Genomic DNA, 275,982 nt, shown 5'->3' on the forward strand with positions numbered 1-275,982 from the left:
CGGGCGTTTGTGTGTTGTTAATGCTCAGAAGAACAGGAGTTCGCAGCGATTTTGACCCTGTACGTTGCCCTAAGCAGAGCACCGTACGTACGTGGATCTACGAATTCAGGCTCAGTGGGGACGTAGGCAGGTTCTTCGAGGAGCGCCGCGGAAAATCCGTTGGCGAGGGGTCGGGAGACTGGTCGTGGCTTACGTCACGTTTCGGTACCTCAGGCCGGGCGCGCCCACCTTCACATCAGCCGCTGAGGCCAAGGAGTGTGATCCGGGGCCAAGAAGCGCAGCCGCGCACAGTTGCTAACCACCGTATCGGACGCAGAACGATAAAATACAGAAATTCTGAGATACAGCATTAAGTGGTTTTTTTTATCAGTCTTCTGACTGGTTTAATGCGACCCGCCAAGAATTCCTCTCCTGTGCCAACCTTTCCATCACATTTCACGTCCTCAGTTATTTGCTGAATGTATCCCAATCTCTCCCTCTACAGATTTTACCCCCCACAGTTCCCTCAAGGAAGCTATTCCCAGATGTCTTAACAGGTGCCCTAGCATTTTCACCTTCTTCTTATCAATGTTTTCCATATATTCCTTCCCTTGAACGGTTCTGCAGAGAACATCCTCACTCCTCACCTTATCAGTCCACCAAATTTTCAACTTCTTCTGTAAACCACATCTCAAATGCTTCTCTTTTATTCCGGTTTTCTCACAGTCCATGTCTCTGCCATACAACGCTGTGCTCCAAGGAAATTTGTTCCTCAAAACTAAGACCTGTGTTTAATACTAGTAGACTTCTCTTGACCAGGAATACCCTTTCTGCCACTGCCAGTCTGCTTTTTATGTCCTCCTTGCTCAGGGCGTCATGGGTTATGTTACTGCCTAGGTAGCAGAATTTCTTAACTTCATCTACTTCGTGATCACCAGTCCAATCCTGACCTTAAGTCTCTCGCTGTTCTCATTTCTCCTACTTCTCATTACTTTTGTCTTTCTTCGATTTACTTCCAATTCACATTCTGTATTCATTAGACTGTTCATTCCATTCAATAGATCCTGTAATATAAATCTTAATATTGATATCCTTTCATCTTGAATTTTATTCTCACTCTTGAACCTTTCTTTTATTTTCGTCATTGATTCTTCTACAAATAGGTGGAACAACAGGGCCGAAAGACTACATCTCTGCCTTACACACTTTCTAATTCGTGCTCTTCGTTCTTGGTCTTTCACTCTTACTGTTCCCTCTTGGTTCTTGTACATATTGTACATACCCGTCTCTCCCTAGAGCTTACCCCTAGTTTTCTCAGGATTTTGAACATCTTGCATTATTTTACATTGTCGAAAGCTTTTTCCACGTGGACAAATCCAATGAACGTGTCTTAATTTTTCTTGTCTTGCTTTCATTATCAGCCGCAACGTCAGAACTGCCTCTCTGGTCCCTTTATCGTTCGTAAAGCCAAACTGATCTTCATCTAACAGATTCTCAAATTTCTTTTCCATTGTTCTGTATATTATTCTTGTCAGCAATGTATGAGCTGTTAAGCTGATTGTGCGATAATTATAGCACTTGTCGGCTCTTGCAGTCTTGGAAATTGTGTGGATGATGTTTTTCCTTAAGAAAGAGGAGGAGGGGATCAGTGTCGGTGCCCCGTCGACAACGAGTTCATTAGAGGTGGAGAACAACTTCTCATTATGGATGGATGAGGAAGGAAATCAGCCGTGCCCTTTCAACGGAAGCATAGCGGGATTTGATTGAAGCCTTTTAGGGAAATAATGGGTAACCTAAGCCAGGAAGGCCGGACGTGGGTTTGAACCGTCGTCCTCCCGAATGCGAGTCCAGTGTTTTAACCACTGCGCCTCCTCGTTCGGTGTTTTTCTGAAAGTCTGATGGTATATCACCAGTCTCGTAATTCTACATACCAACTTCACTAACAATATTTTTACCATTTCGCCCAATGGTTTTACGAATTCCAATGGAATGTTATCGCCGGCCGAGGTGGACGAGCGGTTCTAGGCGCTACAGTCTGGAACCGCGCGACCGCTACGGTCGCAGGTTCGAATCCTGCCTCGGGCATGGACGTGTGTGATGTCCTTAGGTTAGTTAGGTTTAAGTAGTTCTAAGTTCTAGGGGACTGATGACCTCAGAATTTAAGTCCCATAGTGCTCAGAGCCATTTTTGGAATGTTATCGACCCTTCTTCTTTACTAGCTTTTAGGTCCTCCAGCGCTCTTCTAAATTCTGATTCTAATACTGAACCCCCAATCTCTTCCATACTGACCCTGTCATGAGATAAGTTCATCCCTCCACCCCTCCCCCTCACCCCCCGCAAACCTCATATACGCACTCAATGTACTGTTTCCACCCATCCGCTCTTTCCTCTGCATTTAAAAGTGGAATTCCCATTGCACTCTTAGTGTTACAGCCCTTGCTTTTAATTTAGGCAAAGATTGTTTTGACTTTTCCATAAGCTGAGTCAGTCCACTTCCCACACTACTGTTATTAGAGGGTTTTCATTCACGTACGGAGCGCGAGAAGAATGATAGCCTAAATTTCTCTGCGCGCGCTGTGTTCGTAATTCGCTTAACATTGCCTTCGCGCGGGAGCAGTACCTAGAGGCTTTTCAGGATTATAGAATCATCAATAAAGCTTGTTTTTGAAACTTTGTAAGCATGCTTTCTTGCAATAGACACAAACTATTAAGTTCGCAGTGTTTTTCTATAAGTTCTATAAACACCAGAGATACGAGATAGTGGCAACTATTTATTTACAGCGCGTACAAAATAGATACGCGTTTCAAAGTTTTACTGGCCTTCAAAGTAGTCACCAGCATTGTGTATAACACGTGCCAGCGATGTGGAAGTCGTAGGATACTGTTAGCAGTGCCAGTTGTGTTGACAGTTCGAGCGGCGCGGTCTATTGCCCGACGAATTTGTAGCAGTTCTGAAGCGAATGCCGTGAAGTGTTTGCTTCAATTTAGAAATCGAATTAAACTCACGAGGGCTTAATTCAGGGGAGTGCAGCAGGTGGTATAGCACTTAGCAGCCCCATCAGTCAAACAAATCAGTAACTGCTTGCACTGTACGTGCTTGAGCATTGTCCTGCAAAATGATGGCCATGTCCTGCAGAAAGTGTCACCACTTCTGCCTCTAAGCTGTTCATTTTTGGAACACAACATACGACGAGCTCATAGACAGATGTGATGACACTTTTCGCGGGACGTGACCATCATTACGCAGGACAATGCTCAACCATGTAGAGTGCAAGCTGTTACTGATTTATTTGACTGATGGGGCTGCTAAGTGCTATACCACCTACTGCATTCCACTGACTTAAGCCCTCGTGAGTTCAGCCCGATTTCTAAACTGAAGGAAACACTTCACGGCATTCGCTTCAGAACTGCTACAAATTCGTCGGGCAACAGACCGCGCCGCTCGAACTGTCAACACAACTCGCACACCTAAGAGTATCCTACGACTTCCACATCGCTGGCAACGGGCTATAAACAATTCTGGTGACTACTTTGAGGTCAGTAAAACTTTGAAACACGTATCTATTTTTTACGAGCTGTAAATAATTAGTTGCCACTATTAATGTTCCAACCCTCTTACACGTAACAGAGACTTTAGTCACCAGCACTATATTACTCTCACTACTTACAACAGTCTACCAACGCTGGGGTAACTTTTCAATTCCGCGACTGTAGAAATCACGTGGTTTTGAGACGAAGAAATCGTCAAGCCATGTTCGGAGCGCATTTTCATCCGGAAAGGAAGTTCGTTGAAAGTTGTTCGGTAGAGAGCGTAAAAGATGAAAATCTGAGCGCGCAAGATCAGATGAATAGCGTGGGTGCGGAATGACTTCCCAACTCAACTCCTGTTTAGCGCTTTTGTCAGTCTAGCAGAACGCGCGTTATCGTGGAATGGCATCGCTTCACGCAGTAGTCCCGGTCGTTGTTCCTTAACTGCGTCGGCAAGACGTCTTAGTTGTTGATAATAAATGTCAGCGGTAATGGTTAGACCTCGGGGATGCAATTGGTAGTACAACAAACCGTCGCTGTTCCACCAAATACATAACCTTATCTTTTGTGGATGCGCGCAGGTCTTTGTGCGGGGAGCTGCTGCTTTGCTTGGGCTCAAGCATTACTTTCTTTTTCTTAAGTTAGCGTACTGACACCATTTCTCGTCACCACTGATGATGAGCAAGCAAAAATGCACATAGACTTTGGTCATCCGCGGATAAATGCGGTTTTGGCATAGAGCATTTTTGAACCTCCCCATTGCATGCACAGGTCGCACGATAGTGGAACGTTCACAGTTCATCACATTTCCCAGTTCTGAACTACACTGACGTGCCTCATTGTGGATTAACGCGTTTACATGATCTTCATAAAACCCCAAAGGTCTTCCTGAACGTGAAGAGTCACTAATATCAGAACGAGAGAACCCTTTTCCTGTCGTGCCCTGTCCACTAGCATTATTCCCATACACGGCGCAAATGTTTCTGGCTGCCTCCGCTGCCTGTCACCCCTTTATTGAACTCAAACAGAAGAATACATCGGAAATGCTCCGATTTCTCCACTAGGCACTCCATTTTCTAGCGTCCGCAGCTCCGCTCACTATCTCCAAATGACAAAATGATAATATGTAAACTCAAACAGCAAGAATGAACTACAGATAAAAAGTGACAATCGATAAATAAACATATAGCAACCGGAATTCCAAGATGTAAAACGAAAATGCTACGAACTTTTGCACCAACGTAATATCCCCAAGTGTCTGCCAGTTCAGTTTCTTCCACATCTCTGTAATAATCTCCAATGGCCAAAAGGACTTGTGGCCATTCGTGCTGTCCTTTTCTGTATACATTCAGTATTCCTTGCTAGTCCTGTCTGGTAGGATCCCACACTTTTGAGCAAAATTTTAGAATGGGTCTCACGACTGCTTTGTAAGCAACCTCCTTTGCAAACTGCATATTTCTAGTGTCCTAGCAATGAATCGAAGTCTGCCACCTGTTTCACCTACGAGTGAATATACAAGATAATTTCGTATCCCTATATACTCTTACACACGGGGATTTGTATGAGTCGGGTGGTTCCAACCTTCATTCATTGATATTCTAGTCATAGGGTTCATATTTTCTCAGTGGGTGACATTGTGAGGGATTCTGTAAGATATGATATAAAACATCTATCAACCACTGATTTCATGACATTTTTCCTAGACACTTTTACTCTTCGTCATCGTTACCGGTTTCGAACGTTTTTCTCATCGTATTTACAATACAAACTATTTATCAGCTGTTGCATGTTTGAATGCCATGGTGCCCTATAGTGAAAACATTTCAGACTGATGAGTTTTCGAAAAGGAAATGAAAATCGAATTGTACGATAAACTTATAGCGCGTGTATTTACAACGAACAGTCCTAGTTGCTTTGAAGACTTAATTTTTTCGTGTAGCACGAAATATTGTACAGATTAAAGGTGCCAGTAACACTACGTTTCAGGATTTTTAATCTCAGCAATGTGCAGAGTTAAAAGTGATCACCATTTGCACTTATGCATCTAACAACCTGATTTACATTAACTTCGCTTGTTCCAGAGGTATTGATAACAAGCAAAGACGCTACAAATCAAAGATATGTGCTGTTTACGTTAGACATCAGGGATGAGATACCTTCTCATTCAACTCATCTCTGATATCTAATGTAAATAATGTCATATCTGAGCTCAGTAGCATCTTTTCTTGTCAAAACTGCATGTACAACACTTGATATTAATATAAAATCAAGTTGCTCAATATATAAATGCAAAAGATGTTCCAATTTTAAGTCTGTGCATTCGTGATTTTGGTTGAAAAACATGCAACATAGTGATACCGATACGTAATTCAATAAAATATGTTTAGCGCCCGAAAACCTCAAACCACACACACTCAATAAAATATTTCGTGCTACACGGAAAAGAGCAAGCCTTCGAAGCAGCTAGGTCACATTCACATTCACTGTAAGTTCATGTGCCAAATGTTTATATTGTAATTCCAACATGAATGTATCAGCAATTTTCATCTTCTTTTAAAAAATTATCAATTTGAAATATTTTTACTCTAGAGAATCATGGCATGATGAACAAAACATTCGAAACCTGTAACAAGAAACAATGAAATGTATTGAATAGAACTGTTTAAGCAGTCCAGAACAACCGAAAAGAGACTACAGTATCAGAAACCACGATGAATCTCGTAAAACACGCCAACGCAATATACTAACTACTTGCGTTGTGTAAGACAGAATAATATAACCCACCAAAGACATTTACTGCCAAAAGCTTAAATTCAAACGCTGTTGTTTCCTGTAACTAGCTGAGTCGTTCCAGGACGACTGATGATTCAAATTCTGTTAGTATATCCTCCTGTTCTTCAAATTCAAATGACTTCCTCCGACAATAAATTATCGGTCAACATCTCTTTAAGCATACCGGCATTTGCATTTATACGTCACGAATTAAATCATGTTTCATTTAAATAAATGTGATGTAAATCTTTCTGGAAGACGCAGTTTCGGCGGTTATCCACATTAAAATAACATGAGGTTTCAGTAATAGTCAAAATGCTTAACTCAAATTGATGTCTACAAAATTATTGTCGATGATCAGAACATATTATTCTTACGGCACGTTTTTGAGCAATGAAAAAGTTCTTTCTTTAACATGAGTTGCGCCAGAATATTATTCCATACGACATTGTAGAATGACAATGCGCAAAACTTGTTAAATTAGTGATTTGTCTGTCCCCAAGATTTGCGATGACTCAAAGTGCAAATGTGGCTGAAATGAGTTGATTTAACAGATCAAAAACGTGTTATTTTTCATTTTCGTCAACATGGACACGTAAAATTTTTGGCGTTTCCACCGTTGTTGTTTATTTCGTACCCGTGAGTTAATTTTATAATTGCCATAGTACCTCTAGATGACCTGAATTGAATATGTAGTGTCTTTCTCGAATAGATATTGAGACAATTCGCAGAAAACTACTCAGTAATACTTTTAAGAACATTACGTATCATTTGTTCTGTTGCAGTAGGTATACTTGGATTGATTTCAATGTTGGTGTCATCTGCAAGATGAACTAATTCTTCTAGTTGTATATTAAGCGGAACGTCGTTTAAATATACAACCATAGTGACCTAAGACTGAGCCATTCCGTAACGAATTACTCCCCAGTTGGAAGAATCTCTCCTGCTTACAATGGTTGAATTATTATGTACATCTGCATTATTTTGGTTAGATATGACATTATCCATTGATCGACTATTCCACATCTTCCATCAAACTTCATTTTATCTAGGAAGATTTGTGCTTCAAACAGTTATATGCCTTAGGAAGATGGCAGAAGAATACAAACCGATACTATTTTTTATTTAATTCTGGTAAAAAGTAAGAACGGTAGCTTTATTTCTAGGGTAGCCTGAAGGACAACCGAATCAAGAGAACAATTAACAGATTTTAGCCCATTACAAAATAGTTACGACTCCAAAATATAGCGAACGACCTAAGGATGATCAGACGATAAGCTGACAACTTTCTGGGGAGGGCAAGCATAGCTCAGAGACATTGTGAATACAATGTCGACATTATGAAACTACTCGTATAACTATTATTAATATGATGATGTTTCTATACTGAGAACCGATAGTTGTGAATAAAGCACCTTCATGCAGCTACGCGGCTTTGGAAACATCTCGTCATTCTTGACTCTTTTAACTGTTATAATTTTTATGATAATGTGTAGGCCTATGGTTATTGAGTGTTAAGTGTTTTTTATTGTTATTCACAGACAATCATTTACCATCATATGTATTTTTATGAAAGGAACGCTTCTGCTAATTATACGTCTCCATAAACACATGTTAACATAGTCGAAACAACGATGAAGGCGACGCCATTCTGACGGGTATCAGCTATGTTTGCTGCGGATAATGATCAGTCTTCTCCAGACAAGCCGCACATTGGACCAAAGATAACCCGCACGACAGCGACGGAGGACGAAGGTCGCTCACAACAGACTCCTCAAATACTGGGGCAGCCACTTCCCAGACTAGAAACAGCCCTCCAGAGTTGTATTCATGAGGAATCCAGAACTGGTTTCCGTGTTTCGTGCCTCAATACGTAACGTGTGATTGGTAGGAGGTTGACGGGCATAAAGAATTAAAAACAAAAAACTCACCTTCAAAAATAGCATGTGTAAAGCCGAGACTAGAACAGCCAGATTATAGCAGGAGAGTCATACGACAGTTCTACTTCTATGAGAAATCACTCACTGGAACAAATGCTTCTGTTCAGTCAACCCCTTACCAGTAACTCCAATATTTTTATTCATCATTAGATTGTTCTGTACAATAGAAGTATAATAAATCACATTATAAGAAGATCGTCAGTTGGGTACGTAAGATATTGCTGCTTTATGTATAGTAGCAAACAAGTCTATTTATGTATTTCATCTTTCGCTTGATTTATTTTAGTATCTTTCACTAGTACTAATTCCATTACCTGATCCTGTGAGTGGTCGTATTCGTGTCGTATGTCATGACTGCTTTTTTCTCGTTTCTTGACACTGAAGTCCCATGCATTTTATTGTACATCACTATGTGGTTTGGTTCATACCTTTTGTCCATATGTCATTTGTGCATAATTTTGGTTTTGTATAATTGGTTTGTATACCTTACGCATATTATTTTATATGTCTATTCTGCTGATAGCATTTTATACCAGTGTAAAAATTGCTTTGCGGCGTGCTGTTTAACTTTCTTGCGTTCTGTACCTTTTTGAAAGTTGTGTGATGTATTCAACAATTTTTATGGAAATAAATTAAGGTTTATCATTCTATTTTCGCCGCAATGCAGCACCACCTACGTATGCTTCCCCGCACTGTGCTGGGTTAAATTTTCTACCTAGAAAGCATGATGTAGTTTTGAAATTAGTTTGCCATGACAGCTGTATCACTTACAACGTGTCTTCACGTATCTGAATACCTAGATGATCTGGTGTGTATGTCCGCTCTCAATATGACGAAACGTCGTAATGCTTGTAGCCTACTCCCGTATACCTCTGTGTATTTTCTGTCATTTGTATTTTGATTTCTAGACTATCTGATGATAGGTATCTTCCGAAATGCGTCAAATGAAGCCATTGGTTTTTTAATTAGCAGCATTTCATTAGGCTACCAATTCAGCAATTTTGCATTCATATTAAAATCACAGAAATCAGCAGGTCGCCATATGTGCATCTTCGCTTGCTCGTCGCCAATTGCCTCGTGAACAACACCTGAGTCGTTACTGGTGACGAGAAATGGTGTCTTTATGCTAACATAAGGAAAAGAACGGAATGATTGAGCCCAAACAAAGCAGCAACTTCCCGCTCAAAGACATGCGTGCATCAACAAAAGGAAAGTTGTGCATCTGGTGGAACAGCGACGGTAAGATGTACTACGAACTGCTTCGCCGATGTGTTACCGTCACTGCTGACATGTACTGTCAATTACCGACACGTCTTGCAAACGTATCCAAGAACAACGACCAAGAAGACTGCGTGAAGTGATGCTACTCTGCGATAACGCCCGCCCGCATTGTGACACGCTGACAAAAAACACTGCACAGGAGTTCAGTTGGGAAGTAATTCCGCACCCACATTATTCACTTGATTTTGCGCCTTCAGATTTTCACTTATACCGCTACCTATCGAACAACCTTCAAGGAATTTCTTTTCCAGATGAAAGTGTTCTCCGAACATGGTTCGACGAAACTTCCTGGCAGATTAAAACTGTGTGCTGGACCGAGACTCGAAGTCGGGACCTTTGCTTTTCGCGGGCAAGTGCTCTACCATCTGAGCTACCCAAGCACGACTCACGACCCGTCCTCACAGCTTCAATTCTGCCAGTACCTCGTCTCCTACCTTCCACACTTTACAGAAGCTCTTCTGCGAACCTTGCAGAACTGGCACTCCTGGAAGAAAGGATATTGCGGAGACATGGCTTAGCCACAGCCTGGTGGATGTTTCCAGAACGAGATTTTCACTCTGCAACGGATGGTAGGGCACTTGCACGCGAAAGGCAAAGGTCCCGAGTTCGAGTCTCGGTGCGGCAAACAGTTCTAATCTGCCAGGAAGTTTCACATCAGCGCACACTTAGCTGCAAAGTGAAAATCTCACTATGGTTCAACGATTTCTTCGCCTCAAAACCAGGTGATTTCTACAGTCGCGGAATCAAAAACTTACACCAGCGTTGGCAGATTTTCGTTAACGGTGTACGGGAATATATTATTGATGACTAAAGTCTCTGTTATTTGTATGTTTTGCGATTAAAAGTATGGAAAACCGCCACGGTCTTATGCACCAACCTAATAGTTTCATTTGTAAGAAATCGGTTTCATAACTCAGCAGCTATCAATATTAAAAAATTACTTACATACGTCAGAAAATTCGTCACATTGTCCACTACAGCTTAGAGTAAACTGCACCGCGATATATTTACTTATTCTGTATTCATTTCTAGTAGCCATTCTTAGCTGCCTCACCTTGTATAGTTGCTGAAGAAGGTGACGAAATGCAGAGCCTTGCTTCAAGGCTGTTGCCGGTTAGTTTCGTGTTTACGAGCTTGCTGAGTGACACTCATTAAAGTCAACCGAAAAAAGAAAAAAAAATCGTTCATTTGCTGTCATGCCAAAGTTTAAAGTCTCAGACAGAGAAATACACTACTGGCCATTAAAATTGCTACACCACGAAGATGACGTGCTACAGACGCGAAATTTAACCAACAGGAAGAAGATGCTGTGAGATGCAAATCATAAGCTTTACAGAGCATTCACACAAGGTTGGCGCCGGTGGTGACACTTACAACGTGCTGACATGAGAAAAGTTTCCAACCGATTTCTCATACACATACAGCAGTTGACCGGCGTTGCCTGGTGAAACGTTGTTGTGATGCCTAGTATAAGGAGGAGAAATGCGTACCATCACGTTTCCGACTTTGATAAAGGTCGGATTGTAGCCTATCGCGACTGCGGTTTATCGTATCGCAACATTGCTGCTCGCGTTGGTCGAGATCCAATGACTGTTACCAGAATATGGAATCGGTGGGTTCAGGAGGGTAATACGGAACGCCGTGTTGGATCCCAACGGCCTCGTATCACTAGCAGTCAAAATGACAGGCATCTTATCCGCATGGCTGTAACGGATCGTGCAGCCACGTCTCAATACCTGAGTCAACAGATGGGGACGTTTGCAAGACAACAACCATCTGCAAGAACAGTTCGACGACGTTTGCAGCAGCTAGGACTATCAGCTCGGAGACCGTGGCTGCAGTTACCCTTGACGCTGCATCACAGACAGGAACGCCGGCGACGGTGTACTCAACGACGAACCTGGATGCACGAATTGCAAAACGCCATTTTTTCGGATGAATCCAGGTTCTGTTTACAGCATCATGATGGTCGCATCCGTGTTTGGCGACATCGTGGTGAACGCACATTGGAAGCGTGTATTCGTCGTCGCGATACTGGCGTATCACCGGCGTGATGGTATGGGGTGCCATTGGTTACACGTCTCGGTCACGTCTTGTTCGCATTGACGGTACTTTGAACAGTGGACATTTCAGATGTGTTACGACCCGTGGCTCTACCCTTCATTCGATCCCTGCGAAACCCTACATTTCAGCACGATAATGCTCGACCGCATGTTGCAGGTCCTGTACGGGCCTTTCTGGATACAGAAAATGTTCCACTGCTGTCCTAGCCTGTACATTCTCCAGATCTCTCACTAATTGAAAGCGTCTGGTCAATGGTGGCCGAGCAACTGGCTCGTCACAATACGCCAGTCACTACTCTTGATGAACTGTGGTATCGTGTTGAAGCTGCGTGGGCAGCTGTAACTGTACACGCCATCCAAGCTCTGTTTGACTCAATGGCCAGGCGTATCAAGGCCGTTATTGCGGCCAGAGGTGGTTGTTCTGGGTACTGATTTCTCAGGATCTATGCACCCAAATTGCGTGAAAATGTAATCAGATGTCAGTTCTAGTATAATGTATTTGTCCAATGAATACCCGCTTATCATCTTCATTCCTTCTTGGTGTAGAAATTTTAATGGTCAGCGCTTGCTTTTAATTCGTGCCGTAAATTATCGCTATTAGAGCTGCCTTCTCATGTATAGCCTTTATGTCTCCTTAGGAAGATCATTTCACACCTCTGTACTGTAACCGTGCTCTCATACCCATACAGCGTTGTAGGAATTGCCATGGTAATGAAAAAATTAATTGTTGTTTCATTCTTTAAGATGCTGCTTACGAGTTCATATGTTGATTGGTGGTCTACAGATTTTTTCCTTAATGATTCTATATTTATCGTTAATTTCACTCTCTAAATAATTGAATGGAAAAATATGTTCTTCTAGTCAAGGCTTATTTCAAATTTAAGGACTACTTTCTCCAGTAGGGCACTGCCACGGTTTTCCTAATCGATATTTTTTATGACATTTTTTTCACATGCCAGATTTAGGTTGTGTACGCAATACTGCTGTTTATCTATTGCAGCGGGAGTATTGGCGCGCTTCAGTCAAACCAGAGGCTATTCCGGCAGCAAAGTAGTTATACAGAGTGTCGCAAACCTTGCGAGAAGCCGGTGTGTGTGTGTGTAAAGAAAATGGTGAAATTGTGCCCAATGATGTCTGAGCCCTACCACCGTCAGCCTCCCTACGATGTGTCTTATGGACGGACAAAGTGAACTTGACCTCATCCTTGCAACCCCAGATATAGTGAAACAAGGGGTCCCCACGAAGCTGATGATTACTGTGGCATTGCACACTGTTCGCCCGTTGAATAACGCCCCTACTACAACAATGGAGCCGTAACACATCAGCTTGTGGGTGAACTAAATCTTCTAGTAATTAAATTATATAGGTTGATCTGTCAAAAATGTAACTTATTAACGCTAATCCAAGAGAAACTACATTGAAAACACAAATGGCATTGAATTGATTTTAAACTTCAATAACAAAGGAACAAAGAATAAGGAGGATGAAAAGAATAACATTTGGGTCGCCGCCAGTGAGATATCGCTGGAAAACTTTGTCATTTCACTGAGGGTGACTGACGTAACCTAACATTCCACATGAAATTACCACAGCGGTCAACCGGAATTGTGTAAAACAAAATGAAAAACAGAGTTAAGGTAGAAAGAAAAGAGGGAGAAAATCAGAGACAAACTGAAATATGTTAAATATGCAACGTGATTAAAAGATCGGGAGTTGAATTTAGATTGCGCGACAACGCGAGTGGAAATTGGAAATTTGTGTTAAGCTCTATGGGACCAAACTGCTGAGGTCATCGGTCCCTAGGCTTACACACTACTTAATCTAACTTAAACTGACTTACGCTAAGGACAAAACACACACCCATGCCCGAGGGAGGATCGAACCTGGGGAGCCGCGCGAACCGTGGCAAGGCGCCTCTGACCGCACGGCTACACCGCGCGGCCAACGTGAATGACCGCCTGAATAGCTACCCAGTGAAAGAAGAATGTGGGAGGTTGTGAGTGATTCCTCTGCCTCTTGCATATCTCGGATGACCCGACGTCGTGAAATTTGTCTCGTCCTAACCGAACTGACAGAAAGTTCCCCGGTCTTGCTATCATTGCGCTGCAGCCGCACCAAACAGTCGCGTCGTTTCCGTGGCAGCAGGGCTGATGTACACCATGCTCCACGACTCATCAGCGAAATTCGGAGAATTCAGCGTTAAGTGTGGCGCCGGCTCCAGACAAAGGGTAGACTAGCAGTGTGTTCACTGAACGGAGACTAAACCAACAGCGACTTTCCCTCAACTTCCCTCCTAAACTTCTTTGAGACGCTCTCTCACCGCTGCTACGGCCAATCGCAGGGCATGGCGCGAACGCCCGTCCAATGACGAAATTATAATAGTAACTTTTGCTCCCACGAAATTTTTAAAATCTGTGCCGGCCACAGGCTAGGTCAAGTGAAAAGAGCCCTGAAACTGTTCTCAAGCGCTGCGGAATGTCCCAAGTGCAAAAAAAAAAAAAAAAAGTGCGTAAAAAGTAAAACGAAAATCTGGGTTGTGGCTGCAGAAACAGTTCCCGCCTAAAGGAACGTCCAGCCTTGGGTTAATCACAGGCAGTACCGTACCCTGCTGGCCTCCGAGCCGGCTGACCGTTGTAAGAGGATTAGTGTCGACCACCACAAAAGGCAGCTTCCGTCCTCGGCACACCAGTGGGCACTCGAGGACTGAGCAAGATTCTTGCGTGAGGAACCCCATCGCGTATTTGTCTTCCCAAAGCATAGTAGAAATGTAAATAATATGAAGGTAGTGACTGTGTGTGTTTGCTCGTATAACTAGAAATAAAAATAAGAAGTCGTTAGTTTAAATCTCCAGTATGTTCATCTTGTGGGCATTGAAGTTGACATATCGAATGAAGTAGAAAATAGAAAGAAAATTTACCTGTTCGACAATCTTGTAAGTAAAAGTAAAATGAGAGATGGCTGGCGAGACTGGCCTACCACCTCTTAATCCTGTTGGGTGAAATTGAAACTGGTGATAGTGGCCCCACAAATGATTATACTGAGTTGTTAAGGCTTTCGTGGCCACTTGTTGACAAACTGCCTATTGGCTTCTGTCTCGGGTTCTTCGGCCGACGTTCATCTAATGATTTTTCGGACGTTTCGCCAGCACGAGTGGCTGGCATTGTCAAAGCTTCACCCCCCATTGCCGGTGGTGAACTGGAGCCGAGCTCGCGGGCGCAGACAATATGTACCCGGCGCGCCAACGTCCGAGGGCTTCTCCGCGGTCATTTCCGGTGCGGTTCTCCTCTTGCTACCTGCGACGGTCGTTCGCTGCAGTACGGGAAGCCAGGATCCGTTTACCTTAAGGCTTTCCTCTTTCTTGTTCAAACTGTTCGCGTGTTTTTGTATTTCTACAGCTTCTCTGAACAAGCGCGTGTGATAGTGCTTCTCTACAGCCAGAACTTCCGTGTCGGCGAATTTTATTACGTGGTCGGTCTCATTCAGTGCGTGTTCTGCCACGGCCGATTTCTCCACCTGCCCCAAACCTGCAATGTCGCTTATGCTCTTTGATCGTGGTATTGATGGATCGTCCAGTCATTCCGACATAAACTTTTCCGCATGTGCATGGTATACGGTATATTCCCGACATTGCAAGTGGGTCTCTTTTCTCCTTCGCCGATCTAAGACACTCTTTGATCTTCCTTGTCGGTTTGAAAATCGTCTTTACGCCATGTTTGCGCAATATGCGGCCGATTCTGTCCGTCACTCTGGGAATGTATGGCAGTAAGGCCGTACCCGACATTTCTTTTTCTGGTTCCTTACTTCGCCGAGTGTTTGGCTCTGTTACACTTCTAATATAATTTGTGGAGTACCCATTGCTCCTCAGGACAGTTTCCAGGTGTTGCATTTCTCGTTTGAGGTGTTGCGGCTCACATATTCGTCCTGCTCTCGTTACGAGCGTACTAATCATGCCTCTTTTCTGGCTCGGGTGGTGGTTTGACAGTTTGTGCAGGTATCGGTCCGTGTGTGTCGGTTTTCGATACACGCTGTGTCCCAGGTTTTCGCCGTCCCTTGTGACCAGCACATCTAGAAATGTCCGTTTCTTGTCCTTTTCTACTTCCATGGTAAATGTTATGTTGGCATGGAGGCTGTTCAAGTGTCTTAGGAAGTCACCGAGCTGTTCTTCACCATGGCTCCACACCACGAAAGTATCATCGACGTACCTGTACCACACCTTAGGTTTGCAAATCGCCCGAGTCCAGTGCCCGTGCTTCGAATTGTTCCATGAAGAAGTTGGCCACCACTGGACTGAGAGGACTATCCATGGCGACGACTTCCAGCTGTTCGTAGAAATCGCCATTCCACGTGAAATAGCTCGTGGTGAGACATGCATGGAAGAGCTTTCTGATGTCCTGCGGGAAAATGGAACCGATGTGCTCCAGAGCGTCACTGAGTGACAATTTCGTAAATAACGGAACAACATAAAAGCTGACCAAGATGTCGTTTGGTGCAAGTTTCAGTTTCTTCAGCTTCTCAATGAAATGTCCTGAGTCCTTGATGTATGTGTCGGTCTTCCCCACGTGTGGCTGGAGCAGAGAGGCCAAGTGTTTTGCCAGTTTATATGTTGGTGATCCAGGAGCGCTAACGATCGGTCTCAGTGGAACGTTGTTCTTATGGATCTTGGGTAATCCATAGAGCCGAGGTGGTAGGGCTTCTGTGTTGCGCAGGTTTCTCTGTATGTCCGCCGGCAGAGAAGACGCCTTGATTAATCGATTCGTATTCCGTGTGATACGCTGCGTCGGATCTGCGCTTAGTTTTCGGTACGTCGTCGGATCTAATAGGTCTCGGATCTTTTGCTCATAATCTTCGGTCTTCATTACGACGGTCGCATTCCCCTTATCGGCAGGCAGTACCAATATACTCTTGTCGGCGTTGAGATTCTTAATGGCTTGTACCTCTTCTTTCTTCATGTTGCAAGCTGGTGGTTTTGCTCGGCGCAGTATCCTGGCTGTTTCCGTGCGTATTTCCTCTGCCCTTTCACAAGGGCAGTCGCATGTCGCACCGGCATTCCATACACTACTGTTTGGTTGGCACTGAGGCGTACCTTCCGATGCTATCCGTACCAAATCCATCTGCATCATGAACTGTTACCTGGCGATTTAGTGAAGCGGAGGGCATTTGCGGTGTGGGCGTTTCAAAAGATGGCGGAAGGTGACAATTGGTTGAGTAACGTGTTGTGGACCGACGAAGCTCATTTCACGCTCCGAGGGTCTGTCAACGCCCACAACTGCAGAATTTGGGCTACCATAAATCCTAGAACTGTCGTGGAAACTCCATTGCACGACGAGAGAGTCACGGTATGGGTTGGATTTACCACATATACCGTTATCGGGCCTTTTTTCTTCGAGGAAATGCGTGATTCTGGTTTTTGTAACTGCTACCGTGACGGGTGAGAGGTACGCCAATATGTTACAGAATCGCATCATCCCCAGCCTGACTGATAAACACCTGCTGGAACGTACGATGTTGATGCAGGATGGCGCTCCACCCCATGTTGCTAGACGCGTGAAAGATCTCTTGCGCGCGTCGTTTGGTGATGATCGTGTGCTCAGCCACCACTTTCGTCATGCTTGGCCTCCCAGGACCCCAGACCTCAGTCCGTGCGGTTATTGGCTTTGGGGTTACCTGAAGTCGCAAGTGTATCGTGATCGACCGACGTCTCTAGGGATGCTGAAAGACAACATCCGACGCCAATGCCTCACCATAGCTCCGGACATGCTTTACAGTGCTGTTCACAACATTATTCCTCGACTACAGCTGTTCTTGAGAAATGATGGTGGACATATTGAGCATTTCCTGTAAAGGACATCATCTTTGGTTTGTCTTACTTTGTTATACTAATTATTGCTATTCTGATCAGATGAAGCGCCATCTGTCGGAGATTTTTTGAACTTTTGTATTTTTTTGGTTCTAATAAAACCTCATGTCATTCCAAGCATGTGCGTCAATTTGTACCTCTCTATCTACATTATCCCGTGATTTATTCAGTTTTCAAATTTATACTGACTTTTTGATCACCCGGTATATTTATTGTGTTATGGACACACACAGCGTAAACTACATGACTTCATATCTGACAGTATTCGTTCAAAGCGACGACCGTCAGTCTCAATGGATGCGTTGCAACGGCGCGTGCAGCTCTGCCGCGCTCTCGTGAAGATCGCACACCAATTGTCTGTCAACGTATGGGCGGGCATTGTCCAAGATCACCTAACAGGTCTTTAATCTGTTTTGTCAAAAACTGACATTTTGAGCCCGTGGCCGTGTACAAAATGTAGGTTGACTCTTACATAGAAGATAACAGCAGCCAGCCACTTTTTACAAAGCTACTTATTTATATAAACAGCACCACTAGCGGTTTGGAGCCGACAGGTTCATCTTCAGACGGCTAGTTCACGTTTTACATTAGCTTTCGCCTTTTGTTTCTCCAGCTGAAGAAATTTCCTTGGGGTGGTGTTTCCCTACATCCAAAACAATATGTGAGACAATATGTGAGACAATGTCTTTTTAACTGTAATTGTGCTTTATACTTGTTTTAAGTGATGTAAACAAATTATTAGAGGAAGATGTTTCGGTTACTTACGATGAAATGAAATATTATGATATGTTTACGTAAAATCACCGCAGTAATTACTGACTGCTTTATTTATTTGTCTTAATTTTAATTAGTTCTCTTTCAATGTAAATAGTAAGTACTAAACATTAGCAGTTTGTAAGTTTCTACTGTCACATACATGTACATAACTAAATATCTCTGAGAGTGAAAGTCTTTGGCATTGTTATGGCTGTAATATCGCCATCTTTGTATACATTTCTCCATGCGATGAAACGTCTTAGTGTGTGAGTGGTGCTTTACATTATGTGCATACATATGCATATAAAAAGAAGGGCAGCAGTTTTCGCTGCTGCAAGATCATAAGCAGTCTGCACCGGAACATAATGGGGCGGATTTTTCATCGTAAGTAACCGAAACATCTTACTCTAATAATTTGTTTACATCACTTAATATAGGTATGAGGCACAATTAGCGTTAAAAAGAGATTGTCTCACATGTTCTTTTGGTTGTAGGGCACCACCACTCCAAGGAAATTTCTTCAGTTGGGGAAACAAAAGACGAAAGCTAATGTATAACGTGAAATAGCCGACTGAAGATGAACCTGTCGGTTCGAAACTGGTAACGCGCTGTTTATATGAATAAATAGCATTGTAATAAGTGGCTAGGACCTTTATTGCTGCCTCCCCGTTTGACTGGTCCACGTTATCCGGTGTTCCTGCGAGATGTGGTGTCGTAGTTCTTGAAAACTGTACCCGTTGTTAGCCGCAAAAGGATATGGTTCCAACACGACATTGCACCAGCCCACTTCGATGTTAATATTTGCAACCATTTTGGATTGGAAGGGAAGGTCCTGTACTGTGGCGAGCGCAATCGCCGGATCTCACACCTGTGAACTTTTTCCTCTGGGATTCCGTCCAGACGTTAGTGTATGAAACCCTCGAAGAAATGGATAAAGATCTGCTTACTAAGGTCCAAGCTACCTGTGTACTGGTACAACAGACACCAAGTACCTTTCAGAGAGTGAGGCAGAGCTTTATGCGGCGTTGTCATGCAGCACTGAGGCTGATCATCGCTTTGAAGAGTTACTATGAGCTACGTTGTTGTTATGCCGTGTACGTTGTGTATGTCCTTCACACAATAAATATGCGTTTACGACCACTGTTTCCCTATCTCAATATAATCGGTCGTGGAGCCACTATCACGTGTTTCAATTTGACCCAAAAGGTTTGAGACACCCTGTATAGAGGCAGGGTAGCCCAGGAAAGGCAGGTTTTGGCAGGGTAGCCACACATGTCCCTGAACATAGCGTAGGTGCAGAACAGGCAAGCACCTAAGTGAGAGATCCTGACAAGAAACAGTAATCGGATGGATTTTAGTTGGCTGCCCAACGTCTGACCCTGTGGCTACTTCGCTGTGGACTGGTAATCCACACTAAAGAATCAATCAACAAACTAAATATTCATAATAAAAAGAAGGAACAGAAGCTCTTCAAATTTGAATAACGAACCATTCCGTGATGCAGAACTGTTGTGTCGTTGCGTTTGCTGCTGGCGCTAGATGGGCATCTCGATGACGTTCTCGCGCTTGCTAAATGACCCGCGGACGCAACACGCCGTTGCTCTTTGCATTTTCTCTGTCTTCTTCATTAATCCTACTTAGTAAAGGTCGCATACTCGAAAAAAGTACTCACGAATCGGACGAACGCGGATTTTGTAAACTGCCTCTTCCTGTCGGAGAAGACAGGTAAAAACTTTCTAAAGCCAAGATGCCTTATGCTAAACGGTTTCGACAGACTTTGCTGTCATCTTCAGGTCTTCTTCTCCAAACGAGAAAATTCAAGTTATCTGATGCACCCTCCGCACTTCTCTATATAGCATACTTCCGAGTAGTATGAATATGTAGACGTAACGTACGCGAGTTGGACGTAGTTGAGTCAGGGGACCTATAAACAACAACAATGAAGATAAATGGCAGAGATCACGGTCGACGCCGACCACTGTAACTGCGGGAGCGGCGTGTTTGCCTGCTGTCTGAGTGAGTGGGGCGCTGTGGTAGCGAACGCGCCGGCCTTGACATTGAGCCAAGCGCGGGGGCCTGCGCCGGGTTCGAACCACACACCGCTAGGCGGCGCCGTCACAGCTGGTGCGTAAACACGAACACGACTATCGCAGTGCTCTGGCGTTACGACTGACAAAAGACGCACCGCTTTTCAGACCACGCTTCATATGCTGATTTCCAATTGCAGAACGTGGACACGTGACCGTGTTTTCGAGTTTGATTGCTGCTCGCTCAGAAACGTCAGCACAGTGCGTGCTCGCCAATGCGGTACGCGACATCAACGCTTTAGAGAGGCAGTGACGTCAGTACATGCGACAGGTCACACAGGGGTTTTTTCCCAAAATGTGTACGTCTCACATAAGCTCTTCTTTTCCTTGAGCCTTTGTCGCACATCGGCGCAAGGACGGCAAATTATGAACATATTTGGCATAGTTAATGTAAGGGGTGACTGGATGAAGTTCTTGTCACCATCCCTCCACGGGACGGAATATTAGTACCCCAAATGTACCCATCTATCTTCAACCTGGTGCGTCGGTGGTATGATTAGCTCAGTGCTCAAGGCGATTTTGCCAGACTGACACATCGATTCTGCACAGTAGGGCCTTTGAACGGGAACTTTGTGATCGCCCCTTACATCATACCCGGAAGTCATCGGGTTAATACCGCTTAACACCGTCTCTGGTCTTGATATTTCTCTCAACTTGCCGAGGACGAGACCACAAGTTTACATAGGTATGCCATATCCGGCTGAAACCACTCATTGACGAATAGACCACAAAGATCTAACAATCTACGGGGATATTGGCTGTTACATTATACCCACTGGTGCTAATAGTTCCAGGCATTTTCGAGGGGATTAAGACTGGGTGAGCGTTGAACACCTCACAGGGCCATTGTTGCACTCGATGACTTGCGTCATTTGAAAAGGGACTCTACATGCCTCCTGTCACCTGTTGTCCAGTCTCCATGTTGTTTGGCGTATAGTAGACGTAGATGTTTATGTGCCACTGTGAGCAACGGTCTTTTGTGGGGTACCCGTCTCTTAAATGTGCGCAGTGTTCGTTCATAAATTGAGGTACATTTGTATTCAGCGACAGCAACAATTCGTGTCGGATGTAAAGGTGATATTTATTGACGAGGCGATTTAACTTCTCTCCGCATTAACTTGAAGTTAAATTATTAGGACTGACTAATATCTAATTACTTGAATGGAAACTTTTGGGCGAGAGAAGCCGCTTCCCCAATATTTTAAACACAAATATCTCCTGTGGGATATGAGCACGTGCGTTATCATGAAGCAGCAGCATCCACTGGTGCAGTTTTCCCGGATGTTTCGCCGTAACTGCATACACATTCTTCTTCCTCCGATGGATGTCTACCAATATTTGTCCTTCGGAAGCCAAGAAAAGAATAAGAGTATATTGGCCCTGTTTGGAAGCATTTGATAATTTTCCGCCATAGTTCACGTTCCGAAAGAGACGAATGACATGTCGGTGCTCATATTCCGGCATCGTAGCCGCGCTACGTTGCATATAAGCTGCAGCAATACCTTCAAACGGAAACTTTCCGATCACCCCTTATAAAAGTGTGGGATCTGTGTTAGTTGGGGCACTTTCTTTTTTTTCTAGTTCAGGTCTCTGTCAAGACTGCCTCACCTGTGCCAACCCCTTAGTCTCAGAATAACACATTCAACATCGCCAATTAATGTTGGATATACTCCAATCTCTGGCTTGCACTACAGGTTTGTCGCTGTACGACTCCCTGTAGCAGCGCGGCAATTATTCCCTGCTGGCTAAACAAGTGTCCTACCATCCTGTCCCCCTAGTCAGTGTTTTCATTTGTTCCTTTCCTCGCTGATTCTACGGAGAACCTCATCTTTTTACCAGACCGCTTAATCTCCAGCATCCTTTTGTAAAACCACGTCTCAGACCCTTCGATTCTCTTGTTTTCCAGATTTCCACAGCCCGTGATTCGTTTCCACGGACATTCTCATAAATTTCTTCCACATCTTAAGGCATATACTTGGTAGGCTTTTTTAACGAACAATGACCTTTTTGCCTGTGCCTGTCTGCTTCGTGTGTTAGTTTGCTTCTAAAGTCGTAAAATCCTATGGTTTTGTCTACTGTATGATGGTGTGCAGTGTGTATTGAACTGGTGACCTAGAAACGACGGAGAGGCTTCGTCCCGCCGTAGCCCTCAGGGGTTCACAACCCCACAACAGGCCACAGCAGTCCACTCACCCCAACGAACAACCCACACCGAACCCAGGGTTATTGTGTAGTTCGGCCTCCAATAGAAACCCCCCCCCCCTGTCCCCCGCCCCCCGGGAATGTCTCATACCAGACGAGTGAAACCCAAAATGTTTACGCGGTAGAGTGATTATGGTGTACGTGGAGACAGTATTTGCACAGCAATCGCCGGCATAGCGTAACTGAGGCGGAATAAGGTGAACCAACCCGCATTCGCCGAGGCAGATGGAAAACCGCCTTAAAAACTGTCCACAGGCTGGCCGTCACACCGGACCTCGACACTAATCCGCCGGGCGGTTCGTGTGGGTGACCGGCACGCCTTCCCGATCAGGAAGCAACGCGTTAGACCACGCGGTACCCGGGCGTGCTATGTGATGGCAATTTTCATGTTGTGATATGTCTATTGATTTTCGTTTCTCTTGCTATCCATTAATTCTGTCTTTCTTCGGTTTAGTCTCAATTCATATCCTGGAACCGTTAAATTATTCATTCCACCCAAGTACCGTAACTGTACTTCTCTTTTCGGATTCTTATCGCTCCATGTAAACGGGACGTTAAATTCAAATCTTCCTTTCTTATAGTTGCTTCTGGGATCTAATCAACATATCCTATGTAAATATCTTGATTTTTTTCAAATCTTGCCTCCATTATCAAGGGCAACGTCAGAACTGCGTCTCTGGTGATGTAACGTTTCCTGAAGTCTAGCTGGTCGTCATCTAACGGGTCCTCAGTTTTATTACCAGTGTTCTCTATGTTATTATTCTTAGCACCTTGGAGCATGAGCTGTTATTCTGACAGTGCTGTAGTTCTCGCATTTATCTGCCTTTGCTGTCTTCAGGGTTGCGTGCACGATATTCTTCCGAAAGTACAATGGTTCGTCTCCAGTCTTATAACCATTTCATTGCCGCTTCTCCCAATGATTTTAGAAATTTCGAAGGCACGTTTCTGTCCCTTCGGCCTTGTTTTATTGCAAGTCTTCCAAGGTCCTGTCAAACATTTACTCTAACACACTTGTCATCCATCTCCTCTTTCCTCTCCACTTAATAATGGAATTACTGTTATATTCTTAGTGCGGACGATATGCTTTAAATTTCAACAAAATTTCAGCAACATTATCTCGTTAACATATCTGAATACACTTTCTTACTGGAAAATGATATCAAATAAAAATGTGGCATTACATTTTCTGTTCACTATTTGCCAGCACGAGAATGTTACTCAAACTGTTTTTATTTGTATCCAAGAGGACTTAAAAACTAAATTAAGTCTGATGGGTATTCTGTGTGGAAAATAAAAGTATATAGTCTATTTGAAAGCGGTGGAGATTATGATTTTCTTCAAAAAATGTGATTACTCCTTGCACGTGGTTTCTTTAAAAAATGTGATTACTCCTTGCGTGCCGTATGATCGGGAAGAAATGTGACCACTGCAGATGGCGACACAGAGTGTAAGTAGGCTGTTTAGGTTTTTTTATTGGTAACGCCACGTAGCGCTCTGTAAGAAAATCACTGGCTGTGCTGTGTGCAGTCTGTGGCTAGTTTGCATTGTTGTCTGCCATTGTAGTGTTGGGCAGCGGCAGCTGGATGTGAACAGCGCGTAGCGTTGCGCAGTTGGAGGTGAGCCGCCAGCAGTGGCGAATGTGGGGAGAGAGATGACGGAGTTTTGAAATTTGTAAGACTGGATGTCATGAACTGCTATATACATTATGACTATTAAGGTAAATACATTGTTTGTTCTCTATTAAAATCTTTCATTTGCTAACTATGCCTATCAGTAGTTAGTGCCTTCCGTAGTTAGAATCTTTTATTTAGCTGGCAGTAGTGGCGCTGGCTGTATTGCAGTAGTTCGAGTAACGAAGATTTGTGTGAGGTAAGTGATTTGTGAAACGTATAGGTTAATGTTAGTCAGGGCCATTCTTTTGTAGGGATTTTTGAAAGTCAGATTGCGTTGCGCTAAAAATATTGTGTGTCAGTTTAAACACAGTCATGTATAATTGTTCTAAGGGGACGTTTCAAGAGTTTGCATCTGTTTGGGTCACTCTCCACGACGATGTTCGTTGTTTCATATCTTATCTCAATGCGATTTATGTGTTTCTATGACTTTGAGCTGATCTCATCCTCTTTGTAGCTAATCATCTGAAATACTACCGAGCGTGGTGCACTCGCTTCAGGTCCGTCAAACATGCAGGCCTGTCCATTCGAGCTGCGTTCTTCGTATCGAGTGACTGAGTAATGCGGGGAGGTCTGTTACAGTGGCCAACGTTGTTCATGAAACTGGTCCAGTGAACACTGAACAATTTTCAACGTGTATAGAACATCGTTACACAGCTGGTAGGGTGAGTCTTCGAAGAAGCTATTATCTGAGTCTTTAACGAGGCAGGGTTTTTTCGTTTCTTTTGGATTTCACCTGGAGAACAATATATCGGTTTTAGTGATCAGTATCAGGCCGAGTTTTCCTCTAACCCAATCAGTAAAGCTAAAAGCGCTTGCTTTGAGGTCTGGAAATGATAAATTCGATTTACTTTGTCAGCATGTAAAGTTTTTGCTGCAGTGGAGATACACAACATATGTTGTATGTTAGGTTTCTTCTTTCCCTCTCAGTCACTTCAGATCCATTGAGGATACTAGGATCGGAGACAGCAGCTGAAACCGTCCATAGACATTAAATGTATTTTTTAACATTTGCCGTGTGTGATTGGATCCTGTACCCCGTTTCCCAGACGGAAACACTCACACAGGAACTGAAATGTAAATCGGGAGAGCAACGCGTTGCCAAGACTGGATTTCACTATATCTGCAATTTTTACGAGTTTTCAAACTTGAAAAGGAGCTGCACTACTGGCCATTAAAATTGCTATATCACGAAGATGACGTGCTACAGACGCGAAACTTAACCGACAGGAAGAAGATGCTGTGATATGCAAATGAGTAGCTTTTCAGAGCATTCACATAAGGTTGGCGCCGGTGGCGACACCTACAACGTGCTGACATGAGGAAAGTTTACAACCGATTTCTCATACACAAACAGCAGTTGACCGGCGTTGCCTGGTGAAACGTTGTTGTAACGCCTCGTGTAAGAAGGAGAAATGCGTACCATCACGTTTCCGACTTTGATAAAGGTCGGATTGTAGCCTATCGCGATTGCGGTTTATCGTATCGCGACATTTCTGCTTGCGTTGGTCGAGATCCAATGACTGTTACCAGAATATGGAATCGGTGGGTTCAGGAGGGTAATACGGAACGCCGTGCTGGATCCCAACGGCCTCGTATCACTAGCAGTCGAGATGTCAGGAATCTTATCCGCATGGCTGTAACAGATCGTGCAGCCACGTCTCGATACTTGAGTCAACAGATTGGGCCGTTTGCAACACAACAACCATCTGCACGAACAGTTCGAGGACGCTTGCAGCAGCATGGACTATCAGCTCGGAGACCGTGGCTGCGGTTACCCTTGACGCTGCATCACAGACAGGAGCGCCTGCCATGGTGTGCTCAACGTCGAACCTGGGTGCACGAATGGCAAAACGTCATTTTTTCGGATGAATCCAGGTTCTGTTTACATCATCATGATGGTCGCAACCGTGTTTGGCGACATCGTGGTGAATGCACATTTGAAGTGTGATACTGGCGTATCAGCCGGCGTGATTGTATGGGGTGCCATTGGTTATACGTCTCGGTCACGTCTTGTTCGCATTGATGGCACTTTGAACAGTGGACGTTACATTTCAGATGTGTTACGACCCGTGGCTGTACCCTTCATTCGATCCCTGCGAAACCCTACATTTCAGTAGGATAATGGTCGACCGCATGTTGCAGGTCCTGTACGGGCCTTTCTGGATACAGAAAATGTTCGACTGCTGCCCAGGCCAGCACATTCTCCAGATCTCTCACCAACTGAAAACGTCTGGTCAATGGTGGCCGAGCAACTGGCTCGTCACAATACGCCAGTCACTACTCTTGATGAACTGTGGTATCGTGTTGAAGCTGCATGGGCAGCTGTACCTGTACACGCCATCCAGGCTCTGTTTGACTTAATGCCCAGGCGTATCAAGGCCTTTATTACGGCCAGAGGTGGTTGTTCTGGGTACTGATTTCTCAGGATCTATGCACCCAAATTGCTTGAAACTGTAACCACACGTTAGCTCTAGTACGATATATGTCCAATGAATACCCGTTTATCAGCTACATTTCTTCTTGGTGTAGGAATGTTAATGGCCAGTAGTGTAATAGAAAAGAATTCGGTCTTAGTGTTACACCTAAAGAATATAGTACACATCTTCTCTCTGCGGCATATGTACTGTTTTCTTCCCCATGCTTCCCCCATCCAAGCTTATTTCATCTCTAAGACGTTTTAAATAAATTACCTAAGAAAATAATTGTTTATAATTTTGTTAGAGGTCCTAAAAATCTTCATATCCTGAGAAAATACCTTCATCTATCCATACGCAACCCAACCTCTGTGCATATAAATAAGCTCATCAACTATTTTTTCTTCTCCTTAGTTATTTCTTCTCTCCTCGATGGGGGCAGGCTGGTGGCGGATGAAACTGCTCTTTGGCCTAAGGTTTCATATATTTAACAAAGTTATAATTATATAAAAATATTAAATAAATTCTTTTTAAAAATATACTTCATCATACAGATAAGAAAACCACCGTATTTTAAACTGAATTTATTTGCGTGTACGAAACATATTTTGACTGTTCATGATACGTACCTTCAGTTATCTGTAATACAAAGACAAATGTTTAATTATGCATATTTTGATATGAGATATGTAGTGATCCTTGGCAGCTCATCCTCATCCCAAATCGCCACTCCACTCTCACACTCTATAACTCCCATGATCCCTCAGTCAGCCCTGACACATGTGAGCAAGAACATGTGCACAGGGCAACAGTATACGCTTAAGTGCAGAGAAATGTTTAAATGTGTCATATCAGTTGGAAAAAAGCATATACTATGTCCATGTATAAGTAGTACAAGCAGATCAACAAATAGATGCATGAACGGTACATAAAATGAATATTGTAAAAAAAACATTAGCATATAGTTGTAAATAGAAATAATTATATTTAAGTGACCAGACAAACATCACTACGGCTCTCATACTAAAATACGGAGAATTAAATAATTTTCCTTGAATTATACACCACTGAAGATGCCCAGAATGGATAGGCGAGACATCTTTGGTACACACAAATAGATTCAGTTGCAAAACACGAAATTTTTCTTATCTGTATGATAAAGCATTATTGTAGTAGCTACTAAAGAGAAATGGCTACAAACTTTCAAAATCTTTTTAAAAATATATACTTGTGAATATTATTTTGTGGTTTTTCAATTTTTAGACGATTTTACTAAAAAGATAAAACTGATTCGCGTGTGTTGATGATCGTGATAATCGTTGGTAATCGGTGATAATCGGTGATGCTGCTGATTCATGAAAATGATCAAGTTAATGATGGAGGTGGAATAACCGGTACTGTAACGAGGCTCTGCTAAAGAACAGGAAGCAACTAATATAATGGTGGAGAAGAAAAAACGGCGGGGCTGAGCGTCGTTGACTAGGACTATATGGACGGATTTCATCGTTGAGAGATGGTAATTGCTTGAAGTTCGGCAGGGAGAGGATGAATAAGGTACGGAGATGGGGAAAAGATGTAGTGGTGTAGAGGGTATCTGGATTGGTTATTACTGGATAGGATACTCGGTACTGGGACTGGGTTTTACCATCAATGTATTGGATCCGAAGGTGCTCCACGAAGAGGTGTGGGACACGGTTGATATGGTATGGGATGCGAGTTGGGAATTACAGGCGAATGAGGAAGACTACCACTATATGACACATCTGTGTTATTAATTTCGAAATAATAATCAGAAGAGAATATGTAGATCCACTAACAGTTTTGGGACTTGTTTTCGCGGATTCATTTTCTGTGTGATGGTGCACATATCCAGTGTGAGGAACTACAGAACGACACCGTAGCCAATGATCGCAAAACAAGTATGACCAGCGAAGCGAAGGCAGCACCAAACAAGACGAGGCAGGTTTCCGGGGGCCAACGACCCAGCTGCTGCTCGTCACAGACTGCGGCCGCCGGCAGAGCTGGAAGTGGAGGATGAATGACCGTCCTTGAACAAATTTCTGCCCGCCTATCCAGTTCATTCCACGAGACCACGCTGGAAGCGTCGCCGCTCTTCGAAATTGACAAATTGTGTTCCCTATCTTACAATTCTGTTATTATTGGCATTAGTATCGCAGCCATTTCCGGAAATTAACAGTAATTTCGAATTCGATATGTCAGATGGTGAAAGCATATTGCTATGCAGAAAAAATACAAGGAGGCCGAAACACGGAACATCGAGAGGGTGCTCTGTAAACTAAGCCCAGTGAAATTTGGGCTCAGGAAAGGTCGTGGGAAGGCCCACTAATCCCCAGTCCAAACTCCGCAACGTACCCGGCAAGTAGAAGAACGGAGGGCTGTTACGTGAAATTTTACCTGCTAATGATTACTCTTGAAGAGGACTAGAGATGCTGGCACAAGAACATTAAAGTTACAGCACTAACAGTCGAAAGCGATCATAATTTAATTTATTTACTGACAGACGTAATTACAATTTTCTTGATGCAATTAAAATTTTCTTCTCATGACCGGATCTTCATAAAGTATAATGGGAAACGTAAAAACCAAATTATAAAACGGAATTTAAAAATCTTATCTGTTCTATTTGATAAAGCATACTTTACAATAAACATAAAGTAAAATATTTTCCGTGCCTATGGATCAGCATATGGCATGTGTAATGTACACAAAGTGCGTTGTCGTACTAATTAAAAGGCCATATCTAGGTGACATAAGCTGTACATAGCTTCTCCTCACATTCCTAGCGTTACATCTGTGTATCCTTAATGTATGATTTCAAAACATAAAAACAATTTTCTTCGTATTTATAACACTGCATATAATCGTCATTACTGCTACGTGGAAAATTTATGAGCGTTGTAAAAGTGTATATTAAGTAAGATATTCTTCAAAAGAACTGAGTAGCCCATGCGTCTTAAAATAACGCACAAAAACAACCATAGAATTTTTCAACATGAGTTTTCATATTGTTATACAGTATGCGTCATGAAAGAAGTAAAAGTAAGATTTAAACCTTAAAACAATTACAATTAGTGCAACATGCGTATGTAAGAGCGCATATCTTAGAACATTATGTCGACGACTGGAAATGTTTTTCTTCCGGCAGTAGAATGTTTACGTTGCTGGTCGTTTGCATAGCGGTGTTTTGAGCGGCAGAGCTTCTCACTGCGAGCACCAGCCAACTCTAAGAGACATAAACTGCAGTACCTGCCTTAAACGGGCAGACCATGATAAATGTTAAAGCAGACATCACTAGCAAATTAATTTTGATCATCAAGCAGGCTTTTTGCAATGCGGATCCCCAGTTCTTCTAACGTGTGAAATGGCTTGCCTTTTTTTTTAAAAAAAAATGGCTCTAAGCGCTATGGACCTTAATTTCTGTGGTCATCAGTCCACTAGACTTAGAACTACTTAAACCTAACTAACCTAAGGATATCACTCACACCCATGCCCGAAGCAGGATTCGAACCTGCGACCGTAGCAGCCGCGTGGTTCCGGACTGAAGCGCCTAGAACCGCTCGGCCACCGCGGCCGGCCTTTTTTGTTTTTGTTTTTTATTTTGTGCATCATTTCCGTTTGCTCTTCAATGTTATCAATGCCAAGTTTAATCCTTATCAAAATGCCAATATAAGTTAATCTTGCTAAGGGCGATTGTTCAAACGGTCATCCATTGGAGTGGAAGAGAGCTTTCGGAATGCAGGTGGAACGTACTTAATGAGCACGTCGTTTCCAGGAATATTGGGAGCAAATTTCAATGACTTTGTTTGGGTGTATGTTTCAGTGATTTTTTTGTCTAGGTGTAAATTTCTGTAGGGGCAGTTTCAGTGTAGAAGAACGAGGGAGCGGCAGGGCTTTTGTAGCGTGGTGGGGCTTGGGGGAGGGGGGGGGGGGAGAGGGTGAAGGGGGAGCACAAATACTTCCGACAGAACAGAAATGTAATATCAGACACCGGCCTAACACTCATATGGATGTTCCCCAGCCGTATGTTGGAGGCGCAGAACTGCACAGAAGTGGACGTAGTCACTACAAAAACTGTAAAGACGAAACCGGAGGCGTCTGAAACGTGGCGTTACTGAAGTGTGTTCTGAATGCACAAATGAAACTATGGCTAAGAGTGATGTGCACCGAGGACCACTCCGGTACCAAAGGTGACTGTGGCATATGAGCGAAGTCATCCAACAGACGTACATTTAACTTACTTTAACGCGTCCCTCGATCTGGTCGTACTACAACTGACTTAAGTCAAGTAGGACATGTCCGTGTGACAGTCACCCACCTGTTACACACAATCTGTGTCACTTGTGGACGCAGCCTAATGGCCCTGTGCTTGCGCATTTCTTTTGTAACACATAACGATTAGAAGTAGGTTTATATTATGTAACTATCTAGCCTACAATTATGAAGTGTTTATTCTTTGTTAGTTAAAGTCCTTCATTTGTGACAGGAAATTAGAGTATTGTAATGTTTATATAGAAAAAGATAAATGATTGTTTAAAATAATGAAATTTTATAAGAAAAGCAATGTGTATTGGAAGCTGGTTCATGCTTAGGGCGCTTGTATTGTAAAATGTAGATGTATTGAAGTCCCTCCACAACGGAAGTGGCATGGCGCGATGTAAAAGGTGGTTTTGGCGGTCGAACCGGTCGGCTTCTTGGTGTGAACGCAGTCAATGGCTAGCCTTTGCACGGTACACATCGACGGTGCCAAGGGAGGCAATTGGAAGCCGCTTTGCAAGGAATTTTGCCCCGGATGTGGATTTGGCTGTTGCATGGTACTCTCGGCAATAAGGAATGGCTCTAACAGGTTAAAATCCGCCGCCAAGAAGAAATTTTATAGAGCATTAAAATATCAAGAGCCGCGAGTACAGTTTAGCCGCCACTTTGCTTGGCAGCACAGCTTTGCCACTTCTCCACCAATTTCATGCTTACAGATATGTATCACGGCATGGACCAGTTAATTTGTGTGAGTGAATTTTAACAATAATCCAAATGCTACAAATCTGTGTTTGCAACCATAACTTCTATCCTGACCATGAACCTAAGAGCTTATAAAACCGAGTATCCTGTTTCAAATGAACGAGTGATTTATTTACGTTGGTAAAATGTGCAAAGATCAGCAAAAGTGAAGCTATTTAGAAATTTTCTAAAGTACCCTCAGTTTATTGCAAAGTATCTTTTTGCAAAAATACAGTGCCAGATTGTGTAAATGTTACGGTCTAAAATACCTACTTCACAGGTGATAGAAAAGGCAAACAAGTTAAGCTCATTTAAAAATTAGTAGTGTCTTAATTACTATCATGAATGATTTTTTTGTGGTTAATTGAGCAAGGTGTCGGACAATTTGTCTTGAAAAGGAAAAACATAGGGTATTCCTAGTGAGGCTACGAATTAACTTTAGTTGAATTAATTTTTGCTACTGAAATCATCATAGAGTTTGACTAGTGATACAATAACAATTTATGAGTCCCCACATATTCTTCTCATATTAGAAAGATAATTGAAATATTATTGATACTAAGGAAATTTGTTATATTTCTTTAAATAGGAGTATAAACAGTGCAGTTGTAATATTTATTGTTTTTATTAGTGGTCGTTACATGTCAGTTGAGTCAGCAGCTCCCCCCCGCCCCCCCCCCCCCCCGCCCTCCCTCCTCCTGTCCAAGTTAGGTTCTGCACTTATTGCAGTAATATTTCAGTACTGATTCAATGATCTTGAGAGTAGCTCCTATTAGTCTGAGTTTGGCACAATTTTGCTTTCTATGACTACTAGTATGTGCATTATTGGTGACTGCTGCTACCCACAACTCAGAGCGCCCTGTGTCCGTTTGTATCCTGTGATCTATTCAAAGGGAAATACTATTGAAAGTAATTTAAATAACTAATATTCTGTTTTCTTAAACATATGATTCCAAATTAATGTGCCTAATTTGGCTGGCGACCGTTCATTTTTTCATTCGAGTATGAAATTTAACACTTTCATTAAAACCCATAGTTAAAGTCTGTTTAGTTTTTCTATTAATTGCAATATATTCAAAATTACAGTCCGACACCTTTATCCATTAGTCACATACGCGGTCAAAATTTCCCAAATCCTTTCAGAGGGTAAAAGTAGCTTGTGTCGTAGGAGGTTAGTGTTACACATTTTACGACGAGACTCTGCCGTGATCTGGTTGGTTGCTATACGCGTCAGCAGTATAAGGTGAATGTTGGATTACATAGCACAGATTACTGAATGTGCTAAATCTAGACGGCGAAGCGACGTTTACGTCGAGATCACTAGATACAGAGCACTTGTTCGTTCGAAGCAATATGGGGAAGCAATTGGCCGTGAAGTGTTTAAAGAGGACATCCCACCATTCGTAGGAGTGATTCATGGAAACTACAGGAAACTTAAACTAGCGCGACTAGTTGGAGATTTAACCCCGTTTCTCACCCACCCTCACCAGCAATAACATTTATGTGTCTTATCTGCTGCGTCATTTTGCTTGTTTATATGTGTGAAGATGAATACTCGGCATAGCGTAGCAAAGGATGGAGGGAACTGCTCGGTTGGTACACTGGTAACTAAACGAAAGCGAGGCGGAGACGGAGGTTTTAACTTCCCGTCGACAACGAAATCGATAGAGGAATGCCAGACAGTTGCGATCGCGCACATTTGCGGTCTGTACGGTAGCTTCTTTCCACACTTATTGACTGCCACAGAAACCGGCCATCGCCATGGGAAGAAAAGTGAAGGTACGATGTAAAAAGAAGGCAAATGTTCACTAATTATTTTGAACGCTGCATTTGTGAACATTTGAATTACTATGACTCACATTTCAAAAGACAATAAGGAAAGAAGAAATGGGTATGTGGATAGCTGAAAAGAACGACATACTCCACGTTCATTTACTCACTAAAATCCGATTGCCGTTGCAGCCAAAACTTCATTAATAATGTGTCGTGGCACAATATTCAAAACAGAGAAAGAAAATTTGCCCACAGAACAGGAAATTTTCCGTTTAAAAAAGTTAGATACAAGTTGTAAGGTGGCTATAATTTCGCACCTTACAAGAACTCATCTACATACTTTGCCGTGATTTACAACCGGAATTAGGTATCATTTGATAGGTTGTAAATCGTTTATATGAATATTTAAAGAAAACTGACATTATCAGGTGCGGCTAGTAAATCGTTGCTAACACTTAATGAAAGGTGTCGGGGTGTCTTTATTATCAAAACGGCGTAATGAATGATTGCCTTTACTAGTAGAGGTTGGAACTCCAGTGGAAATGAAACGGCAGGCGTAACTCAAGCCCTAGATGGAAAAGCCTGCACAGGTGTGTTGGTCCTCTTGACACAGGACGTAGCCAAGACAGACGGCCAGGATACGTAAGCGCTGAAGCACAATACAGCGGCGGCCAGTCGATATGGTAAAATGGTTCAAATGGCTCTGAGCACTATGGGACTTAACATCTGAGGTCATCAGTCCCCTAAAACTTAGAACTACTTAAACCCAACTAACCTAAGGACATCACACACATCCATGCCCGAGGCAGGATTCGAACCTGCGACCGTAGCGGTAGCGCGGTTCCAGACTGAAGCGCCTAGAACCGCTCGGCCACCAAGGCCGGCAGTCGATATTGTAGCGAGGCCGGAAGAATAACCGGATAATACTTCGGAACCTCTGAAAATCTTGGACGCAGCTTTCGTATTTTTTGGTACGTTATGCTGTAACATTTAGTTTTAATTTTGTGCGAAGAAGGTGTCCCTTTTGACACCGAAACCTAGGTCACAAATTAATTGTCTTCGCGACAGAGGGCTGTATTTCTCAAAAATTTGTATTATACAACACTCGCTGATTGACAGCCACGTTAAAAATCTCGTAAGAACTCTTGGGCTCGTGTTAGCTCCGCCGCGCTTAACTCCACTGACGACGCTAGATTCTCTTCATAGATCGTAAGGCAGGCATCACTCTAACAAAGTCATAAACTTTATCATAAAGATTTCCCTTTCGTTTACGTATATCTCGGGTAAATGCGTAGTTTCTTTTCGGGCCCTCCTCTTCGCCATTTGCCTTTTCATTTCCAGAGCTGCACTACCAGGTGGTCCACAGAGATGTTCTCATACGTTAAACACTTCTCCGTTTTTCGAATGCATCCGTCCCTTACAATGATCGGACTTATGGCGTAAGACTACCTACTTAACGACACCTTCTTTAGATTTATCCACTTCAGGGTACGCGTAGATCGTTATAATAACTTCCATATTGCCGGTCACACTGAGAACTTTGGAAGCGATGAACATGAGGACTTGTGTTTCGACCAGAGTGGAGATATCCCTTCGGAGCATGTGTCTGGACAACAACCACCAGAATTCCAGGGGCCGGGTGGTGAGGGAGGAGGTGGAGACGTACCCAACCCCTCGGAGCAGGTAAGGCCGCAAATATCAAGAGTTGCAAGTGTCCGCGTTCGCAAGTGTGTGGACACCGAGACAGAACAGAGTCTCGGATTAAGGAAGGAAATCGACCGTCCACTTCAAAGGAACCGTCAATGCATTTGCCTTAAGAAATTTGTGCAAACCTAAATCTGGATGACCGGACTGGGATTTAACCCGAGTCCTCCGGAATGGGAGTCCAGTCTCACCACCGCTCCCCCACGCTCGGTGGTAGTGAATTGAGGGAAGGGATCTAGGAGGGGGGGGGATGTGGTTTTGTGAGATCTCTAACAAGCACATGCTGCTGACAAGAACTTTATCCATAGACTCCTTATACTCTGTAATCGTTGACACACTTTGTATCCTGAATGAAAGATTTGACCAAGAAAGCCGTCGGTTGGCATCGTATTGCTCCAAATGGCGAACATCAAATATCTGCATCTACATATTACCGAACCACTGTCTCGGTACGAGCCCTGAACACTTGTTTTCGTGATCCCTTCTCGAGAAAAATATGGAAACACCAAAAATATCGTAAAGCCGTTCTCGAACACTGTTTCTCCACATACACCCAACAGAATTTCGCGATACCAACGTTTACTTTCTACGAAAGATTCTGTTTCAAGTATTTAAGACTCCCTGTTACGATCCTCAATGCACATATCTGCATTCAACGATGTTACTTTCATGCCTACTAGATAAGGACACCAAAATCGGAAGAAGTCTTCTAAAATTATACGTACTATCATCTTGTGCTTTCCTTCAAAGATGTGCCCCTCCAAGAAACTCCAAATCTGTTAGCATTTCATTTGATTTCACGTGTTCATCCCATTTTATATCGCTTCTTGGTACTGCTTCCATGAATTTAAATAATGGGCGAGTTCAAAGTGCTTGGCACTAATACTTTAAGAGAGTACGATTTCTGTTTCGCTTTGGAGCATCATGGTTATTTGACTGTGAAATCCGACTTCGTGGAATAGGTCTCTCTTCTAAGCATAATTTTAAGCTAACACTATCCGTAATCTTTCTTTCCAACCTGCTACAAAGTGTCTCGGATGATATATATATATATATATATATATATATATATATATATATATATATATATATATATATATTGATCTGCTAGAACTCTGAGATAGTCCAGCTGGAAGAGAACTGCTGAAGAAAGGCAGCGATTTGAATTCTATTCCCGATTCACACACAGTTTGCTGAAATTGCAGAACTGAAAATATTCGTGTAAAAGATTTTCATTCCACCCTAAAATTCATGTACCCCATGCTGACCACATTCTGGTTAATGACATTATAAATCCCAACAGATATGTAGAAAGCACAAAGTCACTTCTTCAAAATAGATAAATAAAAATATAAAGAAAACCTCAATGATTAAAAGTGACTGTGGAGTCCGTGTGACGGAGAACCGTCGTACTTAGATGAGAGTGCTGGATGTATTATCCGTTCTTTTGTTGAAGGAATTATCTTTTTTATCCTGGAAAAATGTAAGAAACCTCATTAGAATTACCTGCATGCCTATATTTGAAAGTTAGTTACACTCAGTAATTAGTAATACGAACCATAGACGCAAGTGCGGCCAAAACAAAGAGGAGTCTCTTGGTGCGTCGCGCTAACATGCGACTTAATTAACAATTATCGTCACGTTAGTCTTAGCTTGCCGTGGCACAAAAGTTGATGACGTTTCCTTTCAGTTATATCTCTTCGAAGAGCAGCAGTAATTATCACTTGAAACAACGAAGGAAGATCAGGGTTTAGCGTAACGTAGACGACGTGGCCGTTAGAGATTGGGGAACGAATTTTCTTTGCAAACGAACTATCTCGTCATTTTTCTTTAGGAGGTAGCTCTCTTTGAAGGGATGAAAAATTGGTGTTTTCCATTATCTTTTTTTTATCAAGCAAAATAAAAATTAATGCCAAATCTGATGGTATAGTTTTATTCCTTACCTTTTGTCCTGAATAAATCATTATTGTGTCCACATCGGACTTTCCCTGTACGCGCTGCACCAGACGGAAGGACCCATTTCAGTCGGAACATTGGTCATCGGGGGAATTTCTGAAGTTCTTCTATAGGACACGTAACAAATAATTTCGTCTAAGTCATTGTCTATATGTTTTCTGTAAGCAAATACAGGACAATTTAAAAAATTTCCTCATCCACAAAGTCGGAACGAAAGTGTCTACCGAAAATATACGTTTAAAGATATCGCAAAACGGCCTCGTATGAGAGACTTCGATTAAGAATGCTGGCATCGAATTCCGATCAAAATCGTATATACCGTTCTCAAGTTACGTTTCCCGTCAATTTGAAAAATACAGTTTCAAGATAAACGTGTTTAAAGGTTTGAGTTACATTTTCTGTAGTTACACATACTTGTAGCCAGCGATCTTTGTACCATACAGCAACCCTTCCAGATCCAAAAGGAGAGCCTCCCCTATCTTCTTCGTGGCTATGGTGGTCCCGCATGCCTTTTCAGCAGCTTCTGTCATCCGCTGCTCTGCTCGCTCGATACGCTTTTAGTCCGCTTTTGTCCTAAAGTTGTAGCAGGCTGGTTCGATCTCAAGTTCGAGTATGTTCATAACTTTCTTAATGCCTGTTTAGCCGTCGTTGAAGTTACGTGTCGATTATGTTTTTGCCTGCTGTGAATGAGTTTTGGAGGAACTTTGTCACAAATCTCCTTGTAACTCGATAACGAAGTTTCTGACCAGTTTGGGATGAACACAAAATTAGCTTAGAAGTTCCACAGAAAATTTAAGCCAAAAACAAAAAAATAATTTTTTTAATTTTTAAAGAGGACTAGCACCTTTAACGATTTAACGAAACAACGCAAGAACATATAGACAGACAGGCAGACAGAATGTTTCTGTACCATATAGCACATGCTCACGATAACATTTACTTAATGTTTCGTTTATTTACTTTATTTAATTATTGCTGTACACTGAAAGTTCATCCATACACCATACATGCCACCCGCCAGGTGCCACGTCTGAAAATAAGTGCGACTGTCAATTGTGCTTTCCGTGATTTGAGCCGTGGGAAGGAGCTTAGTAAAAATAAGAATAAGAGCATTCTGATGAGTTGGTAACTATTATCAGGTAGCAGCCAAAATTTATATTAATTTTTTGATGGAGAACCTATTACTCGTAAAAGACAAGCCAATGCTTAAATTAGCGAAATTAAATTTATTAAATTTTACTTCCTATCGTAGTAGAGTATTACGTTTAAGAAGTATGAGTTCGTATTGCTTATCAACGTTGCGGGCCTTATCAGCGTGACCTATAGACCGTCCATGCGCCTGTTGATTCTTGGCAGTGAGCCAGCAAAACCTGTGACCGCAGCTAACAATATGATCTATTTGTTTTTTAATTTTTTCAGACAATGCTGGTTGCTATCATGTAGGGCAAACAAGTGTGGGTAGTTAGAGATGGACGAAAACGAAAAGTTCTGGGAGCAGAAAAATATGTCTAGAAAATCAAAAGGAATAGAATACAATATGATAATGGTGAACTTCACCGAATACAGCAGTCCACTTACATTTGGTTTAATAATCCATCTGGCCCTTCATGCAGTTAAAAGTAGGACACCTTGTTGTTGTTGTTGTGGTCTTCAGTCCTGAGACTGGTTTGATGCAGCTCTCCATGCTACTCTATCCTGTGCAAGCTTCTTCATCTCCCAGTACCTACTGCAACCTACATCCTTCTGAATCTGCTTAGTGTATTGATCTCTTGGTCTCCCTCTACGATTTTTACCCTCCACGCTGCCCTCCAATGTTGAATTTGTGATCCCTTGATGCCTCAAAACATGTCCTACCAACCGATCACTTCTTCTAGTCAAGTTGTGCCACAAACTTCTCTTCTCCCCAATCCTATTCAATACCTCCTCATTAGTTACGTGATCTACCCACCTTATCTTCAGCATTCTTCTGTAGCACCACATTTCGAAAGCTTCTATTCTCTTCTTGTCCAAACTGGTTATCGTCCATGTTTCACTTCCATACATGGCTACACTCCATACAAATACTTTCAGTAACGACTTCCTGACACTTAAATCTATACTCGATGTTAACAAATTTCTCTTCTTCAGAAACGATTTCCTTGCCATTGCCAGTCTACATTTTATATCCTCTCTACTTCGACCATCATCAGTTATTTTACTCCCTAAATAGCAAAACTCCTTTACTACTTTAAGTGTCTCATTTCCTAATCTAATCCCCTCAGCATCACCCGATTTAATTTGACTACATTCCATTATCCTCGTTTTGCTTTTGTTGATGTTCATCTTATATCCTCCTTTCAAGACACTGTCCAATCCGTTCAGCTGCTCTTCCAAGCCCTTTGCTGTCTCTGACAGAATTACAATGTCATCGGCGAACCTCAAAGTTTTTACTTCTTCTCCATGAATTTTAATACCTACTCCGAATTTTTCTTTTGTTTCCTTTACTGCTTGCTCAATATACAGATTGAATAACATCGGGGAGAGGCTACAACCCTGTCTCACTCCTTTCCCAACCACTGCTTCCCTTTCATGCCCCTCGACTCTTATAACTGCCATCTGGTTTCTGTACAAATTGTAAATAGAGGTCATCAGTCCCATAGAACTTAGAAATACTTAAACCTAACTAACCTAAGGATATCAAGGATATCACACATATCCATGCCCGAGACAGGATTCGAATCTGCGACCGCAGCTATCGCGCGGTTCCAGACTGAAGCGCCTAGAACAACTCGGCCACAACGGCCGGCAGGACATGTACCCTCCTTGCAGATTGTTTGTTTCTTTTCGGAACTCGAGGTACTAGTCACTAACCAGTGACCTGAAATTCTCACGAAAAAAAAAAATAATTTTTCGCGGTTTCGTGTCGAAAATTGAACTTTACTGGATCAGTTTGTTGTCCCTTTGTCTATCTGTCCGTCTTTTAAGACCCTTGTTGTCTCTGGAATAGGTTGACATATCAATTGGAAATTTATGTCACATATTAAAGTTTATGATCCAGTGGCATTGTAAAAAATTTAAGGGTCTAAATCAACGCAATAAATGATTCAGTCATTTATGTCACATATTTTGATACCCGCAAAGTCACCCATCAAAACCTATAGGGTACTTCCCGTTGACCTACAATTATGAAATTCGACGAGAAACAAGGTTTCAAAGTACAACTAAAGTAAAAAAATCTGAAACTTGTTACACTGTAATTATATCACACAAAATATCTTTCCCCATCTGAACTCACATAGCATTCATCATGCGTCAAAAGCCTAACTGACGAAGATTAGTGGATGCAAGCATAAAACGGACACTGAGGTGACAAAAATCATGGGATCCTCCTAAGCCGGCCGGAGTGGCCGAGCGGCTCTAGGCGCTTCAGTCTGGAACCGCGCGACCGCTACGGTCGTAGGTTTGAATCCTGCCTCGGGCATGGATGTGTGTGGCGTCCTTAGGTTAGTTAGGTTTAAGTAGTTCTAAGTTCTAGGGTACTGATGACCTCAGAAGTTAAGTCCCATAGTGCTCCGAGCCATTTGAACCATTTTGATCCTCCTAATATCCCCGACCAGCAGCTCGACTTGGCTTGTACTCAACAAATCGTTGGAAGTCCGCTGCAGAAATACTGAGCTATGCTGCCTCTATAGCGGTCCATAATTGCGAAAGTGTTGGCGGTGCAGAATTTTGTGCACGAACTAACCTCTCGATTACGCCCCATAAATGTTCGATGGGATTCACGTTGGGCTGTCGGGGTAGCCAAATCATTTGCTCGAACTGTCCAGAATGTTCTTCAAACAAATCGGCAACAATTGTGACCCGGCAACATAGCCCCTTGTCATCCGTTACAATTCCATCGTTGTTATGGGACATGGAGTCCATGATTGGCTGCAAATGGTCTCCAAGTGGCCACACATAACCATTTCTGTCAATGACCGGTTCAAATGGCCCAGAGCACCGACTCCATCCCATGTAAACACAGCCCAAACCAGTATGCAGCCACTACCACTTTGCACAGTAGCTTGTTGACGCTACGGTCGCAAGTTCGAATCCTGCTCTGGCATGAATGTTTGTGATGTCCTTAGGTTAGTTAGGTTTAAGTAGTTCTAAGTTCTACGGGACTGGTGACCTCAGATGTTAAGTCCAAATAATGCTCAGAGCGATTTGAACCATTTTTTCTTGTTGACAATTTTGGCCCATGCCTTCGAGGTGGCTGCGCCACACTCGAACCCTACCGTCAGCTTTTACCAACTGAAATCGGGACTAATCTCACCAGACCACGGTTTTCCAGCTGTCTATGATCCTACCGATATGATCACGAGCCCAGGAGAGGCGCTGTGGGCGATGTCGCGCTGTTGCCAAAGACACTCACATCCGATGTCTACTGCCATAGCCAGTTTCACTGCACTGTCCTAACAGATACGTTCATCGTATTTCGCCAATTGATTTATGCGGTTATTTCGCGCAGTGTTGCTGGTCTGTTAGGAATGATAACTCTACGCAAACGACGCTGCTCTCGGTTGTTAAGTGAAGATCGCAGCACACTGTCTTGTTCGTGGTGAGAGGTTGTTGTTGTTGTGGTCTTCAGTCCTGAGACTGGTTTGATGCAGCTCTCCATGCTACTCTATCCTGTGCAAGCTTCTTCATCTCCCAGTACCTACTGCAGCCTACATCCTTCAGAATGTGCTTACCGTATTCATCTCTTGGTCTCTCTCTACGATTTTTACCCTCCACGCTGCCCTCCAGTACCAAATTGGTGATCCCTTGATGTCTCAGAACATCTCCTACCAACCGATCCCTTCTTTTAGCCAACTTGTGCCACAAACTCCTCTTCTCCCCAATTCTATTCAATACCTCCTCATTAGTTATGTGATCTACCCATCTAATCTTCAGCATTCTTCTGTAGCACCACATTTCAAACGCTTCTATTCCCTTCTTGTCCCTTCACTTCCATCCATGGCTACACTCAATACAAATACTCTCAGAAACGACTTCCTGACACTTAAATCTATACTCGATGTTAACAAATTTCTCTTCTTCAGAAACGCTTTCCTTACCATTGCCAGTCTACATTTTATATCCTCTCTACTTCGACCATCATCAGTTATTTTGCTCCCCAAATAGCAAAACTCCTTTACTACTTTAAGTGTCTCATTTCCTAATCTAATTCCCTCAGCATCACCCGATTTAATTCGACTACATTCCATTATCCTCGTTTTGCTTTTGTTGATGTTCATCTTATAGCCTCCTTTCAAGACACTGTCCATTCCGTTCAATTGTTTTTCCAAGTCCTTTGCTGCCTCTGACAGAATTACAATGTCATCGGCAAACCTCAAACTTTTTATTTCTTCTCCATTGATTTTAATACCTACTCCGAACTTTTCTTTTGTTTCCTTTACTGCTTGCTCAATATACAGATTGGATAGAATCGGGGAGAGGTTACAACCCTGTCTCACTCCCTTCACAACCACTGCTTCTCTTTCATGCCTCTCGACTCTTATAACTGCCTTCTGGTTTCTGTACAAATTGTAAATAGCTTTTCGCTCCCTGTATTTTACCCCTGCCACCTTCAGAATTTGAAAGAGAGTATTCAGGTCAACATTGTCAAAAGCTTTCTCTAAGTCTACAAATGCTAGAAACGTAGGTTTGCTTTCCTTAATCTTTCTTCTAAGATAAGTCGTAGGGTCAGTCTTGCCTCACGTGTTCCAACATTTCTACGGAATCAAAACTGATCTTCCCCAAGGTCAGCTTCTACCAGTTTTTCCAATCGCCTGTAAATAATTCGCGTTAGTATTTTCCAGCTGTGACTTATTAAACTGATAGTTTGGTAATTTTCACATCTGTGAACACCTGCTTTCTTTGGGATTGGAATTACTTGTGTTGTGTGATGTCATTAGGTTAGTTAGGTTTAAGTAGTTCTAAGTTCTAGGGGACTGATGACATAGAAGTCCCATAGTGCTCAGAGCCATTTGAACCATTTTTTTGGAATTACTATATTCTTCTTGAAGTCTGAGGGTATTTCGCCTGTCTCATACATCTTGCTCACCAGATGGTAGAGTTTTGTTAGGCCTGGCTCTCCCAAAGCTGTCAGTAGTTCTAATGGAAAATTGTCTCCTCCCGGGGCCTTGTTTCGGCTTAGGTCTTTCAGTGCGCTATCAAACTCTTCACGCAGTACCACATCTCCCATTTGATCTTCATCTACCTCCTCTTCCATTTCCATAACATTGTCCTCAAGAACATCGCCCCTCTATAGACCCTCTATATACTCCTTCCACCTTTCTGCCTTCCCTTCTTTGCTTAGAACTGGGTTGCCATCTGAGCTCTTGATATTCATGCAAGTGGTTCTATTTTCTCCAAAGGTCTCTTTAATTTTCCTGTAGGCAGTATTATCTTACCCCTGGTAAGATAAGCCTCTACATCCTTACATTTGTCTTCTAGCCATCCCTGCTTAGCCATTTTGCGCTTCCTGTCGATCTCATTTTTGAGACGTTTGTATTCCTTTTTGCCTGCTTCACTTACTGCATTTTTGTATTTTCTCCTTTAACCAGTTAAATTCAGTATCTCTTCTGTTACCCAAGGATTTCTACTAGCCCTCGTCTTTTTACCTACTTGATCCTCTGCTGCCTTCACTATTTCATTCCTCAAAGCTACCCATTCTTCTTCTACTGTATTTCTTTCCCCCATTCCTGTCAATTGTTCCCTTATGCTCTCCCTGAAACTCTGTACATCCTCTGGTTCTTTCAGTTTATCCAGGTCCCATCTCCTTAAATTCCCACCTTTTTGCAGTTTCTTCAGTTTTAATCTACAGTTCATAACCAATAGATTGTGGTCAGAGTCCACATCTACCCCTGGAAATGTCTTATAATTTAAAACCTGATTCCTAAATGTCTTACCATTATATAATCTATCTGAAACATGTCAGTATCTCCCGGCTTTTTCCATGTATACAACCTTTTTTTATGAGTCTTGAACCAAGTGTCGGCTATGATTAAGTTATGCTCTGTGCAAAATTCTACCAGGCGGCTTCCTCTTTCATTTCTTAGCCCCAATCCATATTCACCTACTACGTTTCCTTCTCTTCCTTTTCCTACCCTCGAATTCCAGTCACCCATGACTATTAAATTTTCGTCTCCCTTCACTACCTGAATAATTTCTTTTATCTAATCATGCATTTCATCAATTTCTTTATCATCTGCAGAGCTAGTTGGCATATAAACTTGTACTACTGTAGTAGGCGTGGGCTTCGTGTCTATCTTGTGCACAATAATGCGTTCACTATGCTGTTTGTAGTAGCTTACCCGCACTCCTATTTTTTTATTCATTATTAAACCTACTCCTGCATTATCCCTATTAGATTTTGTATTTATAACCCTATATTCAACTGACCAAAAGTCTTGTTCCTCCTGCCACCGAACTTCACTAATTCCCACTATATCTAACTTTAACCTATCCATTTCCCTTTTTAAATTTTCTAACATACCTGCCCGATTAAGAGATCTGACATTCCACGCTCCGATCCGTAGAACGCCAGTTTTCTTTCTCTTGATAACGACGTCCTCCTGAGTAGTCCCCGCCCGGGGATCCGATTAGGGGACTATTTTACCTCCGGAATATTTTAACCAAGAGGACGCCATCATCATTTAATCATACAATAAAGCTGCATGCCCTCGGGAAAAATTACGGCTGTAGTTTCCCCTTGCTTTAAGGCCGTTCGCAGTACCAGAACAGCAAGGCCGTTTTGGTTAGTGTTACAGGGCCAACTACTGAAAAGGCTGCTGCCCCTCTTCAGGAACCACACGTTTGTCTGGCCTCTCAACAGATACCCCTCCGTTGTGGTTGCACGTACGGTACGGCTATCTGTATCGTTGAGGCACGCAAACCTCCCCACCAACGGCAAGGTCCACGGCTCGTGGCGGTGGAGGGGGGGGGTTAGATATAATGCTTGAAATTTGCTATTCTCGGTACACTGTTGACACTGCTCCCTAACGATTCACGAAAGGGAGTGTCCCATGCGTCCTGTTCCCACTACCATTCCGCGTTAAATGTCTGTTAATTCGCGTCTTGCGGTAATAATCACATCGAAAACCTTTTTTTCATGAATCGTCTGAATACAATTGACAAGTCCGCCAATGCTCTGCCGTTTTATACCCCGGGTAAGCGATACTACTGCGATCCGTACATGTGCATATCGCTATCCCATGACTCATGTCACCTCAGTGTAAGTTGTAGTCATGTTTTATTAAGTAAATAAAAAAAATGTTTTATTAAATCTTCTCTCCCTACAGATAGAACCTGAAGTCCTCTGCTCGCTTCTTTTTGCATGTTCGGGCTAGTCTGAGGAACAACTGCAGAAATTTGATACGGTCTTGGAATTTCCGGGACCAATATCTTGCCAGTATCGATATCGATAACAACAAAAGTCGTTGTGATTCTCCTTTCCCACGATGGACGACACAGACATATTGAAATTTGTATGGAACCCTCAGTGCCGGCCGGGGTAGCAGAGCGGTTCTAGGCGCTACAGTCTGGAACCGCGCGACCGCTACGGTCGCAGCTTCGAATCCTGCCTGGGGCATGGATGTGTGTGATGTCCTTAGGTTAGTTAGGTTTAAGTAGTTCTAAGCAATTTTAGGTGGTAGACTGTAAATCTACTTATGAGATGTTTTCTCTCTTACCATGTTTTAGGTCTTATATTCAATTATGATTCTAGACTGCAATTCTAGAGGTGTAAAATTTTGCTAAGACCTAAAAGATTATTCTTTTAATTATAACTTTGAAGGTTATTAGTTTAATTAACTTAAGTCCTTAGTATAATGAAATTAAGGTTGATGTTGAGACCAATCCTATTGTTGAAATTATTACTGTTATAGGAAGAATAATTCTTGACTTTTGAGACTTTACCTTTATAGATCATGAATTTTCTGTGTATGACATAATTAGGGCTGAGAATCTAATACGTATATAATAATAAAGTGTAATTATAGTTAATACAACTATAATGGTTATAATAGTTGTTATGTTGTTTTCTATTAATGATTGTATTACAATTCATTTTGGTAGAAATCCAAGAAACGGTGGTAAACCACCTAGAGATAGTGTAGCCATGTATGGAAGTGAAACATGGACGATAAATAGTTTGGACAAGAAGAGAATAGAAGCTTTCGAAATGTGGTGCTACAGAAGAATGCTGAAGATAAGGTGGGTAGATCACGTAACTAATGAGGAGATATTCAATAGGATTGGGGAGAAGAAAAGTTTGTGGCACAACTTGACTAGAAGAAGGGATCGGTTGGTAGGATATGTTTTGAGGCATCAAGGTATCACAAATTTAGCATTGGAGGGCAGCGTGGAGGGTAAAAATCGTAGAGGGAGACCAAGAGACGAATACACTAAGCAGATTCAGAATGATGTAGGTTGCAGTAGGTACTGGGAGATGAAGAAGCTTGCACAGGATAGAGTAGCATGGAGAGCTGCATCAAACCAGTCTCAGGACTGAAGACCACAACAACAACAACAAAGTTCTAGAGGACTGATGACCTCAGAAGTTAAGTCCCATAGTGCTCAGAGCCATTTGAACAATTTTTTGAACCCTCAGTGTGTCCCACTCACACAAAGACACCTTTTTATTCTATCACTGTCTGTCATTTAGAGATTACATATTTCAGGTACTGTCGTCCTTGATGACGTCATATTAGTGGCTACATAGTAATTCGTCTGACTGTATGATTAAATGATGATGGCGTCCTCTTGGGTAAAATATTCCGCAGGTAAAATAGTCCCCCATTCGGATCTCCGGGCGGGGACTACTCAAGAGGACGTTGTTATCAGGAGAAAGAAAACTGGCATTCTACGGATCGGAGCGTGGAATGTCAGATCCCTTAATCGGGCAGGTAGGTTAGAAAATTTAAAAAGGGAAATGGATAGGTTAAAGTTAGATATAGTGGGAATTAGTGAAGTTCGGTGGCAGGAGGAACAAGACTTTTGGTCAGGTGAATACAGGGTTATAAATACAAAATCAAATAGGGGTATTGCAGGAGTAGGTTTAATAATGAATAAAAAAATAGGAGTGCGGGTTAGCTACTACAAACAGCATAGTGAACGCATTATTGTGGCCAAGATAGACACAAAGCCCATGCCTACTACAGTAGTACAAGTTTATATGCCAACTAGCTCTGCAGATGATGAGGAAATTGATGAAATGTATGACGAGATAAAAGAAATTATTCAGGTAGTGAAGGGAGACGAAAATTTAATAGTCATGGGTGACTGGAATTCGTCAGTAGGAAAAGGGAGATAAGGAAACATAGTAGGTGAATATGGTTTGGGGGGAAGAAATGAAAGAGGAAGCCGCCTTGTAGAATTTTGCACAGAGCATAACTTAATCATAGCTAACACTTGGTTCAAGAATCATAAAAGAAGGTTGTATACCTGGAAGAATCCTGGAGATACTAAAAGGTATCAGATAGATTATATAATGGTAAGACAGAGGTTTAGGAACCAGGTTTTAAATTGTAAGACATTTCCAGGGGCAGATGTGGATTCTGACCACAATCTATTGGTTATGAACTGCAGATTGAAACTGAAGAAACTGCAAAAAGATGGGAATTTAAGGAGATGGGACCTGGATAAAGTGAAAGAACCAGAGGTTGTACAGAGTTTCATGGAGAGCATAAGGGAACAATTGACAGGAATGGGGGAAAGAATACAGTAGAAGAAGAATGGGTAGCTCTGAGGAATGAAGTAGTGAAGGCAGCAGAGGATCAAGTAGGTAAAAAGACGAGGGCTAATAGAAATCCTTAGGTAACAGAAGAAATATTGAATTTAATTGATGAAAGGAGAAAATCTAAAAATTCAGTAATTGAAGCAGGCAAAAAGGAATACAAACGTCTCAAAAATGAGATCGACTGGAAGTGCAAAATGGCTAAGCAGGGATGGCTAGAGGACAAATGTAAGGATGTAGAGGCTTGTCTCACTAGGGGTAAGATAGATACTGCCTACAGGAAAATTAAAGAGACCTTTGGAGAGAAGAGAACCACTTGTATGAATATCAAGAGCTCAGATGGCAACCCAGTTCTAAGCAAAGAAGGGAAGGCAGAATGGTGGAGAAGGTTTATACAAGGGCGATGTACTTGAGGACAATATTATGGAAATGGAAGAGGATGTAGATGAAGATGAAATGTGGGATAAGATACTGCGTGAAGGGTTTGACAGAGCACTGAAAGACCTGAGTCGAAACAAGGCCCCGGGAGTAGACAACATTCCATTAGAACTACTGATGGCCTTGGGAGAGCTAGTCATGACAAAACTCTACCATCTGGTGAGCAAGATGTATGAGACAGGCGAAATACCCACAGACTTCAAGAAGAATATAATAATTCCAATCCCAAAGAAAGCAGGTGTTCACAGATGTGAAAATTACCAAACTATCAGTTTAATAAGTCACAGCTGGAAAATACTAACGCGAATTCTTTAGAGACGAATGGAAAAACTGGTAGAAGCGGACCTCGGGGAAGATCAGTATGGATTCCGTAGAAATGTTGGAACACGTGAGGCAATACTAACCTTACGACTTATCTTAGAAGAAAGATTAAGAAAAGTGAAACCTACGTTTCTAGCATTTGTAGACTTAGAGAAAGTTTTTGACAACGTTAACTGGAATACTCTCTTTCAAAGTCTGAAGGTGGCAGGGGTAAAATACAAGGAGCGAAAGGCTATTTACAATTTGTACAGAAACCAGATGGCAGTTATAAGAGTCGAGGGGCACGAAAGGGAAGCAGGGGTTGGGAAAGGAGTGAGACAGGGTTGTAGCCTCTCCCCGATGTTATTCAATCTGTATATTGAGCAAGCAGTAAAGGAAACAAAAGAAAAATTCGGAGTAGGTATTAAAATTCATGGAGAAGAAGTAAAAACTTTGAGGTTCGCCGATGACATTGTAATTCTGTCAGAGACAGCAAAGGACTTGGAAGAGCAGTTGAACGGAATGGACAGTGTCTTGAAAGGAGGATATAAGATGAACATCAACAAAAGCAAAACGAGGATAATGGAATGTAGTCAAATTAAATCGGGTGATGCTGAGGGGATTAGATTAGGAAATGAGACACTTAAAGTAGTAAAGGAGTTTTGCTATTTAGGGAGTAAAATAACTGATGATGGTCGAAGTAGAGAGGATATAAAATGTAGACTGGCAATGGCAAGGAATCGTTTCTGAAGAAGAGAATTTTGTTAACATCGAGTATAGATTTGTCAGGAAGTCGTTTCTGAAAGTATTTGTATGGAGTGTAGCCATGTATGGAAGTGAAACATGGACGATAAATAGTTTGGACAAGAAGAGAATAGAAGCTTTCGAAATGTGGTGCTACAGAAGAATGCTGAAGATAAGGTGGGTAGATCACGTAACTAACGAGGAGGTACTGAATAGGATTGGGGAGAAGAGAAGTTTGTGGCACAACTTGACTAAAAGAAGGGATCGGTTGGTAGGATATGTTCTGAGACATTAAGGGATCACCAATTTGGTACTGGAGGGCAGCGTGGAGGGTAAAAATCGTAGAGGGAGACCAAGAGATGAATACAGTAAGCACATTCTGAAGGATGTAGGCTGCAGTAGGTGCTGGGAGATAAAGAAGCTTGCACAGGATAGAGTAGCATGGGGAGCTGCATCAAACCAGTCTCAGGACTGAAGACCACAACAACAACAACAAAGTTCTAGGGGACTGATGACCTCAGAAGTTAAGTCCCATAGTGCTCAGAGCCATTTGAACTATTTTTTTGAACCCTCAGTGTGTCCCACTCACACAAAGACAGATTTTTATTCTATCAATGTCTGTCATTTAGAGATTACATATTTCAGGTACTGTCGTCCTTGATGACGTCATATTAGTGGCTACATAGTAATTCGTCTGACAGAAATACCACCATTTTCTTAATATACAGTATATCAGTTTCGTAATCCATATGAAAGTGAAACCGACAGTGCTTCTGTTAGACAGGTTGCTATGTAAGTACGAATATGATTTGAAATTCCGTGACTGCGTGAAACAGCAATCGACTCACTGAAGAAAAAAAAATGTTTTCCTAGATGAATACCACATATTTTGCGAGATAGCTCCCTAACTCTCGTTGGAGGTTTCTGTACTACGCTGTTTTTTTAGTTTTTGAACTTTCCAACCACCATATACAAATGTTGATTTATGTGTGTATGTGTACAGGAAGACGAATGATTTCTCAGTTCCTTACTGAAGATTCTACAGAGTTTTGTTAATTTCTAAAAAAGATTCCAGAACGTTCTACAGAATCCTGTTCGATTAAACTTTGGGATAAATGTTATCGGTCGTGTTATAAACCGGATTAGTGATCCCGAATTGTGGTCGTTTTCGGCACATGTAACCCTCTTCATGTTGCCTAATATAACCTTGCCACCGTGGTCTTACCCTCATAGTATTTTTGTCCAGACGGTAGGTCGTTGATAATGCTCAAAATGTTTCACATATATCATGAATATACACGCATAAAATTTATTTGAATCTGTGCACCACTGTGAAATATATATATTCCGGATAATTTTCATCAGAACTTGTTTCCATGTTTCAACATGTCGAATTGAAATTTCAAGTTGGTTGACACTACCAGTCTGGTCCTTACAGATGCCGTACTCAGTAACGGCATATTTTAAAACCTATGCGCTTGAACCGAACCCTTGAGCTCCACTGTAGTAGTCATAGGCGCTACCCCAAAACTGCCAGACACCGCTTACAATGCCTGGGCAGGCAGCAACCCAACAGCCTCGGCATTCCTCGACTGCATTTACCTGTATTTTTGCGCCTCCAAAAAGATTATTGCCGTTTCCCATTCCGCAAGTCTTTATTAAACAACTTCATTGAAACAATTTGTTTCCAAATATTTCAGCTTCGTACATTTTCATAATGATTTTCGAAAGTCAGTGGAACATATCGTGGCGTAATGCCATCTGGATGTTATTACAAACACAATATACTATCTGATGTTTTAATATGTCTTCCAATCCAATGTGCTACTTTGTGTAACAGTTAAACAAAACAGTGAGTTGGTCCGAATTCTTAGAATGAGGGATAGTAGACACAAAATGGTAAAAAGTTGAAATTCGAGAGCTAAGAACATTGGTCTCATTTTGTGAATGGAAACGAATACATTCCGAGAACAGTAAAGCAAGAACTGAAAGGCAAGAGCTGAAAAACGAGAAGCAAGGAGCGAGAACTATCGGAAATTCTGATTTCTGTCTTAAAGTTCACTAGCCGTAGTATCATGAAACAATAAAAAGCCAAGTTATAGACCAAAGGGAAATCGAAACCACTCTCTCTTATCAACAAACAAATCTATAATCACACAAGACAAGTGAATGCAATGTTTGTTCCCTTCCCTGGATTTTTAAGCAACTAATCATTGAGTTTTCCCCTGCTCGCAACGAAACACCGACAACTTCCATGGAAAAGTTGTGGGACAGTAAAGGATCTTGAAATCTAAGTCAAGACTGACAGTAACAGATTTGTATTTGCACTGCACGATTGACATAATTCACATAAAATTAACACACAAAAACTTCTTTAAAAGTTGAAAAGGAATTAAAAAATGTTGCTAACAATATGGGGAGGTACCAAATTATGTGGAAGACTGGACAGAGAAATCACAACAAGATTTCCTCATCTGGGAGGCACGAAAATTCAAAATTAATGAGAAAAAGCACTGCGTGCCGGGACACATAAGATTACGTACACCACACATTTGGAGCAACAACAACCAACTTCCCCACGCTGGTACTGGATTGCCACCGTATCCTTCCTTTGATGTACATACTTGTACATGTGGCCAGCAATTAAAAGAAAAGTGTCATGGTGATCTCTCCATTGGCAAAAGATTCCGGAATAGCCCCCATTCAGATCTCCGGGAGGGGACTGCCATAGTGGAGGTGACCATGAGAAAAAGATTGAATAATCCACGAAAGGGTAAAGTTCTACGAATCGGGGCATGGAATTTCAGAAGTATGAACGTGTTCGGGAAGCTAGAAAATCTGAAAAGGCATATGCAAACACTCAGTCTAGATATAACAGAGGTCACTGAAATGAAATGGAAAGAAGACAAGAATTTCTGGTCAGATGAGTTTAGGGTAATATCAACAGCAACAGGAGATGGTATAACGGGTGTAGGATTCGTTATGAATAGGAAGTTAGGGCAGAGAATGTGTAACTGTCAACAGTTCAGTGATAGGAATGTTCTCATAAGAATCGACAGCAACACAACACCAATAACAACAAGTTCAGGTATACAAGCCGACGTCGCAAGCCGAAGATGAAGAGAGAGAGAAATTATTTGAGGATACTGACAGGGTAATAAAGTACGTAAAAGGACACGAAAATCTAATATTTTGTAGGGGGAGTGAAAGAAAAGGTTACAGGAGAATATGGGCTTGAGACAAGAAATGAGAGAGGGGAAAGACTAGTTGGGTTCTGTAATAAATTTCAGCTAGCAATAGTGAATACTCTGTTCAATAATCACAAGAGGAGTAGGTGTACCTGGAAAAGGTTAGGTGGCACGGGAAGATTTGAGTCAGATTACATCACGGTCAGACAGAGATTCCGAAATCACATTCTGGATTGTAAGGCGTACCCAGGAGCAGATATAGACTCAGATCACAATGTAGTAGTAATGAAGAGCAGGCTGAAGTTTAAGAGATTAGTCAGGAAGAATCAATAGGCAAAGAATTGGGTTACGGAAGTACTAAGTTCTCTAAGGCTACAGATACAGCAGTAAGGAATAGCTCAGTTGACAGTACGGTTGAAGAGGAATGGACATCTCTAAAACGGACAATCACGGCAGTTGGAAGAGCATAGCTACAAAGAAGGTAATTGCGCAGAAACCATGTATAACAGAAGATATACAGTACTTCAGTTGATCGACGAAAGAATGAAGTACAAAAATGTTCAGGGAAATTCAGCAATACAGAAATGCAAGTCGCTGAGGAATGAAATAAATAGGAAGTGCAGGGAAGCTAAAACAAAATGGCTGTATGAAAAATGTGAAGAAATAGAAACAGAAACGATTGTCGGAAGGACTCACTCAGCATGTAGCAAAGTCAAAATAACCTTGCGCGAAATTAAAAGCAATGGTGGTAACATTAAGAGTGCAATGGAAATTCCACTGTTAATTGCAGAGAAGAGTGCAGGTAGGCGGAAAGAGTACATTGAAGGCCTCTATGAGGAGGAGGATTTGTCTGATGTGATGGAAAAGGAAACCGGAGTCGATTCGAAGGGATAAGGGATCCACTATTAGAATCAGAATTTAAGAGAGCTTTGGAGGACTTAAGGTCAAATAAGGCAGAAGAGGTAGATAACATTCCATCAGAATTTCTAAAATCATTAGGGGAAGTGTCAACAAAACGACTATTAACGTTGGTGTGTAGAATGTATGAGTTTGGCGACATACCACCTGACTTTTGCAAAAATATCATCCACACAATTTCGAAGACTGCAAGAGCTGATAAATGCAAGAATTATCGCACAATCAGCTTAATAGCTCATCCATCCAAGTGGCTGACAAGAATAATATACAAAAGTATTGAAAAGAAAACTGAGGATGTGTTAGATGACGACCAGCTTGGCTTTAAAAAAAGGTAAAAGCACTATGTTCAAAATTCTGAGAAAAATAGGGGTAAGCTATAGAGAGAGATGGGTAATATACAATATGTTTACGAGCCACGAGGGAATAATAAGAGTGGACGACCAAGATCAAAGTGCTCGGATTAAAAAGGGTGTAAGACAGGTATGCAATCTTTCTCCCCTACTGCTCAATCTGTACATCGAAGAAGAAATGATGGAAATAAAAGAGAGGTTCAGGAGTGATATTAAAATTCAAGGTGAAAGGATATCAGTGATACGATTCGCAGATGAGATTGCTCTTCTGAGTGAAAGTGAAGAAGAATAACACGATTTGCCGAATGGAATGAACAGTCTAATGAGAACAGAATACGGATTGAGAGCAAATCGAATAAAGACGAAAGTAATGAGAAGTAGCAGAAGTGCGAACAGCGAGAAACTAAACATCGTGATTGATGGTCACGTAGCAGACGAAGTTAAGGAATTCTACTTCCTAGGTAGCAAAATAACCAATGACGGTCGGAGTAAGGAAGACCACAAAAGCAGACTAGCACTACAAAAAGGGCGTTCCTGGATAAGAGAAGCTTACTAGTATCCAAACATAGGCCTTAATTTGAGGAAGAAATGTCTGTGAATGTACGTTTGTATGGTAGTGAAAAATGGAGTGCGAGAAAACCGGAACAGAAGATGATAGAAGCATTTGGAATGTGTTACTACAGACGAATGTTGAAAATTAGATGGATTGATACGGTAAGGAATGAGGAGGTTTGCGCAGAATCGGAGAGGAATAGAAAATGTGGAAAACACTGAGAAGGAGAAGGGACAGGATGATCGGACATCTGTTAAGACATCAGGGAATGACTTCCATGGTACTAGAGGAAGCTGTAGTGGGTAAAAACCATAGAGGTAGACAGAGCCTGGAATACGTCCAGCAAATAATTGAGGACGTAGCTGGCAAGTGCTACTCTGAGATGATGAGGTTAGCACAGGAGAGGAAGTCGTGGCGGGCCACATCAAACCAGTCAGAAGACTGATGACTCAAAAAGGAAAAGAAACAAAAAAGACAAAAACGTCACGCTCAGTTATTCTCTGGGGACGTCAGTGACGGCACAGCGTCTCTGACCTGAGTGAGGCAGGCACCAGCTCTGCCAACAAAAGCACAGAGCACTCCAACTTCCGCGGAAACTGCCCAGCCCCACGGAGACGCTCAGCCCTCCTAATGAGACTCACTGGTAACCTCCTGCCGACAAACAGGGACTGAGACCATACTGGGAGTACACTCAATAAAATAGCGACAAAACAGCAGAAAATTAAAAAAATATCACATTGTGACATGTGACAGTCGTGTCACAGTATGAAGTGAGAAAACAGTGATAACTAAGAGGTGAGAACAGAGAAGCGAGAACCGAAAATAGAGATTAGAAGTCAGTTCCCGAGAACAATGGGAACTCACTAATTTGGGATTCTGCCCATCACTAGGAGTAGTAGCTTGTGTAAGGCGTTGGTGTGTGCATGAAGAAATTTTAGCATTAAAATAATTATTGTGCAATTTCATGTTGTATATTGGTGATGACAAATAATAATGTTACACACAGTATTTTTTTTTTTTTGTTAAAGTGGATTTTATTAAAGTTCTTCGTTTAAGAACTCGACAGGGCTGTGTTTCTCATTCAAGTAAAAACCTTTAATAATCTCCATCTAGATCATATTGATCAGTACAAGCGCAGAATTTTTATAATAGTGGTGACGTTAGCCGCTGTTATTAGGACAGCAGAAGACAGACAATTAGGCGAGGTGGAGCGGTACAACCAGCATCTGCAGTGAATTATTTATGCCTATGATATTCACACTTCTGATGTGTTATGTGTGTCAACCATTTCCTTACGTAACTTGAATTAATCTGCTCATGTCGAACGGATCCTTATAGTTACAATGTTTGTAAATCTGAGGGAGCATGTGATCTACTTTCGCCACGCTAACAGAAAGGTTGCTTAAATGACAGGAAAGGGCAGTACGCGTAACACTGATATAGATCGAAGGCAACTGTGAGTTGTCAACAAGCCTGAATAAGAATCAAGGAAATCGCCCATTTTCTTTCCTATCTTTTCCGTTTAACCAGAGTGAGCCACAACCACGCGTTGCCAGATAGAGATAGTAGGTCATATTTGTTATTTATGGACCGCCTAACCACGCCAAAATTGTAGGATAGTAAGGGATGTTGAAACCTAAATCAAGACTAAGAGTAACAGATATTGATTTGCTCTTAATTATGGTGCCACATTCATGTTATCACATGTTTTATATTGACGTTTTACTACCACTTCAGTTCGAAATGGGAAAAACTCAGAATCGTCCTTTTTCAGTTACCTCACAGTGGTGTCTTGGGCTATCAGTGAATAACTTCATTCCAAAGTCGATTCACGGCTTCATGAGAGCTTCAAAGCATAGATCCTGAGAAATCAATACCCAGAACAAACACCTCTGGCCGTAATAACGGCCTTGATACGCCTGGGCATTGAGTCAAACAGAGATTGGATGGCGTGTACAGGTACAGCTGCCCATGCAGCTTCAGCACGATACCACCGTACATCAAGAGTAGTGACTGGCGTATTCTGACGAGCCAGTTGCTCGGTCACCATTGACCAGACGTTTTCAGTTGGTGAGAGATCTGGAGAATGTGCTGGCCAGGGCAGCAGACAAACATTTTCCGTATCCAGTAAGGTCCGTACAGGACCTGCAACATGCGGTCGTGCTGAAATGTAGGGTTTCGCAGGGATCGAGTGAAGAACAGAGCCACGCGTCGTAACACATCTGAAATGTAAAGTCCACTGTTCAAAGTGCCGTCAACGCGAACAAGAGGTGACCGAGACGTGTAACCATCACACTGGGTGATATGCCAGTATGGCGATGACGAACACATGCTTCCAATGTGCGTTCACCGCGATGTCGCCAAACACGGATGCGACCATTATGATGCTGTAAACAGAGCCTGGATTCATCCGAAAAAATTACGTTTTGCCATTCGTGCACCCAGGTTCGTCGTCGAGTACACCATCGCAGGCACTCCTGTCTGTGATGCAGCGTCAAGGGTAACCGTAGCCACGGTCTCCGAGCTGATACTCCATGCTGTTGCAAACGTCGTCGAACTGTTCGTGCAGATGGTTGTTGTCTTGCAAACGTCCCCATCTGTTGACTCAGGGATCGATACGTGGCTGCACGATCCGTTACAGCCATGCGGATAAGATGCCTGTCATCTCGACTGCTAGTGCTACGAGGCCGTTGGGATCCAGCACTGCGTTCCGTATTACCCTCCTGAACCCACCGATTCCATATTTTGCTAACGGTCATTGGATCTCGGCCAACGCGAGCAACAACGTCGCGAAACGATAAAGCGCAATAGCAATAGGCTACAATCCGACCTTTATCAAAGTCGGAAACGTGATGGTACGCATTTCTCCTCCTTACACGAGGCATCACAACAACGTTTCACCAGGCAACGCCGGTCAACTGCTGTTTGTGTATGAGAAATCGGTTGGAAACTTTCCTCATGTCAGCACGTTGTAGGTGTCGCCATCGGCGCCAACCTTGTGTGAATGCTCTGAAAAGCTAATCATTTGCATATCACAGCATCATCTTCCTGTCGGTTAAATTTCGCGCCTGTAACACGTCATCTTCGTGGTGTAGCAATTTTAATGGCCAGTAGTGTAGTAGAAATCGTCGATGCTCTCTAAGGCTGTCGCAGACGATACGATTGTTTGCAACAAAGTAGCAACGACACAAGATAGTTAAGATTTGCAGAATGACCTCCAGAGAATTGATGAATGCTGCAGGCTCTGGCAGTTGACCCTGAATGTAAATAAATGTAACACATTGCGCATACGTAGGAAAAGAAATCCACTACTGTACAGCTACACTACTCTTGACAAAAATCTGGAAACAGTATCTGCCGTAAAATATATACCTGTCCGGAGCGATCTTGAGTGGAATTGCCATATAAAACAAATAGTGGGAAAAACAGATGCCAGACTCAAGATTCATAGGACGAATCTTCAGGAAATGTAACTCACCCACGAAGGAAGTGACTTACAAGGAGCTTGTTCGACCCATTCTAGAGTATTGTTCATCTATCTGGGTTCCCTACCAGATAGGACACGTAGAAGATCCAACGAAGAGCGGCGCATTTCGTCACGGAGGCGTTACCGAGGTGTTCAACATACTCCATTGGCATACGTTACAAGAGAGGCGTTGTGCATCACGAAGAAATTTACCATAGAAATTTTGAGGTAGCACTTTCCGGAAAGAGCCGGACAACATATTACTTCCCCCTACATACGTCTCGCGTAATGATCAGGAGGAGAAAATTCGAGAAATTAGAGCCAATACAGAGTATTAGCGATAATCATTCTTCCCACACGCTATTCGCGAGTGGAACAGGGTTGGAGAACTCAGTTGGTGGTGCAAAAATTATCCTCCACCACACACCATTTCGTGGCTTGCGGAGTATGACGTAGATGTAGATGCACTGCACTGTGGAAGCAAAATTGCGCGACTATTGGAAACGTACTCCGCAGCTGAAGTGTGCTAGTGAGCGAAACGTCTAAATTGCACACAGATTCACCGTGAAATTCTGGTGGTATGTGGACCAACTGCAACATCGCGTCCAGCCGTAGTAAAATGCTGCCAACAATGTGATTAGGGCCGCACACACGTGGATGATACTGATTGGGAAATCCAGACCTTGCACCATGAGATTTAGATAGTTTTGGCAGACTAAAAGAGCATCTGAGAAAGTTCACACAGCGGTTCTCGAATGGCTCCATGACCAAGTACCGAATTTCTATCGTCAAGGAAGTGAACGATTTGTAGAACTTTTCAACCTTTGTTTACAGAAACTTGATGACTTTGTTGGAAAATAGTGTCATGTGTCTGTGTCATTTTGAAGTGTATTTCAGCATTCAACAAACGTTACTTGGCCTCCCATAGTAATTTGTATCTCACTTTTTTACCTCCCCTTATAAATGTAGGTAAAGCGCTGTCGTTGCAGCGTGCATTACTAACTTGGTTTGTGGTGGTGGTAAGAAGATGTTGATCAAGCTCGAAGATGATCGTTTAACAAATAAATGTATTTCCACATAAAAAATTACGAGTAATGCGTACATGGAAAGGCGGCCATCAAATGACCTTCCTTTCGCCAAAGGCCATCTGCCGCTTAATGATGGCTATCATCATAGCCATTTGTCCCATCGACCTACTTTTACACGGGATTCTATCTGCCGTGCAATCATAAGCAATTCACTACTGAGAGAACACTTTAACAGCCACGTACCTAACCAGTATCGTTAATTGCGTAATACTAAGTTCGATCAGATACAAATGAGAATTTTGTAGTTGACGGTACGTTCCTGTGTGGTCGTTTATGTGCAAACTATCCGGCCGATAATACTGCAAAAAAACTGCAGTATCGTTAAGGAATCATGGAATAAACGTAAATTGTATATCAACTTGACGGATGGCGATGCAACTAAAGGATTAAAATTCTGACTAATACAGCATCTGAATAACAAAACCGGATATTTTATGGAGCTGTATCTGTCAGCAATGCGTATTCAGTATTTATATTTATAATCTGCGATTTATAGTACAGCTACATCACAAACGCAACGTCTTGCAACGTACACACAAAAAAACGACGCACGGCGAAGGAATTATCCAAATGGGACAGGAATTGGTAGATGTGATGTTCACGTACAGACAAGCAGATGATTACGGTTTCAGAAAAATTGGATGATTTATTCAACAGAATAAGTTTCACAAATTGAACAAGTCAGTAATGCGTTGATCCACGACTTCTGGCTCTTATGCAAGCAGTTACTTGGCAGTGATTCATATACCTGTTGGATGTCCTCCTAAGGAATATCGTGCAAAATTCTGTCCAATTGGCGCGCGCTTCAGATCGTTCAAGTCCCGAGCTAGTGGCAGGGCCCTGATCACAATAATCCAAACGTTCTCATTTGGGGAGAGATCCGGCGACTTTCCTGCTCAGTCTAATCTAAAAGCCATAAATTCAACTAAATACCTAGGTATTACAATTGCGAACAACTTAAATTGGAAGGAACACATAGAAAATGTTGTGGGGAAGGCTAACCAAAGACTGCATTTTACTGGCAGAACACTTGGAAAATGTAACAGACCTACTTAGGAGACTGCCTACACTACGCTTGTCCGTCCTCTTTTAGAATACTGCTGCGCGGTGTGCGATCCTTACCTGATAGGACTGACGGAGTACATCGAAAAAGTTCAAAGAAAGTCAGCACGTTTTGTATTATCGCGAAATATGGGAGAGAGTGTTACAGGATTTGGGCTGGACATCATTAAAAGAAAGGCGTTTTTCGTTGCGACGGAATCTTCTCACGAAATTCGAGTCGCCAACTTTCTCCTCCGAATGCGAAAATATTTTGTTGACACCGACCTACATAGGGAGCAACGAGCACCACGATAAAATAAGGGAAATCAGAGCTCGTACGGAAAGATAGAGTTGTTCATTCTTTCCGCGCGCTATACGAGATTGGAATAACAGAGAATTGTGAAGGTGGTTCGATGAACCCTCCGCCAGGCACTTAAATGTGATTTGCAGAGTATCCATGTAGCCGTAGATGTAGATGTATGATTTGGTGAAGCTCTAAGACAAGAATTAGAAAATCTCTCCATGTGCAACTGACCATTATATTGCTGAAATTTAAGCCCAGGACGACTTGCCATGAAGGGCAATAATGCGGGCATAGAATATTGTAACCGTACCGCTGTGGTACAACAGTGCCGAGGATGACAACCATTGGCTGGCCGTATGGCGGGCAACAGAGAGGTTTGTAGCCCACCGCTGTTCGGGGCTTCTAGACACGTCTTCGGCGTGGAATCTCTCTGACTGGAGTAAGGTTATCTTCAGTAACGAGTCTCGCTTCGAACTGATCCCTGCTGCCTAGCGTAGACGTGTCTCGAGCTGCCCCGTACAGCGGTGGGTTACCAATGTAACTGTCACCTGCCATACGGCTCGACAACCAGGAGTAGTAGTCTGGGGTGCCCATTCATTTCATAGCGGGACCCTCTACTTGTCATTTGGGGCACCCTTACAACACAGTGGCACGTCGACGATATTCTATACCCAGTTCTGTTGTCCTTTATGACAAGTCATCCTGGGCTTACGTTTCACCAAGACAACGCCCGCCCGCACGCGGCGAGAGTTTCTGTTGCCCGTCTTCGTGTTTGCCAAACCCTACCTTGCTCAAGAAGGTCGCCGGATCTCATCTCAAATGAGAGTCGTCCGGTCCCTCCCACCAGCTCAGGACTTGGACGATCTAACTCGCGCGCCAGCTGGACAGAATTTTGCACGATATCACTCAGGAGAACTCTAACTAGCCAGTGAATCAATGCTAAGCCAAATAACTGCTTATAGAAGAGTCAGAGGTGGACCAACGCTTTACTGACTTGCTCAATTTATTAAGCTCTTTCTGCTGAATAAGACATCCAATTTTTCTGAAACTGTAATCACTTGTTTGTCTGTAAGTGTACATCACATCTATCGATTTCCGTCCCATTCGGATGATACCATATATATATATATATATATATATATATATATATATACTACTACTGGAAATTGAAATAAGAACACCGTGAATTCATTGTCCCAGGAAGGGGAAACTTTATTGACACATTCCTGGGGTCAGATACATCACATGATCACACTGACAGAACCACAGGCACATAGACACAGGCAACAGAGCATGCACAATGTCGGCACTAGTACAGTGTATATCCAACTTTCGCAGCAATGCAGGCTGCTATTCTCCCATGGAGACGATCGTAGAGATGCTGGATGTAGTCCTGTGGAACGGCTTGCCATGCCGTTTCCACCTGGCGCCTCAGTTGGACCAGCGTTCGTGCTGGACGTGCAGACCGCGTGAGACGACGCTTCATCCAGTCCCAAACATGCTCAATGGGGGACAGATCCGGAGATCTTGCTGGCCAGGGTAGTTGACTTACACCTTCTAGAGCACGTTGGGTGGCACGGGATACATGCGGACGTGCATTGTCCTGTTGGAACAGCAAGTTCCCTTGCCGGTCTAGGAATGGTAGAACGATGGGTTCGATGACGGTTTGGATGTACCGTGCACTATTCAGTGTCCCCTCGACGATCACCAGTGGTGTACGGCCAGTGTAGGAGATCGCTCCCCACACCATGATGCCGGGTGTTGGCCCTGTGTGCCTCGGTCGTATGCAGTCCTGATTGTGGCGCTCACCTGCACGGCGCCAAACACGCATACGACCATCATTGGCCCCAAGGCAGAAGCGACTCTCATCGCTGAAGATGACACGTCTCCATTCGTCCCTCCATTCACGCCTATCGCGACACCACTGGAGGCGGGCTGCACGATGTTGGGGCGTGAGCGGAAGACGGCCTAACGTTGTGCGGGACCGTAGCCCAGCTTCATGAAGACGGTTGCGAATGGTCCTCGCCGATACCCCAGGAGCAACAGTGTCCCTAATTTGCTGGGAAGTGGCGGTGCGGTCCCCTACGGCACTGCGTAGGATCCTACGGTCTTGACGTGCATCCGTGCGTCGCTGCGGTCCGGTCCCAGGTCGACGGGCACGTGCACCTTCCGCCGACCACTGGCGACAACATCGATGTACTGTGGAGACCTCACGCCCCACGTGTTGAGCAATTCGGCGGTACGTCCACCCGGCCTCCCGCATGCCCACTATACGCCCTCGCTCAAAGTCCGTCAACTGCACATACGGTTCACGTCCACGCTGTCGCGGCATGCTACCAGTGTTAAAGACTGCGATGGAGCTCCGTATGCCACGGCAAACTGGCTGACACTGACGGCGGCGGTGCACAAATGCTGCGCAGCTAGCGCCATTCGACGGCCAACACCGCGGTTCCTGGTGTGTCCGCTGTGCCGTGCGTGTGATCATTGCTTGTACAGCCCTCTCGCAGTGTCCGGAGCAAGTATGGTGGGTCTGACACACCGGTGTCAATGTGTTCTTTTTTCCATTTCCAGGAGTGTATATATATATATATGGTGTTACAAAAAGGTACGGCCAAACTTTCAGGAAACATTCCTCACACACAAATAAAGAAAAGATGTTATGTGGACATGTGTCCGGAAACTCTTAATTTCAATGTTAGAGCTCATTTTAGTTTCGTCAGTACGTACTGTACTTCCTCGATTAACCGCCATGATTTCATACGGGATACTGTACCTGTGCTGCTAGAACATGTGCTTTTACAAGTACGACACAACATGTGGCTCATGCACGATGGAACTCTTGCACATTTCAGTCGAAGTGTTCGTACGCTTCTCAACAACAGATTCGGTGACCGATGGATTGGTAGAGGCGGACCAATTCCATGGCCTCCACGCTCTCCTGACCTCAACCCTCTTGACTTTCATTTATGGGGGCATTTGAAAGCTCTTGTCTACGCAACCCCGGTACCAAATGTAGAGACTCTACGTGCTCGTATTGTGGACGGCTGTGATACAATACGCCATTCCCAGGGCTGCATCAGCGCATCAGGGATTCCATGCGACGGAGGGTGGATGCACGTATCCTCGCTAACGGAGGACATTTTGAACATTTCCTGTAACAAAGTGTTTGAAGTCACACTGGTACGTTCTGTTGCTGTGTGTTTCCATTCCACGATTAATGTGATTTGAAGAGAAGTAATAAAATGAGCTCTAACATGGAAAGTAAGCGTTTCCGGACACATGCCCACATAACATATTTTCTTTCTTTGTGTGTGAGGAATGTTTCCTGAAAGTTTTCCATTTAGCGCGAGTTGAGTTCATATGATCAGTGTTTTCAGAATTAATGCTAGTTTCCATGGTGATAGCTGTATTCTTCCAAGTCGATTAATTGTGTTTGAACTGTTGAAAGACTAATATAGTATCTTTGTTCAGTCGATCAGTCCTACTGCCTTTTTTGTAAAATGGGATGACTCGAGCTACTTTCGCCGGCCATTGTGGCCGTGCGGTTCTAGGCGCTTCAGTCTGGAACCGTGTGACCGCTACGGTCGCAGGTTCGAATCCTGCCTCGGGCATGGATGTGTGTGATGTCCTTAGGTTAGTTAGGTTTAAGTAGTTTTAAATTCTATGGGAGTAATGACCACAGGTGTTAAGTCCCATAGTGCTCAGAGCCATTTGAGCTACTTTCCCATCGCTGGGAATAATTGCTCAATGGATCTGCGTTAAGTTATGGGTTGTAAAGGATGAGCCAGACAATAAGGGATTTTACTTTATTATATGAGCACCCAAACGGTAACTTCATTTTTCCATTGCGGCCAAGCCACCGCCGGCAGTGTTAGCTGCCTGTAAATTCTTTCGTCCCACGGTCTAGTAACAGGAAGTCAGCACCGAGGAAGGGCACCTTGATCACGCGCCCCTCTCGTGTGCTTACGAGGTAACGCCGCCCCAGGCGTCGCTTAGCAGGCAACGCTCTGGAAAGTTCCATGCCGCCCGCACGGTTTGCTCGGTCCTGACCAATCAGGGTGGAGGAAGCCGCGTGGTGCGTCGAATATACCCGGCCGCCCGTCGCCGGGCCCGCTCTCTTGTACTCTTGCTCACCCGCGAGTCGGATGCGCTCCCTGTAGCATTGAACATCTCCCGCTTCTCCCGATGCTGCGGCACTGTGGACTTAGTTTTGGCAGACAACCACTTTCGGTAGCTTCGCGAACAATGTTCGCCATATTGTAAGCTCTGGCTCACCCTCACCTCCCTAGGCCTGTGTAGCCCCTTTCATCATGCTTTAGCCAATAAATGGCCTTTCTCTAAAATTTACACTATTATTCCATAACGCCCACCGCCTGCCCATACCCGTCATCCTGTACAGGGTAAAAGTGAATATAATTCAGTAGCAAATTATGTACGGAACTCAACAGCTACTCCGTTGACCGTTCTAGCTTTCTTGAGTATTCGTGATTACAGCTTTAGTTCCATTGCCATATAATATTATATCGTTCCTACCTTTTAGAGCCCGCATCTCGTGGTCGTGCGGTAGCGTTCTCGCTTCCCACGCCCGGGTTCCCGGGTTCGATTCCCGGCGGGGTCAGGGATTTTCTCTGCCTCGTGATGGCTGGGTGTTGTGTGCTGTCCTTAGGTTAGCTAGGTTTAAGTAGCTCTAAGTTCTAGGGGACTTATGACCACAGCAGTTGAGTCCCATAGTGCTCAGAGCCATTTGAACCATTTTACCTTTTAGAAGTACAGCAATCGAACGGTCACAACGTTCTTCGTTTTTCCTTTGTTGAGGAACAATAGAAAGAAAAAATATTTCACCTACCGTTTTGTCGTTGGCTATTCCTGTCCCTGTGTCAAGACACTAATTTTATGCCACTTGGTGTAGTAGTCATTGAATACACGCATTTCTCGCAATGCGGAATCTAAGAGTTTCGATTTACATCTGATCGCTGTTTATGCTTTGCGTTGTACATCGCTTCTTCTTTTCCTTCTTTTTCCTCGCAGACATCAGGTTTTCTTGTCGCCAACACATCTGATAGAGCTGCATGATCATTATGGTCTATCAACATGGTCAGGCAAATTTCAACAAAGGCTACACAGAAAGCTTCATCTTCTTTGCTTCAAAGTACCCGGTTAGAAAGGCAACTGACGTTTTTCTGAGGAAGCAACTGTCACGCACCTTTCATTAGAACCCGCAGTTAGTTGATTGCTTTGCTGTGACTAATCGTAATTGTTCTCTCAGTATCATATTTTCCATATCAGCTCCGTCTACTCGCTCTTCCATTTGCGTAACGTTGTCTTTAAGTTATATGATCTGACTCAGAAACTGAAACAGCACTCGCTCGCTGGGAACAAGATCAACGAATAGGCTCTGTGGTGGCTGTATCGGAGCCGCTTAAGGGCGCGAGAATACACGGTTTTGCTTGGAAGCGAGGACTGCATGCGGTGTGTAACTGCTAAGTGACTCGGTTTCCGCGGGACCCTCGCTCCCGAAAGCGAAACGCTGCTGGTGGGGGAGTGGGCGGCTTCACTTTCATGTCTGGCCCTCGCCGCCCTGTCTTCAGAGGACTTCTACCTGTTCCCTTCCCAGCCTCTGTTCTCTGACGCCGAGACCAAATTGTCTGCGCTGCTGCGGTGTTTGTTCGCCAGCCTCAACAGGAAACTTCCTACGCTCCTTGAGGCAATAATGCCCTTCAGACCATCGTACTGGATAGGACGTGGTTTCGTTACTGGGCCGGCCGAAGTGGCCGTGCGGTTAAAGGCGCTGCAGTCTGGAACCGCAAGACCGCTACGGTCGCAGGTTCGAATCCTGCCTCGGGCATGGATGTTTGTGATGTCCTTAGGTTAGTTAGGTTTAACTAGTTCTAAGTTCTAGGGGACTGATGACCTCAGCAGACAAATACACACACACATCCCATAGTGTTCAGAGCCATTTGAACCATTTTTTTTTTTTTTCGTTACTGGATAAGAGTTCAATTTCCAGCTGGTCCGATATTCTTTTCAAATACTTAAAGGGACTTCTACAACTGACGGTGTTTCTTAGTGCGAAAACGTCAACATACTTTGTGATTTGAGTCCCACGTTAAGCTAAACACACCAGAAAACAAATTATAACATCGATAAAAACAAGTACTCAACGAAGCATTAAAAAGTGTATTTATATTTGATTTTTTAAAAAAGATACCTGTACTCCATGAAGTTAACAATGGAGGAGACAAAGCACGCTTCAATTCATTGTCTATCTTTATTACTTATGTCAGCAACGCCTAAAATAACGCAATATCTGTGAATGAAGACTTTCCGTGCGTACGGGCCTGCTCATTAAAAGCTCTCGTCCTTCCAGAGCTGAATAAGCGCAAATATCCACGACTGTCGTTCTCATGATCGCCTGCCGATGCTGATGAGTTGAATCCTGTCAAAACATCATGGTTTTTTGGGCACTGCTTCCAGGCTGGAAACCTGTGAGTTTTTCAGCGGTAGTAGAATAGCGTGGGCAGAAATTAATGAGTCATTGTTCTCAATGTACACTATGTGATCAAAAGTACCCGGGCACCTGGCTGAAAATAACTTGCAAGTTCTTGGCGTCCTCCATCGGTAATGCTGGAATTCAATATGGTGTTGGCCCAACCTTAGCCTTGAGCCTTGATGACAGCTTTCACTCTTGCAGGCATACGTTCAATCAGGTACAGGAAGGTTTCTTGGGGAATGGAAGCACGGTGTGGTGCACTAACGAGAGAATTCGATGTCGGTCGGTGAGGCCTGGCACGACGTCGGCGTTCCAAAACATCCCAAAGGTGTTTTATAGAATTCACTTCAGGACTCTGTGCAGGCCAGTCCATTACAGGAATGTTATTGTCGTGTAATCACTCCGCCACAGGCCGTGCATTATGAAGAGGTGCTCGATCGCGTTGACAGATGCAGTCGCCTTCCCCGAATTGCTCTACAACAGTGGCAAGCAAGAAGCTGCTTAAAACATCAATGTGGAACTCTGCTGTTATAGTGCCACGCAAAACAACAAGGGGTAGATGACGTTCACCGGGCATTCGCGATACCCACACCCTGCCATCGGATCGCCACATTGTGTACCGTGATTCGTCACTCCACACAACGTTTTTCCACTGTTCAGTAGTCCAATGGCTACGCTCCTTACACCAAGCGAGACGTAGTTTGCATTTACCGGCGTGATGTGTGGCTTATGAGCAGCCCCTCAACCATTAAATCAAAGTTTTCTCACCTCCCGCCTATCTGTCGTAGTACTTGCAGTGGATCCTGATGCAGTTTGGAATTTCTGTGTGATGGTCGGGATAGATATCTGCCTATTACACATTGAGACCCTCTTCAACTGTCGTCGGTCTCTGTAAGTCAACAGGTGAGGTCGCTTTTGTGCTGTGCGTATCCCTTCACGTTTCCACTTTACTAGCACATCGGAAACAGTGGACCTAGGGATGTTTAGGAGTGCGGAAATCTTGCGTACAGACGTATGACACAAGAGACACCCAGTCACCTGATCACGTTCGAGGTCCGTGAGTTCCGCGGAACGCCCCATTCTGCTCTCTTACGCCGGCCGATGTGGCCGAACGGTTCTAGGCGCTTCAGTCCGGTTCAAAAATGGTTCAAATGTCTCAGAGCACTATGGGACTCAACTTCTGAGGTCATTAGCCCCCAAGAACTTAGAACTAGTTAAACCTAACTAACCTAAGGACATCACACACATCCATGCCCGAGGCAGGATTCGAACCTGCGACCGTAGCGGTCTCGCCTAGAACCGCACGGCCACTTCGGCCGGCCTTCTGTCCGGAACCGCGCTGCTGCTACGGTCGTAGTTTCGAATCCTGCCTCGGGCATGGATGTGTGTGATGTCCTTAGGTTAATTGGGTTTAAGTAGTTCTAAGTCTAGGGGACTAATGACCTCAGATGCTAAGACCCATAGTGCTTACAGCCTTTTTTTCTCTCTCTCTCTTACGATATCTATTGACTACTGAGGTCTCTGACATGGAGTACCAGGCAGTAGGTGGCAGCACCATGCACCTAATATGAAAAACGTATGTTTTTGGGGGTATCCGGATACTTTTGATCACATAGTGTAATAATCTGCTCAGTTCCATTTAATGTAGGTACAGATCCAGTATTTCTACTGGAATATATCTAGCTGCAAACAAATATTCATGGAATTATACCTGCAATGCAGCTAGTGGGGCGTCTTAGTAAGTGAATTCGGTTTTCGAGTCAGTGGACTTACGCTATAGGAGTATTTCGCAAGACAGTTGAAAGTGCGAAACAGCAAAGTGTGCAAACACTGGATCACTACTGACAGGATTTCTCAGTATACAGCAGACAGAAAAACTGCATATCAAGAAAGCACAAAACCTATAACTTATGTCTAAATTGCCTTGCTTTTGTTAAAGAAAACTAAAGTAACTACGAGATTAGGATGTCGATTCGTGAACACAAGACAAGCAATGGGTATACAACTGACATATTTTATGCTAGATTGGCAATATTTGATAACGTTTACAAACATTTTGACGTTGTTTATTTCTGTGTATTACCTAAAAGGATGCCTTCAATTCCTGGAAACATATTCAAAGGTGGCCTAACAAAATGGCTAAAATGTAAATCAAACTAAACACAATTTCAGGTGTGTGTAGCCGTGCGGGATTAGCCGAGCGGTCTGCGGCGCTGCAGTCATAGACTGTGCGGCTGGTCCCGGCGGAAGTTCGAGTCCTCCCTCGGGCATGGGTGTGTGTATTTGTCTTTAGGATAATTTAGGTTAAGTAGTGTGTAAGCTTAGGGACTGATGACCTTAGCAGTTAAGTCCCATAAGATTTCACACACATTTGAACATTTTTTTGAACAGGTCTGTGTAACTACCGTTTTTGCTGATCAACTGTAGAAAACTGGGGACTGTAATATGAAAGAGATATGTCACAAATATATTACGAGTATATAGCATAAGGGAAAGCATTTGCAGCAACTGTGTATCACAAATACTCTGAAGCTGGACGGTGAAGACTACGTTCAGCTATGCCTGACAGTATAAATGTACCCTAGAAGCATAGTACTAAAACAGTATCGTACATTCTATATCACGGTGTCATTCCACAATTCTATTAGGTTTCTAATCCTACAAATAATACTTGATAACTGCAATAGGTCAATAGATTTATTTCAATAACCGATTAAATATAATCATAATTCATAAGCGAATGACAGTGCTGTATTCTAACTATAGGTATCGATGTCATTTCATAGGATGGAGGAAGGGAAATTCAATAGAATCACTGCGGTGTTCAGACTGAATATATTTTTTTTCTTTATTGAATTTCAATTCCCCCCGAAGGGGGCGGGCTGGCAGCAGCTTACTACGCCGCTCTTCAGCCTACAGAATTTGTTTTAAAAAGATGAAGATAATAAAAAATAACAGTTGTCGATAAAATCGGTGACTTAAAGGTAAAATGGCAGAAAATTGTGGAACTTAAAACATAAAACACAGGGTTGATGATGCTAAGAAAATACACAAGAAGCAGAAAAATAACAGACAGACAGTTAAAAAACACGGCGACAGTCTGGTTTCTGTTCGCAAGATATAAAATGCACACCCAGCGACAGCATGATTTCTGTTCGCAACACTGTGGAAAGACGCACAACACTGAACACTCACTAAAACACCGCACTAAAAGGTTGGCACAAATATGACATACCATAGCCGAGAGCAGGTGGGGGGGGGGGGGGGGGGGGGGAACTGGACAGATGATGGAGAAATAAAAAAGGGGGGAAGGAGAGGAAAAGTGAAGGGTGGGAGGGGGGAAAGAAGCCAATGGAGAATGAGGACCCATAAGAGGGGTGACTGAATATAGAATTGACCAGCCTTTTATTTTGTACGATGATGCACTTCATACCGAACACAGAAGTTTTTTAGCGATCCGTTTGCTCACAGACACTGGATCAATATACCTGGTGGTTATAATTAAACTTTCCCTATTTAACACGTTATAACACGGAAACTAATTACCGTACAAGTACCAAACTTGGTAGTTAATGTCCAGAGTATGGAGTGCATGATTTCCATTCGTCACAACGCCAACGTCCAGTGCCAACTATGGCCACCAGGTGGCGTGATCAGTCACCGTGATTCACACTCTCACACACCTGACCAGTCGCAGTGCACTTGTTGACGTGTCAACATGAGCTTGGGCAAAAGGAGCAGGGCATTATTGGTGCTCTATTATCAAAACAACAGTAATGCTGCAGCTGCACTTCTAGAATATCGCCGGCTGAAAGGATAACGGAAGGATCCTCTTTCTCCAACTGCAGCGCAGAGCATGAGGAGGAAGTTCGAACCAGCTGGGGGACTGGGCGTCGCTCCGGGAAGAGGCCGACGACCGGTTGCACCACAGGTGGTTGATGAAATCACTGTTGCTATGACAGACAACGCTGCGCTCAATTCCCGATCGCCAGGAGCGTGCTTTGTCACGACATTTGAACATTCCGTTGCCCACTGTACGGAAGGCGCTTCGAGCAATACTCAAATGGTATTGGTACAAGATCCATATCGTACAGCACCACAAGACGCACAAAGACGTGCTGACTTCGCTCTCCACTTTCTCGCAAGGATTGAAGTTGACTAGGGTTGGCCCTGAACCATCCTACGGACATACGAAGCTCATTTTTCTCTGACGGGTGAGGTGAACATACACTACTGGCCATTAAAATTGCTACACCATGAAGATGACGTGCTACAGACGCGAAATTTAACAGACTGAAAGAAGATGCTGTGTTATGCAAATGATTAGCTTTTCAGAGCATTCACACAAGGTTGGCGCTGGTGGCGACACCTACAACGTGCTGACATGAGGAAAGTTTCCAACCTATTTCTCATACACAAACAGCAGTTGACCGGCGTTGCCTGATGAAATGCTGTTGTGATGCCTCGTGCAAGGAGGAGAAATGCGTACCATCACGTTTCTGACTTTGATAAAGGTCTGTAGCCTAACGCGATTGCGGTTTATCGTTTCGCGACATTCCTGCTCGCTTTGGTCGAGATCCAATGACTGTTAGCAGAATATGGAATCCGTGGGTTTAGGGGGGTAATACTGAACGCCGTGCTGGATCCCAACGGCCTCGTAGCACTAGCAGTCGAGATGACAGGCATCTTATCCGCATGGCAGTAACGGATCGTGCAGCCACGTCTCGATCCATGACTCAACAGATGGGGACGTTTGCAAGACAACAACCATCTGCACGAACAGTTCGACGACGTTTGCAGCAGCATGGACTATCAGCTCGGAGACCATGGCTACGGTTACTCTTGACGCTGCATCACAGACAGGAGCGCCTGCGACGGTGTACTCAACGACGAACCTGAGTGCACGAATGGCAAAACGTCATTTTTTCGTATGAATGCAGGTTCTGTTTACAGCATCATGATGGTCGCATCCATGTTTCGCGACATGGCGGTGAACGCACATTGGAAGCGTGTATTCGTCATCGCCATACTGGGGTATCACCCAGAGTGATGGTATGGGGTGCCATTGGTTAGACATCTCGGTCACCTCTTCTTCGCATTTACGGCACTTTGAACAGTGGACGTTACATTTCAGATGTGTTACGACCCGTGGCTCTACCCTTCATTCGATCCCTGCGAAACCCTACATTTCAGCAGGATAATGCACGACCGCATGTTGCAGGTCCTGTACGGGCCTTTCTGGATACAGAAAATGTTCCACTGCTGCACTGGTCAGCACATTCTCCATATCTCTCACCAATTGAAAACGTCTGGTCAATGGTGGCCGAGCAACTGACTCGTCACAATACGCCAGTCACTACTCTTGATGAACTGTGGTATCGTGTTGAAGCTGCATGGGCAGCTGTACCTGTACACGCCATCCAAGCGTATCATGGCCGTTGTTACGCCAGAGGTGTTTGTTCTGGGTACTGATTTCTCAGGATCTATGCACCCCAATTGCGTGAAAATGTAATCACATGTTAGTTCTAGTATAATATATTTGTCTAATGAATACCCGTTTATCATCTGCATTTCTTCTTGGTGTAGCAATTTTAATGGCTTATAGTGTACATCCGAGTGTGGAGATCTTCACCTCCAGTCGCTGTGCTTGAAGTTCCTCTGTATGGTGAACGTGTCACCGTATGGTGTGGCTTCATCAATGGCCCATCCTTTTTTTAACAGTTTGGTGCTCATTGACCAAAGACGTGCAGTGTGACTGGAGACGTTACTGCGATACGCTTCGCCAGCATGTCATACCCGCTCTGCAGAAGAGAGACTTATTGAACTCAATAGTTTTCATGCAAGACTGGTCCCCACCGCACATCGCTCGTGAATTTCACCCCCTTCCCAGAAACACATTTGGAAACGATCGAATCATCAGCCGATCGTTTCCAAATACTTGGCCGGCGCGATCACCTGTCCTCACTCCCTGTGGTTTCTGGTTGTGGGGTTATCTGAAGGACAGGATTTACCAGGGGAACATACACACATATGCTGATCTGAAGCGCAGCACAGAAAACAGAGGTAGCTAGCATACCTACTGATATGCTTCGTCCTGCTGTGAAGGATGTTCTCCGGCGCTTTCAGACTCTTCTGGACACTAATGGGCGCCATAATGAGCCCCTTTTGTAGCAGTAATGGTACCGGTATGTAACAGTACGATGTATCGTAGCAGCTCATTAAAAGCGTTTTAATTGAATTTATTCTGCATTATTTCTCTTTCTCATGTCGTTGACATTAATGCTACCAAGTATGGCCCTCGTATGGTAATTAGTTTCCGTATTATTACATGTTAAGTATGGAAACTTTAATTATATACACCCGGTAATTTTTGGTCACACTTCTCAAGTTTTGGCTAATGCTCAGTTTGTCAAACAGTCCTTCCTCTTTCAGAAATCCAAATAATCTACATAGAGTGAGAGAGTACAGCAACCTCAAGAAGATTCAGTTTGTTTTAGACGAGCACTTCTCAGAACGTTAAAAGTGCCAGCGAAACCCCATTAACATTCTCCAAAGAGTACTTTCTGGTCGTTATGCAGCCAGAAAAACCACTGTATGGCTGCCATTGGTTTCGGCCGAAAGTGGCGGGGAGAGGAGGGGTATGGGCACTTTTTCTCTCTGGAATTTAGACTTTTCATTCAAACTTTTTATTCAATTCAGAATTCAGAAGCATTTCTGGGAATGAGCTTCTGTGATCGTACAAAAACAAAGATTTGGCTTTGCCGTGGGCGAAAGGAAGTATTGTGGATTTAGGAGTCGCTTCGCAGTTTATTTGGTCGACCCGTAAATGAAGGGAAAATATGTCTTTTCCGTGATGCAGGGGCGGTTTCGCCGCTGCCCTGCAGTCGAGGAGGATGCGAAGCTTCACGGAATATTTGCTCTGTCGCTTGCTCATGCAGCTGCAGGAGAGGGCTGGTCAGGCATCCAATGCAGAGACAGGCGCCAGCTGCCAGGACACCCGTCTCCTCGGTCAACAGCTGTATGTAAATATCGCTGCAATATCACTCCCTCCACGTGTTGCACAACTTAATCAATGAAGTACCTCTTCTTCCTGGACAAACTAGACTCGTATCTGTTGGGAGGGGTTACATGTTGTTTATACAGTAGATTAATTGGAAGAAGCTTAAAAGACGGCCATGTTATTCTATATATGTGCTCATTACGTTTCGTCTCGGGGCCCGAATGCAATAGTTAGCAAGATAAAACGCTATTTCCCGCGTTATAAAAAAGGAAAAAGTAACAACCACCTTCATTTCCATTGGGATGCAACAGAGCGTTACAAGCAATCATAAAGTTAGGAATTCGGCACAGCTGCATAATACGGTGTCGATATGGGGAGGTGAAGACGTTCTTGGTTCAACCCTAGGCAGTTAAGAGTACGTTCTAAAGGCCAGTTTAAAGGTAGGTTTGGATGACACCCCGCATTCACCTACACGAATTTTGCGGTGGGCAAATTTTTACAGAAACTACCCCATAAATTGTAGCGTCTGATGCTCCTTTGGTTAAGTTTTAATTCATTCAAAGGATTTTAATTACGTTAGCCGCATTTTTGGATTAAAATGAGTCAGTTGTAACAGGCGAAAATTTGTGCCGGTCCGCGACTCGAATTCGGATCTCCCGCTTAAGGTAAGCGGTCGCCATATAGTCCAGTAGAATTAGCATTCAAATCGGAAATAATTGCTACAAAAGGTTTTACTGTTTTAATGGCTTCGTTTGTGTCCCAGTATGACTATCCCAGGTTTTCCCCCTAGGCGGTGGGGGCAAGAAATGTACCCGAAAAAGGGTATTTTTTCGATTTTGTGATTATATCTCGAGAATGACTCACAATATTGAAAACATAGTCAATTAAAAACTGTAGGACATGAAATTCTGCATTGAATGAGACCATCCGCATATTTTTTGGACCACCCGTTTCCATACTAGTGCTCTTCAAAATTGGACCAATTTTACATGTTCATGAAAAATTCTCGTTTTAACCTCTGCTTTTTGGTAATGTCGTTAAAACTAACCCACCTATCAGTAATGTCGTTCATAAAAAATATATGGAGACATAAATTCTGCATTCGATGAAACCGAAAGTGAATTTATTGGACCACCCATTTGTGTACAGCTTCTCATTAAAGTTTGACCGTTTCTCATCATCAGTGAAGACAATTTCAAATGTAGTTCTTCAGTAATTCTTAGGTACACTCTTTTAAATACAGAACTATACCAACCAATTGTCTTGTACTTATTTAATATAGCAATAGAATAAAATATTAAAATTTTGTAAAATTTGAAAAATAATATTAAAAAAGGTTTTTATATATCGAGGGTTAAGAAGTGATAAAAATGTATGTTATAACAAAATTATGCAAAAAATACAATGCACAACCCTGAGAGTAATAAATGATTATGCTCTAAATAAAAAAATCAAAGCAATCAAAAATTTTATTAAGAAGTTATATTTTGTAGCTCCCCTGTAAAATTTGTCTTTTGTCAGATACGTGGTCTCCGTTCTTAACCCTCGATATAATATAGTAATACCCATTCAACTGATATGAAGGTGGCAGGAAGAGAGAGACACTCCTTGAAATTAAGTAGTGGTTATTATATTTCGTAATTACAAAATTTTACATAAATGTATGAGATGAAAAAGGTAAAAGTAGGTATGTACACAAATTTCACATACGTCGACGTGTGACTGTCATTGCACCACTCGGATCCTCAAAGTCTGTAATTTCCGAGTCCGACGCCCCGTCACTCGGCTCTTCAAAGTCAGCAATTTTCGTCACCTCATATATACAGTCCAGGTTTTCGTCAACATCTGGTTCGTCAGTTTCATCTGGTTGGAGGGAGTTAGTGCATGAGTTCCCCTTGCAGTTGACACAAATTAATGAGCACTTTATACCAGCCTACTGATACCCACAACTACCTGCACAGCCATCCCGCGTCCGACCATCCTGATTTAGGTTTTCCGTGATTTCCCTAAATCGTTCCAGGCAAATGCTGGGATGGTTCCTTTGAAAGGGCACGGCCGACTTCCTTCCCTAATCCGATGAAACCGATGGCCTCGATGTTTGGTCTCTTCCCCCAACCAATCCAATCCTGCACAGCCTTGTTGTGTTTGCAGGAAATTGTTGAGAGAAGAGACTGTGGAGCTGGTTCTCTGGAGGTAGGAACGGGGCCAAGATCGAACTCTGAAGCCTGCCATACCCAGAGGAGCGGATCCATCTGGTGTCCTATCCACATTTGTACTTGTAAGTAGGTCCTCAAGCAATGCTGGCGAGTTGCTTCTGACGTTGATGGTAGGGATGCTAGGATGTATCTGGATTTCACAATCGCTTTGGCGAACAGGTCAAATCGCAATTTGTCTAAAGTGTCTCCTGCCGTACCTCCATAGAAGGTTGTTAAAAATGGGAGGCCAGCTTCGACAATAGCTTCAGCCTGAGTGTCATGCTCTAAGAAAGGTTTGATATCTTCCAGAAGATATTTATTTTTGAGCAGTAGATTGACCACCAAGTTCTCAAACATAATATTCTTCAAAGGTGCTCCAGTGTGTTCAAATGTTGTTACTGGAATTACACACAAATCTGCAACATTGCTGGCTTGTGGAACAGTAATTGTTCTAGCAATTACTGTACCTCTTGAAGAGGGAGAAATTGCTGGCTTTACACATTGGATACCACCCACAGCATGGGCATTATTACGGCCATCAATAGTGTCAATACTGACATCTGCATTGTCAAACGCCCATTGAGAGACAGAATTTGGATGGATAGGGCTCTGAGGGTGGTTCATAAAGACACCTCAAACATCCTGGCCTCGTCGTAGGAACAGCGGAAACCAAGTCCACTTGCTATTTGTATTAACTCCCTTGAGTCATATTTCCTGGACAGGAGGGCTCCAACCCCAACTTGGAGGGAAGACTGAAAAGATCTCGGTCTAGTGGCAGATATTACACCATGAGCAATAGAAATTACTTTGGTTCTGTCTTTCTGCCATTGGCCTCGTTTTCCAGTATGTATGAGTGAATCAAGCAACATATGTAGGGTTTGTGGAATATCCTCCTCAGAGTTTTCCAGAAAGCGTTGGGGATCTGGGTAACTGTCAAGGCGATACGCTTTTGAACGGATATCTTCCCGGATTATGTAAGCTGCTGCTCGAACAACTCGGAGGCGTTCTTCCTCCTCATTTGCCTGTTTGGATGTATACCATTTATGGGACAAGATTTTCTAACCAGTATTGCAGAAGCACAGTACTGTCTCTCGGCGTTGACCAACTGATACGATGATGACGCTCCCATAATAGTCTTGAAATTTTTCTTCAGTGTTTCCTCACTTACTTTGGGTCCAGGGAAATCTTTCATCACGTCTTTCAAAGAAAATTGGCACTCATCTTCCATGCCCTCAATGTAGTTGCAAACATATTGTAAAGCATTAGTGATGTCTTTATCCTGGGGCCTACCTATGATTTTTGTTGAAGGTACAGGCAAGAAAAATTTTCTCATACAGTTTTGATGGTATCTGCCCTCATCAGCAATCAAATCATCCCCTAGTCGAGATGTGACTTACTTTGCCCACTGGTCACCTCAGGCAGCTGCAGTTTCCAGAACACTGTCTCTAAACCCTATAGTGGTTACGGTGCTAACAGCAACCCGTCGATGGACATTCCGTCTTAACTGTTTGGAAATTAATTCGTCAAAAAAAAAAAAACATGTTGTTTTAAAACTGAGCACTGGCTGGCTTCATCGGTCTCGACGTGTTTATCCACTTCCACTTGCTTTCTCTGCAGCAGCGACATTTTTGTCCCTGGTGTAAGATTTGTGACAAGAGACATGAAGTTTTACAGTATTACATGTCTCAAAAAGGGCATCCATTCCATCTGCACTTTCATTACTCTGCATCTAAAGTACTTCACATTTACAAGTCTAGGTTTCTAGATCAGTTTTGCGCAGATAATACAAAAATAATAATTTCATGGGTAAGGCTTGAGTAGCTTTTTCTTTAATTTTTGCAAACGCAGGTGTAAATTCCGTGAAAGAAATGTAAGGTCAATTTCGGGAATTCCTATTGAACGACAAAGCCTTTTTACACCTTGTTATTCTGCTTTGATGTATATGTTCTGCTGGGCAAGCCAGTGTAATAATGAAAAAACAGTATCTTTTGTACTTCCTGAGATAATGGTCCAGAAAGTTGCCTCCAGAAAATCAGAACACTACATTTGACCAAATTTGCAGGCAAATACTGTAAGACGTGTATATTTGTATTGTCTATTGTCAGACCACAATTTATAAAAGATGTTTATATTTTATTAATAGGATTAAGTAGGAATAATTAATATTTGTCATGTTGGAAATAATTGAGGTAGCAGGGAATGTCTGCACCAAAGTATTGTTGACAAGAGAGACCGCAAATTGATATAATTTTAAAAAGGGCGGGAGAGACCGCGTATGGATACATTTTAAGAAAAGAGCGGGGAAGGCCGCGCATTGATACATTTTGTAATGGCAGCAGGGATTGTCTGCACTAGAAAGCATTGTTGGCAGGAGAGACCGCACTTTAGCGTTCGTAGGAGTCAGTAGTAAGCGAGAAGTGAAGCGAGTCGGTAGCAGGTCTCAAGCGATAGGTTGAGAGGAGCGGTGTGCCTGCCAGCCACTAGCTATGATTTACAAGAGATTATAAACGGATGTACAGAGACATCAGCTAACTATTATAATAAGAGGAACTAATATTATTGAATTAATTTTTTGAGAAACTCAAGACTACTGAAGATATGTTTGCGCATTGCTAGTTGTAAGATTATTGTAAAAAGTAAGTCCCATTTGAACGTTTGTAAAATCATTTCATTCAAAATATAATTAATTGCATTTCTAATTGTAATCCATCCCAAAAACCATCAACGTAAAACTTTGCAAAATTTTATTGTTGTCAAGAAAATGTTTAACCATGAATTACGTAACTTCAGTCAAATTAATTAAAGAATAACGTCAGCTTTGCTATTAAAGAATAACGTCAGCTTTGGTAATAAATACAGCCGCTTATTATGAAAGCCCACCAGCAGCTAATAGAGTTTAGTAAAACAGAGTAAGTATATTCATGTCGCAGTTCGATGTAGCAGTCAGATGGCGATCCAGTAACAGTAAAAAAGGTAAGGAACAGCTTTGGTTTATTGCAGATAACGACTGAGGGCCACACGACGACGACACATTCTATGTTTCGTCGAAATAGTCCGAAAATCACTTTTAAAAAGCAGCGATTAAATTTGTATGCGAAGAAAGAGAATAAATTTCAAAGGGAAGATTTCATTTGTTATTGTTAAGCAAGAGATAGAAATCCTAAGGAAAGGTTACATAGGTTATTGTAAAAGGGAAGGTTATCATTAACAAAAGAGGTATAGAGGAGACGGGAAGGTTTCAATACCTTTATAGAGGTTAACTCAGATTTTAATTTAAACTGCAACATTAGAAAGAGCAGCTTATTCTCTACTAGAATGCTGTTTGTTTAGCCTTGGTCCTCTATAGGTTGAATGGCTATAGAACTTGAAAGATGACGCAGCTCGTCATGTGCAATGTATGTATTGATATGCAAAAACATGGTGCTCTTACTTACGGTAGCAGTGACGATGGCACAAGGCGGCGAGGTGATGTGTAAATGCGTCGGAGGCGGCCCGAGGAAAACGCGTCGCGGCACGCTGCACGCTGCACGTTGCGGTGGCGCGAAACGCCGGCACTTACCGCCGCGTGGCGTGTCACTCTCTATGGGTAAATAACTGCGTCGTTTGGCTTGCGTCCAACCCGGAAGAAAGATGGGTACTGGCGAGACCCGGCCAGAAAAAGCTTTTACAAGGGCCACACCTGTCATTTTGTCCGCGGTGGCGCCAGGCGCCACTAGAGAGCAACAAACTGTGTCGCCTAGTGGGCGGACGCAGGATGCTGCCGCCCGGTAACTGCACACTCACATTATGCACAATATTCTAGTAAGGCAAAAGGTGCTCTTCCAAATGGTGCATTTTAAATTAAAATCAGAGGTGACCTATATAAATATATTTGCCTCCAAATTTGGCCGAATGTAGGGTCCTGATTTCTTGAAGGTAGCTTTCTGGACGGTTACCTTAGAAATTACAAAAGATACACTTTTGTCATTATTACACTGGCTTGCCAGGCAGAACATATACACGAAGGCAGAAGAAGAAGGTGCAAAAAGGCTTTGCCGTTTAATAAGGGATTGCCAAAGTTGACCTTAAGGAATTTACTCCTGACTTTCAAAGTTTTATAATTTTTTTCAATCTTTACTCATGATAATGTTATTTTTGAGTTCTCTGCATAAAACTTATCTAGAGACCTAGATTTGTAAATGTGAAGTGCCTTACATGCCTAGCAATGAAAGTACAAACTAAGCTGTACAAAAACAGGTGGTCCATTTCACTTTTGGTCTCATCAAACGCAGAAGTTATTCCTCTATATCGATTGTATGAACCACTTTATTGATAGATGGGTTAGTTTCAAAGATATTACCAAAAAGAAGGTTAAAACGAAAATTTTTCATGAAAATGTAAAATTGGTCCAATTTTGAAGAGCACTAGTAGGGAAACGGGTGGTCCAAAAAATATGCGGATGGTCTCATTCAGTGGAGAATTTCATGCCCTATAATTTTTAATTCTACTATGTTTTCGATATTGTGAGTCATTTATGAGATGTAATCACAAAACCGAAAAAAATACCCCTTTTTCGGGTACATTTTTGCCCCCCACCACTTTTCCACAACCCCGCCGAGGGGGAAAACCTAGGATAGTCATATTGGGCCACAAATGAAGCCATTAAAACAATAAAACCTTTTGTAGCAATTATTTCCGATTTGTCTAATTTTTAAGTTTAACCCTACTGGACTAATAGCCGCGTCGGCCATCCGATCACGCTTCCCTTCAGATCCAAGTTCCCAGCCTGTTACACACAAACTAGCGTAGCATCACTTACCCAAGAATCCCTTAATCGCCATTTTCTATACCCGTTTGGGGTGAATTTGCACAGAAAGAATGTATCTTTGGTCGTCGCCCCATACTGATGTGTGCATATACAGAGAGGTGACAAAAGTCATAAGATACCTTATAATATCGTGCCGGACCTCCTTTTCGCCGGGGTAGTGCAGCAGCTTAACGTGGCATGAACTTAAAAAATCGTTAGAAGTCTCCTGCAGAAAAATTGAGCTTTGCTCACCAATAGCCGTCCATGACGGTGAAAATTTGCCGCTGCAGGATTTTGTGCAAGAACTGACTTCTCGATTATGTCCCATAAATGTTCGATGGGATTTATGTCGGCCGGTGTGGACGACCAAATCAATCGCTCGAAGTGTCCAGTTGTCTAAGAACATTAATTCCTTGCATGGCTGTAAATGGTCTCCAAGTAGCCGAACATTACCATTTCCGTCAATAATCGGTTCAATTGGACCAGAGGACCCACTCCATTCCATGTGAACTCAGTCCACACCATTATGGAGCCACCACCAACATTCATAGTGCTTTGTTGGTAACTTGGGCACATTGCTACACTCGTACCATACCATCAGCTCTTATAACATGAAATTAGGACTCATCGGTCTACGCCACCGTTTTCGAGTCGTCTAAGGTCCAACCGAAATGGTCAGGAACCCAGGAGAAGAGCTGCAGGCGGTCGTACTGTCAGCAAAGGAAGTCGCGTCAGTTGGTTGCTGCCATACTCCATTAACACCAGATTTGGCCGCACTGTCCTAACCGATACGGTCGTGGTACGTCCCACACTGATTCCTGTAGTTATTTCACGCAGTGCTGGTTCTCTGTCAGCACTGACAACTCTTCGCAAACACCACTGCTCTCCGCCTGTACGTGAAGGCCGTCGGCCATTGCGTTGTCCGTGTGAGATTTGAGCATGAAATTTGATATTCTCAGCACACTGTTGACGCTGTGGATCTCGGAATTTTGAATTCCCTAACGATTTCTGAAATGAAATATCCTATGCTCCAACTACCATGCCGCCTTCAAAGTCTGTTAATTCCCGTCGTGAAGCCAGAATAACGTCGGGAACTTTTTCAAGTGAATCACCTGTGTACAATTGACAGCTTCGCCAATGCACTGCCATTTTATACCTTGTGTAGCGATACTACCGCCATCTGTATATGGGCGTATCGCTATCCCATGACTTTTTTTTCCCCCTCACAGTCAGTGTATTTGGTCTCTGTTCTTTGGGACGTGTCTGAAAGAAGACACCAAGTACATATGGAAGACTTAATTGTGACAGTCGACACTCAAACATCGAAAGCATGAAAATAATGAAAGAAATCCATTAACACGTTCAGATGCGAAGCTTTCTATATAAACGATATGTTACTGATGGCATAAGTGTCGAATAACGTTTTTTTTAATTCATTTTTTTTATATTACTGTTCAAGGAGTGTTAATCAACGGTATATTTTCGTTGTTCAGTATTTCCAGGAATTACTGCAACCAGTCGCCTTTTTTTTATTCTTCAATTTTTATTTTCCATTACCCGTCTCGAATCGCCTAGCGATTCTTCATCAGGTGGTACGTATTTATTGCATGCTTGCAGCATTGTGGGGCTCGTGTAAGTATGATACGATGTAAAAACGAAACACGTAAGCACTGAATGTGGCGAGAATTATTCAAATTATGAAATCGATTTAGCTGCATTAATGAAAGTTATTAGCACAAATAAATTGCTCTCACAATGTGAATAATTCTCGACACATTCTGTGGTTATATTTCTCGTTTTTACATCTTGTCACACCTACGCTACCGCCACAATGCTGCAAATAAGCAATAGATATGTACCATCTGATGAGGAATCACTAGGCGATTCGAAACCGGTAAGTGAAAATAAAAATTGAAGAACAAAACAAAGGGCGGCGGGTTGCAATAATTCCTGGGAACCTTTATTCATCACAGTCGCAGTGTTCCACATCCATAACGAGTAAAAGATTTATTTCCTTATCTTTTCGTTATTCATTTTCGTTGACATACAACAGGGTTTCCGCCGTTTATTTTTCCCATTCGATATTTTTAATTTTTCACTATCAACCGTACATTATTGGTAAACGCATTACAAATCTTTAGCAATATTTCTTAATTCGTTACATTCATTCGCTGGACATGATCATACACAGATGTAGTTTAGGATTTTTTTTTTTTTTTTTTTTTTTTTTTTTTTTTTGTCATCAGTCTACTGACTGGTTTGATGCGGCCCGCCACGAATTCCGTTCCTGTGCCAACCTCTTCATCTCAGAGTAGCACTTGCAACCTACGTCCTCAATTATTTGCTTGACGTATTCCAATCTCTGTCTTCCTCTACAGTTTTTGCCCTCTACAGCTCCCTCTAGTACCACGAAAGTCATTCCCTCATGTCTTAGCAGATGTCCTATCATCCTGTCCCTTCTCCTTATCAGTGTTTTCCACATATTCCTTTCCTCTCCGATTCTGCGTAGAACCTCCTCATTCCCTACCTTATCAGTCCACCTAATTTTCAACATTCGTCTATAGCACCACATCTCAAATGCTTCGATTCTCTTCTGTTCCGGTTTTCCCGCAGTCCATGTTTCACTACCATACAATGCTGTACTCAAGACGTACATCCTCAGAAATTTCTTCCTCAAATTAAGGCCAGTATTTGATATTAGTAGACTTTTTTGCCATAGCGAGTCTGCTTTTGATGTCCTTGCTCCGTCCGTCATTGGTTATTTTACTGCCTAGGTAGCAGAATTCCTTAACTTCATTGACTTCGTGACCATCAATCCTGATGTTAAGTTTCTCGCTTTTCTCATTTCTACCACTTCTCATTACCTTCGTCTTCCTCCGATTTACTCTCAAACCATACTGTGTACTCATTAGACTGTTCATTCCGTTCAGCAGATCATTTAATTCTTCTTCACTTTCACTCAGGATAGCAATGTCATCAGCGAATCGTATCATTGATATCCTTTCACCTTGTATTTTAATTCCACTCCTGAACCTTTCTTTTATTTCCATCATTGCTTCCTCGATGTACAGATTGAAGAGTAGGGGCGAAAGGCTACAGTCTTGTCTTACACCCTTCTTAATACGAGCACTTCGTTCTTGGCCGTCCACTCTTATTATTCCCTCTTGGTTGTTGTATATATTGCATATGACCCGTCTCTCCCTATAGCTTTCCCCTACTTTTTTCAGAATCTCGAACAGCTTGCACCATTTTATATTGCGAACGCTTTTTCCAGGTCGACAAATCCTATGAAAGTGTCCTGATTTTTCTTTAGCCTTGCTTCCATTATTAGCCGTAACGTCATAATTGCCTCTCTCGTCCCTTTACTTTTCCTAAAGCCAAACTCATCGTCACCTAGCGCAGTTTAGGATTATCAACTAAAAAGATGTGGCATCCAAAACCATATTAATTAAAAACAGAAGTATTTCATGATCTTTCCTTCGTGGGGTACCACGCTCATGTAGAATTTTTGAAAGAAATTTACGCCTTTTGAATGTTATTTGTACGTTTAGTGTACACAATCATGATTTCGGCTTTGTAGCCATTCTCCAGTGCAAGTGTTTAAGTGATAAAATATGTGACATTTCATGATGTCATCGTCGAAAATACATATTCAGAGACAGGTTACACATAACTTTTCAACATGCGCTTGAGATGGCTGCAAAGACGAAATCATAACTGTGTACAATAAATGAACAATTAACATTCAAACGGCGGAAATTTCTTTTAAAACAATAAGAATGGGTTTACTTTGCATTGTCTGGTATCAAAGTAATCTTCTCCAAAAAAGCATCCAGTGTACAGCTATCACTGCTGTGAGCTTGTGGGTGCTATTCTGTCATTCTGCGCAACGTTTTAATCTGAGATGTACCCTTTACCCTGTGGTTCCTGCAAGACGTAATTTCCACCCCCACACTACTACAGAAGTCAGACAGAAGCTTCTAACGTTCTAAAGAGAAATGCCTGAAAAACTTACAGCAATAAATATCTTCTGGAGTAGTCCGCAGTAAGGAAATGACACAAAAATTCACAAAATTTTTTACATAACTAGTGGGATACTTGGGTACTGTAGTAGTGCTAGTTAGTGTAAGAAAAACATGAAGTTAACGAAAATTATTATTTATTTTGCAAAAATTCTGAGAATTCACAATGCCACTTTTAGCTATGAACTGAACAAGTTATTTATGGGTTCTTTTCGGAATGTGAAGTTACCTGTTAAGGATAGGATTTGCTAATGAAATTTCTATACAAAGTTTAAGATTGTTATTGACTTGGCAGAATGGCTGAGAGCCGCGACTACTCAACTTGAATAATTATCCGTTAGAATGTTGCTAGGTAGGGTCGAAGCTGTCGCGTGTGAAATACAGTGAAGTGTACTGTTGTGGAGGAAATATGGGGCTCGCAAGAGCTGTTGCGCACAATACCGTAAGCTGCGATGACTGACAAATAAGATAACTCTCGTTCTTTCTGGATTGACCTTCACCAATCAATCTCTCCCTACGCCTTGACGAAGTCAAGGACTCCTATTCGCCCCAAGCCTAACTATTGGCGTGGTACACCGGTCAGTTAACCAGTCCACCGCAATGCCACTCGAAAATTCGCTCGCAGGCGTTTAACTATAACTCTGGCCGTTCACACCGCACAATAAGTGTGGGGGCCAACACAGTGAACAACGCTTAATCGCAAGTACTCAATATAGAGTCGCACTCCAATTCGCTCTCGACAGAGGTGCTCTCCCAGTGAAGTACTGAGGAGTGATTTGTTCCTTGCTCTTTGAGTACACGTACGAGCGCGCACGCTCTCGTTACGTGTTCTCGCTCCAAGAGCGACAACGGAATGGCGCCTCTCCACGCCAGACGTGAAGGGGTATATCTTTCGGTCTCTTCCATTACTCCTTCAGCTCAAGGCGTCAGAAATATCGCCTGCCAATCAGCATTGCTCTTCTAAAACGGGAGAATGACGTTTCGTTTAAGGCAACCAATCCGGAAATCTGTAGCATCGGCGTTTGGCGTTTGCTGTCTCCCTGTGAAAATCTCTGAAACTGCATGCTATATTTGTAAAGAACGCATAGGCTGGGCGCTCCCACACAATGTAGCGGAATTTGCTTTTAAGCTGAACACGGGGTCGTTCTTCCTTTCACTCGGGCAAACGCTGTCTGCTCTACGGCCGGTCACCGGCCGACATAGATAGGCTGGGTCGTCCTCTGAAGGGACCGCCCCCCACCCCCCCCCCCCCCCCCGGCGTGCACTTTGTGCCTCCCGAACTAAAAGCCTCTCCGACGGTCATGTCTTGAATGCATGTGTGTACGCCAGCCTCGAGTATTTCAATCTCGGAGCGCATTTGCAATTTACTAGTTATTTGCATATCGTTTACTTGAATTCATACGACATTGACTTTATCTTATGGAGTTTGGGTTTGAATGAAGTGTCTTGATGTGCAGAATATGATTGTGAGGGCAGAATATGTAAGCAATGAAGGTCAGTAGACCACGACGTCTTACACTGCTTTGAGATAGAATGAGTTTTATGGATCTGTTGCCAAAACCCACGAAATCAGCTGTGTCAGAAGTGACAATTTTTTAATCTTCCCACTGTTTGGTAAATTTCTGTTGGTGTCTGTGTCGGGTTCAATTTATTGCGCAAATGTTTGAGTGGAGCGTAAACAATACTCCCTATAAATTATACAAAGGATTTTTGTCCGAATTTGCATAGACAAATGAACCATGGACCTTGGCGTTGGTGGGGAGGCTTGCGTGCCTCAGCAATACAGATGGCCGTACCGTAGGTGCAACCACAACGGAGGGGTATCTGTTGAGACGCCAGACAAACATGTGGTTCCTGAAGAGGGGCAGCAGCCTTTTCAGTAGTTGCAGGGGCAACAGTCTGGATGATTGACTGATCTGTCCTTGTAACATTAACCAAAACGGCCTTGCTGTGCTGGTACTACGAACGGCTGAAAGCAAGGGGAAACTACAGCCGTAATTTTTCCCGAGGACATGCAGCTTTACTGTATGATTAAATGATGATGGCGTACTCTTGGGTAAAATATTCCGGAGGTAAAATAGTCCCCCATTCGGATCTCCGGGCGGGGACTACTCAAGAGGACGTCGTTATCAGGAGAAAGAAAACTGGCATTCTACGGAACGGAGCGTGGAATGTCAGATCCCTTAATCGGGCAAGTAGGTTAGAAAATTTAAAAAGGGAAATGGATAGGTTAAAGTTAGATATAGTGGGAATTAGTGAAGTTCGGTGGCAGGAGGAACAAGACTTTTGGTCAGGTGATTACAGGGTTATAAATACAAAATCAAATAGGGGTAATGCAGGAGTAGGTTTAATAATGAATAAAAAAATAGGAGTGTGGGTTAGCTACTACAAACAGCACAGTGAACGCATTATTGTGGCCAAGATAGACACAAAGCCCATGCCTACTACAGTAGTACAAGTTTATATGCCAACTAGCTCTGCAGATGATAAAGAAATTGATGAAATGTATGACGAGATAAAAGAAATTATTCAGGTAGTGAAGGGAGACGAAAATTTAATAGTCATGGGTGACTGGAATTCGTCAGTAGGAAAAGGGAGAGAAGGAAACATAGTAGGTGAATATGGATTGGGGGGAAGAAATGAAAGAGGAAGCCGCCTTGTAGAATTTTGCACAGAGCATAACTTAATCATAGCTAACACTTGGTTCAAGAGTCATAAAAGAAGGTTGTATACCTGGAAGAATCCTGGAGATACTAATAGGTATCAGATAGATTATATAATGGTAAGACAGAGATTTAGGAACCAGGTTTTAAATTGTAAGACATTTCCAGGGGCAGATGTGGATTCTGACCACAATCTATTGGTTATGAACTGCAGATTGAAACTGAAGAAACTGCAAAAAGATGGGAATTTAAGGAGATGGGGCCTGGATAAACTGACTAAACCAGAGGGTGTACAGAGTTTCAGGGAGAGCATAAGGGAACAATTGACAGGAATGGGGGAAAGAAATACAGTAGAAGAAGAATGGGTAGCTCTGAGGGATGAAGTAGTGAAGGCAGCAGAGGATCAAGTAGGTAAAAAGACGAGGGCTAATAGAAATCCTTGGGTAACAGAAGAAATATTAAATTTAATTGATGAAAGGAGAAAATATAAAAATGCAGTAAATGAAGCAGGCAAAAGGGAATACAAACGTCTCAAAAATGAGATCGACAGAAAGTGCAAAATGGCTAAGCAGGGATGGCTAGAGGACAAATGTAAGGATGTAGAGGCTTGTCTCACTAGGGGTAAGATAGATATTGCCTACAGGAAAATTAGAGAGACCTTTGGAGAGAAGAAAACCACTTGTATGAATATCAAGAGCTCAGATGGCAACCCAGTTCTAAGCAAAGAAGGGAAGGCAGAAAGGTGGAAGGAGTATATACAGGGTTTATACAAGGGCGATGTACTTGAGGACAATATTATGGAAATGGAAGAGGATGTAGATGAAGATGAAATGGGAGATAAGATACTGCGGGAAGAGTTTGACAGAGCACTGAAAGACCTGAGACGAAACAAGGCCCCGGGAGTAGACAACATTCCATTAGAACTACTGATGGCCTTGGGAGAGCCAGTCATGACAAAACTCTACCATCTGGTGAGCAAGATGTATGAGACAGGCGAAATACCCACAGACTTCAAGAAGAATATAATAATTCCAATACCAAAGAAAGCAGGTGTTGACAGATGTGAAAATTACCGAACTATCAGTTTAATAAGTCACAGCTGCAAAATACTAACGCGAATTCTTTAGAGACGAATGGAAAAACTGGTAGAAGCGGACCTCGGGGAAGATCAGTTTGGATTCCGTAGAAATGTTGGAACACGTGAGGCAATACTAACCTTACGACTTATCTTAGAAGAAAGATTAAGAAAAGTGAAACCTACGTTTCTAGCATTTGTAGACTTAGAGAAAGCTTTTGACAACGTTAACTGGAATACTCTCTTTCAAATTCTGAAGGTGGCAGGGGTAAAATACAGGGAGCGAAAGGCTATTTACAATTTGTACAGAAACCAGATGGCAGTTATAAGAGTCGAGGGGCATGAAAGGGAAGCAGTGGTTGGGAAAGGAGTGAGACAGGGTTGTAGCCTCTCCCCGATGTTATTCAATCTGTATATTGAGCAAGCAGTAAAGGAAACAAAAGAAAAATTCGGAGTAGGTATTAAAATTCATGGAGAAGAAGTAAAAACTTTGAGGTTCGCCGATGACATTGTAATTCTGTCAGAGACAGCAAAGGACTTGGAAGAGCAGTTGAACGGAATGGACAGCGTCTTGAATGGAGGATGTAAGATGAACATCAACAAAAGCAAAACGCGGATAATGGAATGTAGTCAAATTAAATCGGATGATGCTGAGGGAATTAGATTAGAAAATGAGACACTTAAAGTAGTAAAGGAGTTTTGCTATTTAGGGAGTAAAATAACTGATGATGGTCGAAGTAGAGAGGATATAAAATGTTGACTGGCAATGGCAAGGAAATCGTTTCTGAAGAAGAGAAATTTGTTAACATCGAGTATAGATTTAAGTGTCAGGAAGTCGTTACTGAAAGTATTTGTATGGAGTGTAGCCATGTATGGAAGTGAAACATGGACGATAACCAGTTTGGACAAGAAGAGAATAGAAGCTTTCGAAATGTGGTGCTACAGAAGAATGCTGAAGATAAGGTGGGTAGATCACGTAACTAATGAGGAGGTATTGAATAGGATTGGGGAGAAGAGAAGTTTGTGGCACAACTTGACTAGAAGAAGGGATCGGTTGGTAGGACATGTTTTGAGGCATCAAGGGATCACAAATTTAGCATTGGAGGGCAGCGTGGAGGGTAAAAATCGTAGAGGGAGACCAAGAGATGAATACACTAAGCAGATTCAGAAGGATGTTGGTTGCAGTAGGTACTGGGAGATGAAGAAGCTTGCACAGGTTAGAGTAGCATGGAGAGCTGCATCAAACCAGTCTCAGGACTGAAGACCACAACAACAACAACAACAAATAAAAAGAGGAAATAGACAAGTGGCGTGTCAAATTGTGAGGTCTAGTTCTGGAAAAAACGCCACAATTCTGCCCCAATCCACCATGGACGTGTGAAACGGCGTGAATGTCGTCACACCCCCTCTTACCCACTATCACCCCTTCTTTTGACGTCCTTGCGTTGGAGGTCAGAAGCGCAATATCCAACATTGAAATCACGTGGTTTCTTACGCGTGGCCGAGAAAGGCGTTTCAGACTCACGACCGCTGACAATTGAAATGACTGAAGCCACCCGTTTCGCAACATATTTCGCAGTTAAAAACGACAGTTCGCCGTACGATCTGCAACAGAAAGATGTTCTTGACAACTTTTGACACTGCTGACACCCTTCGAGGTTTCAGCCTTTCTCTAAGGGCAATGTGGGGCTGCATCCCCGTTGAATGTGCCCTTTGGAGTGTAGCGCGATGCAATTATTGCTGTTGTGACGGGTTGGAATCACTAGGGACCGTTCAAAACCATTCAACGAAATTTCAACGTTATCCGGAGCAGCAAAGGATACTTGAGTTTTTTCAGCCCTCCTGTTTTCCATTCTCCTGTGGCTTCATCAGCCGGCCTAGGTGGCCGAGCGGCTCTAGGCGCTACAGTCTGAAACCGCGCGACCGCTACGGTCGGAGGTTCGAATCCTGCCTCAGGCATGGGTGTGTGTGATGTTCTTAGGTTAGTTAGGTTTAAGTAGTTCTAAATTCTCGGGGACTGATGACCTCAGAAGTTAAGTCCCATAGTGCTCAGAGCCATTTGGCTTCATCACATTGTAGTGCAACATTAACATACACGTGAATAAAAGGGCAAAGGATCCCTTTAAGACTTCCCAGTTAGGCAACAACCACAGTGCGACCCACACAACTTTGTTGAGCACTTTAGAAACGTTCCTCTCAGAAACTTCAACACGAGTTCAGCCTGGCGACTGCTCTAGCGCTTGAAGGTAAGAGGTGTCGAAGGGATTGCTCAACTTCCGAGGTGTGGACTTTTTTCCGAATTTGTCGACACCTTTGCTGTTTGCAGCGTCGCCGGACCCGAGCGTGACGTTTCTGGGCCCCACGCTTCTGCACCATCACAGAAGAAGGTTGCAGGCACCTTTGAGCTAAATTCCTAACTCATGCGTCGCAATGGCAGACAACTACTTCTTCGAAGAAGTGATCCTTCAACTCTGTTGCGCAGTGTACCTATATGTAGAGTAAAAGTGGATAAAGGTGACAGTACAGGCGGGAGGGGCGGTATAACGCGGAAAGTGCTAGTCATTTCTGACGAGCGCAGAACGAGAGCGAAGGAGGGAAGCAGCCGCCGGCGCGGCAATGGCGGAAGCCGGTCGGCACAAATCTGTAGCGGTCGCCCGCAGTGGCAGCGAGGCCGCAGTGGTGGGGGGCTCGCCGTGATCTTGGCAGTGGCCGGCGGCAGAGCGGGCCGAGTGCGGGCGAGCGGCGCCGACCGCAGCCGAGCGCGGTTCCCCACTCCTCGCCGTGGCCTCCGCGGCGCGACTCAGGAAGCGGCAGCGAACAACGGTTCAGTCGGTCGCCGAGCAGCGGTTGTTGCGTGCTGTCCGTCCCGTGTGCCTGCCCGCCAGCCAAGAACAGTTAACTCTGGCTTGGGATGCTCCGCAAGGATTATACCTCGCTCGGCGTCTGTCTTCGCTAAACGAAACTCGATCCCACCTGTTACTTCGCGATTCACCTCCCAGTGTGTGTCGTCAATTGTTCCATTTTTTAAATTTTATGTTTTTCTGTGGAATTGTGTGACCTTGAGCTTCTAGACCCTTCCGTGAGCCCCCGAGGGATACATTATCAAATTACTTACCCCACAAATTTGACCTAAGATAGTCGTGGGCTCAATTTTCTTTTTCTTTTTATTTTTGTTTTGTGTTGGTGCGCAGCAACGTTGCCGCGAGACTAGTCCCCTTGAGGCTGTGTGACCATGTTAAGGAGCCGCTCCGCGGCCGGGACAGAAGGTAACTGTTGAGGAATCGCTCGTTTCGGTGCAGTGAGTGAATCGCGAAGATGCCTAAAATCTTCCTGATAAAGAACCGGCTGCACCTGCAGCAGCAGCGCCTGCTCGAGTCGCAGAAGCGCGCCACCGAGGATGCGCCCGCTCTGAGCCCGCCCGGGTCGCCGCTATCGGAGAGCCAGCAGCACCAGGCGCAGCCGCTGTCTCTCATTGTGTGCAAATCGCCGTCTCAGCCATCGGCGCAGCAGAAGCAACCGCCGAGAGCCTCCGCAACAGGTGAGTACAGTACTCTGGTCTTCTACGGGACCCTTGCGTCATCCCACCGCGGTCGTGCTTGTTGCGCGCCTTTCAGGCGTTAAGGGGCTTTTTCCTACTCCACTGTCCAAGTGTGTATCCGAGAAGCCTCATTACCCCCGGGTCAGAACCGTGTATCTGTATTGGAGTATTTACATACACAAACTATGCATTTAAAGGACCTGCCTTACGCAGAAATCTATGCCTCCAATGCCCTCGACATCTTGCGGATCATCTATGTTATGCTTAGAAACGCTTCTCCAACACTTTCGCACAATTTTTCATTAGTCTTGTGCCGATGTTGAGTCCCGGAATGAGTTTTATGGCGTTGTTAAGTCCAGGCAAGTATAACAACATTCCAGCCCGTATCATAACATGAGGCTGTTGGGTTTTCCAAATCTTGGAACATTGTGGAGATTTTCTTTAGACTAGGAAAACCATATTCCCCTATGTTCATTAGACGATATCTTTGGAAATTGGGCCAAGAAAGCACGGCAGATTGCAATTCGTTCCTGTAGGTCATCAGATAATTCATTAATAAACTTTTTCTCAAATCCTTTCATTTTCAAATATTCTTGAATGTGATCATGCATAGAGCGACGGCAGCAGACATTTTCTCTCGCGTTTTCATAGAATAGAGGACCTCTCGTACACTCTGTTGATAGGGTGCCCGTATGGTTTGCCCTAACTGCTTAATTTTTAACTACATTTTTCCAAGCTTTGCGGAGACACAATGCTTTGAGTTATTATGTTGGATAATGTCAGTAATCAAGGTTAGATGTAACTGACAGTAAAAACGGCACTTTGGAATGTTAGCAAGGAAAAACAAGTCTAGCTGGGGGATGTTCCTTCCACAAACAGAGTAATTTCCTGATTTTAATCTCCCCACCTCGCTGACAATGCTGTCTTGCAGGCATGCAGCTGCAATGTATTTTAATATGTGAAAGATAAGACTTCCTCGGGATGCTCATTAGTGGTGGTGATTATTCGCACGACATACATGGTCGATTTCGGAATAGACAATGCATCATTTGTTTTGGTTGGTACACTCCACGATTAGTCTACGTTTCGTATGTACTGCCAAAAAGTTTTCACATGATTTTACGTGATCTTACCTACTTTTGTAAAAATGGTATGGTAGGGTAGGGTGTATTTTGTGACAGGGTACCGACGATTATCGGATATCCCAGAATGGAAGTATTTCATTGAGTCGGTACAGTTGTCATTAGTTTCCTTGATATATCTGAAGATGGTATGTTTCGAAATCGGTAATGAGCGTAAGTTATATGAATAACCGGCAGCAATAAATTTCCGAATAACTCGCGGCATAAAATAAACTCTTGGGGGGCAGCCGTAGTACTTTCGATGTAAGCCGAATGAAGGATTTCTGTCTGACGTAGCAAGTTCGAAACTGAGGCTTAAGTTTTTTGAGATTATTGCGTGCAGGAGGACAATAACATCGTTCTCACCTTCCGCCCCCCCCCCCCCTCCCCTTCTCCTCACTGCAGTACCCCCTTCACAAGGTATTACTCAAGTTATATTCTGACAGTTGTTTACTGTAATCAGCTCACAAGCTACGTTCGCGGTAGGAGACTGGTTTCACTGTCGATATTATCGTATCAAATGTTGATCAACGCGTGAAGGTCAAAGCGGATAATGGTGTGCCATATTATAAGTTCATTACAGGAAGACATCATCAAGCTCTCAACAGCACGACACTGCTCGATTTAAAATTTTTATGGTGAAATTTTTATACTTGGTGACCCACCTGATACCTTTCCACGTTTAAGGTGATGCTATCAATGTTAAGAAGACTAGAGACCTGTACGTTCCACTAAAATCTTGATTTCGTTTACAAGACAGTTCCCCTTTGCAGCGTGGTTAGTTGGTGTAAAGTTAGACCTTGCCTGCTTCAATTACCGATCGAAATTTTTGAAGTAAATACGGGGATAAGTGTTATTCTAGTCCTCCTCTTGCAGATAAGTACTATAGAGTGAAGGAATAATTTGTGGTAGTGCAAAGATGGGACCATGTTCGATTAGCCATAAGTAGTTTCCTCTTAATGTCTCTCACTTGTCCAGATAACATTTACAACAATACGGCAAAGTGCTCGGAGACTGTGGAAAAGAAATTAACTTCTAATAAGCAACTGGGATGCTCTAAGATATCGGACTCAACCCCTCCTCCCCTCCGTTCGGTTACGTGGCATTAGTAGTGGAAGACTCACTGTAATGCCCGTGTAACAGGAAATTCGCTAAGAGGAAAGTTTCCCGTGTTTTCCTTATACTAGGACGGACTAAAATAGCATACCGTATTCGCTCTTGCTCCTAGTGTGATTCGAATCTCCGCTTGGAAATGTGCAGGAATGGCAGAGAGCAAGAGAGTTGCAGTTCTGACGAAACCGCTACACGGCCTTCCTCTCCCACAACTGCAACTTTGCGAAATTCGACCTACCGCGGTTCGGCGAATCTCCTTCTGGGTTTTCCATCCCTTTCAGGAACTCCCATATTAATCCCACTCTCGTTTAACGCAGCGATAAATCGTTATTGTTCTTTATTCTAATAGATTCTCAGAATGTTTGGTATGTTTTTCCGCGACCTTAGATTTTGACCTTGTCATGACGTCCGGAGGACATGGAAGAGGATTCGCGGCGCAGTCAGGCTCATACCATGTCCAATCGGTGCAATAGGTGACTTAAGATTTGTGAACTACACATTGGACGTAACTAGCCTTTTGAGAGGCTAATGTGTTATACGAATTTCTATTTACCGCCATTTCTGTTTCACTCTCGAGAGGGATACTGTCCTTTTTTTGAAACTGTCCTGATGAAAACCCTGAATATGCGCAATTTTAAAATGCTGGAAACAGCACTGGTTGAAACCCTCTCTACAAATGACTCCTAGGAAGAGCAAGAGGACAAAAAATTGAGGAAAGTGTCTGAAAATTCCTTTTGATGAGGTTAACTCGACCATATTAGACAATATTGATCTCCCTCACTTGCCGTTATCCAGGACCATTGTGATAATATTGAATGTTTTATATGTGTACACCCATTTTCAGTGTACGCAATTGCTTGTCGGCAAACTTACCATTAATAAATCAAAATTAAGGGTTCACCCTTTAGCATTGATTCGTTCCAATTACTGGGTGACAAGCATCGCTAAGTTCGTAACTGACCTGCAGAGGGATGCAGGATGTCAATAGTTTAGTCATTATAGTCGAACGCCTCAGTGCGGTATTTCCTATAAGCCTGTAGGTAGCGAGAAGCACCTGTAAGAATGTGTCCCGTGGGAGGCTGGGTCTCGTTGGTGCCAGAGATGATGGACAGGGATAGTCGCCGATGCTGTTGTCGGGCCCGGCGCGCTCTCTCCCCAGCTCTTAACATGACAATGAGCGCCCAGGAATGCACCGGGGGCGAGGGTCCCGACTCCACGGCAGTGCACCTTCCCGTCAAGGGGCCACAACTAATACCTTCTGACGTCTACTACGTGCCTTCTGGAGGGTCACTCTGGGGTCCTGCAACATGTAATTATGTGGATCATATTACACGCTAAGTGATCACAGTAGTTCGGTTCGCAGTTGGCTGTCTCCTGTGTACTACTTTATTAGTTGGTTGCGTGAAATGTTCACTTTCCTTTTGTATAGTGTTATGCATCACCGAATTTGCTGGATAGACAAACAAGCAATACACCTCTCCTCTTCCCGGAACAGTCGCGTCCATCTACCTCTGTAAGAGGACTCGCAAACTCTAAACTTTCGTGATTACAACAACTTATACATTCATTGGTTCATCTCCATGGTCATGTAAAATGTGTGAATCACGGAGAAAACGAAATCAGCTTTGGAAGTATTGTAGCACATAATGCTTTCAGAACTGCATGCCACACTTGCTAGAAGTTAGGCGTAGTCCGCCTGCGTGCTAAACAGACGGTTAAATGTCTCCGGACTTTCTTGGTTACTTTCAGATTACTGTCAGGATTTTCGATAAGTTAAAACCTTTAATAACAAGAGTATTATGCAGACATTCCGAATTTTCATCTCCGAAGTGGAATCATTTCATGTATAAGCAAAACCTGGGTCCTAGATTCCGTAGATGTCAAAGCAAGCATATGCGTCATGTGTGTTTAAATTGGTTTAGTAACAGCACAACGTATTTAAAATCATATACATAAAGTGTCTGATACCTTCCCTAGACACACAAAACGTTTGCACTGGAGACTTCAATAGTGGATCAGAAGAGGAGCCTTAAAAACTTAACTCCCGTGTTGTTGCCACAGGTAGCGTGTATCACGAATATTGTATGTAAACTATACGCCTAGTAAATATTTCTGAGGTGGGAGAAAAACTTTTTATTCAGTTTCTTAACTTAAAACTCCATTCCGGGAAAAATTCAATGGTTCTCTCAAGACATCTCGGTTTTTCACTTTTTTACATTTAATACACGCGAACCCGACGAAATCTTTCAGCATTGAGGAATAATCAGCGAGGTGGTTGTTTTAGTGCGATGTTTCACAATGTTTCATAACATCCCGTCAAGAAAGCACAAGCATTTACTCTTCTACCCAGTAGTGAGTTAGCAGGCTATGTTAACTAAAAACAATCGTACCAGTTAGCTCTTTCTAAAACTTAGAGCCCATCAGTTCTTAGAACATTTACTCGATTCTACTGTTTATCCTGCTGCCTCATAAAGCGCAGAACTTGATGGCTGAACGAGAAAAGTTCGTAAAATATTGTTGAATCTCAGCGTGCTCCGACTCTGTGCTTACTGCCCAATCAATGATGTAACCCGTCTTCTTATAGAAGGCATATTATTAGGTTTGCATTAGTTGCTTCATCTCCCACCGTCCTTACGACTCGGTCCCGTTGCTCTCCCACTCGTGGAGACAATCAAATTTTTAGGCCTTACCTTTGACAGGAAACTTAGCTGGTCTCCACATGTGTCATATTTGGCCGCCCGTTGTACCCGTTCTTTAAATGTCCTCCGTGTTCTCAGTGGTATGTCGTGGGGAGCGGATCGAACCATCCTACTTCGTCTATATCGGTCGATCGTCCGCTCCAAGCTGGATTATGGGAGCTTCGTATACTCCTCTGCACGGCCATCCATCTTACGCCGCCTCAACTCCATACAACATCGGGGTTTACGACTTGCGATCGGAGCATTTTATACCAGTCCCGTAGAGAGTCTTCATGCTGACGCTGGCGAATTGCCACTCACCTACCGGCGCGATATACTGCTTTGTCGGTATGCCTGTCGGCTACTGTCAATGCCCGACCATCCTTCTTATCGTTCCTTTTTTGACGACTCTCTTGACCTTCAATACGGGTTGTATGTCTCTGCCTTGCTACCCCCTGGAGTTCGCTTTCGTCGCCTCCTTCAACACCTTCATTTTTCACTCCCTGCAACCTTTCGAGTGGGCGAGAGCCGCACGCCACCTTGGCTCCAGGCTCAGGTCCGCGTTCACCTCGACCTCAGCTCGCTCCCAAAAGAGGTCACCCCCGGTTCGGTCTACCACTCCCGTTTTTTGGAACTTCGTTCGAAGTTCAACAACATGACTTTCATTTATACAGATGGCTCTAAGACCAATGACGGGGTCGGGTGTTCCTTTATTGTCGGGGCACAAAGTTTCCAATACCGGCTCCATGGCCATTGTTCGGTCTTCACAGCTGAGCTCTTTGCCCTCTACCAGGCTGTTCTGTACATCTGCCGCCACCGACATTCTGCTTATGTCATCTGCTCAGATTCTCTGAGCGCCATCCAGAGCCTCAGTGCTCCGTACCCGGTTCACCCTTTCGTACACCGGATCCAACGCTCTCTTCAGCAGCTGGTGGACGTCGGTACGCCGGTTAGCTTTATGTGGGTTCCTGGCCATGTCGGTATCCCTGGGAACGAAGCTGCAGATGCCGCGGCCAAGGCTGCGGTCCTCCAGCCTCGGACAGCTTCTTGTTGTGTCCCTTCGTCCGATTTTAGCAGGGTCATTTGTCGGCGCGTTGTGTCGCTGTGGCATGCCGATTGGGCTGCACTTACCGACAACAAGCTTCGGGCCTTAAAACCTCTTCCCGTGGCTTGGACGTCCTCCTCACGCCCTTCTCGGCGGGAGGAGGTCGTTTTAGCAAGGTTAAGAATTGGACACTGCCGGTTCAGCCATCGCCATCTGCTGACGGCTGCGCCGGCGCCGTTCTGCCCATGTGGGCACTTGCTGACAGTTCGTCACATTTTAATGTCCTGTCCCGATCTTAAAACACTGCGCCTCGATCTTAACCTGCCTACTACTTTAGATGCCATTTTAGCGGATGACCCACGAGCAGCTGCTCGTGTTCTTTGTTTTATCAATTTGACAAACCTCGCTAAGGCCATTTGATGATGTTTTTTAATCCTATGCCTGTCAGTCTGTCTTTTATTGTGTTTTCCCTTTTAGTTGTTGTTGTCAACTTGTGCCTCGCGGTGCATTCTTAGAGTAGTCAGGGCGCTAATGACCACTGAAGTTGTGCGCCCGAAAACCACAAAAAAAAAAAAAAAAAAAAAATAAGTTGCTTCATACAGCTTTCATAGGATCTAGAAACTAAATTCATTAGTTACATGCACAGTTGCATTCCTATTATTCACAAGCGCCTGTTTTCCTGATATTTTAAAAGTTGTCATTTGTGGAGATTGGGGGAGGGGCCTTACGTTTGTTGGACTTCTAAGTAGGAGTTCAGAAACAGAAATTTTAGTACGGCTCTGCACTGAGACGTTCTGATTACATTCCGTGCTTAGCCGCTTCAGAACTTGGACTTTCTTACGCACCTTAGGAACTATAATTCCTTCGGTTTGAGTACCATGTACTGTTATGTATCCCATACTTTACTTGCAGCATCATTTGTTAATATGAAGTGTCAAATTGCCGCCGTGGTCCGAAGTCCTCTGTAATCTGTGGATGCCCTGTACTGGCTTGTTACTTAAAAAACACTGCGGAGTTCAAATCTGCATTCAGGATGTAGAGAGCTGCACTTATTAGTCTAAAGTAACATTTAGCATGGAATTTAACGTAATAACAGCTTGCCTAGAAATCAGTATACCAATACGATACTGCAATTTTTTAAATTCCCGGTCCGTTTTGACAGGCGAAGAGGACGATTTCCAGGGACCTCGTATCATCCTTCCGCTTTGTGTTGCTGCCGTAAATAGACATCGGACAAACCGCTTCTGCATCAGCAGGCGTCAGCTGTGACAGTTCCTTATGATATTTATGAGAGCGTTACGTGCTTAACGACCCCTTGTTATTTCTAGAAAAGACAAGCAAAACAGAAGATTAAGTAATTTTCCTATTTGGGTTAATAGGCTTATTGGCCCAAAACTTCTAAGTTTTTGGAGCTGCACGTGAAAGCACCGTTGACGTATTAATTTAATATTATGCTAAATTAATTCATCCTTTCTTCCTCTCCATTGGCCTTACCGAGGGAGTGTGTGCAGTGTTGCAATCGGGAGAAACACAATGCATCTACCCGTTCTGATTAATATTTTCATTTTTTTCTCTAAATAATGTGAATTTTCGGATAGTGTCTTCAAGTACACGTTCGCGTTTCTCCTCATTGATTGCCCAGATCCCGTCGTACTTGGTCTTTGATGCCCTGACGCAAAGTAGTTGTCCTTTAGTCTTCGTTTAGTTTCCGATTCCCAGTTTGCTATCTCAGTCTACTAGAATGGTAACACGTATCACGTACAAATCTTAGATGAGTGACTAAAGTAGTTCATAAGTTAGCCGAAATGACGAATGAATAAACCCGGATAGGTGCACCGGAGTTGACCTAAACTCTAATACACGCGACAAACAGTTCTGGTTGAAGAAGCTACAACTGCAGACTGCTTAGTGAACGGACTACGGTTCAGAGTAAGTATGCGGACCATTTTACCCAGTGCGTAACATGGGTACGGGAACCAGACAGGGAGTTAATTGCCCCATTCCTCCTTAGGAATGTACTTGGTCTCCAGTACCGCTGTGGAGTCGGCCTTTTATTTAGCCGAGTGACTTGCTTCCGCCTCGGCGCAGGTGCACGTTGTTGAGTAACTTTTAAAGTCGCACGTGTGCTCAGAGTTTACCGCTAGAAGCGTCCGCTGCAACCTCTCACCTGGGGGCCGTACGTTCACAGCTGCAACTCCAGCACAGCCTGCCACTGGTGCTTACCCCACCTACTATGGATCCGAAGATGTGATTCATGTCCATTGTATCCTGAAACTAATCATGTGCAGGTGTTAGAGGGAGAGAGAGGGAGAGATTATCTGGACACTAAGGATGCAAAAATTTTAATCAGATGTGTGCTGTCGGACGCATATAGAAAAATAAGTGACAAGGCCAATTCCTTTGAATATTGAAGTGGTTTATCACAAATTGTTCCATCGCATGTTGTATTCAGATAGCATTCTGATCTGTGAGGAATCTTACCCAGGGAGTTAATGAAGACAGCTAAAATTTGACGGTCGGCTTACAACCGAGCATAAAACTAGACCAATGTGAATTTTAATGTGACGGAATCATCAAAGTCAGAAAGCACGAGGGGTACAGTGACTTGTTTGGGATACTAATATGATGATGAAAGTGCTACCACAAATAGTGAATAGCATCGTGATAACTTGAACAACGTCAAAGAATATAATACATAATAATTGTCGTATGGAGTTGTTCGGTGGTTTGGGCCTTAGCTCTTCAGCCGCTTAAATCGACAAGTTTATTTGCAAGTGTAGACACCTTTACTCTTTTCAGAGTTCAAATGTTGCTCGACGGTTCGTAGACGGTTCAAAGCGAGACGAACTAATCACTTTGTCTGGCAACCATATTTTCCTCCCAGCTTTCTTCCTCTGTTCAAATTACATTACAATAGACTTCGGCACCTGCGAGTCCAGTTTAAAGCCCCTGAACGTGCACTTCGTATGTTGATGAGGGCACTCATCTACATAGATACGAATTATTGGGATCTAAATGTAATAAAGGTAATTACTAATTACAGTACCTACTTGAGGGCCTACTATGTCTGGTTTTGCTCCGGAACTAGGTTTAGCTTTTGGGTTCTCGGTTATGCAAAGAGGGTTTTACATTTATTTAAAGTACATCGCAGAATAATTTGAAAATTTGCATGAATAACAGCTGAGAAATAATTGTCATGATAATGTGGTAGTTGAAAACCCAACAAACTAGTTTCATTAAACTTCTAAATTATTAAAACAAGCTCCGGAACACTAATATGAAGAACATACATGTGAATTTAGCTGAGTTTGTTCAACTCCTGTGACCGTTCGAAAGTAAGAAAATGAGTCTTTTAACCTTGCGATAATGCAATCGGCAGATAAGGTGGACTACAGTAAAGTCGCAGCCCTCTGGGACGACAGCGGTACGGTTTGCCCAAGGTCAGAGATAACTAGTAGAGCTGCGTGTTTCCTTGCGCCTTTAGCGTTTTCTCCACGGTGGATTGTTAGATGCTTTAACGTAGACCATTTACTTCTTTCGCACCGACTTCCCCACAAAGGACAATTTTACTAAAATCAGACTCCATATAATTTGAGCTTTTCATGTACCATGACGATCACATCTGAGGGTGGTAATAAATTGCTGAAACCGGTAAAGTGAATATTGCAGTAATTACGTGGTAGTGGCGAAATAATTTTACAAGCTTGTAAATAGACCAGCACCGTTACCGAATGTGTCAAGTAATGGTGTTTAAATTCAGCCGTACTAAAAGCACTCACAGAGAATCATTCAAATTGGTTCAGTTAATGTAGTTAACAATATCTTTCGGAATTGTACTGGGTCGTCTTGAACTATTAGTAACTTCGGTACGATGGCATAAAATAGTCTTTTGATCAATTCTACATTAGAAAATATTGCAGAAAATATTTATTTAAACATTGTTGACAGTATAGAGGAATCACTGCATGGTAACGATGGAAAATGTTCTCGAGATTTGTCCAGTCGCCTATTTTTTCTAATATTTCTAGGTCATAACTACATTTTCTTCGTTGTCTTCCTCAAGAGCTGGGGCTGACACTCATGATAGCGCCTATCTATTATTGTTTGTGGCATCCTCCAAATATTTGTAGTGAACAACCATACTCTTGCACACGAGAGCAGTCTCTGATTTAATAACCCATGGTACACTTACGTCCAGTTTCTTCTCTGTGAGAAGTGTTATACAGATAGCTTATTCTGAACAAAGTAGTTTCCTTTTAACAGTATGTTAATTTTCTCATTCATTGCCTTTTGTAAATCATCCATTTGTTCAAACCGATCACCATTAAACTTCTTCTGGAGATGTTTTGTTTCCCTGCAATCAGTTAAAAGTACTGAGACAAAGTGAACAAATTATCTGACGATAAACCTACAGTTAAAGTATTAAGAGTACTAGCAAATGAAACAAAAAATACTGTGGACATTAAGATAGGAAGGAAAAAGTAAATTATTTTATCAAGATCTTACCGTGTTTTAAAATCTTTCTGAAATAGCAATAATTGTTTCGATCTCTGCAAGTAAGCACATAGCATATGCTATTAAACTACGATATTATTGCACTTGGCCTGCGATGGTCGTTATCGGATACTTACGATGACGTTACAGTAAACAAACACATTGGTGACTGAGGAAAACGCATCACACTGAACGCTTTCAGGACACTTGTACATACATTGTCAAGTGGTTCAACATGTCCTCGTGATAAAACACGATGAAACCTCAGGACAAGCTGACCGAAGTGCCCCCACTCCCAGATGCAATAATATTGTAGCGAATAAACCACACACACACACACACACACACACACACACACACACACACACACACACACACACACACACACACACACACACGGGGGGGAGAGGGGCTGATTGTCAGATTTTATGTCCACACAGTGCTCCTAAGTGGGCATCACTTCCGCGTGCTGTAACGAACCGTTAGCCACACCAGTTGGAGAAAAGTAAATTATTGTGCCACGCACCGTCAGAGGGCCAGCTTTCGGTTCAGACCTGTCAATATAAGGCAAAGACGAGTGAAATCTTTGCGTCTCTCCTCTGGCCAGCGCCACCCTCGGCCTTGGCCGCACGCCCGCAACCAGGAAGACAGAGCGAGGTCGTTGAACTTCCATGTCCGCTGCGCTGCGTGGCCGCCGGCAAGCCCGCCGAGGAGACCTCTGTCGGCCGTCTCCACAAACTAGGAAACGCTCTATGCGTCACTTCTACCGCAACTAGAAAGGGTGGCGCGCAGTCTACACTGGACTCCACAGGATCCAGAAGAAATCCCAGCAGAGGAATCGAAACGTCGATCTTCTGAAGAAATATGTCGCGGCCTAACAAACTAGATGATTTTCAGTGGCTCTGTATCCATAGTAATGGATACAGAGACTGTACCAAGGTAAAAAAGTGATGCCACGGCGTAAGACTGCCCATGTGTCACGCTGCAAGAACTTTTTCGTCCGTGTCAAAGTGGCTTGGACTAATCATGTAGTAGCAGTTCAGTAAAACTTGGAAACGGCTTGACCTACGAAAGATCATGACTGAACTGGGTAGTCCACTACGTTGTCTGAGAATACGGTACGATAAAGAATTTTTCTGTTAAAGGTTGACTGTATACACGGTGTCTTATCTGAGAGTTGACTGGTATTTGTTCCCACGGACCAAACAACCCAACAATATGCATACGAACAGTCTTCACCGTTGCATGTATCAACGAAAGACGGTGAGGACAGCTGATAGACGTGGTATTGTATGTCAGAGTGGGTGTGGTAAGCTTCCCCTTTCAGTAATTAACAAGATTGAAACAGCGGAGATGGCAAGAGTTTAACGTGCATGGCGTGCAGCCTCAGAAAAGTATCACTGGAAACGTTTCTCGTACCAACCTTTCCTCAAGAAACGAACTAGTCGATTAACATAAAGTTTCTGATATTTCCCTGAGAATAATCTTGTAGAACAGTAGCTTAGTATAACAACTCATGCTGATTTTTTAAATTCTTACTACTCTAATTGTAAGCTTACAAAACACAAATAAGATTCGAAGAACACTTTCATCACTGCATCAGGCCATTGATTATATATATATATATATATATATATATATATATATATATATATATATATATATATATGGCAGAGGGCGTAAAAACATCACTGCGTCCTCATAGTACTCTCGCAGGAAATAATTTGTGTACTAAACATACTGGGTTTTCAAACTTTCATCCAAGGAGCACTCGGTTAGCACTCTTCATACACAGTAGATTAACTGGTATTTGGCAATGACGAAATATAACCACAATGTTTGGTACCTGCTGAATAGAACAGATGCAAGTATTTCGCTCACAATACAATTAAAATTGATTTTGCTAACTAGAACAGATATTGTAAACATTTTGTCAACAGTACAGTTAAAACAGCTGCTTGCATTGGACATGGTGCGTGCGCCATCACATATTAAGAGTTAAGTTATCCTTTATAAAGGATTCAAAACACTTTTAACTCAGATGAAATTTGTTTCCTGCCGTTAGGTAATACTAGTTTGACACACATTCCTAAGATGATTCGGCGCAAAAGCCTTGTCAACGTAATACATTTCAACAACACGTGTAAATTAAGATATAGTCTCGTTCGGCTCTCGTCTGCAAGTTACGCTTGTTTGTGCAAAGTTAGTTTCACGAGAATCACAGGTACATGCAAGCACAAGGAAAACTTTACAAGACACAGTGCCAAAGGACAAGTTGGCTTATAATTTGTCTGAAAGAATACGTTTACAATCGCAAGGAGCAAAATAAGGTATTAGAGGGAGAGGATTTTTCCAATAATCATTAAGGAAAAGGTTTATCGCCAGGTGTACTGCCGGTAGCTTAAGTGTAGAACCTAGTGGAACGCATTTTGCGTACTACTTTTGTACATAGCAGTAGCAAAAGGTCATAAAAATAGCAAATAGTTACGCGGGCCACATGCTATATACCGGGTGATCAAAAAGTCAGTAAAAATTTGAAAACTTAATAAACCACGGAATAATGTAGATAGAGAGGTAAAAATTGACACACATGCTTGGAGTGACATGGGGTTTAATTAGAACAAAAAATAAATAAAGTATTGCTAGACGCGTGAAAGATCTCTTGCGCCCGTCGTTTGGTGATGACCGTGTGCTCAGCCGCCACTTTCGTCATGCTTGGCCATCCAGGTCCCCAGACCTCAGTACGTGCGGTTATTGGCTTTGGGGTTACCTGAAGTCGCAAGTGTATCGTGATCTACCAACATCTCTAGGGATGCTGAAAGACAACGTTCGACGCCAATGCCCCACCATAGCTCCGGACATGCTTTACAGGGCTTTTCACAACATTATTCCTCGACTACAGCTATTGCGGAGGAATGATGGACATATTGAGCATTTCCTGTAAAGATCATCATCTTTGCTTTGTCTTACTTTGTTTGCTAATTATTGCTATTCTGATCAGGTGAAGCGCCATCTGTCGGACATTTTTTGAACGTTTGTATTTTTTTCCGTTCTAATAAAACCCCATGTCATTCCAAGCATGTGTGTCAATTTGTACCTCTCTATCTACATTATTCCGTGATTTATTCAGTTTTCAAATTTATACTGACTTTTTGATCACCCTGTATTTGGATCGTGATTTTACACATGTAGAAATCTGAACAACGGAAAGATGTAGAGACAGTTGGATGCACAGGAAACTTGGGTATAGAAGAAACTGGAATGCGTTGGGAAGATTGGATGGGGAACGAGGTGTTGGGGAGATTCGGGGAGAACATAACCTCCTGCATGTTACAGGGAACATAAAATTGACTATGCCACATCTGGAAACGCCAGTATTTTCTCCAGCAAAAGATTAAAGGAATGGTAAAGGGGGGACGAGGAGGAGATACCAACCAAGGGATAGTATCATTGGGGAAAGCGATGACTACGTGGAACTAAAGAAGTAAGCACAATACAGGGAGACATGGCTAAGACCTACCACAAGACAGAAGTACTAATTATTGGTTACATTAGCTGTTCGTTCGCGGGAATATTGATCTGCTTGCCTTCCCTACGCCACAGAAACAGAGACAAGTCCCTTAAACATATATTTATTCCTGCTCAAAATCGCTAAGCTTCTAATTTTTTAAGTTACGTTGTTAATTCCAATAGTGAGGTTATTCCTTCCCGATCTGCAGTAAGTTTTGTGAGCCGTATAGAATGTCTTCTCGCTGCGCGGCGCTTTGAACTGTTAGGTTGGCACCGCTCGCTCGCAGTGACCTGCGCCTTGCGGAGGTCACGGCTGCGGAATGCCGCCACGTCGGCTGCCAGCTGGCGAACAACAGAGATTACCTCTCCCCGGAGGAAGGTACTCTGCGGCATTTTCGATACACAACTTACTCTCATATTGCCAGACTCAAATTTCGTAACAGCTCGCTTTTTCTGCAAGCGGTTAGCTAGTTTGAATCGTGCTCCTTCTGCTGTTTTCTCATTTAGTGAGTAAACCGGTAATCAATCCGAAGATTGTTCCGAGCGCCATAGTGCTTGACTAGGCGCGGTCCTGTTGAACTACTGCAAAATTTCGCAGTAAAGCCATTGTCAAAGCAGCATACACAACAGTGTACGAAACAGCAATAAGGCTTACGCCGTCGCTCTAAATTGCTGCACTTTAATGTAGAGAGAACTAAATTTGGAAAAAGAATGACATCGGAGGAGTTTTCCACCGTAAACTGTATACTAACATGCTCTTAACAGTAGCGCAGCTATGCAGATATATGGGACTCTGGGGCCTCTCCCTGTCAAACTCTCCCTTGAGGTACAGGAATGTATTACACTGCACTGCAAAACTTTGACCTGTGGTATAGAGAAAGCTAAGTCACATGGCGTGAGTTCAGCGTGACTATAGCGCCAAATGGGGCTGGCCCCGCAACACAAGGCAGTGGAAGGAACGGGGAAAGACAGTGAGGGGCAAATAGCGAGCAGTTACGGTGCGCTGTGTTGCTCATTATAACATGGTCCGGAGACATCTGGGTGACTTCACATAGGGAAGAATCATTGGCAAACTGGAAGAGGGATGAAGTGTGAAGATTGTAGCCCAGAAGTTTGGTATTACTCACAGCATTATTTTACTTGCGTGGAGAGTATTCCGAACCATAGGCACCGCTGCGCTGAGAAGACGCGGTCAACCACGCTTAATTACAGCAGCAGATGACCACCACATTGTGCCGCAGACAAGAAGGGTCCTAGGTCAGACAGCAGGTGTAATTGCAGCTAAGTTTTATAGGCCGCATGGGGGTGGTCTCTTTGCCCGACGACCAGTACGTTGTGTTCCGTTGATATCCCCACATCGGCGCCACCGTTTCCTATGGTGCCAAGAGCATCATACTATACTGTAGTATACTCCTTCCTCACGTACGTCTTTTCGGGGGGTGCATTCGGACCTCACTTCATTTTTATGGATGGCAATGCGCAACAGCATCGAACAGCGCACATATAGCAGCTCTTGGAACATAATATTTGGTGAATGCACCGGCCTACCTGTTCCCCAGATTTAAATCCCATCGAGCACATGTGGGATGCGGTGGAGAAAGCACGTCCACGTGCTCAAATGTCCTCAGCAATTGTCAATGACGCTGATGGAAGAATGGAACCAACGGACCAGCATGTGAGCACGTTGCAGAGCACGAATTGCTGTCCGTGATGACACACCCTATTAAGAAACATGTCTTGCCTTTCGCAATGTTCAGGGTACCATCATAAATCGCAGCGACTTCCGTGCAGTAATTGTATTTTCAATGACGTGTCATTTCTGTTCGTGTCATAGCGTATTTCATTTCTTTCAATCATCTACTGTACTGTACTGTAGCAGTTCTATGTGTGGTTGAAGTCTCATAAAGCAATGTTACTTGGCAGTGACAAATCATGCGCAAAATATTGCGTTTTTAAGTTCCGCACAAGAGCGCATAATAAAAGGCAAGGCACAGGGATGCGCATGATAATTCACCGAGTAGGTCTACCCGCAGAAAATAGATTTTTTTCGAATATGATCTGGCAACTTGCGGCTTACCTCATTTAGTCGAATTATACACGATCAGAATAACGTGGCTGACAATCGTTCGTTTACAGGACAACCCTCATGCCAGCAACCAATCGGGAATGAGGTTGATCATGCCTTCTGGTCACCCCCTCAAGTGCTAGTAACAACAGTGAGCTGTTGCAGCTGCAGCCATAGTGTGCTCGCGGGCCAAGGCGAAACGGCATAGTCCCCCCTTTCACGCTAAATTGTTAGTCACTTTATTTTAATCGAGTTGCTATACTATGGAAGTAAGAAAGGTTGAGTGGACAGTATGGGGGTAGGATGGGGATAATCATTAGGACATCAGTCACACGCCATGTTTTTTCTTCTCGGGCTACTCCACATGTCGTGTCCATTATGACGTTAGAGTGACTGACGAGTTTACAGTCCAAATAGGGTACTGAAGAGGGGCGGATAGCGAGCACCAGGCTCTCCATTAGTACGCGTGGGCGAGGCGCCTACCCACTCACACGGCTCCTCGCTCTGCGCCTTTCTCCACAAGGACGCCCGCCGTCTTGAGGCGCGAGGCCTCTTCGAGGCTCTGAGGAAACAGCGGCCCACATTCCCTAGAGAACGATCAGCGCTGGCTGGAAGGAAAGGTGATAGCGCCGGCCAATGATGGACGCACCGCAGTGTCCGCAAGTCTCTTCGCAACCCACGGCAACGTAAGATATGTGTCCGGAGTGGATACATTTCATCTCATTATACGACCGATACGTATCTCCCTCGGCTCCTCCGCTGTCGTAACCGACGTATTCTTCTCTTATGACGTTTGTCCTGAAGTAACGTAGCGTCTGTACAGTCGCAGAGCGCTTCGTACCCCTCTGCATCTCTTGTTACGCCGTAAGTGTGCTACCGAATATGAAAACGCAACAATTACGATCACGGACTGGCGCCCGAAAGGAGCAGGGTTTAAAGTCTTGCACTTGAAGCTTGGTTTGTTTCTCCTACATTAGTTCCAGTAACTGGATAGACGGATCCACCACCTCTTACAGCCAGACAGTAAATGCAACAGGTGAGTGAGAGTCACTCTCACATTATCCAAACGCATCGAAAGAAATTGGCATATCAATTGGAACACAGACTGAGCATTGTTCCAATCCCAAATGTGAGAGAATAAAGATTGTTCGTATCCCTCTGCGGTTACTAATAGATATTTTATCTTTACGGTCAGGGCGCGAATGTCATGTAAAAGGCTGAAGAGTATCAATTGATTCTGTCCTGAACGCCAGCACGCGGTAGATAGTATCTTAGTTTAGGTGTTTCCGCCAGTCAGACAATTCTGTAACCAGTTCTGCTCTTTTCTGTATAGCGCTATGAATACTGTCAGTCAAACCTTACATATAGCTTATGAAATAGAGTAGTATTCCAGGAAGAGAAACAAAAATTTGTCAGTATCTTTCGTAGGCGAAATGTTTTCCAGTGTCTTAATGATTACAAGCCTGGGATTTGCTTCACATACGTCTCAAGTTGTGACTGCTCTAGTTATTGTACGCTTGAAATTTTACACTCGCGTATTTGCATTAGATGGCCGACTCTATTTACGACAGTCTCGTGTTGCCAAATTTCTTTCATTAAGGACATAATTTCTATTTGTCTACATTAAGAACGAGTCATTGCACTAAGCAACAATTTTGTCCAATTTTACTAGACGCTACTATAAATTTAAACAAATAGTTTACTATGTCACTTGCGAAAAGTCATATTTCTACTTGGTATATCAGCTAAGTCATTAAAATATAATACGAACAGCTGCAGTCCTATAGTACATTTCTGGGACACATCTAGAATTACTCCTGTACCAATGAATTACTCTCCAACTGGGATGTGTTCAACTTGGACTGAAGTACTGTGTATGGTCTCAAATCAGACTAAGTATCCTGTATCAACGCTTCTTTTAGATATTGTATAGTACAAAATCTAAAGGGTTTTGAAAATCTAGAAACACTCGCCTACATAAATCCTAATACTTCGAATATCCTTTCGAAGCCAGTATGTTTCGTTTGCTATCTTTACTACTTGTCACGGAGAAGACCGTTTGACAAGTCGATAAAAGAGGATTTTCTTTCGCCGTAGTTCGTTGTGCGTTTGAGTCACCTGCGATAGCCACGTGTTGCGACATAAGTAGGCTTTGCGGCAGTTTTCCTACTGACATTTTCTGCGGAGCCTTTGCCTTAAACACGGTTCTTTGCAGCGACTTTCTTGGCACTGACATCACGCGCGCAGGCAATGCGCTTACCTCTGCGGGGAACGCTCGTACGTCAGGGCCCTGGCCGTACATCTTGTGCAGACAGGCATGCGCAACCGTTCCGCGCGCACGGAATGGCCTGCCTGCTACGGCGAGCTCGTCTCTGGTGAATCCCAGTCCTACTCTGTAGGCTCCGTCAAGGGGAAAAGGAGCCTTTGGGACTAGGAAACAGCTGAGGGCATTCTGATAAGTGGAACATGTTGCAAGGCTGGCAACTGGCACTATTTTAATTTAGCGGTATCACATACCAACTTCACAGGAAAAAAAAGCTCTACTATATCAGCTAATACTCCAACTTCTGGCTTAGCTGGAAAATTTGCGTATGGGCTTTCTGGATGAGGTGTGTGTGTGTGTGTGTGTGTGTGTGTGTGTGTGTGTGTGTGTGTGTGTGTGTGTGTGTGTGTGTGTGTTCATAACATCTCTTCCGCTCGTACTATTTAATCTGCGAATGAATCGGCGGATTGTTGCATCCCGCCCCGGTTAAATCAGTGCTCATGCTCCAAATAACTAGGCGCTATTGGGATGTTAATGTTTAATCTTCCCCTTCCTCTACAAGGCCTCCAAATAAACGTCTAGTGTTTAGAGATTGTTTCTGCAATTCAAAGTGATTCTGAAGTTTGGTAGAATTAGGAACTGCGCGGAAGACGTCAAAGAGCACAGCGTCAGAGGCAGGAATTGCAACAAAATGAGCTTCACTCAGGTCTACCCATAGGAGCATCCCCCCCACCCCCACCCCTCACCGAAGCCAATTTTTTAAAAAGCGTTTCTGATTCATGTCTACTGTACTCTTAAATCGTACAGGATGAAAAAACATTACAATGGTCATTCTGCTGCGTCATAGTAATACTTGTTTTGACCATGAATATTATTTACTCTCTTAAGGGTGCACGATATTAAATTTTATACAGATAGTAATTTGACTGTCTTTCTCTAATCTTTATACTAACTGATTGACATGCTTTTTTTTAAAAAAAAAGAAGGGAGGCATACATGCTAAAATTGTAAGGCACAAAAATACGTTTGTCGAAAGAGTTAACTCAAATTTTAATTAATTTATGGTTGAGAATTGATAACTTGCTTTGATTTGATGCGGCCCACCAGGACTTCGTCTTCATCTCAGAGCAGCGCTTACACCCACCATCCACAATTATTTGTTGGATGTATTCTAGTTTCTGTCGTCTCCTACAGCCCTTTCAAATACCATGTAAGATATAACTTGATGTCTTAACACATGTTTTATCATTCTACCCCTTCTTTGGGGTTTACCACGTATTGCTTTCCTGCCGTTTCTGTGAATCTCATTTATCAGTAGCCCACCTAGTTTTGTAACCCCCCCCCCCCCCCGTTTTCCCACCGCCCAAATTTCCATACAATGTTGTGCTCAAAACGAACATTCTCAGAATTATGTTTCTGAAATTAAAGTCGATGTTTGGTACTAATGACTCTCTCTGCCTGTGCTGGTCTGCTTTTTTGTACTCCTTCCTTCGTCCATGCTCTTTTTTTTTTTTGTCTACAAGGTAGCACTTTACTCCGTAGTTCCCAATTTCGATAAGTTCATCGCTTATATCTGCTACCACTCAATACTTCGTCTTTCTTCGGTTTGTTCTGTCAACAGCGTGTGCTCATTACCCCGTTTATTTCAGACAGGTCCGGCAATTCTTCCTCGCTGTCCACGCAGGACAGTTAAGTGATTAACCGATCATTAATATCCTTTCACAATGACTTTTAATACCACTCATGAACCTTTCTTTTATTTAATCTATTTAGTGTTGGAGTATCTTTCACACGCGTCTTTGCCCCCCTTATTTAAACCGTGACCTGTTGCGGGAAACAGCGAGGCATTTTAGCACATCCAACAGGATGATGATTTCCAATGTGATGTCGATAACAAAATTCTGGTTGAAAGCTGCTAAATTAGAGCGTCTTCGATAAAGACTTTAACAGGAAATGTTCGTAATCGCTTCTGCCGCAGACAAGAATGGAAATGTAAAATGTAAACCCATCAACGATATTGACGGTTTGTATACGGTATGTAAAAATATACTCTCGTCACAATCCCAACAATCGTTGCATGAATCACGCGTACCTTCTGACGAAAACGGCATTGTAAGGATAGGGTAGAGCGCGTTAATGCAGCGATTGGAGGCGCTGTGCGCAGAGGACATCCACCTGCCTCAGCGGCGTGCCTGGAATGTTCCCCGCAGTCGACAGCCTTGGGCCGTGGAGCGCTCGCTGCCAAATCCAGAACCCCGTTTGGCCATCCAAGGTAAACTGTCCTCCAGTTGAGGTGGTGTAAGACGCGGCGATTCACGCCCGTTTCCGACTTCTCTTACGGATAACGATTATTGTATTCACCGCGCAAACTAACAGTCGTTAGGTCTGTGTTAATTTTCAGCTTTGTCAATTAATTCCTGTGGAATAACCTTCTATGGATTTAGGTTCTGATGATCCACCTTTCCAGGAGCCTAAAGATGAAGTCTATCTGTCCCTTCTTGTATTGTTTACTGACTGGCCAACAAGACTACAACTGAGCAAAAACAACTCTGTAGCACATTTGTGTTGACCATTAATTGCATTATTGCCTTATTAATCTTTCCAAATTTTTGGTAACATTTTCGGAAAGCAGCGATCTTGTAATCCATCCAAATCACTGAAGGAACAGTCTAGATCGCCATGTTATGGCAGCACCATGAGCTGAAGCTGATGGTGCGTAGAACAGCCAGTTGATCTCAGTCGCTGAAACTGCTGAGCAGTAAAACTGGCTGTAGCACGCACCGACAACGTCAACTGATGGTGCTGTCTGCAGATGCCCTAATATAGGCCGAAACCGGTCATTTTAATAAAATATCATCGCGTTCTAGACAGTTTTTTCACTGATTTTATTTGGTAATCTTTGTTTCGAATATTGCTCTGGCGCTTATTTTAATAATGGGCTACTGAGATGCTCACACATTTTTGTCACTACCTTTTCTTTCCAGGCACCAGTCCGAAGATTGATTTGAGGTCGCCTTCAGTTCCTTCTGCCTTATGTTTGTCTCGTTTCCCATATCTGCTGCGCTGTGTTATATTTACAATCTACCTTTGATACCTTCTGTCTCTAGCATTTTCCGCACATCGATGTTCCTTGCAGTTTCAAATTATCGTCTTAAATTTTGTGTACCACAAATATCATATCCTACTAAGGGCTTCCGATGGACTTGCTTGCAGTGCTCCCTTCTGTGGGTTTTGAACGGCCCATGTTTAGTTTCGATAAATTTGTGCTCTTCAGTTACAGAAATACCTCGTTCATTTCAGTGTTATATTTAATACCAGAACTTTTGCGTTATACACAAGTTCATTCGCATGAGGTAGTTTCCTCCAGAGATCGCTCTTTCTTTGGCCACCCTGCGTTTGTAAATACTGTTATTTCATAAATTAAGACAGTATTTTCTCAGATATTTGTATTTAGCAAGTACTTCTCTTTCTTATAAGTCTTTGTTCCCTCTTAGATTAAAGTTCTGTTTTTTCATGGTCAAAGAGGTAATGTCATCTATAACTTCAAAAACTGTTTCTGTATCTCGTGACAAAATCAGTGCGACACAATTTTTTTCCCTCCCTTCATTGTTTCTTAACTTAGATTTAGCGACCGCCTTCAGCCCTTTAAATAATGACTCGTAATTACCCCTTATTACTTCTTCGTGCTAATTACACGTATTGTGGATTGCTCTGTCCTTAAGCTCCCATTATCGAGAGGTTTTCTGGCATATAATTTCCTCTCAGCTTACCCGCCTTGTCTTGTCGGGGCATGTAATTACTGTGTCGGAGTTCAACAAGTATACTGCACTGAGTGCGTCAGTCAGACGGTGTGGCCCGGTCTGTGCTCCTAGTGTTCGCAGCAGACTTTGGGTCCGCGCTGGGCTGTGCGGAATGTATTGCTGCCGTGGGCGGTCCGCTAGGTGGGACAAGGCGAGCGCGCGCTTACACACACACACACACACACACACACCGCGAGGACGCCGCGCTGCTAGGACACGCAGAGGCTGCCTGCCCCCAGCTGATGCGACTATACTGCGCACTTCGTGCTTCATCTCGTTCCCTGGCTCTCTGCTGTGGGCTTATCAGGTCATCTTTACAATTACTGCATAAAAAGAACCAAACTCGCACCGCTAGGAAGAATTAAGAGTACTGGAAGATCTGGAGAGGATGGACGGTTGTGTGGGGTTTGCAGTTTACCTTCAGTTGAAACAAATGCGATGTTTCATCGGACACAGGAAAATAGCCACCTCTTGTAAATGAGGATGTACGCGTACGGAACGATATAAAGTGGAACGACCACGTGAAACTTATCGCGAGACATGCTGATGCCCGACTGGAGATTCAATGAAAGAATTCTCAAGAAGTACGGTCTACTCACGGAGGAGATAGCTCACAAAACCCTTGTTAGACTGAGACTCGTACTGCTCGTGACTGTGGAACCCTTACCACAAAGGATTGAAAGATGAATTATACAAAATCCAAAGAAGAGCAGCGCGTTCCGGTTAGTAACCCCAAAATAGTCACAGACGCTAAAACAGATGTTCGGCATCAATTGTGGGTTTACTGTTCCCAGAGAGCACACTTCTGGAAGAGTCAGTACATACGTTGTTTTTCCCAACTTATATCTCGGGAAAAGCCCATGAAAGTAAAATCAGATATGTCAGATCTCACACGGAGGCTTGCCAACAATCTTCCTTCCTGCACATCATTCTCGACTGGAACAAAATAGTGGGAATTGACATGGGTAACGAAGTACCCCTCCACCATATGCCATACGATGGCTTGTGGTATATGGATCTAAATGGAAAGCAGCTCCTTGCTGATAATTCCATATTAAACTATAGATCAGAGACAATGTAACCCTCTCCATCAGTTTCTAGGTCAACTGAAGCTTGCTGCTTGGTTCGTTGATTTATGATTTGGTGCTGGGGGGGGGGGGGGGGAGGAGGAAGAGGAGGAGGAGGAACGAAACAGCGAGGTCATCGGTACCATTGGATTAGGGAAGGATAGAGAAGGAAGTCGGCCGTGCCCTTTCAGAGGAACCATTCTGGGATTTGCCTGAACCGACCTAGAGAAATCAGGAAAACCTAAATCACGATGGCCGCACGGGGGTTTTAAACGTCGTCGTCTTGAATGAGAGTCCGGTCGCTAACCACTGCGCCACCTCGCTCGGTCATTCGAATAGGAAAATGTCGATTGCAGCACTGCGAGGTCAGTGTTAGCGTGTGGCCGACTACTGATTCACTTTGTTCACACTTGTTGCGTTTAGCAGTTTTCTCCAGCTAGTACGATCTTGAGCTTCTGGGACGTTTCCACTATTGGCTTTCTCGTTTGCTCTCGGGGCTGTCGGAATGCCGTCGGGCGTCATTATGACGTTGCACGATAACGCCCGCCCCCCCCACACTGCCAATCGGACTGAAGCTACATTTTCACTGTGAAATTTTCACTTATTTGGCGACCTGCAGAAAGTTTCAATCGGACGAAGAAGTGCAATTGTGGGTGCGTTTGTGGACCTATCAGTGACTGACCGCATTCTACGAAGCAGGAATTGGTCATCTCGTCCCCCAGTGGGATAAATGTCTTAACGCGTGTGGGGATTATTTTCGTGGTGATCAGTTTGTGGCAGGTTTTCGGTTTTCATTTGATTGCTCCCTCGTATTATCGGCATCAGACCTTAATTGATGCGTTCCACAAAGGCGTTTTCTTTTGCAGCCCACGGCAGGTTCCAGTAGAGTTTTTGTTCCTGACCGCAGGACGCAGGTTAACCTCCACAAGTTAGACGAGTCATCACCGGAGTTGCGACCACTTCCAAGGTGCTAAAAGGTCGCCTTAGGCAGGAACAGCGGCTGTCACGGTTTGGGAAACTGGGAATGAATGTCAGAGGGCAGCTGAGCCGTGAAATAATGGCCGCGGCTGTGTTCTGGTGCCTGGCCGGCAGGCCTTGGTCCGCATTTTTACAATGGAAGTGGCCACACAGGCGCGTAAACTGACAAAGCGTCCGTGTCGCCACAGAACGTAGCCACTGTGGCAGTTGCGCGGGGCGATAAATCCCGCCGGCAGTCGCGGGGAGAGTGATGAGGCCCGGAAAGGCCAAGGCCGGACGGCCACGGCAGCGAGCTGCTGGAGAGAGTCGTTGCCGCAGCTCGCAGCCCGCGAGGGAAGTGGCCGGCGCGCCACGTAAGGCGCTGGCTTATGCAAGCAGCCTCTCCCGTCGGCGTAACTGCTCTTGTTCCTGCTGATCATCGCCCGTGTCACCGGTGAACAAGCAGCTGTGTAAGTGCGTAAGCTCCCACACATCCGTACACCGCAAGGAATCTTGTATGGCGGAGAATTGTTTGTGCACCACAGTCAATTCCCCTTTGCCTGTTCCAGTCACGAATGGTGCGCGTGAAGAAAGATTCTTGGTAAGCCTCCGTGAGAGCCTGAATGTCACTGATTTCACCTTCGCGGTCTTTTCGCGTGATATACGCAGGCGGGAGCGTCGTATTAGTTGACTCTTAGGAATTCAAACAGTAAACGCCTGTGATGCAAAATCATTTTTGCATCTACCGCTGGAATTGACTGAGCATGTCTGTGATGCTTTCGCATTTACTAAACGAAACTGTATCAGTCCTTATAAGCGTACCAGACTGACGAAAAATATTGAAGTGACGGTGGAAGAATGGTTTTGTAAGCTACCTCCTTAGTATGTGGATTTCCTGAGAATAGTTCCACTGAATCTGTTTGCCATCTACCTTTCCTATGATTACTTTTGTATAGTCGTTCTACTTTAAATTGCTACTTGCGCATCCTCACAGATATTTAGGGATGTCACTGCTTCCAATCGCGTAATGTCATAATGGGCTTTTCCGCCTGTTTGTGTGCAATGAGTTACATGAATGTAATCCCGGCACCAAGCTTGGGTTCTCTACGGGTCTTTCTAGTATTGTCTTCTTAGTATACAACAGCAATCTATAAAATAATCACAAATAGATAAATTCCAGTTTTCGGCCAAGATTGCTGAGGCCTCGTCTTGGTTCTTGTAACGGAGCAACTGATGTAAGTGGCGAAGCCAGGACGGGAAATGTCCAGTCCCTTTTTTACCGTCCAACTTATTTTGGAAGAGCTCCAAACCATCAAATTCCGAGAAAGACGTAATTTGCTCCAGGCTATTGCGTTAAAGTAAGATCGTGTTATTAATCACTGCTAACCAGTTCAGAGCTTTAGCTCATTTTAAAGTATAGAAATGTTCGTGGACGCATTCTCCTCGTAAATAAATGTCATGTACCATGCAATTACTCGTGGCGTATGATGATTGGTAGCAATGAAAAAGGTTTGGTGTACTTTTTATTTGTAGGTACTTTGACACGACAGGTAATTAAGGCAAGGAATCAAAGGATTTTGAGTTCTATCCACAGTTCATCTTAATCTTTCCTGTGATTTGTGACTTTTCCTCCGCCCTTTCTCTTGATACAGGAACTCGTATCACGAGCTGCACTGTGTACGATTTAACGTTAAATCGTGGGTTCCCCAGTTTGAGCTGGTTCTCAGGTCTGAGGGTGACGAGGGTATATCAGCTTCAACAGAACCGGTAGTAAAGACACTGTGCTGGTTAAACCAGCATCCGATTTCATCATTGATTTTTCTCAGAATGCTGTTTCATTGCCGGTACATCGATGATACACCTATTTGATGTATGAAACGAGGGTCGTACGAGACGAAGGCAGTGATGAAATGGCGTGTATTAGTAACCTTTACTGAGAGATTCTCTCAATAAACAAACGCAGGAGGCACCAGTTACACGCGACAGTGGAATGTGAATCATCGTACGGCTTTGCTCATCGCTTTCTACCTTGTAGGTTTGTGTAAGAGGCGCGTAGTCCTTGTGGGTTTATTGTTGTTGCTATTTGTAAGTGGCACAAGGCTGACGCGTACGTATCTCGCGATCTGGACGGCAGCAGTAAATGAAGCAAGCTGACAGAGCCTAAGCAGTGGGCCGCTGAGTGTGGAGTGTCGGGACCGTGGGACGGAAGAGGTGTGGGCTTATCCTGGGATGTCGTGTGCCCCGCCGTGAGGCTACGGCCGCGGAGGTCACGGCCGCACAACAACGCTCTCATTACGGCAAGGCGCGCGGCCATCAGCAGACGCCGCGCCTTTGTCTGCCGACGGCTCGGTCACCATCTCCGGGACATCCGTCCTGTTCGCCTAATAAGGCAGCATCCAGATTCACTGGTGGCCCAAGACAGATTTCGCTAGGGATAATTCTTTCCTTCGCTTTTTTCAATACGTAGTGGCAAAGCCTTAAGTTAGATCCCATAAATTACGCACTACATCGTAAACTACTGCACCGGTGATTCGTAACGTAAAATGTGCTGCTGAAAGTAAAATTTTTGTTATATGGGCCGCAAAATAATTGATGGCTGAAGCGGAGGGCACAAAATTCAGTCTGCTAATAGTGAGAAAAGCGTTTGTGACAAGAAAATAACATCGAATACAATATTGTTTGGGAGTATTTCCTGAAATTGCCTGCAAAGAAGACATTCTTTACCCAAGACTACTGACAGAAATCAGAGAACGCGCGTTTGAAGGTGACTGCAGAATGATTCTGTTGATGTCAACGTAAAGTTACGTGCAGTAAGGACCACGAAGATAAATCATCTGTTGTGCACAGGCTAATAGACGTCGTTTCTCCATCACTGACTAGTGCTGGTACAACCTACCCTCCGTCATGCACCATACGGTGGCTTGCATAGTACAGATTTAGATGAAACGTGGACAATAAACAGGCCAGACAAGAAAAATAGTAGCTTTTCAATGTGATGGTACTGGAGAATGCTGAAGGTTAGATGGGTTAATGGGATAACTGAGATACGGGATCGAATTGGGTAGAAGTGATTTTTATGGCAGAGGAAGAGATTTGTCGATAGGACATGGGCTGAGGTATCGAGTAAATGGAAGAATAAAAATAGTACAGTGCGACAAATGCTTGGCTGCAGTAAAATTCATGCGGATGTTAGTTGCAGCAGCTAAGCAGAGACGAAGAGGCATGAACAGAGTAGAGTAGCATGAAGAGGTGCATTAGACCAGCCTTAGGACTGAAGAAAACGATAATACGATATACTAGTGACTCGTCAGAAATTATCTCCTGTGAATCTAATCACAGACCAAAAATCATTAGCAATGAAGCGTCAGATTTTGAGAGAGCTATAATTTTCTACTGTCGAAATATTTTTTAATCTGCTGCAATAGACTGAGAACTGGTGCTAAAATAGTCCCCTTGTAAGGCGACACTTAGATTATCAACAGCTATTATCTTAAAATGTGGGCTCGAAAATGGTTCAAATGGCTCTAAGCACTGAGCACTGAGGTCATCAGTCCCCTAGACTTAGAACTACTTAAACCTAACTAACCTAATAAGATCACACACATCCATGCCCGAGGCAGGATTCGAACCTGCGACCGTAGCAGCAACAGCAGCAGCGCGGTTCAGGACTGAAGCGCCTAGAACCACTCGGCCACAACGGCCGGCTGTGGGCGCAACAAAGAACAAATAATTTCATAAATACCGTGCTTGGGAGCCAGTCCACAGATCTATATGTACGAAGGTAAACCTTCAATCGTACTATTTTTATTTCTTTCGCCACTGCCTGTGATTTTTAACCGTGAAATATGCTAAACTGCTTGCAGAAACCAGAGTTATCCTATCAGCACCTCGGTAAGTTAGCTGCAAGATAGGAGAAAGGCAAGGGAGTAGAGCTTCCAGTGAGAATAATGCCTAGTGAGGCACATGGAGTTTGGAAGCAGTCTTAGTTTGAACGCTGTATTGATATCTGATGACGAGCTTCGGAAGATTTTTCGCGATTCCAAAGTATATCCTGCTAAGCGTCTGCAGATTTAGATATGTTAGTAGCCCAGTATTGTTAGTGCAGTATGTCTGTAGGTGGTTTAAGGCGTCCTGTTATCGGTCTGACAGGTCTGTTTAATACTAGACCTACTTGTTTCGCTCATATGAATTTCCATCAGGCGTGGCATTTTGAGGCGGAACGAGTCAGCTTGGTGACTTAACCGGCATTTTTATCTGTAGTGCTAGTGGCTACAGACTGAAAGGAAGCAGCGCAGCCGGCCGCGGTGGCCGTGCAGTTCTAGGCGCTCAGTCCGGAACCGTGCGACTGCTACGGTCGCAGGTTCGAATCCTGCCTCGGGCATGGGTGTGTGTGATGTCCTTATGTTAGGTTTAAGTAATTCTAAGTTCTAGGGGACTGATGACCACAGATGTTAAGTCCCGTAGTGCTCAGAGCCATTTGAACCAATTTTTGAAGCAGCGCACGCCGAAACCAGTCATCCGGACAAATGGGGGGGGGGGGGGGGGGCGGCGCGGGCGGGTGGCCCAAGGCCCGTCGCAGGCTTTCGCAAGGCGAGGCGCGGAGCACCGTTTTTGCGGCCTGTGGCCCTGGCGGCAGACCCCGAGTCCAGTCGTACAGCTGAGCAGAAGCGCGTGCGCCTGTATACCTCCTGCCCATCACCGCCGTCCAAAGAAAGCCTCATTCCTAGAATAACGGAGCGACGTGGCGTGCTGCCTAATACCCATACACTGGAGTTTTAATTAAACTACGACGAATTCTAAAGATTTTTCTATTAGCGAAGTGACAGTTGATTTCCTCCCCGTTCGAATATTCCTCAGACCTGTGCAATAAATGTTGGCGAGAAGCTGGACTCCCTTTACTTTCTTACCGGAGCAAGCGCCATTTAAAAAAAGAAATAAGAAGGAAAAAAACATAGCGAAACGGTTACTTTCAATAGTCCATAGATCAACATATGTTACAGGAACTGTTGGAATCACCTGCTTAAATGCACCGTCTAGTCACATTAATGCGACTGTAAAAAACATGAGAAACTACCTTTTGAGAGCGGGACAAACAGGAAGAATGTCAATGGAGTTCCGGAAGGTGACCGACAGGGATGCGGAGCCGTGCCGTGGTCAGCTCCGCTTGGTTTCTTAATTGAGAATCAATGGCGCGAACAGCCCGATCGACATGGCCCCGCAGATTCTCGACTGGGCTTAAATCCTCGGTACTACGGTCAACTCATTCTGGTGATCTTCGAACGAGGCTCGTGCACTGAGAGTTGTGTGACACGTTGCGCATTGTCCTGATGGTAGATGCCATCGCGCCGAGGAGAAATCATTTAGGTATGGACGTGGTTCCCAAGGATAAATGGATACTTGATTCGTTGTGCCGACCGCAATGACGAGATCTCCCAGAGAATGCCAGGAAAATATTCCCCAGGCCATAATGCTCACTTCTAGTTACTAGAAGTTTGCTTTCAGACGTTTCACGCCGTACACGCCAATAGCCGTCTGTCCGGTTTCAGCTCACAGTGACTACCTTCGGATGCTGTACGCAGCATTGGTAAACAATGCATAAACATTTGTTCACCAAATTGCGCCCATTGCATCAGGAGATGGCCATTGTGGGCATTCGATTCCGATTGATTCCTTGAGAGAAACAACAGCGAACTAGTCCGGTAAAACTTATCCTTCTGGCATCTGTAAAAGCGTAAATAGCTTCTATAAGTACAGGCCATACGTTTATTTAACCAAAGCTAGTGTGCGCTGGGGAGCACAAATCTAAATATGCTCGTAGAAAGATAGTGGTTCTTTGCGATAGAGCTGAGTTACATTGGTCGACACTTCCCAATAATAAATTGCGGGACGTGAGAGCTCTTCCCTGTACTTGGACCTCTTCCTCCCGAACGCGTCGTCGGGAGGAGGTAATTTTAACTAGACTCCGGATAGGGCACTGTCTTTTTAGCCATCGACATCTTTTAAGTGGCGATCCTCCCCCACTCTGTCCCCACTGCTCTCAGCTGTGGACGGTAAGACACCTTTTACTTGAGTGCCTCTATTTTACTCCGTTACGCGCCCGTCTACAGCTGTCGCCTGATACATCTTCCATTTTAGCAGATGACACGCGCTCAGCCGATCGCGTTCTCGAGTTTATTAGTGCCAGTGAGATGACGTCAGTCATTTGAAGCTCTTTTTGGGGATAACCAACCCCCTTCTATAGTGGTTTTTTAAGCTTTCCTTCTGTTTTTAGTTTCTCCAATTTTTTGAGTTTCGTTCCCATTGCTGCTGGTTTCCAGTTTCGTTTTTTTACAGGTTCTGTAACCGTGAAAATGGTTCGTTCGTTATTCTGATCTTAGTATCTAGCTGAGCAATGTCATAAAGTCAAGAGGTCAGTATCTACGCATTTTGCCGCGGTTGATAGGGAATTCTTCTAGGCTTGTATCTTAATTTACAAATGAACGGTAGATACGGTGAAGGAAAATAGATGTTGAGGTAAACCTTTAAATGTTGCTGAGAAAGAACAGCACCAGATTCCTTAAGCTAGCGGAATAATTTGTTAGCCTTTAGAGGTTGGTCTGTTGAGGCATTTAGCAAAGCTGATAATGCGAGATTTCGCGGGACCGCTTAGCCCCCTCAGTGTAGGTACTAGTGGCAGAAACGGTGCGTGCATCATTAGGCAGGAACCCGGGTGACGCGCCGTGGTGCCTGAGTAAGACACGCCACGTCACCAGCCGTTCTCGGAGGCCAGTGCGCTGTGCGTCCAGACCTCGTGCGCGCAATGACGGCTCGCTACGCCGCCGTATTCAGCGCTCCCCAGCCTCGCGGGTCGTTAGGGACGATGCCGTCACGCATCACTGCAGCTTTCACTACAGAATTTCGTCATCTACGTTCCGTTAGCTACTATTCTCGCAGTTGTCTTCCTCCCTACATCAGTCACCAGCAAACAGAAATTGCAATGTAGTGACGAAAGGGCCGACGACACATCACTGAGCCTCATTCTCTATTGCGATGTTCCCTACATGTGAATGGCAAGCCGATCCAAACTTCTCCATTTCCAAAGTCTTCCATACCTGAATTGCCTGCTGAAAGTTAAATAATAGCCACTACTCATTTTTCTTCACCTTCAACTTCACCTCTGCCTAACTTTCCGCCTTCCAGTTTCCCCCATATCTCAACTTTTAACCCTCTGAGTCACAAGGTTTTCTGCCTTAAACCACGGTTTTATTATTTTAAGTACCAATGCCTTGGTATGAAACCACCACCGATGCTATTGCAAGACAGAGGCTTCTAGTGGCACACTGTGGTACTTCTGCGAATGTAGCACTCAATAATAGGAGGGTCACTCCAAAAGAAATGCACACCATTTTTTAATCCATCTTTTATTGTAAATGTTTGAAAGTTTTACAGTGTGTAGATAAATTCTTTAGGAACAATATTTTCATTTCTCCACGTAATTTCCATCCCTCTCAATTGCCTTACGCCATCTTGGAACCAGCGCTTGTATACCCGCACGGTAAAATTCTGGACCAACCTGTTGGAGCCACTGTTTGGCAGAGTGCACAAGGGAGTCTTCATCTTCAAACCTTGTTCCACGAAGAGAGTCTTTCAGTTTCCCAAAGAGATGATAGTCACACGGAGCCAGGTCAGGACTGTAAGGTGGCTGTTTCAGTGTTGTCCATCCGAGTTTTGTGGTCGCTTCCATGGTTTTTTGACTGACATGTGGCCGTGCATTGTCGTGCAACAGCAAAACATCCTGATTTTGCCGATGTGGTCGAACACGACTCAGCCGAGCTTGAAGTTTCTTCAGTGTCGTCACATACGCATCAGAATTTATGGTGGTTCCACTTGGCATGATGTCCACAAGCAAGACTCCTTCGGAATCGAAAAACACCGTAGCCATAACTTTTTCAGCAGAAGGTGTGGTTTTGAATTTTTTCTTCTTGGGTGAATTTGCATGATGCCACTCCATTGACTGCCTCTTCGTCTCAGGTGAAAAATGATGGAGCCATGTTTCATCACCTGTCACAATTCTACAAAGAAATTCATCTCCATCATTCTCGTACTGTTCCAAAAGTTCGCTGCATACCGTTTTTCTTGTTTCTTTGTAAGCCACTGTCAACATTCTGGCAACCCGCCTGACACACACCTTTAACGCCAACACTTTCAGTATTCTGCAAACGCTTTCTTTCCCTATCCCAACGTAGCGTGAAAATTCGTTCACTGTGATGCGTCTGTCAGCAGTCACCAATTCGTTAACTCTCTGCACATTGTCTGGAGTGTGTGCAGTACGAGGCCTGCCGCTGCGAGGACAATCCTCAATATTGCCGTGCCCGTTTCCATCACGTAATCTGCTTGCCCAGTGACTAAATGTACTGCGATCGAAAGCAGCATCTCTTGTGGATGTTTCCCACTGTCTCGTTTTCACAGCACAGGAATTCTATGACAGCACGTTGATTCTGACGAACGTAAAGTGTAGCAGCCATCTTGAAGACATGCTGTGACAGCGCCACTCACGGGAACAGGTTGAACTAAGTTTGAAAACAACCGGGGAGGATGTATCTGCACACTGTAAAACTTTCACACATGCAGAATGAAAACTGCATTTTTACAAAAATAGTGTGCATTTCTTTTGGAGTGACCCTCGTAGCTTTCAAAGCATCGGCGCGGAGATTGTGCTACGTGATTGTAGGAGGTATTTGACTCTTTTTTTATACTGGCCATATTGAATGGATCATCGACAGTAAATGTAAGTATACTTCAGTTATTGTAGCCGGAGTCTGAGTTTGTGCTACTGCTTTTAAGAATATTGTCGAAATCGAACTACTGAGACAGATCTAGTTGTGATACAAATTTTTTTTTAGTTCAGGTCAATTTTTGGTTGCTATTTCGAATTATAATTTATTTTGGGCGTTATGAGTTCATCGCAGTTTACAGACTTTTTTCTAGCAATAAAGCGAATTTGCATTCAAATATATCACATGGAATGATAATTGGTTGATAAATGTGTCCATGTGGTTCAAAGTGAAATCACCACCTTAAAAACAATTGATTCTATCCTTTTTGCCAAATTCCTCTTTTGTTCGTTGGTTACTATGATGATAAAGGTTAATTATGTGAAAAGCTTTAATTTTTCTTCAAATTTTTGACTCAAGGGTTAAAATTTTATCATCGAAAAATTCTTCCGTTCCTAGATCAATTGATCATAAATCCTTAGCACACATGCCACCATTTTTCTGGTAGGAGGTTTTCTACAGTTTTATTTATGCGTAAGTCATGCTTCTGACACGTATGTCTTCAGGTTCGTCTGATGCAGGACGCCACGACTTTCTCTCCAACTCTAATCTCTTCATATTTTAGACTAGCGCCTACTCAAACGTTCTAAAGTATTTGTTCAGTATATTTTAATGTGTGTCTTCCTGTACAATTTTGGTCACTTCATGGCTTCCTCTAGTATCTTGCAAGTCACTGCCTGATACCGTAACATAAGTCCCACCATACTTCCTTCTTGTAGTAAATGTTTTGCATATATTCCGTAAATTGTCAATTCTACGTAGAATCTTCTGTTTTTTTTTCTTGCCAGTCCACTAAATTTTCAGTAATCTTCTACAGCACATCACCTCAAACACTTCGATTATCTTTTCCCAAGTTATACCAGCTCTATTTTGCAGAGAACACCTGACACTGAGTTCTCTAATGTACTGCCATGGTTTAGTGCGGTGTCGTTTCGTCATCAGCACTAGCTAGCGGTTTGAGAAAACAAGGTAAAGTTTGTGGTCGTTTCAAATAAGTCAGACACCGAAGCTTCTTCACCGTGGCAAACATGCTCATCCCAGTACTTGGCTGTTTTTAACTACGAAGCGGCTGGAAACCTGAAGGTTGTGAAGGCCATTTCATAAAGCGGCATTCGTATCTGCGTGGAAATATGTTAGGACCTTCGGGCGTCGTGGGTCCACACGCATTAAAAATGTCGCGTGGTGAAGTCTTAAGTAGTTGTGATTTACCCTTTTCCTCTGTTGTCTTGGAAATGTATGTGCATTCTTGTGCCTGTGTGAAAAATCAATCTGGCTGCCATTTGTTATACTTTCCTAGTTCGTAGTGATTTTGTACTTTTCCCTTGGCTGTCCGTAAAAACTGCATGGCAACTTGTTAGAAGTTCTAGCAGCTCGCGTATTGCTGTTAGTCCAGAGACTGGTTTGGACAGCCCTGGTAAATCGAAGGCCACTGGGTCCGGTGGCGCTGACAGTACCTGCTTGCCTAACTGTTCCCTATGCAAAGCAGGCGAAGTCACCCAGGGCGAACTGACTCGCCTGTTCACATTTTTTATCCAAGATTAATCAAGTACGGATTGCATACATATTAATCAGCTGTGTAGCGAACATTGGCTGAACTGTTGTTTTATAAGGAAATCAAAACGAGAAAATATTTTCGATATTTTAAATACGAATAACAATTGAAGTGGAGCTTTATCGGTCATTTGTTGTGGGTAGTAGACATCGTGTACGCTCATGTGTGTCAGTAAAGCCTAACAGGAAAGTGATTAGCGGTTGTGAATTAACATACAGTAGAAATTCCGTTGTCAGACACTCTGTCATGCAGACCTCCAGTGAGTCAAGACTATTGTCTTGTTGACTGATACTTTCGACGCTCCGCACGTAACAATTACGTGAATCGGTGCGCATGCATTCTTCTGGGGCTCATACCTCGGGTCCTATTGGCGATGGAGAGGTAGTAAAGTGTTTTACAGCCCTTGAGCGAGGGACCATTTGTAGACACAACAGAAAAATCGCCCTAGTCGCTGTCTTACAGTACAGGGTCAAAGTATGAATAGTACACGCTTCCTCCGGCTTAGGCAGTTCATAATTCTATTACATGTCCATTAGCCAGCTATCACGCTAATGCAGGCTATATCATGAGATAAGAGGCCTATAAAGCGACTTGTTGCAGTTTGCATAGAAAACTTTCGCTATTGTAACCACAATCGCGGTGTTCAGAGACCAGAATGGATGAAATAAATTTGTGTGTTTGGAAGGCGAGGAAACATTTTTATAGAATTAAGTCTATCCATAGTCCTATGTATGAAGTGTCTTCCATTTCGGATAATACAGCAACCGGTGTAAAATTTGAGACAAAAATACAGTTTTGGTTGCGGAGGCTTTTATTTTCAAATTTCAATGACTCGTTTCGCCTGTGGTAGTCATCTTCAGATTGTAGAAACTGGTCACGGCGCACGCCGTCCGGAAAATGATTACACAACACGAATATCTAGACAAAAAGCCGGTGGGATATCAATAGGTTGAAAATCCCCACTTCACAGTTATTGGAGATTTACAACTTTTTGGTTTCCTAATCGCATTTTGCCGAAGTATTCGCAACGTGTATTCATTTTATGGACAACGATCGCCGCGACCAGTTTCTGTAATCTGGAGACGGCTACCACAGGCAAAACATGTAAAACTGAAAAAACCTTCTGCAACCAAGACTATTTTTCTCACCATAGTCTCTTTGTAAACGGTAGTATGACGACCATTCACTTTATGAAACATTTCTTATTTAGTCCTACATAAAGCCGGATATTACATTCTAGCATTGTTGGTATCACGAGCCGTTAAATCTTAAGGGGAGAAGAAGAGGTGTTTGAGGCAGTTAAAGAAACGTGACTGCTGCTGTTCGTGTTCCCTCCGTGTTGTGTATCTGGCTATCTGTTGCGTGCGGCAGCTGCCTTTCAAGAAGTTGCAGCTGCCGGAGCCGATATACTGTATTGGTTCCAGGCAGACACAAATAGGATTGCACGCAGAGATTGCGTAGCACAGGACTTTCCGGGCGCAAAGGGTGCACCACGCGACAATGAGATGGTGTGCTGGCGCTACCTGGAGGGCCGCAGCCGCGCAGCTGGAGGGACACGTGTGAGCCGTGCGTGGGCGGCGTTCGGGCGTGGGTGGCAGCTGCTCCCGCCGTGGCCTCTCCTGAGGGCCTACGCAAACTATAGAGCTGGTGGGCGCGGTCACCGGACGCCCAAACACCTGCCAGCGTTAGCCATCCTCCGCATACTGCGCAAGAGGGTATCCAGACAATTCGTACATAAATACTTCGGTTACAATATCTTCACATAATTCGTGGCGTCAATTGCATCTGTGAATGAAGTTAGTTCGATCGCGGATGGAGCCAGAGGCTTGTGGAGTAAAATGCTAGGGCATACAATAAGTAATGCAAATGTTTTATCATTTCTAAAGCCCTTCCGACTGGAAGAAAAAGTCTCACATGATTGTGTTCAGAGTTACTGCTGGACTGTAATCTCATAACACTACTTTCCTCTGTCCGTCCCAATAATAATTCCGTAACATGTTGTCGGCTAATAGTACATACTTCAGAGAGTCGAGAAAGTGCTCCAGAACATCAACCATGCGCCAAAGCCGGCGCAACTAATTCGAATGAAGTTTGTGTTTTTGTAGTTAATAATACATGTCAAATGTTCCACTGCCTTGCTTGGGGTAATGATCAGTGATTGACCAATCTGGCAGTCTCTGTACTCAAAAGGATTCATCAGATTGTGACATGGTGGTCGGAGGAATACACAGTGCTATCTGCACGTCTTTGGAGTTGGAGTGGCCCATCCCGTACTTGACGCTCCAAGGATCTGACGCGACCAAATGCGCGGACACCTAATACTAATCAGCCACAGCATTATGACCACCTACCTAATAGCCGGTATGTCCATTTTTGGCACAGATAAAAGCGGCGACCGTGGTTAAGCGGAAGCAATGGGGCCTCGGTAGGTCGCAGGAGGAAGCTGGCATCGGCTCTGCGCTTACAGGTCACCTATTTCCCGTAAATTCCGGGGGAGGAGGTCGATGAGCTCTGACTCTACGTTCAATCGCATGCCAGATGCATTCGATCAGATTCAGATATGATGAGTTCGGGGGCCAGCACATCAATTGAAGGGCTTATTTCAATAGTGGTGCAAGTCCATTACCTCCACTTTTCTGTTTACAATGCTTCTGAACCAAACAAACAGAAAGAAAGGTTCATCTCTAGCAAGAAGCCATATGCTTGAATATTTCTGGTATCTCAACTGCAGATTTTTCAGCGCTCATTTAACTTTAGGACTCTGTATCTCAATATGAACAAAAATGGACTTGTACCACTATTGAAATTAGCCCTTCAATTGGAACTCGTCATTGTGTTCCTCGAGCCATTCCATCACATTCCTGGCCTTGTGTGAAGCCGCGTTATCTTGTTGGAAATGCCACTGCCGTCGGGAAACATGATCGTCATGAAGAGATTTACGTGGTCTGCAACCAATGTGCGATACCCCTTGGCCGTCATGATGCCTTGCACGAGCTGCACTGGGTCCATGGGTGCCCACGTGTGAATGTTCTCCAGAGCATGAGCCGCCGAGATCTTGTCCCTGTCCTGCAATACAGGTTTCAAGGAGCAGTTCATCTGGAAGACGACGGATTCTCGCCCTCCTATCGGTGTGATGAAGGTACTAATCAGACCACGCAACACTCCGCTACTACACCAACATCCAGTGCTGACGGTGACGTGCCTATTTCAGTCTTAATTACCGATGTCGTGGTGTTAACATTTGCACAAGCACAGGTCGTTGGCTGTGGAGGCCCATCGTTAGGAGTGTTCGGTGCACTCTGTGTTCAGATACGTTTGCACTTTACTCAGTTCCGCCACAGGTCGCCACCTTTTCTATTCTACCACTGCTCTGCATGTGGGGACAGCCTTCGTCCCTATCCATGAGATTTCCTGTTGATTTTTTCATCAGGGCGCTGATGACCATGATGTCGACCGCCCCCTCAACCCAACTCATCATCACGTTTTCTGTTTTACCAGTTTGCCCAGCCTAGACGCCCTACATTTGTAATGAGCTATGGCCGCCCAGCTCGTGGTCTTGCGGTAGCGTTCTCGCTTCTCGCGCACGGGGTCCCGGGTTCGATTCCCGGCGGGGTCAGGGATTTTTCCTGCCTCGAGATGACTGGGTGTTGTTGTGTCGTCTTTATCGTCATCATTCATCCCCATTACGGTCGGAGGAAGGCAATGGCAAACCACCTTGCCTAGTACAGCGATGCGGGTTTCCCGCATCGCCCCCCTACGCTCCTCGGAGTATGGGACCATCATCATCATCATCATCATGGCCGCCCAGCCCCTCGACGTCTGGACATTGGTTCCACTTTGGTTTCGCCATGTGTTGAAGACATAAAGGCACTCCTCCTTGAACACCCGACAAGTGACGCAGTTTCCGAAATGATCGAGCCTATCCTTCGGGCCATCACAATCTTTCTGTGAAACTCAGATAAATCGCGCGCCTTCCCCATTGTATACACGGACAGCACGCTCAATGATACTACACGCACAGTGCATGTCTCTTCAGTCCTTCCTCGCCAGGTGACGCTGCTATCGCCTGGACGGTTTTATATCGATAGTAGGTCGGTGGTCACATTGTTCTCGCTGATAAGTGTATATCCCGCATGCTGTTCCTAACGGCCATGCTAGTGTATACTACACATGTCTGAAGACCAGTGCAAATGAAGCCAAATTATTTTAAATCCTGAACGAGGGCAATAGGACTGCGTTCTCTCTCCATCTAGCTTTCTAATATGCCTCAAATGTACCTAACGTGCCGGAGACATCTGCACCCGATGTGTGGTGTAGTAGGGGTCTGCAGAAACAAAATTATAAAGATTAAGGGAAACGCAGCGTCTCGGAAGCAGCTGCTTTTCCCGCGCACGCCCTGTGAATGGAGCCGGAAGGGTTGTGGAATTAGTGCCTCGCGTGGAGGATGAGCCACGGAACGGCAGGCAGGTGCTGGGCTGGGCCAGCTGCTGTCCCCGTGTTTGCGTGCCCCAGATCAGGCCTGCTGCCGCCGCCCCCGCCTCGTCCGTTGCGCACAGCTGACGCGTCTTCGCTGGCCGGTTGCGTATTTCGGGAAAATGCGTCGTGCGAGGCCCGGGCCTCCTTTTGTGCCGCCGCGCCGGCCGCTTGCAGCTGCACGCTGGCCGACTCATTGTGCGGCCTGCTGGCGCCTTACGCCTGCTGGACGGGCCTCCAGCTTGTGTCCAGAACAGCCCGCCCCAAACTGGGACACAGGAAGGAAACCGAACCTGCTGTTTGCGAGGAAGCACTGCAGTCTCTCCAAACGATGGCATCGTCTGACCTAGACTTCACGAATGATTTAGCCAGTACATAAAGTTGGAGAGGAAAGTGTAAAAGCTCAAGCGAACGTCTCGACTTCGTGGCTTGCTCGTTGATTAAACCCACGACACCATCTTAAAACAGAAAAGCTGTTTGGAAGAACACTTAATCACGAATATAACGGATATATAAATGACCTAGCAGATACTGTCGGAAGTTCCATGCGGATTTTCGCGGATGATGCTGTAGTATACAGAGAAGCTGCAGCATTAGAAAATTGTAGCGAAATGTAGGAAGATTTGCAGCGAATAGGCACTTGGTGCAGGTAGTGGCAACTGATCCTTAACATAGACAAATGTAACGTATTGCGAATACATAGGAAGAAGGATCCTTTATTGTATGATTATATGATAGCGGAACAAACACTGGTAGCAGTCACTTCTGTAAAATATCTGGGAGTATGCGTGCGGAACGATTTGAAGTGGAATGATCATATAAAATTAATTGTTGATAAGGCGGGTACCAGGTTGAGATTCATTGGGAGAGTGCTTAGAAAATGTAGTCCATCAACAAAGGAGGTGGCTTACAAAACACTCGTTCGACCTATACTTGAGTATTGCTCATCAGTGTGGGATCCGTACCAGATCGGGTTGACGGAGGAGATAGAGAAGATCCAAAGAAGAGCGGCGCGTTTCGTCACAGGGTTATTTGGTAAGCGTGATAGCGTTACGGAGATGTTTAATAAACTCAAGTGGCACACTCTGCAAGAGGCGCTCTGCATCGCGGTGTAGCTTGCTGTCCAGGTTTTGAGAGGGTAAGTTTCTGGATGAGGTATCGAATATATTGCTTCCCCCTACTTATACCTCCCGAGGAGATCACGAATGTAAAATTAGAGATATTCGAGCGCGCACGGAGGCTTTCCGGCAGTCGTTCTTCCGCGAACCATACGCGACTGGAACAGGAAAGAGAGGTAATGACAGTGTCACGTAAAGTGCCCTCCGCCACACACCGTTGGGTGGCTTGCGGAGTATAAATGTAGATGTAGATGTAGATAACTGAGGTAAAGCAAGCATCTTCAAATCATGACCTAACACTAAATCATGTTTAAGGAATTATGATTTCGAACGGATATCAGGTTTGTAACTTGGAACACTACGCAGCCACAAATATGTTTTAAAAATGTGTATCTAAACAAAACTGAAATTAAGATTTCTTACAAATCGCTCTTCAGATGCCTTCTACAGACTTTCTTGCTTTTTGTGCTAAGTATTCTTCGGATATTTATGTTGTAGACCAACGTACGAAACTAGTAACGACTACGAAATGATGTCCTAGTAGGAAAGCAAAGAAATCTGTGGGAGATGTCTGTAGATGGGTTTTTAAGGTATCAGACTGGTTATGTAACGCCACTACAGCTGCTGTTGCAGCTGTCATTGATCCCGACGACGACGATAAATGTGAATCGCTGCGGAAGACTCGTTCAAAATAAAGTAAACCAGACAAATCATAGTGATTGCAGCCTGCTCCAAATCGGAGCCGCAGCAAGAGCGTTTGTGATAAGATAGCATAATGGCTGCGCGAGGGTGCACAGTCCAAGGCAGTCGATCAAAGAGAAAACTATAGCTTAGGCGAACAATGTTATTGGGAAATTAACTTCGATTTAGAGCAATATCGCATTACTTAGGCATATTGCATATGAGTACCCATTAGTCACCGGAGCCCCGTTACTTGGAGTATCGAAGCAGCTGGTGCGGCCATCCTCCGAATGGTCGCCAGCAAGTATTTGCTGAGGCCACACACTACTTGTTTGCTCAGCTATCCGGAAGCGCGGACCCGGGCTATCTCCCTATTCCAACACCGACTCGGAGTGTTTCCCAATAGCCCTGCTCGGTCGGTAGTAGCCCTTTAGCATACAATACACCACAGATCCTTAAAGTACTCGTAATACATCAGTAGCATGACGTGTGAATTCAAATCAGGGAGACGGTTTGCAGACATGGTTTGAGAGATACATCCTGGGAAGTTAAAGATTAAAACTGTTAACAGATATCGGGGTGCGATGTTAAAGACTAGGTTACAGGTCATGGTTAAACTCTGCATTTACATGAAATTATTGATGGTGCTGGAGGGCTTGCCTTAGCATGACAGTAGATTCCACTATCCGAAAACGTACTTAGAACTCCGCTTACGTGCTTCAGTATTTGATTTCCAACGTAATGGTAATCCTTAAGAAAAAGTTTGTACCAGTTTTCTCATCTCTACTCCCGTTATTTGAAATTTGACTGGCTAAAATAATACAGTATTTCTATATTGCTTAAGACAATACCTGTAAAAAAAGTGAAGACCAAAATCCTCAAAGCATCTGCAAATTTCTGTTTAGCTCGTGCTGTTGGAATATTTTACACGAAACCCCACATGAGTGACCTTCGTAAGGTTCTGTTGACGTAGAGTTTCTAACAGTAGAATCAACCGGCTTGGAAGATGCTGCAAGTTCACGACACAAGTTCTTGATTTAATTGTAGTTGAGAAAAGAATTGCACTGGAGAAGCCTTACTCAAATTCCGGTATTATATTTCTGGTACGTTTCCTCTAACAAGATCACACTTGCTCGCATACTCCATCCCGAGAAAATTGATTTCTTATCTGCTTGGTACTTGGCAGACGTGTACAATAAATCACATTATTTTCACCACGTCACTACGTTCTGAATTACTTGTTAATACCATATTATGTAAGATTATTAAATAGCAAATTTGCAGTGGTGACTTTGTACCAAGTATCAAAGCGAGCTGGGTGGTTTTTTCAGGTGAGTACCTTGCAAGCTGACAGGCCGGTTGCCTTGCTCGATACAGCGCCCACGCCGAGGTCACTAGAGCTGGCCAGCTTTCTACAACAGACTCAGTCTGTGTGCTGCCGCGCTGAACGAACTCGCTCGTGAAGGTCACCTCATAGTAACTGCCGACCTGAAACTCGGACTTAATTTATCGACCACTTGCGAAGAAAAGAATACGGTTCTGCTTGCGCTGTATTTTAGCTTCCACATTCGCGCAAGACGTTTCGGCAGCAGGCTGCCATCATCAGTAACCATGTTTCCATCGAAATGTTTCACATCACCATAGCGACATGAAAGGTTCGTTACTTCACATGACTCTGATACTCTCTCCGCAGGCATACATATTACAGCAGAAGGTCACCCGAGGATGGCAACCGGCTGCTGAAAAGCATTGTGCCCTACTTTGCGAAATACTGTAACCCAAACACAAAACTGCGTTTATACTCTGAAATTATAGGGACAATCAGACTTGAAACTCCATTGTGTAGGAAATAAAAATCTCCACTAAAGTACTTCGCTCTTCGACGTAATCGAAATACTCGTACCAAGAAACGCACAGCAAATTGTCATCCAAATGTCACCCACTAACAAAATGGTTCAAATGGCTCTGAGCACTATGGGACTTAACATCGTAGGTCATCAGTCCCTAGACTTAAAACTAGTTAAACCTAACTAACCTAAGGATATCACACACATCCATGCCCGAGGCAGGATTCGAACCTGCGACCGTAGCAGCAGCGCGGTTCCGGACTGAAGCGCAAGAACCGCTCGGGCACAACGGCCGGCTCACCCACTAACAAAGAAACTGTTAGTGTCACCACAAAAATATCAGTCTAAGCTGATAGATTAAAGAGAATTGCGTCGTAGTGTCGCGAACAGTTGGGTAAAACCTAAACCAACTAATTTTACTGGTGAAGGAAAACCTTTATCCACTGTGATAATCTCGATCTGGCGAGGGACTTGAGCTTTCCGGGGCACTTTGCTGTGGATGAGCAGAGATTGAGTATATTTGTTATGTGACATATTTTCAGTAAACAGGATCATATCGCGAGCCTCGTGCTCGCCCAGTTTGTTCATAGCTGGCGCTCTGAACCTCACTCTAAAGTTCTCCTCAGTATACTGGGCTGGGCGCCTAGCGACAAATATTTGCAGAGATGCGAGCCTGTCCCTCGTCGAGGTACTTGTACTACTCTCGCTAGAGGAAATGAAGGCAAGGATGGATGAAGGAGCTTCTAAGGAAAAAAACCGGATGGGTTTACGAACAGGTGTTCCAGCTAATGCAGCACAAGGCTGTAGACTGTTTAAAAAGGAAAGCGTTTCCTCTAAAGAGGAAACTTGGGCCTTTCCTTGAAGGCACTTTTGTAGCTCAGTGATGCAGATCTCGCGGACTTGTAATGCTGTTGCACAACTATCGTATCATGAGGATTGTCTGAGTAGATGACGAACAGCAACAGCCTGGAATTTGAAATGCAAGAAGGGCACCGAGTAATAAAATAGTAAATTCATTGGACTTACATTTTCGCTGTTGACAAGAATATTTTGCCGCTTTGTGTTACGTACAAATGATTCCATTCTTTTTTTCTGTTTGCATTTGGAGCCATGTTTCACACATGTAACTTAGTCAGTAGACGTTTCCGTTGTATAGCCGTATAAAGGGCATTTGCAGTTTTTTTTTTACGTGTCTGGTTTTACATCAATGTTAGATCTGTTTCCTCATGTCAAATATAAATTTTGCATTATATCGTTCCTCAAGCGTTTCTTGTGACAGTAGATACAATAAAAAGGAGTCTTTAGTTAATCATCCGCCCGTTTTCTTGTGAAACAGTGAGTCGTCATGTTCCACTTTTGCATTTCTTTCCTTTCTCGTTTTTCCCCAATAAGCTGTTAATTTACATACCGATAAAAACAGTGGAATTTTGTATGATATTGTGCATTTGAAATAATGTCACTGGCGACTTCTAGAACTGGCAGAACACGAATTACAGGTCCTCGTGCGGCAGCCACGAGTGCTGTACTGGAACTGCAGTACAGCACTCGTGGCTGCCGCATCGCGGTCGCGAAGTGGGGACTGAGACAGTTCTAGGTAAGTTTTATAGTCTGACGATAATTTATGGATTTGTAGTTCCAGCTTGACGATGTCCACTATGGACAAACGGTAGTTACTGTTATTCTGAAGAAGATTGGGCTATCCCGACTGAAACCTAGGTAAATTCTAGGTAAACGGTGCAACTGAGGCTGTTAATAATTAAAATTAAAATTAACATAAAAATGACGCCCGTGATTTTCAAACAATTCTGTGTCAGAATCGGTTGGAAAAAAGGCAAACGTTCATTTGAAGTTTTTTGTTCAGAACCACCAATACTATCACCCTCAAAGAATGTACCTTTCCTCCTAACACTGCAGAATTGCCACTTTTGACTTGCTTCTCCCCTGACAGATATATTAATATGAAAAATGAGTTTCATTTTGACTGTCAGTCGACTTATAACTGGCCAGGTAGTCAGTTCAAAGGTAAGGGGTACTTTTCTACACCACTCTGTTGAAATGAAATTCAACATGACTAGTAGTCTCTCATGCTGTAGTTGCTGACCTTACGTACAAGTTTCCTTCTGAAACACTTCTATTAGCTTGAAAACTGTTCTTCCGGACGAGTTACTAAAAGACGGGAAGAAACGTATTCACAGCCTTTGAACATAAACCTTGACTTACTTGCCAGACAGGAACAGCGATTAGATTCGTGGTAAGGGGCATTATCTGCGCAACTTACTGCTTCCGGGGGACAGGGAACGGCGTGTAACAGGAAACAGGCAAGTTTACCAAAAACTTATCGCTCCGGCGGCCGTGCGCTGACACTTAAGAGACGCGAAGTTGGAAGCGCGGCCTGGGTGACATGTAAGGGGCTTCAATTTGCCTAATGAAGGGCGGGCACGCGCAGAGCACTGACCTGCACCACTGCGCTCTAATTGTGGCCGCCACCAATTTCCTGTAATCGGCCGAGCCAGCCGAACAGCCGTCTGGCCTTGAGGCGCGGCAGCTGGCCAAAGCACGCTACCTGCCCGCTGGCCTGGCCTGGCCTGGCCTGGCCTGGGCCGTGCCTCGCGTGTACCTGTTCCCTGGCCTCCAGCGCCCAGCCTGGCTGGAGATCCTACGTATGGCTTTAACGGAGACTGCGTACGTGTCGTGGTCACACCCCGGTAAGCATTTCGGGACCTGGGAAAGTAATTACCCTCGCTCCCTCACGTCCCGCGACAACCTACACCGAGATGACAAAAGTCATGGGTTATGGATGTGCCCATATACAGATTCCGGTAGTACCGTGTACACAAGATACAAAGGGCGGTGCATTGAGGAAGCTGTCGTTTGTACTCAACTGATTTGTGTGTACAGGTTTTCGACGTGAATGAAGACTTCGAACGCGAAATTGTGGTTGGAGCTAGAGGCATTTCAGTAATAGTTAGGGATTAGATATTCCAAGACCCGTAGTGTCAAGTGTGTGCCGAGAATACCAAATTTCAGACTTCACCTCTCATTACGAAGAACGCAGTGGTAGACAACCCTTACTTAACGACAGAGAGCAACGTCTTGTCAGTGCTTACAAACAAGCAACGCCACATGAAATAACCGCAGAAATCAATGTCGGGCGTAAGACCAGTGTATTCTTTAAGAATTTGCGGGGAAATCTGGCTTTAATGGGCTATGTCAGCAGACGACCGACGCGAGTGTTTTTTTATAAAAGCACGACGTCATACGTAGCGCTCCTCCGGAGCTCGTGACCATATCGGTTGTACCCTAGACTGGAAAACAGTGGCCTGGTCAGATGACTGACGATTTCAGTTCAGAGCTGGTGGTAAGGTTGATAGCTCCATAATTACGCGGGCGCTCTCTACGTGGAATGGTCTGGGTCCTCTGGTCCAACTGACTAAAAATGTTTGTTCGACTACTTGTTCCCAAACAACGAATCAATTTTTATAGATGACAATGCGCTATGTCATCGGGCCACAGCTGTTCACGATTGGTTTGAAAATCGTTTTGGGCAATTCGAGCGAATGATTTAGCCACCCATATCGCTCGACACGAATCCCGTCGATCATTTATGGTACTTAATCAAGATGTCAGAACGTGCAAAAAATTCTGCACCGGCAACACTTCCGCAATTGTGGACGGCAATAGAAGCAGCATGGCTCAATGTTTCTACGGGGGACTTCAAACGACTTATTCAGCGCATTGTACGACGAGATGCTGCATTAGGTCGGACAAGACGTGGTCCTATGCGATATTAGGAGGTATCCCATGACTTCCGTCTCCTCAGTGTAATAGCTGTATTATTGGCAGCCTGAAGAAAAAAAAAACCCTTGCCGAAGTACTTTGTCAGCCCTGTTGTTTTTAGTTGGTCGCAGTACATGTAAAACAGTAAAGATAAAGGGGAATATGTCTACTGGAACAGCTATCTTACGAAGAAGGCATGCAATAGAATACACTCTATCATTGGCAGTATCTGAACCGTATGGAACAAAACATGAATCTCCCAAAATTCGATTACACGATAAATCACAGATTTAAAGCTTGTCGATTAACCTAAATATCTAAGGGTTAGAATTAAGATTAACTTAATTTGGAACGATAAACAGAAAATGTTGCGGGGAACGCGAACGAAACTCTGACTTTCGTTAGTGGAACATTTAGACGATGCAACAAATATTCTAAAGAGACTGCCTGCACTACGGTCGTCTGTTCTCGTCTGGACTATAGCTGAGAGTTATGGAATCCTTATCTGATAAGACTGACAGAGGACATCAAAAAATGGCTCTAAGCAATATGGGACTAAACATCTGAGGTCATCATTCCCATAGTCTTACAACAACTTAAACTTAACTAACCTAAGAACGTCACACACATCCAGGCCCGAGGCAGGGTTCGAACCTGCGACCGTAGCAGGCGCGCGCTTCTGGACTGAAGCGCCTAGAACCGCTTGGCTAAAGGGGCCGGCACGGAGGACATCGAAAAAGTTCAAAGAAGGGCAGCTAGTTTTGTATTATCGTGAAATAGTGTGCCACGGACATGAGTGGCAGTCAATAAAACGCAAGTTTTTCCTTGCGGCAAGCTACTACACGAAATTTGTCACCGAATTTCTCGTCCGAATGTGAAAATATTTTGACTTCCTACGTAAGGTGAAATAACGATCGTAATGAGCCGGCCGGAGTGGCCGTGCGGTTCTAGGCGCTAGTCTGGAACCGAGCGACCGCTACGGTCGCAGGTTCGAATCCTGCCTCGGGCATGGATGTGTGTGATGTCCTTAGGCTAGTTAGGTTTAATTAGTTCTAAGTTGTAGGCGACTGATGCCCTCAGAAGTTAAGTCGCATAATGCTCAGCCATTTGAACCATTTGATCGTAATGAAATAAGTGCTTGCACGGAAAGAGTTAAGTTTTTCCCGCGTTTATTCGAGAGTTTATTCCAGATTGTATTAGAGAGTGTAATGAAAGTGGTACGACGAAACGTCAGCCAAACACATCGGTGTGGATTGCAAAATAGTTATGTAGATGTAGGTGAAGAAAATACGCATGTCAATAGTTGTCTCTGTCCCTGGGACATCATCTCCATCCCCCATCCTTTTCTATCTCTAACGCGCCTTGGCCCGTCCATTCATTTGATGAAGTAAAAAGTACGCAGTTCATTTTTTCTAATTTTTTTTCTGACGATTCAAAGCTTGTAACGCAGGCAGTACAAAATGTCATTGCTTGCAGCAACCCGGCGATTCGTTTGCTTGACTTAGAAAAGAACAAACGCAAAATGTACTCTTTAGACTTTAGTTGTGTTGGCGCACTTGGATTAAGATTTATCCAGTAGCCAAGAAGAAACAAGAAACAAAGAAGAAAAAACCAGGGAAAGGTAGGTCTCGTAGAACTGTTGCTCAAAACAATCCATTCTGAATCTCCTGGCGATTTCCGTTCCTATATTTCCCCGCCATCCCAGTTCGGTGCTATCTAGTTCCTTCCCTTCTACTGCTGCTTCCTTCTCTTACACCTCTCCCTTCTTCGCCGCCCCTCTTTCTCTTTTCCACTTCATTTTCTGTGTGTTATCACAAAACTTGTGTTCCGACTGAAACAATGTCCAGGGCATGCGTCGCGACTGCCCTACCTTACTTGCGTCACTACCTGTGTGCCAAAAGATGTAGAAGTCAAATAATATTGTTACAGAAAATATATTCGCAGTTGCTAATATGAACCACCGTCGCCTGTGTATTGGAATAATGAAAATTTGTGCCGGATCGGGACTGGAACCCGGATATCCCGCTTTACGCGAGCGGTCGCCTCAACAGTTTCGGCCATCCGGGCACGAATCACGGCCAGATCGAAACTTCGATATGTCGCCATCCATGTGCCACAACCTGCACTCGTACGTTACATATATTGAGGTTCAGGACAGGCATATTTGAGAGTCGAGGGCCTGATATTTTCGAAGAAACACGAAATCGCAGTGCCTTTGTTATTAAGAAGTACTTGCAAGGTTCCTCTGGACACGGCTGCATGCTTCTTAACGCAGACAGTGCTGTTCAGTATTAGTTCGTAATATTGTTACAGTTGCGATGCCTCTGTTTGCTCACGCCTGGCATGAAGAGGTGGCCTAGAGGCCCGGGGCCCGTTGCACAAGCCTGTCCGGCAGGACAAATATTGTCTCGCCGCGGCCATCAAGCGCGTGACGCTTGGCCGGTGATACGTGGCAACAGAGCAGAGTCGGCGCGTCTGCAGCCGGGGTCACTCGCTGTCCACACATCTCGCCTATTCACGGACCAATTTACTTGTGAGGATATCCCGATATGTGCACACTGTATTAAAATAGTCAGTACTATTCCTTACATTTATCCCACCCTTAACATCCACCTTAAAAATTTGTCACTACTCGATGTAGTAGTTCACAATGTTACGTGATCCTATTTAGCTCTATTCCTGGTAAGAAAAACGGTTTTTTAGCGATAATTTTCTTCTGGGTACGCGCCACAGCCTCGATAAATTTTATAAAGACATTATTGCACCGGGCTGTATTTTAAAATACCTCATTTTGTACTACTAGTTTCGAGACTTTAAATCTTTTCGAAATTACTTCTCGCTTAACGTTAAATATTCAACACATTAACTCGTTTGTAAAGTAACCTTAAGTTTGAAGCTTTTTACGCGTGGGAGCTGGATTCTTTTTATAAAAATCGGTAATTTACTTGTACTTTCTATGTGTACAGCTCGATAAAAGTAGGATCATATTAGCATATCGCTAATAATGAATGAAGTGTTTATTGTAATTTGAAGAGTCATGCCGGAAAATGACTTCCTTCAAGAAAGATGAGTTCTCTTAACGCGAACTCCAAGAAATGATTTACGAAGACGCATGTTGGCGCTTTCCATGAAATTCTTCTGGGCTGTAGTCCGCGTCCTGTTATAAAATGACGCAGGCCTGCCAACTTTTCGGTCACTGTACGTACTGGACTTTATTAAGGTGTGGCAGTACTAAGGCGAGAGCGCAATCACGATCGTGAGCGTCGGGGAGGGACGGTGGGATGTAACTCGTTAATCTGCCGCTGAAAGGCTAAATAGTCAAGAGATTTCACACAAATGGCCCCGTGTATACATAGTACTAGTAAACAACCATTACATGTTCTCGTTTTCTTCACAGTGAAACTGATGTGATGTTTCTATCATGACGAAGCACAATATGACGTCGGTTTAGGTTTTTTTGTCTGGAGGAGATGGGGATAAGGACAGGGACCGCCCTCTCCCCGTCGCCGAGTAGGCCCTTGTACTAATGTAGCGTTATACAGTATATCCCGAGGCCATTTGAAATATCCGCCGAAATGGTGCTACGGTCTAAAACATAGAACAGTTTCATGGATCCACAGAATTCGAAGTGGTACAGTGATTAGTTTAGATAATTTTACGAGCAGACTCTGTACTTACACATTCCATTCATTTTAATTATCATAGTCATGAATAGTTGTATCGTAATGTACAGTACTAACAAAATTAGGTGTGAATAGCTTCCTACACTGTTTCTTTTAGAGACGCTTTACAAGATGTTTGACGGTGTAGTGGGGTACTTTTATCATCTATTTTACAAAAAGAAGAATGCAAAGCTGGTTTTGTACGACGGATTGGCCAAACATATTTGACAGTGTATTACACTACTGGCCATTAAAATTGCTACACCAAGAAGAAATGCAGATGATAAACGGGTATTCATTGAACAAATGGTTCAAATGGCTCTGAGCACTATGGGACTTAACATCTATGGTCATCAGTCCCCTAGAACTTAGAACTACTTAAACCTAACTAACCTAAGGACAGCACACAACACCCAGCCATCACGAGGCAGAGAAAATCCCCGAACCCGCCGGGAATCGAACCCGGGAACCATTGAACAAATATATTATACTAGAACTGACATGTGATCACATTGTCACGCAATTTGGGTGCATAGATTCTGAGAAATCAGTACCCAGAGCAACCACCTCTGCCCGTAATAACGGCCTTGATACGCCTGGGCATTGAGTCAGCTTGGATGGCGTGTACAGGTTCAGCTCCCCATGCAGCTTCAACACGATACCACAGTTCATCAAGGGTAGTGACTGGCGTATTATGATGAGCCAGTTGCTCGGCCACCATTGACCCAACGTTTTCAGTTGCAGAGAGATGAGAATGTGCTGGCCAGGGCAGCAGTCGATCATTTTCTGTATCCAGAAAGGCCCGTACAGGATCTGCAACATGCGGTCGTGCATTATACTGCTGAAATGAAGGGTTTCGCAGGGATCGAATGAAAGGTAGAGCCACGAGTCGTAACATATCTGAAATGTAACGACCACTGTCCAAAGCGCCGTCAATGCGAACAGGAGGTGTAACCAATGGCACCCCATACCATCACGCCGGGTGATACGCCAGTATGGCGATGACAGAACCTGGATTCATCCGACAAAACGACGTTTTGCCATTCGTGCACCCAGGTTCGTCGTTGAGTACACCATCGCAGATGCTCCTGTCTGTGATGCAGCGTCAAGGGTAACCGCAGCCATGGTCTCAGAGCTGATAGTCCATGCTGCTGCAAACGTCGTGGAACTGTTCGTGCAGATGGTTGTTCTCTTGCAAACGTCGTGGAACTGTTGACTCAGGGATCGAGACGCGGCTGCACGATCCGTTACAGCCATGCGGATAAGATGCCAGTCATCTCGACTGCTAGTGATACGAGGCCGTTGGGATTCAGCACGACGTTCCGTATTACCCTCCTGAACCCACAGGTTCCATATTCTGCTAACAGTCATTGGATCTCGACCAATGCGAGCAGCAATGTCGCGATAGGCTACAATCCGACCTTTATCAAAGTCGGAAACGTGGTGGTACGCATTTCACCTCCTTACACGAGGCATTACAACAACGTTTCACCGGGCAACGCCGGTAACCTGCTGTTAGTGTATGAGAAATCGGTTGTAAACTTTCTTCATGTCAGCACGTTGTAGGTGTCGCCACCGGCACCAACCTTGTGTGAATGCTCTGAAGAGCTAATCATTTGCATATCACAGCATCATCTTCCTGTCTGTTAAATTTCGCGTCGGTAGCACGTCATCTTCGTGGTGTAGCAATTTTAATGGCCAGTAATGTATCTCTAAACACGATGACGGATTGACTACATTGGGTAGGGGCGACTGTTACAAAGTATTGGTGAGTGACGTGTTCCCGGAAAGAGAGGAGCCGTGGCATTACAGAGACACACACAGACACAGGCAGGCATGCAGGCAGACGTGGCCTTGACTCGTGGGCGCGGCCGGCTGCGCGGGCCACCCCCGCGATCTGATAGCGCGCCGCTGCCATCGCGAGCATCGCCCCCACGTACACCTACCATTGTCTGGCCGTTCCGCTCTGTCTCCCTCCCACAATAACACCAACCTTTCCCCTCACTTTTATCCTGCCCTTCAAACTCTGCCATTCCACACAGTCCAATGAAGAATTGGCGTTTTCCAGGCAACTTCGCCTTTAGATTCAATACGTCTCAAACCAACCCATTCTCCAAGACACTGGATTTCGTATCATTTGGTCAATTATTTTTGGCTGTCACGTAATATTATTTTCTCTCCTCCCCCTCCCGGTAATCTTTAAGACTACTGACTTTCAGAAACACAAACGATCAGGTTTCGTTAGTGTCTTGCACTCATACCGAAATTAAGTTCTATACACGAGTTTTCCGTCACGGTGAAAATCCTCACAGGGATATAAAACTGCTAAAATAATTCACAGCAAGGCGGTCCATGGGCCCTGGTAAACTTACGCCTATTTGCATCCTGATTTAGGTTTTCCGTGATTTCCCTAAATCGCTCCAGGCAAATGCCGGGATGGTTCCTTTCAAAGGGCACGGCCGAGTTCCTTCCCTGTCCTTCCCTACTCCGATGAGACCGATGACCTGGCTGTCTGGTCTCCTTCTCCAAAACAACCAACCAACCTACCTATTTGCATCAATCGATGGACTTCAACAACGTGAAAAAGCATTTCGTCGATCCTTAGTTTTGTCAAACACGAAAACTTGTATTGTTTGAGCGGAGATGTAGAGAAGAAATACTGACGCATCCTCCATTCTGACTTCTAAGACTTGCCGTCTGCACTGAAAATCAACACTTGTGCCTGCGTGATCAATATTCAGATGTCGGCAAAAATGATTTCCACATTATACATGAACTTGCTGTTGGTTGAAATATATCTTTAATGGTCCACAGGCAGAGAGAATTTACAATCTGAGAAGAGCCACCATTATAAAAGTTCTACGGTAAGTTACGTTTACAGAAGACGGCGAAAAGCGAAGTAACAACTGCTACATACCGTGCACCTACGTTTAGGGACAAGTATGGGAAAAGAAATTACGCACGTCAATCTACACATGGCAACCAGAAAAAGTTACAGAAAATCCACGGAACTGCTGAACATTCTACCACAGGTTTAAAAAGTTAAATATCTAGATAGAGCTCAGATAAATTAGTGAGTTTTAAAAAACAGCGTGCACAAAAAAATTTGACAGATGGACACTGCAACTGAAGAACGAAACTGCAAAGAAAACTAGCAAAATGGCTGAGAGAAGTTTACGGAGAATGAGCCGCTTGGAAACTTAGAAAACTGAATCATTAATCTCTGCGTCGTCCAGTAGCATCAGTCGGCAGTTAACATCCGACGGCAAGTAAAACTGGGAAGTTTTTAAGAAGTTGATGCAGTCCCTAGAGTTTGGTCTCACTGCAATAGAAAATCAACGTGTCAGGGACTGTTTTATGAGTGATCCAAAACTGCTAATTTCTACTTGGCTCGTACTCAAACACCTAGCTAGTGTATTTAAATTACTGAGAATAGCTCCGCCGTGCACCAAGAATCCGTCGCAATGAGTGACGCCATGCTGTCGATCTCTGGCGCGCCCCGCTGGTCACGTGACGCGATTAAAAAGAAGCGGGCCCGCCCCTCGCGTCCCTGTGGCTTATGCTTCGACCGGGGCCAGCCACGCCCCACCAATGGCGGCAGCGACACTACGTCTATTCGCCAGAGATCTGTAGCTACGAAAATTAGCTCAGACCGACGACTTTGCTACATCCCGAGACTTCCCTGTCATTTCCAGAGAATTATTTCTTTCCTCAGTCCATTGTGGTCCTGTTTTCTTCAACGTTCGGTCGCCGACTGTTACTTTCAAATGTTCGTTTTTGTCTGTGTTTCTATCCAACATGTCCGACGAATTCATCTGCGCTCTTAATAGTTTTTTACTTTTTGAATACAGGGTATAGTCCAGTCGTTCAGTTTATGTTAAAATTTTGGGACTATCTTCTTGCTGGGAGTCTGTGCATGTAAAGAAAGTTTTAATTTTCTTTCTCGGATTTTACTTAAAACCTAATCGCGGTATCTCTTTCAATTCCAGAAATTAAGATTTTACAGCTGTAGCAGCTCGCCACATCCATTTTATGTTCCAGAGTGGTACTAATGTGACCTTTTTGCGGGCGTATATTGTATGTAGTGAATAACATGTACTAAAGCAAAGTTAAGATAATCAGTCGTTCACCAACGACTGCAGCTGTGTCTGTCAAGTACAATCGACTAAAGAAATCTGATTTGGCGAGACACAGCAACATTTCTGCTGCTCTCGGAAACCAATTACCGAATACTAGTACATTTTTTCAATGAGCTACGCCATTTCGTTTCGTTTTCTCGCGCAGCATGTTACAGTACTGTGACGAAATGGCCTCACTGTGTGTCAAGACGACAGGCTCGAACCAGCAGCCAAAAAAATTACGTTACTATTTTTTACTATTAAAAGCTTTATATGTTTGTTTCCATGACTATCCTCCGCAGACAGTTACATACCAATTAATTTTTCAGTCCTAAGTTTGCTGCAGTTGTTTTATACCAGACGCATTTCGCTTTTCCATAAAATTTCGTGTGTGCAGCCGCATAAATTCAGCTTCTAATATTTCGGCTGAACACCGTCCAGCCATCTTCAGAGTGAGTCGAGGTGACTAACGCTCCAGCGCTTGCTCCGTCCTTCTTAAACTCGAGGACCGAACCACTGCGTCTGCGGCCAAAGATACACAAGGCACCAGAGACCTTGGTCAGCGGCAAAGAGGTGTAATATATGCATGGAAATTAAATCTATGGCTGCGCAGTCGATCTACACGGTGATATCGATGTCACGGAGAGCTGCACCGTCGCGACGTCTTTGTGATTTAATTGCAGAAATTGCCGGATTCCATGGTATGCCAAACCTGAAGCCGCTATCTCTATTAATTAAATTCGTCGTCAACCGAATTTCAATTGCTTCTTTCACTACTGTAGTCCGAGAAAGATGAAGTAGAGGCTAAAATGTCGACATTATCGTCCACCGTAGTGCCCAGTGTCAATACAGTGCTTCGCCTACCAATGTCTCTGGCGCCTTGTGTGTATCTTTGGCCGCAGACGCAGTGGTTCGGTCCTCGAGTTTAAAAAGGACGCAGCAAGTGCTGGAGCGTCAGTCTCCTCGGCTCTCTCAAGATGGATGGACGGTATTCAGCCGAAATATTAGAAGAAGCTGAATTTATGCGGCTGCACGCTCGAAATTTTATGGAAGAGTCCTTACGCCGCGAAAACATGACGCATTTCGCTTTTATTTACAAAGCACTAGTGGACGTTCGGTAAATGTAGAACACATTTTCCTCTTCAGAGTTTTTCTTGCTGAATTTAGTTTTCCTTGCACACTGGTTATTGCACTTTCTTCAAAATCTTGCTGTTTTTATGAATTTCGTGTGAAATTTTCGTACGGCATATGCACACTTCTTTTACCTGTTCTGATGCAGACAGCTTTTTGTCCCATTGTTAGCAAATGTTGAAGTTTCACCCCCACGAGAATACAAAAGTGAAATGCAAAGGACGCAAATTTAGCAAAGAGAGAAGCAGGTTACCGCAAAAAAAAAAAAAAAAAGAAAAAAGAAAAAAGTCGTGAAGGATGAAATTGTAAGATTTTTTTCTCGGATAATTACGAAGGAAGAGTAGCCAACTTCAGAACATGAACTGCACACGACATTCATAAAGTAAAATAGCGAAATTTAGACTTATTATGCATATTATATTTACAGAATGCCCACCGATCATATGTAAACAAATGTGCATCGCGTTGGTGTGGTAGTCGTACATAAAGGTATGCGTAAGATGGAAAAAATCGATAAAAAGTTAGGAGTATTCCTCGTGCTGTCGGTAGGTGAGGACAAGAAGCTGCCGCACTGGTTAAAGAACGTAGGTGCCAGAGTACAGGGAGTGTGGAGACCGGTAGCGGGCAGACAGGGCGTCGCCTTGGCGACGGTTCACAGCGCGCGACCTCGGCGCCGGTACCCGGATTCGAAGCAAGGACCGCGCAGTGTGCCCGTCCGGCCTTCCATTGTGCCGGGCTGCGCGCATTTGCATTCCCGCTGCGCCGCTGGCGCTGCTTCCTAGCGGCCTGGAGCAGGGTAGTGGAAGTCGGATAGAGCGAAATTTTCTAGATAACCGTAGGTCGGGAATTCGCATTGTGGATACATGGGCAAGAAACAACCAGTTGCGTGCGTGCGTGCGCTCGCTCGCCCGCCCGTGTGTGTGTGTGTGTGTGTGTGTGTGTGTGTGTGTGTGTGTGTGTGTGTGTGTCAGGAAGCCTGTAGTCCACCAGCCTGGGCGTGGTAAAAGTGGAGCGGTGGGCGGTTGTCTGGTTGCAGTCCGACGTACCAGCTTGCAGATTTTGTCGAGTCAATGTGCATCTCAAAGCTTACAGTTGTCAGACTGCATTCATTTGTCTTAAAATGAGGGGTTTTTGTATAGGCTTTGCGCCTACTTCTTTTCCGAAGGGATCGATTCCCGTTACGTAAGCCCCAACAAAGCCCATGCATCGGATGTGGACCATACTGCAGTGTGTCGGCCACATCAACGCTGTTCCCTCGGCCGGCCCGGTGATGTGATAACTGCCCGCCGTCCCAGCGGCAGTCGTCCTACTAGCAGGCAGCTCCTGAAATAAATGTCTGGTCGGTTGAAACGTTTCTCCTCATCCTCATCCTCGGTCCCGGAGTTCCTGTAGCTTCAGGCGAAGTTTCTTCACGACTGGAACACAATCTAAAATCAGAGAATAAGGGCGTAGCTGAGGACTCCACAATTAGTTTCTATCGGGGCAAAACTCAATTTATTCTTCTTCCAATAACTGTTGGCAAGTCTGCTCCGTTCGTTACACAACGCCTACAGCTAGCCAGTTGCTGCACTCTATTAAGCGGCCTTTTACTTAACAGTTTGTGTACGTTCGCTAACACACACCTCGAGAACCAGCTACAGATGGAGACGTTCCCACGTGCGCGAAAGGGAATGAACTTGCGAACAGTTTCATGAGCTTGCCGTATCTAATCAACCTTACTGCTCCCTGACTACGAACTCCGAAATATGCCTCCATACCACCTCCGCCGCAGAGGGCTCAAACCAGTATCTCGCTCGCTACCATGACCGAAGACCGACTTCACGATCTCGCAAGGTTCCCACAGCTCCATGACACTGCTTTCACGCGCTGAAGTATCGGCGAGCCAGCCTCCACACCAGACAGTAGACAAAAAGATTGGCATTTCCTACTCTGGCTGGTACTGCTACCGCATAATGCTGCTACCTATCGACAATTTCAGTAGTAGACTTCCAAAATGGTACCAGGTAACTCCAGTCAGTCTGCGGAAGACACCTTCTCCTTGGCAGGCCACCCAAGAGGACCAGGCAAGCACACGTTAGCCAGGTTAAGAGAAGCCAGTCCTTTATCTCGAGACTGGAGAACAGTCGCAGTCCAGTTTGCCACTCTCTCAGTAGCGACCGGCACAGTCTAGTTCTCACCCACTTCCCCAGCCTTCTGCATTAGCCGTGACACCGTCGTTACTTTATTCAGCCACGTCAAAAAAATTGTGGTGGGACTGCAACCTACACTTGAGACTACAATTACAATATAAAAACATGTAACATCAGTATACATAGATATCAAAGTTCCTCTCTACAAGTTTGGCATGCGCAGTCCAGAAAGAGAGAAATTGACCATGGCACATGCCAGAACTGTACAAAGCTACGTGAATATAGATGTGCACACACGTTAAACGTTTTTGTATTGTCATTGTCGCCCGAAGGGTTTATACCTCGAAACAAGAGTCACTGTCCACTTGAATGAGGGGCTGCATAGCCTAACTTCGAAGGTTTTCTTATAAACAATATTAGCGTAAGGACTCAAATAATTACCACGAAAAAAATGCTCAGTATCTGTTCCAAGGTGAGACTCTGTAGCTCAGCCGAGTCTCTGAGTTCATTTAATAGGTGTCTACCCAAATTGGCCCACTGTCGACAAGATGAGCTTAGCTCCTGGGCGAGCAGCTCCGGACCATTCAGGTATTAGGCATGCCATGTGCCTCGCGAGGGAGACAATGGCCAAACTTAACGGATACCGGCAGCGGCGTCACGTCCCGCTTTGTACATTGTGTTGGGTCGCCGCTCGCACATACTGATATTGTTCAGCACACCAGGCTGCATTGTCATTCACATGGTCCACGGTCCGGGCAGTTAAGGCGCGCGCCCCCCACAACCGCTGCTGCGGGCCACGTCCGTGGCATATCCGCTGTTCACTCCTTTTTTTTTTTTTACTTTCTTTTGCTTGCAGTTTAAAATAACAATACCTGTCTCTTAAATAGCTCGTGTGTCTTCAGAAAGCAGCAGGAGAGGAAGGAAGGAGGGGTAGCCGTGCGCTTAATGGCTAACGGGCTTAAATTGTCTTGGCTCAATGATCTGCGGTATGGCACACTGAGATCGACATGTTACCGCAATAATTTCTTGACGTCACCCATGGTCTCTCCATATATTTTACCGTGGGGCTACTTCAGAATACGTCTGAATGGGTAGCGCAGTAGAAAAGGCACCAACAGAGTGCAGTATCACACACTTCTCCTGGCTGCACATAGCTTTCTGTTTAGCTTCATGGTGTCAGATATCGTTAACGTAGTTCTTTTCGTAGATATTTCATGAAACCACCTATTTAATATGCTGTTGACTGACACACACACACACACACACACACACACACACACACAGAGAGAGAGAGAGAGAGAGAGAGAGAGAGAGAGAGAGAGAGAGAGTGGTGGTGGTGGTGGTGGTGGTGGTGGTGGTGGTGGTGATATGCATCCATAAGATTTCTTCTGCCCGTTTCAGTAGGAGCAGAGGAGTCACGAGACGATAGAGCTAATTTAATGGCTTCGGCGTGTTCCTTCCGTTCTGGAAGACAGGCGACTGACTCAAACAGAACAGTTATCATTGTTAATTACTGATTATCTGAGTCTTTAAATTGTGCGTTAGTATTTTGTAGGATAATTAAGTAATAATATGTAGCCCTACTGCATAATTTGAGTAAGAATCAATACAGTCTATGTTTAAATTATAAGTAACAGGCTCCAAAGGAATAAATAAATGTTTCAATTAAAAAGGCGGTTACGTGTAAAATGTGTTGTTTTTTGCGTTAATGTATTGTTGGTTTTCAATAGGCGTACTAGGAAGAAACAAACAAATATCACTTTTTAACGCCGCGATAACGACGACTAAAGATCAAGAACAACCTCGGCTGGTTTAATAGGAACGTATATCGGCTGTCTCTTCTCGGTGCGTACTTAAAACGATTTAAGGGAACCACGGAAACCCTAAATTAAGACGGGTGAGGATTTAAACAGCCGTTCATGTTGTCGTGGTCTTCCGTTCAGAGACTGGTTTGATGCAGTTCTCCATGCCACTCTACCCCGTGCAAGCCGCCTCATCTCAGAGTAACTACTGCAACCTACATCTTTCTGAATGTGCTTAGTGTATTAATCTGTTGGTCTCCCTCTACGATATTTACCCTCCACGCTGCCCTCCAATACTAAATTGGCGATCCGTCGATGCCTCAGAATATGTCCTACCAACCGATCCCTTCTTCTAGTAATGTTGTGGCCGTTCTTCACAATGAGAATAAAGTGTCTTAAGCGACACTTCGCTCGGTGTGAACTTCGACAACAAAGACAGCTATTTTTGTACGCCGCCTATAAAAACTCTTTGAAGGCTAAAACATTTTTGCAGTTTTGAAGAATCAGACATTGAATCACACAGTACCTTTACTGTTTCTATCTTACGTACAATACAATATTATAGCGTTGCTTTGTGCTCGCCACATTACCTTGTAGCCTGCCTTCCGTAACAATAAAAATGCGGGCTTTCTGCCTCTGGCGACCTCGCTGACGACTGAATGAATGCCTAACAACGGTAACAGATGAAACAAGAAACAGCTTGCCACAAGAAAGAAGGGAATATATTTTTTCCGTGCCTCGTAGTATTGAGAGAACACCATTGACTAAATAATTGTTTTGTAAATAAAACTGCTAGTTACTTTATTTATCCCATACGTTTCACCTTCTCCTATTCTAAGGCATCATCAGTGGGATCTATAACGATACAGTTTTGTTAGTTATAGATTAGCAAACAGTTCACTTCGCGATTGTTTTGTAAAAAAAGTAATAACTTATGATTTGTTGATCTGCGTTTCCTCACATCTGGTCTGGAGGTCGCACTACCACTTTTATCACGGACTGGTCACAGCATTGCGTATGAACCCTGGTGCAGTAACTTTCAGTAAATCGTAGGTTATTCGGAAAATGTTATCTGAACTACTGCCGCTATCCCGCCCCTCCCTCACTCACTCACTCACTCACTCACTCACTCACTCACTCCATACACAACTCTTTCGGATTATCGATGTTCTAATGTGTAGCGCTTCTTTGGTTTCACTACACCCGACATTCAGGAGGGGACAACAACGGAGTTGACACACGTGCATTTACGAGGGTTGCTTTTTACCATTCAACCTCCATGAGCACGTGTAGCGCACCGTCGTTTTCCCACTTCTTGTTAACGAACCATTTACTCATTTTTGTAATGTCGTCAGTCAAGTAGCGTGAATAAACCAGCCAAGTCCACAAATATATCTGACCTGTCATCATACAGCAGAAGGGAGTGAAACGCCCCCACCCCCCAAAGCAGGCGGCAGGAAACCGGTGCCCCTCCCCTGTTCTTCCTGTGGGAGCAGGACGGCAGGTGTCCTTTTAGCAGTGGGGACTGAGGAGCAAGGACCAGACCCTCCCGCACACAAACCTGTCGCAGTTGTCGAGTTCCCTCCCACTCCCCGACCCCCTCAGCCCTGCCACTAGACTATTGTCGCGAGCCCCGTCGCGAAGCCGACGCGCTGGAAACGACCACCATACAACCACGAAACCCCATTTAAAAAAGCAGTCGCCAAGGTGTAATTTCCAGATACTAATAACAAATGTCTCTGCGTAATAAAATGGTTCAAATGGCTCTGAGCACTATGCGACTTAACTTCTGAGGTCATCAGTCGCCTAGAACTTAGAACTAATTAAAACTAACTAACCTAACGACATCACACACATCCATGCCCGAGGCAGGATTCGAACCTGCGACCGTAGCGGTCGCTCGGTTCCAGACTGTAGCGCCCAGAACCGCACGGCCACTCCGTTGTGATGAAAGGATACGTATGTTGCACCTGCGCGATGGTGCCCCTACAAGATTTTTCATCTTGCTGTTAGGCAATACAGAGAGAGAATATTAGATATACAGTGTATCGGTCGTGTCCCTCCAATACCATAGCTACCCAAGACCCTCGACTTCAACATGTTTTTGTGTAGAAACATTAAAAGTTTTGATGTATTCCAGCCCTGTTCATGTTGCCGATGAACTCTGGGAATGCATCGTGCATGACTGTCAGTGTATACGAACACGCTTGGGATTTTTGAACGTGAAAGAGCATCGATGAAGTGCTAAACCCAGCCCTTGCAAGGACAGCTGTCATATGGAACACTCTTGTTTGCCAGGAAGTTTCATATCAGCACACACTCCGCTGCAGAGTGAAAATCTCATTCTGGAAACATCCCCCAGGCTGTGGCTAAGCCATGTCTCCGCAGTATCCTTTCTTTCAGGAGTGCTAGTTCTGGAATGTTCGCAGGAGAGCTTCTGTAAAGTTTGGAAGGTAGGAGACGAGATACTGGCAGAAGTAAAGCTGTGAGGACGGGGCGTGAGTCGTGCTTGGGTAGCTCAGTTGGTAGAGCACTTGCTCGCGAAAGGCTAAGGTCCCGAGTTCGAGTCTCGGTCCGGCACACAGGTTTTAATCTGCCAGGAAGTTTCATAGCAGCGCACACTCCGTTGCAGAGTGAAAATCTCATTCTGCATATCTGCAGCTTGAATCATCGACGACGACGTTATAAGGTGTGAATGTACTCAGTCGGAATACTCTTATCGGGGGAACAATTAATTTCCGGACCTATCTTTATTAGGAGTACGTGCTTATTTCAAAGCCTCTACTCACCCCTTGAGTTTGCACCGATCATAGTGAAACGCCCACTATACTGTAATATTCACAGATGAGAGGCTGCTCTGCCCCTGCAGGCCACGTAGAGCGGAACATTTAAAATAATTCACACTGAGTTGAAGATAGCGGTAGAAGAGACAAGAGTACAGACAGTTGTCAGTAAGCTTCGGTAGTAAAAATAAACATCCGCGGTTTCCTTCCGGCTTAGGAATTCTAGTTTCCGAAGTGCGTGCGTGCGTGCTCCAGGCTTCTGGAGCGCTGGCGGTGCGGTCCACCTTGACGGGATGGGCGTGACCCCGGCCGCCACGGGCGCGGTCACGTGGTGTGTGACGCAACGCAGTACCGGATTGTTGGGGGAGGAGCAGCAGTCTCCTAGCAACCGGTCCGGCAACGGTGCTTCCAGAGCCGGGCGAAAGCTTTGTGCGTCACGCGGCCTCGTGCTCTGCAACGCGCTCTCCTCGTAATTGCAGAACCTGCCGACAGATTCCCGGGATGTGTTCAGACATCGCTGCGTTAGGTTACGGTCAACACTTGACGATTCATATCTCAAATGCACTTGTGCCCATAATATGGCAAGCTAAATGTGTAGCCACTCGAATGACCATTCTGATTATATCAGAAAACTGAATAACATTTCCAGCTTCAAAAGACCGTTTCTGACGTACCTACTAAAACAACGTCTGCTAGTAAGTAACAATGAGAATGATATACATATTCTTTAAAGCACTGTTACTAACCTGATCGGTTTAAATAACTTATAGACTTTATCTTTTAAAAAGGTCTGCTGAAGCTGTTATGTATATATTATTGACGGTATAGGGGCTACATTTCCATTTGGATATATTTTAAGTTATTCGTATTACATTATCAGTTACGAAATTACACGGTCTTATCATCAGATGTCTAACACTTTGGATTAATCACACACCTTATTCAAAACAAAAACTTCATAGGTTTCAAAGTAGCGTAACCGTACGCGACATACACTCCTGGAAATGGAAAAAAGAACCCATTGACACCGGTGCGTCAGATCCACCATACTTGCTCCGGACACTGCGAGAGGGCTGTACAAGCAATGATCACACGCACGGCACAGCGGACACACCAGGAACCGCGGTGTTGGCCGTCGAATGGCGCTAGCTGCGCAGCATTTGTGCACCGCCGCCGTCAGTGTCAGCCAGTTTGCCGTGGCATACGGAGCTCCATCGCAGTCTTTAACACTGGTAGCATGCCGCGACAGCGTGGACGTGAACCGTATGTGCAGTTGACGGACTTTGAGCGAGGGCGTATAGTGGGCATGCGGGAGGCCGGGTGGACGTACCGCCGAATCGCTCAACACGTGGGGCGTGAGGTCTCCACAGTACATCGATGTTGTCGCCAGTGGTCGGCGGAAGGTGCACGTGCCCGTCGACCTGGGACCGGACCGCAGCGACGGACGGATGCACGCCAAGACCGTAGGATCCTACGCAGTGCCGTAGGGGACCGCACCGCCACTTCCCAGCAAATTAGGGACACTGTTGCTCCTGGGGTATCGGCGAGGACCATTCGCAACCGTCTCCATGAAGCTGGGCTACGGTCCCGCACACCGTTAGGCTGTCTTCCGCTCACGCCCCAACATCGTGCAGCCCGCCTCCAGTGGTGTCGCGACAGGCGTGAATGGAGGGACGAATGGAGACGTGTCGTCTTCAGCGATGAGAGTCGCTTCTGCCTTGGTGCCAATGATGGTCGTATGCGTGTTTGGCGCCGTGCAGGTGAGCGCCACAATCAGGACTGCATACGACCGAGGCACACAGGGCCAACACCCGGCATCATGGTGTGGGGAGCGATCTCCTACACTGGCCGTACACCACTGGTGATCGTCGAGGGGACACTGAATAGTGCACGGTACATCCAAACCGTCATCGAACCCATCGTTCTACCATTCCTAGACCGGCAAGGGAACTTGCTGTTCCAACAGGACAATGCACGTCCGCATGTATCCCGTGCCACCCAACGTGCTCTAGAAGGTGTAAGTCAACTACCCTGGCCAGCAAGATCTCCGGATCTGTCCCCCATTGAGCATGTTTGGGACTGGATGAAGCGTCGTCTCACGCGGTCTGCACGTCCAGCACGAACGCTGGTCCAACTGAGGCGCCAGGTGGAAATGGCATGGCAAGCCGTTCCACAGGACTACATCCAGCATCTCTACGATCGTCTCCATGGGAGAATAGCAGCCTGCATTGCTGCCCCAGGAATGTGTCAATAAAGTTTCCCCTTCCTGGGACAATGAATTCACGGTGTTCTTATTTCAATTTCCAGGAGTGTATTTGTCCGCAATTGAGACTTCTTGAGATTTTATGCTAAAAACTACAGACCAACTCATTGCCTGGTTGAATCGTCAGAATTTCAACCAAGCATCAACAGATCTGTAGCAACCACTATAAAATTCTTAATAAGGGGGCACATTTATCGCATGATACCTTCAGACATCATGTCACTCAGAAAACTCTAAATGTTGTTTCGGTTTAAAGACTTACGGGGATTTAGATTACTCAGAGAAACTCCATACATGCTGAAGATGAGACTGTATTATCCTTGTATCGCTAATGTAACATACAGATCTTAAATAAAAGCTAGTTGAAGACTGGCCCTGTATGCAGTTACCAACAATCTTTTCTGAGTAAGTAAACAAGTCAAAAGTACGGGCAAATTAACTTTGACAGCACACTCTTCAAGGTCCGTACTTCACATAGGCTAAAATATCGGTTTTCTAATCTACCTCAAAGCAGTACGTGTCCATTTCTAGATTTTCTCCTTAACGGATTTTATGTATTACTAAAACCAGCATCTATGTTCACTCAAAAGAACGTTGACACTGCTGTGTAGCAACGTACGACAACCATACAGTGTCCAGCGGAACGTTGACGCTTCGTCTTTTGTCTTCCCTGTTTTTCATGAGATCAGTCTCTGCTTGTGGTCAGTCTTCCTCAGGAGTGGTGTCCTTCCACTTAATGCTTGCCCAGGAAAAACGCAGGGAGTGACAAGAAGCGATGCTTTAAAGACACATTGTGCTTCAGGCTATACAGCGACTGCTATAAAAGAAAGACCAAAGCGAATTACTGACACAATCTCATTCAACTGGAAAGTTAATCTGCCTAAAGTGGTATATCACAATAGTTCCGTAGTTGCTAAATACGTTGGATTCGATTTGTCGCCACAGTAATGGTGATCTATAAGAGAGAACCGTATAAAATTTATAAAGCAGAGTTACTGCTGGTTAAAGCAAGTAATAATAATTACTTGCCAAAAAGCTTTACATCAAAATTTTATGAAAAGCTAATTGAAATGTTTTTAAAATTCATACCGTCTGCCGCCCGCCACGAAAGCTGGAACGCCCACTCGTGAGCGGTAGGGACAGGTTGAATACCGCCGCTGTAAATGAAAGAAGGCAAGAAAAACAATCTCAAAGGTAAAATTCTTGTGTAATGAGCAAACACGTAATGCATCCTTTCGAAAGTGAGAAACAGAAATATACGCCTCAACTGATAGGTTTAAAGTAGGATGCGACGTGTACAATGATAAAAAGAAGCATTTTAGTACCTCACAGACAGCTTACTATGAAGGAAGTATTCATATCATTGTTCACGATGTATGGGCCTTCAGTGCGTACACTAATTGAATGCAAACAACGAAAGAGGAGACAACAATGCTGACAAGATTCTACCGGCAAGGCAACATTTTTCGAACGGCCAGTACCAGCGACAGCGAGAGAAAGGATTTTCCCGCTCTCCATCTCCCCCTTGTAGGCATTCTCCTCACCTGCTTATTGGCGAATTTCTCAAATATTCCCCATAAAGTGCAGCTACAGATTTGAAACCACAGAAATCAGTAGTTCCTCAGTAAAATAAAAGCATATATGTCCAGCAAAAGCAGCAGTTAGTTGTGTAGAAATCGGGTCGCTGAGACTCTTGCCCACTCCAATAGTGGTTTGACAGGCGTGTTGCTTGCGATGTCGTCTCCCGCAGAAACTTCGAAAGTTTGCCGCCACCGGGTTGTCCTATACGAGCGGACTGTCCCGGCGGGAACAAAGCATTCGTAGTCATTGTCTGGCAAATCCCTTTGCGGGCCCGCCACGCCCTCTGCCTGTCACTCTTGTGGACCGCGCTGCTGGCCAGTCAAAGAGATCCCCACTAGAACTGCGGAATCGCTTTTCCCGGCCACACTCTTACCTTCGGTAAGCATTTCAAGCAGCTCCGGACAAGAAGAAAAGACATCCTGGCAGAAAGGCTAAAATCCCGCAGTTATAAATTTTCCTAACAGGGACGAGCCAAGAGGATTAGCAGTTAGCTTCTTCATTCGAAGAGATAAATCACTGTTCTTTCGCTGTTACCGATTAGCCACTGGACACAGTAACAACCGCGTGATGTACTGCAATAACCTTAAGTGGAATGACCACATGAAATTTAACTGTAGGAGAAGCAGATTCAAAGTTTTCTTGGAAGAATATTAGGGAAATGTGTTTTTTTTTCTTTTCAAAAAAAGCAGCAGCTTGTAAAACACTGATTCTTGGCTATTGCTAGTCAGTGCCGGACCTCTCCTGTGACAGAGTAATCGAAGAAACAGAAGATCCAATGCACGGAGGCACGTTTCGTCACGGGAACATTTGATGCTAAACTACGGTAGCAGAAGTTCAGAGAGGCGTTGTGTACCACGGAAAGGTTAACTGTAGAAACTGCGAGAAGCTTATGTTCTCAGAGAAGTCGGCAGACATATTACTTCCACGTCTGTCTCGCGAAATTACTGCGGCGAGCGACATTCGTTCCTGTCAAGCTGCATTCGCGAGTGGAACAGAAAAAGAGAAATTGAGTGCTACCAGAAGAACCCATCGCCACATAGTGTAAGATCTCTTGCCAGGTTATAGATGTTGTCATTTAGATTACACCAATTAACGGTTTGTCCTAATTAAACCCTAAATCCATCGGCAAAATTTCAGAGGTTAAGGGATATTTGCGAAGCTTTGGTATAACGAAACCGTGGGCTCAAGTGACTCGTTACAGTGTAATAATATAATTGATATACTATGTTTGTTACACACAGTTGCTTAGCTATAGGTGAAAATACAAATATGTAATATGCAGTCACCAAAACGTACGATATGAAACAGTAATTTAACAACACTCAGAGGACACACACATTTATCATTTTGCATCATAATAAATACGTAAAGAAATGATATCTTAATGAAATGTTTCCAGTCTCCATTTACTAAATCCATGCAAAGAGAGACAGAAACACAATTTCAAACTCCAGATACCTGAAAAAGCAAAGAAAGGCGTGCTAAACGGATATATTTCCGTTAGATCGAAAATTTTTTCGTTTATAATTAACCAGTGCGAATTAAGTGTGTGACAGTATAGTACACAATTTCAAGAGAGTTCTGAGACGGGAGTATGCGTTTGAATCCTGTAAATAGCAATAAAAATAAATACGCGGTAGCGATTTTCATACCGTCAAAATTGATCATTGCAAAACAAAGGTGGAATGAAATGGAGTCAAGCTGACGACAAACGTGTGCAATCTGTACTTCTTATACCTCTACGTCTGTAATAGAATTGACAACACTGGGCTAATTGAGTGTCGTCCTCCGCGACCGTTAATGACTTACGCGGAACAGACACAGAAGTATTTCTGGAAAGAGCTATTTATAAAACTCAAGAGCTTCCGTACACAACTTGTATCAGGTAGCCAGGTAACGATCGATGGTGTCCCTCCTGAGCATTTTCCCCTCTAATGACTTGCTGTGGAAAGCATGTCGCGTCGTTAGAAATGAGACTACTGTGCTGAGGACGGAGCAGCTGTGAGTCAGCACACCCCCTGGCTCACTCCAGACCTCTCAAATTAATGGACGTTAGAGTTGCATTTCTGCCCTGTATAGCGCCCTTGTCTGCCGTCCTGATGGCGTTAAACACAATCGCGTGAAGAGCTACCAATAGACGACCGCGCTTTCTCCTATAAACTCACAAATACAGATATTGACATGCTAATGACTTCGTTAGGATACAGAAAGGGTTCACTTTCTTGTAAGATAACGGATAGTTCTTAGAACCGAATTTCAGACGTAATTGTCTTCGATGCGACTCTACAGTGAAGTTGACTCTGAACAATTTGAAATAAGAGACACAAGGGAGCCGTAGAAGAGTATGCTTCAGAACAAGTTCGGATTGGGGAAGCAAGATACAGGAAACTGGTTGTACCGCTTCGAAGCAACCAATTCGTCATTTCCCAACAGCAATTTACTGAAATCCCGAGAAGTCTAAATCAGGATGGCCGGATGGAAATTAAAGCCTCCAGTCCCAAACACAAGGCCAGTCTTCTGTACAACATGGTCCCATTTCCTTGCCTGAGAAATTGAGTCAGCGTTCCACATTATTAGTGATATTTGAGCTCAGAAAGAGGATGTTATTCTTGTTGTGGTCTTCAGTCCTGAGACTGGTTTGATGCAGCTCTCCATGCTACTCTATCCTGCGCAAGCTCCTTCATCACCCAGTACCTCTGCAACCTACATCCTTCTGAATCTGCTTAGTGTATTCATCTCTTGGTCTCCCTCTACGATTTTTATTCTCCACGCTGCCATAAAATGCTAAATTTGTGCCGGCCGAAGTGGCCGTGCGGTTAAAGGCGCTGCAGTCTGGAGCCGCAAGACCGCTACGGTCGCAGGTTCGAATCCTGCCTCGGGCATGGATGTTTGTGATGTCCTTAGGTTAGTTCGGTTTAACTAGTTCTAAGTTCTAGGGGACTAATGACCTCAGCAGTTGAGTCCCATAGTGCTCAGAGCCATTTTTTGCTAAATTTGTGATTCCTTGATGCCTCAGAACATGTCCTACCAGCCGGTCCCTTCTTCTTGTCAAGTTGTGCCACAAACTCTTCTCCCCAATTCTATTCAATACCTCCTCATTAGTTATGTGATCTACCCATCTAATCTTCAGCATTCTTCTGTAGCACCACATTTCGAAAGCTACTATTCATCGTCCACAGACATAAGGTACAATACATATGTAGAATTGTGGACAGTTGGGAATGTGAGTTTCACGGGAAGCGTGCAAGGGATACGTCCCTGCAGTCGTGCTATTAATCTGTGTCCTCGGTGGCTCACATGGATAGAGTGTCTGCCATGTAAGCAGGAGATCCTGGGTTCGAGTCCCGGTCGGGGCACACATTTTCAGCTGTCCACATCGTGGTATTTCAACACCACCTGTCGGTAGCTGAGGTTGTCAGTCATCATTTACTCCAACAAATTGAACATTAGTGTCATGCAATATTTTGTGTAATGTAATATCTTGTACAGACATCTTTTATTAACCTGACACGTTCCACATCATTACGAAGTGTCGTATTCATGATCTATGGAACAAGTATTAATCTAATGTAATCTAATCTAATCGCTACTGCATGCAGTAAGAGACTGGCCTGCACATGCTAGACCACGTGCGCGAAATCAACAACGGCCGGACATCAATTGCAGCGACTCCTTCCTTGCAGTCTGACGTGCAACAAGGGCACAGGGCAGGGACGCACTCAAGGCCCCCGGCCGCCCCCATGTGAATGCAGCCAAACAAACCGTCCCGCGAAGAATGGCGACGGCACTTCCGGCAGCTCGGCGTGCATATTCATTAGGCTCGCCGGCCGAAGGAAGCCACCGGCCAACCTGCTGGCCTGCTGCTATTCAGGTGCACCTCATTCACCGTATGATTACCCTCCCCGTGTGTTTATACCGTGCACGCACAATAGCACCACCTGCGCTTAATCCCCGCTGCGTGCTTACCCGATCCCCGAGAAACGGCTTGCGCGCCTGCGTTTATTCTCATTTTATGCTTAGTACGCCCTTTTTGAGGTATTAAATGACAGTCCGCAGCTGTTTGGCTGGATGTAGGTCTCTGGAGGAAACTCGTAAAGCTTAAATCGGCGTCTGTTATACCTTCTCCGAGTAGGAGTGGGAAATTCGTATCATATGCTGTCTGCTTTACTTCCGGACACTGCACAGTGGCGATATCAGGTGAACTGACTAACATGTTGTTCGATGTAACGCGAGTTACATACACAGCCGAACGATTTAATAGGTTTCGCCTATATATTACAAAAATGTTGACCCTGCGTTGCGTAGCGACGACAAAGGACACTTTCACAAATATGGTGGCGACAAGACGATTAGTGCCCAGCGCCATACACAACGTTTTACACTTGTAGTGATCCTTCTTCGCATTCCCGCTGACAAGACAGACCCTTCACTTTTTTGGTGTAATTATTGCGAATAGTGTAAAACTTTCCTTAATGGCGGCATTCCTACCACTTCATAACTCCATGCCTGTTTGAAGGTCCTACTGCTAAAACATACTATGGTGTGATTGGCCCCGTTAATTTAAAACTACAGAAATAAATGTTCAAATGTGTGTGAATTCCTAAGGTACCAAGCTGCTGAGGTCATCGGTCCCTAGACTTGCATACTACATAAGCTAACTTACGCTGAGAACACACACACACACACACACACACACACACACACACACACACACACACACACACACACACACATGCCCGAGGGAGGACTCGAACCTCCGGCGGTAGTGGCCGCCCAGTGCGTGACATGGCGCCTCAAACCGCGCGGCCGCTCTGAGCAACCGAGAAATAATGTTTTATTGTATCTGACTACATAAACTTATTCTAGTTTCTGTAAACTACTAAAATCGACGTAATAATTCAGTAGTTCTATGAAATATTGTTACAAAAGTATCCGTTTCAGTAAAAGATGAATTGTATCAAAATGTGCCACGCTATGAGATAGAAAACGAGGCTTCTACTTAAATGTTTCAAAAAGGTTGAATCCTGGAAGTTGCACCGTGGAGACTACAACGCGCGGTTGGGAAGCAAACTTGAAAAAGCTCACTTCGACTTCATAAAATGATTTCCTCTGTTGTACCAGAGAGAGACCTAGTGTATTGGAGCTTATGTTGGTAAAAAAAAAAACTATCATCGTCCGCTACCTTTATTGTTCTGCATGACTGACAAACACAGCGAAGTACTGTAGTTAATCATGAATTATTAAAATTTAAGATTGCATTTGGCCCAATTCACAGTTCTTACCAATCTTGCATTGTCACTATAGGGTGTCAATAGGTTATTTTGTGCGTATTTTGTCTGTGACATACCATTAAGGGACCTTAAAATTGTAAAAAGTAGTACATAAACTATAAGACTTTCATTGGATAAAACGTGGGGTAGTAACATTTACGATGATTTAGTGACAATGTAACATTCTAACACCACTCCCCTTTCAGTGTTCTAGCGTTAAGAGTGGAAGAGGCCAGTTCCGATCACATTCAGAAAAACACTCTCATGATAAAATTATACAAACGCCACGGCCACCGTTATCTTTAATACTAGGCCTATACTGCCTGCTCTTAAATGCCAACGGCGTGCAAATGAAGTTTAAATAATAGAGGCGAAGGACTGTCGTGTAGAATTCTTACGAAAGGTAATTTGATGCAGTACCTTTGTAGTTACTAGAACCGAGAGACGAAGAGTCTCTATTATAATTTTTAAAGGGAATAATCGTAACCTTATAAATACGTCCTTCAAAGAAAATTACCATGTTCGACAATAACGACAATCAAATTTGTATATGCGGCTCTTTGGAAGTGGTAGAAACATTCTGTATTTTTAAGATTTTTCCTGACAGAGTTCATAATTCTTCGTAATTATCCGATATTTTCGAAATTGCTTACCTTTGTAAATACTCTGAAATGTGTGTCAAGCAGTGGACAAGAACAAGCAAGGGGGAAAGTTCTATAGATTTAGTTTCATATATGTTTTAGTCTCCAACCAACCAAACATGGGACAGCTACTGTTCTTATGACAGACTGACTCCGGTAAGTGGTGTGAGGTGTCCCTGATAGCTGAAAGATATGCGGGTTACAATCCCATCCACACTCACGGAAGGATCAGTAATCAGTTTCCAACAGCTCAGGCGATCAGGCCTGATGGTGTTAGGAAACTTTTTCTAGAGAGGAGTCTTCCGCGACGTAATGAAGTGTGAGTATTTCCGAATGAGTGGACACGCGTAGTGCTCAAAACGGGTTACTTTGGCTTGCAGGATCAGAGAAATGAGAGCGCAATGCCGCGACGTGTCGGCAGCGCGCGGTGGGCGCGGCCAGCCAGAGGCGGCTGCTGCTGCTGCTGCTGCTGCTGCGGCCTTGGCATTCAGAAAGCACGCGCCGGCCGCGGGCGCTGCCAGAGCTCCCGTAGCCGCAGTGGCGTCTCACTGTAGAGGAAAGGTCCCACACCAGATACCGTGTCTCGCACACAGCAAACTCCTCTTGTCCCCCCACACATCACGATAGCGCGGCGGAGGGTACTTTCAGTGTGCAGTGGCCTTTGCGGTAGAAACCAGGGAAGAGTGACTGCTGAAACGTTTACAGTTAGCGCACAGAAAACTTGCAGTCATTGGTGCATGTGTCATATATACTGTCTAATCGCATTAATGTGAGCACCTGTCAATCCCAAAGAAAGCAGGTGTTGACAGATGCGAAAATCGCCGAACTATCAGTTTAATAAGTCACGGCTGCAAAATACTAACCCGAATTCTTAACAGACGAATGGAAAAACTGGTAGAGGCCGACCTCGGGGAAGATCAGTTTGGATTCCGTAGAAATACTGGAACACGTGAGGCAATACTGACCTTACGACTTATTTTAGAAGAAAGATTAAGGAAAGGCAAACCTATATTTCTAGCATTTGTAGACTTAGAGAAAGCTTTTGACAATGTTGACTGGAATAATCTTTCAAATTCTGAAGGTGGCCGGGGTAAAATACAGGGAGCGAAAGGCTATTTACAATTTGTACAGAAACCAGATGGCAGTTATAAGAGTCTAGGGGTATGAAAGGGAAGCAGTGGTTGGGAAGGGAGTGAGACAGGGTTGTAGCCTCTCCCCTATGTTATTCAACCTTCATATTGAGCAAGCAGTAAAGGTAACAAAAGAAAAATTCGGAGTAGGTATTAAAATCCACGAAGAAGAAATAAAAACTTTCAGGTTCGCCGATGACACTGTAATTCTGTCAGACAGCAAAGGACCTGGAAAAGCAGTTGAACGCAATGGACAGTGTCTTGGAAGGAGGACATAAGATGATCATCAACAAAAGCAAAACGAGGATAATGGAATGTAGTCAAATTAAATCGGGTGATGCTGAGGGAATTAGATTAGGGAATGACACTTAAAGTAGTAAAGGAGTTTTGCTATTTGGGGAGCAAAATGACTGATGTTGGTCGAAATAGAGAGCACATAAAATTATACTTGCAATGGCAAGGAAAGCGTTCCTGAAGAAGAGAAATTTATCATAGAGTATGGGTTTAAGTGTCAGGAAGTCGTTTCTGGAAGTATTTGTATGGATTATAGCCATGTATGGAAGTGAAACATGGACGATAAATAGTTTGGACAAGAAGAGAATAGAAGGTTTCGAAATGTGGTGCTACAGAAGAATGCTGAAGATTAGATGGGTAGATCACATAACTAATGAGGAGGTATTGAATGGAATTGGGTAAGAGTTGTGGCACAACTTGACAAGAAGGGGGGACCGGTTGGTAGGACATGTTCTGAAGCATCAAGGGATCACCAATTTAGTACTGGAGGGCAGCGTGGAAGGTAAAAATCGTAGAGGGAGACCAAGAGATGAATACACTAAACAGATACAGAAGGATGTAGGTTGCAGTAGCTACTGGGAGATGAAGAAGGTTGCACAGGATAGAGCAGCACGGAGAGCTTCATCAAACCAGTCTCAGGACTGAAAATAACAACAACCTGTCAAAAGCCTGAATAGCCACTTTTGGTGTGCGAACCGTTCCGAGACGTGCAGGAAGAGTCAGTGAGGTTCTGCGAAATACAGACCGCGCTGTGGAGCCGTGCCGATTCCAATACCGTGGCGAGTTACGCTACGTTTCTCGGCAGAGGTTAGGTAGGCCTACATGGTCCCAACTGCCCGCTCTTAGTGGTCCTACAGATTCTTGATTGGCTTTTAATCCGGCGAGTGTGATTGACAGACGAATCCGGTAAACTGGTCCAGGTGTTCTTCGAATCACGCACGTACATTGCGAGCTGTGTGAGATGTTGCACTGTCCTGCTGGTAGATGCTATCGTGCCGACGTGAAACAAACTGCATGTATGGGATGGGCATGGTCTCTAGCGACAGATACTTCTGTTGATTAATTGTGCCTCCCACAATGACGGAGTCACCGAGGTAATGCCACGGAAACATTCCCCGGACCATAACGCTCCTTGCTCCTTGTTCAGCAGTCCAGGCCCCATCCGACGATTGCAGCAGGGTGTTTGCTTTCAGACATTTCATGCCGTACACGCTATCGGCAGTCTGTCCGATGGAACATAAAACGTGATTCACTTGGTAAGGCTGCCTATCGCTACCCATGGACGTGAAGTTACGCTACTGGCTTGCATATTCCAGCGTCAACTACTGATGAACTGCAGGTGCCTGCTGTGGAGGTGCATATGCATTTCATCTGGGCGACAGCTGCACGTCTATTCACCCGTAAAAATCTCCGCAGCCATCGTTCACCTTTGTCATCTATGACTGGCGGAGCACCATACTTCCCTCGGCGCCGGTTATGGATAGCGCCATTTTGCCGTGCACGGTATACTTCAACCGCGGCAGCACGCGAACAGTTCACAAACTTAGCTGCTTCGAAAGTACTTCCACCCTTCGCCCGAAAGCCAATGATCACGCCATTTTGGACGTTAGATAACATCGCTCTGTTTCCGCATTACGACAACTTCACTATTTTCTGCGTCCCGCGGACTTGCTTTATACACCCTCCACTGCTAGTGCTGTCACATGCCGTCTGTGACTGATTATTGCGTGGTGATGTCGAAGTTAGGCGGCGGTTACTTTAATGAGGCTGGATCACGTAGATAACGAAATAAGATTTAGCGCCACAATTTCGGTGATGCAGGAAAATGAAAGGATGCTTAATGGCACGAACATCACAGTACTCTGTGTACGGTTAGACATTTTGTAAGTAGGCTGTTTGTTTTCTTATTGGCAACGCCACGTAGCGCTCTGTATGAAAATCACTGGCTGTGCTGTGTGCAGTCCAGGCCCCCACAACCGCAGGAGTGGTAGACTGTGAAGAGCGGACAAATTGAATAGCTGGGCGGCGGCCATTAGAGTGGTAAACTGACGCGCGGAGTTCGAATGTTTATACATCGCTTTCGGTTATAAAATGCCTTCCCTTGAGTTAAGTCACAAACATATGCCTCATTTAAATACGTTACTACAATATACTTTTTAATTTATGAACAAACAGCAACTAGTCACTGTTTATGAATTTATCTTACGTACTACATGGAATCTGCCGTTGCTAAAAGTTATGTACTGGACCCCTAGCATTTTTCGTAGTTCATTTACGATAGATGTACGCAAAATGCATCAAAATACTCGAAGATTTGCCCACTATATTAATAGATATTTTCTGACTCTACCTTGCTTTAGATTTTATGACGAGAAGTGCGTGATATATGGCATAGTGCTTTGGCAACTCACAACCAGATTATCAAGTTTCAACCTAACCTAGACCATGAAAACACTACCGATCAGCCAACTTTCTTCAACATGATCAGAACATATAAAAAGTTATTCTGTCGGTCGTAAATCTTGCCTCCTGACAGCGTGTAACCATTTTTGTAACAGCTGCGGTTTTGAGAAAGGAAACCTGCAAATAGATGCACAGACATTATGCTAATACCGTGTTACAAAAACATTTATTAAGCAAGTGCACTGACATACAAAACAACTTAAAATATCCACATACCTTTGAAATGTAATATTCGTTCCTTTCTAGAATTTATTTGTACAATTAATCGCTGCACAACTCTTCACCATTGTACTTCTTTTGATAGGAACGTACAAACAGTAGAATTACGAGTAGCTAACAAATACTGTATGTACGCCCCAACAAATATACAACGTTGAATCAGGGTCTTCATAAACAACAATACTACACAACACATCAGACTACAACCACTATAATGGCGTCCAGCCGAAGGTTCAAATTATCCCGCAACTGCAGCGCCATAAGTGAGTCTAGTTATTTTTTACAAGGTCTTTGGTGCAGTCTGTGGCTAGTTTGCATTGTTGTCTGCCATTGTAGTGTTGGGCAGCTGGATGTGAACAGCGCGTAGCGTTGCGCAGTTGGTGAGCCGCCAGCAGCGGTGGATGTGGGGAGAGATGGCGGAGTTTTGAAATTTGTGATACTGGATATCATGAACTGCTATGTATATTATGATTTTTCAACACTATTAAGGTAAATACATTGTTTGTTTTCTATCAAAATCTTTCATTTGCCAACTATGCCTATCAGTAGTTAGTGCCTTCAGTAGTTTGAATCTTTTATTTAGCTGGCAGTAGTGGCGCTCGCTGTATTGCAGTAGCTTGAGTAGCGAAGATTTTTGTGAGGTAAGTGATTTGTGAAAGGTATAGTTTAATGTTAGTCAGGGCCCATTCTTTTGTAGGGATTATTGAAAGTCAGATTGCGTTGCGCTAACAAAATATTGTGTGTCAGTTTAAGCACAGTCATGTAATATTTTTCTAAGGGGACGTTTCAATTTATACCACAAGTAGAATTGATCTATTCCCGCTAGATGCAAAGATATCTTATATGAATATCATTAGCCGCGAAGCATTACAAGTAAAGTGAAAGGGATCACTGTTGACAGTTGCATCGGGACATTACGCGGAACCAGCGGCGACGAGCGAAAATGTGTACCGGACTGGGATTCGATCCCGAGATCTCGCGTTAACCACTGCACCATCCGGGACCGAACGTTATCGCGTCTGCGCGGACTATCTCGGCACGGCCGATCCACACTACCACAGAGCCATCTATCCGCAGTCCCCGTCCATTAACTCAGTGTTCGCTACCCTGAGATTCCCACAATACGTCGGACATATTTGCGCATGCGCACTGAAGGTAGATCTATTGTCCCGCTAGGCGTATCAACCCCCCCCCCCCCCCCCCCTCACCCTGTGGGAATGTCACTAGCGAACAGGGACTGCGGGCGGATAGGTGGCGCACTGTGGGAATGTGGATCGACCGTGAGGCGTGCCAGGATAGTTCGCACAGTTGCGATAACACTGTGTCCCGGATGGCGCAGTGGTTAACGCACCTCCATAGCAACCAGATCCTGGGTTCGAATCACTGTCCGGTACACATTTTCTCTCGGCGCCGCCGATCCCGCGTAATGTCCCGATGCAGCTGACAGCAATGATCCCCTTCAGTTTAGTTATAAGATTGTCTTAGATTATTATTTTGTAGATTAGGCGCCAATGGCTGTCATCCTCCATTTCTTTTACGCATTGCTTAGGGTACTGATACGTGACTGAAATTGCTCTTGAAAAACCAAGTAGCGAAACTTAATCCTGTAATTTCTTAAACATTTCTGTAGTTTCTCATTTATGGCTTCTGCCACTAAGTATTTGTCAACATTTACGTGGCTGAAGCAGAAAAGCATGTCTGTAAAAGAAGAGCTGCTTATATCACGCTTACAGATTCGAAACCAGTACTCCCGAATCTGAAACTGTGCGAGGTGTGAAAAAAAAAACTTCCAGAGTAATGAGAGTTCACAAAGAAGACTCAGGACGACAGCTGGTGAAGACATTAATGCAAAAATAAAAAGTGAACTATAAAAAGCTATTAGAACCGTTACGATTGCAGTACTTACATTATGATAAAAACTGTACTGTCACTGTAAGAAAGTGTTTATCAGCCTGTTTGGTATCATAGAGAATTGCCATCTATGTTTTGTGAGAAATGTAAGTGTAGTCTAGGACAGGAATTCTGTAAGAAGCTTATTCTTTTTGTCGAATGTTGCTGAATCAGAAAAATTATATTGAGGCTGCCGTGACCTCGACGCCTCATGCAGCTAAGCTGGCCTGCCTCGACTTCCCGGTTCCCTGTGCTAGTATTCCTGGAGCTTCGAGACTGGTTGCAGCGGGTTGGCTGGGTCTGCCTGCGGCGTGGTTGCGCAACCATCCGCTAACTGGGCCCGTCAAGGTTACTGCAGACGCTGGCGGTCGGGTCTCCTCCCTTGCTCGCTTTCTGAGCAAACCGCTTTCTCCCTAATCTGCCCCCACTTCCTTAGCGCCCGGCCAGGTGACTCTTGAGCCGTGATGCTAAGGCCAACCATGCGGAGAAATCGTGCAAGCGCCGCTTTAAGCGGAACAGCTGCTTAAAGTAAATATGCGGCGTTTGGTACCAAGTACGTTTTAGACGTCGTTTCCTGTTTGATTTACTTTAATGACTAAAGCGTCCAGGTGATATATAAAATGCACTAGAGCCAAGCGGGAATAATAAGAGTGGATGACCAAGAACGAAGTGCTCTGATTGAAAAAGGGCGTAAGACAGGGACGTAGTCTTTCGCCCAAACTGCTCAATCTGTACATCGAAGAAGCAGTGATGCGAAAAAAAAAAATTAAGGGTCAGGATTGGGATTAAAATTAGAGGTGAAACGATGTTAACGATAAGATTCCGCTGATGACATTGCTATCCTGAGTGAAAGAGAACAGTTACGTGATCTGCTAAATGGAATGAACTTTCTAATGAGTACAGAACACGGATTGACACTGAATCGAAGAAAGGCAAAAGCAATGAGAAGTAGCAGAAATGAGAACAGCGAGACACCTAACATCAGGATTGATGGTCACGAGTTAGACGAAGTTAAGGAATTCTGATACCTAAGCAGCAAAATGACCAATGACGGGCGGAGCAAGGAGGACATCAAAAGCAAACTAGCACTGGCAAAAAGGGCATTCCTGTCCAAGAGAAGTCTACTAGTATTACACATGGGCCTTAATTTGAGGAAGAAATTTCTGAGGATGTATCTTTGGAGCTCAGCATTGTACGGTAGTGAAATATGGACTGTGGGAAAACCGGAACAGAAGAGAATCGAAGCGTTTGAGATGTTGTGCTGCAGACGAATGTTGAAAATTAGGTGGAGTGATAAAGTAAGGATTCTGCGCAGAATCGGAAAGAAATGCGTGGAAAACCCTGATAAGGAGAAGGGGCAGTAAGATAGGACATATGTTAAGACACGTGGGAATGACTTCCAATGGTACTAGATGGAGCTGTACAGGGAAAAAACTGTAGAGGAAAACAGCGTTTGGAATACATCCAGCAAATAATTGAGGACGAGAGGACGAAGGTTGGAAGTGCTACTCTGAGATGAAGAGGTTGGCACAGGAGAGGAATTCGTGGCGGGCTGCTGCAAACCAGTTAGAAGACTGATGACTCAAAAAGCATCCGGAGATTCTGAAAGATTACAAATGCAGCTACTAGATCTACATATTCGGACAACACTAAAGCATCAGCGAATTGTTCTGAGGAAAGTGATTGACACACAGCTGCAGACTCATTCAGTCAAATTTTTGCCAATTGCGGTGGATTAAGGGAATGAAAAAAGAAATTGCATACGTCTACATCGATACTCACCAAATCACATTTAAGTGCCTGGCAGAGGGTTCATCGAACCACCAATTGTCTATTATTCCAATCTCGTACACCGCGTGGAAAGAACGAACACCTACATCTTTCCGTACGAGCTCTGATTTCCCTTATTTTATCGTGGTGATCGTTTTTCCCTATGTAGGTTGGTGTCAACAAAATATTTTCGCATTCGAAGGAAAAAGTTGGTGATTGGTATTTCGTGAGAAGATTCCGTCGCAAAGAAAAACGCCTTTCTTTTAATGACGTCCATCCCAAATCCTGTATCATTTCTGTGACTCTCTCTCCCATATTTCGCGATAATGCGAAACGTGCTTGCCTATCTTTGAACGTTTTCGATGTTGCCCTGAGAGCGATTTACAAATTCCCTGTCTTAATCTCGACGAGCCTAACTTTTAATAGCAGTCTTCGGATAAGTCAATAGAAGCTGTCACTGCGATTCCATATTAATAACGTTGGCTGCTGATTCTGCCCCTGCTCGGACATGTCGGTAAAGTAATTCTCTCGCGAGATTTTGTGGAATGTTCGGATTACGTATTCAAATACCTGGATCTTAGTTGGCCCACACTGTGTTGTCTGCAGGAAGACTGCAGCAGCAACAGCAGCGCTCCCAGCGACCGGATGCCCTTAGTACGAATCGCCCGCGGCTGCGCTGTGTATGGGAGGCCACCTCTGGGTTAGCAATGCCTACCTCTCTCGCAGCTTCTGTGGGGGAGGCCCTCCGTGCTCTCACCGACCTGTGTTTGGTTACTATCTCACGCCTCTAGTTAGGAGAATTTACAAGCATTACACACACTTGTAATCAGGCAATCATTTCAATTAGTTCTCCGTAGTTTTAATGTACGAGGGCAGTTCAATAAGTAATGCAACACATTTTTTTTCTCTGCCTATTTTGGTTGAAAAAACCGGAAATTTCTTGTGGAATATTTTCAAACATTCCAGCTTCGTCTCGTATAGTTTCATTGACTTCCGACACGTGGCAGCGCTGTACGGAGCTGTTAAAATGGCGTCTGTAACGGATGTACGTTGCAAACAACGGGCAGTGATCGAGTTTCTTTTGGCGGAAAACCAGGGCATCTCAGATATTCATAGGCGCTTGCAGAATGTCTACGGTGATCTGGCAGTGGACAAAAGCACGGTGAGTCGTTGGGCAAAGCGTGTGTCATCATCGCCGCAAGGTCAAGCAAGACTGATCTCCCGCGTGCGGGCCGGCCGTGCACAGCTGCGACTCCTGCAATGGCGGAGCGTGCGAACACACTCGTTCGAGATGATCGACGGATCACCATCAAACAACTCAGTGCTCAACTTGACATCTCTGTTGGTAGTGCTGTCACAATTGTTCACCAGTTGGGATATTCAAAGGTTTGTTCCCGCTGGGTCCCTCGTTGTCTAACCGAACACCATAAAGAGCAAAGGAGAACCATCTGTGCGGAATTGCTTGCTCGTCATGTGGCTGAGGGTGACACTTTCTTGTCAAAGATTGTTACAGGCGATGAAACATGGGTTCATCACTTCGAACCTGAAACAAAACGGCAATCAATGGAGTGGCGCCACACCCACTCCCATACCAAGAAAAAGTTTAAAGCCATACCCTCAGCCGGTAAAGTCATGGTTACAGTCTTCTGGGACGCTGAAGGGGTTATTCTGTTCGATGTCCTTCCCCATGGTCAAACGATCAACTCTGAAGTGTATTGTGCTACTCTTCAGAAATTGAAGAAACGACTTCAGCGTGTTCGTAGGCACAAAAATCTGAACGAACTTCTTCTTCATGACAACGCAAGACCTCACACAAGTCTTCGCACCTGAGAGGAGCTCACAAAACTTAAGTGGACTGTTCTTCCTCATGCACCCTACAGCCCCGATCTCGCACCGTCGGATTTCCATATGTTTGGCCCAATGAAGGACGCAATCCGTGGGAGGCACTACGTGGATGATGAAGTTATTGATGCAGTACGACGTTGGCTCCGACATCGACCAGTGGAATGGTACCGTGCAGGCATACAGGCCCTCATTTCAAGGTGGCGTAAGGCCGTAGCATTGAATGGAGATTACGTTGAAAAATAGTGTTGTGTAGCTAAAAGATTGCGGAATAACCTGGTGTATTTCAATGCTGAATAAAACGACCCCTGTTTCAGAAAAAAAATGTGTTGCATTACTTATTGAACTGCCCTCGTAATTATATCATTCGATATGGGGAGGAAAGAGCTCTGGAGCATTACTTGACACACACACACACACACACACACACACACACACACACACACACACACACACACACACACACACAGAGAGAGAGAGAGAGAGAGAGAGAGAGAGAGAGAGAGAGAGAGAGAGAGAGAGAGCCGGCCGCGGTGGTCTAGCGGTTCTGGCGCTGCAGTCCGGAACCGTGGGACTGCTACGGTCGCAGGTTCGAATCCTGCCTCGGGCATGGGTGTGTGTGATGTCCTTAGGTTAGTTAGGTTTAAGTAGTTCTAAGTTCTAGGGGACTTATGACCTAAGATGTTGAGTCCCATAGTGCTCAGAGCCATTTGAACCATTTTTGAGAGAGAGAGAGAGAGAGAGAGAGAGAGAGAGAGAGAGAGAGAAGCATCGTAAGGCGTCAAGCAGTAGTTAATGGCGAGAAGTGTGGGTGGCCTGAGGGTGGGGTAAAAACAGTATATACCAACGTTCAAACGTATGTACTCGTATGTTGCAAGACTAGAAAAATACGAACTAGCGTGGAGAGCTGTATAAACCGGTTTTAGGACTGATTACTAGGACAACAGAATTTTCGTCGCTCTCTGGTAGTTTGTCTACGAAGTTTACCATCTGTTGACACGCAATATCAAACAAGCCAGCTACTGGGACAAAAAATCGGCTCAGAGAGAGAGAGAGAGAGAGAGAGAGAGAGAGAGAGAGAGAGACTGACTGAAGCTTCTTCACAAATCGTCTATTCACAAAATTGCATTGTTCAACAAACTACTTCTCCTGCAATGCTGATTAATCTATCAGAAAGTTAATCTGTCTTCCGCAGCATAGTATTACACGGTTTTACGCTTACTGATATTACTGATATCACTTTGACGAAGTCTGGAAACAGTTCGTTGCCATCGTGAATCTAGTAATAAGATAAGTTAAAACACACAGATACGGAGATAAGAAATGACAACCACATGCTGAGTACACCGCCGAGGCATGCAGTTTTCCATTCCCTGCACACAAGCGTAATGATGTTTCGTTCACCGATCGCGACTGCTGATTACTGGCTGCATACTCGATTCAAGCGACGTTCAGAAAGGTCTCTCAAATGGACCCACAGGGTCTTGTAAAGATGGACATCACTTCAAGCATGCTGCCGTTCTGCAGAGATTGTAATAAAAGGGGCCATACTTTACGCAACTACCTTGCTACGTCCTTCAGCCTTTGCAACGCGATTCAGCACGACGGGGTGCAACGAATGAAAAATACCCTATAGTTGGTATGAATTACTAAATACGAAGTGACCTCGGACTGAATCTGATACTGTAAAAGTAAAATACGGCGAAAGCAGTGTTACGAACTCTCGGACCTTTTGTTATATTTCATGTAGGCAACGTAACAAAACCGGCAAAAATATTCCATGTCATAGTCTTCATGAATGAGGGAAAAATGGTGTGCGGCTTCAGTGACCGCACTATACTACTAGCATCCTCCCATAATAGCTTACCAACAGACTGCTCTGAGGAAATAATTACGTTTAAGAAAAAGTTTGTTTTCACAGGTTATTCGAACGAATCATATACTGAATGTCAGACATTTAATTGGCAAATGAAGTCACTGGCTACTTAGACTCTTTCGCTAGCCTTCCGAAGTACTGGTTGTTTCATATACCATATACTTCGTCCCATTATGGAGACGATGTACTCCTCTCCTTCAGAACTAAGAACCCGTTCACCCACCCAGTTGTGAGATAAACATTGAATCAAATATGGAATGGTGATATCTTTCATGTGTACAAGGCCCTTCATATCAATTACTAAGAGTACACTCGTGATTATGATGTTTCGTAGAGAAAGAACTTCGAAACAGGGAGTACAAAAACTAACGGAGAGAAATATTTCGAAAATAACTCAGCCGTGTCGCTTCGATGGTAACAACTAGGAGATCCACATCTAGCCACATCGACCTTGGTGACATTCCAGCTCTGCTACTTGGATACATGTTAGCAATAAAAAGTGTAGCCCCCGTTTGTGAGATCCACGTACGGAGAAAGGTGTTAAACTTGACCGATGTCGAAAAAGAATGCTTGCTAATTTTATTCGTAAAAGTAGCAATAACAAATTAACTCTTATAATGTAGGCTTTCAAGGTCAGTACTATCGTCCTTGATTTCTGTTACATCGGCATTATGCTGTGACCTAAAAAATGGTTTCCGTGCGTAGGGTTTAGCATTTCTTGCGTAGATTTTAGCACTATGTATTAAGAACGAAAACAGAGTCCCTGGTCCAGTAAATGGCTGAAATTCATAGACAAATATACCCATGAATATCTGCTAAGAGAAATACTACACTCAGAACCTGATGATTACATCTACATCCGGATGAACAGTCAAACTTTTAATTAACTTGTTGGAATTACTTTGCAGTCACGTTGAAAAGAGAAACTCATTTCCGAGAAAATCTATTCTCATCTACTGGCTCTCTAATGAAAGTTCCTTAAAATAAAACAACATGGGAAACATACACATCGTCCGGTGATGGGACCGGAAAGCTTAGATTTTTTAATATTTTATTGCACGCTCTCTTTATGTTGTACGCGGAATAATGATTTTCTTCTCAATTTCTTGGTGAGCTATATATAGCTGGAAGAAAACGCATCAACTCTACTATTTTTTGACAACTGTCAGAGCTGTTTTTTTATCTTTGATCGTAGTTTCCACTATTGTGAAAATTAACGGTATAGTGAGGCAAATTGAAGTAAAACTCTTTTTGGTTAAATATGTTCGGCGGTACTAACAAAGTCCGCCGTCTTGCCAAATCGGTCGTCAGTCAAAATGTTTGTCCTGTTTGACAGACAGTGATTGTTTCACAAACACGGCAAAGCAAAGCCACACAGTCAGATAATTTGACAAGCTGAAGCGTGCGCTTTGGCATAAGTTAGCAGTAAGTGACGCGACAACATAGTATATGAATCTTCAATTTACGTAACGTATTTACGAATTCCTTCCTCAACAACACTGTTGCGTTAGACATACGTGCATTGTACGTTCATGCCAACATTGAAAGAATGAACTGTTGTCATAAACGGACGTTAAATATAAAAATTGAGCAAAATATTAAAAATTACATCCTTAAAGAATTAACATTTCTAGAGACAGAACATTTGGGATTTTAGTACTTGCGAACAATGAGTAACCCATAAGAAAAGAAAGATTATATGACAACGAACTCTAGCCGTTATTAATAAGCTAAATACAATCAAATGAAACTGTCGATTGATAGAGCGATGAAACGTGTGTGTGTGTGTGTGTGTGTGTGTGTGTGTGTGTGTGTGTGTGTGTGTACAATACGAGAAAAGGAACAAGTGAACTGCAATTCTGTTGGCCGCAGCTGGCCAGGAGATGAATCCGTTGAGGCAGGAATGCCGCTATCGTGTCTGGCATCTGCGCCGTTGCCCGTCTTCCCCCTCCTAGCTCCCCCGCCACCCCCGCCTTCCCCTGGCCCGCCACCGCCCGGTCCTCGGACTCCCACTGGCGTCCTCTTTGTTTTTCCAAGTAGCTTGCCGCTGTTCGCGGGCCGCTACAGAAGACGACTTTTAATATACGGACCGCTCGCCGGCCTAGCGGTACCCCCACACACGTGCGCGCCGGCAGAGGGCGCGCTTTTCGAGTTGACAGCCTCCTCAAGGGACGCTCGACGAGCAAAGAAAGTTAGAGGTGCTCAACCAGAGAACACTTACGTTACCTTTCTTACGGTGAGATAATTCAAATGCCCTGTCTCCCTTTCGCGTGGCAAAATAGAACAAGCAGAAAATGTTTCTCCCACCTTAATGAAAGTGTGGCACAATATTGATTCTTCCTCGTAGCAGAAATATGCTCACGCGAACGGAAGGAAATGTCTGTTGTCAACCACCATAAACGTAATTTTATTCGCGACTGAATCAGTCAGCATCTGTTACCTACAGACTTCACAGGACTGTGTCTTCCACACGAATGAAGATAGAAACTAGAGTAATTTTTAACTTACGCTTACGAATATATATAGTTCTTACTTTCTAAATAAACCCCTTGTTACAAGAATGTATCTTCTACATGTGTGCAGATAAAACTTCGCTGTACTTTCTACGGACCCGTTTAGGATAAAACTTTTCTCTTTCCTTCCACAAATTTTCAATGCGTGCTCTCCACCGACTGCACATCATTAACACCATATTACGTGGGCGAGAAGATACTCGTCTTCTTCCAATGTGGCCCAGGTAAGTTAAAAAGTTGGATACAACCTTTCAGCTTACCTGGGCCACATTGGAAGAAGAGTATCTTCAGCCCTACGTAATATACTTAACACTGAAAATAATAGAAAAGAACATGATAGACCAATAGGTAATGGCATCGTGTGACGGGAATTTCATATTGAAAATATTCAATTTACCAGAACTTTACACAAACGGAATTTTACGGAATCTTACTTTTTATCGATCGAGTGATAGATGCTCACTTCTTGGGTCGCTTTGATATTCGATTTGGACTACAAGCGGGCCGCGGATTTGAAATCCCTGATCTAGTCGAGCATGTCTGGGGTTATTGGATTACTGCTGTTGCTGTGCATCTTCGCAATCGACCCGTTGGTATTGGAAGGAAACACACAATCGGAGTCTTTCACAAACTCCACTAAACAATCACATACGGTGAGATCACGCGACTTGGAAGTCAGTAGTTCAACGCGAGATTAGCGCGCCTTATCCGCTGTAAGAGCTGCAGTGTCGTGCTCTCGACGAAAATCACGCCGCGCAGTTGGATCTGAGTTGGCGCCTTTTGAAACAGAACTCATAGCGCCTGTTGCCGTGTTGCAGCCAGTGCGACGCGATTCACATTAAGTAATTAGTGAGGGAAGAGCGGTGACTACGCAGAACTTCGATTGGCAATCATATGAACCGGCAACAAATTACTGATGACAATGTAAAGCTTTAGTTTTGATGCTGAAGCTGCGATTACCCGAAAGATCTTTCTTATTCATGTAGAGACTATGTTCCTAGAAATGAACCTATATATATGTGTGTGTTTTAAAATATGACTATCTTTGTATACATAACGAATTCAATTTACTTGGCTCCGACAATATCGATAGCGCACTTACTGCCGTTACTTCATTTCGCGGAAGAGAGCTTGAGCGTAGCTAGTTTCACTAAGGACGCAGGGAAAAAATAGGTTCTAATTGTACAAACATGTTCCTACATTTCTATGTAGGGGACAGTTTCGGACAACACAGTATGTTCTATATGCTTCTGTATAACATACTTTCAGTGCCCAAAATAATATTTTAACACGTTCTACGGATATTATCGTTCCATCTGAAAGGTATGCGAAGTAATTTATGAAGTTTTCTGTACAGTGTGGAGGTTTATATTTAAAATGTGAAATTTGTCCTTCAAACATTCAGTACAATGATGCTAATACAGCTTACTTGCTGTCCTTATTTCATTCCGAGATACTAGCACATAACACGGGGGAAGTAAACCTGGTAGCATTCTTTGGCATTATGCTTGCGTTTGAGGGACCGGCACGAAACTCGTCCACTGCTTAACTGCCCCCGTTTCCGCCTTTTAAGCCGAGCGGCTGATGCGGCTACACGCGGATGTGAATTTTTTTTTTTTTTTTTTTTTTTTTTTGTGCGTGGTCTTGTGTGTGGAGCGGCCACTCCCAGCTGTGCTGGGGTCAGAGGAGACGGTGGTTCAACGTTTTCTGGCAGCAGAGTTTGCCCAAAGGTCACACACGCCTGCAGTCTGACACGCTTCCAGTATAGCCGTTGTTTGCACAACTCGCCCAGTCAAGTTGGGCTGTATTCCGTTGCATAATATTGTGGAGAATGTAAGCCCTTATCAGTACAAAGTAACCAGAATTACAGACAAAAGGTCTCTTATCTTAATCGGTCAATAACTGTGTACAAAATTCCAATCAGACTAGTTCAACACTGTCTTCGCACTTTTTTCTGGGCTGTGCCTGTCTAATTGCTGACCACTCTGATGAGACTTACAGTCCGAAATGAGGACGTTACGATTTCGTACATTTCTATTCACCTACTGCCATTATCATATTTTTCTCCCAGCTCTCGGGCTGTTTCTTCTCATAAGTGTAGCTCAATTTCTTATCCCTATCTAATTTAAAACTGATCTCCTTCGTAATATGTCCACTAAATTTAAACAACCGTCTGTGACCTAACGTTTTCAGTCGCCTCAGGCTTCTACACTTTCGGTTTTCGTTGCCCTTATATACTCCATCAGTTTCTAATAATATCAAAGACTGTAAATATACCATCGTAGAAGAAAGACCTGTGAGGCGAAGCCAAGCTACACAGCTCTTCCTGAAGTTTTGTGGGAGACGAACTGGTAAGATGAGCAATGCACACGACAATACTAGGAATTCGTATACAAAGTACCGGCAAGTTGTTATACGCAATAGCAGCTCTGCTTAGGATTTAGCAACGCTGCACATACATCATGTCATTTTTTGATCATTTACCGTTAGTTAAAAGCCTTTATCACTTCATCCTTTGCGGTTCTTCAAATTTTGAAATACATCCAGTGTGGAAAAGATGATAAACCAATTAAGGAATCGGGAAGGAATTTGCCGAAAGTGATTGGAGAAAACCAATCAAAACTCGAAACTGAGCTGGTATGACAAGGATTGGAAGTATGCTGCTCGCCGAAAGCACGTAACCTGTCTCGAGCACTTCGTCAAAGATAACTACTACGCCCAGCAAATAATGCATACGTTTGTGTCTAAGTATCTCAGATTATCAGCTGTTGAGGACTATCCTGCCGTAGAATAAGATGCATAGTGTTTCAAGCTCTTCTGCCCCGCTGTAAAATTGCAGCTGTTAGTGTGTTAGGTTGTAGCACCTGACTATAACGCGACTCGCGATTATGCTATTATTTACAAACCGGGTACGTACATACTAACGCGAATTCTTTACAGACGAATGGAAAAACTGATAGAAGCCGACCTCGCGGAAGATCAGTTTGGATTCCGTAGAAATGTTGGAACACGTGAGGCAATACTGACCCTACAACTTATCTTAGAAGAAAGATTAAGGAAAGGCAAACCTACGTTTCTAGCATTTGTAGACTTAGAGAGAGCTTTTGACAATGCAGACTGGAATACTCTTTCAAATTCTGAAGGTGGCAGGGGTAAAATACAGGGAGCGAAAGGCTATTTACCATTTGTACAGAAACCAGATGGCAGTTATAAGAGTCGAGGGGCAGGAAAGGGAAGCAGTGGTTGGGAAAGGAGTGAGACAGGGTTGTAGCCTCTCCCCAATGTTCTTCAATCTGTATGTTGAGCAAGCCGTAAAGGAAACAAAAGAAGTTCGGAGTAGGTACTAAAATCCATGGAGAAGAAATAAAAACTGGGGTTCGCCGATGACATTGTAATTCTGTCAGAGACAGCGAAGGACTTGGAAGAGCAGTTGAACGGAATGGACAGTGTTTTGAAAGGAGGATGTAAGATGAACATCAACAAAAGCAAAACGAGGATAATGGAATGTAGTCTAATTAAATCGGGTGATGCTGAGGGAATTAGATTAGGAAATGAGACACTTAAAGTAGTAAAGGAGTTTTGCTATTTGGGGAGCAAAATAACTGATGATGGTCGAAGTAGAGAGGATATAAAATGTAGACTGGCAATGGCAAGGTAAGCGTTTCTGAAGAAGAGGAATTTGTTAACATCGAGTGTAGATTTAAATGTCAGTAAGTAGTTTCTGAAAGTATTTGTATTGAGTGTAGCCATGTATGGAAGTGAAACGTGGACGATAAATATTTTAGACAAGAAGAGAATAGAAGCTTTCGAAATGTGGTGCTACAGAAGGGTGCTGAAAATTAGAAGGGTAGATCACATAACTAATGAGGTATTGAATAGAATTGCGGACAACAGGAGTTTGTGGCACAACTTGACTAGAAGGGATCGGTTGGTAGGACATGTTCTTAGACATCGAGGGATCACCAATTTAGTATTGGAGGGCAGCGTGGAGGGTAAAAATCGTAGAGGGAGACCAAGAGATGAATACACTTAAGCAGATTCAGAAGGATGTAGGCTGCAGTAGGTACTGGGAGATGAAGAAGCTTGCACAGGATAGAGTAGCATGGAGAGCTGCATCAAACCAGTCTCAGGACTGAAGACCACAACAACAACAACGTACATCCGTATCCGCTCTTTTAAAAGCATTGGCTTCTAAGTAGCGACTTCGGTATGGAGATGTCAAATTAGTAACTTTGGCCGCATCTTCTTACTTTACTTTTAAAGAAATCTTCCTGTAAAGCAGTATAGCTATGAAGGCGAGGATTGACAAGGAGACACTGGCAGACGACTAAGTGGCGGAGCGCCGTTGGCAGAGACGGCGACGGCAACGACAGACAGAGCGCTGAATATGTATCAGCATGAATACGCGGCCCGCCGGCCAGTGGCGGCTGACTCACGAACTGTCCGTCAAACTGAGAGGTCCGCCGCGAAGGTCACCAGCACTAGCACGCCGGCCTGCATTGCCGCTAATCGGGGCTGTCCGTGCAGTCTTCGGTCAGATTTCCCACGTAAATCTGCAGTCGAAAACTGCAAGTGTACTGTCTTCTCAAGATGTCGGCGAATCGCGGAACTCCCGTTCGTTGCACATTGTAAATGACTAAGATACAGAAGACTTTGCTGTCGGACGGAGTTAACTCTCCCATGTCGTCACCTCAGTTTAGGTTTTACATAGTTTCACCTAAGGTAATAAAGATGTCTGCTGGAAAAATCGAACGAGTCTAATACTTCGTCTATAATGGCTTCGACGTCGATCCGAAACTAACCTCTTACTTCGAATTCACTGTCCGACTCATGAATGTACCATAGAGAGATTACACAGTGTGTAGCATGCTAGTCATATTCCGAAACACATGCTCTTAAATTCCTGGCCGGCCATTCAGATTTTAATTTTCCATGATTTCCTCAAATCGGGAAAGAATCTGAAAAGGGCAAGAGGGACTTCCTTCCCAAATGAGTGTTTGTGTTTCACCTTCTAATTGTCGGAGAAATGTTAAACCTCAATCTTCCTTCCTTTCCACAGAAATAGCGCGTCACGCCACACACACCTTTTTGTAAGAAGTCTTCTAACAGGGATCTGAAAGAATTGATCAACGATCCTTAAAAAAGAAACCCATCGTAAGTATATTCTTCCATTTGAGCAATTACAGGACACTGAGCATGTAAAAGCAAATTTGTCTTCTCGATATAGCTTGGAGACTCGCCTACGAAATTGTGGGCGTAAATGCTTCGACACAGCGTGACGGAAATGCTAAATTGCGCAGTGGTTAGATTTCGGTTCCCACGACAGCTCGTGAAAATGGATTGACAGATCGACGGAGTAAAGCGTGTTCAGAGTCATTCAGAAGCAGTACCAGTTAACCAGTTGCTCCAACGAATAACCGGAGTTGTTTCTGTTTGTTACTTTTCACTCCTAGCTACTGAACAGTCAAACGACTGCATGTTGTTTGTACTACCTGTCCGGGTGTGGACGAAGGTGTGACGCACTATGGTAAACGTTGTTGATTAGTGGAACGCAGGTGCTTACCACTCTCCGTACATAATTCTAAACTTTCGTCGTTGTCAAGGTTATCAGATGTGACATTACCACTGCCGAAAAGGGACGCGAAAGTAAATGGGCGGTGGTGGCATGTAGGAAACGTCCCAGCGATCGTCTGAAGAGCTAAATCAGAACGGCCGAAAAGAATATTTTAATAATACTGTCTCCCGGATAACATTGTATTGACTTAACCACTATGGTCCCTCGCTCACCGGGATGCGGCATTGGTACAAGGGGCTGCTAGAACGAAAGGCTACAGATCTGCCGATCAATACAGATCGTCGAATTTCTTGTAGCCTAGTTTGTTCATTCGCATCACCAGCTTCTAAGTTCGTGTAAATTGACAATTAAGGTAGAAATAAGATCAGTTTAGCTTTATATTTTGTGATACGAGGACTGTATGTAAATCCAAAAAAAAAATCATCTAATCCCTTCCGGTCGTCGGTAACTCGAAAGCGAGGAAAGTGCAACGCGCTCGGGAGAGGCAAGGGATGCTGTCCGTGACCAGTGAAGTAAAAAGTCTGATGCCGGACTGTCCCTGTGTTCGTGCAAAACTGTTGCTTTTCCTTCATCTGCTTGTAACCTTGACCGTGCCTCCTTGTTGGAACTGCTGTACGTGGCTTACAGTAGATCTGAATGGCAGATCGCAAGTCGAGTTTCAGATCCAACGAGCCACTTCACGATAAACATCCTGTTGGGTGCGTTTACGGAGATCGGAGGGGTAAGGAATCGGTGATAACATTCTCGCAGCCTGTTGAGCAAGAGGGCAGCCGGCGTGGGCTTCCTTTCGCCGCGGCGACAGACGGCCAGGAATGCTGCGCGCGGCGGCCATGTTGGCGTCCCAAGGTGACCTCGCCGGGGACCGGTTCGGCCTCCCGCTCTGCCCCGCTCCTCAGCGCTGCAGCCAGGTGGAACCGCGGCGCCCCGGCCTCTGCCGCCTTGGCTTTTGTTTTTGGCGCGCGGCTCGGGCCCGGCCTCCTCAGTCATCTCCGTACGGGACGCGGGCTGCTCCACGGACGAGACTGTACCAGCCGGTCAGGTGCCTCTGCCACCGTAATTGCTTCCGTTCCGTGTCCGGCGACGGCGCACCAAGCCTGACACGACCGCGGTATGCGCTCTGAGCGTCGGTACAAAAGCTCGACGATCCGGTTGAGTATCTGCATCCTGTTGGAGGGAAGGGGAATCTCCTCCATGCTGCGTTGACCCCATCTGCCAGCTTTTGATCCTGTTTGTCTGGAGCACTGTCCCAAGAATTTTCATTCGGATGCAAATGGAAAAGACGCCATCTAGGGAGCATGTGAAGTTACAATTTCCACCCTGAAGGACTGCTTTGGGGGGTTGCCTCAATGTGGCCAGTTATTTAGCTTTCGTAGTTCAAGACTTGGCGAGGCTTGAGCATCTCGTAGAGTCCCAATAATTTCCTTGCAAAGATTCTTCAAGAGTGCATAGTGGATGGGCGAAACACAAGAGTGAAGGAAAAAGTTTGCTGCAAGGTTCCTCGAGATTTTGGAGCTGTTTACAAGTTTTCATTGAAGTCGGTAATTCTTTAGAATGCATGCGCACTGCGTATCCAAAGGTCTCTTGATCGCAGCTGTTGTTTCAGTAGCCCGTACTCGCTCTCCGACATTGTGTGCGCGCTCATCGTACTTTCCTCTATTTATGATAAGCTGTCAGTTTAGGGAGGCAGTCTCCAGAATGAGATTTTCACTTTCCAGCGGAGTGTGCGCTGATATGAAACTTGCTGGCAGATTAAAACTGTGTGCCGAGACTCGGAACTCGGGACCTTTGCCTTTAGCGGGTTAGTGCTCTATCAACTGAGCTACCCAAGCACGACTCACGACCTGTCCTCACACCTTTACTTCTGCCAGTATCTCGTCTCCTACCTTCCAAACTTCACAGAAGCTCTCCTGCGAATCTTGCAGAACTAGCACTCCTGAAAGAAAGGATATTGCGGGGGACATGGCTTAGCCACAGCCTGGGGGATGTTTCCAGAATGAGCACTTGCCCGCGAAAGGCGAAGGTACCGAGTTCGAGTCTCGGTCTGACACACAGTTTTAATCTGCCAGGAAGTTTCATATCAGCGCACACTCCGCTGTAGAGTGAAAACTTCATTCTAGAAATATCGGGTTAGAGCTCGGGTAACTGGGAGAGGTGGTCTTAGTGCATTTACTCTCACTTACATTTTATGCCTTTTTCCTGAATCACACCGAGCGGGGTGGCGCAGTGGTTAGCACACTCGACTTACAAGCGGGAGGACGACTGTTCAGACCCGCGTCCGGCCATCCTGACTTTGGTTTTCCGTTATTTCCCTAAATAGCTTCAGAGAAATGCCGGGATGGTTCCTTTTAAAGTGCACGACCGACTTCTTTCCCCATCTTTCTCCAGTCCGATGACCTCGCAATTTGGTGCCCTCCCCAAAATCAACCATCATAAATCACTTCAGTCGTGGTTCTTTCAAAATCTCTGCTGCCTCTTTACTGCACCATCCTTGTCCAATCTGAGCTCGACGGCACGACAAAGCGCTAAAGTTCCTTTCAGCTTTAATCATTGTGTTTCCTAGTTCGTTAAAGACCGACACAATAACTGTGATCTGTTAATACATTTATCAATAGAATACGTTATTTGAGTCGAATTATCTATTACATATACTAGTTCTGAAATTTTCAACGCTGGCATGGGACCCGCAGGAATAATTAACTCGTAACACATTATCGTACTCGGCGAAAGCAGGGTTAAAGTCTCCGTATTCGTTTTCGTATATTTATTTAAATCCCAGTATACTCCACGTAGCATAACTAAAAGCACATGCGCACTCAAAGAATACTCTTGAGGATGGCTAATGGGAGGTGCTGAGCTGATGGGAATTGAAACATGTTGATCGCTTATGAATGCATTCCGGTTGCTATAAGCAGTCAAATAGTTTACTGCGTCTACGTAGAAATAAGTGATAGCGATTGAAATTCAACTACACATAGCACTGTGTTTCAGTGATTTTCCTTACAGAGTCGCTTCTGCTTCGTAGACGCAAACGCACTGAACACTGTGTCGTCCGCGAGCTAACACACATTGTTAATGACAAGAAAGGAGTGGCAAGAATAACCGTCGATAAACCATCTTATGAACTCCAATCTCTGTGATTTTTCTCCTCAGGGGCATCTCGCGAGACATATTGGGGAAGAAATAATACTTCTAGGAAAGTACGATCTTGAAATTTTTGCAGCAACCTCTCCAAGACGCACAATGCCTACTTTGTAGCGTATGTCGCCAGAGTTCGTTTAGTATCTCTGCAATGTTCTCGTGCTGAGCGAACGATCTTATTTCGAAACACGTCGCTCTTCGTAGATTTTTTCACACACTCAATCCAGCCGGGTAAGGGTGCAGAATGATGAACGATATTAAGGACTTGGTCTTAAAATTGTTTTGTAAGCCCTCCTCCTGTGGATTAAGTTTCCTTAATTTTCTTCCAATGAATTTCAACCTGCCATCTATATCTTCTATGATTAGCTTTGTGCGTCCAATCCACATTATGCGCTCTTGGGCGTTTACTACAAGATTTACTGTGGTTGCCGCTATTCCCAGTGGTTTATTGCCATTAACGTAGTAGAACAGTAACAGGCATCTTCGCCAATATGGGCCGCACTTCTGTACATTCTGGGTATACTAGCTATTCCCTGCACCAATCACTGTTCGTCGGTAGGGTTTCCCGCATTTCGCCACAGTCACCTCGCGTTGCAACCTTTCTAGAATAAATAAATAAATACCAATCGAGGTTATGACATGTTTGTCGATACAGCTACTCCCATCAGCCACTTCGCCGTGTCTTGTTGGAGTGCGCATTTAGTAGACACGGGACCACCTCCTCCTAGGAGAGTACCTGGACCTAGCTAGGTGCAGTGTGTCGGTGGTATCTGTAGGACCCTCAAACAGCTGGGACGTTGGGACTGCCGTGTCGCAGTCCACCTGGCGGCGACCCTTTGAGGCCGCCAGGTGCCTCCGTCTCCACCGCCGCCCCCGCAGACCGTGGGAACGGCGGCGCTTCCTCGGGGCGCAGCTGGATCCCGCCGTGGGACGATTCGCCAAGCCAGCTCTGGCGATGCTGGAGGGCCGCCAGCTGCCGACAATGTGGAACCTGGCGCAATGCCTTAGCCCGCGTCTGCAATCCACTAGTCCCGGCGTATCACATGCCACCAGGTTGACGGTGACGTGGGGGAAGTCCACATCGTAATCAGCCTCACACATCCCTGTCGGATCTCACTGTACGGCATCGTATACGCTATAACCCTCTTTTTAAGGTCTTTGAATTAAATAATCTTCGGAGGTAGTAGAGTCTTTGCTGTGTGTTGTTCCTATAAAAATAACGGAACAATTTATCGCCAAAATGACATTTTTAGTTCGACGCCCCAACCTATTTTTCTTTACTTGAACATCTTGCGATGTTCCTTCGACAAATCATTGGTGGTCCATAATGAATGTAGTGATGGAGGTTCAATATGAGAACAATGACACTTAGATCAGGAACGGTAAATTATTAGTTCACCGTACCCAACGAAGTTTCACAACAGACGGCGCCACGACAGAACGACAAAAAAAAAAAAAAATGGTTCAAATGGCTCTGAGCACTATGGGACTCAACTGCTGTGGTCATTAGTCCCCTAGAACTTAGAACTACTTAAACCTAACTAACCTAAGGACATCACACACATCCATGCCCGAGGCAGGATTCGAACCTGCGACCGTAGCAGTCGCACGGTTCCTGACTGCGCGCCTAGAACCGCGAGACCACCGCGGCCGGCGACAGAACGACAACTTCACACTGAAATTCTAGATCGCGTGTCTAATCAGATTTCTCATCATCTAGTCAAATGAAGTACCACAAATACAGGCAGCTCTTTTACTGCTTTGTATGGTCTATTGTCAGTCAGTAAGATCTTCCGACATTTAGATATTACTTGACGTGCTATCGCGAACATTCTATCAGCAACTCCCCAGACTCTGCATAAGAAAGGTATTATTAGATAAAAATATTAGTGACCATACATGGCAAGTGAGAGAGTTAAATGAAAAGGATTTAAGTGTGTGTGATGAATCCGTTCCCTCGAGAATTTTCTTCCTTCATACATCCTCTGTTAACACAGATGACTTGACACTGATCTCTTTCACACTGAGATTTCGTACACAACTGGTATTGTATAAAGAATTAAATTTTGAATTAGTTTGTTTAAACGGAATGCCACTCGCCTTAACAGAATACGATAAACTGCACAATTGCAGTCCGGTTTATGAATAACAAATAATTTCCATTCTTCACACTTTCGGGGAGAATAAACAAAATTATGAACTGCGTGTTCGTGTAATTACTACGAAATCAGTTCTTAGTTACGTTGCTAATTAAGTTGTTAACCAATACGGACCGCGATAGGCAACATGACTGTGATCATAAACTGTCGACCGAACTCTAGCCGCACCATTTTTCCCGCCATGCAAGTTATGAGAGGTGCAAAGACCTCCGGAGTGCCTCGTTTCTATCTTCGTTTAGCAACTGTTTATTATTCTTCTGGTAATTAACACTTCTCAAATAATGGAATGATCGCCTACTACTGAGAGATGCTTTTATATAAAAGGCAAGTAAATTCATTGTTTACTTTTTCTAATATTAATGACATTTATCATTTTCGCGCTACTTGGGAACACAGTAGCCAATCGCGGAGAAGGATCTCAATTAAGGCGATCTTTCTCACGGTAACCGTACCGAATAAACCATCTGTCACCGGTACCAGCACCACATCACGTCATCTTGCCACTGCGGGTTTCTCAACTGCTCTAAGAAGAGCTTCTTGTAACTGAATATGATGGCTGTAACGCCAGAAATATTACACATAACATTGTTACTAATTTAACAGACGATTTACAGCATTAAATAGCATCATCAGCTTGGAAGACGTCTACTGTATCATAAATCAACTGACAGATTTCTCTAATGATCGTAGTCATACTTTGGTATGAAGACTCCCTTTCACTGTTCTAGAGTTATTGTTTTAGTCTTTGGCGTCCCAGCAGTATCCCCTATAACAATAAGATGATACCGTATCGGGTAGTGTAGAAATGTTGATTAGTTTCTGGTAAACTTGAAAACTCTAGTAACGAGCACCATTTTGATTGGTGACGTGATATTAAGCTTACTTATAGTTGGCAAAGGGTTCTAAATTGCAAATAATGGGTTTCACAGAATGCTGACTTCTATATTTGACTGACGTTCTTGCAAATCTTTTGTCTCTTTGTCAAGTTACAAAGACTTTCATTACACATCAACAAGTTGCGTAAGGTTACTCAGTCTACTGTTGTCGGATGCGCACAAAGCAGATACTTCAACTTCGTCTTTCTTCAAAATTGCTTCTAGCTTTTGAAGACTGCTAAGCAATTAAATTGGAAATTCGGAGCGATAGGTAGGTTGCTTAATTGTCTGGCTTGTCAGCAGTAAATTGCGCATATATTTGCGGATTTCAGGTAAGTAGCGTTGCTCAGTGGTCGTCGAATAAGAATCCCCGGTCAGTCATAATTTTTTTCCATTTATGATTTATTTCATCCTTGATAATTTTTCGTGGTGTGAAAAATGCCGAGTTGCATCATGGTTTGAAGTACACGTCAAACTGTAGGTCTCCCTGTCTGTCAGAGGCAGTCAGTTCAAAGATAGATAGAAATGGTATACCACCTCCAATGGAAAATTCACAGTACAGCACTGTAGTGTTCGAACACACCTTAGAGTTGATGACAGCTTTACCTTAAAAGGTAATATTCACACCTGACAATTTTGGCTGTGAGAAAAATATAAAGGCCTGCATTTCAGTTACTGCTTGAATTGTAACCCCAGCCACTTTACAACGTCTTTGATCAGCTGGTTCATATTTCCTACGAAGGGGAAAGCATAATGTTTGTTAAATAAATGTGTTGTCAGAGATTCGTCGGCCTGAACACTGCGTTAAACGCAACTGTATATTGAACAGTGCATCGTGCCAATCATAAGTGGAGCCCCCTGTGGGCTCTGGCCGGAGTGATTTGCGGGTGGTCGGCGTCAGAAGCTCGTCCTGTCCGCCCCGACCTTGCGGGGGAGCTTTGCAGATTTGGCAGCGAACCCCCCCCCCCCCCCCCCACAAAGGGTGTTTACGCCGAAAACCAAAGCCACCCTGTTGGCAACACGGGGGACCACTGCTTCCGGGTGGACCGCTGCTCAGCGCAGATTCCGATGCAAGTAGCGCGAAGCTGTGGTAAGCCCACTTGTTGCCGCCTCCGCTGCAGAGGTTCGCTAGGACTGGCCCTTTACACCTACAGCCTTGCTTCACAATCTGCCTCATGGCGTGTGGCGGAGGGTACTTTAATTTACCACTGCCGCTTCCCACTTTGTCCCTCACGCGAATGGTGCGCGGAAAGAAAGCATCTCTGTAAGCTCGGTACAGTTTTATCTCCTTAGTCTTTCAGGGAGCAGGAAACAACGTATTAAGTGTCTTCTAGAAATGTACCATAACAGCTTTAACAGCAAAAGACACTGATGCCAAACGCCTCTCTTGCAACGTCCACTACTGGACGTAGAAGAAATTTTGTTGCATGTTTATTAAGCACGAAAGGTCATGTACATTTTCATCCTATCAGTACTTTCTGGTACTACTCCCAAAGTAATGAGCAGTATTACACTACTGATGGAATGAGGGTTCTGCAAGCTACATATTCCGTGGGTGGACTATGCTTCACATGAATTCTTCCGATGAAGCAGGCTGGCATCTGTCTTTCTTGCGATTGTTTTGTGGCCGTTCCACTTTACTCTCCGCTCTCTTAGTTCATATATTTAATGAAAGTGACAGATTCAAGTGCCTTTAGGAGATAATGCCTCATTGCTCATACTACTCTTTTATTAAGAAGAGGTGTGCGTGTGTGCGTGTTACAATACTGTCGCATTAAATGGCATAAATAATCCTAGCATCAATAGGCTGTAGAACTCGCATATCACTAGATTCAAATAGCTCAAATGACTCTGAGTACTATGGGACTTAACATCTATGGTCATCAGTCCCCTGGAACTTAGAACTACTTAAACCTAACTAACCTAAGGACATCACACAACACCCAGTCATCACGAGGCAGAGAAAATCCCTGACCCCGCCGGGAATCGAACCCGGGAACCCGGGCGTGGGAAGCGAGAACGCTACCACACGACCACGAGCTGCGGACATATCACTAGATTAGGAATTCACATTTTCAAGGCCTCTCCGGTCTCCCTGGTAACGTGCGCAATGTGTCTCCTCGGCTCAAGATCACATGGACCACAATCTGAAATATCCGCACACTTTTCCAGCAGCCTGCTCATAGACCCACTGCGCATGGAGAGGTGCAAGACTTAAGATCATTCCTATGAATTTCGTTAGTCTTCGCTTTTGTAGGTACGATTACACTGCAGTATTCTGTCAAAAAAATGAGCCACATGATAAAGTGCACCACTGATAATATACGTGCCTACTGCTTCGACCAAGAAAAGTGTGGGACTTAGCACAACTGGCCTGTTGGCTAAGGACAGAAGTGGATATAGAACGTATTCTTCCCTTATTATTTCAATCACTAAATGTGGAAAACGCTACCGGTATGTAAACTTTCAACATGTCTAGCCAAGTGTAGCTCATTGTGAGTTCAAAGGTAGCGTATCGCATAGAGCATAAATTTTATCCTCCTTTACCCTTGGGCAATCAAGCTACGCCATGATTGAATCGGTAGCACTAACAATAACCCGTATGTATTTTTCACAGTAGTGAAACATATTTTATCACTCCACTTGGTACGTAAGACACTACGGAAGAATGTTTGAAGGATTGTTCATATTCCTCTAGTATATCTCGGTTGTTAGAATAAAGGTAATATTTGACAAGAAGTAGAAAACTATTGACCAATTTTTTAAGCGATAGAACTTGGATGGAGCCTTCCCGCGTGGAGTTCTCTCTCTCTCTCTCTCTCTCTCTCTCTCTCTCTCTCTCTCTCTCTCTCTCTGGACAGACCCTGCCCCAGTCCCGCGGGGGAAACCCGCAGCAACTCCACAATGGCCTCGAGCACTCCCTAACAAGTGAGGCTGAGATGGAGCAGACCTGTCGCGCGTCTGCCATTCAAAGCCACGGTGTGGGGGGCGGGGGGGGGGGGGGGGTGGAGCTAGCAGGTAGAATCAACCCTGCACCCTTCCCTCTCGTCAGAGGTTCTCCAGCCCTAGTGCACCATTCGTGTGCCGCGCTAGGAGACTGCAAAGCTTTGGCGCGCCCAGAGACTGCCACTTAATCACCGTGCAAAAGGGAAATTTTTGTTACATCTGATCTTCCTAAGGTATGGACATTAAACACTCCAAAGGTGACGGAATAGTTGCAATGGTTTTGTTTTTCCGGAAATACGGCAGTTTTTTCCTCGGCATAGGACACATTCGAAGAAACGCCGTTGGTTCCACACTATCACAAGCATTCGCACATCTTTCTCGGACGTTCAGGCATTTCGTTGAATTTACTTTCTAGGAGTGTATTTGTTTGATATTTCGGTGCCGCAGCTAATACAGTTAGAAATTTCAGCACTTTGCTAGGTCCGGCCACGTTAGCCAGTTGGAAAGTTCCCGGTTCCAACAAACGGCTGACATGAACTCCGCAAAGCCAATATGCGCTACTATAATCTTACAGCATCATTCGCGTTTTCTGTGTTCAGTTCCCGCAAAAAAAAAAAAAAACTAATCCATGATGAGACGGCGACCAATAATAAGCTAAATAGTACTACAACATTTTATTACGAATTTTTGTAAATGTTAAATTATCTTAATAATACTTTTACAGGGCGACAACGACAAATTGTTTAAAGGAAAGAAAATACATCAGAACGAGCTTCAACTGAAAGTACTATTCTAAAGGTGTTTTCAAGCTTTGAGCATTTCATCATGTACCCATTCAACAATTCTGTTCTGGATTAATACTTCTGAGTTTCTTGTCCTGTTCTGGTACGGAACCAGTCTTCACAATTAAGCCGATTGCAAGAACATTTGTGCTCTAAGTTGCTTATAAAAAGCCGGCCGTGGTGGCCGAGCGGTTCTAGGCGCTTCAGTCTGGAACCGCGCGACCGCTACGGTCGCAGGCTCCAATCCCGCCTTAGGCATGGATGTGTGTGATGTCCTTAGGTTAGTTACGTTTAAGTAGTTCTAAGTTCCAGGGGACTGATGATCTCAGTTGTTAAGTCCCATAGTGCTCAGAGCCATTTGAACCATTTACTTATAAAAATGTAAATGTTAGGGAGAGCCGATTCAAACACAGGTAGGACGATAATGAAAACTCTTGCTCGCCTTAGTCTTCTCCAAAGCGCAGAAGACTCGTCTATCCAAATACATTACATGTATGCACTCTTCTACTTGAGGGGCAAATTACTTAATTCGGGTACAGGAGTCAATGGACCTTTCCTCGACCTTTTCTGAATCAATCTATACACCCCGCCAGCTACCGTGGTCTGTGGCGGAGGGTAGTTTCTTTACCACTCTCACTCAATCTTTTTTCCTCTTCCAGTACACACACACACACACACACACACACACACACACACACACACACACACGAGGAAACCATGTTGATTTACTCTTCCTACGCTCACGGAACTTCTAACAGTAAAAAACATCGTGATGCGGACCATCTCTTGCAGCATTTGTCACTTGCGTTAGCTCAGCATTTCCGTGACACTTTCTAATATCGAACCTGTAACGAAACGCGCTGCTCCTCTTTGGATTTTCTCTGTTTCCTCCATCAGTCTCATTTCTTCCGGATCTCTCACTGACGAGCAGTATCAAAGTATTGGTCGAACGAGGGTTTTGTTTGCTATAGTCTTTGTACTACTTTCCCTTGAGGATTCGAAGCTATCACCTGCACCAAGTGTTCTTTTCATGTTGACCTATTAGATCTATACAACTCGTCTGTTCCTTGGCGTCAGTTAGGTAAGTTTCTGATCTGTCGGCTACAGTATGACCGTAGTTCAGACATGCTTGGCTTCGAAAATAAAGAATTTCATTCTTGTCCAGTTTACTATTCTGTGCAGTCTATGAAAGTGTGTATAACTTAAGCGATATACCATTTTCATTTTTGCTAGGGTCCACTGTAATGAAATTCTAAATAATTGACAAGTCTTAATTATTTAACTCGCAAATTATCGAGTACCGGTTTTTGCTGAAACCGAACTTCAAAAATCTAACGACAAAATTTGTCAAATAACACATTGTTCTCTTACGGCAGTAGCAAAATGTGAGACTGGCCGCAGAATATATCCATCTATTTCTCGCCGCCCCCCCCCCCCCCCCATCCCCAAGGTTTTACAACGTCTAGTGTGCTCTGCAAACGCTCTCCCTGGGAAATCGGTAATCGGTAAATGTCAAACTGATTCTTCACGCAGCCGTCTTTCAACTGGTGTTGTGCACTCTGGCAAGCCCTGGGCCCCCTGTTTTGGCTACGATGTTCAGAAGTTTGACACAGCACCAGCAAGGGTGAAGCAGCTGTATCCTTGTGGTTGCGACAAACAAGTGGCTGTCGTGAGAACGCCGGGCCAGCCCGCCACCCATGGAAACACATGTTTGCTGACTGCAGTCCACGGAGCAAGTGTCGAAAGCTCCCCGAACTCCGAACGGGATACCTCCCTGTTGTTCGTCCTCCACGCACCTCACTAGTGACGAATGTCTGTTTCCAGAGCTCGTCACTTACTCAGGTCCTTAAAAAACGCATTACGTCTTGCGATCTGCTGTACTTCGGACGTATGTAAGACTGTAAGGTCAACCCCAATGAAATTTATAGTACTCTATTAACGAAAGCTACGAAACCTCTGTAAGACAAATTCTAAAGAAAATAACTAAGCCTGAACGATATCTCCCTTTTGTCTCCGCTGATGTATCAACTAAATGGCTATATTTAAAATTGACGTTTCTCGCGCTCGCATGGACACAGAGCAAAATAATCTGCAAGTTAGTGAAACGCACCAGCTATTTAGAAAGAAGAGGCATGAAAAAATTGTTTTAGCGTTATGTCTTGTTCTCTTTCGATTAAAGTATTTACATTGTCTGAAGCAATAAGTATCGTATGGTAGATCGATCGCTGTCTTAAGTTTCAACAGCTTATCACTGTTAACTTAATGAAATACCTTAGAATATCTACAACTGAATTTTATATTATACTGTTGTTTTCGTGACTTTCAGATGGAACCATAACACAATTACACGAAACCAGATATTTCAAAAAGTTCAGTTCCATTTATAGAGGATGAGGGTCTCTACTAATAAACAAATTTCAGAATTAGTAGCAAAATTTTGTACGATATTGGCAAGTGTGGAAAATGAAATTTTGACGTGATCACTTAATGATTATTGGAATTGCCCTCAGACACGCAAGTAACTTATTTAATTCCTGCCTTTTTAACAATTGCTGTAATTTAAACGGTTTACATTTTCGGTATCAATTTACCTGCTAATAAAGCTACACTTCCGAAGTGCTGCCACGTGTAAAAGATTGTCAGTTTTTGTTCTATATCTGTGAGGGACAATCTGCTCAGTCATTTCGTTGCTTTGTCTACAGTAGCATGCTATTTACACTGAGACAACGTTTTAATATTTTGTCTTCAGCGTACTTGTGTTCGGGAGTGTGATAGGAATACGAGAGAGAGGGTTGAATATATGAAGAAATAGTTACTGATCCGTCTTTCTATATAGCAATGAGTCACACACATTACTTACAAATTTACGTCGGAAGTCCTAGAAGATCCCTGCCTCGCTCACTGAGGGCATAGTGTGCCGAGGACTTTTATTTCACACGCAGGAATACTAGTGTAACTATGCCAGTATCATAGCAAGTATTCTGTAGTCACTTGCTACAAAACAATATTTGAGCCCGCGCAACAAAACGTTATGGTATATAAATGATGGTATATAAATGATGGTATATAAATGATGGTATATAAATGATGGTATATAAATGATGGTATATAAATGATGGTATATAAATGATGGTATATAAATGTTCAGATACGTAACCAGACGCTGAAGCGTTACTGTAAAATTCACGTCATTGAATTTCAAGGTTGATATCCACTTTTACATTTCTGATCACCACTTACGTGTCGGTGCTCCCATAAATTCAAACTGAGACGATCAGCTGGTTGCTATATCTGGCAGCCACGCAGTTATAGCAATATTTCAATACCAGATTACCATATGTGAATTGTATCTCATAGCTAAATCATTTTCCACATCATCTATATACATATTAAGAGTTTCATTTGATACAGAAAACCATCATACATGTCTCCATTTGCTTTCCTTCCTGCATCCCTCCTATTATATGCTTGGAAGCTGTAGTGTCCATGTGTCTTTGGACTTGAGATTCTCTGATGTAGGAACAGCTTAGCCAACTTTTGTATACAGCAAAGACGAATTCTTCTGGGTCAGAGATACACCGGCGAGCGATGATCCGTCGCTTTTGTTAAGTTGGCACAGGTAGAAAGTGCCTATTGTTTGTGCGTCGGGTTGCGGTCCGGCGGGTCCGCAGTAGCCAGTCCGCAGTAGCCAGTCAGTGTGAGTGAGTAGCGAACTGTATCACTGCGCTGGTAGTCCTGGAAGAGGTAACACGTAGTAGCTTAATCCATAGTGCTGTAGTTTTGTGAATGTGCAAGTTGCAGGTTAACTGAGTCCTTAATTCATTTCTTAGTAGCTCTCAGCTATTATAGAATAACTCGGGATACCTTGCGTAGGCAGGAATTGAGAATAATTACGCGATTTTTCGTATTAATAGTGTTTCTTTTGTGCTCTTTAAATTTGGGACTGTGGAACATGAGGTCACGTGGCTCTGAGTATGACTAGATTTCTGAATAAATCATGTAACTGAATAGGAACATTCAGTAGTAATATTAATAAAAATCCATTGTGTTTTGTGCTGATTTGAGTGAGTTTTCTTTGTTCGGGGTTGGTAGCCTTCACCACGTGCTTTGTTTGTGATATTGTGCTTCAGTATTCTATTGCTTGCAAGTGAAGCAGTTTGCTTACTCCAATAAATTCTCGTACTCTGTTTAATTCTGTGATCTTTCTTAATTTTTATTTTACGGATTTTTCTTTGTGGTGGTAGCCACGTGGTTACTAGAGATTTTTAGGTGGCTCCTACCTTTTGGAAGAATTTTCCACAGGACGGTAGGTCCTATTCATTGCTCTCAATTGCAGTCTCACGTAATTTTTTTGTAAATTTGGGAATAATTTTTTGTTAAAGCGAACGCCATTTTGGTTAGCCTCTCCATACCAATTTGAATGTGTGTGTGTGTGTGTGTGTGTGTGTGTGTGTGTGTGTGTGTGTGTGTGTGTTATCCATCTTTCCCACGGCACTCATGATTTCAAACGATAGTGTTATTCGTGTAGGCAATTCAATCCGTTTTCCAGCAAACCAACACTCCATTGTAGGTTAACCTTTAGATATACGTTCGTTCATGTGCTTCCCTTCTAAAGAATTAATCCTGAAATGTATAGTAAAAGGCATTCCTGATGTTCAATAACTCACCCACTCTTCATCCAATTTCCTATCGAGGCTCTTCCAAGCCAGCTCACAAGTTTACAATTATTAGTGTATTTAAGAGAATTTCCCAAGCTGATAGTCCCAAGAATTAATCAAGAACTATCAAGGTACATTAAGATCCCATTAATCATTCCTGAATTGTGGCCTTTTCACTAATTTTTAAGCTAATGTTCAGGGTAATTAAGTGGTTGGTCAATTCATGTGACGCCCGAGATGTCTTCCGTAATAAATACCCAGTTTAAATTCAGATAATGTACCAGGCTACGTAACAGAATAATTTTCAATCAGCCGAATAAAGAGGTAGGCGCTATGTTAAAACCTTAAGACGTAAGACTGACTCAGATGGCCGGTGACATTTGGTGAACCAGAAACCCGAGTCTGGCTGGGAGCGTAGGTCTGGGCTGCTCAACTGTGCCAAGGACACAGGCGGCGGAGGACGCTCGGGGACACCTGGGAACGGCCGCACGACCGCCACTGGGTCCTTGTTTGGCAGCGGGAAGCTGCCTGCCAACAGACTGGCGTTTCAGAGGTCGTCTCGGGCACTTAATCTCGCGGAACTCGACTCTGTCTATCTAACGAGTAAACACATGCAAAGGATAGGCCTACCACTTACATTTTGATGGGGTTTGAATGTGTTTTTGTGTAGAGCAAAAGCTCCCCCCCCCCCTTTAAAAAAATTAGTTTAATATTTCTGAATGAATCACGCTGCTACGGTAGCAGACATAAAAATAATTCAAATAAAAGTTCTATTGTTTTAAATGTACGATACAACAGTGCACTCAGATTTGCCGAAATTGCAAATATTTTTGACATATAGCAAAAGATGTTGCATCGTAAACACCAAATTCATTCATATATAGTGAAGTGGTACTCCACGGACGCATGTCAGAAATCGGGTAGAAATACCTTTCTATCGCTGTGCACGCACCAGATATGTCCTTCCAACGCCAGTTGTTAGGCTGTTCACATTCCTTTCAATTTTATTTATCTTCTTGTCTTGTGTTGTATTTCTTTTTACATTTTTCGTATTTTTTCAAGTTGTAACATTTTCAGAGTTAATTATTTTATATTTGAAATTGTTTTAATTATTGTTGTAGTATTACTGTAAATCTGTACCGAGGAAGCGCAGAACTGTTAGGGTAAAATCTGAACGTACTTAGATTTTGAGCACCAAGGATAGGGGATTTCGAAAAAGACTTTAGACATGTCTGAATGCACCGTTGCAACGCACATTAACGACAGAGCTTTTATTTGATGTCTCTTTTCGTGACTGATACTGTTTCAACGATGAGAGATTTTTCAAGTGAAATTTTTTTAAGAGTGTGTGTCACCCCGCTTAATGACCGTATGGGCACATGTAAAAAAATCTATTTTGCTCTACACTATAGCATATTGAAAGCCGATCAAAATCGAATTTTATCCTTTGGGTAGCTTTACTTGTAAGATATACGGAGCGTTTAGTTGTAAGATACAGGGAACGCTGTAGACTAGGCGACCTGTTTGATCCCGTGTAACCTCTTTCGGTACGCATTCCATTCATCTGCGCGCTGTCTAGTGAACACATGAGAACTTAGCGAGTATCGCACCAGATTTGCGACTGTGTGCAGAATTTCCGTGCAGATAGTACTCGACAAGTAGTACTTGACGTGACGAAATAAGCAGATGTGAAGATAATTTCCGTGGGCCTGCAACGCCAGAAGAACGGAGTTCGTGACACTTGTGCACAGTAACACTCGTGACATGGAATGTGTTGACATTTCTTCGGAGCGCAAGACACCTCAAGTAGTTTCTTGCTTTCACGTCAGTTGGCTTCGCTAACTTGCAACCTGACTGTCACCTTCCAACCTAAGGTAGACCTCTGGAGATCAGCAGACCAACCTCAAAGTGGTAAACACACAATGAATTGCCGTAAAGTGACCGGTCGCAGTTTTTCAAGCTGTCAAGCAACACGTTTTGCGGACTACAGCGCGCTTTGCTACATGGTAGACACGAAAGAAATTCTTTGTGCCTGCCTGTGAAAAGTCGTTTGTCCCAGCAAGAGCCACAGGCTCCACAGAAGCGTGACCCCAGCCCTGAAGACGGTGGCGAAATGTTGCAGGAAGACTTGCAGAGAATAGACAATCATGCACGGAATGACAATTGACCCTCCAAGTAAATAAACGTAAGGTGCTGCGTATACGTTCGTGAAGATACCACTGTTCGATTACGCTGAGGCGATATAAAAGGTGTGATCTAAAAGCGACGGTAATTCTTGCTTTTTTTTTTAAGAATATTTATTCATCAACTACTTTGTCCCTTCAAAGTAATTCCCCTCACATACGAAACACCTGTGCCAGCGCTGTTTCCATTGTTGGAAGCACACCTGGCAGTCGCTTTTCGTTGTGGTGGTCAGCTCCTTCAGCGATTCCGTTTTTAGCATATCAGAGGTAGCAAAACGTCTTTCCATTGTTCTTCTCAGCCTCGGGAACAGAAATAAGTATCAGAGGGTCATATCCAGGGAAACGATGGGTAGGGAAACTTAACGGTTTTGTTTTTGCCAAAAAACCACAAAGATTTTAGGTGTTAGCGGGAACGATCGTGATGCAATTTCAACGAGTGGTTTTGCCACAATTCTGGTGGTTTCCTTGGTATTACTTAAAAGCACTTGATTCCCAGGTAGTATTCCTTACTGACCGTACGACCGTAAGGCAGCAACTCTTGGTACACTCTAACATTGTAATTGAAGAAATCAGTAAGAAGAACCATCAGTTGCGATCGAAATTGTAAGTTTTTTCTATCTTGGGTTGTCAGGCAACTTCCATCGGGACGATGGGACCTTTATTTCGAAGTTATACCCTATATAACCATATTTCATCAGCTCCTATAGCCTTCTTTAGAAGTTTTGAATCATTGTCAACTTCATTCAGCAATTCCTGAGCGATGCCTGCGCGACGTTTTTGGTCAAAATTCAACAAATTTGGAACAAATGTTGCTGCTACACGTTTCTGCCCAAAACATCCGAAAAAAATGCTTGGCATCAGTCAAAAAGATATGCAGACATCAGTAGCAACCTCTCTGGTGATTTTTCCAGAACAATTTTATTCACTTTTCCGCTTGTCGGCAGTGATCTGCTAGGGCATTCAGGGCCGTCGTATTTTTCAGCGGCTTCTCGGCCCTCTACGAAACGTTTATACCACTCGTAAACTCCTGTGTTACTGATAGATTCGCCAAAATCGCCAGTAAACATTTCGAATGCGCTGCTGCACTTTCTCTTTCAAGCAAAATTTAATGCCAATTCTTTGATCCATCTTTTTCGAAGGTAGTTCACAGAGCACTCAAACACGTACGACCTTTTCGACTGTCAAAAAGAAACTAAATATTCAAAACTGCTGAAAATGCAAACACACATGAGGAACATTTGCACGAACAAGATAAAAAATTTGAGAATCGCATGTTTAATGGCCTCGAAATTAAAAATTACCGTTACTTTCTGATTACGCCTCGTACATTATTGAAAACTGAAACAACCTTAATATACCTAGGAGCAACCATCCAGAAAGACCTAAAGTGAAATGGTTTAAGTCGTCGTAGGTAAAGCAAATGCCAGACAGAGATTCATTGGAAGAACGTTAAGGAAGGTATTCATTCGCCAAATAAATGTTACTGAATAATCGTTAGACCAGTTCGTGAATGTTGTTTACCAGTGTAACCCTTACCGGTTTGGATTCGTAGAAGAAATAGAGAAGATCCAACGAAGAGCGGCGCGTTTCGTCACAGGATGATTTAAGAATGGCGAGAGCGTTACGAAAATGCTAAACAATCTCCTGAGAAAGACGCTAAAAGATAATCCTTGTGCATCCCAAAGAGGTTTGCTGCTTAAATTCAGAGCCCGTACGTTCAAAGAAGTCAAGCAACTTACTGTTTTCTCCACCATGTTTTTCGTGGCTTGACAGAGACGAGAAAATCATAAATCGGAGCTCATACGGAGAGTTACCGGCAGTCGTTCTTGTCACTCACTACGTACAAATTGAACCGGAAAGTGGGGCTGTAAAATCGTGGTACCAGGAGGCTCCTCCTTCCAATGTCGTAAGGTGGCCTGTGGAGTACGAAGATAGACCAAGGGTCTCCTCCAGCAGAGTACTAAGACAATATCCCTGAACAACCTCTGAAAGTTTGCCGGAGTCTGAGTTCATTCTGTGTAGCCTCCTGCCAGCCGTTGTTGGTACCTCGTGTGCAGACGCAGGCGACGGAAGCGGCGTAGCGGTCCGCGGACGTCACGTCGCCTTGCGAGGCGCTGGTCGCGCTGTGGCGGCCATTTACAGCGGCGCCGGATGCCACCGCCTCCGCTCCATTTGGTGGCTTCCGAAGGTGCTCGACCGCGTCCCAATATACACTACTGTCCTTCTGCCCGCTCTTACGCGTTCACAGCACACCAAACATCTGCATAAAATGAGCTCGTGGGCTCCGCCAGAGTTGGCATCCGAGCTACTTAAGAGAACACAGCAAGGGCCGTCACATAAAAAAAGGGGATAGATCTGATGTCAACAATTACCGTCCAATCTCCCTTCTAACAGCTTTATCCAAAATTTTTGAGAAAGTAATGTATTCAAGAGTAGCTTCACATATCTGTAAAAATGAAGTACTAACAAAATGTCAGTTTGGTTTCCAGAAAGGTTTTTCAACAGAAAATGCCATATATGCTTTCACGAATCAAATTTTGAATGATCTGAATAACCGAACACCACCGTTGGGATTTTTTGTGATCTCTCAAAGGCTTTTGGTTGTGTAAATCATGAAATTCTGCTAGACAAGCTCAAGTATTGTGGCATGAGTGGGACAGTGCACAAATGGTTTAATTCGTACCTAACTGGAAGAGTGCAGGAAGTTGAAATAAGCAGTTCTCATAATATGCAAAGATCAGCACATTCCTCAAACTGGGGAACTATCAAGAATGGGGTTCCACAAGGGTCGGTCTTGGATCCTTTGTTGTTCTTAATATATATTAATGACTTGCCATTATATATTCATGAAAAGGCAAAGTTAGTTCTCTTTGCTGATGATAAAAGTATAGTAATCACACCTGACAAACAAGAATTAACTGATAAAATTGTCAATGTCTTTCAGAAAATTACTAAGTGGTTCCTTGTAAACGGACTCTCACTGCATTTTGATAAGACACAGTACATACAGTTCCGTACAGTAAATGGTATGGCGCCATTAATAAATATAGACCTTAATCAGAAGCATATATCTAAGGTAGAATGTTCAATATTTTTAGGTGTGGCCATTGATGAGAGATTAAATAGGAAGAAACACATTGATGATCTGCTGAAACGTTAGAGTTCAGCTACTTATGCAATAAGGGTCATTGCAAATTTTGGTGATAAACATCTTAGTAAATTAGCTTACTACGCCTATTTTCACTCATTGCTTGCATATGGCATCATATTTTGGGGTAATTCATCACTGAGGAATAAAGTATTTATTGCACAAAAGCGTGTAATCAGAATAATAGCTGGAGTCCACCCAAGATCATCCATACTAGGAGAAAGGATGATCTTCACTATTCAAGATTAAATCTAACTTTGGCACAGAAAGGGGTGAATTATACTGGCACTAAAGTCTTTGGTCACTTACCAAATAGTATCAAAAGTCTGACAGATAACCAACAAGTATTTAAGAAGAAATTAAAAGAATTTCTGAATGACAACTCCTTCTACTCCATAGAGGAATTTTTAGATATAAATTAAGAAAAAAAGAAAAAAACAAAAATTATAAAAAGTTGTTACGTTAAATTATGTTGTTCAATTAACTTAATTATGTTATGTATTGGAAAATTTGACTCGTTCCACATCATTACGAAATATCGTATTAATGATCCGTGTAACTAGTATTAATCTAATCTACACGATTTCCCATGGACTTCGCTCAGTGGAAGAAGAGTCAAAATAAGCGAACACGTGTCTCGTCCATTTCTGAAAAAGCGATGGTCAAAGGTTTCGAGGTACTCTGTGTTTACCGCGCAATATCGTCAGACGAAATGATGGCTCAGTGGTTAGCATCGTCGCTTCTTAATATTGCGCCCCGTTTTCGAAAGCCAATTGTTTTTATTTATTTTATTTGTTTTCATTTTTCTTCCATGTCCGTAGGTTACTACAAGAATGTTTCATATCAAATTGGGCGATATTAATTGTAACATTACGACTGGATTCACAATAAGTGTTACACATTTATTATATAATGAATGTATCTAATGGGATGTTGAGGGGGTTACAGTCGTCTTAAATTCCCATATTTTAATTCATCCTCGTATCAGTTCTTATATTATTCCTTACATTTTACTCATGTTTATTCTCCAGAAAGAACAGACCCACTAAGGAGACTGCCTACACTACGCTTGTCCATCCTATTAGAATACTGCTGCGCGGTGTGGGATCCTTACCAGATAGGACTGACGGAGTACATCGAAAAAGTTCAAAGAAAGGCAGCACATTTTGTATTATCGCGAAATATGGGAGAGAGTGTCACAGAAATGATACAGGATTTGGGCTGGAAATCATTAAAAGAAAGGCTTTTTTCGTTGTGACGTAATCATCTCACGAATTTCCAATCACCAACTTTCCCCTCCGAATGCGAAAATATTTTGTTGACACCGACCTACATAGGGAGGAACGATCACCACGATAAAGTAAGAGAAATTAGAGCTCGTAGGGAAAGATATAAGCGTTCATTCTTTCCGCGCGCTATAAGAGACTGGAATAATAGAGAATTGTAAAGGTGGTTCGATGAACCCTCTGCCAGGCACTTAAATGTGATTTGCAGAGTATCCATGTACATGTAGATGAAGATGTAGATTTGATGCATTGCCTTCGATGATACCGATCGTAGAAACATTCAAAACACAGATATTCCCACCATCACGAGCGTCACGCCAAGACAGTTTCTCCACAGTGACATTTCTTCGTATGAAAATCACTCCGGAAAGAAACATCACTGACACTGGTGAAGACTTCGCGCGTTGACAATTTCGCGGCAAACCATGCATAAGGGCCACTTTTCCGAAAACAGGGGCTTGAAACAGATTATGAAGCAAGATACGCTAAATTCACCTGACTTACAGTGGGACGAATAAGGACAACGTTACATCAATATACACAGGAAAACATTCGCGTAGCCCTCTTCTACAGACGTGGGTATATAAATGAAAAACAAAAATAAAAGTGCATTATGTGAGGGAACCTAAATTTAAAATCGGAGGTGGTAAAATAGTCTACATCATAACTGAGTGAAAGTCCAAATCCGCAATAGCTGATTATTCAATAAACAGCTATTGTGAATTTAGACTTTCTCAGTTTTAATATAGACTATTTTACCACCTGATTTTAAATTGATTGTCGTTCAAATTATGTAAATGTTTTAGCTGTGATTTCTAAGGTTATTTTAAAAACAAAAGTAGTTACCGGGGGTCGAACACGGGGTGCAAAATTAAGAAGTCGCGACGCTGATGTGCCATATTTTCGTCTGAGGATATCGAGTGGTAAAAGGCATGAACACTACCTCGAAAACTTTGACCGTCGTTTTTTCAGGAACGGCCGAGTATGAACGGATAAGCGGAGACACGTGTTCGCTTATTTTTACCCCTCTTCCACTGAGTGAAGTTTCTGGGAAATCGGGTTAAGGCCCTTGCCGTGTTCTCCTCGTCAGCGTGGCAACGCATTGTCAGATGAAACATAATACCTGATAAGATCCAGTAAAAACACTTTCTTGGGGAACACTGACTTCGTATCATGTGCACCATAGCCGTTCATTCGAAACATGTACTTCAGATGATTAATTTCGTGGTCCTCGTCAGTAACAGTTTTTGTTCTGTGTACCAATGTATTGAAGACTACTCCTTTTTGGATTGGATGATAAGAACTCTGAGCGCTAAGACATAAATCAGTGTGCGTCAGCTTGCGGTACAAAAGAAAAGGAAACGTGAACATGTTGACAATATACAGGATGAGCGGAAGATTGTATTCCTTCCTTACTGTGGCGCTATATCCAGCAAAATAGGCAGAGCCCTGGGAAGACGAGGTGTAAGATAATTTCCCGACCTCCTAAGAAGATAAAGATGATGCTTAAGGATAGCCTCGGTCTTAGGATCCTTGGGATTTATAACATGCCTTGTGAGTGCGGAAGCAATTATATCGGTCGGTCCATCCGCGCAGAACATCAATAGCATATTTAAAAATAGAGAACTGAAGAAACAGCACTTGCTGAGCACAGCCTTACAAACACAAAATACTGTTCGTCGAAAAAGAAGTTTAGTCCATGCTTCTACATACTGGTAGTATGTAATTAGACGCTGTAGAAATTAGAATGTGTGAGATCATCTTCAAGCGTGGCAGCGAATATAATCTTTGCGGTGCATAGACCGAGCTCTCGATGTAGAAGAAGATATAGATATTCGTCGCAATGTTTATTTACTGCGGGAGCAGTGGCGCACCATCTGCGGTAGCATTAAGTCATTACAGACCAACCAGAATCCGTCTATGGGCTAGATAAAGCCACCACAGCATTTGTTCAGTCAGTCAGTTGCTCCTGACTAAAACGATGAAGGTATCCGTTGAAAGCTCGAAGTTTTATCCCGAATTGACGCGGTAAGAAGTTTCAGAATGTTTTATACAACAGTACCATCGCAAAAGAATTAGTTTTCGAATTAGTATTATGTAAATGGCGCCACCGAGGCGCAGCCGTCGTGTTTCCAAATCAACGTTGGTAGTGACGAGTGTTCCACGTTACTTGCCACAGAGTGGTTAAAATTCTTAAAAGCCACATGCCACATGGTTCCTCAGAAATGGTAGCACAGCGACGGGACGTTTCGTTGAAGAGCAGGCGCTCCCAGATGTAGTAGCGGTGGCAGTCGCGACCGCCTTTTAGGGGCCAGAAGGGTGCAGGGCAGGTGTGACTGCGTCCAGCATCCCGGATGGCGGGCACTTTTTTACGGTAGCCGAGTCCAGCCGAGCCGGGTCTTCCCATCTTCACAGGTGAGCTGCGACGCTGCCAGACTTCAGCCCCCGGCCCCCACCCCCCACCCCACAGCTAACGGCGTGTGCTCTTCTGTGTTCACTCTCACTCTGCCCGCAACGACCTTCTGCTTTCTCAAGGTCGATACCTGCAAAGCAGTAAAAGTAGAACTTTTCATTCATCTAATTCACAAGAGGGTTTTGCAATAACTACTCTACAGTTACACGTTTTTCCCACAATTTCCGCATTTGTTTTCGTTGTCACTGTGCTGTGTAAGATCCATGCTGACCTCATACATCACTTTCGTGTCGATCTTCTTCTTATCAGATGTAACAACTCCGTCGTCATTCATGTTTATGGCAGTGGTTCATGTTACCTGCCACTGTTGTCAGCAAGCATTTTGCAGCCTTTGTATGTGCTCTGTGGGACACACACATAATACAGGGATCTCCGTATCTGTGCAGATGGGAAATGCGATGCAGATGGCGACAGCAAGTCGTCCTCTTCCCCGGGCCCAGAGGGTTCTCGGGCTGTGACACCGGGTGTCGGCGTCAGCACAGGTGTGGGCTCCGGTGACGGTGATGCCAGGCCGCCTACTCCTGCGACCAAACCTAACGCTGCTAGTGACGACAAACCACACCGCTTCTACTCGTCCCTATTGGGTGCAGACCTGCAGCAGGCATCCACTACCTCTGCTAACGGTACGTTCTTAGTTTAATTGGGGGGATGGGGCTGAAGTTGCCTAAAACTGCAAATAAATACTCCTTACTTTAGTCACATTTAAATGTTGATGCTTTTTTTTATACTGTAACTTTTTAAAAACTGGCTATCAACACTGCAATGACATGTGCACCATCATTTCAATACTGATAAAACATGAAATTTCGAGCATTTGGTTAAATTGTTTCTTATTAACAGGTGGAACCCAACGCGCCCACGTACTGACACGTGCCGAACGCAAGGAATATGCTGGTGTTGCAACAGCTCCGCCACCACCTCCACCACCTTCTGCTCCACCGTCAGAGGACTCGGTGTCATCACCACCACCGCCACCTCCAGGTACTGGCACTCCTAGTGCAGGTGCAGTACCAGATGCTGGTATCACCCCGACACCACCACCGGCTGCCGCCGAGCGCGTATCGGTCATTCAGCGTGCGCCCACATCTGCTCCCAGTAATGCTCCTGAGTTAGGCCCTGAGCAGGATGCACCAATAGACTACCACGTGCCCAAGAAGAGAGACGGGTCTGCCACAGATCAGGATACCTCCCAGGTCAGTTGAGCATATGTGATAAAATTTTCCATCTCTCAGGTCATCTTTTTGTTTTCATCAGAAATTGACTTGGAACAATATAGTTGAAGGGCCTTGGAGTCTCGTAAAATTACAAATAAAATAGTCCCTTCTTATGTGTTCTGTTATTCCTCAGTTCCATAATTTTATTACTCTGCACTGCTCAGCTGTTACCTATAGTTGAAAACTTTGTGTCTGCAGCATGTTAGTAATAATACTTTGTAGTCAGAGTTGTATCGGCTGTTTTATCTGAACCGCAAGCCCACAAGGGTGCTAACGAAGAATGAGGTGTTGGAAACAGATCGTAATTTACATGTGTGATGAATATAGTACCTTTTTTATGTTGTGATTTTAGTTTCACATTAATTACAAATTTTACAGCTGTCAAAATACATTGTTGTCTTAGCGTAACATGGAAATGTTGTGAATTAATATTCATAATACACATAATCTTAAATATTAGTATTTCATAACCTAAAGTGGGTACATGTTTTTGTAGGAAGTATGAGATGTTTATAAATTTCTTTTTCGCAAAAATCTATGTTTCTAAGAACCTAATCTCTCTGCCTTGAACCCTTGTGGTTCTTAGGGCCTGAACTGCATACTGAAGAGCTTTCTGCACTAAGTCAAATTTTTTAGTTACTGTGACCTTGTGTCTCCATAACTGTCATTGTGTTTATAGGAGGATAGTGATAACAGTTGTGATGACCATACCACTTAAAATTGGCTTGGAACAAATCTGCCAAAAGCTCATGGATATTTGAAGCTTGATGAAACTGAAATCCTAAAACATTTCTTTGATGTAGAGAAAGCTGAGTGGGGAATGTAGAGTCTATAAATAACAATTTAAAGCTGGCTACTTACGTGCACTGCACCAAAGATAAAGAACTGCATCTGCTATATCCCTACTTCCTAGCAAAATGCCACATTTAGCTAATTCACACATGAGAAGTAATTGGAATAATTAGACTACTGTTATTAAATTGACAAATATTTTTCTTATAGCATTGTAGCTAGTATGGAATAACATATAATGTAAGAATTCAGATGGCTATATGACATTATATTTTGGTAATGGAGTAAAATGTAGTTTCCTGGCAAATGGGAATTATATTTTCATATCAGAATCCATACTGCTGCATTGCTTTGTTAGGTCAAGCAAAGCCAACAAAACTGGGGAAACTCTGCACTTCAAAAGTGCTGCTTAAAGGTGAAGTGTGAAATAGCAGATTTGATTCCTGCAGTGGCTATAGATAAAAGTATTGCAAGAATTGTTAAACATGGTAACTGTTATTGCACATTTCTGTGTAAATACATTTCTAGATCAGATATACAAAGTACAGTACATTAAAATTGAAGTTACCATAATACACAGACAACATAGTGACAAGAGTGATCTTTCCACAGATCGACGACAGGAGGGCTCGACCACGTTTCCAGTTGTTCAAAGTGGGAGGCAGGTTACCACCTCTTCCCATTCAGCACCTCCTGGCTCGCCACGGTGCAGGAACTCCTCGCACAGCGGCTGCTGGTCACGGCCATAGCAGTAGCCGTGGTAGTGGTGGTGGTGGCAGTAGTGGAGGCAGTGGAAGTTCATCTGGAAGTGGGTCCTCGGGAGGCAGTCTCGGTGGCTACTCGGGTGGTGGCAGCCTCGGAGGTGGTGGTGGCGGCGTTTTGGGTGGTGGCGGAGGAGGCGGTGGCTCGATGAACCCGGGAGGTGGTGGTGGTGGACACCGTGGTGGTTCCAATATGTATGGGCCCAATAGTCCTCCTACAGGTAACTGAAATCTGAGCTATAATTGAATATTTTGAGACATTTGTATTATTGTTGGCTAGGATATAAAGCTGGTTCTCAGTGGCTAAATTCTTTCAATTTTGTATTCCTGTAAACATAATTTATCTTTTAATCTAACATTTTCTATGGAGATAATGTAAGTTTCTATGGATATTTATTTGATTGAAATGGAAATAACTTTCAGAACCCTCATAAATTTTCACTGTTAGAAGAGTGAAGTCTGCAGTGTTTCTTTTTTAAAAGTTTTTTACATTACATGCCTCTTACTGCAAGTGAAATCCTTAGAACGAACTTTCCTCCTCATCTGTGTTAGATTAACTAAACAATCCAATAACTCTTCAGAGGAGGAGGAGGAGGAGGAGGAGGAGGAGGAAAGTAAGTTCATAATATTGCTGTGACCAGATGTTACAAAGAGGTTTTGTTGTTTCAGTATTGCTAACTGTAAATTAGTTTAATATCCACAAAAATGTATTTCTAGAACATATTAAAAATCAAAAATGTTGTAATTTGATGTTTTAAATTCTTTGTATCCATTATTTGCATGAGGCTGAGTTATTTTGTTAAATTTTAGGTTCACTTCCTCCATTCTATGAGAGCCTGAAAGCTGGTAGCCTTGGTGGTGGTGCAGGAAGCAATGGTAATGGCTTGGGAGGTGTATTTGCTCAGCATTATGCAAATTACTCTCTGCTAGGTCCACTTGCAATGGACTGTGACACTGGGCAACACCACCACCAACAGCAACAACAGCAGGATATATACAATCAGCAGAAGCAATACTCTCTCCTTCAGAATGTATGTGAATCATATGGCATATCTTTCAAAGAGGAGGAGGAGGATGAACTGAGTGAGTATGTTGCTGCAGCAGTGGCTGCACAGCAGCAAGAGCAGCAGCAGCAACAACAACAACAGCAGCAGCAGCAGCAAAATCAACGCCAGCAAGTGGTTCCTAAAGTTGAGGGCAGTGTCTTGCCTCCTGTTCATCTGCTTGGTGCCCCTCAGCATACATACAATATGTTCAGGTACATAAAACAAGGTTCTGTTTCATGACATATTCTAACATATCTACATGTAAATGTTTTGATGAACACAAGGAAAAACTTGTTAGTGAAACACTTAATCCATGAAAATTGCTTAATTCTTACAGTGTGGATACAGCTGCTGCAGCTGCAGCAGACCAGATGGTGGTGGATATGGTGTCGGGAAGTGTTGTTGATCCACTACCCTTCACAGCAACATTAGCATTTGCAAGCCCTGCACATGACCACAATGCTCTCATTGCTTCTCTCTCTGATGATCTCTTCCTTCAACGGATGTCTTCGCCAGAGGCTGATGATACAGATGCTGCCATGGAGAGCACAGGAAATGCTGATGCAAATGGCCTACTGGATGATGACAGCCAAGGTACACATTACAATGGTTAAATGATTAGGTCTGTTTCTAATGAGTAAACAAGTTGCAATGTACTTGTCAAAAAATTGCATTATTAATTAACAACAGGCCAAATACTTTGACTGGTTGAACTTTGCTGGAGTATATTGAAAGATGTGAAATCTCATCCTGATAACTTGCTTACTAATAAAAATATGCAATCTTTTGTGTGTGATGTTACTAGTGTACTCTGGCAATTAGTAATTTTTGTCTTCGCAAGGATAAGGAAATATTTGTAGCTGGTTGGAGATCAGTATCTTTAAATGTAACGTGTGCCTGACATGAATTTTTTAGTCTTAAAACACTCTGTAATAAAGTGACTCTTATGATATGAAAACGGTGATGCAATCATAGCATAAGAAGTCAGCTATATAATTTTCATTGTAACAAAAGTTGGCAGAGTTTTTGTAGGTAGAATTAACTGAATATCTTTACTTCTATACTTGAACTTAAGTTTACTGATGTAAACCCTATTAAAAGATTCTTATATCCTCTCATTCAACTATTTAGACACTGTTGTGCAGAACAGATTTCAATCAAGATTTATGAGAGGAATTGTTCAAGCTTTCTGGTTACTTTGAAATTGATGTATATATTTTGCAGCTCAGCAAGATGTCAGTGGCAACAGCAGCAATACAAATATTCCACCACCAGTCGAACCAAGTGTAGATCCATTTCCAGAACATTGTCAGAATGTACTTGGCCTTTCTACATCTGCAGGTATGAATGCTTTGGCAACAATCTTCCTGTAACTTGAATCACTGCTTTCATATATTTACATATTTTGTCATAGAACTGGTAGATACCGTGTCCCAAGTACGGGAATATGTATTTTATATGTAACAAAAGTGTCATATGGCTGCAGATTAAATTAATTGAAGAAAAACAGCAGCATGTCTAGTTTCTTCGTACTTTATGCCAAGATTTGTTTGGACTTTCATCCATCTTAAAATGAAGTAATATAGTTATGATTTTGCTGTAGGAGTATATAGCTGTCATTTTGAATGCTGCAGCTGTTTCTCATTTTCTGTCTGGTAGCTCATTGTTAGATATAGTGTATAACATACACTTTTAAACACAGTAACCAATTATTATGCATCATTATTTCCCATGTTCCTGAGTGAAAATAGTTTTCTTGTGAACAACATTTTACTTAAAGACTCTGAGTAATGGCCTGCTTACCAGGTTTGGGGGCATTACAGGTAGCTTGAGAAATACCCATAACACCACACCATTACACATATTTATATTTAGATAATTAAGTCTCATCACAATATTTCAGCTCAGTTATGTAATGAAATATTACTTTTTCAGCTAACAACAATGGACAGCGCAGTTTTGACACTTCACGTAATTTTGCTGCACCCTCTCAATTTGGAAAGAATGGTGTTTCATCCTCCTCCTATGGAAATGGAGAAAACAATCCCTCAGGAAACAATGTTGGCTATAGTCCTCTCCCAAAGGAGCGTGCAGAGTTGGCGCTACATATATCATCATCAGCTTCCCCTCCGACAGATGCTACTTCTCCAGCCCCGGATGCTGTGCCTCATATGCAGCAACTGCAGATACAGGTATGGGTTTCCATTGCACCTTCCTACCACTCAATGCCATTGCTCTGTGGTGAGCAGCAGCCTTATCTCCTCTTCATGTTCTTGTTCACTCCCAGATTTTCCACTTCTTTTGCACTTTGAAAACTATTTCATAAATTCTTGAAAGGTCCTAGCATTGTAATAAGTGCACAAAAAAGTCCAAAATGAAATTACAATAAAATAGAAACAATTACTAGCTTACCAGCTAGCAGCAGACATGGACTTAAATAAAAGGTGATGTCAGCATCACCCTATGTAGCTGAAGAGAAGCAAGTTGAAGGAAATGGGAGTGTAGGTAGTTAATGTAGGGATCTTGATCAGAGTCCTGAATCTGTGTTGAGAGAGAGAGAGAGAGAGAGAGAGAGAGAGAGAGAGAGAGAGAGAAAAATCGATAAGTATGATGAATAGTATGATTGGCATATTATTTTACTTCAGCATTTCTAAGTTCTTATCTGTATATCTACAGTGGGGACTGAATGCTTTTACAGTGGAAATTATTTAAGCAATTAGTTTTTTTAGATCACTAAATGGATAAAACTGTGAGTATAGATAAATAATTGAGGATCAGTGGAATACAATCTTGTTAGGGATATAGGTGGTTTTACTTGGGAGAGAGAACTGTGTAATTCCTCAGTACTAGCGAACTCAGTAATGCTTCACAATTGTTAAATAGATACGTGAATTGGATTTTCATTGTAATCTCGTTCTACCCACTCTTTGTCCATGTCCATCCTGCCTAAGTGTTACAGTAAATATGTGTTAATATCAGGTCTTTAGATTCTTCTTATTTCTTTTCTTAAAGTTCTAAGTATCAAATCAAATTAACATTAACTTGTCATCAGTTTATAATAATAATTTTTAAAAATATTATTACAGGTGCAGATGTCACAACAGCAGCACATGGTCCAGCAGCATTCATCAGCTAGCTCACAGCTACAGCTGTCACCAGGGCTTTCATCCTTCACAGCTGGTGGAGGCCTAGAGCTGCATTCACCTGGGGCAGTTTCACTTCCATCACCCGCCTCCTGCAGCCTCGATGGAGCTGGCTCGGGACCTGGTTCTCTATCACCACCTGCTTCAATTTCTGGAGGACCAAGTCGCAGAACGGCAAACAGCTCAGATGCAAATACTGTGCAGACAGACATCAGCAACATACCATCATTGCAAGTTCGTGTTAACATCTTGCAGCAAAGGGTAATAATTTTATTCTTTGCATTCTGGTTCTCCATTTTCATTCCTGTATTTGTGATAATAATGAGGTTTTTTCTTACAGCTTGGTTTGCCTGTGGAGGTGCCATTGGAGTTTGTCAATGGTGGTCATGGCATCAAAAATCCATTGGCAAACCATGAAATGACACCTGCAGTGCCTGGAGGAAGACCTTCTTCAAGGGCAGCCCATGTTACAAATGATTCCGTGGAACGTCCTTCAGCCAATCCTGATGATCCTACACGTTTTACATGTCGTATCTGCGCCAAAACCTTCAGTCTGCAGAGACTTCTCAATAGGCATATGAAGTGTCACAGTGATGTGAAACGTTACCTTTGCACTTTTTGTGGAAAAGGGTTTAATGACACTTTTGACTTGAAGCGGCATACCAGGACACATACAGGTGTGTGTACATATTTATCACATTCTTAATAAAACGGCACTGTTTGAGAGGATAGAGATGCGTTTTACTTAAAATTTCTCAGAAGCAAGTGAGAGTCTGCTTTTCAAAATGACTGTGGTCTGTTGTATTTTGAGTTAATGACCATTCAGTCAACATAACTTTACCCATTGAGTCAGCTGTTTAAAGTTGTTTTAAAAGGACAAATATTTTATGCATTGGTTTGTTTAACTGGTGATAGAGCGCAGGCAGTAATAACAACCATTAAGATATGCAAGATGAATCACAGAACAGTATTGAGATTAATAATAAAGTCTAATGGAATGTGTTTTCATGCATAGGTATTCTGTTGGGCAAACTCTCATTATAGTCTTTTGTTGCAGGTGTTCGCCCATATAAATGCAACCTGTGTGAAAAATCCTTCACACAGCGGTGTTCTCTAGAATCTCATTGCCTCAAGGTCCATGGGGTTCAGCATCAGTATGCTTACAAGGAAAGGAGAACAAAGGTAACTAAAATTTCCATTAGTGATGCAGTAACAATGGTTTATTAAGAAAAAGGGAATGGTGAGAAAGTAACTAGCAGTCTTCCAAGAATTTCTGAGCATTTGAGATAAAAATTGCATTTTATCACACCTTTTCATGGAGATTGTTACTTCCCTGTGATAATCACTATTTTGTTTTTATCTTTGTTTATCATTTTTTACATTATATTTCTAAATCAGAAAATAATTTTTCAGATGTACGTGTGCGAGGAATGTGGTCACACAACCAGTGAACCTGAAGTTCATTACCTACACTTGAAAGACAACCATCCATACAGCCCAGCACTTCTGAAATTTTATGACAAACGTCATTTCAAGTTTACAAATGCAAACTTTGCCAACATGCTTCTGCAAGTGCGATCATAAAGCATTACCTTCAATGTGACTTCATGACAAGCTTAATAACAGCTGAAGGAACATAAAAGAGTGTGTGTGTGTGTGTGTGTGTGTGTGTGTGTGTGTGTCTTCTGTTATGAATATGCACTGCTGTCATTATGCTGAAGAAGTTAACAGTTAACCAAAGACAACAGACCTTTTTGGAAAGTGAGTAAGAATCTCAGTGAACAGAGAAACTTTAGAACAATGACACGGTTGTGCACATATAAATGTGGACTTGGTGATAACCATTCATTGCGACTCTGTACTCGCAATTGACATCAACTAGCTGACTATTGTTCTAAAGTACAGTATTGCTTTGAGAGTTTGTATTTTGTCTAAATATCAACTGGCTTTTTTCTAAATGTCTTTTAGATCACTAATCAGTTTTATGTTGACCTTTCTTTTAGATTTTTATAACAGGAAGTAAGGGGGTTGTGCATTAAAGGCCTATTGGTAATCAGACATTATGTAAACTCTTTGTTATATGTTAAAATGTTTCAAAATTTAGCATACTTCAGTATTTAAAGTATTTGTTATGTAGTACAATCTTGTAAGGTGGTATTGAACTCATATTTTGTCATCTAGTGGGATTGTTAGTGTATATCTATTGTGATAAAAGTTGTTAGTGTACAGGAGGCATTGAGAGTAGCAATTCCAAAATCAGTTTCAGAGCTCTAGATAGTTTGTATGACCATATGTGCAATACAATTCATTTTCCACAACCAGAAGAATGGAAAAAAATATTTTTTTTTTGTAATATCTGGACTGCTGCAACAATCTTACCAGGAAAGTGGATGTACTGAATACTATTTGTATGTAGACTATATTTTTAATTACAGACTTTAACAGTATGTACCTGTGATATATATATATATTACATTAATATTTGTGATAAGTACAATTGAAAATAATAGATATTTAATGAAACAAAAGACGCTACATGTTGTGCTATTTTTGGTGCAGTTATTTGTTGTCTTGTTGAAATGTTGTATCTAATAATATAATTCAAAAAAACATTGCATGTTCCAGACTGTTCATTACTAAAGTGAAAAGTAAACTTCACAATTAAAGAAGACTTGAACTTGTGAGTTGACATTGTTCATTCACAATTAGAATACATGTGGCTGAGGGATGGTTACTTGTAAATAATGGGCTGGTATTTGGTTGTGTAGGTCTGTATAAACAGTTTCCTGTGTGGTGTGTAGCCACAAACATGATAATCACACTATGAAGTATTCACATTTTTGCAAATGAAATGTGTAATAAAATACATTTCTGAATTTGTCTTAAAAGTTCTCCATTCTTAGTGATAGTACATTTTGTTATAGGAATGTTGCTGAAGGGCAAGAACTGGAAAAAAGTAATCAGTTTATTACACCTTAAGAAATTTTTTCTTGTATATAATTGGGATTCATCCACCACTGAATGGTTATAATAGAGCCAGGTTGTAACAGAAAAGTCTGCCAGACTATTTATTTAAATTCTGCACAATCTTACAGGAAGCATAAAATATGGGTTGTACACACTTGTGTAAGTAAACTGTAGCCATAATATATGCTTGGTATCATTTCTTAAAACAAAAAGAAATGGATTTTAGGATCAAATGTTCACATTTCAGGGAAAAAATATGTATCATACATACGTATTCATTAAACTGTACAGGGTTATATCTGAATCTGTATTACAAAGCAGACTGATATCATGACACATACAGTTCCTGGGTAGAAGCAAAGACATCCGTGGGTAGGTGGAAAGATTCTGTTTTGCCTTTGCATTACCTCATTCTTTCTAATCACATCAGTGAAAAAGTGTGCATGGAAAATAAATTACTTGATAAAGCAAAAAACTTAAAGGTTCAAACACTTAGATACTGACGTGTGTTGTGGTTTCTTTCTTCCTGGAAGGCTACATCTAAAAAGGTGTACAGTTTTGCATGGACTTGCAATTTTACAGTGTAACAGAGAAGTACATATTTTGTGAAATTCAGCATGGGCAATAAAATTGTAACAAATGTCTATAAAAATCACAGGCTTATTGCAACATGGTAAAAAAATTACAATACATGCTACAGTCCATTTGAATAAAAAGTGACTTGACAACTGTGTAGTTTGCATGCAAAAGTTATGGTAAAATGTAACTATGGCATATGTGCTGATTTGAGTAATTTTTTGACATGTGAGCAATGGCTGTAGTTGAAACTGAAATTGTTCTTAATTTATTTCAACGTGGAAAATATATTCATAAAAATACATCCAAAACTGAAACCTGCAGAAAAGCATTGCAAATATTATAAGTAATGTAAATTTCAGTGCTTGTATTTATTACTTAATTAAAGGATTGTTAACAAATGACTCTTGTTCAACACTTACTAGGAAGGCTAGGCTAGTCTTGTCTAAGTATGTATAGTTGCTCCACGTACAAGATTTACTTTCAGAGTGTTAGCTGCAGCTAGTTTGTCTTTAAAGATAATATCTTTAAGCAGCATTTATAAAAGAGAAAGAGTGTGTGTGTGTGTGTGTGTGTGTGTGTGTGTGTGTGTGTGTGTGTGTGTGTGTGTAGCCCCTAAAGTACTAACAATGGTTTTTCTGACCAAAAGGCCAATTTAACTAATATCAGCATGTTTTATATTCTACTCTGGCTGTAACTTGTTAATGTATCTGATACCACCAACTACTTTTGTTTGATAAGGATAGTTTCCACCTACTTACATAATGTTGTACTAAAAGTAATATCTGTTACCTCTGTGATTTCTAGTTCATACTTTCTTTCCACCTTCCTATATGCTCTTAGAGATGTGTCTATTTAATTGCATTGGTTATGAAGAGAGCTTCCAACATCAGTTTAAATTGAATGGTTGCAAGTCGATGCAAATATCTTGATATTTCAAAGTAAACCTGCAATATTGTACTGAATTCAGATTGTTTATTTTTAATCCTTATTAACACCAGATTTACTCCTGACACGGTCTCAAGCTAGCCAGAGCATTAGATACAGGAAAAAACCCTACGTTTAAGACTGGTCTAAACTTAATCTGACTGTACCAGTATTAAAATTGAAATTTTACTGTAACAAGGCATAATTATTCTGAATTTTCACTTCTTCAGGCACACAGTAACTATTGATGTAAAATGTTGCAATGTCTGTTGTTAAGTGCAGTTTGTGTTCAGTATTTTAACAGAATTGCAAAAGTGGTAAAAGGTTACCCCATTCACTGTAGTGAAGGGAAACTATTGTAAATAACATGAATGAAACATTCAGAGAGAATTTACAAGGACAACAGCACCAAGAGATTATGCGTATTTGCCATGTAATATCACAGTATCTTATCCGGAAGAATGAATGCTATCTAAATTCAGATGCTTAGCCGCAATAAAGAACAAAGGATTATAGTGACAAATTTTCAAATTATCACCAAAAAATTGTACACAATCAATGAAAATAAATGTTCTGAAAATGATCAGAAAAATCGTTAAATTCGGATTGTTGGCCATAAAATTCAAGAGCTTTGCCGAAGAGTAGCTGAAAACAATGGGACAAAGAATGGACCAACAAAATTAGATTGATTAGGCTTGCTTGGACACAAGTTTAACAAATCAACTGTCGGAGGGATCACAAAAAGACTGTTTTTAAAAAGCAGCAGTTCTTTGATTACATACAGTATTAAAACCATCTGCTGACTTAGTAGCACCTCCCTTGTTACTTTTGTAACCAATTCATCAGTTGGAGCGTTTCCTGAAGAGCTGAAGTGAGCAATGGTAATACCCAGTTATAAAAGTGGAAATAAACAAGTGACCTCTAACATAAAACCATCTGCCCCCTCCGTATCTCTTAGGTAGCTTATAACAGAAAGTAAAAACACTTTCCTGTGAATAACCTCTTAATTACAGCTCAATTTCTTTCATAAATGTGTCTGTATTGAACAAGCAATGAGATTTCTCCAAACTCTGTTCTAGCAGAAGAAAAACAAACAAAATCATCTTGGCATTTTTTGTGACCTTGTCAGCACATTTGTGTACATGACAAAATTTTAGTAGGGAAGCTAAAATGTTAGACATGCCTCCCCCTCGCTTGGATGGAGTCTTGTCTTAATAAAAAAGTGTCACATTAACTAATGAAATGATAGCAATGAGATTAATTTCACAGTTGAAAGATTAAACTTGGTGTCCTGAAAGTTTTTTTTACCTATAAGATTTGTGTCATTGTACGACTGTATAAAAACAGTAATGTTTGCTGGTGAGGCATTCTAAAAAGGTCCCAAACACATTCATACCAGATTCAGATATGAAAGTAATGGAACAGGTTTATGGCTGGTTCAAAGCAAACAGCTTAACCTATAATCCTACAAAGGCTCATATCATACTAATTCAAACTAACTGGAGTTACAGTGCCAGAACTGGCATTAAAGGGGACACACTGAATGAGGCTCTCTGTAATGTGGCACCACCATGTGGATCAGTTAAGCAAACAGCTCAGATCTGCCTGCTTTGCACTTCAAAATCTCTGTTGTGATATTAAACTGTAGACATGATTGCTGGCATACCTTGAATTCTTTCACTCTATTGTCCTGCGACATAAGCTTACGGGGCACTGTAGCTAAGGCCAAAAATTATTTATTCTTCAGAAGTATGCAGTAAAAATATTAAGTAGTTTATTATAAAACATCTCACAGAAGTTTTTTAAAAGACATCAGGATTCTTGCTCAGCATTTTTTGTTAGTAAGCAGAGTTAGTTCACGAGGAACTAAGCCAATCATAACCAGCAAATCTAGCAGCAAAAATTGCCATATAGACTAAGCATCTATGCCTACAGGTTCAGGATGAATTTTTATATTCTGGTGAAAAAGTCTGTAACAGTTATGTTCTCTGATACATTTCAAGCAGGAAATTTTAAATTCCAAATATTCAGAAACAAGTAAAGGAATATGTCATTAGCCACTCCAATTCGTTAGAAAATCTGCACTTAAGGGTCTCTTCACTTAACCAGTATACAGACAGCTGGTTTATTAGACACTCCTTCTATAATTTATAAGATTATTATTACATATAGATGTAAATTTCAGTTAACAACCAAACCAAGGTTGTTTAGACTATGCTTCAGAAGTTTCAGTGAGAAGCCCTTACCCGTCCCAATTGGTGTCCATGTCATTTGCACATTCTTGTAGTCCTGAAGAAAGTCATTCATGGCTGTTGATTTGCTTTGGAAGAAGTGCTTGCTGGGTTCAGTTGATCATTTCTATATGCAGCCATAAACATTTTTTCATTAAGGCATTGGCAGTGTTGTCTCAGCAGGATAAGTGTATTAAAGTTGTTGCCATTTCTTCTGAAATAAAGTGTGTTTACTGTTTCCCATATGTCATTTTTTCATTTGATTGCCCTTATACTTCAGATAAACCAGCTATTGGATGACTCTGCATATCATGTACTAAATAAGAACCCCACAGCCAAAATGCAGTGAAGAACTTTTGAGTTCCTCAAGAATGGCATGATCTCAGATGTTGTGGCCAAGATGCTACACACATATGCACCAATCCTTCCCAGACTCTATGGATTGCCTAAAATTGATAAGGGTAGTGTAGCACTTTGACCAATTGTAGTATGCCACAATGCAAACTAGCAAAACATGCAGCAGTGCTGTTGAGCCCTTTACTAAAAAAATGTAGCACTGTAATCTTTCATTCCCTCGTGTCATTCATTTTTCATGCACTTCGTAATTGACTCTTTTAATAAGCTTTGACAGGAGTAAGCTTTGCAATAAACTTTTTTACTTCTTTCCTGATAGTTGGTTCCAGTTCTTCACATCTAGGTGTTGATTCTTGAAGCTGAAATTTTTGACACTGTACCTTCCAAATGACATGATATTGCTGAAGTAAGCCTGTTCTGTAATTTGTTTCTGTATTATTTATTATATCATATTTTTCTATATCCACTCTTTACAATTTCCACTTCAAAATCATAAATTACATTGTTATTGCCAAACATAAAAATACATCCGATAACATCAGAGGCATGCTTAGTACTACTCCATTCTTCAGTACTAACAATATTCCAGAGAGTTTACAAACTTTCTTGACAAATCACTTTCTAGTCATTTCTGTTATTGTTTTACTAATGAATCCAGAAATAAATTTAATAAGTAACATCAGATTGTGCAATTAATAATAGCAATTATAAGTGTGTCGAATATTCCATAATTTGAAATCTTTCTAAAAGAAGAATTTTAACTGTACATACAGAGTTAGTACATATACTGTTACAAAGAATGTAAAGTAACTTCTTTTTGTACGTTTTAGCTTGAAATATAATAGATCATGTACAATATCATATGAAATTCTTTTATAAAAACAGATGAGAGAGTTTAAAAGGCATAAAATATTTTTGGTATAGATAACTTTTGTTGAAGAAAGGTACTACTAGAGGATGTTCCTCTATAGCACCATATACACAACTCAGAAGACTGTGTTTATAAATTCAAGAACTCACACCATCATACATACTAGAGTTTAAATCTAGTGCCGTTACAGGAACTGCTGTTGCTCATTGGTGAGAAGCTGGAAGGAGAACTTAGTGTTATTCAAACACATGCTCAACTTGACCTATTTTTTTATTCAGTGACCAATACTTTGTGCAGACTGATGCTGTTGCAGTGGATGTCTAATCTTTTTACAGAAGATTTCGAACAGGGAACACTTCAGTTGGTAGAGTTAAAACCTTTTGGTGGTATGTTAGTGACATCTTCGTAATCTGGCCTCCTGGCACTGCATTGTTAGATGTATAAAATACGTTTATTTTGTAAACATTTAAATTATCTTCATTCCAAAATTAGGTTTACATTCCATATGGAGAAAAAATGGCAAACTACCATTCCTGGATGTGTTGGGGTGTAGAAAAAAGGCTGGCAAATGGGGTCACACTGCGTACTGTAAACACACACACACACACACACACACACACACACACACACACACACACACACACACACGGACCTATACTTGCAGGAAACCAACTGTCACCATCCTCTGTAATAAAGCAGCAATCTTAGGACATTTGTCCACAGAGCATGAGCCATATTGGATTCAGACAGCTTATCTGGTGAGCTATTCTGCGTATTCTGAGTGAGAAATTCAATGTGCCTTAAACGTGGCACATGTTACACAATGTTGGGAATTGTATGAAAGTGAAGAAGAAAGAAGAGTGTTTGTCTTACTATACATTGTTGGTGTTTCTTCAAAAATAGGAAGATTACTGAAGAAACATGAAGTTTGATGTCTTGCATTTGCCAGTGAAACACTGAGCTTTTTTAGGCCCAGTGAAGGAAAATTTTAGTTCAAAAAGTTTTGGCATTTATAAGATTTCTTGTAGCTGCAGGAAGTTATACACTGGAAAAACTTGTCGCACCATGGAAGGCAGGTGCTCTGAACATTGATAACGCACATTTGTACCAACGAGAGAAATTTGCAGTGGCTATGCACTGTCTCGGTACAGAGCACAATATGGACAACATAAATACCAAAACTCTCTTGTTGACATCTTTGTACAGCATAATAAAAGAAACAGAAGAGCCACAGGTCAATAAATCTTGTGGACAGAGATACCATGTTCCAACGTAACACAGCATGGGATCCATAACAAGCAATATTAGTCACAGCAACCACAAAGGGAAACTGCCGGTCATACAAGAAATAAATGATGCTTCAATGGCGACTGCCACATACCAGTGAGAATGCATTTTTTCAGCATGTGGCTTCAGATACGGTGTTGGAGTGGCCTACAGCAGCACACAGTAGAAAAGCCTTTGCATGAGCACTGAAGTCCTTGGTTCACTGTCTGACAGGTGGCATGTCTGTCAAATATGTTCAAATGTGTGTGAAATCTCATGGGACTTAACTGCTACCATCGTCGGTCCCTAAGCTTACACACTACTAAACCTAAATTATCCTAAGGACAAACACATACACCCATGTCCGAGGGAGGGCTCGAACCTCCACCGGGGACCAGCCGCACAGTCCATGACTACAACGCCTTAGACCGCTTGGCTAATCCCGCGCAGCGTATTTCTGTCCTTCCTGCAACCAACCAGGAAATTGTCACTATTCGTCACTGAACTTGGCACCTTCACATTTGCTACTTTTACTGCCTTAAATAGGAAGCTTCAGTCACATCTCAGTAGTGTTTGTTGCACCTAAAGATGTGGCTCAGTTGTACCAAATAAATATTGTAGGGATTTCACAATGACATAAGATATCTTGCCCAAGAACCATTTCTATAATCTATAAGCAATTCTCAAAGTTATCAATGTGGGTGGATTAGCACTAGTCATGATTTGTTGTAAGTCTACATTTCCTACTTGTTCCTGTTAAAATACAGGTTGACACATCAATGAAGACTTGCCCTCATGATGAGATTTCCAGAACATTGTGGTTGACTGAATAGGTCAGTTTTATGGTAAATTCAACTGAAAGACAAAGCTGCTCAATATAGATTCATAAATCCATTTATAACTCTCAATTAGCAACCTTCCATCAGGACACCAGAAGCCTCATTAATGCTGAAATTCAAATATGCACACGAAACATTAAAGGGCAAATGGAATGTCAGCAGATCAGAACATCACACGTAATAAAATTAAATTGAGTGGATACATGTTGATGGATACCAGCTAATACTGTAGTACTATAAAAAGTTTCATTACTATATAAGTAAGAGGACACAGTTGTTTGACCTCCAGCTATGCCATAAAAATTTCCTGTGGGAACTGGACTTGGTGCAAGAGCCATTGACAATTTGTTTTTAGATAAAACTACATTCAATGATTTAGATACAAAAGTGATAGTCCTTGTATATCTGACCAACATTGTCAAAAGTTAACTAATAGAGTATATGTACCAGTAAGGCATAAACTACACCAAAAAGTATTGTCACAGAATCATAAAGCAGACACTGCAGTTGGGGAAAATGCAACTGTTTCTTTAACGTAGTCCTACAGCACTGTCTTGTTTTCCCCAAAAACAAACAAGAGCAAAATTCAACAAAAGAAAGGATCAGATTAAAATGTCTTGTGTTACAAAGAGTTGGAACTCACTTGGAGGATTAGTTGTAATCAAAAGTTGAAATTCCATATTGTAGAGTTTCCCAGTCTATTAGCAAAAAATAAAATAAAATAATAAAATAAAATGAAATGAAAAGCTTGGAACATTATTAAACAAAAAAAAATAGTGGTACAACTAAAACAGAGTACAGAAAATAATTGACAGATATGACAATGCACTGAAATGTTTTACCACCCATGCTCATGCAGACCCAGGATGAACTATCAAGACAGTAATTCCATAAATATAATCCAAAAGGATATTACAAAGTGTTTAGAGCAGATTAGTCTTGAACTAATTTGGCAGGTCTCCCCTTAAACAATGTTATAGTTTTCGGCATATTTCCTAACAGCCTTAAATATGATGTAATATCCATCTACTACATGTCTACATCTACATGGATACTCTGCAAATCACATTTAAGTGCCTGGGAGAGGGTTCATCGAACCACCTTCACAATTCTCTATTATTCCAGTCTCGTATAGTGCGCAGAAAGAATGAACGCCTGTATCTTTCCATATGAGCTCTGATTTCCCTTATTTTATCTTGGTGATTGTTCCTCCCTATGTAGGCCAGTGTCAAAATATTTTCACATTTGGAGGAGACAGTTGGCGATTTGAGAAGATTCCGTCACAACGAAAATGCCTTTCTTTTAATGATGTCCAGCCCAAATCCTGTGTCATTTCTGCGACACTCTCTCCCATATTTCGTGATGTACAAAACATGCTGTATTTCTTTGAACTTTTTCGATGTACTCCATCAGTCCTATCTGGTAAGGATCCCACACCACACAGTAGTCTAAAAAGAGGACGGACAAGCGTAGTGTAGGCAGTCTCCGTAGTAGATCTGTTACATTTTCTAAGTGTCCTGCCAATAAAACTCAGTCTTTGGTTAGCCTTCCCCACAACATTTTCTATGTGTTCCTTCCAATTTAAGTTTTTTGTAATTGTAATACCTAGTTATTTAGTTGAATTCATGGCTTTTAGATTAGACTGCTTTACCATGTAACCAAAGTTTAATGACTTCCTTTTAGCATTGATATGGATGACCTCACACTTTTCGTTATTTAGGGTTAACTGCCACTTTTCGCACCATACAGATACCTTTTCTAAATCGTTTTGCAGTTTGGTTTGGTCTTCTGATGACTTTATTAGTCGATAAACGACTGCGTCATCTGCAAGCAACTGAAGACAGCTGCTCAGATTGCCTCCAGAATAATTAATATACGAGGGGGGGACCCAAAAGTAACCGGAATCGTAATGCTGCACATCGTGTACTTGTAGTAGCAGGTTGCGCCACCAGAGGGTTGTAGTAGGAGCTCTGCTGAGTCATTCTGTCACGTGGTGTCACCCAACAGTGAGAAATGTGGTTTCTTTGGCAGTTTTTCGAGTGTGTGTGCAGTGCAGACGTGACATGAGGAAATGGCTAGTTCTTACGAACAACGTGCGGCAGTGAAGGTTTGTTTCTTGCTCGGCAAGAATGCAACAGAAACTGTTGCGATGCTTCAGACAGTCTACAAAGACCTTGCTCTTAGTAAAATGGAAGTGTATGAATGGTTTTCTTGGTTTAAAAAGGGAGAAGTGGTGATTGAAGATCAGCCCCGTGAAGATCGATCGATGCAGGACAATCGACCAACTTGAGAACTTTTCCGGGTTGTCCTGGAGCTCAATTCAGTGCATCTTGACCATCGATTTGGGGATGCAAAGAGTGGCAGCAAAATTCGTGCCGAAGCTTCTTACCGGAGATCAAAGGGATCATCGCATTCTAGCCTGTCTCGAAATGGACACGTTCAAAGATGATCCACATTTTCTCAACAAAATCATTACAGGTGATGAGTCATGGTGCTATGGGTACAATCCAGAAAGTAAACAACAGTCATCACAGTGGAAGTCACCTGACTCATCTTGACCAAAAAAAAGCATGACAAGTGAAATATAATGTGAAAACGATGTTGGTCTGTTTTTTTGACATCAGAGGGATCGTACACTCTGAATTTGTCCCTGAAAACCAGACAATAAACCAACAATTCTATTTGGAGGTTATGAAATGGCTTCACAGAAGTTTGTCACGAAAACATCCAGCTTTGTGGGATTCTGGAGTGTGGTTCCTGCATGATGACAACGCTCCCGTGCACACAGCTCTCAGCGTTTGCCAGTTTTTGGCCTCAACGAAGATGACTACCTTGACCCACACGCCCTATTCACCAGATTTAGCACCCTCCCACTTATTCCTATTCCCGAGGATGAAAAGAGACTTGAGAGGGAAGCGTTTTGCAGATGTGGAAGACGTAAAACGCAATGTCATGAAAGTGCTAGCAGGTATCATAGAGGACAAATTTAAAAGGTGCTTCGAACACTGGAATGAACTTTTGGACAAGTGTTTTAATGCTAATGGAGAGTACTTCAAAGGAGATTAAGGGTGTATTTGAAAACAATAAAATTTATGCTTTTTAGAAAGAAATTCCGGTTATTTTTGGGTCCCCCCTCGTAGGTAAGGAACAGCAAAGGGCCTATAACACTACCTTGGGGAATGCCAGAAATCATTTCTGTTTTACGTGATGACTTCCATCAATTACTACAAACTGTGACCTCTCTGACAGGAAATCGCAAATCCAGTCACATAACTCAGACGATATTCCATAAGCAAGCAATTTCACTATGAGCCACTTGTGTGGTACAGTGTCAGAAGCCTTCCGGAAATCCAGAAATACGGAATCAATCTGAAATCCCTTGTCAGTAGCACTCAACACTTCGTGTGAATAAAGAGATATTGTGTTTCACAGGAACGATGTTTTCTAAATCCATGTTGACTCTGTGTCAATAGACCATTTTCTTCGAGATAATTCATAATGTTCGAACACAATATATGTTCTAAAATCCTGCTGGATTTTGACATTAATGATATGGGCCTGTAATTTAGTGGATTACTCCTATCCTACTACCTTTCTTGAATATTGGCGTGACTTGTGTAACTTTCCAGTCTTTGGGTATGGATCTTTCATCGAGCGAACAGTTGTATATGATTGTTAAGTATGGAGCTAATGCATCAGCATACTCCGAAAGCAACGTAATTGGTATCAGTCTGGACCAGAAGACTTGCTTTTGTTGAGTGATTCAAGTTGCTTCACTACTCCGAGCATATTTACTTCTACATAACTAATGTTGGCAGCTGTTCTCGATTCGAATTCTGGAATATTTACTTCATCCTCCTTTGTGAAGGCATATCGGAAGGCTGTGTTTAGTAACTCAGCTTTGGTAGCACTGTCTTCAATAGTATCTCCATTGCTATTGTGCAGAGAAGGAAGTCATTGATCATTTCTTGCTGCTAACATACTTCACATACGACCAGAATCTCTTTAGACTTTCTGCCAGGTTTCGAGACTAAAGTTTCAATTTGGAAACAGTTATAGGCATCTCGCATTGAAGTCCATGCTAAATTTTGAGCTTCTGTAATAGATTGCCGTCTTCGGGATTTTGCGTCTGTTTAAATTTGGCATGTTTGTTTCGTTTTTTCTGCAACAGTGTTCTAAAACATTTTGTGTACCAAGGAGGATCAGCTCCGTCTTTTGTTAATTTATTTGGTATAAATCTCTCAAATGCTGCTGATTCTATTTCTTTTAATTCAAGCTACATCTAGTCTACACTTATATTATTAATTTGGAATGAGTGGAGATTGTCTCTCAGGAAGGCGTCAAGTGAATTTTTAACTGCTTTTTTGAATAGGTATATTTTTCGCTTATTTTTCGAGGATTTGGGGATTACAGTATTCAATCTCGCTACAACAACACTGTGTTCACTACTCCCTGAATAAGTTTTGGTGCTTGTTATTAACTAAGGATTATTTGTTGCTAAGAGGTCAAGTGTGTTTTCACAACCGTTTACTATTCGTGTGGGATCATGAACTAACTGCTCAAAATAATTTTCAGAGAATGTGTTTAGCACAATTTCAGATGATATTTTATGCATACCTCCAGAATTAAACATGTATTTTCACCAACATATCGAGGTTAAATTAAAGTCACCACCAACTATTATCGTATGAGTGGAGTATGTGTTTGAAATCAGACAAAAGTTTTCTTTGAACCTTTCAGTAACTGTATCATGTGAATTGGGAGGTCAGTAAAAGGATCCAATTATTATTTTATTCTGGTTGCCAACAATGACCTCTGCCCATACTAACTCAAAGGAAGTGTCTACTTCAATTTTGCGACAAGTTAAACTACTTCTGACAGCAACAAACATGCCACCGCCAACCGTGTTTAGCCTAACCTTTCAGAACACCATTAGGTTCTTCACAAAAATTTTGGCTGAGCTTATATCCGGCTTTAGCCAGCTTTCAGTACCTATAACAATTTGAGCATCAGTGCTTTCTATTAGTGCTTGGAGCTTTGGTACTTTCCCAACACAGCTACGACAATTTACAACAGTTATACCAATGGTTCCTGTACCTACGTTTTTCCTGTGTTCAGCCTGCACCCTTTGTGTCTGAAGCCCTTCTTGTGTTTTCCCAAGACCCTCTAACCTAGAAAACTGCCCAGTCCATGCCATGCAGCCCCTGCTACCCATGTAGCCACCTCCTGCGTATAGTGGACACCTGACCTATTCAGCGGAACCCTTTGGCGCAAGTCAGGGAATCTGCAGCCTACACGGTCGCAGAACTGTCTGAGCCTCTGATTCAGACCCTTCACTTGGCTCTGTACCAGAGGTCCGCAATCGGTCCTGCCGACTATGCTGCAAATGGTCAGCTCTGCTTTCATCTTGCAAGAAAGACTGTCAGCCTTTAGCACTTCCGTTAGCAGCTCGAAACCAGAGAGGACCTCTTCTGATCCAAAGTGACACACATCATTCCTACCAACGTGAGCCACCACCTGCAGTTGGCTGCACCCTGTGCTCTTCATGGCATCCAGGAGAACCCTTTCCACATCTGGAATGACTCCACCCGGTATGCACATGGAGTGCACATTGGATTTCTTACCCTCCTTGTCAGCCAAGTCTCTAAGGGGCCCCATAACGTGCCTAATGTTGGAACTCCCAACTACCAGTAATCCCACCGTCTGTGACTGCCCAGATCTTGTAGGCTGAGTGGTTTCCTCTGAAGCAGGACAGGCGACAGCATCTGGCTCAGCGACAGTGTCAGCCACAGACAGCACCTGGAACCTTTTTGTCAGACAAACTGGGCAGGCCTCAAATGCGGCTGCCTGGGAAGTCTTTTCGCTGCCTGCTTCACCCCTGGATGACCTCCCACTTGACCACAGGTGAGAGGTCAGCCTCAGTGCCAGCAGTAACTAGGTTGGCCACCGGTGAAGACTGATCAGAGGACTCTGATGTGCTGGATGTCCGTTGGATTCCCATGGCCGGCCCACAACAGTGGTGCCCATCGACTGCAGCCTCAAGTTGTGTAACCGAAGCCATCACAGCCTGAAGCTGAGAGCAAAGTGTCACTAACTCGGCTCGCATCCGCACACAACAATCGCAGTCCCTGTCCATACTAAAGACCGTGGAAAACTAAACTATGCAGATAAACAGACTATTGGCACGTGCTGCGCAACTCTTCTGTAGACCCTGACAAAAACACATGAACTGCGTCTAGTAATATGCGCAGATATTCAAAAACCTATCTACCAAAGCACTCAGGTGAAACTTAATAATTTGCCCCTGATTAGGAGCTTTTAATATGTCACAAAATCAGTTTACTTTCTGACGCAAATGAGAACGCGACAACTGTGGCTATTAGATATTAAATTTACATGGAGAAACACGAGAAACTGAACTATTAAAGCACACAGATGATATAATAAAATTCGCTTCTGGTTAGGAACTTGTAAATGACAAAAGCCGTTTACTTCCTTGTGCTGCATCTGCCTCAGTCAGCTACTGCTGCCTGACTGACTATAAAAGTATATGCAAGCAAATTGTTTTGAATTGTAGGATGATCTCACTACTTAGTTTTCTCAGTGCTACTTCAGAATTACATCATTGATAATATGACCATTGTTAACATTCTCTATTTGGCTTTCATAAAGGATTCTCTTCAGAGAAACCCATTACACAACTCACAAATGAAGTACAGACAGAGCTAAAAGAGGAACACTGTCGTAGTGTATTCTGTGACTTTATCGGAGTATTTTACCATGTAAACCACAAATTTCTATTGATAGATTAAAATTTTATGGCATTAATCATGTGTGTCTCATGGATAGAGTCTTACCTTTGTAACAGAAAGCAGATATTCATATTGACAGACTATATCACAGGAATACCTAGAAAGGGAAGAGGACATTAATGAAGATGGGAGATTAGATATTGCAAGAAGAATTTGACAGAGCAGTGAAAGACTTGTGTCCAAACGAGCTCCCTGGCATAGACAACATTCCAGCAGAACTGCTGATATCATTGGGAGAACCAGCCATGACAAAACTATTCCACCTAGTGTGCAAGATAAGAGACAGGTGAAATACTCATTGACTTATAGAAGAATGTAATACTTCTAGTTATAAGGAAAGCTGGTTCTGAAAGATGTGAATATTACTGATCTATCAGTTTATTTAGTCACAGCTGCAAAATACTAACATGAATTCTTTATGAAAGAATGGAAAAACTGGTAGAAGCTGACCTCAGTGAAGACCACTTTGGGTTCTGGAGAAACGTAGGAATATGTGAGGCAAGACTCATCTTAACCTATCTTCTAAGAAAAGGCAGAGCTACATTTATAGCTTTTGCAGATTTAGAGAAACTTTTGACTTTGTCAACTGGAATACACACTTTGAAATTCTGCAGGCAACAGGGGTAAGATTATATACAACCTGTACAGAAACCAGGCAGCAGTCATGAGTGTCAAAGGGCGTAAAAGGGACACAGTGGTATAGGAGGGAGTGAGAATAGGTTTGCAGCCTATACCAGGTATTATTCAACCTGTACACTGAGCAAGCAGTAAAGGAAAGCAAAAATTTGGAGAAGGGATTAAAGTTCAGGGAGAAAAAATAAAAACTATGGGGTTTACAGATGAAATTGTAAGTCAAGACTCTGCAAATGACTTGGAAGAACAGTTGACTGGAATGGCCTGTCTTGAAAGGATGTAAATAAACATAAACAAAAGAAAACAAGGGTAGTGGAGTGTAGTACAATTAAATCAGGTGTTGCTGAAGGAAGCAGATTAGGAAACAAGACACTACAATCAGTAGATGAGTTTTGTTGTTTGAGCAGTAAAATAACTGATGATGGCCAAATTAGAAAGGGTATAAAACGTATGCTGGCAATAGCAGGAAAAGCATTTCTGAAGAAGAGAAGCTGGGTAACATCAAATATAGATTTAAGTGTTACGAAGTCTTTTCTGAAGATATTTATTTGTATTGTAGCCTTTTATGGAAGTTAAATGTGGATGATAAACAGTTCAGACAAGAGGAGAATAGAAATTTTCGAAAAGTGGTGCTGCAGAAGAATGCTGAAGATTAGATGGGTAGATCGTGTCACTCACAAGGAGATACAGAATAGATTGGGAAGAAAAGGAAGCCATGGAAAAACTTGACTAAAAGAAGGGATAGGTTGATGGGACTGTTCTGGGACATAAAGGGATCACCAATTTAGTATTGGAGGGAAGGATGGGGGTGGGGGGTAAAAATTATGGAGGGAGACAAAGAGGTGAATACAATAAGCAAAGTCAAAAGGCTGTAGGTTGCAGTAGTTATTTGGAGATGGGGAGCTGCATCAAATCAGTCTTTAGATGGAAGATCACATCACGGGAATAAAATTAACCTCAGAATTAGGGAGCACAACATATTAGACCTCAGTAATGTCAGTGACCTTCAAGTGACTTCAAAGGATGGTTCAAAAACTGTAATATTTGTTGATGGTGCAGGCATCCTCACAAAGGCCCCAAATTTTCCTTTACCAGATGTAGATAAAAGCTTACCAGGACTACAATCGATTCACAGCAAACATTAGACTCATGTTATGTGATTTGAAACAAGCAGAAAGGACCTTCTAGAATAATTAAAAGGTTGACTGCTCTGAGGCTGCTGGTGGACACAGCAGAGTTTAATATCCAGCACCAGGTGCCCACCAGCAGCCCCACACATCACCATGTTTAATATAGTATAGTATATTGTATTGTATAGACTTGGGGACCTATAAATGACAGAGAAGCTTTGTCCCCACTGTAGCTCTCAGTGGTTCACAACCCCACAACAGGCTACTCACCTCACCACTGCCAGTGTTATTGTGCAATTTGTCCAATATCCTTGACATCAATTTGTTGCAGAATCTTAGAACATATTCTGAGCTCAAACATAATGAGGTATCATGGACAGAATGACCTCCTTAATGTCAAGCAATACAGATTTAATAAACATTGATCATGTGAAACCCAACTCTTACTTTCCTCACATGACATACTGAAAGCTTTGGATCAAGGCAGTCAGGTAGATGCTGTATTTATTTATTTCCAGAAATCATTTGACTAAGTACCACCCACAACTATTCTTATTGTCAAAAGTACAATCATATGGGATACCAAGTGAAATTTGTGACTGGAGTGAGGACTTTTTAATGGGGAGAATGCAACATGTTACCTTGTATGGACAGTCGTCATCAGATGTAGAAGTAACTTCAGGTGTGTCCCAGGGACACACCTGACCTTGCAGACAATATCAATAGTTTAATCAGGCTTTTCGCAGATGATGCAGTTATCTATAATGAAGTAGTCTGAAAGAAGCTGCATAAATATTCAGTGAGATCTTGATAAGATTTTAAAGTGGTGCAGAGATTGGTAACTTACTTTTAATGTTCAGAAATGTAAAATTTTGCACTTCACAAAACGAAAAAAAAAGAAAAAAAAACGAAAAACAAAAACATAGTATAGCAATGAGTCACTGTTGGAACTGACCAACTCGTTCAAATACTTGAGTGTAACACTTTTTAGGGATATGAAATGGAATGATCATATAGATTCAGTCAGGGGTAAAGCAGTTGGTAGACTTTGGTTTATTGATAGAATACTGGGGAAGTGCAATCTACAAAGGAGATTCCAGAATGAGATTTTCACTCTGCAGCGGAGTGTGCGCTGATATAAAACTTCCTGGCAGATTAAAACTGTGTGCCGGACCGAGACTCGAACTCGGGACCTTTGCCTTTCGTGGGCAAGTGCTCTACCAACTGAGCTACCCAAGCACAACTCACGCCCCATCCTCACAGCTTTACTTCTGCCAGTACCTCGTCTCCTACCTTCCAAACTTTACAGAAGTTGGTAGAGCACTTGCCCCTGCAAAAGGCAAAGGTCCCGAGTTCGAGTCTCAGTCCGGCACACAGTTTTAATCTGCCAGGAAGTTTCATATCAGCGCACACTCCACTGCAGAGTGAAAATCTCATTCTGGAAACATCCCCTAGGCTGTGGCTAAGCCATGTCTCCGCAATATCCTTTCTTTCAGGAGTGCTAGTTCTGTAAGGTTTGCAGGAGAGCTTCTGTAAAGTTTGGAAGGTACGAGACGAGGTACTGGCAGAAGTAAAGCTGTGAGGACGGGGCGTGAGTTGTTCTTGGGTAGCTCAGTTGGTAGAGCATTTGCCCACGAAAGGCAAAGGTCCCGAGTTCGAGTCTCGGTCCGGCACACAGTTTTAATCTGCCAGGAAGTTACAAAGGAGATTGCTTACAAATCACTGATATGGCCAGTTCTAGAATATTGTTCAAGTGTGTGGGACCATACCAGATAGGGCTAACAGGGGACATTGAACGTATACAGAGAAGGGCAGCATGAACAGTCACAGATTTGTTTAATCCATGAGAGAGATATACTGAAGGGACTGAACAGGCAGACTCTCGAGGACTGATATAAACTGTACCAAGAAAGCCTGTTAACAAAGTTTCAAGAAACAGCTTTAAGTGATTACTCTAGGAATATATTACCACCCTCTACACCCCTACATATAGCTCACATAGGGATTGTGAAGATAAGGTTAGAAAAAAATTACTGCATGCACAGAGGTATTCAAAAATCATTCTTCCTGCACTCCACAAGTGAATGGAACAGGAAGAAAACCTGACAACTGTTACAAAGGGACATACCCTCTCCCCTGCACCTCATGGTGATTTGCAGAGTATAAATGTAGATGTAGACATGAACGTAAGTTTCATATAGGTCTTGCCTTTCAGACTAGGGTCAACATGGAGTTAGACACTCCACTGGAAGGTTGTTCAACAAGCTCCCGTTTAACATTAATCACTCCTACAAAATATCTGATTATGAAGTGGAAATCATGTGTTGCACATGGTGAAATATGTGTAGTCAGCAAGGGGGGTGAACAATATAATAGAGGGTGAGAGACACTGCTAATAAAATGGCAAAGACTAAGTTTCCTGGACAGATAGACCTAAAAAATCAAACAAATATGAGAGGGCCAAAGTGAAGTAGTGAGAATCAAGAACTGAATTAAGTGCTGGGGACCAAACCATCATGGGAACAGAGGCATGGAAGAGTGTAAGATAGTAACTGGAGCAGAATTAGATTCAGGGAATATTGGATTAAGTGATGTGACGATGTGGTGATGTACATGGTGGACAGTTTCATCTATACTATTAAGGCAGCAACACAGAAGATAAGGCTTCAATAGTTTGCTGACACTGAGATCATTAGAGATGAAACAAGGGCTCAGATATGAGGAGGTAAATTATCAGTGCAATTTTCAAAGGAAATATTCCAGCATTTGCCTTGATTATACAGGAAAACCATGGTGTGATGGGGATTTGAACCACTATACTACAGATTGTGATTCAGCCAGAGCGGGTGGTATCTGGGAGAGGAAGGAGGAATCCAGAAGAAACAGGTTGTAAAGTAACATTTGGAGACAACCATTTTGTGTTGAACATTGGTTTGTTATTGGATAGTGAATCCTGTCCTTTATTATTCATGTGGTGTATAGTATGAAAGTGGCCATGCCAACATAATACACTGTGCAGTAGTTGTAGCAGATCAATGATATGCATCAGCAGAAACATTTCAAGAATAAGAAGAAGAAGACAATGATGAAAAAGTTGTAACAGAGTTGGTGTATAACTCTCAAAGATCCCTGTATTTCTGTCCAAGTTACCTGTGTGACCACAGTCTGTTTTGGGATCTTCTGGAGTGGTGCACTCATATTTCCATCCTTGCCCTTAGTGTGCTTCCTCCTTGTCTTGGTCCTTGGAACCCTCTGTGTGGATGAAGACTTGTTTGTATTCATGATCAACTATGATTGCTAGGGGCTGGGTGGGTGTGATGTTGTTGTAAGTGGATTCTTTGAAGTGGGGAGTGCAGTTGTGCAAATGGCCAAGGACCAGTTTTGGGAGCAGCTGAGGTTGCTGATCTTGGCATTTGTGATCAGCAGTGCCTCCATGTACATGCTATAGCCCCTGAAGCTTGCTGGTTGGTTCATACATATTAATTATTCTGAAACTTCCTGGCAGATTAAAACTGTGTGCCCGACCGAGACTCGAACTCGGGACCTTTGCCTTTCGTGGGCAAGTGCTCTACCATCTCAGCTACCAAAGCACGACTCACGCCCGGTACTCACAGCTTTACTTCTGCCAGTATCTCGTCTCCTACCTTCCAAACTTTACAGAAGGCTCGCAGGAGAGCTTCTGTAAAGTTTGGAAGGTAGGAGACGAGATACTGGCAGAAGTAAAGCTATGAGTACCGGGCGTGAGTCGTGCTTCGGTAGCTCAGATGGTAGAGCACTTGCCCGTGAAAGGCAAAGGTCCCGAGTTCGAGTCTTGGTCGGGCACACAGTTTTAATCTGCCAGGAAGTTTCATATCAGCGCACACTCCGCTGCAGAGTGAAAATCTCATTCTGGATTAATTATTCTGTTCAGCTGAGTGTGCACTGTGGTAATATGTGCAAGCCATTGCATTTTTGGTGAGGATCTTCACTGCAATACTGGTTAGTTTGCCCAAAGTCTGGCACTGAGGGCACTGTAGGGGCATGTTTAGTGCATTATAGTTCTCCACCTTGACCACCATGAAGGAGGCAGTTTTCCACTCGGAAGTTTGTGAACTGAGCTGTATTGGCCAGTTCTACAAGGTAGACTGGAAGTGATACTTGCCTGTAGATACCTCTCATGTGCCTCTTCCTAATCAGTATTTAGAAGTGTCTCATATACTCGGGGTTTATGAAGGTACCTCCTTGACCATGTACAATTACATCTTTTCAGCTTGTAGCGTCACAGCTATTACACTACTGCAGATTTTTGCAGTAAATTTTGTTATGTTATGGCAAGCTGTTTTGGAAGCTTGCAGTATAGTAGCATTTGGCGGTGGCCAACTTGTGGCCTGCCGCAGGCGTCATAGCCACACTTGTCGCTAAAGTGGACCGTGAGAATGCTCCCTGTGGCACGTACTAAAATCACTTATTCACCTCACCTAAGAAACTAAACAACTATGTTAAATGTTATCTGTTTTATTCCAAATTTGGTACATTACCTTTTGTTATTCAGACAAAGTCTGTGTCAAAATTTGATACCGCTAGCTATAATAGTTTCAGAGATATAAAAAACCCATTAAAATGTACTTAACCAACACTTGTTTTTGTTGTTGTTGTGGTCTACAGTCCTGAGACTGGTTTGATGCAGCTCTCCATGCTACTCTATCCTGTGCAAGTTTCTTCGTCTCCCAGTACTTTCTGCAACCTACATCCTTCTGAATCTGATTAGTGTATTCATCTCTTGGTCTTCCTCTACGATTTTTACCCTCTATGCTGCCCTCCAATGCTAAATTTATGATCCCTTGATGCCTCAGAACATGTCCTACCAACCGGTCCCTTCTTCTTGTCAAGTTGTGCCACAAACTCCTATTCTCCCCAGTTCTATTCAATACCTCCTCATTAGTTATGTGATCTACCCATCTAATCTTCAGCATTCTTCTGTAGCACCACATTTCGAAAGCTTCTATTCTCTTCTTGTCTAAACTATTTATCGTCCATGTTTCACTTCCATACATGGCTACATTCCATACAAATACTTTCAGAAACGAGATTTTGGAGTGTTTGTTGTAGAGAAAACTACATGTGAAACTATCAGCCTTTGTGACGAATTCTGCATGGTGTGTTCAGTATGCATTTACAGATCATTTTTTGATGAGCATCTCTTCCTTTGAAGAATCCACTGAAAGGACCAAGTGTGAAACTCATTTCATAGCAGAGTATTGACTGTATTAATCTCATAATATTTCAGGTTGGACTTCGTACATTTCTGGCTGTTTTGCGTGTGACATAAGCTGTGTGAACTAGTAATAGATGTGCTTTCAGGAAGTGGACATTTTCAATGAAGGAAGGATGCATCCACTTTTGCCTGTTATTACTAGAGATTTACAGGTTTATTTTGTTATCTGAGTTATACAGACTATGCAATCGTAAGTATGAACGATGATTTTCTTCAATGCTGCTTTTAACATTGTCTACATAGTATCTAAAAATGCAGAGCAAGGGATGGTGAATGAACACTGTACTGAGGTAGGTGTACAGTAGTTTTGCAGCTTGCTTCACTCAGTGCTAGCAAACCTTTCTTAACACCGCTCCACCGCAAGCTATGGTTCAGTATGAGTGGTAATTAACTTTTTCCTCCTTGAGAAAATGTAAAAGATTTGTGTTGACTGTTTTGTTTGACATATACAGTTCATTGGTGTCCCTCATGAGTTTTGTTGTGTTGTGTTGTATGGAGCACAATTGTACGTATTCAGGAACATGCTGTTCAAGCAACTGAGATCACTGTGTACCCATGTCACAAGTGGAAGGAATCTAGTCTGCCTCAAAAATAGTTCAGTCCCAGGGTTTGGTGAAGTTTGAGGTGTGGCGGCAGATTGTTACTCAGTGTTCAGCTGTCCTTCACTCCAACAGTATATCTATCATTCTTTGTCTCTTCACCAATAATGGGCAACCCTGTGTGGTCAAAGGTGTGTCTCTCAGAGTCTTGTCTGTGACAGTAAATTAGTTGTTTCAAAGTTACATCTTCATTCACATATAAAAAGTTGTCAAAAATTTATACACCTTTTCAATGCCCATAACTTCCAAATTAACTGACAGAAACATCTCATTTTTGGTACTTTAATAGTTTATTGTCCTGGCTGTCACCACATATGTTTTGTTTTGTTATGTGATGTTGCTGCATAAGCATGTTTGTTTCATTTTCAGCTATAGAAGTAAGTGTTGCTGGTGCAAGGCTGTCAGTCAATGACAGGAAGGTTGTTTTGAAGTACAGTAGTTTATGGGTATTAAGTGGTGTAGAACCATAATAACACACTTTTGCAGTTGAATGAACATTTATTTTACCACTGAACAAAGTGAAAACAAGAGAAAGTGTCGAATTGTCGAACATGGCGCGCAGCGAGATATAGACAAAGTGAACTAAAGTAAAGTCAAAGAACATCAGTTCAAAGACATGGCTCTTCATAAGTGACATTGCAGGTTGGGGCAGGTGGAAAAATCAGCCTTGGCAGAGCACGCACTGAGTGAGACCGACCATGTAATAAAATTCGCCAACACGGAAGTTCTGGCTGTAGAGAAGCACTATCACACACGTTTGTTCAGAGAAGCTGTAGAAATACAAAAACAAGTGAACAGCTTCAACAAGAAAGAGGAAAGCCTTAAGGTAAATGGATCCTGGCTTCCCATACTGCAGCGAACGACCGTCGCAGGTAGCAAGAGGAGAACAACACTGGAAAGGACCGCGGAGGAGCCCTCGGACGTTGGCGCGCCAGGTACATATAGTCTGCAGCCGCGAGCTCGGCTCCAGTTCACCACCGGCACTGGAGGGTGAAGCTTTGACAATGCCAGCCACTTGTGCTGGCGAAACGTCAGTAAAATCATTAGATGAACATCAGCCAAAGAACCCGAGACAGAAGCCAATAGGCAGTTTGTCAAGAAGTGGCCACGAAAGCCTTAACAATTTTTTATCACGAAAGTATTAACTCCGCAGCGTAAGACGCAGTGCAGACCGGAGTATGATGGTTGCAGGGCCACCCGTACAGAATCGTCTCATAGCATGATGCCAGGTCTTTGTGTACAAACACTGGCAGCATGGAATGAGTGTGAGACGGGGGTGGGCAGAGGCGAGCGAATTCATTTGCGCGCAGCATTTTCGAAGCGTTAAGACGCCCAGCTTTATGACATACAGGTGGGCAGTCCGTGGTGCCGATTCTATGATGAGTGCCATAGCCGATGGCTGAAATCCGCGAAGGGGGGAGGAAGGGGAGGGCAAGAGAGGGGGCTGTTGTGACGACAGTTCACTGACCTTGCCGGTCCGGAATGGCGTAAGCAGAGGCGTAGGCAGCAGATGATGGTGGAGGGTGTGGTGTAGCAGCCACGCGATGTGAGGGATCCCTTGAAGTGAGAACATGAGCGTCCTGTAGATTCATCCGCGATGGCACGGAAATGGCAGCAGGCAGAGGAAGGCTCGACACAGGAGCAATGTAGTTCGAAGAAACAGTGGATGCGAGTGTTGGTTCACCTTGTTGCAGCTCTGCAGACAGGCTGCCAATCATACTCCATGCATGTGACAATTCAGCAGAGGTGCTGGCAATGCAGGCACGTAACATCTCGTTCTGTGGTCGGAGCTCGTCGATTTGTGGGCGTGTAGTAATACGCTCGAGCAGAGATGCACATGTGGAAAGCGTAGTCAAGGAGGTGGAGAGTGAAGTCATGCTGAACTCGTTTGAGCACAGAATGGTAGAACCAGACACTTGGCAGAGCGTGGCGGCCTGCAGGTCTGGCAAAAGTTTGTAATGGTGTAGAAAATCCAACCCGATCACATGTTCATCCACATCGGCGACGTGGAAAGTCCAAGGAAAGGTGGCGGCTGGTGATAGGTGAAACGACATCTTGAGGCACCCAAGGACCAGGATAGGAGAATGATTTGCAGCAATCAAAGCAAGGTTATCAGATGAAAGCATGTTGCCTGTGTGCTTGGCCGGGATAACACTGATGTTGGCACCGGTGTTGACAAGAAAGTGAGTGCCCGAAGACAAGTCGATGATGTAGAGGCGCCACACCACTGCAGCAAGTGGTGCAGAGTCAGACGGTAGGCGCCGTAAAGGATCGTGGCGGAACGTGGTGCCTAAGCATACCTCCCAGTTTTGGTTGGGAAAGGCACATGGTGTGTGGTAGTTGCGGGTGCCGTCCTTGTAAGTATCGTGTACCAGCACAGTGCAGCTGACTGCATCAGGGCCAAAAGCCTATCGGGTGCTGCTCAGGCGAGGTTGGCTGCTGTCAGGGGCTGCAGGCATTGCCTCCTCTAGGGCACTAGGTGGCAGCTCCTGACAGGCAGCTAACATGCTGAGGTGAGTTTGCTAGCCCCTGCCAGTAGAGCATGGAATCGAAGGTGCAGGCATGCCAACTGAAGGCGAAGGTGATGTTGTCCATGACAGGTGGTGTCGCCAGCCGGGTGGCCAAGCGATTCTAGGTGCTTCAGTCTGGAACCGCGCAACCGCTACAGTCGCAGGTTCGAATCCTGCCTCGGGCATGGATGTGTGTGATGTCCTTAGGTTAGTTAGGTTTAAGTAGTTCTAAATTCTAGGGGACTGATGACCTCAGATGTTAAGTCCCATAGTGCTCAGAGCCAGGTGGTGTCGGTGACGAATGATTGCATAGGCCTGATCAGCCATGCGTAGACGAACATCAAGAGGTTCCGATACGTGAGGTGATAGGTGAAGTTGTAGGTCCAACAGAAGCTTGACCATCCACAGGGTCCACTGCATGGCATCTGGTAGAGCTTGGTCATCAATTAATGCACAAAGGTGCTGCCAAAGCTGAGAAGGTGTGCGGTCATCGAGGTGCTCGTCATGGATGATGTGGTGGATAGCCCACACTGGTTTCCATTAAATACATGGGCAAGACATGCAGTGAGAGGAGCAGATCACTGATGAGGCCCAGATGAGCATGGAGGTGGCTCACCAGGCAGACAAAACGTGCTTTGTCATTCGAAATCCCGTGGATATCCAGTATGTGATCCATCAACACAAACCAAGTCCTAGGGTTGTCCTTTTGCAAAGCAGGCAGCTTAGGAAACCTGCTGGGTAACACACGTTGATGCAGCGCTAGCAGGCGAAGATCTCTGCGTGCGGGGTAGGAAACCCCCAACACCAGGAGTGCAGCAGTGGTGGGGTGGATGGTGTGTCGCCTGAGGTCTGCGAGGGGGGGGGGGGGAGAGGGGGCAGCCGCAAGCAGCACATAATGTGGAGTGATCCGCTGCAACTGACAGCTGAATGTGTCTCAATGGCAGGCCCGATGGCGAAAGCAGACCAGGTGGAATGGCCGGTGACGTTACAAAAATGGGCAGAAAGCGATCGCAGTGTGACCACAGAGCGATGGGCGTGGAAAACGGCGCGAGACGGTGTGGGGTGGGTGGGTGGGGGGGGGTGGGCGGGGTAGGGGGGGGTGTTGTGACTTCTCCCCCCCTTGACCGACTTCTAGAATTGCCCCTGTATTAAATATTTACCTTTGACCTTGGATAAAGATTGACTGAACTTTTTCGTAGGTAAGTGGGCTTGAAGATCCATAATTGACTAAATTTGTTAGGCTAATAGCAATGTCAGCCAACAATAGTACTACATAAAACTATGTTACAATTTAATATCAGAGGTGAGGTCAGTATATTATGAAAAAAAAGAAGTTTCTTTATAATTAACAAATATACTACTGTTTTCTGAAAGCGCTAAGTGAATAATTCATACAATTATTGTTAACAGATCTGTATTTTAATAAGAGCTGTTACAGTCAGTTCAATAATTTCACAAACATTTTTAGTAAACAAGTATATAAATTGTCAGTTAGTTCATCATTAATGGATACATAGTTACATAAAAGAATTTAAACAACGTTAATGAGCCGTGGCGATTTCTGGCGATGGCGCCGCTGTGGCAATCACAGCTTTGGTGTTTCCCTCTGGTGGGAAAGGTTACCTGTTCATGTGTATTTAAGGGGCGCTATCAGCTTGGCGGTTGGTTAGTCAGAGTGAGTCTGTGTGAGTCTCCTGTTACCAGTTGCTGGTCTGTCTCTCGTTCGCCATTGTGTGGCAGTTAGTGTCTGTCTGTCGTCGGAGTGCTAGTATGTCTGTCGTTTGGATCAAACTTTAAAGCCGGCAAATGAGAGTCTTGCTACTCTGCAGGTAACAGAACTCAGCAGTGGTTGCCCGGTCGGGGCTGAGTTCCTGCATCTGAGTCTGCGCGTTAGGCCGCCAGTCTGCTCAAGTTGCTCAGGCAACGGTCATTGGCAGTTGGATCGATCAGTTGGTGAGTCGCACACTGAGACACAAGATGACTTGTCTGCCTTGAGTGTTGGTGCATGTGAGGTCACCACGTGAGTCCCGTGGGCCGCACCGTGTAGCGAGGTGTAGTGGCTTCGTGGTCGACATGAGAGCAACAGAAGTCAACCCACGACATCGGGCTGGCCAGTGCGAGCTGCAACACTGTGAGATCGGTGCGCCTCCTTGCGTCCGTTGAAGCGGCTGGAAGCGAAAGGTTCGGGAGAGCATGGGAGTGCTGCGCCAGGTCTTTGCCAGAAATCGTAGTTTATTAGAAGTTAATTGATTGGAGATATGTTGTTTCATTTACTTGTTAAATTCTACTTTTTTTCTGGGTGAGGTCACCAGCCACTTTGTTTAGGGGTCATCCCACCATTCTTCTCCATTTGCCCACCCACAGGAAAGTGGTTATTTATGAATTGGGTGGTCTGTTTTTCCCTTGTGGACTAGGGGCGGGTTAGAGCAACCTGTGGTTCGGGTTGTCCAGTAATCTCCCTGTCAATCTGCCATACGTTAATAGCTGCCTCTGTCATGTTTGTCAGATTCAGTGTTAACAAATTTATTCCTTGAAGTGTAACGTCTGAATTCCTGAAATATGTTTTTATCCTGCCTATCATCTTGAGAGGCGGTGTATGTGTAATGTAGAGCATGTTTGTATATTTTATGTAAGACTGCATTTCATGGGTTTTTATTTAAATGGTCATTTTAGTATATAAAGTTGCCACCCTTTCACCGTAAAAGATTCTTTTTAAAATGAAGCTGCACCTTCGGTGGCAAGTTAATTTTTCTAATGTTAGTGTTTTGTATCATTTCCATCCCTCCTATGGGGTGCATAGTTTATGTGCTTGTGTGAGTTGTTAAAAGTTTTAGTTTAAAGTAATCTGGTGTGTTGCAGATTTGCACCAGTGTAGTCTTTCAGTGGTTTTTGTGAACAGTCGTGACTACAGCCGTGCCAAAAGGGAGCGGCAAGGTTCTCAGCCCGAAAGCTCATACTGTCAAAATTTGTTCTTTCTGCCTCTGAATAAATTGTAACTTGATATTTAGAGGGTGATTTCTGATCATAATTTTAAATCTGTTTAAAAAAAGGGCTTTATGGAATGAAATTTCCATTTGTTGAAAGAAATTTAATTTGTTTTCATCAGTTACCCACTGGCAACTACTTCCACGCTCATATATTGTGATTAAATGTGTTAATGTTCTTCATGAATCGTTAGTAAATAAAGTAAATTCTTAAGAAAAGGTTTTGAAAGTAAGAGTTGTTTTCATATTATTGTCCAGTACAAGGTTTCTTGTTATTTAGCAAAAGGTTTGAGTTCTTCTTTGTGTTCTGTTAAACATGCCATATGTTACTGTGTATGTGTAGTCTAAGTGAGTATTGTCCTAAAGAGACTTTGTAGACTCCCTGGGAAAGTTGTCTTTGCTCCCCCATTTGTGTTGACCGGCATGGTAAATCCAAGAAGAAAACCACCCCAGAGACTTCAGACTACATTCACAAGACTAGTGTAGTGTCCATTAACTTCATATACGCTAGTGAATTGTCATTGTATTATCATCATTAAGATACACAATTTGACTGGTATATTTACATAACAGTTTTAATAAACACAGCTAAATTTTGGTTAAATTATTCAGTTTCATACAAGTTTTATGTATTTTTCCTTGACTAGATATCATTCATAAATAGTTTTGAAATGTTTTTGAGGTTGTTATGTTTTGCAATTTTCCTGGAAGTGTCCGTAGTTTACGATGAAGTTTTATTATTGTACATTCTTATTTTTTGATTACAATCACAGTCTTCAGCTCACACTGTGTAGTGGACTAGAACACTCCTGCAGCTGTTACCAGTGCAGGCAGTGAGACGGCGGTCAGGAATGCATGCCGCTTGACATTCTCTGCAGCAGCTTTTCCTACAGCTCAAGTTGCCAGATAATAATGAAATAACAAACAATAGCATTAGTCCACACAGCATCACTGAACTACCTGCAAGGAAGGGAATTAGTATTTCTGTTTCATACATTACTTGCTCTTGACTGTCGTTTCTATGTCAGTACATGACTGTATTGACAATGTACACTGAAGAGCCAAAGAAACTGTTACACCTACCCAATGTTGTGTAGGGCCCCCGTGAGCACGCAGAAGTGCTGCGACACAATGTGGCATGGACTCAAATATGTCTGAAGTAGTGCTGGAGGGAACTGACACCATGAATCCTGCAGGGCTGTCCATAAATCCGTTAGAGTACGAGGGGGTGGAGGCCTCTTCAGAACAGCACGTTGCAAGGCACCCCAGATACGCTCAATAATGTTCATATCTGGGGAGTTTGGTGGCCAGCGGAAGTGTTTACACTCAAAAGAGTGTTCCTGGAACCACTCTGTAGCAATTCTGGATGTGTGGGATGTCGCATTGTAAGGCTGGAATTGCCCAAGTCCGTCGGAATGCACCTTGGACATTAATTGATGCAGGTGATCAGACAAGATACGTTTCACCTGTCAGAATTGTATGTAGACATATCGGGGGCCCCATATCACTCCAACTGCACTCGCCCCACACAGTCACAGAGCCTCCACCAGCTTGAACAGTCCCCTGCTGACCAGCAGGCCCCATGGATTCATAAGGTTGTCTTCATACTCGTATACATCCATCTGCTTGATACAAACTGAAACGAGAACTCGTCCAACCAGGCAACACGTTTCCAGTCATCAAAAGTTTACAGTCGGTATTGACGGGCCCAGGTGAGGCGTAAAGCTTTGTGTCGTGCAGCGATCAAGAGTGCACGAGTGGGCCTTCGGCTCCAAAAGCCCATATCGATGATGTTTTGTTGAATGGTTTGCATGCTGACACTTGTTAATGGCCCAGTATTGAAATCTGCAGCATTTTGCAGGAGGGTTGCACGTTTCTCTCCAGTCGTTGGTCCCATTCTTGCAAGATCTTTTTCTGGCCATAGTGATGTTGGAGATTTGTTGTTTTACCGGATTCCTGATATTCACGGTACACTCATGTAATGGTAGTGTGGGAAAATCCCCACTTCATCACTACCACAGAGATGCCATGTCCCATTGCTCATGGGCCTACTATAATACCAGGTTCAAGCTCACTTAAATCTTGACAACCTGCCATTGTAGCAACAGTAACCGCCGGACTCTTGTTGTCTTATATAGGCATTGCCAACCGCAGCGCCTTATTCTGCGTGTTTACATATCTCTGTATTTGAATATTCATGCTTATACCAGTTTCTTTGGCGCTTCAGTATAGATGCCAGCTTAGCTTCTGCAAATATGGCTATTTTCGTACACTCATCTTGTAGGACCAAAACACATTGCAGCACTGAGTTGCAATATGCTGAGCATCTGTCAATGATGCGCATGCTGTTATTTATTTATTCCGATCGTCGTTTGTCATGGCGCTCACAGCATTCGTGCGACGGTGTGAATTATCAAGCCCTGAATCAGTACAGTCTGTTCCACAAACTTTTATCACCGCGTTGACTTTGGCTTATAAATTGCTCATAGTTCAAGTCTGACTAACAATTTAATAGTACTTGGACGTCTTTTCGCTCAGGTTCAGACGTTCATGTCACAAAGCGTTTTTCAACTTACTGATTGCACTATATAATACAGCTAATCAGTGTACTTACACTTTTTGTTGGCAATACTGTTCGCAACAGCTACATGTTTCAGTATTTGTAAGCACTTTTGTATTACTGTACTTTCCGTTATCAAATCTACACGTAGGTACTGTTCTTTATCTTTGAATATTATTAATGTTTTTAGACTTTGTTACTACAAATACACCTGATGAAATTTTCAACACCTTAACATGGTCTTTCTCATTACAACCAATGATGTCTCATGATTGTTATAGCGACCTCTGTTGAAATTAGAATCACTTGATCATACCAGCTTACAGGCCCCATACGCGCCAAGTATGTTGTACAATGTTGTTCTCCATTCATTCTGATTCATTCAAAAGGTTCAGTGTTGGTCATTATCACGTGAAATTAGGGTTTGTACTGTATGGGAACTATTACTTGGTATGCCGGCCTTGGTGACCAAGCGGTTCTAGGCGCTTCAGTCTGGAACCGCGCGACTGCTACGGTCACAGGTTCGAAATCTGCCTCGGGCATGGATGTGTGTGATGTCCATAGGTTAGTTAGGTTTAAGTAGTTCTAAGTTCTAGGTGACTGATGACCTCAGATGTTAAGTCTCATAGTGCTCAGAGCCATTTTTTTTAGTACTTGGCATGCAGGCCTCCTGGTTCCGGTTCAGAAACTATCGGCAGCAGTCGGGAGATTTCGTGGTGTGGCGTGGCGATTTTTACATGTTGCCAACTGTGCGGCGTAGACTGCATTTGTCGTCTGCTTTGTTGCGTGCTACATCGGTCGCTTAGCTCTGCTGTTGCTGTCAGTGTGTAGTAGCTGTGTTTTCACTGTTTTGGAAATGAGTGATGATCCGGTTGTTAGCCCATTGTGGGAGTTACCGTCGACTCCAGTTCAGAAAAAGAATCTGGTTATAATGAGCGCTTGTTGTAAAATTAAGAGGAATGTGGTGAAGCGCTGCAATGATGAAAAACACCAAAAATCACTGTTACAACCGATTTGGCAGTCTTCCCTCAGAGCTGCGACGTACACTGGGAAGAGCCTGCGTAGTATTGCAAGAGTTAGATAATTCGCCAGGAATCAGCCAGATGTATCCCCAGTAACTACTGGCAAAAAGAGGTTAGTTCCAGTTATAATGCTGTTAGAGAATATTTCTAAATAGCTCGACATTTGATTGTAATTAATTTAAAATGTGTACTCTTTTACTGATAGAGACAGTAGAAAAACAGATGCTTATAGTAATGACTAATTGTACACTTTAACCCATTTTTGAAAATATTCGAATGCAATTTCAGTTTGTATAAAAAGCATTTTATTCTCTTCAACTTAGGCGAAAAGTTAAAGCAGTTGTTGATGACTTCAACAAACAAGTCGTCAGGGGCGCAATAGAAGAGTTTTACGCTGTGCAAAAGTTGTGCCCACTGTGCGAAAACTTCTGCAAGTTCTTGAACAGAGGATTGGTCGGAGATGGAGTACCACCTCTCTCAGAAAAGTTTTAAAGTCCATTGGTTTCATGTGGAGAGAGGTTGAAAACAAGAGGACTTTATTATTGGAACGTGGCGACATTGTGCATTGGCAGCCCCGGTTCCTCATCAAGTTGAAACATACCAGAGAGGCTGGCACAGAATTTTTTTATTTGGACTGATTCTGGATGGACAAGAAGAATTGTGGGGGTTACTGCGTGGGGAAGTGTCTCCAAAAGACTAATAGTTGGAAGTGTGGGTTCTAAAACCAGATTCCTTAGGCAGGCTAAAACAACCCATACAATTGCGATTTGAATGCCGTTGAGCTAGCATTGGCAAATATAAACAGACTCTTTCGGGTGCGCAACATTACAGGTGACATATCGTGTGAAAATCTGTTGACTCTTGCAAGCGCTTGTTGTCAGGCTGTTACTGTGGAAGACTGGAAAGGTTTATGCAGAAAGGTACAACAGCATGAGCAGGAGTACTGGAGGCAAGACTGTGTGATGCAAATAGCCATTGACAACCTCACTGTGGACGTCGTCACTTCAGATACCAGTGACAAGTCGGAGAAAACGATTACATGCGCAAGTGAAACTGTTAGTGCTTTGGAATTGTCAGAAGCTTCAGCAAAATTGGCCTGTTTCATTCTTATTTTATTATATATTTGCATTAAATGTTATTACAGCTTTGCTGAAACGCTGGCATCCAGTAAATTAAAAAAAATACCATAAACAGTAAGTTATCTTCTATTCCTAGTGTCGTAAATTGTTCTTTTACCTACTTCTAATTCCACATTTATTTTGATACAGTAACTGATAACATAGGACGTTAATGTCTTTATTTAATGTGTCAATACAAACAGTGATCTCAATTTCGATAGCATGAAGTATTTAACTGAAAATTAACTCTGTCCTACATATAGCTGCTTTTGTGGAAGTTTAAGAAACATGTTTGTGTTGCCTGCGCTGCACGCTTGCAGTACATGGAGGAGGAGCTTTTTCCTCTCCTCACCCCTCCTCTCCCTTCAGCAGCGGTAGAGCTAGCTTTCCCCCCTCCCCGCCCCGGGAGATGCCAAGTAATAGTTCACATACAGTATGCATCTGTTTACCCTATAACGGAACAAACATACGGCAAAAATATGACAACACGATTTCCAATTGAGTTCAACAGAATCTATTTGTCACAAAATGTCTAAAATAGTCCCAGTACCATTATGTAAAATCGCAGTACTAATCTGATTGCTACCTGGAGGTCTATGGCTCATGCACGTCCCTACAAGGTTCCTTAAGTTGTAGATATTACATACAGTAGTCTTGTAGACTACATTAGTAATAGTCAAACACGTAATGATTTCAGTAGATTTATTCAACATGAGAATACAATACAGCACGACACTTTACAACGCATGGCGCAAAACATAAGAGAAGAGGGACAAGTCAAAGAAGTCTGCGTATAGGAGAATACCAAACTAGCGAGCACGCTTTGCCCAAGGTCGACATTCGCCACACGGCCTCCCAACCCCTCTTTTGACACAGTTCCTATGTAGTAGTTTCAGAACATGATCAAGGTGTCATTTGTGCTCAGCCTCAAATGAAGAGAAAATGAGTAGGTCATCTAGGTACGAGTACACATACGATATGTTAAAAGCAAGGAGTCAATAAAACGTTGCCAGGTTTGGGAAGTATTTTTTAGGCCATATGGCATATAACAGCACTCAAAGAGGCAAAAGGATGTGATCACAGCAGTTTTCGAAACATACTCTGGGACAGTCAGAATCTGATGATAGGCTTTGCAGCAATCCAAAACACTAAACACTGGCATGACACTAAGCACCTTTGCAAAGTCTTGAATGTGAGGGATCAGGTAGTTTATAATGGTGTGAGCGTTAAGAGCCCCATAATCACCACAGGGCCTGACTGAATTGTATTTCTTTTGCACAAGGTGTATGGGAGAAGGTCAGTTGCTATGTGATTGGCAAAAAATGCCCAGACAAAGGAGCTCACTAATGATGAATTTGGCCTGGAGGAGTATTTTTGAATTGAATCGATGAGCTTTGTAATGAACAGGAGATCTGTCAGCAGTATTGACTTTATGTTAGGTACCGTTAGTAAGACCTGAGAGTTAAGAGTCATCTGGCATAACGAGGGGAACTTTATGGTCAACTTGCACTGGAGAAAACACTATAAGTTCTTACCAGAAGGCGTATATTACTGACCTGAGTAGTTGGTTGGTTGGTTGGTTGGTTGGTTTGGGGAAGGAGACCAGACAGCGAGGTCATTGGTCTCATTGGATTAGGGAAGGACGGGGAAGGAAGTCGGCCGTGCCCTTTGAAAGGAACCATCCCGGCATTTGCCTGGAGCGATTTAGGGAAATCACGGAAAACCTAAATCAGGATGGCTGGACGCGGGATTGAACTGTCGTCCTCCCGAATGCGAGTCCAGTGTCTAACCACTGTGCCACCTCGCTCAGTCCTGAGTAGTTAAGGTAGCTGCTGTGGGGTCCATATTCGGTACCTGCGCGATGCAGTTGTGACATCGTTGCATAGATGACAGTAATTACAGCAGCTGATGAGCCTGTTGTGTCACCACATCGTTTTGTTGCCAGAGCATGCTGTTGTGCTTGCAGAGAGAGTCAGTTGCAGTGCACTCAGCGGTGAAGTGAGTGAGCAGTGTCATAAGACGAGATGATAAAGATGAGCACTCGACCAAAGAACGTGTGAGTGGATCCTCGACGGAGGGAAGACGAGAGGAAGGCTAAACGAGCCCAGAATTAAAGTTCCTGACGCTTGATGCAGCAAGGCAGCTTCGCAAATATTCGACGAAAAGCCAAAATAATGTGGTAAGTCCATGCCTAAAATGGGTTCGACAGTGTCCGCCACATGGAAAGCCCACATAAATATGAGTCCAGGAGTAAGTTGCACTGAAAGTTCAGCTGCGCTGAGGACGTTAATAATAGCCATTCACAGGACATATTGTCAATTTAGTAGGCATTGTATTTGCCAGAGCTACAGCAGGAGTTATCACACTTGTCTCAGCACCTGTGTTGATCAAAAAATTGTAGCCAGAGAAACTATCCAATACGCAGAGGTAGCTACCAGTGGTTGTCATGCAGATGCCAACTGTTGCATTTGTAAGCATCGACAGAAAGTCACATGGTCCATCGTGCATAAACTGGACCACCTGTGGACTTTGGGTATGCACAAGGTAGACCATTGCTGAACATGGAGTGAAACCAGCACAACAGGTACACTGGGTGTAGGGTGTTGGCTGTTGCACGTACATCATTTGTTGGTAGTGTGGGTGGGGGGTGGGGGTGTAGGCGAGATGCTGGACGGTAGTTAGACATCTCTTGGAGAGGATCGTGCATCGGATGCAGGCAGTGCGGGTAGGTTACTACCAGATGGCTGCATGTAGCATATGCGCTACACACGCACTCTTCTGCATTCTCTACCAGCAGGGGGAGGGAGGGGGGAGCAGAGGCATTTGCCTCTTGATTCTTGATGTTGTTGGTGATATGCATCAGGTGATGGTCTCGAAGTAAGGTGTACACTTGTTCGATGATGTGCAATCTGGAATCAAGATGTTCTGACGAATGCATACAGTCCACAGAACCAGATACGGCATGAAGGCGGCATCAATGAGGGAGCCCTAACCCCCAGAGACTCTTCATGTATAATTTGATGACGCACTTCTGGCGGGGCATGGGCAAGGCGCACGATAATTGTGTCTTTTGTGACAGAGTATTTGTGATGAAAGGAGGGGATAAAGTGCCAAGTCACTAATTCTGTATGTGTGGTTGCGAAGATGCTAGAATCGTTGCCCAGTATATCATGAGAGTTGAATAAGTTCTAGACGAGAGCAAACCAAGTGTGTGGGCTGTCCATTGAGGGTGGAAGCAACTTTGGCAGTTTCCCCTGACCGAGCAGTATGAGTAAGCAGACTGATGCAGTAGGTAGCTGGGCTGGCGATGAGATACAAAACTCTGACTGAATACACACATCAAAACAACTTTTGCATCGCCTCGGGTTCCCCGAACTCCTGAAAACAGATGTTGACTGTGGGTATTGTATCACAGACACAGTCATTTGAGCAGGTGTAGTGACATATCTGAACAGTCAAAGATGTAAACAACCAAGCATGAGCAGTGCTTTCCGACAGCCGATGAGTTGTAGTCATTCCACCAGGCAGGAGGTACGTGGCTCATGTTGTCTGTAGCTCAACCATGCCAAGACAGTCAGTATCACAGTTCGATTGCATCCTGATTGTTACTTTGTGACAGGAAGGGCTCTCAACAAGGGAAGTGTCCAGGCGACTCAAAGAGAACCAAAGGGATGTTGTTCAGACATGGAGGAGATAGAGAGAGACAGGAACTGTCGATGACATGCCTCGCTCAGGCTGCCCAAGGGCTACTACTGCCGTGGGTAACCGCTACCTGTGGATTATGGCTCGGAGGAACCTTGACAGCAACGCCATCATGTTGAATAATGCTTTTCATGTAGCCACAGGACATCCTGTTACGACTCAAACTGTGCACAATAGGCTGCATGATGCGCAACTTCACTCCCACCGTCGATTGCTGTGTTCGGATGCGGGCTGAGTTGGCATCCCTTCGCTCCCAGCTTCAGGCAGTGTTGGCTTTGGTCACACAGCATGAGGCTGTTGCCAATGGGCATCACTGTGGGGGTCCGGACGGGGGTTTGTCGGGGACGGCCAGCTCGTCCCACGTCCCATGCATCCCTCGATCGGTCTACGGCTGTGACTGCCTGGGATACTGCCCACATTGAGGCTGACCCCTCACCCAACGTAGAGTGGGAGGTTGTCTCGAGGGGTGGCAGGGGACGAAAGACATTCCGGAGGGCTGAATGGAAGGCCTCTCCAGTTTGTCTGACGAACCAGTTTCTGTCTCTGGCTGATACTGATCTTCGGCCAGACATGGATGCTTGTCCTGTTCCAGAGGTTGCCCGTCAGTCTGAAGATCCTGGTGGTCACAGAGGGTGGGCTTACTGGTAGTTGGGAGGTCCAACGTCAGGCGCGTAATGGGGCCCCTTGGGATATGGCTGCAAGGGAGGGGAAGAAAACCAATGTGCACTCCATGTGCATACTGGGCGGAGTCATTCCAGATGTGGAAAGGGTCCTTCCGGACGCCATGAAGGGTACAGAATGCACCCATCTGCAGGTGGTCGCTCATGTTGGCACCAATTATGTGTGTCGATATGGATCAGAGGAAATCATCTCTGGTTTCCGGTGGCTATCTGATTTGGTGAAGACTGACAGTCTCGCTAGTGGGATGAAAGCAGAGCTTACCATCTGCAGCATCGTCGACAGGACTGACTGCGGACCTTTGGTACAGAGCCGAGTGGAGGGTCTGAATCAGACGGTTCTGCGACCGTGTGGGCTGCAGATTCCTCGACTTGCGCCATAGAGTGGTGGGGTTTCAGTTTCCGCTGGATAGGTCAGGAGTCCACTAGACACAGCAGGCGGCTACACGGCTAGCAGGGGTTGTGTGGTATGGACTGGGCTGTTTTTTACGTTAGATGGCCTCGGGCAAGTACAGAAAGGGCAACAGCCTCAAAGGGTGTGGGGCAAAGTCAGAACATGCGGGGACCAAGCAGCAATCGGTATTGTAACTGTAAACTGTCGAAGCTGCATTGGTAAAGTACGAGAACTTCAAGCACTGATAGAAAGCACCAAAGCTGAAATCGTTATAGGTACGGAAAGCTGGATGAAGCCAGAGATAAATTTTGCCGAAAATTTTACAAAGGCACAGATGGTGTTTAGAAAGGATAGATTGCATGCAACCAGTGGTGGCGTGTTTGTCGCTGTTAGCAGTAGTTTATCCTGTAGTGAAATAGAAGTGGATAGTTCCTGTGAATTATTATCGGTGGAGGTTATACTCAACAACCGAGCTAGGTTAATAATTGGCTCCTTTTACCGACCTCCTGACTCAGCAGCATTAGTGGCAGAACAACTGAGAGAAAATCTGGAATACATTTCACATAAATTTCCTTAGCATGTTATAGTCTTAGATGGAGATTTCAATTTATCAGATATAGACTGGGACACTCAGATGTTTAGGACGGGTGGTATGGACAGAGCATCAAGTGACATTATACTTGAGTGCACTATCCGAAAATTACCTCAAGCGATTAAACAGAGAACCGATTCGTGGAGATAACATCTTGGACCTACTGATAACAAACAGACTCGAACTTTTCGACTCTGTAAGCACAGAACAGGGAAGCAGTGATCATCAAGCCGTTGCAGCATCCCTGAATATGGAAGTAAATAGGAATATAAAAAAAGGGAGGAAGGTTTATCTGTTTAGCAAGAGTAATAGGAGGCAGATTTCAGACTACCTAACAGCCCAAAACGAAAATTTCTGTTCCGACACTGACAATGTTGAGTGTTTATGGAAAAAGTTCAAGGCAATCGTAAAATGCGTTTTGGACAGGTACGTGCCGAGTAAACAAAACAAAAAAAAAAAAGGAGGTGGCTTACAAAACACCTGCTCGACCTATACTTGAGTATTGCTCATCAGTGTGAGATCTGTACCAGGTTGGGTTGACAGAGAAGATAGAGAAGATCCAAAGAAGAGTGGTGCGTTTCATCACAGGGTTATTTGGTAATCGTGATAGTGTTACGGAGACATTTAGCAAACTCAAGTGGCAGACTCTGCAAGAGAGACGCTCTGCATCATGGTGTAGCTTGCTGTCCAGGTTTCGAGAGGGTGCATTTCTGGATGAGATATTGAATATATTGTTTCCCCCTACTTATACCTCCCAAGGAGATCATGAATGTAAAATTAGAGAGATTCGAGCGTACACGGAGGCTTTCTGGCAGTTGTTCTTCCCGTGAACCATATGTGACTGAACAGGAAAGGGAGGTAATGGTAGTGGCACGTAAAGTGCCCTCCGCCACACACCATTGGGTGGCTTGCGGAGTATAAATGTAGATGTAGATGTAGATGGCCAGGTCCATCTTTGCAACCATGACACCATGCAGCATGATACAGATGGGCCCAACAACATGCTGAACGGACCACTCACGATTGGGTTGGGTTGGGTTGGGTTGTTTTGGGGAAGAGACCAAACAGCGAGGTCATGGGTCTCATCGGATTAGCGAAGGATGGGGGAGGAAGTCGGCCGTGCCCTTTCAAAGGAACCATCCTGGCATTTGCCTAGAGCGATTTAGGGAAATCACGGAAAACCTAAATCAGGATGGCCAAACGCGGGATTGAACCATCATCCTCCTGAATGCGAGTCCAGTGGCTCAGGATTGGCGTCACATTCTCTTCACCGATGAGTGTCGCATATGCCTTCAACCAGACAATTGTCGGAGACATGTTTGGAGGCAACCCGGTCAGGCTGAATGGCTTAGACACACAGGCCGATTTCGCTGCTGGTGGTCATGGAAGGTGCCATAATGGCTGTATGATACGTGAATGCCATTCGTCAAACGATATTATGACCAAATCAGCGGCATATTGGCAAGGTATTCGTCTGCATGGACGACCATTCTCGCCCCCAGCGTGCACATCTTGTGAATGACTTCTTTCAGGATAACGACATTGCTCGACTAGAGCGACCACGATGTTCTCCAGACGTGAACCCTATTGAACATGCGTGAGTTAGATTGGAAAGGGCTGTTTATGGACGACGTGACCCACCAACCACTCTGAGGGATCTACGCCGAATAGCCGTTGAGGAATGTGATAATCTGGACCAACAGTGCCTTGATGAACTTGTTGATAGTATGCCACTACGAATACAGACTTGCATCAATGCAAGAGGATGTGCTACTGGGTATTAGAGGTACCAGTGTGTACAACAGTCTGGACCACCACCTCTGAAGGTCTCGCTGTATGGTGGTATAACATGCAACAGGAGGTTTTCATGAGCAATAAAAAGGGCAGAAATGATGTTTATGTTGATTTCTATTTCAATTTTCTGTGCAGGTTCCGGAACTCTCAGAACCGAGGTGATGTGAAACTTTTTTTGATCTGGCCACATAAGGTTGTCCAGTGGGGTCAAATGTGGTGTAGGACTGGCTTGGAGCAGGCACAAAGACAAGATCGACTTGTGTGGTACAAGGTGGTATCATCGTCAGATGCGGCGGCATTGGGGAGTATGCAAACATGTCATAGGGTGCATCATCCAAGGTCTCAGTTTGGTGGTAATAACGTGCAGGCCAAGAAATGGTCGCAGAATCAACGTGGTCGACCAGTGCAGCTCAGGCGACTGGCATCGCCGGGTGCGAGTGAGGCGAAAGTGAGAGAGAGGTGAATGCAGTATGTGATGCATGGGGTGAGGCCCCAGTTCTGCGTGCGGGGGTGGTGCGTAGAAATGCGGTCGCTTGGCACAGCAGGCACAGTCATGGCTGTGGATGGTAACGGAAGGTGCGTGTGAAGCCTTAAGTTACCCAGAGCACAGTATGCGGTGCATAACAGGAGGCACTCTGGCAGCAAAATATCTGTACCAGGAAGAAACACATACCGGAGACGTGCTGTGCAGTAAGGTCAGGTCCGAAACACGCAAAAGGAGGAGGCTGTGGCGTATGAGCAAGTATATATGAATCCAGTCTAGACAGAGGTGAAGGATGTGAGACACCAAAACCATGTGTTGGCAGTCGCATAGGTATGGTGAAACGACAAGCGCATGTTCATGTTCAATTTTAATGCCTGTTTGCAATTTCAATCTCCCACCTATACGGGGCGAGACAGTCTCACATGATTTGTTTCGTAAATTGCTAATTGTAAACTGTCATAATAATGCATTGCACAGCCTACAGACTTGCAAACCACTCATAAATAATGAAATACATTTGCATCCAGAGAGCCAAAGAAATCCTACATTGTCAAAATATAATAATCCATCTCATCTAAAACACTCTGCAAACATGCTTGCTAATCGTCAACTATCGAAATCAGGCACCAGTCTTTATTTAAACAATTATAGACAGCACCACCATCGAGTGTGTTTGCCAGAAGGTCTGGACTCCGACTGACTTATTACACAGTACCGGCAGCAGAGGGTGCTGTCGTGATGTCAGATGATAACGAAAGTGCCGTTATCCAAGATGGCGGCATGGAATGTGTTCACCACAAGGCCTAGTACATATTGCCACCACCAGAGAGCGCTACCGTGGACTTGGAATTAATTTTCGCGAATACCATACCCACCTGGACTTTGGAATGAAATAGTTAAACTCTCCAAACGGTCCTCAACCGACCGCCACATCCACCTACCAGCCCAGGTTGTCGAGCTAATGCGTCCTACAGTGCATAGTGCATGATGTAATCCAAGATGGTGGGGGAGAGGGGGGAGGGGAAATGGAGGGAAAACAACTCAATCTGTTATGGAAATAAGTTTTTATTTTGCAAGTAATGTTTCCACTACGCGATCTAGACTGCAACTGCCCTAGTACACATTACTTGCCACCAAAGGGTACTGTCATCCCTCATGTGACATAATCCAAGATGGTGGTCTGTAGGGTGAAAATGGTGCCAAAACGACTAAGACTGCGCTGGGTTGCTGGATAGAGTAAGGAAGGAGTGTACTCTATTTATTTTAGAACATTTTATTTAGGGATGGAGTATATTTATCACACTGGTACAAAACACACGCTCTCATATGCTTGGGGCTATCTCACACAGCCCACGGACCTGCAAACTACTTCTAAATAATGCCCTCCAGACACGGAAACAACTCTTAAATTAACGAAATAATTTCAGTACACACTTGCTGACTACTCCTAAATAATGCAGCACAGTGATATGTAGAGACACTCAGTACTCATAAACCATCCAAATATCGCATAGAGCAGCCTACAGACCTGCTTACAAAATAATGCAACAGAAACGCACAAGCACCCTCCGCCATCCCCGGTCCCCCAGCGAATTGACGTACTCATCAACTGTCAAACCACGCACCACTGCCCTCAAGCATGAGGCAGCAACACCCCTTTCATACTTCATATCTGAGAAATTTCTCTCTAAGTATATGATCACTTAGACGCCACTGATGACATGATCGGACGGGAGCAAAGACTTATTTACAGAGCGCAGACGCCCCAAGCAGGGACGCTCATGCATGTGGTTGATGCTACCGACGTGAACCCTCCCCCTACATATGGTCCAGTGAAGAGTTAGTTGCCGAGTGACATTGGAGAAATCCATTCCAGAATACCAGAAACTGCCTTCACTCAAGCGTTTGTAACGGACTATGCGTGACATGTTCAGCAGTGCCAGCACACCCAGTGTCACTGAAATCTCGCTGCGAAACGTCCACGTTGCGACTCGCCATCCAAAACGTTCTCAATGTTATTCTTACGTCACACGGCTTTGTAAAACGTTAACAGCCAAGTTGACCTCTTGTGAATTGTATAGTGTCCCAGAAACAGATAACACTCGCTTTTTTGATATCTCAGCTGTATACACGGAAAATCTTGTCCTAACAGAATCTGTTTACGAAAATAACATCGAATGCAGTCTTCCTCGCGGACTTAACGTGATAGCCTCCCTGCTCTCAACATACGCAAATGTTCTCACCGCTATTTAGAGGTTTCCGTATCACAGCACAAAGGATGTGAATCAATCAAGCATTATGACTGGCGCTTAAGGAGTTTACTCGCGAATTGCTGATGGCGCCAGTATTGAAGCACAATCCGCCTTTTCTTTCTCTCTGCAGACAGGAATCTCAGTGGTAAAATTATTTTGCAGAGATTGCTAAATTTCATTGACACTTAAACCTGCAAAGTTGTCTTCAGATCATCAAATATATACGAGAATCACAAGAATATTGGAAGACAGGAAGATATTTACCAGTATAACTACAATTAAGTGTTACGATTGCTGCTACAGTCTGTCCTTATGACTGGACGTAGTCATTTTCTTTCCACAAACCCATACTTTATAAACCTGTTGCTCAAATGCGAACGCATCATGCACCCACCACTACTACTAAGTATAATACTTTGTAAATAACTGATTGCCTACGATAGGAAATAATACTGACCGAAAATTAGCGATGGGTGGACATGACTCATAAGTTTTATTCTTGCTGACTGGGTGTTGTGTGATGTCCTTAGGTTAGTTAGGTTTAAGTAGTTCTAAGTTCTAGGGGACTGATGACCATAGCTGTTAAGTTCCATAGTGCTCAGAGCCATTTTTTACTCTTGCGAGTCCTACCAACGTGTCCTAGAAAGAGAGCCATAATCGACCAGATGTTAAAAAAACTCAATTGCAACAACTACTGCATGTTACTGCCACAAGTGGTCTTGGTTCTGTAGGTGCACACAAGTATTCATGTTAAAAGCTACACCCGCTTTCTGAATCGAGGTACGACATTACCTCTGAATGAGGTGATTTTTTTTTTTTTCTGGAAAAATACTATGACGGTGATCATAGAAATCTGTATTATCAGCCCACAATGCAACCTAGCTATAAAATCACTGAACTTTTAAAGTGATTTGGCTAAGGAACGTGGTACGTAAGCGGTATTTGTGACTCCATGACACCAACCCACCTAGATAGTTTTTATAGTATTTGTAGCACATTCTGGCTCGAGCCCCTATCAGAGGTTCTGTGATATATCCAACTTCGTGGCCTCTGTGGTGCTTGTATATTTAATAGGATCGTGTCATACAGGGAGCAGCAGTAGCAGCAGCAGTAGCAGCAGCAGTTTGATGAGTAAATTCAGTGAGGGAATGGGTATGCCGTTAGGAATGCTTGGATGGCTGCACCCTGCGCTATTCTGAGAAGTATTGTGAAATCTCTTTCTCCGCACTGGATTGTGCCATCATTGATGCCTAGGTGACTTCTAAATGGGATGAGATTTTATAGTTCGTAATTTTTCTATTTTGGGGGTTGAGAATAACGATGATAGCATGTTGAGCGGATTGATTTGAATGGATGTGGATCTGTAGTACTTGTATCTAGTTTGGGGATGTACCACATTGCGCGCATTTCCGCCGAATGGTCAAAACACAGTCCTGTTGCACTAATTCAGGTCGTTCTGTTTCTACATGGGTTGAGAAGGTGGTGGATATGTCTTTCTCTGACTTCTGCTCAGTTCCGACTTAAATTGGAATGATCACATGCGGAAAGCTGTAGAAATGGGAGCAGTTTCAAGATGCATAGGAGGTGACTAAAACCACGTTGGAATTTTACTGTAGCAGCTAAGCTCGGGAAAGGTGGCTCGTTTCGAGATATGGGAGTGCCAGAAATATGACTGAGTACTGGTTGTAATGATTAAAGTAATTGTCAATAGGATCCAACCCATGTATGTGCTTGAATGGAAAGATCCGATTCCAAATCATGGACATCATTTCTAGCGGATAGCATAACACTAGAGATCTGAGCAGCTAGTGTACATTTTCTCACGACTTCAATTGGCACATCATCTACTACTACTACTCTTTGTACTTCTTCTCAATCAGTCATCGCCTATAACTCAGTGGATACATCGCAGAACCTCTGATATGGTCTCGAGACATACTGCGCTACAAAAACTATAAAAATTATCTAGCTGGCGCGGTGTCATGTAGTCGCAAATACCACTTACATAATATGTTCCTTAGCCGAATCACTTTCAAAGTTCAATGATTTTATAGTGAGGTTGCATCGTGGGCTGATAATACACATTCCTACGATCACCGTCACAGTATATATCCAGAAAAAAATCACCTCGTTCAGAGGCAATGTCGTACCTCAATTTGTACAGTGGGTATAGCTTTTAATATGGATACTTGTGTGCACCTATAGAACCAAGACCACTTGTGACAATAACATGCAGTACTTGTTGCGATTGAGTTTTTTTAACATCTAGTCGATTACGTCTCTCTTTCTAGGACACGGTGGTAGGACTCACAAGAATAAAACTTATGAGGCATGTCCACCCATAGGTAATTTTCGGTCAGTATTTTTTCGTATCATAGGCAATCAGTTACTGTCAAAGTATTATACTTAGTAGTAGTGACGGCTGCGTGATATGTTCGCATTTGAGCATCATATTTGTAAAGTATGTGTTTGTGGAAAGGAAATAATGTCCAGTCGTAAGGAGGGTATAGATTTGACTTGGAGTACTGTGATAGCAAAGGGAAGAATATGTCCAGTCATAAGGAAGGTACAGATATTTCCATTTACAGAGCCACAGGCTTCAGCAGGGTTTATTTGCGATACTTCGCTCATTGTCGAATGACATTCAATTGAGCCTGCGAAACTAATACTTAGTACGTGTTGGGCGGCTTTCGTGATCCAGTGGATATTTGAGAAGATTGTGTTTGGAGGTACTTTTGCACTGGATCATTACTTGCTCCCATGTAAATTGTTCGATTGACTGCTTCTACACATTTCGTGCCTTTATTTAGTTGAGAGAAGATCGATTTTGGTGGGTAGAAGACATGTTTTCCTGTTCTCTAGACATTGGAAAGACCTTATTTGGCTTCTAGATTATAGGGGTGATTTGGAATCTGTTACTTTCGGTATTCGAGAGTGGAAATATCAGTTTCCTCTATTTCTTTCTAGTTACTCAGTGGTTTACAGCACGCTGCACCTCGCTAAGTTTGGACTTTGTAGAGAAATAATTTCCAGTTTGTATGTTGGGACTTATGTTGCGCTCGCAATCGGCGGGATGCTGCCTACTGCTTGACATCAAGAAGTACCGCGAAAAAGGTATAATATTATTGGGAAAATATGTGTGTTCTTTTAATCCCGGAGTCTGGAGATGGGCGTAAAAAAGCGAGCAAACAAGGAGCAGAAACAGTATCGCGTTTGTGGCGAGGGGAAACGAGTGCACGTTAGTACACGTTACAGAAAAGGCTCATGGTGATTCCCTAGGATTGAGGACCATCATGACATATAGCCGGTGTGAGTGTAGGCATACCATAATTTTTTCGGGTTCTGTACAGATATAAGAGAGAACTGCACAGTTTGTGTAAAATGGCTCAAAATGGCTCTGAGCACTATGGGACTCAACATCTTAGGTCATAAGTCCCCTAGAACTCAGAACTACTTAAACCTAACTAACCTAAGGACATCACACACACCCATGCCCGAGGCAGGATTCGAACCTGCGACCGTAGCAGTCCCGCGGTTCCGGACTGCAGCGCCAGAACCGCACGGCCACCGTGGCCGGCTGTGTAAAATGTATATATACTGTATTGTAAAGTTATTGTGACTTACGTAGTGTAAAATGTCTGTATACTGCATCGTAAATTTAGCATGGTTTATGTTATGGCGTGACTAGAGAGGATCACTGTGTGTCCTATCGTGAGATATGTGTAGATTCATCACAGCGATAACTGCGAGGGTATGAGCGAGATTTTTTATGTGGAGAATTATGTGCACTATATATAGTGAGTTTCGTTCCAGAAGCACAGTTGTCAAAAGGAGATATTACCTGTACCTCGATCCGTGTCAGACTGTAGCAGCAATCGTAACATTTAATTGTATTTATACTGGTAAATATCTTCCTGGCTTCTAATATTCTTGAGAGTCTCGAATGTATTTGATGATCTATAGACAACTTTGCAGGTTTAAGTGTCTGTGCAATTTAGCAATCTGTGCAAAATAATTTTACTCCTGAAAGTCCTGTCTGCAGGGAGAAAGAAAAGGCAGATTGTGCTTCAATACTGGCGGCATCAGCAATTCGGCAGGTAAAGTCGATAAGAGCCAATCATAATGCTCGATTCATTCACATCCTGTGTGCTGTGATATAGGAGCCTCCACATAGCGGTGAGAACATTTGCGTATGTTGAGAGCAGGGAGGATATCATGTTAGGTCCGCGAGGAAGACTGCATTCGGTGTTATTTTCGTAAACAGGTTCAGTTAGGGCAAGAATTTCCGTGCATACAACTGAGACATCAAGGAAGTGAGCATTAACTATTTCTGGGACACTATACAATTCCCAAGAGGTCGACTTGGCTGTTATTTTTTACAAAGCCATGTGACGTAAGAATAACATGAGAATGTTTTACATGGAGAGTCGCCACGTGGACATTTCACGGCGAGATGTCAGGGACACTGGGTGTGCTGGCACTGCTGAACACGTCATGCATAGTCAGGTACAAACGCTTGAGTGAAAGCAGTTTCTGGTATTCTGGAATGGATTTCTCCAATGTCACTCGGCAACTAACTCTTCACTGGACCATATGTTGGGGGAGGGTTCACGTCGGTAGCATCAACCACATGCATGAGCGTCCCTGCTTGGGGCGTCTGCGCTCTGTAAATAAGTCTTTGCTCCCGTCCGATCGTGTCATCAGTGGCGTCTAGGTGATCATGTACTTAGAGAGAAATTTCTCAGATACGAAGTATGAAAGAGGTGTTGCTGCCTCATGCTTGAGGGCAGCGGTGCGTGGTTTGACAGTTGATGAGTACGTCAATTCGCTGGGGGACCGGGGATGGCGGAGGGTGCTTGTGCGTTTCTGTTGCATTATTTTGTAAGCAGGTCTGTAGGCTGCTCTATGCGATATTTGGACGGTTTATGAGTACTGAGTGTGTCTACACATCACTGTGCTGCATTATTTAGGAGTAGTCAGCAAGTGTGTACTGAAATTATTTCGTTAATTTAAGAGTTGTTTCTGTGTCTGGAGAGCATTATTTAGAAGTAGTTTGCAGGTCTGTGGGCTGTGTAAGATGGCCCCAAGCATGTGAGAGCGTGTGTTTTGTACCAGTGTGATAAATATACTCCATCCCTAAATAAAATGTTCTAAAATAAATAGGGTAAACTCCTTCCTTACTCTATCCAGCAGCCCAGCGCAGTCTGAGTCATTTTGGTGATATTTTCACCCTACCATTTTGAATTACGTCACATGAGGGATGACAATACCCTCTGGTGGCGGTAATATGTACTAGGTCAGTTGGAGTCTGGATCACATGGTGGAGACATTACTTGCAAAATAAAAACTTATGTCCATCATAATAGAGAGAGTCGTTTTTCCGCCATTTCCCCCCCACCATCTTGGATTACGTCATGCATTTTGCGCATTAGTACATGTTAGTGCACGTTAGTTAGACAACATGGGCTGGTGGGTGGATGTGGCGGTCGGTTGAGGATCATGTTGGAAAAAAATGTTCAAATGTGTGTGAAATCTTATGGGACTTAACTGCTAAGGTCATCAGTCCCTAAGCTTACACACTGCTTAACCTAAATTATCCTAAGGACAAACGCACACACCCAAACCTGAGGGAGGACTCGAACCTCTGCTGGGATCAGCCACCCAGGATCGTGTTGGAGAGTTTAACTATTTCATTCCAAGTCCAGGTGGGTGTGGCATTTGCGAAAATTGATTCCAAGTCCACAGTAGCGCGCTCTGGTGGTGGCAATGTGTACTAGGCCTTGTGGTGAACACATTCTATGCCGCCATCTTGGATAACGGTACTTGCATCATCATCTGACGTCATGACAGCACCCTCTGCTGCTGGTACTGTGTACTAAGTCAGTCGGAGTCCAGACCTTCTGGCGAACACACTGGATGGTGGTGCTGTCTATAATTCTTTAAATAAAGCCTGGTGCCTGATTTGAATAGTTGACAATTAGGAAGCATGTTTGCAGATTGTTTTAGATGAGATGGATTATTATTTTTTGACAATGTAGGATTTGTTTGGTTCTCTGGATGTAAAAATATTGCATTATTTACAAGTGGTTTCCATGTCTGTTGGCTGTGCAATGCATTATTATGACAGTTACAATTAGCAGGCGCATGTGTAGAGCATTATATATGAATTATTTAGGAGCAGTTTGCAGGTCTGTATGCTGCGTGGCATGTCAGAGCGTTTGTTCTGTATGACTGTCATAAATATACTCCATAAATAAATAATTTGTTCGAAAATAAATAAAGTACACTCCTTCCTCCCTTCAGCAGCCCAGTGTAGGATGATTCCATTTCTCACGAATCACCAGAAAGAGGTGGCGGTCAGGTAGTGGAGGTTCGTCCAAGTTTTTTTTTTTCCATCAATTTTCTTAGTTTGCTAGCGAAAATGTAACTGACCTTTCTTTACTGCCAAAATTCAGACTTGGCGCCAGTTCATAGGATGAAGTGGTGTTGGGTGGCTTAGGTTAGTGGAGGTAGGCCAAGTGAGCTATCTTCCTGTGATTTGCTCTGCTTAGTAGAGATAACCGAGGTGTGATGAATTATCCTTGTGGAATTTGAACTTCCCGCCATTTTTCTTGTGGAGGGGGGCATGGTACTTCCCTGCCAAAAGCCACCATAGTGAATGATGTCATGGCAGCCGTCTTGGAAGACGTCATGCACTGTTGCCTAGTCTACATGACGCCATCTTGGATGACGTCATCCCCGCCATCTTGGATACATCTGGCAACAATGCAGACTGAGGTGGTACAAGCCTTCTCCCTATACTACCACAGAGGTTGGCAGTGGGCCACAGAAAAACAGCAAAGAGCTCTGCGGCGCAGCTAGCAGTTTAAAAAAGCGTTATGGAATGTTCTCCAGAATTTCGTGATTGTTCCAGAAGGGTTCAGTCTCTCCAAGAAATATATTTAACAGATTGCAAGAAAGACCTGCATTGATGATAAATACAATTGTTCTCCATTGCAGACTGGTGGGCTCCTGTGGGTGAGGGGGTCGTGCCTACTGTTGATGGTCGCCAGACACAGCCGCACTCTGAACAGGAAGTGGTGTGTGGGGGCTGTGTTGGTATATTTTAGACGAACAATTTGCAGTTAGGGAAGCTGTCCTATTATCTCCTATTGTTTAGTTGACTACACAAGCTACTTTGTTGGCAAAGGAGTATCTCCTCAACGCGGGCCTCGATTTTCAGCAGTTTGTGAGCGTCTCTCGAGGAGAATGACCCTTTAACTACTGCCCACTCTGCAGTCTTTTGGGATGATGATTTTCCCCAGTACATATGTTGTGTTATGACCCATTCATTATGTGTGTGCTGGTCTTTTCATGAGAATTTCGAAGTGTATTTAGAACTGTGATGCATTTTTTCCATCAGTTGTGGTAGCGTATATTGAATTCAGTTACCTGGGCTGGAGGGTAGTTTTTGAGGAGGCATCTGTAGCGAACTCTGACGTCAAACAACGATAGATACTGTCTTCAGCTGTATCCTTACAGGTAATACACTTTTTAAACTCCCCTCTGTCCGACACCAGCATTTTGTCAGGTGAACGTATTTCCACCCAATAAAGACAGTACCTTAGGCCCCTGCCTTTCCCTCACCAGCTTGTAGGTGACGGGTAGAGTCTGAGTGTGTCTGCCACTAGTTTCGAGTGGTACTGCAAGTTTTTTTCCCAGCGGGATAACACCAGATGTATCTTATCATCAGTTTGTGAGCTGTACTGCGATTTTAAGTTGTCCTTTTGTAGCACTGTATGTATAGTTTAATTAGGCCCAATCTTTATGAGTAATTACGTAATTAGGGCCTATCTTTACTTCATTTTCTTGACAAAAATAAGTACGATAACCTAACCTTCTTCTTCTGCATCTGGACAATTTCCATGTGTTGGACGGTGCACTTGGGCTTTCCAGTAAAACCACAGTTCAGAAAGGGCACCATCAATTCGAAGCACCTCTGGTGGCATGATTGTGTTAGGGGGTCCACTTACGCTTTCCGTCCAGGAGGACCTGGGTTCGAATCCCAGAAAGGGTACCAGCATTTTTAATTTCCTCCCAATTCCCGGGTGGTGAGTGGGGTGGAGTGGGATGTCAACACAGTCCTGGGACAATGAAATTCCCACCAAAATTATAAATTCCCGCCAAAATTCGAAATTCCCGCCAACAGTGTAGGTGGGGGAGGGGTAAAGAGGGCTGGAAGGGGGGTGGGGCCCACGTGTAGGCTGTCAAAAACACACAACATTTGGGGGTGTGGGTGGGTATGGTTGGGCTGGATGTGGGTGTGGTCCATCAGGGGAATTAATTGATCAATTTAATTAATTTGCATATCAATTTGATATCAAAATTGCGCTGATACCCACGTCTCCCTTCTACTTTCACACAAGTGTTTAAACAACCACCAACTTCTTGAATCATTACTCTGAGGGCTGAACTCATTGCTCACCACTGCATTATCACGATTATTACCGCTTCTATAGAATGGCACAACTCAGCAGATTAGTGACAAGTCGCATCCAGATGTAGTAGACAGAAAAAACAGCTCTCATTGACTATTATGCATGAAATACAAAAATAGAATGACAGTTCTTTACGCAAGATGCATCAGAGATTACCTTACATATTGAAATATGAATTATAAATTCAGTCATAAAACGATATCAACACAGAAATTTGTTTCTGTATACAGTAGTTTATTAAAATTAAGTTGTCTGAGTGGTGCTATTTACTATGCGGTGAAAATGCTTCAGGGATATCTCAGTTTTACATCTCAATTAGAACATTGGCTTCTGATGTTTGGAACAGAAACCGTGAATAGCAAATAACAGGATAACGTAAATTATAAGGAGCAGTCACTCACTAGCCAGCACAGCCTCAATGCATCTAGAATTCAGATCACACCTTATCACTATGTACAAGGTTGATTTCCTAACTGATCTACTACATCGTCAAGAATTAGTTCACAGCCCCTCATTAAATCATCAAACCTCTAGAAATTTCTCAGTATTGTTCAGTGAATCATCACACACTCAAAGAGGATGACTCAAATCATGCTATCGGATGTGTATCAGGATGAACTGCAGTGCAAGTCTAGGGAGGTAATAAAATAATGAGCATAATTACCTCTGGCACTCTAAATATTCGAACAACTCTCCAAAGAGAGAGACTGTTAGTTTATACCCGAAACAAAAACTGGATAACTGCTTAATCCTGGGGGCTGTTGATGAGAAACAGAGTCATGGATAGCCGGTTGGTGGGGGTAGTGTAGTGTTGAAGGTCGAATATGTTCCTATTGGACGAGCTGCCCTGGAATTACCCAACTAGCTGTGGGTGGGGGAGTCTGGCCTGCTGGAATACGTCCTGAATGGTTAACTTATGTCCTGTAGTTTTATTATACCACTGCGATCACTTTAATTTAAAAAAATGAAGTTCTACCCCTGCCAGTTCAGTGACATAATTATAGCAAGGGGGTTTAAAAGCAGGCAAATGAATGGTGCAGATGTTGAATTCTGTGAAAAGAAAAGTGCGTGGTTGGGCTACCAATATGTAGAATGAGAATCTGCAGTTAGAGGCTGCTGCAAACCCTCTAACATAACTCGGCATGAGAGCTACCTGTAAAGGAGGAGCGCTATAACCATTTATTTGACCCAATCAGAATGCCGGTAATTTATAGAAGCAGTGATAATGGTGTAGATTAATAGTGCAAACTGTTAAATTCACTAGCGATGTAGTGTGCTTACTTATATTCTTCTACATCTAGGAATCTCAATAGTGTTTCTGTGGTGAATTTCTCTTAGTATATAATTTCGCTGGAGTAGAAAATATGTATATAAGCAGAGGAATTTGAGTCGCTTACGACATGCAAACGCAGCTTGTGTGTGCGAGTGTGTGTGTGTGTGTGTGTGAGAGAGAGAGAGAGAGAGAGAGAGAGCAGGCACGCGATTGGGGCAGTGTGGGGGACAGCAATCCATTCTCAATGCTCCCACCACACACACACACACACACACACATACACACACACACACACACACATACACACACTACTGCTAGATAGAGAATATTGCGACTCAAAGTAGGGGGCTGACAGGAAGCATTTCATTCATATTCTACAAGAGTTAGAGCAGTCACTGCCCCTCTGTGTAGTTGGGTTAAAAAAATATGGAACAAACAGCCCACCGCTGCGCTAATCCACTGACAAGGAGACTGCTGCCTTGCTCGAGGAACGCACCGTTTGTCTGGTGTCAGGTCACAGTAGACAGCCACCTGAGATTCTCCACAGCTGACCAGAACGAATAGTTGTCTTTCTGTTAGCCGCCCAGAGACCAATGGGGGAATTGTATCAGCTACTCCCTGCATCCACTAGCTGTATGATACAACAACATCAATATCTGCCTCTCTGTAACAGTCTATATTTGGGTTGTAATAGAGTTCTTACGATGACAGGAAGTTCACTTCAACAAGTGATCTGCATTGTAATCAGAGAGAGATTTTAACCACATACTTACCCTCTGAAAATCATCAGAAACAGGATCTCTTTGTGCACCATCAGCGACAGTATAGAACAGGCCTGTATCCCTAACTACGGTGAGAAGAGGGAGGGATGAGGGAGTGGGGGTAGGATGGGAGGTAAGACTGGTTCTAAGCTGCTTAGTCCATGACCGCACATCAAGGTGAACACATGTGCAGCTGCCGCCACTCGTGTCATTACAATAATTTTTCTCAATTCCCAGTACATGACAAGTTGTTTACGAGTGTTAGTTTTTTCACGATAATTTTGCCGTGCAATTAGAACATTGAATCACTTTCTTCAGCTTTGGTAGCGTGTACTGGCCTTCTCACACTTCAATGAAAGTTTGCAGCCTTGTCCCTTCTCACAATGTATCAGTGCACAAGGTACTCAGCAGCTATATCAAGGTGACCTCTCAGGGGCAATGGAATACGACGAAGTTGTCAAGAAATAAAAGAGCACCATTTATTTGAATTTCGAGTACGAGGGTTGTGCTGGGGAACACCTCCGCCAGCACACTGGCCATCAGTAGGAAACATTGTACAGCAGACACTGAAGTAAGTGCGCCTATGACAAGAGAAGACTAAGACACTCCCCCAGGCTATGCGCCGAAAACGCCCCCTGGACAGCGTGCATATATGCCGCCACTGATCGAGCTGTCTCAATTTCTCAATCTCAATCTGCATTGGATTCAGTTCACATTGCACCTCAATACATCACATTGTGCTCTAGTCTTCCACAGTGATAGAAGTCGCCTTGCACGTTAACTACCTGTGAGGGAATGTTAGTCATTGTATATACACACATAAAAAAAGTTTTGCATCACCCCAGTTCCCAGAACTCCTGAAGATAGACGTTGACTATGGTTATTGTATCCCAGACACAATCACTTTTTTCAGAGATCTCACTAAACCTGCCTAAAGATGTAAACAACCATGCATGAGCAAAGCCTATTAGATGGAGGGAGTCTGACAGCCGATCAGTACCAGTCATTCCACCAGGAAGGAGGTATACGGCTCGTGTTGTCTGTAGTTCAACCATGCGTAGACAGTCAATACCGTGGTTTGATTGTGTGCGCATTGTTACTTTGTGCTGGGAAGGGCTCTCAAGTCCAGGTGTCTTGGAGTGAGCCAAAGGGATGTTGTTCGGACATGGACGAGATACAGAGAGACACGAACTGTCGATGACATGCCTCGCTCAGGCCGCCAAAGGGCTGCTGCTGCAGTGGATGACCGCTACTTACGGATTATGGCTCAGAGGAATCCTGACAGCAGCGCCACCATGTTGAATAATGCCTTTTCTTCAGCAACAGGACATCGTGTTACGACTCAAACTGTGCGCAATAGGCTGCGTGATGCGCAACTTTACTACCGACATCCATTGTGAGGTCTGTCTTTGCAACCACGACACCATGGAGCATGGTACAGATGGGCCCAACAACATGCCGAATGGATCACTCAGGATTGGCATCACATTCTCTTCACTGGTGAATGTCGCACATGCCTACACCCAGACAATCGTCAGAGACATGTTTGGAAGCAACCTGGCCAGGCTCAATGCCTTAGACACACTGTCCAGGGAGTGCAATAAGGTGGAGGTTCTCAGTATTGGGGCAAGGGAGACACCACCCTAAAGTGCCATTATCCAAGTTGGCAGCGATGACGTCATCGAAGATGGCAGCGATGACATCATCCTATAACATCATCCAAGATGGCGGCTTTTGGCGGGAAGTTTGAATTTTGGCGGGAAGATAGGTCAATTGGGCTACCTCCACTGACCCACCCACCCCCTCCCCAGAAAATGGCGGGTAGTTCAAATTCCATCTGGACAATGCAACACACCTAAGAAAATGGCAGGGAAAAAGGTCATTTAGGCTACCTCTACCAGCCTAAGAAAATAGTGGGAAAGCAAGGGCACTTAGACTACCTCCACTAACCTAAGTCACCCGACCGCCACTTCCTCCTATGGATTGGCGGGCATAGGAGTCGATTTGTGCTGGACATAAGTCTTTATTATTCTGCATGAACTATTTTATTTAAACAATTAGAGGCACTACCATCATCCAGTGTGGTCGCCAAGGTGTCCAGGCTCCAACTGACCTAGTACACAGTACCACCACCAGAAGGTGCTGTCATCCCTCCTGTGATGTAAACCAAGGTGGTGGGGGGAAATGGTGGGAAAGAGTGTGTTCCCCATGAGGTCCCAGTGGTCTAGTACACAGTACCACCACCAGAGAGCGATGTCATCCATTCTGCAATGTAATCCAAGATGATGGGGGAAAATGGCAGGAAACAGTGTGGTCACCATGAGGTCTGGACCTAGTACACAGCACTGTCACCAGAGGGCACGGCCATCTGTTCTGTGACATCTACATCAACATTCATACTCCACAAGCCACCTGACGGTGTGTGGCGGAGGGTACCTTGAGTACCTCTGTCGGTTCTCCCTTCTATTCCAGTCTCGTATTGTTCATGGAAAGAAGGATTGTCGGTATGCTTTTGTGTGGGCTCTAATCTCTCTGATTTTATCCTCATGGTCTCTTCGCGAGATATAAGTAGGAAATAAATATGCAAATAACGCATAGCACAGCCTACAGACCTGTTTGAAAAATAATGCAACAGACATGCACAGACACCAACCATGGCGCCCTGTCCATTGGACTGCACATGCTCCGAGAAGTCGAGATGCACCAGGATATCCTGCGAAATGACGTACAGGTGCCCTCAAGCATGAGGCGGCGACATTCCTTTCATACTTGACACCTGAGAAATTCCTCTTGAAATATGTGATCACCTAGGCACCATTGCTGATATGACCTCATGCGAGCAAAGACCTATTTGCAGAGTGCCAAGAGCACGCATGCATCGACTCCATCTAATAGACTCCCCTAACACACTTGCTAATCGTTAACTTTCGAACTCATGCACTGCATACCCGTTCACAAAATAATACAACGAACACCAAAACAACTACTAAATCCTCAAACCATATTGAATGTTTATCGCTCACAGTGCTTAAACAGCACGGAAAAAATACAGTGCACAAACACTCAGTGCATGTAAAAAACGTTTCCGAAGTATCATCAACCACAGGTATCAGGACCAGCCAGCGCGAGACATCGCCTCACGTTGCTGTCGGCGACATGTGAAAGTTCTTCGAATCCTATACTGATGTCACATGTCTATCTAAATATGTGCCAAGTCAACATCTGGGCCACACGCGCGTGTGAACCCTCTCTCTGACTGCAGGCCAGTGAAGACCTAATTGCCTAGCGACTTACCCTTGCAGACACTGCAGAAATCGCTACCAGAATATCACACGGTCCTTTGTTCCTAACAGAACAGGTGAGTTGTGTCTAGCTGTGCCTGCAAACCCAGCGTGGTTCATGCTTCACGGTAGAATGTTTGTCCTGCTGTCAATATACCTCTCAGAAACGTTAAATGATAACACAGCTAAAAGCCTGTGCATGCTTGCGAAGACACCCTTAATCATAAAAGCATTCCCCTTGTTTGGAAATAAATCACTATCTAAGCACAGACAGGGGCAATTCAGAACAATTACGCAAACAGAATTAGAAGCACTGTCATACAGAAGAGAAAAAAATGTCCTGAATGTTTCGGTATCCTACAGCTACAGGTCTGGCGATGTCCTAATGCCACAATGGCAGATGAGTGATGCCATCCCCGCCAGAGATGGATGGTATACTTCAACTTGTTTTATAACAGTCGCTTTCTCAGAACTTTCCGTACATACCTTGCCTCCATCTTATTCGAATCAATTTGTGGACACTCCTATGTCCCGGCACAAAGGATGTCTTGTGAATGAATCAAGCATTATGATTGGCTTATATCGAATTTACTCGCCGAATTACTGATGCCGCCAGTGTGGAAGCACCATCTGCCTTTTTTCTTCTTTCTGCGGACAGGACTTTCAGCAGCAAAACACTATTTTACACAGACTGCTATATTGCACCGACAATTAAACCTTTCAAAGTGCCCTACATATCGTCAAATACAGAAAAACTCTTACTCAATTACACTGTTCTCCCACTGAGGACAGGAACTTGAATATTAGAACGTGAAATCGATCACCAGCCCATCAAAATATTACCATGTACTGTATCTATCTAGTAAACATGCAATTCGTATCCTATGCAAAATGAAATCACCCGTTTTTACATCATTCATACACATATCGTGAAGACAGACAGCACTGTACGTATACTCGCGGCACAGGATATTTACTGCGAGGTCAGGTGGACACCCACCCCCAACACATGACCAGAGCGCCTTCAGTGGATTGAAGTAACTCTCAGAACCATTCTACAAATTCGTACTCATTTCCCCTCGGCACAAACGTGTTACTCTCCGGACCTGCTTGCTTGCTCGCTTTTCTTCACCAATCTCCAGACTCTCGGATTACAAGAACACATGTATTTTCACATGGCTTACTAGAATATCATACCATTTTCACGGTATTTCTCGATATCAAGCACACAGCAGTATCTTACTGTTTGCTCGGGCAACATAATTCTGAAGCTATAGACTGGAAATTATTTCTCTACAAACCTGAAACTTTAGCTAGGTCGGGTGTGCTGTAAACCACTGACTAACTAGAAACTTATTCTGTCTGCGAAGACCTTTATGTAAAAAACTCGAAAAAAGAAAAATAGAGAAAACTGATATTTCCACTCATGAATACCGATGTCAGTGACGTAATAGATTCCAGATCACTCCTATAATTTACAAAATCAACTAAGGTGTTTCTCAAGTCTAGAGGACCAGCAAACGTATCTTCCACCTGCTAGATGCACACACCACAATCGATTCTCTCAACTAAATAAAGACGGCAAATGTATGGAAGCAGTCAACCAAACAATTTACATGGGAGGGAATAACAATCCAGTGCAAACGCACCTCCATATTCACTCGTCACAAATTTCCATGCAATTACCAAAGCTATCCAAAACATACTAAGTATTAGTTCGCTATTCAGTCGTCTAGAGGACAACACATTTAATTTAGCTACATTCCTACACTCTAATAGGCCCCTCCAGTCTGACAGCTTGTAATGTTAATGGGAAACGTGAATAACTCCCGCCCAGGTCACGCACAGATGGAATATTCTTATGAAACCAGTCACATATATGTTTTATCATTGTACTTGCAACTAAATGTTACAATTGTGCTCTCATCTGAATTACATTCAACAATGAGCGAAGTATCGGAAATACACTCTGCTGAGGGCAGAGGCTCTGGGAATAGAAATATCTGTATCATTCTTATGACTTGACTGCTATCACAGTATCCCACATCAAATATATACCTTCCTTTTTGCACATGTCTGACCGCAAACACATACTTTAAGCCCAAGGCTCAAGGTTAATGTATCACACATCCCCTACTACTACTATGCTAGGCAGCCAACGATTCAGTCTCTCCAATGAAAGACATAGCACAGTATCCAGATCATATAACTTCATAACTGAGGCATGCCTTAGATAAACACAGTTGTCACCCGATTTCACACTTAATGCACAGCCATCATACGCAGCTGTAATAGAAAGTGTCACACCTGTAAGGCAAATGTCTGGGGGGAGAGCGAATTGGATAATACTCTTTAGTCATCTGCTGATTGATGTAGCGCTCTGCACGACATATTTCATCCCAGTCGAAGTCGGGAATTGGCACTATAACACCCCTCAATGCATTTTCAAGGCCGGCTTCAGTGGCCGAGCGGTTCTAGGTGCTTGAGTCTGGAACCGCGCGACTGCTACGGTCGCAGGTTTGAATCCTGCCTCGGGCACAGATGTGTGTGATGTCCTTAGGTTAGTTACATTTAAGTAGTTCTAAGTTCTAGGGGACTGTGATCACAGATGTTAAGTCCCATAGGGCTCAGAGCCATTTTTTTGCATTTTCAATTTCCATTCTCGCATGCAAGCTCCAGACATGATGTCCTTCTATACCAACGTTTACACGTTTTATTCCGCTGGGAGTTAAACATACAATTTAAGTGAAAAGCATAGGTGCACTCGGCGCCTTCTTATTCACAGCATCTGCACTCTGTGGTTGCACTATCACAGTGATGTTCTGCTGGGATGGGTCATATGTCAGAGACCAGTACTGTCCTCCATCTTGATCTTGTTTAGGACCACCAGAATCAGCGTTCGATGTGTCGGGGCAGATCTCATGTCCTCATCACACAAATCGATTGTCCTGCTCCAGCAAGTGGGATAAGTGTGCTACAGGAACCCATGTGGCCGCTACTGGTTCAGACATGCTGGAGGTCTTAACAGGATGGCAGCTGAGGTTGCTACAGGTCAGGGTGTGGCAGAGATTGGCATGTTGGCACTCAACCCTACTGGCTTGGACACGTTGATGGCTACTGCTGAACAAAGATGGGGAAGCATTAGACATGGACCAATATGAGAAAACAATATAATATTAATAATAATAATAATAATAATTATGCTAACCACAGAGGAAGATGTGATATGGGATACTTACTTTTCCATTTCCTCCTGTTCTGCAGGGCCGTGTTGGATTGTGACTGCTGTTGATGCTTCATGGTTCTTCTTCTTCTTCTTTTGCTGCTGCTGCTGCTGCTGCAAGGGTGAGGTCCCAGAGCTGCTGAATCTCCCCTATACCCCTTCCAAGGATGTCACCAGATACTGCTATTCTACTGGCTGAAATGTAACACGTGACTAGGTTAAGGGCTCCTATTGGTTCCCAGCATTTGCCCACAGCCCAGACCAACATCTTGGATTACGTCAGGGAACGGACAACAGTGCCCTCTGGTGGTGTTACTGTGTACTTGGCCACTTGGACCCCATGGCAAACACGCTGTTTCCCGTCATCTTGGATAACAGTACTTGTGTCACCGGTTGATGTTATGACTGCCATCTTGAATTATGTCATGGATGAGAGCACTCTCTAGTGGTGGTACTGTGTACTAGGTCAGTTGGAGTCCGAACCTCATGGTGAACACACTGGATGGCTGTATTGCATCAAATTGTTTAAATAAAGACTGGTGCATGCAAAATAATAAAGACTTATGTCCAGCCCACCATTTCCTTAGG

General features: G+C 43.5%; 1 protein-coding gene across 2 annotated transcripts; it reads left to right on the forward strand.

Moving 5' to 3' along the window:
- Nucleotides 1–91,167: 91,167 nt before the first annotated feature.
- LOC126252781 (transcriptional regulator ovo-like) lies at nucleotides 91,168–218,465 on the forward strand. Of its 2 annotated transcripts, none has more exons than XM_049953711.1 (12): nucleotides 91,168–91,901; nucleotides 207,262–207,498; nucleotides 207,716–208,068; nucleotides 209,494–209,863; nucleotides 210,453–210,900; nucleotides 211,026–211,282; nucleotides 211,913–212,029; nucleotides 212,624–212,880; nucleotides 213,775–214,065; nucleotides 214,172–214,508; nucleotides 214,889–215,013; nucleotides 215,245–218,465. In XM_049953711.1, the coding sequence occupies exons 1-12, from the start codon at nucleotides 91,679–91,681 to the stop codon at nucleotides 215,413–215,415; spliced, it is 3,186 nt and encodes a 1,061-aa protein (XP_049809668.1). In that variant the 5' UTR covers nucleotides 91,168–91,678; the 3' UTR covers nucleotides 215,416–218,465. The 2 variants fall into 2 exon arrangements, with proteins under 2 accessions (XP_049809668.1, XP_049809667.1); XM_049953710.1 differs by having other exon boundaries at nucleotides 91,169–91,901; nucleotides 213,775–214,092; nucleotides 215,245–218,461.
- Nucleotides 218,466–275,982: the final 57,517 nt, after the last annotated feature.

Source organism: Schistocerca nitens, chromosome 4, assembly GCF_023898315.1.
Source record: "Schistocerca nitens isolate TAMUIC-IGC-003100 chromosome 4, iqSchNite1.1, whole genome shotgun sequence".
Lineage (NCBI taxonomy): Eukaryota > Metazoa > Arthropoda > Insecta > Orthoptera > Acrididae > Schistocerca > Schistocerca nitens.

Bases quoted from the DNA above. Each gene is read 5' to 3' on its own strand.
- LOC126252781 (XM_049953710.1), top strand. From the start codon at position 91,679: ATGCCTAAAATCTTCCTGATAAAGAACCGGCTGCACCTGCAGCAGCAG. The intron at 91,902-207,261 runs GTGAGTACAGTA...GTATCTGTGCAG, and splicing joins GCCGAGAGCCTCCGCAACAG to ATGGGAAATGCGATGCAGAT. The intron at 208,069-209,493 runs GTCAGTTGAGCA...ATCTTTCCACAG, and splicing joins CAGATCAGGATACCTCCCAG to ATCGACGACAGGAGGGCTCG.